This window comes from Pleuronectes platessa, chromosome 10 (assembly GCF_947347685.1).
Source record: "Pleuronectes platessa chromosome 10, fPlePla1.1, whole genome shotgun sequence".
In the NCBI taxonomy this organism is placed as follows: Eukaryota; Metazoa; Chordata; class Actinopteri; order Pleuronectiformes; family Pleuronectidae; genus Pleuronectes; species Pleuronectes platessa.
In genome coordinates this window covers 24421866-24669488 of record NC_070635.1, presented here as the reverse complement: position 1 = coordinate 24669488, position 247623 = coordinate 24421866, and the positions used below count along the sequence as shown (strand labels likewise).

At 40.9% G+C, this 247623-nt stretch overlaps 6 protein-coding genes and 104 non-coding genes across 111 annotated transcripts; 3 read left to right on the top strand and 107 right to left on the bottom strand.

Annotated features, from left to right (window-relative positions):
• The first annotated feature begins 16278 nt into the window (after positions 1–16278).
• On the top strand, positions 16279–22563 carry prss35 (serine protease 35). The gene is made up of 2 exons (XM_053432942.1): positions 16279–16505; positions 19993–22563. The coding sequence occupies exon 2, from the start codon at positions 20012–20014 to the stop codon at positions 21281–21283; it is 1272 nt and encodes a 423-aa protein (XP_053288917.1). The 5' UTR covers positions 16279–16505; positions 19993–20011; the 3' UTR covers positions 21284–22563.
• Positions 22564–41531: 18968 nt separating this feature from the next.
• snap91a (synaptosome associated protein 91a) lies at positions 41532–130036 on the bottom strand. The gene is made up of 10 exons (XM_053432944.1): positions 129640–130036; positions 129331–129505; positions 51386–51528; positions 49596–49671; positions 47893–47995; positions 46770–46863; positions 46258–46369; positions 45204–45310; positions 45069–45110; positions 41532–41597 (listed from the first exon to the last, which is right to left on the bottom strand). Exons 2-10 carry the CDS (start codon positions 129458–129460, stop codon positions 41532–41534), a joined length of 873 nt encoding a protein of 290 aa, XP_053288919.1. The 5' UTR covers positions 129461–129505; positions 129640–130036.
• Positions 55832–55902, bottom strand: trnag-gcc (transfer RNA glycine (anticodon GCC)). The gene has a single exon. It is a non-coding gene; the product is annotated as a tRNA-Gly (tRNA).
• trnam-cau (transfer RNA methionine (anticodon CAU)) lies at positions 57168–57240 on the bottom strand. The gene has a single exon. It is a non-coding gene; the product is annotated as a tRNA-Met (tRNA).
• On the bottom strand, positions 57714–57784 carry trnag-gcc (transfer RNA glycine (anticodon GCC)). The gene has a single exon. It is a non-coding gene; the product is annotated as a tRNA-Gly (tRNA).
• Positions 58640–58710, bottom strand: trnag-gcc (transfer RNA glycine (anticodon GCC)). The gene has a single exon. It is a non-coding gene; the product is annotated as a tRNA-Gly (tRNA).
• Positions 59197–59269, bottom strand: trnam-cau (transfer RNA methionine (anticodon CAU)). The gene has a single exon. It is a non-coding gene; the product is annotated as a tRNA-Met (tRNA).
• On the bottom strand, positions 59733–59803 carry trnag-gcc (transfer RNA glycine (anticodon GCC)). Its single transcript has one exon. It is a non-coding gene; the product is annotated as a tRNA-Gly (tRNA).
• trnam-cau (transfer RNA methionine (anticodon CAU)) lies at positions 62637–62709 on the bottom strand. The gene has a single exon. It is a non-coding gene; the product is annotated as a tRNA-Met (tRNA).
• On the bottom strand, positions 63180–63250 carry trnag-gcc (transfer RNA glycine (anticodon GCC)). Its single transcript has one exon. It is a non-coding gene; the product is annotated as a tRNA-Gly (tRNA).
• Positions 63737–63809, bottom strand: trnam-cau (transfer RNA methionine (anticodon CAU)). Its single transcript has one exon. It is a non-coding gene; the product is annotated as a tRNA-Met (tRNA).
• On the bottom strand, positions 64281–64351 carry trnag-gcc (transfer RNA glycine (anticodon GCC)). Its single transcript has one exon. It is a non-coding gene; the product is annotated as a tRNA-Gly (tRNA).
• trnam-cau (transfer RNA methionine (anticodon CAU)) lies at positions 64838–64910 on the bottom strand. Its single transcript has one exon. It is a non-coding gene; the product is annotated as a tRNA-Met (tRNA).
• Positions 65372–65442, bottom strand: trnag-gcc (transfer RNA glycine (anticodon GCC)). The gene has a single exon. It is a non-coding gene; the product is annotated as a tRNA-Gly (tRNA).
• On the bottom strand, positions 65929–66001 carry trnam-cau (transfer RNA methionine (anticodon CAU)). Its single transcript has one exon. It is a non-coding gene; the product is annotated as a tRNA-Met (tRNA).
• Positions 66473–66543, bottom strand: trnag-gcc (transfer RNA glycine (anticodon GCC)). The gene has a single exon. It is a non-coding gene; the product is annotated as a tRNA-Gly (tRNA).
• On the bottom strand, positions 67030–67102 carry trnam-cau (transfer RNA methionine (anticodon CAU)). The gene has a single exon. It is a non-coding gene; the product is annotated as a tRNA-Met (tRNA).
• trnag-gcc (transfer RNA glycine (anticodon GCC)) lies at positions 67573–67643 on the bottom strand. The gene has a single exon. It is a non-coding gene; the product is annotated as a tRNA-Gly (tRNA).
• trnam-cau (transfer RNA methionine (anticodon CAU)) lies at positions 68130–68202 on the bottom strand. The gene has a single exon. It is a non-coding gene; the product is annotated as a tRNA-Met (tRNA).
• trnag-gcc (transfer RNA glycine (anticodon GCC)) lies at positions 68664–68734 on the bottom strand. Its single transcript has one exon. It is a non-coding gene; the product is annotated as a tRNA-Gly (tRNA).
• On the bottom strand, positions 69221–69293 carry trnam-cau (transfer RNA methionine (anticodon CAU)). The gene has a single exon. It is a non-coding gene; the product is annotated as a tRNA-Met (tRNA).
• Positions 69756–69826, bottom strand: trnag-gcc (transfer RNA glycine (anticodon GCC)). Its single transcript has one exon. It is a non-coding gene; the product is annotated as a tRNA-Gly (tRNA).
• trnam-cau (transfer RNA methionine (anticodon CAU)) lies at positions 70305–70377 on the bottom strand. Its single transcript has one exon. It is a non-coding gene; the product is annotated as a tRNA-Met (tRNA).
• Positions 70848–70918, bottom strand: trnag-gcc (transfer RNA glycine (anticodon GCC)). Its single transcript has one exon. It is a non-coding gene; the product is annotated as a tRNA-Gly (tRNA).
• On the bottom strand, positions 71405–71477 carry trnam-cau (transfer RNA methionine (anticodon CAU)). Its single transcript has one exon. It is a non-coding gene; the product is annotated as a tRNA-Met (tRNA).
• trnag-gcc (transfer RNA glycine (anticodon GCC)) lies at positions 71940–72010 on the bottom strand. The gene has a single exon. It is a non-coding gene; the product is annotated as a tRNA-Gly (tRNA).
• trnam-cau (transfer RNA methionine (anticodon CAU)) lies at positions 72497–72569 on the bottom strand. Its single transcript has one exon. It is a non-coding gene; the product is annotated as a tRNA-Met (tRNA).
• On the bottom strand, positions 73040–73110 carry trnag-gcc (transfer RNA glycine (anticodon GCC)). The gene has a single exon. It is a non-coding gene; the product is annotated as a tRNA-Gly (tRNA).
• Positions 73597–73669, bottom strand: trnam-cau (transfer RNA methionine (anticodon CAU)). The gene has a single exon. It is a non-coding gene; the product is annotated as a tRNA-Met (tRNA).
• On the bottom strand, positions 74136–74206 carry trnag-gcc (transfer RNA glycine (anticodon GCC)). Its single transcript has one exon. It is a non-coding gene; the product is annotated as a tRNA-Gly (tRNA).
• trnam-cau (transfer RNA methionine (anticodon CAU)) lies at positions 74693–74765 on the bottom strand. The gene has a single exon. It is a non-coding gene; the product is annotated as a tRNA-Met (tRNA).
• trnag-gcc (transfer RNA glycine (anticodon GCC)) lies at positions 75227–75297 on the bottom strand. The gene has a single exon. It is a non-coding gene; the product is annotated as a tRNA-Gly (tRNA).
• Positions 75784–75856, bottom strand: trnam-cau (transfer RNA methionine (anticodon CAU)). Its single transcript has one exon. It is a non-coding gene; the product is annotated as a tRNA-Met (tRNA).
• Positions 76323–76393, bottom strand: trnag-gcc (transfer RNA glycine (anticodon GCC)). Its single transcript has one exon. It is a non-coding gene; the product is annotated as a tRNA-Gly (tRNA).
• Positions 76880–76952, bottom strand: trnam-cau (transfer RNA methionine (anticodon CAU)). Its single transcript has one exon. It is a non-coding gene; the product is annotated as a tRNA-Met (tRNA).
• On the bottom strand, positions 77423–77493 carry trnag-gcc (transfer RNA glycine (anticodon GCC)). Its single transcript has one exon. It is a non-coding gene; the product is annotated as a tRNA-Gly (tRNA).
• Positions 77980–78052, bottom strand: trnam-cau (transfer RNA methionine (anticodon CAU)). The gene has a single exon. It is a non-coding gene; the product is annotated as a tRNA-Met (tRNA).
• On the bottom strand, positions 78515–78585 carry trnag-gcc (transfer RNA glycine (anticodon GCC)). The gene has a single exon. It is a non-coding gene; the product is annotated as a tRNA-Gly (tRNA).
• Positions 79072–79144, bottom strand: trnam-cau (transfer RNA methionine (anticodon CAU)). Its single transcript has one exon. It is a non-coding gene; the product is annotated as a tRNA-Met (tRNA).
• trnag-gcc (transfer RNA glycine (anticodon GCC)) lies at positions 79611–79681 on the bottom strand. The gene has a single exon. It is a non-coding gene; the product is annotated as a tRNA-Gly (tRNA).
• On the bottom strand, positions 80168–80240 carry trnam-cau (transfer RNA methionine (anticodon CAU)). Its single transcript has one exon. It is a non-coding gene; the product is annotated as a tRNA-Met (tRNA).
• trnag-gcc (transfer RNA glycine (anticodon GCC)) lies at positions 80711–80781 on the bottom strand. Its single transcript has one exon. It is a non-coding gene; the product is annotated as a tRNA-Gly (tRNA).
• trnam-cau (transfer RNA methionine (anticodon CAU)) lies at positions 81268–81340 on the bottom strand. Its single transcript has one exon. It is a non-coding gene; the product is annotated as a tRNA-Met (tRNA).
• On the bottom strand, positions 81807–81877 carry trnag-gcc (transfer RNA glycine (anticodon GCC)). Its single transcript has one exon. It is a non-coding gene; the product is annotated as a tRNA-Gly (tRNA).
• Positions 82364–82436, bottom strand: trnam-cau (transfer RNA methionine (anticodon CAU)). The gene has a single exon. It is a non-coding gene; the product is annotated as a tRNA-Met (tRNA).
• On the bottom strand, positions 82907–82977 carry trnag-gcc (transfer RNA glycine (anticodon GCC)). Its single transcript has one exon. It is a non-coding gene; the product is annotated as a tRNA-Gly (tRNA).
• trnam-cau (transfer RNA methionine (anticodon CAU)) lies at positions 83464–83536 on the bottom strand. Its single transcript has one exon. It is a non-coding gene; the product is annotated as a tRNA-Met (tRNA).
• Positions 84003–84073, bottom strand: trnag-gcc (transfer RNA glycine (anticodon GCC)). Its single transcript has one exon. It is a non-coding gene; the product is annotated as a tRNA-Gly (tRNA).
• trnam-cau (transfer RNA methionine (anticodon CAU)) lies at positions 84560–84632 on the bottom strand. The gene has a single exon. It is a non-coding gene; the product is annotated as a tRNA-Met (tRNA).
• Positions 85103–85173, bottom strand: trnag-gcc (transfer RNA glycine (anticodon GCC)). Its single transcript has one exon. It is a non-coding gene; the product is annotated as a tRNA-Gly (tRNA).
• trnam-cau (transfer RNA methionine (anticodon CAU)) lies at positions 85660–85732 on the bottom strand. The gene has a single exon. It is a non-coding gene; the product is annotated as a tRNA-Met (tRNA).
• trnag-gcc (transfer RNA glycine (anticodon GCC)) lies at positions 86204–86274 on the bottom strand. Its single transcript has one exon. It is a non-coding gene; the product is annotated as a tRNA-Gly (tRNA).
• On the bottom strand, positions 86761–86833 carry trnam-cau (transfer RNA methionine (anticodon CAU)). Its single transcript has one exon. It is a non-coding gene; the product is annotated as a tRNA-Met (tRNA).
• On the bottom strand, positions 87304–87374 carry trnag-gcc (transfer RNA glycine (anticodon GCC)). Its single transcript has one exon. It is a non-coding gene; the product is annotated as a tRNA-Gly (tRNA).
• Positions 87861–87933, bottom strand: trnam-cau (transfer RNA methionine (anticodon CAU)). Its single transcript has one exon. It is a non-coding gene; the product is annotated as a tRNA-Met (tRNA).
• Positions 88405–88475, bottom strand: trnag-gcc (transfer RNA glycine (anticodon GCC)). The gene has a single exon. It is a non-coding gene; the product is annotated as a tRNA-Gly (tRNA).
• trnam-cau (transfer RNA methionine (anticodon CAU)) lies at positions 88962–89034 on the bottom strand. The gene has a single exon. It is a non-coding gene; the product is annotated as a tRNA-Met (tRNA).
• Positions 89503–89573, bottom strand: trnag-gcc (transfer RNA glycine (anticodon GCC)). Its single transcript has one exon. It is a non-coding gene; the product is annotated as a tRNA-Gly (tRNA).
• On the bottom strand, positions 90060–90132 carry trnam-cau (transfer RNA methionine (anticodon CAU)). The gene has a single exon. It is a non-coding gene; the product is annotated as a tRNA-Met (tRNA).
• trnag-gcc (transfer RNA glycine (anticodon GCC)) lies at positions 90603–90673 on the bottom strand. The gene has a single exon. It is a non-coding gene; the product is annotated as a tRNA-Gly (tRNA).
• trnam-cau (transfer RNA methionine (anticodon CAU)) lies at positions 91160–91232 on the bottom strand. The gene has a single exon. It is a non-coding gene; the product is annotated as a tRNA-Met (tRNA).
• Positions 91703–91773, bottom strand: trnag-gcc (transfer RNA glycine (anticodon GCC)). Its single transcript has one exon. It is a non-coding gene; the product is annotated as a tRNA-Gly (tRNA).
• trnam-cau (transfer RNA methionine (anticodon CAU)) lies at positions 92260–92332 on the bottom strand. The gene has a single exon. It is a non-coding gene; the product is annotated as a tRNA-Met (tRNA).
• Positions 92803–92873, bottom strand: trnag-gcc (transfer RNA glycine (anticodon GCC)). The gene has a single exon. It is a non-coding gene; the product is annotated as a tRNA-Gly (tRNA).
• On the bottom strand, positions 93360–93432 carry trnam-cau (transfer RNA methionine (anticodon CAU)). The gene has a single exon. It is a non-coding gene; the product is annotated as a tRNA-Met (tRNA).
• trnag-gcc (transfer RNA glycine (anticodon GCC)) lies at positions 93899–93969 on the bottom strand. The gene has a single exon. It is a non-coding gene; the product is annotated as a tRNA-Gly (tRNA).
• Positions 94456–94528, bottom strand: trnam-cau (transfer RNA methionine (anticodon CAU)). Its single transcript has one exon. It is a non-coding gene; the product is annotated as a tRNA-Met (tRNA).
• On the bottom strand, positions 94999–95069 carry trnag-gcc (transfer RNA glycine (anticodon GCC)). Its single transcript has one exon. It is a non-coding gene; the product is annotated as a tRNA-Gly (tRNA).
• Positions 95556–95628, bottom strand: trnam-cau (transfer RNA methionine (anticodon CAU)). Its single transcript has one exon. It is a non-coding gene; the product is annotated as a tRNA-Met (tRNA).
• trnag-gcc (transfer RNA glycine (anticodon GCC)) lies at positions 96100–96170 on the bottom strand. Its single transcript has one exon. It is a non-coding gene; the product is annotated as a tRNA-Gly (tRNA).
• trnam-cau (transfer RNA methionine (anticodon CAU)) lies at positions 96657–96729 on the bottom strand. The gene has a single exon. It is a non-coding gene; the product is annotated as a tRNA-Met (tRNA).
• Positions 97200–97270, bottom strand: trnag-gcc (transfer RNA glycine (anticodon GCC)). Its single transcript has one exon. It is a non-coding gene; the product is annotated as a tRNA-Gly (tRNA).
• trnam-cau (transfer RNA methionine (anticodon CAU)) lies at positions 97757–97829 on the bottom strand. Its single transcript has one exon. It is a non-coding gene; the product is annotated as a tRNA-Met (tRNA).
• Positions 98301–98371, bottom strand: trnag-gcc (transfer RNA glycine (anticodon GCC)). The gene has a single exon. It is a non-coding gene; the product is annotated as a tRNA-Gly (tRNA).
• Positions 98858–98930, bottom strand: trnam-cau (transfer RNA methionine (anticodon CAU)). Its single transcript has one exon. It is a non-coding gene; the product is annotated as a tRNA-Met (tRNA).
• Positions 99399–99469, bottom strand: trnag-gcc (transfer RNA glycine (anticodon GCC)). Its single transcript has one exon. It is a non-coding gene; the product is annotated as a tRNA-Gly (tRNA).
• On the bottom strand, positions 99956–100028 carry trnam-cau (transfer RNA methionine (anticodon CAU)). Its single transcript has one exon. It is a non-coding gene; the product is annotated as a tRNA-Met (tRNA).
• On the bottom strand, positions 100499–100569 carry trnag-gcc (transfer RNA glycine (anticodon GCC)). Its single transcript has one exon. It is a non-coding gene; the product is annotated as a tRNA-Gly (tRNA).
• On the bottom strand, positions 101056–101128 carry trnam-cau (transfer RNA methionine (anticodon CAU)). Its single transcript has one exon. It is a non-coding gene; the product is annotated as a tRNA-Met (tRNA).
• On the bottom strand, positions 101599–101669 carry trnag-gcc (transfer RNA glycine (anticodon GCC)). Its single transcript has one exon. It is a non-coding gene; the product is annotated as a tRNA-Gly (tRNA).
• Positions 102156–102228, bottom strand: trnam-cau (transfer RNA methionine (anticodon CAU)). The gene has a single exon. It is a non-coding gene; the product is annotated as a tRNA-Met (tRNA).
• On the bottom strand, positions 102699–102769 carry trnag-gcc (transfer RNA glycine (anticodon GCC)). The gene has a single exon. It is a non-coding gene; the product is annotated as a tRNA-Gly (tRNA).
• Positions 103256–103328, bottom strand: trnam-cau (transfer RNA methionine (anticodon CAU)). The gene has a single exon. It is a non-coding gene; the product is annotated as a tRNA-Met (tRNA).
• trnag-gcc (transfer RNA glycine (anticodon GCC)) lies at positions 103790–103860 on the bottom strand. Its single transcript has one exon. It is a non-coding gene; the product is annotated as a tRNA-Gly (tRNA).
• On the bottom strand, positions 104347–104419 carry trnam-cau (transfer RNA methionine (anticodon CAU)). The gene has a single exon. It is a non-coding gene; the product is annotated as a tRNA-Met (tRNA).
• trnag-gcc (transfer RNA glycine (anticodon GCC)) lies at positions 104890–104960 on the bottom strand. Its single transcript has one exon. It is a non-coding gene; the product is annotated as a tRNA-Gly (tRNA).
• Positions 105447–105519, bottom strand: trnam-cau (transfer RNA methionine (anticodon CAU)). The gene has a single exon. It is a non-coding gene; the product is annotated as a tRNA-Met (tRNA).
• Positions 105990–106060, bottom strand: trnag-gcc (transfer RNA glycine (anticodon GCC)). The gene has a single exon. It is a non-coding gene; the product is annotated as a tRNA-Gly (tRNA).
• trnam-cau (transfer RNA methionine (anticodon CAU)) lies at positions 106547–106619 on the bottom strand. Its single transcript has one exon. It is a non-coding gene; the product is annotated as a tRNA-Met (tRNA).
• Positions 107404–107476, bottom strand: trnam-cau (transfer RNA methionine (anticodon CAU)). The gene has a single exon. It is a non-coding gene; the product is annotated as a tRNA-Met (tRNA).
• trnag-gcc (transfer RNA glycine (anticodon GCC)) lies at positions 107948–108018 on the bottom strand. The gene has a single exon. It is a non-coding gene; the product is annotated as a tRNA-Gly (tRNA).
• On the bottom strand, positions 108505–108577 carry trnam-cau (transfer RNA methionine (anticodon CAU)). The gene has a single exon. It is a non-coding gene; the product is annotated as a tRNA-Met (tRNA).
• trnag-gcc (transfer RNA glycine (anticodon GCC)) lies at positions 109046–109116 on the bottom strand. The gene has a single exon. It is a non-coding gene; the product is annotated as a tRNA-Gly (tRNA).
• On the bottom strand, positions 109603–109675 carry trnam-cau (transfer RNA methionine (anticodon CAU)). The gene has a single exon. It is a non-coding gene; the product is annotated as a tRNA-Met (tRNA).
• On the bottom strand, positions 110144–110214 carry trnag-gcc (transfer RNA glycine (anticodon GCC)). The gene has a single exon. It is a non-coding gene; the product is annotated as a tRNA-Gly (tRNA).
• Positions 110701–110773, bottom strand: trnam-cau (transfer RNA methionine (anticodon CAU)). The gene has a single exon. It is a non-coding gene; the product is annotated as a tRNA-Met (tRNA).
• trnag-gcc (transfer RNA glycine (anticodon GCC)) lies at positions 111237–111307 on the bottom strand. The gene has a single exon. It is a non-coding gene; the product is annotated as a tRNA-Gly (tRNA).
• Positions 111950–112022, bottom strand: trnam-cau (transfer RNA methionine (anticodon CAU)). The gene has a single exon. It is a non-coding gene; the product is annotated as a tRNA-Met (tRNA).
• trnag-gcc (transfer RNA glycine (anticodon GCC)) lies at positions 112494–112564 on the bottom strand. The gene has a single exon. It is a non-coding gene; the product is annotated as a tRNA-Gly (tRNA).
• On the bottom strand, positions 113051–113123 carry trnam-cau (transfer RNA methionine (anticodon CAU)). The gene has a single exon. It is a non-coding gene; the product is annotated as a tRNA-Met (tRNA).
• On the bottom strand, positions 113587–113657 carry trnag-gcc (transfer RNA glycine (anticodon GCC)). Its single transcript has one exon. It is a non-coding gene; the product is annotated as a tRNA-Gly (tRNA).
• Positions 114300–114372, bottom strand: trnam-cau (transfer RNA methionine (anticodon CAU)). The gene has a single exon. It is a non-coding gene; the product is annotated as a tRNA-Met (tRNA).
• trnag-gcc (transfer RNA glycine (anticodon GCC)) lies at positions 114844–114914 on the bottom strand. The gene has a single exon. It is a non-coding gene; the product is annotated as a tRNA-Gly (tRNA).
• trnam-cau (transfer RNA methionine (anticodon CAU)) lies at positions 115401–115473 on the bottom strand. Its single transcript has one exon. It is a non-coding gene; the product is annotated as a tRNA-Met (tRNA).
• trnag-gcc (transfer RNA glycine (anticodon GCC)) lies at positions 115941–116011 on the bottom strand. Its single transcript has one exon. It is a non-coding gene; the product is annotated as a tRNA-Gly (tRNA).
• trnam-cau (transfer RNA methionine (anticodon CAU)) lies at positions 116517–116589 on the bottom strand. Its single transcript has one exon. It is a non-coding gene; the product is annotated as a tRNA-Met (tRNA).
• A 5486-nt stretch (positions 130037–135522) lies between the features above and the next one.
• dop1a (DOP1 leucine zipper like protein A) lies at positions 135523–166696 on the bottom strand. Its single transcript, XM_053432492.1, has 37 exons — positions 166351–166696; positions 163630–163825; positions 162533–162714; positions 162247–162417; positions 159116–159305; positions 158535–158633; positions 158234–158333; positions 156822–156931; positions 155908–156022; positions 155636–155756; positions 155019–155138; positions 154559–154676; positions 152440–152709; positions 149594–150119; positions 149110–149393; positions 148305–148457; positions 148109–148209; positions 147718–147983; positions 145501–147631; positions 145119–145230; positions 144752–144934; positions 144120–144245; positions 143105–143239; positions 142770–142825; positions 142505–142609; positions 142267–142333; positions 141792–141936; positions 140733–140812; positions 140058–140167; positions 139696–139845; positions 138880–138941; positions 138530–138682; positions 137438–137574; positions 137292–137347; positions 137032–137196; positions 136634–136763; positions 135523–136179 (listed from the first exon to the last, which is right to left on the bottom strand). The coding sequence occupies exons 2-37, from the start codon at positions 163765–163767 to the stop codon at positions 135871–135873; spliced, it is 7476 nt and encodes a 2491-aa protein (XP_053288467.1). The 5' UTR covers positions 163768–163825; positions 166351–166696; the 3' UTR covers positions 135523–135870.
• Positions 166697–167980: 1284 nt separating this feature from the next.
• Positions 167981–188562, top strand: ube3d (ubiquitin protein ligase E3D). Its single transcript, XM_053433275.1, has 10 exons — positions 167981–168267; positions 170537–170748; positions 171297–171387; positions 173901–174123; positions 174997–175069; positions 175151–175229; positions 175757–175865; positions 177157–177299; positions 180749–180887; positions 188013–188562. Exons 1-10 carry the CDS (start codon positions 168176–168178, stop codon positions 188031–188033), a joined length of 1182 nt encoding a protein of 393 aa, XP_053289250.1. The 5' UTR covers positions 167981–168175; the 3' UTR covers positions 188034–188562.
• A 23735-nt stretch (positions 188563–212297) lies between these two features.
• Positions 212298–214756, bottom strand: tpbgb (trophoblast glycoprotein b). Its single transcript, XM_053432789.1, has one exon. The coding sequence runs from the start codon at positions 214298–214300 to the stop codon at positions 213173–213175; it is 1128 nt and encodes a 375-aa protein (XP_053288764.1). The 5' UTR covers positions 214301–214756; the 3' UTR covers positions 212298–213172.
• A 2513-nt stretch (positions 214757–217269) lies between these two features.
• On the top strand, positions 217270–242035 carry ibtk (inhibitor of Bruton agammaglobulinemia tyrosine kinase). Of its 2 annotated transcripts, XM_053431811.1 has the most exons (30): positions 217270–217462; positions 218143–218244; positions 218603–219001; positions 219268–219364; positions 219630–219754; positions 221156–221266; positions 223607–223777; positions 224015–224132; positions 224862–225042; positions 225850–225973; positions 226274–226451; positions 226673–226826; positions 227300–227684; positions 227854–228110; positions 228191–228277; positions 228367–228449; positions 229544–229581; positions 230169–230265; positions 230402–230503; positions 231033–231150; positions 232029–232089; positions 234042–234169; positions 234677–234789; positions 234879–235024; positions 235240–235358; positions 235696–235794; positions 235971–236126; positions 236781–236978; positions 240381–240513; positions 240864–242035. In XM_053431811.1, the coding sequence occupies exons 3-30, from the start codon at positions 218678–218680 to the stop codon at positions 240987–240989; spliced, it is 4029 nt and encodes a 1342-aa protein (XP_053287786.1). In that variant the 5' UTR covers positions 217270–217462; positions 218143–218244; positions 218603–218677; the 3' UTR covers positions 240990–242035. The 2 variants fall into 2 exon arrangements, with proteins under 2 accessions (XP_053287786.1, XP_053287787.1); XM_053431812.1 differs by having other exon boundaries at positions 218143–219001; positions 224862–224907.
• Positions 242036–247623: the final 5588 nt, after the last annotated feature.

The following is a 247623-nucleotide window of genomic DNA, read 5'->3' as shown; positions in this document are numbered from 1 at the left end:
ATACAACCACAAAGACAGAATGCTTTCTTGTGAAAGAACCAAATCTGTTCTGGCCAGTAGTGGACTTCATCACTCATTGTAAGAAGCTGATTGATTCAAACAAAAAAAAACAGTTTTCAGGGGCTAACAAAGTTTGACATAAAAATGTGGTACAGAGAAAAAAGACGAGATGGATTTTCAGTTTGTCACTTGTATCATTAAATGCAAGGGATTAATAGATGTGAAGTCTCCAAAATATCAACCTCTCAGAAACTAGGAAACAACCTGGTTTTAGGCTTAGTGACGGTGAGTTTTTGATAAAATCCAATGTGTTTTGAAAGAAGCAAAGGTGTTTGGAGAATTGACATCCCATAAAGGATCTTTTAATTAAAACCTGAAAACTAAAACTATAGTTTCACCAGACAGTGGTGGAGTATCACAGACTGAATAAGGAAGGGTGGAAAACTATGTGAATGCAGAAAGGTCCACCAGCAGCTGCTTTGTCCCGGTCAGTGTTTGATATTGATCAATGTCTACAGCCAAAGCAGGTCCTTATATAGCAGCATGAATCCTTGGGCCCTCCTGATCACCCTTTTTATCAGGCTTTCATCCCCTGTTTGAATGAGTAATCTGGATGAAAAAAATCTACCATCTGTACCAGGGAGGAAGTCTGGAAGTTATTTCTGAGGAACGGGCACAATGCCAATTGGCGGTGGAAGGGCATTAGGAATGCAGGCGAGTTTGGGAAAGACCATTGGCCCACCCACTGACAGTGATCGCCGTCCAGGAACAGCCAAGTACTGTTAAGGAAGTTGTCTGGTTGTAATGTCTACATTAAAAAATTTACGGGGAAAACTCTGAAATGTATGTCTTTAATGTCTCCCAGAAGAGACAGATAGTTAACTTTGCTTCCCAACAGACCTGTCAATAAAAAGGGATACAGTGTGATGTGGTTTCATATCATTTATTTATTGAATTTTTCAGATTTTCAGATTTAAAAAATGTGTTAATCCCGTTCCTCGACCTCTCCTTTCCTATCATCTTTTTTGGTGTCTAACTGTAATCTGCTGACTATTGCCTTTTGTATCTAATCTTGTTTTTATCTTTGTTCTTTTTTAACTGTGATATATTTTGTGCAACATGTTCTTTTTTGACTTTATCTACTATTTCAATTATATGCACCAAGTAGAAGTTGCTCTCATAATTTTGTTGTATTTGGACAAAACAAGTAAAAAAACATTTTCTATTTTCTATTTCTATTTAAATGATAGACCAGTTTCATTCTTGCTGTTTTCTTCCCTGGCCAAAGAAAAAAGAAAAAGAAAAAACAATCTTATTCATAATCACATACATTGCAAAACCAATCTTATTCATAATCACATACATTGCATAAACAATCATGACAATGATAGTTTGTAGAATAATGCTATGATTTTCAGTGGGTGTGTACTGCTGTCCACAGACTGCTCTTAAACAACTTTAAGATCATTTAAATGTTGAAACTTTAGTATTTTAAGTGTCCTCTAAAGACCTTTTAGTCTGAAGTTTGTAAGTAGGAGTTACATGAAATAATTGTGGCTTCTTCTTCTTCTTAGCTCCAGAGATCAGGCATTTACTTTTGGCAGTTTGATTTGAATATGCCAGCTTCTTCTCCTTCTTCTCTGTAAGTTCAGGTGCTGCCACTTGTTTTGTGTCTTTTTTAAACATCACTTCCTGTGCACCAGGTCCGTGTTAGCGGAGAGCAGGTGTAGGACAACATATGTATATTAAAGGCTTTCATGAATCTGGTGTAGGCAGCATCTGGCAACAGTCTACAGTTAGAGGCCAAATAAAAAAAAAGAGGTTGAAAAGCATAAAAAGAAAAGGAAAGCTGCAGCATAGGAATAGCAGAGGTTTGAATTGCACCTTGAGCAATGAAGCACTCTGAGGTTTGGGTGAAGGATGGGCAACGGTCAAGGCCAGTCAAGGATTCTGCTCAGCTGACATGATGATTAAAGACAGCATAAAACTTTATGCATTGTCGTAAAAGAAAAAAGCCCTCTGGCCAAACTTTGCTGTAACATTATCATAATAAGAGATAATTAACACTGAAATTCAAAATGTAAAGAAATTACATCTAAAAAATGTATTAAAAGCAGTAGCAGAGGTAGAAACTCTTATCTCAACTGAAAAGTTGTTCCAGAGTTTATTACCAAGGCAAATTACTCTTAAATCACATATGAGGCGCTTGAGAAGCCCACTATCAGCTGATCTAAGGCCATAATCCCATTACTCAGTTTATGTTTGAAAACGCAGAGTAAAGGCCAAATTATAGTCGGGTTGCACGCACGCACGCATGCACGCAAGACACGCAACACGCCCCTTTCGAGCCCTCTGGCGGCTTGCGTGCGTCCACCAATTTTTCTAACTACACGACAAAGCTACGCGAGCCTCACGCAGCCCGCAAGGCTTGTGATTGGTCTGCTTACTACATCCCGTCCGGAGTCTAGTTTCCGGTTTCATGCCCCATAATACGCGGAAATCACGGAAGATTTAGAAGAACGAATATGGACCAAATAGAAGAGCACTTGGCAGAAGAGATCCGAAAGTATGACCACTTGTATAACCCGTCACTGACTGGCCGATTTGTCCGCCAGAAATAAGCTATGAGGAGCCGGAGTGGCGATGTAAATAAACAGTCGACGAAGAAGAAGACGTCTCTTCTTTGTGTGTTTTGTCTTTGAAAAAAAACGTTACTCCGCCTATGGATCTGGCGGTGAATTGCGTTGCAACACGCGCAGCACGCTAGAGAAGTATAAACCAAAACGAGTACGTTGATGCAGCTGCGTGGCCTTCCGCGGTTGCAGTCGCAGGACTATAATTAGGCCATAACTCGGCTACAGATACTCCATCATCCACACTATTCCAGAGTTTTTTAGTCGCTTAAGTGGAAAGGTTTTGAAACGCTCCTGACTCTGCTCTAGTTTGAAAACTCTGACATAGCGTTTTATGGTGCTTGTGTGGATGGAGATCATTTTAGTGTGAGAGTGCTGTTTTAGCCTAATGTGCAACCATGGTCATAGGGAGTTAGAAAATCCTAGATATACATAGAGGCTTCGTTGTATGAAACACCTTTATAGAGATCAATAAAATCTTTAACTCAGTGTGAAAACAAACAGGAGTTAGTCAGTGATGTCTGGTCATGTTTTTCTAGAACCAGTAATAATTCTACAGGAGCAGCATTTTGCATAAGGCGAAAATATATTGCTCTTTATATGCGCTCACTTCCTTTATCTTAATCAACTTTCCATGACCCTGTTGAACCAGGTGCTTTGCAGCCATTATTGCATCTTAATAACAGGCTCATGCTGACTCACACACACCGATACTCTCTCATACACATACACACACACACACACACACACACACACACACAGCAGCCTCCTTAATGTACAATCTGGATCTGTGATTGCATCATACAGCCGGTATTTTTTCCCCTCCCCTGTCGTCTGTGTTTTGACTCCTGTTTATCCCTGTAGGGCTTTTCTGGTCAGGAAGAGGAGGAGGCAGCAGACAAAGCCAAACACAATTACCGAGAATCAAATCGGCCACAAACACATGGTTTTCTCTCTCACCTCCATTCACACACCTGGCCGCGCTTCCTGAACTCTAGGTGATGGTAAAGGATCCATGAACGTGGTCGTTAAATGTAATTACAGTCAGAGTCTATGGAGTGGGGAAACCATACCTCCTGATTGCATTTGCACCTCTCTGTTGAAACTATGAAGCACAAAGTTCGCATGAGTTTAAGTTTAAGCCATGTTTTTGGAGGCTGATATACTGAGTTAAAATAGACAGGAGAATACAGCAAAGAGAACTTGAACTTTAAACATGTTAATGAGACTCATGGATTTTGAACATTTGGAATTGAACCAATAGGTCAAAAAGCACAAAGGTCAAAACACAAGGGAACACGAGTGAGTGAGGTGAAACACCTCCTGTGACGTGTACGAGGGGGAGCTCACCTGTCACGGCCTCCGCAGCACTTTGACCTTTCAGCTTATGCAATCATCAGTACTTTGGACCATTAAACTCTTCCTACAATAAACTGTGTGTGGTTTCTTTCTGCAGGCTTACAGAACAACCTTTTCCCACAGTTAAACAGTCCCCATGGTTTTTCCAAAGCTATTATACTCAAAAGAACAGGCAGCATCAGAGTTTGATGACTGGCAGAAGAAAATGTGAACGAGAACCACATTTCCTCCCATTACGTACTTTTATGAAGCCATAACTTTTGTTGTTTGGAGGCAGAACAGAACACACACAAAAGTGCTCAGGTCTGCTGAGCACCTTCAGAACCAGCAGAGGAAATGGGTGGATGTTTTGGAGGGATTCCTGAGGAGCGCTGCAATTCCAAGTCTGCTGTTGCCATGCATACATGCATACATGACTTCTCTCACCCCCTTTGCTTTTTCTCTCTCTCCATATGTGACCTTCCCCCAGCCCCCCAAATCAATGGGGCCTTTCACTGATCACTCTTCATAATGGACCACTGTTTGAGTCCATGGATATTTGGGTAGAGGTAGAAAAAGAGAGAGCTTTAAGCTGAAGGCTTTCTGTCTCACGTTAATAGACAAAGCTGAGTTTACATGTGTGTTCTGCAAGAGGGAGCTTGATCATAATAGGCTGGGTTGGGTTTAAGGAAACCCTGAACATATCCTGAGGCAGGTACCGCTCAGCCTTGGTTTTAAAAGGCACTACCGGATGCATATGTCCAGTGTGGCAATGGCCCTGCCCACAGACTACCACTAAACCTTTAAAAATATGTCTGTTTTTCAGGCCCCTGGTTGAGAAATGACATGCCCAAAATGAATAGCATATAAGTGTATCTCTGCCACTCCAGGCTATGAAAAATCTTTATATCTATATAAAATTTACTCAGAGCACAACATAAATGAAATATTTTACGTCCAACTAAAAGAAAATGCACATTTTAGAGTTATATACCCTAAGAAATCATGCAGTTAAAGCTAAAATCCTCCACCAATCCATTGCATAATTTATGACAGTTATCTTTGCAACATCTACCTACTAATTCAACAAACATCTGTCAGTCTGTCTGTATCTAGAGCACATATGTTACCAGCCGTTCACCCAATCGGCTTCACACCTCACCAGCCCACCGAAGTGCAGGCCGGGTTTGGTGTCAAAAGTAGTGACCAGCGCTCCGTAGCAGTCCGCAGGGGTGGGGTAGCATGCTAGCCGTCTGTGGAGCAAAGTCACCATTACTTCTTCTATAGCCCCGGATAATTTATGACTACTACTGGTTGGTGACTGGGTCAAACCTATGGTCGAAAACTCTTAAACTGGTGGAGCCACTTCCCTCTGGCAGAAGGCTGCACTGAAGTGACACTTTAACTTCCCATATTGTTTTTTCATGATTATATCATCTCTACTTTCATTTGTTGTCCACATTTTGCTCATTTCAGCAAATCAAGAGGAAGAGAAAGCATCTGCAGACCCCACACATGTAACAAGTTTAAGAGGCTGGGAAAATGTTGATATAAATAAGTAATGGAGACAATTACTGAGCAGAATGTTTTGAATTTGGCAACAAAGCAATTTTCCGTATTTTTCCACACGTTTTCCATATGTTTTTTGTTTGTTTGTTTGTTTTTTAATTTCCCTGTTGATGTGGCAACACTTTTGGTTACTGTTGGTAAGAGAAAATCTGATCGCAGCAAAACTAACTATTGTCATTTCAATGAAGGAGTCAGGAAATAACTGACCTGTGGGAATCCGTGTTCTGATTTTATGCTGCACAACAAGTGCAAGCAGCAGGGAACACTGGAAGTTAGTTACCTCGATAAGAAGTGTCAGAGCTCCTTCTTGCTCCATTAGTTCCTGCTTGATTTCCATCTGACTTATTTAAAAAAAAGTGCAAAACAAATTGCTTTGTTTTGCAGACGTGTTTTGATGAGTGCCAGCAGTAAGTGCGAAGCTATGGAATCTGCTTCTGTTGAAAGTGTCCTCCAGTTAAGGTTTATAATTTTTCTCCCAACTGTCGGCAAGTGCTCGCACTTTGAGAGAATGGTTGGGTTTCTCTAATATTGTTTGGTCTTACCTTACTATGTGTTGTGATGTGGTGCTATACAAATAAACTTCATAATGAAAGTAAACTCATGTTGCTCCAGTTAAATGCTTTTATTTTGAAGCCATAGCAGGACGACATGTTTGGTTTGCATACCATGTTGCTATTTTTCCAATAATGTTACCAGACATACATATATACAATATACACATACAAATATAAAATCCCGGCGTGCTTTCATCAGTGGGCCATCTGTTATGTTTCAATCTGGTGAGGACCCAAATGCAGATGACACAAAGACTTGGTTACCTAAAGTCTGTAATATGAGTCATAGTAATGTAAAGTACAGCTGTAGAATCAGGAGCTGAAACGCAGATATTGAACAGAGCAGGAGACATCAAAGGAGAATGAATAGACGAACTGACAAAGACAAAAGGGAAACACTGAGACTAAACACACAAGGGAGGCAGGAATAATTGAATATGGGTGAAACACATAAGGACAGGTGCAGACGAGGGGAGGAAACATAAAAAGAAAAGTCACCAACAACGAGATGCAAGTGAAACCAGAGAAACCAAAGGAAAACAAGGTACTAATCCATAGTGTCCAGCGAAAGATCCAAACAGATAAATCAAAAGTATTTTTCTAACGTCTTTTAAAAGTTCACAACAAGGGCGGTCACCGCTGGTCACCACTCTATAACTTAATTCAGTTATTGATAGTGACAGAATTTGAATGACAATAATCTTTTTGGCGAATTAGCCTCAACTGTTTTTCACGATTCACCAATCTTCGAAAACACTCTTGGGTGAAAATGTACATTCATTCACGAATTCCATGGTACTTTGTTTTAAATTTGTATTAAATTTAGATCATACTTAACTTTAGCTTATGTCCCACAACATCGTACTCAAAACAAAAAGTTCAGTAGCAGCAGTTTTGTCATAGTTAAAATTTTCTTATGGACATGTTGATAAAGTGAGGACGTTTTGATCCTCCCTTCTACAAAGGGCTGTTTAATGGTTAAGAATTTCCGGCTTTAATTTTTGAATTAGGTCAAGTTAAGGGTAGGTAAGGGAAGCTAAGATTAAGTTGGGGTTAGGATTAAGCATTTAGTTGTGATGGTTAAGGTTAGGGTTAGCAATAAATAATGCCAATGAGTGTCCTCACAAAGACAGAAGTACAAGAATATGTCTGTGTTTGTTTGTGTGTGTCTACTTCTGAAGGAGAGGGAGTATTTTGGCCCTTTTCATAATGACTGTACCCACAAAATAAGGTGCGCCAGTTGACTAAGTGTGATTCTGCAGAATGGAAAAAGCTGACAGGTCAAGGTTTGCCTTACAGAGGTGAACGATGGAGGCAGTGAAGATTCAGCCTGAGATAGACAGCAAAGCTCCTCCAGTCGAACTATGAAATGGCATTTGGCAGAATGAGCTAAAAGACGTCATCACTGCACTTCAACAAAACCTCCTTTCTTCTCCAGGAGAGGGGACAGAGATTAGTGTGTTAACCTAGTCACACTGTGTGTTTATGTAACCTTCCTGACCCCACACAATCCTGTGAGTCTTTCAACACGCAAACACACAGACTCTTTTCTAGTTTCCTTGCATCACTGATATTGTATAAAATCATTCATGAATTGTGAGGTTTTTATTTTTCATGTTCAGGGTGGTTTAGGGTAAGGGGCTAGGGAATGCATTATGCCAACGAGTGCCCTCTATGGTATAAAAGTACAAGTCTGTGTGTGTGTGTGTGTGTGTTTGTGTGTGTGTGTGTGTGTGTGTATGTGTGTGTGTGCGTGTGTGTGTGTGTGTGTATGTGTGTGTGTTTGTGTGTTAAGGTTAGGTATACGTTTCGGTTAGGCTGTCAACAATGAATGTGTGTTTTTACCCTAACCCTTTACAAAAACACTTGAAACACATGTATTTATCATGCAAAGTTTGCTTTTAGTAAATAACTGTTACTGTGTGTCATTAAAAATTTTTTGAAAGGGAGACTTCAGTTAAATCCTTTCTTTGAGCTTATATTATCAGCATCTGAGCTCAACAAATACCTTTTCTCAGTGTATCCGCCCTCCCGCTCACATTTCTCAATTCCTGGCAGCTCAGTGTGAAATGAAAACACCTCCTCAGTCCAAATCCACACTGTAAACAAGAGGCCTGTCAACGATAAATGTCACATTTCCTCGTGTTTGTATCTGCGTGTCTAAACAGCTTCACCTCGGTATGGACATACTGCAGATCTTTTACCATCAACTCAATAACAGGGATGAATTGTTGGCTCCACTTTCCCCCTTGTTGCCAAGCGAGCCTCACCAAGGTTGCTTCTACTGTATAATCTGCTAAATATATGTTTGGTGTAAAAGTTATTGCAAAGTCAAAATGGATTTCATGTGCACTATCGTCTTGTGCAAACGTTTGTTTAAAACATATCGTTGCCTGGTGTGTACACATTATTATCAAGATAAGAGATGGGGTTGGTCTCGGTTGTGATGGTTTTGCATCCTATTTTCAAGTCCAGATTTCTCAGCTGTGCTAAATGTTTTGACGAGGAGGAAAGACATTTTCTAAAGAGTTGTTTTGTAAGCAGGAATTAGTTCAGAGCCGATTCACACGAGAAGGCAACGGTAAGACACTGCCATGCATGTACACTAGCAGCATAAGAAGATGTCTGTATGTGACAAGAGCACAGAGGGCCGCTGCTATTTTTATTTCTACTTTTCAAAGGAAACAGCTCCTAAATCCAATTTCCCTCCTGCATTTTCAGCCACTGAACTAACCATTAGTGTCCTGGAGCATATATTACAAGACCATCAATCATGGCTCTAAAACTTCAAGTGTCCAAATAGTATCACCAGTCATGAAATAAGCAACAGACACTCTGTTTCTTACCTTTAGGGCAGTTTTTCTGTCAGGAGAGGATTAACAAGGTCTACAGTGGATGTTTCAGGTGCACGCCGGCACGTTATGTGGCGTGATATATTTATATGTTGCATGAAAGGATTATGGGATTATGCCGACCACGGCCACATAAATGAGGATAGAAAATTGCTGATATGTTTGACAGGAAATCAGACCAAACCTGTCTCCGTGAAAATATATTCATACAAGTCTGAACGGTTTTCCCAGTTACATAGTGGTAGGAACCTGATTGCTGAGCAGATTTTATACAGAGGTAATGTTTTTTTTTTATCAATCAACCAATGAAGCACAACATTTAATAATAACAGGAGAATCACCCGGTTTTAGTTGGGGTGGATTCAGGACATATAAAGAACATGACTATCATACCAGAAATTGGTTCTTACATTCCACACTCAGGTCATCTCTGGATAGGTTTTGACAAAATAAGTACTTTGGGTTCGGGAAAGAGGTTAGTGGTTGGTAGGTCAGAGACCAAGGTTAGTTGGTTGATAGGTAGGTATGTAGGCTGGCTGGCTGGTTGGTTGGTATGCTTGTTGGTTGGCTGGCTAGTGTGGACCTTTACACATTAACAAGAATAAATTATACATGTCAGGAGAAAAATGAATCGTGAGAAGCAAGAGAAGTTCGCTCTATTCGGCCCAGCGCTGACCTCCGTTGCAACCACGAGACCCAGCGGAGCCCCGCTTAAGAGGCCAGGACTTCACTCATTTGTTTTCCAGGAATTCGCCGTTCGAGCACGCATCCTGAGGTTAACAACGAGATTCACTGGACTTCTGGAAAATCCGCGCTACGCGCAAGCAACACCGCAAAGGTCACAGTAAGAGGCTTTATTGTCTGGGCAGAGACTAGTTTAAATACTTATCGTGTCACGTTTATTTGAGTGTGTTTGTTTGTAGATCGCTGATCTGTTTTGATCTGTTTTGAGCCGTGTAACGCGTGGCGAACTGGAGACGTCACATCCGGTTCCTTTGTCTACTATGTTCTGAGAAGCGCGCGTAATAAGCCGGCACTTCCCTTTTTAAAGTGTTAGCGTCAGAGATATTGTGCGGAGATTTACATCTGTTAAAAGATACATCTCACGTAACTGAACTGCCCGCTTCGCCGGAAGTTTGTCTCTGACGATGTTTTGAGAGCTTTCCTGATCTCTCTATCTCTCCCTCTCTCTCTCTTTTCTCCTAAACCTGTTTTTACACACGTCCCGACCTACACTTACATATTTCATGTGGCATAGACAATTCTAGATTTAAGGAGCCTTGATACATCTCAACGCCATTCGGCGCCAGAACCAGGAGATAAGAAATCCCTTTGTCTAAAGATCCCCTTTGTTAAGTTCAGTGACCGGCAGCCATTTTGCTTTTCGCAACGTGGCTTCATTCATAAACCTCCATCTTGAAAGTACGTGAACGTAACATCCTGATCCTGGCCAGACTTCGTCACCACGTGATCTCGTCATTACGCCATAGCCACTCCCCTTTCTCTTTAGACACACACACCCACACACACATAGAGACACAGACAGGCAGACACACACGACCACACACACACACACACCAGTAAATACCCAGTATTACCTGTGTGACCATTGTGATAAGTGCTGCTGCTGTTGCCATCTTTGAAATATTGGTTTTGTTAAATGAAGAATCATTGAAATAACATTAACTTTATTTCCCCTTTTTAATAAATACTTTTGTAATTAAAGTATTTGTATTTCTGTGATTATTTGTACATGTGTATGTGAATGCAGCTGGATTACTATAGCCTGTGCTCGAACTTAAAACCCTTCATTGTTTATTATATAATCATTAATATTAAATATTGAGATTATTAATATAACTTTTATCACTTGAGACTGATAACTATAGTTTGACTAGTTGGTCCCTGTAACCAGGGTGGTGCCCCGCTACGATAAGCATTAATTACAGATTGTTTCATTCTTAATTGATAATTTTATTGTTTTCAGTAATTATTTAACCATTATTAATTGATAACCGTATCATTTCTAATTAATTATTTTACTATTCTTAATTACTAGCTTTATAATTTTTTAATTATTTTTAACAAATAATTTCTACTTTAATAATCATTTCTCATGATTATTAATAATTAGCCAACGTCAAATCTACTACTACTATTGCACAACAAAACACTAAAAAGAAATTAAGGATCTGCTTGAGTTGTTTTGCTTGTTTTATCTTGATATGAATATGGATTAAGTTAACAAACAAAGAGGTTCTCAAAATCCATCTATTTTCTGTCATGCCATATCTCCCAGCTTTTGTCTGACAATCTTATCAGGTCAGATGAGATACGGACTCCCTCCAAGATGTTCTGGGTCTGCACCATGTTTCCATGGTCCTGGAATATATCTACACAGGGAGGTGTCCAGGGGATATTACAATCAGAGGCCTGAAGTACCCCAAACAATTACAGAATCATTGGTTTTTCTATGCGTGTCTATCTATAGGTGCAAGCTCAGCCACAATGCAAAGGTAACAGATTTTGACCTACATCAAGCTATTTAAATGTTTGGCTCATTGGAAAAGTTCACGACAAAAGGTGAGGGTTTGAATGTAGATTAATGGCATCTGAACACCCTCTGACTCAGCATCCTCTTCCTCGCCGACAGACTTATACAGTATCCAAATCTGTGTTGATGCTGCACCAGCCCGGCTGTCAATCAGGTGCTTCATCTCACTTAGAGCCCGGAGAAACTTGAACCGATTTACTTGGGGCAGCAACTCACTCTGGTCCCGTAGGGAGCAGTCCATACTTCCTTCCAATTTTTTGTGCATTCCTGAAAAGTTGACTCTCTTGAAAGTAGGTTTTCAGCTGATGACAGTGCTGTGACCTCCCTTCACAAGTGCGTCTTTGCAGCGGGACTGTGGTTGCCTGTTCGTTGGCACATGAGATTCAAAGGCGCACGTGTCACTTCAGTCTGCCTTTCATCACGTACAGTCTCCTCTCTGACAACTGGCATGCTAACCATTTACCCAAATATTTACTATTAATAGAGGTTAAACTGTATGTGGATCCAAGAAAGACCTTTAACTAACTGTCCCATTACTGTTTATATATATATATATTTGCTATACTGTATTAATGTTTGTATGTGTGTGAGAGAGAGAGGTGGTGAAGTAGAAAGTCCCATCATATCAATGGTGGTCTGTGTCACACTGAGCAGAGCTAAAGGACCATTCAGTTTCCAAAATAAAGACTGTGGAAGTGAGCTGGGGTCAGTGCAGCCCCTGAGCTGTTTTATTAGTGTGGTCTGTGCAGAGGACTAGGCAGCCTTTAATGTATCCTGCTACAGACGAGAGGGCAATGAGGTCCTCTTAGTTACAGATTTAATAGAAAAATAAAGTTCTGTGCTCTATTAAATTTGTATAAACACAAATCAGGGAGCTCATGGTTATTCAGTGGTGTTGAGACAGTTAGTCACTCAGAGACACATCAGAAGACCTTAAAATACTATGAGTTAAAGGTTAACCAAAATGCAGCCTATCCCCCCAAAAAGTGGTGTACTCCTTCTGTGCTACTGGAAAAGTCTCTCCCAGTGCACCCAAACACAACTAATGAAATTCCTGAAACTTCGCTCCCCCACCAATAAGCATCCATCCACCACAGCAGAGTGCAAAGGGAGCACTTCCCGTGAGGGTGTAACGCCCGGCACAAAAGCCCTTCTATCCACAACGGCCCTGACCCCAACCAGAAAATATCACTCACTGCTTTCCTATTTGGAAGCAACTGAGCTGGGAACATAGACAACTCTCTCTCTCTCTCTCTCTCTCTCTCTCTCTCTCTCTCTCTCTCTCTCTCGCGCTCTCTGTTGCCTCATTCCTTTTCTCTGACCCTTAACCTTGAACTTAACTGGAAACAGGGATATTGGCTTAGATTCTTTGTATGCATGTGCCACCGTTGTGATATTATTGGTTCCAGTTGTTGTTGTGTTCAGTAGCCTCTGGGGGGAGTAAACAACAACACACCACATTCTTTATACAGATTGTCTCTTCATCAGCAAACTCAGTGGATCATCAGACCATGAACAACAAGCTGTTGTGGGAACACTGGAGAAGCCAGTGCCATTGTGTGTGGGTCCACAAGATCATCCTGAGCTACATACAGCTTGGGATACAGTCTTTCCAGCGCTGCTTGAGACTGACCAATGGCCAGTTTAATGACCAACTAGCTCGGAGTACTGCCAGGACCTGTCTCTGTTGAGTTTCATTCTCAAAGCTGATTGGTGTTTGCAAAAGTGTGTCATGCAAATGTTTTGCTTTGGTTAAAAATGTTTAGCTCGTAAAGGTGAAGCCAGTGACATCAATTTGCATCTGTGGCAATGCATCAATCGCATTGCGAGGGATGAAAATGTTGCATCTAATGTAGTGCACCTGAGCCCAGCTCTGATATGTCCTATAAATGTGTGTACTGATTTTGTACTGATATCATAATCATAATTTAATGTGCAGAGCTGTGGTCATGATTCCTTACTTGGTAACAGAATGCTATTCAAAACAAATAAGACATTAATATAAAAAAAAGTATAATAATAATAATAATAATAATAATAACATGATTTTCCAATTTTAAATAACAGATAGGCCTATGAAGATATTGGAATTGCCACATTATACAGCAAGTAAATTGTCTTTTGTTTCAATAAGAAATAAGACATAAATATGAGCTAAAAATTGGGTTTAATAATAATTTTCAAAAAATTACCTCACCACCAATTACCACCAACACACGCACACTGTGGAGCTTATTAAGACACTGACAATGACCATGCAAGAGCCTTTCGCATTGAGTGCCAATTAGCTACCAGAGACCCCTGTATGTTTACAGTCCCTGCACTGTTTTCATTGACCGATGGGTCAATCACCCAACATAGGTATAGAGGGTATGTGTCATTTACATGCAGAGAGAACGTGTAGCTCTCATGCCAAATCCTCTTGCTTAGAAAACTTCAGGCCTCGTAAAAAAGTATGTACAACTTGCATGTGGGATGTGATGATCACCACCCACATAGATGAGCATCCGTCATGAGCTCTAACATGCAGGCCACCCAAGTCCTCTCTCTCTCTCTCTCTCTCTCTCTCTCTCTCTCTCTCTCTCTCTCTCTCTCTCTCTCTCTCTCTCTCTCTCTCTCTCTCACTCACATAGACACGTGCACGGTCTCAGCAACAGGTGTAATTTCATCACCATATTGTTTAAATCAGTAGAAGCCTGCTGCACATCAAAGTCAGCAACAGCAGTGATCACACAAAGATCAGTTTCTATTGATTCAAATCACAGGCTGCACTCCTTGTTCCCTCCTGAGCCAGATGTGTATCATCACTCCCGTCTCGCTCTCTCTCTCTGTCTCTCCCTCATTACACACATATTTTCCGTGTCTTTTCTTGCCTCATTGAGACTTCAATTGGTCACTATGGCATTCTTACTCCAGCAGCCAGCGGCACCTCTCACTGTTTCTCCTGTCATGTTGCTCTGTGGACGCAGCGGGGCATTCAAGGGCTCTCAGACACTGCTCCAACCAGAGGACTTACGTTGTCAGAACGTGTCCATCCATCCATACTATGAAGCTGAACAATTGATGTTAAGGTTCTGTTAGTCGATCATGGTTCTCCTTTGAATTGAGAGGCTGAATAAAATGTTTCATAATAATATATTTATTAAAATACATTTTCTATGTACAGCACTTTTAAAAATCCACAGTACAAAGTGCTTAGCAATAGCACCCAAATAAAATAGACGAGTCATAACATCAACGGTCTTCAAATTGAATTGGTTAAAACAATTGCATAAAAACAATGCTTCATGTAAAATCAGAGATAAGTAAATTAAAACTAAAGGAAAATCAGGGAAGGTGAAAAAAGTTTGTCTACATCACGTAGTCAGCATCAGCTGTCCTGATCACCTTGGGCAGGCTGTTCTCGAGCCTCAGGGTCCTGACTGCAAAAGCCTTGCTGGGAATGACAGAAGATTTCTGTGGGAAGGAACTCAAAGTGCTCCAGCTGCTGATGCATATGGTACCAGAAGTAATCAGTAAACTCTTAAAATCTATTCTAAAACAGACCTGGAGCCACTGTCTTTAAAAGTTAAGAGCAACAGTATTTTTGAAATATTTCTAAATTAAAATTAAGATTTACAGAGAAACATTGATTTATCTTCTCACCAGGCTAAAAACATGGTGTAAATGACGTTGTTTCAAGTTGTATATGAATGCCGGGGCTGCAGACACTTGGATGTTTTATGATGTTCTGTTGTTAACTTATGTATGAAAAATGATCACCAGTTACTTCAATTGTATTGGATTTGGCTGCAACACTGTTTGCCCCTGAGACTCAAACACTTCACCCACATCCATCGGCTTAGTGGCGAGTAGATAATGAGTGAATTTTCATCTTTCGGTGAAGTAACCCTTTAAGACTTTGCCTTCAGTCAACATTGGAAAACAGACATTTTACTTTGACAAGATTTTGCAATGCTTCTTTACCTCCACCGTGAGAGCTGTGATTTGACCCCTGAATGTTTGTTTGTTTTGGTTTGGTTTGTAATATAGATAACACAACAATTACCGAATGGATTTCCATGAAACTTGGTGGAAGGATGACGTATGGGTCAAGGATAAACCCATCAAGTGTTTGTGCAGATTCCCTTGGAGTAAATCATATATCTTATCAAAAAAAATAATGGTGCAGCTTGATTGAATTTAAGGGGACTGTTGGCCCTGGCAAAGATGTGCTCATTGGTAGTGGCTGAAACTGCAAATGCATCTTCCACACATGTGAATATTGACATGTAAACAAGAAATATCAACAATAAAAGGTTGTTTATTTATATAAATGGACCTTCATGTCTGTTCATTGTGCAAAGATTCACTTTTTAGAAACTGGATTTGGGAGAGTTCGGTTTTTCACACTTGAATGGACATGTTGAAAAAAGGTGCAGCAGATGGAAGCTCTCATTGCTCAGAGTGGAAACCCCTGACAAGCCTTTGTTGGCTAATTCCTTCACAGTCCACCCAGACAGGCCCGTTTGCTTCATGCTCTCTCTCTCTCTCTCTCTCTCTCTCTCTCTCTCTCTCTCTCTCTCTCTCTCTCTCTCTCTCTCTCTCTCTCTCTCTCTCTCTCTCTCTCTCTCTCTCTCTCTCTCTCTCTCTCTCTCTCTCTCTCTCTCTCTCGCTCTCTCTCTGGCTCTCTCTCTGGTCCCACCCCTACGTGAACGTGAAGCTTTTGTGACAAGTGGAAAAAAAGAACAGGCCTTTTCTTTCCTCCCCCCTCCTCCTCCCTCCTCCCTCCCTCCCTCCTCAGCATCAAGTGCAGCCTGAGCGCAGCGTCCCGGCTGAGACTTTCTCTCTCTCTGCCTCTTTGAAGAAGTCATGAGGAGAAGGGAGCGCTGCTGATGCCAGGACGTCTGGGATGCTCTAACACCGCACTGTGTTTTCTACTGGGATCATATTTGTGTGTGTCTTAGGGAAACAAAACAAACGATACACTGCGGATTTGACTTATCCATCAATCGGATGCAAGCAGGTAGGACGCGTCATGGCGCACAGATATTACTGACTTCTTGTTGGAGCCGTGGGGAAATACATTGTACTTTATTTCATGTTTTCGTTTTTCATTGATCTCTCTCAGTTTACATTATCGCAACTAATTTATATACATATCTGTTTTAATTTGAGTGTTTATTATTGGATTGGTTGATGTTACTTTAGGATGAGGTTATTTATTGAAGGTATAAATACAGATATATTGGCATGGTTGTTCTGCAATTGAAATATTCATTGCCCTACATCCTACCAAGCACAAAGCTGATGCAGATGTGGACATTTAGAAGTTTTTTCCCTCATTTCACTCTATAGTTGAAAGATTTGGATATTTATTTCATAATCATTTGCATTTATTTGCCTTTGAATGTGAAATCAGACTTCACTGGGCACAACAGTGTGTATTGTTGGATGACTCTGTGGATTTCAACATACTAAAGTAGTAAATGGTAAACGGTGCCTGTGAAACAAAGTGTATTCAAAGCTGTGAAGATTGGTCAAAATAAATTAAAATAGTCCCTTCTGATAAACGCGGTATTGAACTAGGCAATATCCATGCCCATGTTTGCTGTGGTGGACATGGAGACCTGCACCATAGCGCCATCCTTTGGCCACTTTGTCTCCTGGGTGCCCTGTTAGGCAGCTTATTGTGACTCCCTCCACGCAGGGATGGAGAGGGCACATGCAGCTTCTCGTTCAGCTGACAGCAGGGGAAAATAGTCGAGTGGAAAATAGTCGAGTCGAAACTAGCGGCTTCTGTGACCGAGAGCCGTCATGGCAGCATATCAGTTTCCACTCGATGCTGAATAATTGCTGCCTCTCCTCTGGATTTGTATTATGTCTATGTCTGGTTGGTGAGAGTGTAAAGCTGAGCAGAAACCCAGGGTCATTTTTTGTATTCTCATTTATAGAGACTGTTTTACAGCTCTTGTGGGCTTGTATTTTATTAGCGTCTGTTTCGGGCTGGTTAGATGTTGGCCACTGGGTTATGTTTTATTGGAGACTGTGTGGCACACTCAGCTGGATGACAGGGCACTAACTGAATGGTAAATTGTCTGAGACCTCTCAAATAGCTTTACAATACAGTTATTTGCCCATTCTTACAATGCATCTATGTGCAGCACGTCCTCTATCAGACATTACCCATACATTGTCAGACAGGGACAATTTGGTCTTCATTATCTTGCCCAAGGACATTTCAGCCGGGATTGAAGAGATTAGAGACTGGGATGGAACCATTGACCTTCTGGTTCCTTGATGACCCGCTCTATCCATCACCTGAGCCACAAACTTGCAAAGCAAAACCTGGAATTGAAAAAGAAAAATCTCTTATCGTCTCAATTATAAAATCCTTTATTCACTATCTAGTTTATTCAACTAAAATGTTGAATTTGGGTTGAAACGCCACAATAGATGAAAAAACACAGATACAGTCCTCGGGTGAAACTGTATGAGTCAATGACTCTCCTGGGAGCTTTGCCCAACCAGATGATGTCTTATTTTCATGCTGCACTAATATCTAATTGAAAGGGAATGTGTCTCAGTAGACTGTCTGGCCAATTGAGGCAGCCCCTTCTCCCCCAAAGCATGTATCTATAACCGACCAGATGTCAGCCTGTCTGAATACATTTAAACCCCACAAACAGCCAGCATAAACAATTATTTTACTATGAACTCCCTAAATTATCTGTTGGATTTTCACCCCTGCTTCCCAGTGAACAGCAAATTATTTTCTCTCCCTGTGTTTGGGATCGCCCTGCGGGACGTCATCACCGCAGCCACGCTGACGTATTGATGCTCTCCTACTCTCTAGTTAAGTGATGGTCTGCTGAGTCTATTAAAACGCACCCAAATTGTAACTTTCTTTATAGGGTTATCAGGATTATTGGCAGCCTCACACTCTGTAGATGCATTAATCGGCAGCCTGGCTGCCTGCACAGTCTCCGTGATTGATGTCATTTCTGTGCATAGACAAGGAGTGGAGCGCTGCAGGAAACCAGATATGGTAATTACTGAGAGGAAGGTTAACCATTGTGGCAAACCTCCAAGCCACTGTCTCAGCCCATTCAGAGGATCGGGGTTCATCCTCTGCTTCTCCTGGCCCGCAGACTCAATGGCCATACATCTCCTCGAAACCACACAGCAGAACTCTAGACAAATGTCGTAAGAGCTTGACAATGTTATATGTAGATGGATTTTTCCCCCTATTGAATAATTAATCCAATAATTTTTCTGCAAACTTTAGCATTTGAAAGGAATTTTACCTCCCACAATTAGACTGTCACAAAGTGCTCTCTAATATTCAGGGCTACACTGCCTCTCTGTGGCTGTAAATGGAATTGTATTGCTTTTCTTCACTCATCAACATTATATATAGCACCTTCTCAATTCAGTGTTGTTCTATGTGCTTAAAGGGCTCAAAGATGATTACTCTTGTTTCATTCATTTGATTTTTATACAGTTCTAAACATCATCTCTGTTATTAAGTAGATATATTAAGTGCTGAAACAAGTGAATCTTCCATAAGTGGATTAAACCATATCACCTCCTCACTAGTGTCAAACTGGTGTGATGTGAATTCTGAGCCATTACCATGGTGCCATTATATATATCTTATTTGCTTCATTGGAGCAAACAATGAAGCTACAGCTATATTTCAATTAGAGATTACACTGCAATCTCTTAGTAGCCCAGTGCATGCCACATAATTGCAATGTTCAATTCAAACTGAGGACCTGTGTGAGATGAAATCCCCCTATATCTCTCTATCCAAGTTTTACCTCCTCACAACCAGTGTCCTTTTAAAAAGGTTGCAAAAACATCTTACTAAACCATTAGAATGTTCATTTAACAGTCTACCCTGATGCTAGCAGATCTGATAAGCTGTATTTTGGTGCTTTAAACTACTGTAAATGCGAATACTCTGGCTTAGACAATACTAATATACTAATGTTTTACACCTTTACAATATTTACTTTGTTACTGTATTAACATGCTAATATGTGTCAATTTGCATGAAACAAACGAATAGGAATCTCTTGAGTTTTGTAGGATTTTATACCTTAATTAAAATGTTGGACAAAATTTGGCCTGAAGAGTGCAAAGAATCCTAGGTATAACATAGGTTATCTCATTTCATCCTGAAGGGCACTTGAAAGTTATCAAGGCCTCTCATTAAACCCTAAAACGTTAACCTTGTGGTGATGATCATAGCTATACATACATATTCATAATTTCTAGGCAATCAATCGTAATAGTGTGAACATATTTCAGTGTGGACCAAGTGGTTGACGACTGACTGACACTGTTGTCTCTAGTGGCACACATGGTGAAAATGTTCCTTTGTGGCAAAGTTAGAGCAAAACAAACTGAATCTTGTACAGAAGTGAAGATCTCATGAAAGTAATTTATGGCGTCAATCCATATTAAAATGTTCTCCTAAGTCTTCCTCACTGTTCTTTATGTTTCAGAGCCAGGGCCAACTTAACAATGGGCCCCATTCCCCTGTGTGTCCTGCTACCGGTTGTACTGGCTGTGACGTTGGCTGCAGCTGCTGAGGAGAACGCAGTCGATGATGAGTATACCTGGCCACATTGGAAGGTGCCTCTGGTAAGAAAAAGACGTACTGTGCATCTCAGCAGCCCCGACTTCTCAGCCAATCCCCAACCGGAGTTAAGTGGGACCTGTGGGATCGAGTGTCAGCGTCGCCTCCCTACACCGTCTCTGCAAGACCTGGAGCAGTTCCTGTCCTATGAGACGGTCTACGAAAATGGTACACGCACGTTTACCTCAGTCTCTGTGCAAGGTGTCAATGAGGTGACAGCCTTGTCCAAAAATTCCTCAACTGGCTCACGCCATAAACGGGAGGTTTACGGCACAGACAGCCGCTTTACTATCTCTGATAAGCAGTTCTCTACCAAATATCCCTTCTCCACCTCTGTGAAGCTCTCCACAGGATGTTCTGGGGTTCTGGTGTCACCGAAACATGTACTGACGGCTGCCCACTGCATTCATGATGGGAAGGATTACCTAAGCGGAGTGCAGAAGCTACGTGTTGGTATTCTGAAGGAGAAGTCCAGACGAGGGAAAGGAGGCAAAGGGAAAGGAGGGCGAGGAAAGGGAAAAAGGAGAAAGGGAGACAAAGATAAAGAAGATGTCGAAGAACAGGAAAAGAGCGTTGGGAAAGGGGATCATAAAGGGAAGGGGAAAGGTAGGAAGAGCCGGAGTCGGCGAAGTGCAGAATCAGAGAAACCTTCTTTCAGGTGGACCAGGGTCAAGCAGACCCAGATTCCAAAGGGCTGGTTCAAAGGTGTGTCTGATGGACTGGCTGCAGATTATGACTACGCTGTTCTTGAGCTGAAGAAAGCCCCAAAAGTCAAGTACATGGATATTGGCGTTATCCCCTCAGTTAAGAAGCTCCCCGCTGGGAGGATCCACTTCTCTGGCTTTGATGATGACCGGCCTGGCAACCTGGTCTACCGGTTCTGCTCAGTGTCTGAGGAGTCCAATGATTTACTTTATCAGCACTGTGATGCCAAACCTGGCTCCAGTGGCTCAGGAGTCTACATCCGCCTGAAGGAGCCCGGCAAGAAAAAGTGGACGAGGAAGATCATTGGGGTTTTCTCCGGTCACCAGTGGGTGGACGTAAGCGGAAACGGGATGCAACAGGATTACAACGTGGCAGTGAGGATAACACCCGTCAAATATGCTCAGATCTGCTACTGGGTCCACGGGGACTCAAGTGAGTGCCAGGGGGCCTAAGACAACACAGGATCCCCCCTCAACCACCTCCCCACTACATACCCTCAGACTACCTAAGAGACATTTGACCTTTTCTAAGCCCCCCCACCTCCTTTACAAAACAGGGGCCCAATGACTGCCTCTTCTCTTCCTGCCTCCCTGTTTCCTCCTGTGCCCCTCAACAACACCTCCTCCACTGACACACACACACACACACACACACACACACACACACACACACACACACAAACAAACACTCTAACACACACACAAACACACACACCCATGCAAACTCCTAAAATTAAACTGCCTCTTTAACTTTTCTTATTTATTTGCTAAATAAACAACAGAGAAAAATATGTATTGTATGTATTTACAGGTTGATCGGATCGGCAGTTTTGCTTTGTTTTTGTTTCTTTTTAAAAAGGATTTGCCTATTTCACATATAAGTCTGGGAAGCATGTTTTTTCAATTGTTTGTGAGTGAAGCCAAGTCACATTCATGGTATATTCCGCCTGTGATTTGTATGGAGATCAATAGTTCTATACCACTGTTAAGGAGTTTGCATGCATTTGCTTTGACAAAAGACCCAGGAAAAATTAATGTTAACTTTTTTTTTTACAAATGAACTATATAGAAATATTGAGATTTTTTTTTTTTTTTAAAGAAATTAATGTAATGAGCTGGTGTTTTGCATTGTGTATATGTAGACGTTTTTTTACAGCTATCATTTTAAATAAGACAATTTTTATTTTCTGCCACAATAGAGCAAGGTTTCTTATGATCATGGATAGAAGATTTTTTTTTTCAGATTTGTGAGTCTCCCATCATATTTTCTCCGTTCTTGCAGTGCAGTGAAATGTGGTTTCATTGTTGTGCACATAATTATATCGGTGCTTATCCAGGAGATGTGGTGCTAATTTATGGAACTTTAAACTTTTGTGTGTTTCTTTCTATTCGAATGGGGTGGCGGGGGCTTCTCAGAATATATTTTGATAGCCTAGTACTGTAACTATGTATTTAATTTGAGGCTACATATTTGCGTTACGTTCGGATGGGACTGAACCATTAAACACATTATTTGAGCTGTTTAGATTCCTGTGATACTAAGGGCTAAATACAATTACAAGAGTAATATTGTTATAAAATAACAAATCTCCATCCAGGATGTGATGTTTTTCATGTAGTTTATGTTCTAAAAATTCATATGAGAATCTTTTTGAAAACCAAATACCTGAAATTGATCTGAAATTAATGATGCAGTTTGAAGACTACCACCCATTAAACTAAGCTTAATACTTGTGTGTGTTTGTGATTATCCAGATTACAAAAATCATTTGAACTACTATAACTGGTTTGTGGGTAACAATCTCTATGAGACCTCAGCCAGTAATGGTTACTGTACTTTATATGACCTCTGTCTGTTTCACCACAAGTCACGCAACTGAACACTAAATGTATTATGATGGGACCCCAGTGCAGAATTTTTTTGGAGCCCCAGTCTCCACTCAAATGCTATTTTCCCCAAGTGGCCAGAAAACAAAATACTTTAATTACAGCCTGTAAACCAGATTGTACATGAAAGATTTATCAAACACACAGACACTCGGAAACCAACCTGTTATACTGCTGGAATTCAGAGCCTATACAACATAACTCCTGGTTTTCTATGTGTTAATTAGACTGCAATAATTTCTCATAAGTTTGACACAAATTATAATGTGTCAAAAGTCGACTTTAACTCAGAGATCCTTCTTAAAAAAAAGGAAAAAAAGGATAAGATAAAAATGAAGGACCTGCGGTCATGGGCCTGTGTCCCTGAGACTTGAATTCACAGTTGATATTGCACACACACTAATCAAAAAAACGTTTACAGATGCTGTTGATGAGGTGGAACTAAAGCAGATTATATTATCATTAAATAAGACATAATAGCCATATAGAGAAAATTAAAGTCCTTCACAGGAGGTTCAATCCGTCATTGAATTTATTGCATCTCAAAGGGCTTACATGCACTGGGGAAGGTCATCGTAAATAAAATAATTTTACAACTAAACAAAAATACATATTTTATAATTCAGTCATGAAAAATGTCAATAATCTCCCATTGTTTTCTCAGATTCTCTCCAGATTCTCACAATCAACTCCTTACACAGTTCAGTGAAATGATGAACAAGGTCAGCAGGTTACAGCACAGGACAGGGGCATGAGGTCATACATATGTCCAAATACAGGTCAACACTACAACATATTTAGTCCATTGTAAATCAGTGGGAAACAAGATCATGGCTCAATGATGATCTCTGGGCGTTTGTACACACTGCTCCCATGTGGCCACTTACAGTATCACAGAAGTTACACTGATGGGATGAAGGTCAACAGTGATCAAAGAACCAACTCGAAAAAACCTTATGTCCAGACATCAGTCAAATTATAGTTTTTCCTTTTTTGTAAAATTACATTTTCGACACCCAAACTTTCATTTGGCCCAACAGCACTGGGTGCAACGTGGATCTTAAAGGAACCCTGGGGCTTGTTTGACCACTAGAGGCACTATATAGTAATTTTTGATGAGCTGACCCCAGTTTGCAAACAACATAGGTGCCAGGTTTCCCCAAAAAGGTGTTCCACAAGTTTTATGAGGAAGTAAATGCACTCAACATCTTTGTTATTCCTCAGTGGCACACACAGAGCTTTGAATGCAAACTTAACTTTTGTTCGTTGAGAAAAAAATTATCCACAGGTATCTTTACTCTGTTCTTTTAACTTCTGTGATTACATTTTCTATCATATCATATTTAACTTTAGACTGTCTGAACATAGAGTTTGGTATGACAATGGGATAATCCATGAGATACAAAATAACCATATACTGACTTGTTCTTATAAGTTATAATGTAAACACAAGCAGAAGACATACCCACATGAGAAGTGTCAATATCATAGGTAGACACTTATATCGAAAGTTGTACAGTTACATTGAAGGGCAGTTTAATTCCATCTTTATCATGAATTAATCAACATTTTCTCTGGAACTAAGTTGAACACTTCGTTTGATCTTAGTAGCAGTGCCAGCAAATATCAACATTAGACCGGAGGATTATTCTAAAAGAAACAGAAGATATAAATAAGACAGGAAAGACAAAAAAAAAGACAAGTTTAAAAAAAGAAACAAACTGAAAGGATCACTCGTTGGTCCAGTAAGATTCAGAAGCCTGCAGAGGTTGTTTCTTAATATACAGAATATTAATCATAGAGCGGTACTCATATTCGTTTTCCAAATACTTTTGTATGATGACGAGAAATTTAAGGATACTCACACAACTTCTTACAACTTCATGTCAGATTCACATTTATATTTCTCTTCCACAGACATACACAATAGAGACAGAATCCTCGCCAGAGAAATTTATGTACATCGAAGAGGACCTCTCTGTAAACAACACGCCACATGTTTCTCTGAAAATCTATGGGGGCTTTGTTTACCACTCCCATCGAGTCAGAGTGGGACAAAGACGAGCCCCTCCCCCTTCAGAAGGAGCCGAGGACAAAAGTATGGGGAGGTGGGAGGAGCTTAGGACACTAAAGCACATCCATCATTCAACTCAACACTAGAAAGAAGTCTAAACACATACATCTTCACTTCCTCTCACATACATTTGTGGACTTTTTTTTCAGGGTTTTGTGTGGTTTTGTTTAAACAAAAGATTGGTACATCTAGATAAGCACAAGCTTGAATTTTTTTTCTCTCATATTTATTTATATAATCCGCTATGGTTCACTTTCACAGTTGTGCTACGACATCACACAGGAGAGGGGTGGGGTGTTGATGGGCGGGGGTGGAGGAAAAGATGCTCTAAGGTTGAGAAGCTGAACATCGCTGGCATCCTGAGATGTTGATGGACACCAGGTCCCTGCTCCACAGAAGAAAGTAGCTGGAGGACAGGAAACAGAAAATATATTCAACATAAGTGTCAAGTGGTTCTAGTGGCTCTGGGAATTTTATTTACGAAATGTCAGTGCTGTGCTTTGATTTTTCTCTTGATTACAATACAGAATGACAGAATGATCCCTCAATGGTACACTCCCAACAGTCCCTTACACAGCTATTGTGTGTAGGTAAGAAACCACTTGCTGGATGCAAGACTTATTTGACTTATATGTAAGAACAGAAAGAAGCTCATGCTTCTTCACTGTTATTCTAAGGAAAAACGCTTTCGGCATAAATTTCTCAAATGTTAAAAGCACACAAAAAATAAAAATTTGAAATAGAGATCATTGGTGCAACCCGCAGGTACTGTACTTAGTAGCAAAGCAGCTACGAAGGAGTGACAAACATTTGCAAAGTTTACAGTCTTTTACTGCTGAAAAAGCTCCACTCTATTAATGGCATATTTATATAAAAGAATATTGACTGTATTTAAAATGTTACATTGAAGTGATTTCTAAAGTCTAAAAAATTTCTAAAATACATCCTGTGATTGGAAACAAGTTTCTGTAGGGCAACCGTTGAATCCTAGTCTTCCTAATTCTGCATTCTAAAGTGTCATGGGTAAGAAACTGAACCCCAACATTGTCCCTTATATCTGTGCAGTTCTCATAGAGAAATTGCTGCACATAGATGCACTGTATGAATGGGTGAATGTACAGTAGAATACTTAGATTGGGCATCATGACTAGAAGAGCATTATATAAATAAAGATTATTAACAATGTCATGTCAAAAAATTTTAAGTAGTATACCAAAAACGTTAAATGTCTGACATAGCAGTGAAGACATTTGTTCCTTCTCTCCATCAAATTTATCATAAGCCATGTAGAAGCTACATATGTACTGTGCCACAAAGTGAACAAATGGAAGTCACTCAGAATCTGTTATTGCTGTAAATACTATATGTACAGCTCTGCGCTCCCACCTGGGGCATTATAAGAAGTCCTTGAGGTCGAGGTCTGCCAGAGGATCCTTGGGCTTCTTGGGACTCTGGCTTGCAAGTCCTGAAGAAATCTGAGAAACAGGGAAAAGGAGAGCAGATATGAATCAATGTCAAATATTTCCACGCTATCCATGTTTTTAAAACATCATGAATGCTTTCATCATGTAGAAAAGTATAACTGCTTTACTGTGTGTGTAAACAATAGGCCTGATTTAATGTAGGTTAATGTAGGTGCTGTGTGTGTATGTGTGTGTGTGTTTGTGGTCTGTTACCGGTGCTCCTGGTGCAGGGGCCCCAGGTGCAGCTCCAGCCACACTTGTGAAGGCAGGTCTCATCATGGGCTGTCCCATCATTGGCTGCCCCATCATGGGTTGCATCATGGGAGCTCCAGGCCCTGCTGTTGGAGGCTGGTGAGACAGGGAGAGCCCAGTATACTGGGATTTGTCAAGGCAAAAAAGATTCACCACTTAAAGCCTATAGGATTATCTAGAATATTATGGAACTGTAATGCAGTATTGTACATGCGAGATTTCACTGTGAATGAAATGAGTCTCACCATGGCAAAGCAAGGCTGTGCACTCATTGGTGGCACCATGGCTCCACTAGGTGGACCGGCTCCTGGTGCTCCAGGAGCTCCAGGAGTGGCCCCAGCCTTAAGAGACAGACAGAGGTCAGGTCAAAGTCAAAGTCAACTTTATTGTCAATTCTGCTATGTGCAGCTTGGGATTGAAATGCCATCTCTCGCTGCTCCCCAGTGTAAACATATACGTGGACAGACCATAACATCAGCACAGCACAACTGGTATGTTCTTAAAATCTTAATCACAGCTCACACAGCTTTTGGGAGTTTGAATGTTCCCATCATGTTTGCGTCGTCTCTGCATCAATTAACAACATTTGTTTGGGATTTGTTGATATCATTTCAAATGTATTTTTGACAGCTACATCTTATCTTGTCTGAGGCAGCAGACACAGTTCTTAACTCAACAAGCAGAATTTAAACTACTCTAGAATGAAGTTTGATCCATATTCTTCTTACCATGGGCACTCCTGATGTAGCCCAGCTTGTGGGGGCTACATGTGGCGTCCAGTTGGCGCCTCCTGTCAGCTTCTTCTCACTCTGTGGGTCCCTGAAAGAGATTAAACACAGGAGAGACATGAGAAGTTTGTTCAAATTCCAGGAATTAAATAAGAATACAATTTTATGTAGTAAAAAAAAAATCTAACTGCTGTTGTAACATAGGAACATGTGTTTGAGCCTTCACAAGCATCATGCATATACGGAATTTCCATATTTAAACACACTTACTTTTTCTTTACTCCGAGATCTGAAGAGAAATAAGAAATCAAAAAAAGTTAACTTGACATGAATCAATGATTCTAAAGACTTAGCTCAGGGATGAAAAGCTGCTGTTTACCTCCAATCAGGTTGGCCAGTGACGAGTCCAGATCCCCTCCAATAGTTTTGGTGGGAGGCGGGGTGGCCGGGGGAGCAGCCCCCACGCCTCCTGGTGCGACGGGAGTTCCCATGCTTCCAGCTGTGCTTCCAGCAGTGCTGCCCCCGGTGCTCTGGGGCGTGACGGCAGGCATCAGCAAGTCACCTAACGCACCAAACACTTTGGGAGAGGGTGGGAAGTGCGGGATATCAGAGAAACAACACAGTTTACAAACCTGCAAATCCCTAATCTTGCTACAACACGGGCAGCAGACAAGTGTGAGACCAGACAGGACGGTGGGGGGGCAATCGAGTTGTGACAGTATTTGTCGTTATCTGTGCCTCACATGCACAATACAGGACTGTAAATATGTTTGAGCATTCAGAGGAAAACAATTACAGCAACTGCACTCTCTTGGCTCATTGCTTTGCCATCTTACATGTTCAGAAACTTAACCACTGGCTGCTTCTACAATAAAGCAGTGCTTTGAACCAGATGTCATCAATGCCAAATATTTAGCAGGTTTTCATTCCAACTGGCTATGAATCTCTGCACACAGAGAGAAGTGCAAATATCAATTGTAATTGTTCAAGAGGCTTAACAGTGGCAAATTAAATAGTTTTAAAAACTGATAAAAAATGGTAAACGTTAAAACTATAAACTATTACAAGAGTAACAGAACTTTCTTTCTGTTCTATTCTAGAGAAAAGAATAAATAAACGAATAAATAAAATATCAGAAGAACAGCCTGTTGCCTGCGTTAAAATGACAAATATGGACTTGAAGGAAATTGCCTCTGTGACGGAGGAAATGTTTGGTGGTGGTCGACTGTCGTTTAAAAAAAAAAAAAGAGATTGATTCAAACATTTCAATCTAGAAGGAGTGTAACTCCAGCAAGCACAGGTTCTCCTTTCCTAAATATTCTTTCTCTATACTCATATTATTATGACTTTTTCTTCTAATATTATAACTTTAATCTGCTAATATTCAACTTCATTTTTGAATTCTCGGAATAACTATGTTTTTATAAGTCTATATTCACCTGAACTAAGAATCATCGTGTATTCATTATCTAGCTTTCTTGATTCTGAACTCTGACCAAAGAGTAAGAGCCTCACCCACAATGTCTTGCTGTTTAATGGATCACATGGAAAAGTATATAACCGAAAAGTGTTGCTGTAACCTGTCAGGACTGGAATGAAAACCTTCAGACCTACTCTAATGCAAGCAAACTCGGGGCCTGATGGCATGTGGTCACAATAAGAGCCACTGCTCTAAAATACAGAGGGCGATAAAGATGCAGTGTACAAAAGTTGTCTCATGCAGGAGTCAAACAGGGCTCGTTTTGCAACATGCAAAATAGAAACATGGTTAGACGACGCCGAAGGGAAGAACCATCCGAACTGCACATGCTGCAATGAACTGCAGTGTTCAACTCACCAATTACAGATTAGAAGAAGCAAACAATGATGACCCAGCAGAGAGGAGGGGGTGTGAACAGGGGTGAAAGGAACATGTAAAAAAATGAGGCAGTACAGTAAAGATGTGGAGCACAAAAAAAGATTGTGAGAGGGCGGTCGTGAATGATTAGGAGGTGGAGAAAAGCAAAGCATTTGTGAGCGTACAAGAGAATAAAGAGAAAGAGAAATCAGTGTAGCAGGGGGGGAGTAGTGCTGAAGAGTAAAGCTGCTGAAACAACAGATTCATATCAGGAGGACTCAGATCAGGTCAGTCTCATTCATGCAGAAATCAAGCTGTGAGCAGGAAGAGATGACTCACTCCACTGTTAACATACAACTGTTTTAATGAAGCAGATCAAAGCATCAAGCAAGTGACCTGTGCAAATGTGAATAGGAGACATTTTGTCATTTTCTTATATTTAACAAGGCACCAAATTCACACAATTTAATAAAATGAAGCTAGACGAAGGAAAACGATTCCTCCAACATAACTTATTATGACCCACTTACTTGAAGCATCAAAGCCACCAGAGGGCGCCGATGTAGTGGTTGCAGGTTCTGGTGCTGCTGCTGCTGCTGCCGCTGCTGCTGCTGCTGCCGCTGCTGCTGCAGCTGCTCCACGGACTGGTCGTGTTGGAGACACCAGCGGGCCCAGGGCGTCAAAGCCGGACTCCAAGAGGTTATTCTGTGCCGGAGCTGGAGCCAAGGGAGCCAAAGCAGCCAAAGGAGCCAAGGGAGCCAAGGGAGCCAAGGGAGCTAAAGGAGCCAAGGGAGCCAGAGGTGGAGCAGCAGTGGGGGCCAGGGTGGGAGACATCAGGCCTGAGGGACATAACAGGGACGAATCATGAGGTAAGAAAGATGCACAACTGGTTCCTGTCACCGTTACTCCATGACCAACACAAATTCACTATGGTAAGTGACGCAACAGATAGTACATGACGCATCTTAAAAGCAAAATAAAATTTTGGACGTGCGTCTTGAGAAAGATTAATCCCTACAGCAGGGAATAGCAGGAGCTTAGAGCACCGCATAGAAGCAAATTGCTCAACCAGAGCAAACCAGATAAATAATGAAACAAATATGAACACAAATCAGAAAATTATTAAAATATAAGGAGCACACATCTAATATCAGTGATCGCTGGTAACTAAATACATTTGCTACATTACTACACTTCTTATAAGTATAATTCTGAAGTACTTATGGTCTACTTCAGTGCTCTCACATTCATCTTGTGATCTTAGTAGAGTAGTTTGACCTAACACCATGTTACACAGCTCCAGTGATAAAATACAATCTTAATAATCTAATAATGATAATTATGAAAATGTGTCGGACCAAAAGGACCTGTTCCTGCAACAAAAGCTCTTTTAGGTTTGACACTTTCAGCACATTTTGGTGATAAAAATGTGTACTTTACCTCATTAGGGGTTTAACTTCAAATGACTATTTACCTACTGATGTAATTTTACTTGTTCTTCAATAAAATATTCTTCTTCCACCAAAGATCACTATATATAATTAATGAAGCCCATTGAAAAAACACCATGTCTAGGTCTGTTTATGTACGCCTAAAAGTGATTATAGTTTTATTGCCATTAATGCTACACTCATAGACTTTCACCACAACGCGCTACATTCAGATTTGTCATACTGAAAGCATACAATGTTTGTGTTGAAAATGTCATATTATCTAAGGTAAACAGATGAAAACAAAAGAGGTCAAAACAGAGAGACCTTTGGGATATTAATCAACATTTGGCCATACACCAATGACAGATAGAAGATTTGGCATCACTCTGAGGTCGTGGAGGAAACATTTCACAAATGAGACTAAATCCATTTTAGAACTTTCTAATTAAATCAACCAGTCCTGTGCCAAGTCTGTGTCAATATCCATGTGATTGATGCATCACCGGCATTACTTGCTGCATAATATTTAGCAGCATAAGACATTTCCAGCAGCTGTTTGCCAACTTTACAACTTTCTTCAAGGATGTCATTATTTCATCCAAATTTGCTGCAGTAATTTAACCATAATTTTCATGAGATGCTTTGAAGGAACTCTAAAAGGTGTCTCACCTCCCAGCAGGTCGTCTCCAGGCCCTCCAGGAGCAGAGCTCTGCGTCTCCTCCACAGAACTGCTGAAGGAGTCTGCATGTCGGTCCAATTATTCACAACGCAGCATGGGGGGCAGAAAGGGGTGAGAGGTCAGCCCTGGACCACACACTGAGACACGGTAGGGAGGTGGGAGACAGGGAGACAGATCACCCTGACTACCTCGATGAATGCACATGCCCAGAATATGGTCATATAGAAACACTAAAAACTGAGATGAAAGTAACTTGAAATATGTCAGGTGAACTCTGAACTGTTATGATGGGACCAAAGTTTTCAAACACCAAATTCAAGGACTTCCCAGGGTCAAATGTCCTCAAATTCAAGGTCAGACATGGTTTAGACTGTATATTGTGTACATATATATTTGAAACACAGATCAAGGTGAACAATTTTTACAATGGGAGCTAGCCGGTTTTGCAGAAGCACACAGACAACAAATCAAAAGAGAGAAGCTGGAATGTGTGAACCCTTCTCAGTTATGCAATCCATCCATCCATCCATCCATCCATTATCTATACCACTTGTCTTTGTGGTAGAAGGGTGAACCTGTACCTGTAAATCACGAGATTATATTAAATTTAAAGAGTGGGCAAGCTGTATATTTGCATATTTTACATGTTACATAAAAAAATACATAAAACGTATTCACACTAACTCAATATGACAGAAAACAAATGTGACCCTTTACATTGAACTTATATTATAAAGTTAGATGGACATTTTCTATGTTAAGAAAATATGTGTTTAGGAAAAATTATAATTAAAAGTTTGTTCCTAAGTTAACACCCTAAAATGTTATAATTACTACTTTACCCAAGGTACAGCAGTACAAAAAACATCTGTTTCATCATCACATATTTCAAAACAATCCATCCAGTAATTGTTGAGCTATGCAAACAAAGTGCCGCTCCATAAGAAAAGGTTCACATCCCGTGTTTTAGTTCAGTTAGTCAGTAAAATTCTGAGCACTGCATAAACAGAACATAACTGAAAACACAATGGCAACACACAACACAGAGTTTTAAAATTATTTTGGTAACGTAAATGGAGTCCACAGCGAACTACTTTCTGTTTTGTATCTATGATCTGTCTATAGCCTTATTTAAAAAGGGCTGCAATTTGTTTCACACCTACAGTCTATCACTATACTCTATCAGCCTCTAAGCTACAAACAATAACCTCAGAACTTACTGTAACAACTCAGTGATGATTTTTTTTTAAACACCAAGAAGAAAGAGAAACATTAAGTTAAAAATGTACAAACGTACAGAATGGAGAAAAAAACAGTATATATGTATAGATATATATCTATACATATATACGTATTGTACACAGCACATGTTGTTTCAAAGGATGTATATATCTGCGTAGTTGTGTGTTAGTGAATTAGTGCAGCACAGTACCCAGCAGGTCAATAACTGGCACCGACTCTGCTTTGGGCGGAGTCGAGGCTTCTGGGCCTGGAGCTTCAGCAGGAGCAAGGGAAGGAGAAGCAGCAGCAGGAGCTGGAGATGTAAAGTCTAAGCAGAGAAGAAGAAGCAGGAAGGGATTCAATTACTCTCAAATTTGAACGCCTGCATTAGTCAGTGAAGGCTTTTTTTCCAAGCAGTGAATGCTCTGTTCATGCACTATTATTATGCCTGGCATGCAGAGAGGAAGCAGGAGAAGTAAGCAAGCATCCCTGCATTTTAATTGTATCCACATCCTTGAAGTTTGCCGGATTTGGTATTTGACTGGTGTGCTTGTGCATGCAGACACCAGCTCCATGCAAAAGAATTAATCTTAAGTCAGGTCTGGCATCTTGCTGCTCACATCATCGAAAAAAGGAAGGGAGACTGTGATGCAGTAAAAGTAAAGCAGCTGAACTCACCCGTTATAATGTCTCCAGCCGGGGCCAGCTCGGGCAAAGGAGAGGGCCCACGTGAGACAGCAGGAAGGTCTAAGTTACCAAAGCAAGCGAGAGGTAGAATACGAGAAAGAAGAAAAAACGTGGAGGTCGGGGGAGCAAAGAAAAGTATTAGCGTGGCAGGTAGAAAGACACAGCGTAGATAAAAAAAAGCAGCCACAACGACAATCCACGACTGAACGAGTGGGTACATGCACCGTCATCATACCACTATGGGGGACAAACCAAGACATGTGGGGTGAAAAAAAAAGATAGATGACAGAGAAGTGGACGTATGGAAACCAGAGGAGATGAAAGAGGTTCCACACAGACAAATGGATATCAGCTCCTGTACCTGCACCAAAAAGGTCTACGCTAGGAGTGGTAGCAGCTTTGGATTCTGTGGTGGGGCTTTGCTCAGGCATTGAATCAAACATATCTAAGAACAAGGACACACAATCATATGGACATTCAGAGTTTTAGTTCAGTGCATACAGAATGATGAGTTAAGAAGAAATGCAGCAAGATCATATATGTATATTATTAATCAGGTGAGTTGTTGTGTGTCTGCTCAGTTCAATGCAAAATAAAACAGCTCAAAGAGGGAATATTGTAAAATTTGCTTTTTCTTTGTTTCATTTCCAGAAATGACTTTAGTTGTTATGGTTATGTGATTATCACAGATTTAAGTCTGTGTACTCTGCCTTGTAGAGCTACTTGAAAAGTCTGAATCCACAAAGTCAGCTGAATACATCATCAGGAAACCATGAATATCTTGATTTTTTTTTCATTTGGTCTAATAAATATGACATTATTTCAACTCATTACCCCACAGGAGAGGTGAGTAAGATTCATCCTCTGGGGACGATGAATATCCGTGCAAATTTGATGGCAATCCATTAGCTGCTGACTGCAGCAAGTGGCAAGTTCTGCATCCACCATTTCTAAATCACATGAATAGCCATCCACTTTTCTACCAATATACATAACCCATAACCTGTCTTCTGGTCAGTGGGAGTGAACCTGATCAACCAAAATTGCAGTATACCTGTATTAAAAAATTAAGCAATATTCCCCTTTAACTAAAGTGCATAAGCTATTATAAAGCATTCTCAGCTGTCACTATCTAAAACACTGATCACAAGCAGGAGAAGAAAATCAATGTCTTCCCTCTATGGTTTCATATGTGTTAGTATTAGGTTAATAATCAAAACAAGTTGAGCCACCTCTGATAAGAAAAGGAGGGAAAGAGCTTTCAGGGTTTTGGTACAGTGCATAATTAAGGGATTACCATTGAAAACAGACTCAATAGCCGTCACTGTAATTTTTTTTAATGTTTTCTGTTATGCAGAGGAGGTCAAGATGCTTGATAAGCTTGTTTAAATGATTTGTATCTGAAGATCATGGAAAATAGAAAACCAAGTTTGAAATGTAGGGTCTGGGCAAGTTGTTATCCTTGTCACTAATTCATCATCATCATCATCACCATCACCATCATCACTAGCAGGAGCAACACAGTCATCATCAAAACCTTCACCATTGTCATCATCAGTGTCATAATGCAGGGCAATGCAGTTAGAGGCAGAATGAGAGCGAGAGGACTTTACCACCAAAGATATCTAGAGTCGGAGCGGCTGCAGACTCTGTGGGGGTGTCGGTGGTGGTTGTGGTGGTGGAAGAAGGGATGGGAGCAGCGGGGGCAGCGATGGGGGCGACGATGGTCGGCGCCTCACTAGAGGTGGGAGGGATGATGGCGGCAGGGGTTGTGGCGGTGGCCCCCGTGGCGGCGGGCCGCATGGCGAACAGGTCCAGCTCTGGAGCAATGTCTGCACTCCCTTCCGTCGTGGCAAAGGGGTCTTCATGAGGAGCAGCAAGGGTTGGTGGTGTTGAGGGAGGGGCGGGGGTATGATTAGAGAAGAGGGGAAGAGGGTGGTGGATGGAAGGGGAAGGGGAGGGGGGATGAGGGTTTGTTAGAACAGCAATAACGTTAAAAAGCATCTTGAGGCCAGATGCCTCCGGAGCTCCAAATCAGGTGAAAAACAAATACACCATGCACATGGTCCCTCATTTACTTCACAAGCTACAACTGACAGTGTTGACCAATTCTTCACCAACTCATCACTGACTGTACAAAAATTAACTTAAAAGAACACGTTTGCATGCAAGAGGTTATTACATAAAAGCTTGAAAACTATAATGGAACTAAGAGCGATTTAATAAACTATTTCTACTTAACTACCCAAAGACTAACTGTGACTTGAGAACGTGATCAAATTTAGTGTAAGCTAAATATTACTCACCCAGACATCGATATAAACAGAAACTGGCTATTTAAAGCTAGGGTTGGTAATCCTTGAAAAGCTAGCAAGACCAGGCTACACTTTGAAAAAATGAGACCGATACATCCAACCCCCTGCCATTAGCCCTCTCCTCAAAGCTACACCCCCAAAACACATAAACGTGCAATGACTGACAACTGTTACGAGCCGACTTTTCCGTGACTAGCTTGCTAACTACTGGCTGTAGCATCCCTGCGTCTGGCTTGTGACAGCTCGGTCATGTGCAGGATGTGGGCAGGCAGGTTGGTTAGTGACAGACAGGTAAGCCAGCCAATCATTTAATATGGTTCGTGTTAAATGATTATTCATGTTTATTAATGTTCTGGAAGAGTTTTTTGTTTTTCTGATAACTTTTTTTATTGATGGCTGTCAGGACATGAGGAGGATTTCAACAAATAAGATGAAATGTGTTTCAGAGAGAAATTACCAACTCTATCTTTAATCTATCCAGTCCTTACAAGGCAGCACGTTGTTACATGGCTCGGAAAACATCAAAGAGATATCATTTATTTCTGTGTAAACATTAGCTAGTTAGACTGCTGAAAATGTTAATAAAGCAGCGATTTCTACTTTATGTATTAACTTTTTATTTTCTTAAACATTTTTTAACAAGAACTTTTAATGAGTTTTAAATCAATTTTCCAGAGATAAGTTATGGATCATCTAAGGGCCTGTATTCTGATCATCGAAAAGCTAAGCTGACCAGCATGTGTAATTGGTCAGTGCCACTGCTTCTGTGACTGCTGCAGTTACTAGTAAATGCCCAAACTAGAGCGCCCAAAATGTAACATTTGATTTCCAGTGTTTAAAGAATATAATTTGTGAGAAAGCACAGTCACTACATGCATTGCTCCAGCCACTGATTTTCTGTACATAGTAGGTCGAAGAAAGAAACTGAATGGAGTTAGTTATTTTCAAAGGAAAAGCGATGATAGCACAATTATCACCATCATTATTTAGAGTAAGTGGTTTTAAAACAAATGGTATTTATTCCTACAGTGTAATAAATTGCTGCTTTTTACTGTAGTATTCACTGGGTGAATATAAGAAGAAGATGAGGAGTCAAGATGAGGGAGGAGAGGGTCCATGACTGGGGCATTACAGCAGGATTTGGGGTGAAACAGTAAACGTTTGTTCTACTGTCTCCTATGATTGCAGAAGCAGCTTCAATATAATAAAAGCAAAAACAGCTTTTACATTCACACATACATACACACACACACACACACACACACACACACACACACACACACAAACACACTTGCACAAAAAGCTGTCTTGTCACCCACCAGATCCACCAAAAGCATCAGAAGCAGGGCCCGCGGCCACGGCAGCAGGACCGTCTCCTGGGGAAGGTGCAAACGCATCTAGGGTATTGCAGACGAATACAGCCGGAACGCAACACACACAAAACATAACCCCCAGGGCCAACACACCGACAGACACATGGATGTAAAGAACATAGGATGAGTAAAGAGATGGAGTGGACAGGAAACAAAAATGAGAGGTCAGCATCAGGGAAAAGCAGAGAATACAAGAAATATGCAGCCTGGTTACTGTGACTACTGATCAGATTGTACCACCATTAGTCACAAGGTGAGTTTTGGAAGGCTGCATAATGCTGAATTCAGTGACTGCACAGTTTGTGCATATGTGTGAAATGAGGTTGTCACAAGTTAATTTTGCTCTGTGACAAGAAGGAACATGTCAGGTTCAGGGATGGACAAGGAAGAGTATCTCTTTGACAAAGAAATTCAGTTCAAATTCTTTTCAGGAGATACAAATGTTGGGGCTCGGGTTATTATTAGAAAGCCAAATTATCATCCAGCTATTCATCATTGTGGCAAATTTATGAAACTGTTGGTTAGCAATTAGGGACACATGGGTGATAAACCAAAAAAGTAAAAAGCAACTGATACGAGATTAATTACAATGCAGTGGGTTTACTGAGGTGCACATGTATATAATGAAACACTCTTATGGATGTTTTTAACATGTCAATGTTTAAGCACATTAGTTTTCTGTGACAACTGTGCAGCCTTGAATAAACCCAGAGAAAAGCAAGTAATCCTCTGCAGTGCCTGGTATTTTTGGTATGTGCCAGAAATGATAAGCGTTTTGCTCTGTGGTCAGTGCAAAACAGGGTTTGTGCAAGCACAGTAGTGTGCATGCTCGTAACAAATGAGGGAGCAAGAATATTAGTAACAGGTAGATTACCAATACATTTGAGTCACACCATTAAGCATCTAATTTATGAAAAAATACGATTGTTGTCTTTCTCTAGGTATTTCCAGGATCATCGAGGACTACAACTAACCACATGGAGGAAAATATTTTTTAAATATTGGCCTCTAATCCAAACATATATGGCAGATGGATATGAAAATTCTCCTTGTTCAGTGTGTATACCAAAATGGAGAATTGTAATCCAGATATCAAGTAGAATATTTGAGGTTTGTGGAAATATATACATAACAGTCGAAATTGTTTTGTTTTTTAATCAGATTTTTACCTCTGTGACTCAAATGTTGAAGGTAATATATGGCACAAGGCACAAACTGGGGTTCTGGTGCCAACTGTTGAAATGTCACAATATACATTTAAATATTTGTTACTAAGTCTTCATGTGACATCAAAAAATGTGAGTTAGATTCTCTTCATTCTTTAGATACCACAGAAACATACATCACATACAAAATGTATCTGATAGAACAAAAGTATATTAATGTGGTTTTCAAAAGAAGCACTCTCAATGAATTTACTAGTGGCTGCAATGGAAAGTTTAGGAAGTGATAGTCAAATCCCAGTCATTTAAATACAAAATTAATATCAATTAATAACTTGATGACAAAATGATTGTAGCAGACAGGCAGCCATGCCATGAATAGGGCCCTAAATCCAACCATCGAACCACACTGACCTCCGAAAAGGTCGATTTCTGTGGCTGACGTGGTGGCAGGGGCGGAGATGGGCAGAGAGGAGGGGACTGGTGGAGCTGCAGCAGCAGTGGCAGCAGTGGTAGCGGTGGTTTTGGGAGCATCAACTGCAGCATCAGCATCAGCTTCAGCCTCAGCAGACTCTTCCTCGTCCAGGAGAGCTTCAGAAGCTCCATCAGAGGCAGCTGGAACTGCTAAGCAGGTTACCCCATAATCCAAATGCCACGACCCCGTTACAAGAGAGGAATAGCAAGATAAAAAAAGGAAGATAGGTGGAAGATGTCAGTGTCAAAGTGACTAAAAAATGAAAAAAGAGCAGACGTGTGTGGTCAGAGATTAACAGGAAGGGTGCGAAAGATAATAACTACATTGGTTTTCAATGCAGACACCTGACACTGAGACAACAGAGAGCTTTAGGTAGAAAGCCCAGATGGACGATGAAAAAATCTGCAGGCATTTCTTATATTCAGTCTGTCAACGGAATACTCACCCTCAGCCAAAAGATCTGCACAAGAGATGATCAGAAAAAGACACAGATGAGAGAGGATGAATGACAGCATGAACACAATCTATATAACTATAAATATATAGCTGCTCTGCAGAAATTTAGAAATTTGTCAAACGCAAGTCGCCAATATTATACAGATAAGGCAATAAAAAAACAAACGCACACCAATGTAAAATCGCAATAGAGCTAAGAGGTCCTTAATGTAATTTAGGTAGTGAAAGGTTATGGCTGGATTCTGGCTATTTTCAGGGGATCAGTGGAGATGTGGGGAAGAGCAGCGACAGCTTCACAATGAAAATGCGGTTCCACATAATCCAATAAAAACATTAAGGAGGGTAACACTTATTTATTCAAATACTTAAGTTTTTTTAATTCATCTCATTTACAACAAATAGTGTATCCTCCATGTAACTGCCAACGATTATCCAAAGCATACTCTCGGTTTATAAATTGATTCTCTTCTTTCTACCTCATCTCAGAAAATGGTTAACATTTATGTATCTGCAGTGATGTCAGCTCCCTTTATGCTTTGGAAAATGGTCCACAGTTAAGTAAACAGGTTTAGAATTGATGGTTTGAAACATGCATGGCCTATTTCAGTGTGATCGATTTAATTCGATTAAATATTTACCAAAATGTGTTTTTGTAAGTTGATTCAAGTTTAGGACATTTGAGATATGTTTTAGTCTTAATTGACAATTTGTTCAATGCGTCCTTCCAACAATATTTTTCATTCCCTTGTGGAATTTTTGAGGGCACTATACAGGGAACACACACACTAAATATATTTTATACATGTTAATTGAGTTATAGTTCTATAATAATGTATTTAAGATTAACTTACCAAAAACAATTAAGTTCTAAGTGCATTATTTTTTCAGCTGTTATTTTTTTTACCATATAAATATATATAAACTATATACTGTATATATATATATATATATATATATACACACAGTACATTAATCAAATTTGGTACATTCGCAGGTCCCCTTTGGTGTCCCCTCCAGGAATTGCTCTTGAGAAATGTTTCTGTTTATCATCCCCCCAGACAGTAAGATGAAATGATGAAAGATCCGCTGCTGACAGAGCAGAAAGTTCTCACCTCCCCATCCAGTCATAGAACAAGCAGCTGCAGCGCCCCCTGTTGATGAGGAGGAAATTGGGTCCAGATCCAACAAGAACCCATCATCGAGGGCACTAAACACAGAGGAAGAAAGTGAGAGACTAAGTGTTGACAGATTGGAATCAATTCCTGACGTAATATTGATGGTTGGATATTGATGCATCTCAAACACTTTGTAATATTGTTGAGTGACTCCTACTTGCTAGTTATGGTGGTGGTGATGGGGGCTGGTGCAGAGGGGGTGACGGCAGGCGGAGGAGGTTTGGTAGGTGGCCCAGGGCGAGCAGGGGGAGCACGATGCGGTGCCTTGGCCGGTGGTGCGGCAGTAGCAGCAGCAGGAGCAGCAGCAGCAGCAGTCGGCGAGGAGTTGTTGGCCGTAGCTTCCTGCTGCAGAGAGAGAGACCCCTGTTAATGTGCTTCAAACACAGTTATGTAAACAGCTGTTTAACACATGAATTCACAATGAATCACCACATGTCTGTACTTGAAACTGCTAAGAGTGAAGTTAAAAGTCGAATTCAGCATTTACATTTTTCACATGTTCTGGTACTGCTGTGAAGCTCTAAATCTGTTTTGACTTGAAGAGGTCTATGCATAAGCAAAGAATATCATTATTACCACAACATTGTGATTATCATGAAACATAGCTTACCTTAGTGGGTGACCTGCAAAAACAATGATAGTACATGAGTTAAAGAGTTTAATGGTGTACTTGCTGAAACATAATAGCTGTTACTGAGATGGAAGACAAAGTGGCAGCGTAAGTATCACTTTGGTGTTTTTCAGGCAGGCAGCATTTCAAGGCAATTCCATTTAGCAAACATCTGCAATTATAAGATCCACGTTGCACAGCTGAGTAATAGCATCTTGGCCCCAGGTCAATTTCTATGTAGCTTTTCTTTTTCACATTATCACAAAAATAAATTGTTGTCTTTGAATGGCAAGCTATGTAAAAGTTGGACCTGAGTGTCAGATGATGAAAAGGATAAATATGTTAATGATGACAATAACGTCACAAAATATGAAATTAACTTGCAAAGAAAAATTAACATTTTTCATAGAAGTTCATCTTGAACAAGTTGTTGGTGTGAAACGTTAATGGTGTCTGTGAAATGTTCAGATTTTGTTCTATAGAATCTATCACTTGAATCCAACAATTTAACACAGTTACTACAAATGATGGTAAATTTGTATTTCCAAGTACAGTTCTCATTGAGAGAGAATACTTACTTATCCTCTCTGAGTTAGGCAAAGAAAGAAGAAACAACATGTTAGTGAAATAAGTGAGAGTAATAAGCAGATAGCGAAGATACTGTCACAAATTTAATCTCAAACAGGCCCCAGGAAAAGAGCAAAACCACTTCTAAGATTACCAAATTTGCATGTTGGACACCCAAATGTTCAACTAACCACTTCTCACAGGGCTTTCAGCACGGAACAAACCATTACAAACTCTTACAAGCTCTGTGCTCAATATGGTAAACGTAAAAAACAAACAAACAGAGGAATAGATAAACCTGACTACTTACGGCTTCTTCCCCTCAAGGGTGTTGAGGTGGGTCTCCAGGGACTCTAGAAGACTTTCTGGGGCCTGATCACACCCAAGGGCACCACAGGGGAAGACAGAGGACGACACAGTTAAAAAGAAAGGCTGATCATGAATTTAAACATGTTATGTCCTGTAGTTTCTGTATTATTATACAGCACCATAAGAATCACAAGGGAGGTTACAATTGATTTTTTTTTTTAATCCAGTTCCATAGATACATGGAGTCACTAAGAGGGCAGACACATGGAGTCACTATGAGATTACTGTATTACTGTACAAAAGTAGAGCTTTTGCAAAGACAGCTTTTTATACCTGTTTTGCACAAGAATAAACGTGTGTCAAATATCTCAAACTAAAGATCATAAAAGAAGAAAGATGGGTACTGAAGTATAATTTTGTTTCACAAGATAAGCATTATAAAGGCCATGCTAGTGAAGCTGTCTGATATCCTGATCCTGAGTTGATCTTCCTTGTGCAGTCTCAACAGCGCTCTAATCTCAGATCCATCTATCTCTGAATCTACTGCTCAAAAGCTAACTTGAGTCTGGCACAAGGTTCAGGCCTGAATTCATTGTTTTCCTCAGCTTATATCAAAGTATCCTGTTTAGTGATAATCACTGTCGACAGACTGAAGGAGACACTGCCCTTACACAGGAAATAAAAAATGAAGGAGGGGGGATAAAGAAGGGCACAAAAGGACAAAATCATAAGAAAAGGTTAAGTATTGATGGCAATAGAGTGAGAAGTGTGCCAGTCAGCCATTATGAAATGCTGAATACTCAACCAGGCCAAATGGGAGATTATCACCTCCCAACATACAAGTAAATGGATAGCACAATAATATCCACCAGGCTTATTAAGCGAGGTCAACGCTAATTTCACTAATTCACGTAATCCCTTGATCCATTTCCTGGATATATTCATTTAAATCTGCCTAGTATATTATTCATAAAAGTGTGAAAGGTCAACAAAGTAGACAGACTGATATTGTTTGTCTTGGCTATGAGAGGGATGAGTAGACCATTTATCAACCAGGGACTCCACTGACAACAAAGAGACAAAGGGCGCCTTTAACAGCTCTGTCACTTTAATATTTAGACACACACACAGTTGAAGTTCTCCGAGGAGGAGGCCAGCATAAAATGTGCTGGATCCTCTCCCTGTGGACGTGACAGAAACAGGCCTCCAGGCAGTTGCTTGACAGATTATGTCACATGACTGACACTGCCATCATTTGCAGAAACATTCAACAAACAGACACAGTGCTAAAAAATAGCACGGATGAGGACATAACAACACCGCAAGAGAATCAGTTAGATGTTAAAATAACACTTTCTTGTTTGCGCTGCTGTACTGTGAGACATTCTGGAGAGGATGAGCTCAGAAACCGAAATGTAGATTAGTTACATAAATCTTTTTCTTGTCCTGGAATTACGAAAATCAAATTTTATCACCCATACAGAATCTAATTATTTATGGTGGTCTCTCTGGTCCGTATGTTTTGGCCGTAAAGATTAATCATGCGATTCAGCTAATTGATATAACAGTATCATTTTTATATACTAGTGAGAAAAGTGGTGGTATAATTTAAATAGGCACAATAATCTAAATGTACTTATTGTTGAGGTTTCATTTAATGATGAAATCCAGACCATGTTAAAGGCTTTTAAATTATTTTACTGCTTCAAATATTTCAAGGGAAACATTTCGTCGGTTCGAACTGATGATAATAATAAGACTTAAATTCAAATGGAAATAAGTGTATTCATAAAGAGGCTCATATAACATTTCCCCACAAAAAATAATACCAGACATTCAAATTTGTACCTGAAAACGCCCATCACATGACCGCTCCCTTAAACTGGGCATGTGTGTACCGGTGTAAATAGGAAGGCATGCTCGAATAACAGCTTGTCTCCTACACATGTCAGCAGTTGTATCATTGTAAAATGTACAATGTAACTGCGCGACAGCTGTTAACAAAGACAAAGCAGGGTCAGCAACACTTTTGTTTAACCATGTTCTGTTCTGCACTGGTAGTCAAGGCTAATGCTGGTTGTTTTATTCCAGAACGGGGTCATGTGATCGGAGCCTGACGAATCAGCAAAAGGCTACATAGTGACCGGAAGACCAAATCAGCAAGCAGTTGTGAGTGTCTACGTCATCATTTCCAAACATCTCTGTTTGTGCCTGTCCTACCCAAGTTTTCAAACTAAAATGGGGCCAGCAGCGGTTCAAAACTTCTCTGTGTTAGTGGCTATACAACTCTGGAATAGTTTAGACGCCAAGTGTATCCGTTTTTCAAACAGAAATGTAGTTGCGAGGGAAAACATACAGGAGAAATCAGGTTTCTCATCATGGAAATTACTTGAAAAGGTAATATAGTGAATCCTTCATGGAAACTCTGCAGCACAATTCAAGGACAGTCTGCTGATCCTTTATACAGTTGTTAAACTAAAACTATGTTTAGCAGCTCATTCAGTCACATCATCGCACTTTGTTTGGTGGTTGTGCACTCGCTGTGCAATTCACTTGTTCTGTGCTTAAATTCTGTGAACTCAAAGAGAGTTTTATTGTTGACCTTTCCTAAGCTGTTTACTCCCCAAAGCTAGCTCTTTGCACTCCTCACACTCTCAAGGCCGAATTATAGTCCTGCGACTGCAACCGCGGAAGGCCACGCAGTTGTATCGACGGACTCGTTTTGGTTTATGCTTCACTAACGTGTTGCGCGTGTTGCAACGCAATTTGCCGCCATAACACTAGGCGGAATTACGTTGTTTGTTGAAGACAAAACACACAAAGAAGAGACGTCTTCTTCTTCGTCGACTGTTTATTTAGATCGCCACTCCGGCTCCTCATAGATTATTTCTGGCGGACAAATCCGCCAGTCAGTGACGGGTTATACAAGTGGTCATACTTTCGGATCTCTACTATCAAGTGCTCATCTATTTGGTCCATATTCGTTCTTCTAAATCTTCCGTGATATCCGCGTATTGCGGGGCATGAAACCGGAAACTAGACTCCGGACGGGATGTAGTAAGCAGACCAATCATAAGCCTTGCGGGCTGCGTGAGGCTCGCGTTGTTTTGTCGTATAGTTAGAAAAATTGGCGGACGCACGCAAGCCGCCAGAGGGCACGAAAGGGGCGTGTTGCGTGTCTTGCGTGCATGCGTGCGTGCGTGCAACCCAACTATAATTTGGCCTTCAGCCTGAATGATCATTCTGCATCTCTGAAAGTCAAAAGACCAAACAAACACAGCTAATTGGTTGCATGAAGCTTGGAGGTGATAAGGGGGGAAGTGGGATATGCCTCCTCTTCAAACAAGGGACAGAGTGTAGCTGTCTGTGAACGTCTGATTACAACCAAAAGAAAACCACAGTGAACCCTGCAGGAAGGATGGGTGGTCACCTTATACATTCGCATGACATATTGGACAGTAGATAAAAAACAGAGTACCGACATTATCTATTAGTTCGTAGCCAGAAAAATAGTGGGGTGAGGAAGCTTCTTACCTGAGTGAGTTCGGGGATGTCATTTTTGTCTATTCCCACTTGCTGTAAAAGAATACAATGACATTTAATGAAATAGTAAATAAGTAGTACAATATGTAGCTGATATTCAGAGATATATGGTGCTGTTTAGGCTACCTCAGCGATTTTGAAGAACTCGGAAACCCGAGTCATTCGTGTCAGGAATCTCTTGTAGATCTCCAGGCCGTCTTTACACTGGCTCCTCTTCATCAGGAAAAACTTTTCTGGATAAAGAGATAGTACAATGTGACTCCTTTTTCTCACATAGTTCAAAAAGAAGTCGTGATCATTCTATGTTTTCCTTTTTGTTAAACTGCATTAAAAGATCAAACCAAAAATGAATCAATCCTGCTATTAAGTATTGTGTGTAGCCAAAAATGTTATCTTATTTGTCCTTGCCACAGACATCCACTGTGTCCAAAACCTGTTCATCACTGTGGCAAACCAGTACACTGGGTGATATGTTGCTTCAACACTGTGAACCCAGGCACTGCATCAGCTCTGTTCCTTTAAATACTCACTAGAGGACCAAATCTGCAAAACAGAAATAGTCCCCAACAAATGCAACCCTAACAGGTTTAAGTAACTTTTGCTTTTACATTGCTCAGGTGACCCATTGTGAAGGTCAGTAAGAGGTAGTAATGGAAGTCAGAAAATATCCATCTAGAGGAGGATATCAGAGGCCTCACTGAAGCACTAGTCTGTGTGTCACCTACTCGGCTAACAGTCTAATCATTATAGCAACATACCGTAGCACTGTTAATATACAAACAATTTTTTACTTTAAATGGGTACGTCTTTAGCTATGTGTATGTATGTCCTGCAATGTGTTATTCTTCAGATGATGAGAGACAAAGCTTGTCATGTTTTAGCTGTATGGTTTTAACCTGAATAGCTGTAGTGTGTGATTGTGTGTATGTCTTTTAGAACCATAGACTTTATTGTTTCTTGCTGATTGCAGTTATATTGTTGAAGATTTCTCCGCATTGGGTATGCTGATAATTCCTCTATATTTACAAACCAGTGCTTATGACAGTTTTAACGTGTTGTATATTAGTAGTATGTAATGGCTTCCTCTGTAATATGTATATGTACTTCCAGAGTACTTGACTTTTGTTCATTGATTATTTAACAGATCATGTGATGAGGTGAAGATGGAGTGACTCTTTACCGAGCAGGTTAATGACGCCGTCATTGTAGCAGGCATATAACTTGATCAGATCTTTGAAGAGCAGGAGGAAGCAGGATTTTATCACTGGATTGTCCAGGTCCGGAGGATGTACCTTGTGGACACAAATTAAACCCAAGAGGCAAAGTGTAGTTAGGATTTTTGAAGATGAATAGAGGAGACCGAAAACTTCTTTTGAGTCAGAAACTTACGAGGAGAACTAAATGACAAAGACAACAACATTTCTAAGTCTCTGTATCAGTCGTACTGTATGTATCCCATCCTCACAATTGCAGGTATACCACAAAGACAATTTCATGTTACAATTATATGCTTAAGTTTCTTTATTTTCAATAAATAACAACACGCTGACAATGCTCCTATATACACAGTATATATATATATATATATATATGAGGCTGTGACTACAACACTAAGCCTGTTTAAACCCAGTTGCCACCATTCTCTCTTGACTGTGTTTATCCCTCTGTTCCTTATTAGCGAGTGTCACTCACATCAAAATCCAGCAGTGCGTCGATCTGGCTCTGCAGGGTCGGCATTCCCTTCAACAGCTTCTCTACAGACATAGTCCTCATCGCTCCCTCAGCTCTGAGAAAGAGGATGAACCGAAAAAGGGACAAGAGAAAGAGTGAGAAAGAAGCTGAATGATTTTTACATCTGCAAAGATCCGAAATATTAAACCCCCTTGCATGGTCTAGTATCCATTGTTATGAAGAGCTGAGTCATTTAGACTCACATAGTGTGATCATTGATTTCTTTAGTCTGCGTCAACATATTTCAGTGTCAGGTTATGTAGCCTGAGTCCTTGTGCTTTATAGTTTGCAGATCCAGGATCGCTGCTGCAGCCACATCGTGTATTATGATGGTGGATCGCAGACTGTGATCATGGACCATAGATTATGATGGTGGATACTGGATCATGATCGGGATAGTAGTTGACTGCTTGATATACATTACGCCTACTCACATTCTCTATCATTATTTACAATAACTCCTCAAATCATTGCCATTACTGCTCCCTTCTTCTCTATCAGACCTTTTCTTATGTATAAATAATTTAAAAATTGACATTTGTTCCATTATGTTACAAATAGTTTTTTCTAATCAAGCTTGTAAATACTGTTATTTTGTCTCTTTCTCAGTTACACATGGCATCTATTGCACTTCTGTCCGTCCTGGAAGATGGATCCACACGTGTGGCATTCTCTGAGGTTCCTATGTTTTGTTAATGTTTTTTTTGGTAGTTTTTCTTGCCTCTGGCTGAAGGTTAAGGGCAGAGGATGTCACATCTTGTTAAGCCCTATGAGACAAATTGTGATTTGTGAATAAGGGCTATACAAATAGAATTGTATTAAGGTACCTTGTGTCTGCCAGCTAAGCAGAGTTGTCGACTGTATTTATCTCTGTACATCAGTAAAGCCCTGCACTTTCCATGCTAGAGGTAACTGAGTAACTGAGCTAGAGGAATCTTCACAACCTCTGTGGGATGTTTGATATTCTGATGAATATCAAGTGCAATTAAAAAGCGAGCATGTTCTAGACCCAGCTTTTTTATGAAACAACAAAGCTGAAATGATCATTCAGAAGGGTGGTGTTGTGAGAAATAAAAACCAGTACCCTTTCTTGACACGTCCAAAGTCAAAAGACATCTGTCTGTAGGCGAAGGCCTTCTCGTTGAGATAACGGCTGTAGCGTCTGATAAATGTGGACATGTCATAGCCTGAGGAAGACGCACACAATACAAATGTAAACGTGCAAACTCTTCAATGTCAACTTAGCGCAGAGTATTAGTAAGCATTGAAAATGTGTAATGGCCCCATATTGTAAACAGTGAGATTGCTGTCTTGTTAATAATGCAAGTGTAGGTGTTACTGAATATAAATTAGGTGAAAGTATCAACATTCAAATTTAAAAATTAGTACAGTCCATATTCAGAAACTGTGCCTTAAACGAGCAGGAAATACTGTAATTTAGTCTTTCCAATTAATTATTAATTATTGTAATTTGTACCCCCACAGTTTCATAGTAACCAAAACAAATTTTCACTTCCCATAATAAAAAATATTTCTGAGTGTACAGCACTATGGGCAGAGCTATACGCTGCATACCCTGAGCTGCTGCGGGCTGCCGTGGGCTTGAGTTATGATCCATAATGTTGCTCCCATCCACGCAAACAGTCAGACCTCCTAGTTTTAGCTGAAGTTCTTTCTCTCACAGGATAACTTATTTTTCACTCTTTAGTCTGTGTACCTGTCACTTGGAATCTGTTGTACGTGCACCTTTGTTACCATCATAGGTTACATTGATTCTGTGGGAAATATTGCAATAAGTTATAGTCATTTTGTTATGTTACTAGGGAAAAGTCCTCGCCCTCTGCCACACTCCCACATGGCCCTTATGGATCCACTATTCCATCTGGTTCACTTTCTTTCTTAACAACCTGTGGTTGTTGTCGTCACTCTGAAAAAAGCCAGAGGCTCAGAGACCAACACAAAACGCTGTGTCCTGATTACGCTGCGTTGTTCAAAGATTGGAAGCAGGAAACTAGCTATTTTTTAAGTTAACACAATACAAAGTTTTAGAGGTAACTCGACAAGAAAGTGAATAGGTCAATTTTTCAAAATGTCCAACTATTAATAAAAAAGGTGACTTTAATAAGCACATGGAGTAAAAGGTTCTAAGAACTTTGATTCCATGTATAGGTGACTGTTTTATGTACACCTGATTTATTTATTATACAAACTTGACTATATGAATTTGTAAGGACTAGTCGAATGGTTATTACATATAAATACGAATATTGCATAGAGAAAAAAAGAAACAGTAGATGCTGTGAAATCATTTTTTCTCCCCCAACTTTATCTATGTGCTGTATAGTATAATAACTTTTTTTAATCTTTCCTACTTTCCTTTCTGTGATTAATTTGCTCCGTTAAATTGTTTGTATATGTATTTGCTAGATAAATGTCACAAGACAACTGTCACTTTAATTTTCTTTGAGGAGACAGATATGGACTAGACTTGATCCTTACTAGACAAAAGTAAACCTTAACACAAAGCTAAATACTAATAACTCGTAGCGTGTATTGTATTAATCCTGGTATTAACCCATGCTTGTTTTTCTACCTTAACAAAATTACAAAAATAACAAGATAGACCCTAGTAGACAACATATCAATGACAACAGGGTATGAAGCCAGTATTTAGGACATTGCATTAATTTCCATGTTGATGAATTTCATTAAGGGGAGCAGGGGAAACTAGAGATCATGGAGGGAAGTTAGTTTTGTCTACATAAGCAGTACAGAGGCATCACCCACCATGGGAGCCAGTTTTATCCAAGAAGTTGCTGAGGTTGAACAAGGTGTTTCTAGAAGCCAGGAATTGCAGGAATTTCTGTGGGAGAGGATAGAAACACAGTGTTTACTTAGGTCTAAAACTGTGTTTTCATGACTCATGCATGCGTACGTCTGAAAGAGTGGCTGGGGGATTGGCACATGTGTATGTCTGGAACAGAGAGGGCTGTTCTTGTCGATGCCATTCTGGCTGATATTTACTGTCATTCTGACCACTTATCTGCCTTGATCTCCTGCTCTATCGCTTTGGGTCCCACCAAAACAAATCTCAGGAGCAGGCTCCTTTGACTTTCAATATCTAGTTAGTATCACTAACGTATAGGATGCTCACCGGCTCACACTAATAATGGATGTAGGAGAGGAGATGGCAGAGTAATTGGCAGGTTATCAAGGGTTGTGAGTTTCTCCTCACAACTGCTCACTACCATCAACAAAACATAAAATTAAAGAATTTAAGAATTCATTGAACAACAGGGTTCTGTGGGCTCGTTTGAGAGATTCATTCCCATTTGAATCTCAAAGGAGCCGTTCAGCACTTTCAGCACTTTATCGATGGAAGGGAATTGACTTTTGTCTTTTTCTTTATTGATTAGAGAGAAACTCAGATTTTAAAGGAGCAATGTTACACCTTCACGAGTGGGAAGATGTGATTATGAATTAGGAATATGGAGAGAAAAAGGAAATACAGCATGAATAAAGACAAATAAATAATAAAGACAAATAGGTTCAGCATCCCAACAAGAAAGAAAGCTTACTGCAGTGGTAAAAATATCCCCCAAACACATAAATAAACAACACATACACACACATATACTGTATCCTATTTTGTGGCTCCATGTAAACAAAGCAGAAAACAATAAAACAAGGGGATGTGAGGAATAAAATTCCTCCCTTGAGAACCGGTGAGCTACATTCCGCTCCTCCAATTTCTTTCTCGCTTTCATTCTCTCGTTCTCTTTCTTTCAACAAGTCAATTCAGTATTACATCTATTATCATCCAGAACACTACAGTAGTCCTTGTTAATGTACGTACCATGTAAAGATAATATCACCTTGTCAAATATAAATCAACACATTAACACATTTTCACTCACAGGGTGATATTATCAGTGTGCGTGTGAAGGGCCAGAGTATCCCACTGTGGCCCATGGAAACATAAGCACACTTGCCCTTTTACCCGGATACCTGCTGTAACGAATGCAAAGGTTAATGCTATTATATTCATACCATTAAACCTCCACTAGCCATCTTTCCTGCTCTATGTACTGGCATCAAGACCAACGGGAAGGAAAAAGGAATAGGGGATAGTAGATATGGAACATGAATGAATAACTAAATGAAATGATAACTTGATCTCTCTCTTTGTCTTCTCATTGTCCATTGGTCATTCTCTTGCACTCTCTTATTGAATATTTCAACATACAGTCTCTTCTCTCTTACAGTGCTGTATCAATAGCTTCCCCCACGCCTTTGTTATCTACATTTCAGTGGCAGCTTGGATCATTTAATGGGAAGTAAAACACCATCTGTTTATCTCCCTGAGTTATCCCTTGCTGTCAATTCAGAGCCTTTGCCTTTTCTCAGCCGTGAGGACATAAAAATGGTTCAGGAGGTCGGAAACAGAAGGTAAGTCCCTTTGTTAATTCCATTGAGGCCATTGAGGAAAATGTCGCAAACTATTAGGCAACAGCTCAGGGAAAAACTTCATTCATCCATAAACATTGGGTTGTATATAATTTTTGTTATAAGCTCACCTCGTTGCCTTGCACCATGAGGTGGTGTGTGGTGATCAGGGCTTTGAAAACCACCACCCAGCTGGCGTTGCCGGCCCTCTCCATCAGTGTATCGGCCATCTGGGGAACGTTCACAGTGGACTCCTGGGTGGCCTGGACCAGGTCTGATAAGCACAGAGAAGAGAAGGAACATGGTCAGATAGTGGATATTAGCAGGGGAGTGACTCAGTACAGGTACACACTGTGCAAAGAGCCCTTAGTCAACAACTGTAGTGAGGATGGAAAGGGTAGACAAGTGAGTTTTAAATGTCAAAAAGACGCGTAATAGAGTAAATTAATCCCTACAATTTGCAGCCACACAACTTTCACTTGTAAGTGTCAGTGTTTCATCAAGCAAGCAAACGAAATTAGGTATTTTTACATATGTTCATCAACCCGTTTTAAGACTGATAATAGAAGAAGGTTCAGCTTCTTTTTGTGATATTGTCAGTTGTGTGAAGAAACGCCCTCTGCTATTCTGTGTGTAAAGACCTGAGGCATCTCTTATAAACTATAACCAGATGTTATTTGTTAAATTATTTTGCAATTGAGATATGTGTTTAAAAGTGTCAGTTCTTATTTTGTCAATCGTATGTCCATTACTATGCAGCAGTCCTATCCGTGCAAACAAAAGGAGAATTGGAAGCTGCCATGTTCCATCTTAATGAAATCATTTTTTAATATATACTTCACATTATGCCACCATTGCCTGGTATGAGTCACAGTTGCTGCTGCTTTGTGTCTTTCTGCAGCCAGTCATTTATGCGAGCACAGGCAGAACCAGAGTGGAATATTCCACAGAAGAGAGAGGGAGAAACTGCAACAGAAGACTGGACTGTGATAAGAGGCCAACTTTAAGCTATACAGAAACCAATCAACCCGACAGACAGACACGTTTTAGAGAGAGGGTTCTCTTCGTCAACACACTGGTTCAGTACTAAGACCTCCTGTATTAAAAAAATTATTCATATATCATCTACTGACATTATAGGTAATAAAACTGATCATCTTTTTTGCATATGAAACACCACAAGAGTGGTACAACATAATGTAATAGAAGTTTTAGATAATCTTTTAAAAATTTGTATTCTGCCAGTATTCCGGTCTGTTTATTATTCACTTTACTTGAAAACAACTTTCCAACATGTCAGTGGCCGAACTGCAATATGACCAATCAATCAATCAATCAATCAGCCAAATTGATTCATATAGCCCATATTCACAAATCATAATTTGTCTCATAGGGCTTTAACAAGGTGTTACAACCTCTGTCCTTAACCCTCAACAAGAGTAAGAAAAAAGGACTTAAAAAACCCTTTTAACAGGTTAAAAATACGTAGAAACCTCAGAGAGAGCCACATGTGAGGGCTCCCTCTCTGAGGACAGACAGAAGTGCAATAGATGTCAAGTGTCAACAAAACTTAAATATATTCAACAATCTCAAAGAGCAAATCTTCATATTTTCAAAGTTTTATCTTTCTCTTGAACGTAAATAATATTGAACACAAACAACTGTCATTTAGTTTATTTTCTCCATTGGTTTGAAATTGTAAAGAAGAAGTTCTGAATTATTTAAGTTTGAAAGTTGCCAAAACTTGACCATAGGCATTTAATTCACAATATGTTAATTACACCTGCACTAATAAAAAAAATTCCAATTGATATTCAATCAAATTGCCTATGTAATTAAACAGGCCACATGCTGTCACAAACCAACAACTGATTCACCGGACTCTGCAGTTGCGCTCATTTCTAAGAACAGTTTCAACAGGTTTCAGCTCCCTCAGAGGATTAGAACACAGTAGAGCATTTAAGGAACGGCACCTTATGAACTCAATAGTTGGCAATAACCAGGCTAAAGCTAAAAGGAGAATAAATGTCAAAATCACAACACAAAATCAATGGCAATGTTGCCAACTTGACCTGATGTGTTTGCTTCTATTTGTTGATAGGTGATTTTTTACATCTTTTTCACCTTTTCAGGACAATCTCAGCTCTGTCCACATTGAGTCTAAAATTGAACATAGACCATTGTGTAAAGAAATAATTTGGCCCCAGAGCAAAAATATATAGTTCTTCAAATCGTGTGAAAATACACCATTACTCATGGATGAAATCTTTTGATACCTGAAATGGGTTTACAAAAGTCACAAAGGTAGTGGGATATATAATAGATTAATGTAAATAAACTGTCACACATTAGTGGGACTCTAATTGTTAGTGGAACTGAGCTAAATTGGGGCTGAATAATGACTTAATATGACTTATCAAGCTTTGCAGGATGTGCGCAAATTAAAAATTTGCATTACAACAAAATCCTTGTCGCTACTCGGCAGCTGCAGCGACTTCAGTAGCTATGAACTCCAATGTTCTCTTTGTCATTTTCTCATGGTGTCTCTGCTGGCTACCCAGTGAAAACAGAAAGTTTCCAAGGACATGGGTATGACCTTAAAATTTCAAAAATGTTGATAGGTTTGCATCACACAAAAGGCAGGTGAAGAAACCAATCCCACAATTGTGTAAATTGTAGCAACAGATATGATTAATGTGATAAGTTTACCAAGAGGACAAGCTACCAAATACGTAGCTAATATCCACTGAATGTATGTATTCAGGTCAGACCACTGAGGTCAGAGTCCTCCATGGCAAACGTTTAGGGTATGTCCTCAGAGACAGGAATATGATAAGTATGCGTGCACACAGAATGATGGAGGGAGAAGGAGAGAAAACATGGCCAGCACCATTTTAAAAGACTTTATTCAGCAGAGCATGTCGGACTCAGAGCAACAAATTGAGTCCTTTGATTCACTAATAGTGTAATTTCCATGTCTGCCCATTTACTGCCAGCAGTTTGGGAGCCTGCTGACAGGGGTTAATTGCATTTTTCTCTTTCTGGCATATAAAGAAATAAATGCCGGTACACCTCACACCTCGTACACCTCACACATGGAGCTTTAAGCCACTTATTATGATTTTACAACATTTTAACAAGAAACCCAATGATCTTTGCTCAACATGCAAAAAAAATGCATTTAAATTAATTTCAGAAACATTGTTATGCATTTGAGGGATAATTATATTCATTATTTATTATATCATTATTTAACCCCTGTAAGTGCTGAGTTTTCTTGAGATTTAAACTAAGTTCTTGAAGAATCTTTGTCAGATCCAATTATGATCTGACAAAAGACAAGTAGATGGTAAATTATTATTTTTGTTTAAAATACAGGTTTCTCTTTACATGATAATAAAGTAAAATGCCCCATAGTGGCAATGGGAAGAGAGGCGTTCAAGGTCACTTTGCGTTGTCAGTCATGCTACTAGCCTGCCGGCTCATTTGCTTCCTCTATCATGCTCATCCTCATCATGCAGTAATGACTGCTGTGCATGTCCTCTTCAGTAGTAAGGCAGTGGCCAAACACATACATGCACGCACAAAATGTGAAGGATAATCCCTACAGGGCTGATGAGTCAGCAGCCTTCATCATCCTACGCTTTTCATCTCTCCATCTCAGTCTCCGTCTGTTGGCCTCTTTCTCTCTCTCTCTCTCTCTCTCTCTCTCTCTCTCTCACTGTGATGGTCTGTGCTTTGTCCCCACGTTCCTTCTCAACTAAATATTTGTGAGTTTGAGTGTGAGAGAGACACAGATAGGTATAAAGTGTAAGGCGGCCATGTATGTGGCCCTTGACAAGTGTTAGAACACAGGCTCACTATGCTTGGATCCTTTCCATGTACAGTATAAAGCAACACACAGAACAATGAATCATTTAAAGTATATTTTGTAATATATAAAGACAAAATCAAAACAAGATCATAATTCAGTATCAAATAAAGTAATATGTCTTTTGGCATTGGCCCACCCCACAACTACAGTGAGGAGACCTCCTGCTTTCCCCACAGACACTTAGAACTCACGACCTTCAGATTATGAGACCGACGCGCTGCCTACTGCGCCAACGAGGCCAATGGTACAGAGAAAATTTGTGAGAAAAAAAAGCGATATTTAAAAGTATAGGAAATAATGAAGGACTACTTGTCGGTCAAATAAACATACGCATCCAACATCGGAAAATTCGGGATACATGTCTGTAATCTAGAACATTGCTGTCCAGTACTGTGTCCAAATAGTCCAAATTTGATGTCCCAAGCCATTAGGACAAAATCAATGTTGCTGTCAAAACTTTGAATCATCCAGAACAAGAGTCATAAGGAGATGACATATCAGTGTTTGTAAAGTCATTTTAAACCAGTTAAAAGTGAGCATTATAAATCAATGATATTAATCCAATTGGAGCAAGGTGGGGCTAACAGCCCATGTGGACTCAACTGCAAATGACAGAACCAATACCAGAGTGCCTTAGACTACAAGGATGGTATGGACATAGCGATTGGCTTGAGATATAAATCACTGGCTAAAGATACTCTGTTGCATTAGCCGGGAATCGAACCCGGGCCTCCCGCGTGGCAGGCGAGAATTCTACCACTGAACCACCAATGCTTGTGAAGGCCTTTTTTACGATTTACATTTTTTCGAAAACGTACTATTAAAGTACTGTCAATCTCAATTTTCTGCACATAGCAAAGAAGCACCACATGGTTTGGCCTGCAAGTAGTCCAAATTGCAGCTGCTCTGCTTTTCACCAGAAATGCTAAATTATTCTTTAATTTCTACAGTGGGAACCTGAAATGCACGTGCCGTCATTCCTCTTTAGTGTCTCCACAGTTTCCAGTCCTTTTCAACTGCACCCTCTATGGATTGCAATGTGTAAATGACTTGTTGCAAAGTCGCTCAAAACCTCATGTAAAAAGGAACATGCCCCGTGTGAGGGTTGAACTCATGACCTTCAGATTATGAGACTGACGCGCAGCCTACTGCGCCAACAAGGTCAATGGTACAGACACAATTTGTGAGAAAAAAAATCGATATTTAAAAGTAGAGGAAATATGTCAGTCAAATAACCATACGCATCCAACGTCGGAAAATTCGGGATACATGTGTGTAATCTAGAACATTGCTGTCCAGTACTGTGTACAAAGAGTCCAAATATTATGTCCCAAGCCATTAGGACACAACTATATGTTGCTGTCAAAACTTTGAATCATCCAGAACAAGAGTCATAAGGAGCTGACATATCAGTGTTTGTAAAGTAATTTTAAACCAGTTAATAGTGAGCATCATAAAACAATGATATTAATCCAATTGCAATGCATTAGCTGGAAATCGAACCCGGGCCTCCCGCGTGGCAGGCGAGAATTCTACCACTGAATCCCCAATGCTTGTAAATGACTTTTTTACGATTTACATTTTTCGAAAACGTACTATTAAGGGACCCTTATGCCCTGCCAGGACAATTTATCTGTGGTTTAAACCACTTCAAAGACTCCTTTGAAGTTTTGGAATGACAGTTAATCTTCCTGAATCTGAAATGTTAGATTTCAGAAAGTTGATCACCTGTCAGTGTTATGGCAGCTATAGGTGTTCAGAGGCTCTGTCTGCATTCCTGTCAATCTCAATTTTCTGCACATAGCAAAGAAGCACCACATGCGTTGGCCTGCAAGTAGTCCAAATTGCAGCTGCTCTGCTTTTCACCAGAAATTTAAAATTACTCTTTAATTTCTACAGTGGGAACCTGAAATGCACGTGCCGTCATTCCTCTTTAGTGTCTCCACAGTTTCCAGTCCTTTTCAACTGCACCCTCTATGGATTGCAATGTGTAAATGACTTGTTGCAAAGTCGCTCAAAACCTCATGTAAAAAGGAACATGCCCCGTGTGAGGGTTGAACTCACGACCTTCAGATTATGAGACTGACGCGCTGCCTACTGCGCCAACGAGGCCAATGGTACAGAGACAATTTGTGAGAAAAAAAATCGATATTTAAAAGTAGAGGAAAAGTAGAGGAAATATGAAGGACTACTTCAAATAATAACCATACGCATCCAACGTCGGAAAATTCGGGATACATGTGTGTAATCTAGAACATTGCTGTCCAGTACTGTGTCCAAAGAGTCCAAATGTTATGTCCCAAGCCATTAGGACAAAACCAATGTTGCTGTCAAAACTTTGAATCATCCAGAACAAGAGTCATAAGGAGCTGACATATCAGTGTTTGAAAACCAGTTAAAAGTGAACATTATAAATCAATGATATTAATCCAATTGGAGCAGGGTGGGGCTAACAGCCCATGTGGACTCTACTGCAAACGACAGAACCAATACCAGAGTGCCTTAGAGTACTACAAGGATGGTATGGACATAGCGATCAATACACCAACTCTTGAGATATAAATCACTGGCTAAAGATACTCTGTTGCATTAGCCGGGAATCGAACCCGGGCCTCCCGTGTGGCAGGCGAGAATTCTACCACTGAACCACCAATGCTTGTAAATGCCCTTTTTACGATTTACATTTTTTCGAAAACGTACTATTAAAGTACTAGCAATCTCAATTTTCTGCACATAGCAAAGAAGCACCACATGGTTTGGCCTGCAAGTAGTCCAAATTGCAGCTGCTCTGCTTTTCACCAGAAATGCTAAATTACTCTTTAATTTCTACAGTGGGAACCTGAAATGCACGTGCCGTCATTCCTCTTTAGTGTCTCCACAGTTTCCAGTCCTTTTCAAGTGCACCCTCTATGGAGTGCAATGTGTAAATGACTTGTTGCAAAGTCGCTCAAAACCTCATGTAAAAAGGAACATGCGCCGTGTGAGGGTTGAACTCTCGACCTTCAGATTATGAGACTGACGCGCTGCCTACTGCGCCAACGAGGCCAATGGTACAGAGACAATTTGTGAGAAAAAAAATCTATATTTAAAAGTAGAGGAAATATGAAGGACTACTTGTCAGTCAAATAACCATACGCATCCAACGTCGGAAAATTTGGGATACATGTGTGTAATCTAGAACATTGCTGTCCAGTACTGTGTACAAAGAGTCCAAATATTATGTCCCAAGCCATTAGGAGACAACTATATGTTGCTGTCAAAACTTTGAATAATCCAGAACAAGAGTCATAAGGAGCTGACATATCAGTGTTTGAAAACCAGTTAAAAGTGAGCATTATAAATCAATGATATTAATCCAATTGGAGCAGGGTGGGGCTAACAGCCCATGTGGACTCTACTGCAAACGACAGAACCAATATCAGAGTGCCTTAGAGTACTACAAGGATGGTATGGACATAGCGATCAATACACCAACTCTTGAGATATAAATCATTGGCTAAAGATACTCTGTTGCATTAGCCGGGAATCGAACCCGGGCCTCCCGCGTGGCAGGCGAGAATTCTACCACTGAACCACCAATGCTTGTAAATGACTTTTTTACGATTTACATTTTTCGAAAACATACTATTAAGGGACCCTTATGCCCTGCCAGGACAATTTATCTGTGGTTTAAACCACTTCAAAGACTCCTTTGAAGTTTTGGAATGACAGTTAATCTTCCTGAATCTGAAATGTTAGATTTCAGAAAGTTGATCACCTGTCAGTGTTATGGAAGCTATAGGTGTTCAGAGGCTCTGTCTGCATTCCTGTCAATCTCAATTTTCGGCACATAGCAAAGAAGCACCACATGGTTTGGCCTGCAAGTAGTCCAAATTGCAGCTGCTCTGCTTTTCACCAGAAATGCTAAATTAGTCTTTAATTTCTACAGTGGGAACCTGAAATGCACGTGCCGTCATTCCTCTTTAGTGTCTCCACAGTTTCCAGTCCTTTTCAACTGCACCCTCTATGGATTGCAATGTGTAAATGACTTGTTGCAAAGTCGCTCAAAACCTCATGTAAAAAGGAACATGCCCCGTGTGAGGGTTGAACTCACGACCTTCAGATTATGAGACTGACGCGCTGCCTACTGCGCCAACGAGGCCAATGGTACAGCGACAATTTGTGAGAAAAAAAAACGATATTTAAAAGTAGAGGAAAAGTAGAGGAAATATGAAGGACTACTTCAAATAATAACCATACGCATCCAACGTCGGAAAATTCGGGATACATGTGTGTAATCTAGAACATTGCTGTCCAGTACTGTGTCCAAAGAGTCCAAATGTTATGTCCCAAGCCATTAGGACAAAACCAATGTTGCTGTCAAAACTTTGAATCATCCAGAACAAGAGTCATAAGGAGCTGACATATCAGTGTTTGTAAACCAGTTAAAAGTGAGCATTATAAATCAATGATATTAATCCAATTGGAGCAGGGTGGGGCTAACAGCCCATGTGGACTCCACTGCAAACGACAGAACCAATACCAGAGTGCCTTAGACTACGTATGGACATAGCGATCAATACACCAACTCTTGAGATATAAATCATTGGCTAAAGATACTCTGTTGCATTAGCCGGGAATCGAACCCGGGCCTCCCGCGTGGCAGGAGAGAATTCTACCACTGAACCACCAATGCTTGTAAATGACTTTTTTACGATTTACATTTTTCGAAAACGTACTATTAAGGGACCCTTATGCCCTGCCAGGACAATTTATCTGTGGTTTAAACCACTTCAAAGACTCCTTTGAAGTTTTGGAATGACAGTTAATCTTCCTGAATCTGAAATGTTAGATTTCAGAAAGTTGATCACCTGTCAGTGTTATGGCAGCTATAGGTGTTCAGAGGCTCTGTCTGCATTCCTGTCAATCTCAATTTTCTGCACATAGCAAAGAAGCACCACATGGTTTGGCCTGCAAGTAGTCCAAATTGCAGCTGCTCTGCTTTTCAGCAGAAATGCTAAATTACTCTTTAATTTCTACAGTGGGAACCTGAAATGCACGTGCCGTCATTCCTCTTTAGTGTCTCCACAGTTTCCAGTCCTTTTCTATGGAGGACCATACATGACTTAAGTAAAAATAAATAAATAAATAAATGTATAAATAAATACAGAAATAAATAAATAAATGAATAAATAAAAATGGAAATAAATAAATAAATACAGAAATAAATAAATAAATATGTTAATACCAAGAGAAATGTCAAAATAAATGTCTTAAATATATTTGCACATTTATTTATTCCCTGACACATTTCCTTTTCATTTGCAGTGTCCTTATGCTAATGAGAAAGGCGGGCCTAACCGCAGTCTCATGCAGGATTGGTCACAGGAGTGTAATGATCCAGCCCTACTACTTCTGCCTCTCAATGCTGGTGTCCAGTAGCTGTTTGCAGCGTTGAGCCAGTTCACACTTAAAATGAACTAGTTCAAGTTCAGAGGGTTAGTTAAGGTTATTTTTTATTGGGATGATTTAGCTGTCAGTAGTCCTGACTGTGAGCGTCACGTCTCGTGTTGTACTGAGCACAAGGAGCGAGCCGAGAGGAGAAGGAGGAAACAGAAACTCCAGCTCGGTACAAACCACCTGCAGCTTCTGCTCTGATCATGAAGCCGCTGATCTCTGAGCAGATGTGACCAGAGAAACTCTGTGTTTTCACTGTTTCCACTGTTCTACAAAGTCACTAACTGGCTGTTTCACGGTGAAGAGCTCAAGTCTCAGTCACTGCCCGTGTCTCTGAGCGAGTGTGTGGAGCAGCGCAAGGGCTGTGTGTGTGTAGCTCAGTTGACCAATCCTGCTCGAGACTGAGGTTAGGCCCGCCTTTCTCATTAGCATAAGGACACTGAAATCGAAAAATAAAAGTTGGAATAAATGTGGAAATAAATAAATAAATGTGGAAATAAATGCAGAATTAAATAAATCAATGTCTTAAACTTATTTCCACATTTATTTATTTATTTCCACTTTTATTCCAACTTTTATTTATTTCCACATTTATTTATTTCCACATTTCAGTGTCCTTATGCTAATGAGAAAGGCGGGCCTAACCTCAGTCTCGAGCAGGATTGGTCAACTGAGCTACACACACACACAGCCCCTGCGCTCCGTCACACACTCGCTCAGAGACACGGGCAGTGACTGAGACTTGAGCTCTTCACCGTGAAACAGCCGCTCAGTGACTTTGTAGAACAGTGGAGACACAGAGCTTCTCTGGTCACATCTGCTCAGAGATCAGCGGCTTCATGATCAGAGCAGAAGCTGCAGGTGGTTTGTACCGAGCTGGAGTTTCTGTTTCCTCCTTCTCCTCTCGGCTCGCTCCTTGTGCTCAGTACAACACGAGACGTGACGCTCACAGTCAGGACTACTGACAGCTAAATCATCCCAATAAAAAATAACCTTAACTAACCCTCTGAACTTGAACTAGTTCATTTTAAGTGTGAACTGGCTCAACGCTGCAAACAGCTACTGGACACCAGCATTGAGAGGCAGAAGTAGTAGGGCTGGATCATTACACTCCTGTGACCAATCCTGCATGAGACTGCGGCTAGGCCCGCCTTTCTCATTAGCATAAGGACACTGCAAATGAAAAGGAAATGTATCAGGGAATAAATAAATGTGCAAATATATTTAAGACATTTATTTTGACATTTCTCTTGGTATTAACATATTTATTTATTTATTTCTGTATTTATTTATTTATTTCCATTTTTATTTATTCATTTATTTATTTATTTCTGTATTTATTTATACATTTATTTATTTATTTATTTTTACTTAAGTCATGTATGGTCCTCCATACTTTTCAACTGCACCCTCTATGGATTGCAATGTGTAAATGACTTGTTGCAAAGTCGCTCAAGACCTCATGTAAAAAGGAACATGCCCTGTGTGAGGGTTGAACTCACGACCTTCAGATTATGAGACTGACGCCCTGCCTACTGCGCCAACGAGGCCAATGGTACAGAGACAATTTGTGAGAAAAAAAATGCTTGTAAATGACTTTTTCACGATTTACAATTTTCGAAAATGTACTATTAAGGGACCCTTATGCCCTGCCAGGACAATTTATCTGTGGTTTAAACCACTTCAAAGACTCCTTTGAAGTTTTGGAATGACAGTTAATCTTCCTGAATCTGAAATGTTAGATTTCAGAAAGTTGATCACCTGTCAGTGTTATGGCAGCTATAGGTGTTCAGAGGCTCTGTCTGCATTCCTGTCAATCTCAATTTTCTGCACATAGCAAAGAAGCACCACATGGTTTGGCCTGCAAATAGTCCAAATTGCAGCTGCTCTGCTTTTCACCAGAAATGCTAAATTACTCTTTAATTTCTACAGTGGGAACCTGAAATGCACGTGCCGTCATTCCTCTTTAGTGTCTCCACAGTTTCCAGTCCTTTTCAACTGCACCCTCTATGGATTGCAATGTGTAAATGACTTGTTGCAAAGTCGCTCAAAACCTCATGTAAAAAGGAACATGCCCCGTGTGAGGGTTGAACTCACGACCTTCAGATTATGAGACTGACGTGCTGCCTACTGCGCCAACGAGGCCAATGGTACAGCGACAATTTGTGAGAAAAAAAATCGATATTTAAAAGTAGAGGAAAAGTAGAGGAAATATGAAGGACTACTTCAAATAATAACCATACGCATCCAACGTCGGAAAATTCGGGATACATGTGTGTAATCTAGAACATTGCTGTCCAGTACTGTGTCCAAAGAGTCCAAATGTTATGTCCCAAGCCATTAGGACAAAACCAATGTTGCTGTCAAAACTTTGAATCATCCAGAACAAGAGTCATTAGGAGCTGACATATCAGTGTTTGTAAACCAGTTAAAAGTGAGCATTATAAATCAATGATATTAATCCAATTGGAGCAGGGTGGGGCTAACAGCCCATGTGGACTCCACTGCAAACGACAGAACCAATACCAGAGTGCCTTAGACTACAAGGATGGTATGGACATAGCGATCAATACACCAACTCTTGAGATATAAATCATTGGCTAAAGATACTCTGTTGCATTAGCCGGGAATCGAACCCGGGCCTCCCGCATGGCAGGCGAGAATTCTACCACTGAACCACCAATGCTTGTAAATGACTTTTTTACGATTTACATTTTTCGAAAACGTACTATTAAGGGACCCTTATGCCCTGCCAGGACAATTTATCTGTGGTTTAAACCACTTCAAAGACTCCTTTGAAGTTTTGGAATGACAGTTAATCTTCCTGAATCTGAAATGTTAGATTTCAGAAAGTTGATCACCTGTCAGTGTTATGGCAGCTATAGGTGTTCAGAGGCTCTGTCTGCATTCCTGTCAATCTCAATTTTCTGCACATAGCAAAGAAGCACCACATGGTTTGGCCTGCAAGTAGTCCAAATTGCAGCTGCTCTGCTTTTCACCAGAAATGCTAAATTACTCTTTAATTTCTACAGTGGGAACCTGAAATGCACGTGCCGTCATTCCTCTTTAGTGTCTCCACAGTTTCCAGTCCTTTTCAACTGCACCCTCTATGGATTGCAATGTGTAAATGACTTGTTGCAAAGTCGCTCAAAACCTCATGTAAAAAGGAACATGCCCCGTGTGAGGGTTGAACTCACGACCTTCAGATTATGAGACTGACGCGCTGCCTACTGCGCCAACGAGGCCAATTGTACAGAGACAATTTGTGAGAAAAAAAATCGATATTTAAAAGTAGAGGAAAAGTAGAGGAAATATGAAGGACTACTTCAAATAATAACCATACGCATCCAACGTCGGAAAATTCGGGATACATGTGTGTAATCTAGAACATTGCTGTCCAGTACTGTGTACAAAGAGTCCAAATATTATGTCCCAAGCCATTAGGACACAACTATATGTTGCTGTCAAAACTTTGAATCATCCAGAACAAGAGTCATAAGGAGCTGACATATCAGTGTTTGTAAACCAGTTAAAAGTGAGCATTATAAATCAATGATATTAATCCAATTGGAGCAGGGTGGGGCTAACAGCCCATGTGGACTCCACTGCAAACGACAGAACCAATACCAGAGTGCCTTAGACTACAAGGATGGTATGGACATAGCGATCAATACACCAACTCTTGAGATATAAATCATTGGCTAAAGATACTCTGTTGCATTAGCCGGGAATCGAACCCGGGCCTCCCGCGTGGCAGGCGAGAATTCTACCACTGAACCACCAATGCTTGTAAATGACTTTTTTACCATTTACATTTTTCGAAAACGTACTATTAAGGGACCCTTATGCCCTGCCAGGACAATTTATCTGTGGTTTAAACCACTTCAAAGACTCCTTTGAAGTTTTGGAATGACAGTTAATCTTCCTGAATCTGAAATGTTAGATTTCAGAAAGTTGATCACCTGTCAGTGTTATGGCAGCTATAGGTGTTCAGAGGCTCTGTCTGCATTCCTGTCAATCTCAATTTTCTGCACATAGCAAAGAAGCACCACATGGTTTGGCCTGCAAATAGTCCAAATTGCAGCTGCTCTGCTTTTCACCAGAAATGCTAAATTACTCTTTAATTTCTACAGTGGGAACCTGAAATGCACGTGCCGTCATTCCTCTTTAGTGTCTCCACAGTTTCCAGTCCTTTTCAACTGCACCCTCTATGGATTGCAATGTGTAAATGACTTGTTTCAAAGTCGCTCAAAACCTCATGTAAAAAGGAACATGCCCCGTGTGAGGGTTGAACTCACGACCTTCAGATTATGAGACTGACGCGCTGCCTACTGCGCCAAAGAGGCCAATGGTACAGAGACAATTTGTGAGAAAAAAAATCGATATTTAAAAGTAGAGGAAAAGTAAAGGAAATATGAAGGATTACTTCAAATAATAACCATACGCATCCAACGTCGGAAAATTCGGGATACATGTGTGTAATCTAGAACATTGCTGTCCAGTACTGTGTCCAAAGAGTCCAAATGTTATGTCCCAAGCCATTAGGACAAAACCAATGTTGCTGTCAAAACTTTGAATCATCCAGAACAAGAGTCATAAGGAGCTGACATATCAGTGTTTGTAAACCAGTTAAAAGTGAGCATTATAAATCAATGATATTAATCCAATTGGAGCAGGGTGGGGCTAACAGCCCATGTGGACTCCACTGCAAACGACAGAACCAATACCAGAGTGCCTTAGACTACAAGGACATAGCGATCAATACACCAACTCTTGAGATATAAATCATTGGCTAAAGATACTCTGTTGCATTAGCCGGGAATCGAACCCGGGCCTCCCGCGTGGCAGGCGAGAATTCTACCACTGAACCACCAATGCTTGTAAATGACTTTTTTACGATTTACGTTTTTCGAAAACGTACTATTAAGGGACCCTTATGCCCTGCCAGGACAATTTATCTGTGGTTTAAACCACTTCAAAGACTCCTTTGAAGTTTTGGAATGACAGTTAATCTTCCTGAATCTGAAATGTTAGATTTCAGAAAGTTGATCACCTGTCAGTGTTATGGCAGCTATAGGTGTTCAGAGGCTCTGTCTGCATTCCTGTCAATCTCAATTTTCTGCACATAGCAAAGAAGCACCACATGGTTTGGCCTGCAAGTAGTCCAAATTGCAGCTGCTCTGCTTTTCACCAGAAATGCTAAATTACTCTTTAATTTCTACAGTGGGAACCTGAAATGCACGTGCCGTCATTCCTCTTTAGTGTCTCCACAGTTTCCAGTCCTTTTCAACTGCACCCTCTATGGATTGCAATGTGTAAATGACTTGTTGCAAAGTCGCTCAAAACCTCATGTAAAAAGGAACATGCCCCGTGTGAGGGTTGAACTCACGACCTTCAGATTATGAGACTGACGCGCTGCCTACTGCGCCAACGAGGCCAATGGTACAGAGACAATTTGTGAGAAAAAAAATCGATATTTAAAAGTAGAGGAAAAGTAGAGGAAATATGAAGGACTACTTCAAATAATAACCATACGCATCCAACGTCGGAAAATTCGGGATACATGTGTGTAATCTAGAACATTGCTGTCCAGTACTGTGTACAAAGAGTCCAAATATTATGTCCCAAGCCATTAGGACACAACTATATGTTGCTGTCAAAACTTTGAATCATCCAGAACAAGAGTCATAAGGAGCTGACATATCAGTGTTTGTAAACCAGTTAAAAGTGAGCATTATAAATCAATGATATTAATCCAATTGGAGCAGGGTGGGGCTAACAGCCCATGTGGACTCCACTGCAAACGACAGAACCAATACCAGAGTGCCTTAGACTACAAGGATGGTATGGACATAGCGATCAATACACCAACTCTTGAGATATAAATCATTGGCTAAAGATACTCTGTTGCATTAGCCGGGAATCGAACCCGGGCCTCCCGCGTGGCAGGCGAGAATTCTACCACTGAACCACCAATGCTTGTAAATGACTTTTTTACCATTTACATTTTTCGAAAACGTACTATTAAGGGACCCTTATGCCCTGCCAGGACAATTTATCTGTGGTTTAAACCACTTCAAAGACTCCTTTGAAGTTTTGGAATGACAGTTAATCTTCCTGAATCTGAAATGTTAGATTTCAGAAAGTTGATCACCTGTCAGTGTTATGGCAGCTATAGGTGTTCAGAGGCTCTGTCTGCATTCCTGTCAATCTCAATTTTCTGCACATAGCAAAGAAGCACCACATGGTTTGGCCTGCAAATAGTCCAAATTGCAGCTGCTCTGCTTTTCACCAGAAATGCTAAATTACTCTTTAATTTCTACAGTGGGAACCTGAAATGCACGTGCCGTCATTCCTCTTTAGTGTCTCCACAGTTTCCAGTCCTTTTCAACTGCACCCTCTATGGATTGCAATGTGTAAATGACTTGTTGCAAAGTCGCTCAAAACCTCATGTAAAAAGGAACATGCCCCGTGTGAGGGTTGAACTCACGACCTTCAGATTATGAGACTGACGCGCTGCCTACTGCGCCAACGAGGCCAATGGTACAGCGACAATTTGTGAGAAAAAAAATCGATATTTAAAAGTAGAGGAAAAGTAGAGGAAATATGAAGGACTACTTCAAATAATAACCATACGCATCCAACGTCGGAAAATTCGGGATACATGTGTGTAATCTAGAACATTGCTGTCCAGTACTGTGTCCAAAGAGTCCAAATGTTATGTCCCAAGCCATTAGGACAAAACCAATGTTGCTGTCAAAACTTTGAATCATCCAGAACAAGAGTCATAAGGAGCTGACATATCAGTGTTTGTAAACCAGTTAAAAGTGAGCATTATAAATCAATGATATTAATCCAATTGGAGCAGGGTGGGGCTAACAGCCCATGTGGACTCCACTGCAAACGACAGAACCAATACCAGAGTGCCTTAGACTACAAGGATGGTATGGACATAGCGATCAATACACCAACTCTTGAGATATAAATCATTGGCTAAAGATACTCTGTTGCATTAGCCGGGAATCGAACCCGGGCCTCCCGCGTGGCAGGCGAGAATTCTACCACTGAACCACCAATGCTTGTAAATGACTTTTTTACCATTTACATTTTTCGAAAACGTACTATTAAGGGACCCTTATGCCCTGCCAGGACAATTTATCTGTGGTTTAAACCACTTCAAAGACTCCTTTGAAGTTTTGGAATGACAGTTAATCTTCCTGAATCTGAAATGTTAGATTTCAGAAAGTTGATCACCTGTCAGTGTTATGGCAGCTATAGGTGTTCAGAGGCTCTGTCTGCATTCCTGTCAATCTCAATTTTCTGCACATAGCAAAGAAGCACCACATGGTTTGGCCTGCAAATAGTCCAAATTGCAGCTGCTCTGCTTTTCACCAGAAATGCTAAATTACTCTTTAATTTCTACAGTGGGAACCTGAAATGCACGTGCCGTCATTCCTCTTTAGTGTCTCCACAGTTTCCAGTCCTTTTCAACTGCACCCTCTATGGATTGCAATGTGTAAATGACTTGTTTCAAAGTCGCTCAAAACCTCATGTAAAAAGGAACATGCCCCGTGTGAGGGTTGAACTCACGACCTTCAGATTATGAGACTGACGCGCTGCCTACTGCGCCAACGAGGCCAATGGTACAGAGACAATTTGTGAGAAAAAAAATCGATATTTAAAAGTAGAGGAAAAGTAAAGGAAATATGAAGGATTACTTCAAATAATAACCATACGCATCCAACGTCGGAAAATTCGGGATACATGTGTGTAATCTAGAACATTGCTGTCCAGTACTGTGTCCAAAGAGTCCAAATGTTATGTCCCAAGCCATTAGGACAAAACCAATGTTGCTGTCAAAACTTTGAATCATCCAGAACAAGAGTCATAAGGAGCTGACATATCAGTGTTTGTAAACCAGTTAAAAGTGAGCATTATAAATCAATGATATTAATCCAATTGGAGCAGGGTGGGGCTAACAGCCCATGTGGACTCCACTGCAAACGACAGAACCAATACCAGAGTGCCTTAGACTACAAGGACATAGCGATCAATACACCAACTCTTGAGATATAAATCATTGGCTAAAGATACTCTGTTGCATTAGCCGGGAATCGAACCCGGGCCTCCCGCGTGGCAGGCGAGAATTCTACCACTGAACCACCAATGCTTGTAAATGACTTTTTTACGATTTACATTTTTCGAAAACGTACTATTAAGGGACCCTTATGCCCTGCCAGGACAATTTATCTGTGGTTTAAACCACTTCAAAGACTCCTTTGAAGTTTTGGAATGACAGTTAATCTTCCTGAATCTGAAATGTTAGATTTCAGAAAGTTGATCACCTGTCAGTGTTATGGCAGCTATAGGTGTTCAGAGGCTCTGTCTGCATTCCTGTCAATCTCAATTTTCTGCACATAGCAAAGAAGCACCACATGGTTTGGCCTGCAAGTAGTCCAAATTGCAGCTGCTCTGCTTTTCACCAGAAATGCTAAATTACTCTTTAATTTCTACAGTGGGAACCTGAAATGCACGTGCCGTCATTCCTCTTTAGTGTCTCCACAGTTTCCAGTCCTTTTCAACTGCACCCTCTATGGATTGCAATGTGTAAATGACTTGTTGCAAAGTCGCTCAAGACCTCATGCAAAAAGGAACATGCCCCGTGTGAGGGTTGAACTCACCACCTTCAGATTATGAGACTGACGCGCTGCCTACTGCGCCAACGAGGCCAATGGTACAGAGACAATTTGTGAGAAAAAAAATCGATATTTAAAAGTAGAGGAAAAGTAGAGGAAATATGAAGGACTACTTCAAATAATAACCATACGCATCCAACGTCGGAAAATTCGGGATACATGTGTGTAATCTAGAACATTGCTGTCCAGTACTGTGTACAAAGAGTCCAAATTTTATGTCCCAAGCCATTAGGACACAACTATATGTTGCTGTCAAAACTTTGAATCATCCAGAACAAGAGTCATAAGGAGCTGACATATCAGTGTTTGTAAACCAGTTAAAAGTGAGCATTATAAATCAATGATATTAATCCAATTGGAGCAGGGTGGGGCTAACAGCCCATGTGGACTCCACTGCAAACGACAGAACCAATACCAGAGTGCCTTAGACTACAAGGACATAGCGATCAATACACCAACTCTTGAGATATAAATCATTGGCTAAAGATACTCTGTTGCATTAGCCGGGAATCGAACCCGGGCCTCCCGCGTGGCAGGCGAGAATTCTACCACTGAACCACCAATGCTTGTAAATGACTTTTTTACGATTTACATTTTTCGAAAACGTACTATTAAGGGACCCTTATGCCCTGCCAGGACAATTTATCTGTGGTTTAAACCACTTCAAAGACTCCTTTGAAGTTTTGGAATGACAGTTAATCTTCCTGAATCTGAAATGTTAGATTTCAGAAAGTTGATCACCTGTCAGTGTTATGGCAGCTATAGGTGTTCAGAGGCTCTGTCTGCATTCCTGTCAATCTCAATTTTCTGCACATAGCAAAGAAGCACCACATGGTTTGGCCTGCAAGTAGTCCAAATTGCAGCTGCTCTGCTTTTCACCAGAAATGCTAAATTACTCTTTAATTTCTACAGTGGGAACCTGAAATGCACGTGCCGTCATTCCTCTTTAGTGTCTCCACAGTTTCCAGTCCTTTTCAACTGCACCCTCTATGGATTGCAATGTGTAATTGCAAAGTCGCTCAAAACCTCATGTAAAAAGGAACATGCCCCGTGTGAGGGTTGAACTCACCACCTTCAGATTATGAGACTGACGCGCTGCCTACTGCGCCAACGAGGCCAATGGTACAGCGACAATTTGTGAGAAAAAAAAACGATATTTAAAAGTAGAGGAAAAGTAGAGGAAATATGAAGGACTACTTCAAATAATAACCATACGCATCCAACGTCGGAAAATTCGGGATACATGTGTGTAATCTAGAACATTGCTGTCCAGTACTGTGTCCAAAGAGTCCAAATGTTATGTCCCAAGCCATTAGGACAAAACCAATATTGCTGTCAAAACTTTGAATCATCCAGAACAAGAGTCATAAGGAGCTGACATATCAGTGTTTGTAAACCAGTTAAAAGTGAGCATTATAAATCAATGATATTAATCCAATTGGAGCAGGGTGGGGCTAACAGCCCATGTGGACTCCACTGCAAACGACAGAACCAATACCAGAGTGCCTTAGACTACAAGGATGGTATGGACATAGCGATTAATACACCAACTCTTGAGATATAAATCATTGGCTAAAGATACTCTGTTGCATTAGCCGGGAATCGAACCCGGGCCTCCCGCGTGGCAGGCGAGAATTCTACCACTGAACCACCAATGCTTGTAAATGACTTTTTTACGATTTACATTTTTCGAAAACGTACTATTAAGGGACCCTTATGCCCTGCCAGGACAATTTATCTGTGGTTTAAACCACTTCAAAGACTCCTTTGAAGTTTTGGAATGACAGTTAATCTTCCTGAATCTGAAATGTTAGATTTCAGAAAGTTGATCACCTGTCAGTGTTATGGCAGCTATAGGTGTTCAGAGGCTCTGTCTGCATTCCTGTCAATCTCAATTTTCTGCACATAGCAAAGAAGCACCACATGGTTTGGCCTGCAAGTAGTCCAAATTGCAGCTGCTCTGCTTTTCACCAGAAATGCTAAATTACTCTTTAATTTCTACAGTGGGAACCTGAAATGCACGTGCCGTCATTCCTCTTTAGTGTCTCCACAGTTTCCAGTCCTTTTCAACTGCACCCTCTATGGATTGCAATGTGTAAATGACTTGTTGCAAAGTCGCTCAAAACCTCATGTAAAAAGGAACATGCCCCGTGTGAGGGTTGAACTCACCACATTCAGATTATGAGACTGACGCGCTGCCTACTGCGCCAACGAGGCCAATGGTACAGCGACAATTTGTGAGAAAAAAAATCGATATTTAAAAGTAGAGGAAAAGTAGAGGAAATATGAAGGACTACTTCAAATAATAACCATACGCATCCAACGTCGGAAAATTCGGGATACATGTGTGTAATCTAGAACATTGCTGTCCAGTACTGTGTACAAAGAGTCCAAATATTATGTCCCAAGCCATTAGGACACAACTATATGTTGCTGTCAAAACTTTGAATCATCCAGAACAAGAGTCATAAGGAGCTGACATATCAGTGTTTGTAAACCAGTTAAAAGTGAGCATTATAAATCAATGATATTAATCCAATTGGAGCAGGGTGGGGCTAACAGCCCATGTGGACTCCACTGCAAACGACAGAACCAATACCAGAGTGCCTTAGACTACAAGGACATAGCGATCAATACACCAACTCTTGAGATATAAATCATTGGCTAAAGATACTCTGTTGCATTAGCCGGGAATCGAACCCGGGCCTCCCGCGTGGCAGGCGAGAATTCTACCACTGAACCACCAATGCTTGTAAATGACTTTTTTACCATTTACATTTTTCGAAAACGTACTATTAAGGGACCCTTATGCCCTGCCAGGACAATTTATCTGTGGTTTAAACCACTTCAAAGACTCCTTTGAAGTTTTGGAATGACAGTTAATCTTCCTGAATCTGAAATGTTAGATTTCAGAAAGTTGATCACCTGTCAGTGTTATGGCAGCTATAGGTGTTCAGAGGCTCTGTCTGCATTCCTGTCAATCTCAATTTTCTGCACATAGCAAAGAAGCACCACATGGTTTGGCCTGCAAATAGTCCAAATTGCAGCTGCTCTGCTTTTCACCAGAAATGCTAAATTACTCTTTAATTTCTACAGTGGGAACCTGAAATGCACGTGCCGTCATTCCTCTTTAGTGTCTCCACAGTTTCCAGTCCTTTTCAACTGCACCCTCTATGGATTGCAATGTGTAAATGACTTGTTGCAAAGTCGCTCAAAACCTCATGTAAAAAGGAACATGCCCCGTGTGAGGGTTGAACTCACGACCTTCAGATTATGAGACTGACGCGCTGCCTACTGCGCCAACGAGGCCAATGGTACAGAGACAATTTGTGAGAAAAAAAATCGATATTTAAAAGTAGAGGAAAAGTAGAGGAAATATGAAGGACTACTTCAAATAATAACCATACGCATCCAACGTCGGAAAATTCGGGATACATGTGTGTAATCTAGAACATTGCTGTCCAGTACTGTGTCCAAAGAGTCCAAATGTTATGTCCCAAGCCATTAGGACAAAACCAATGTTGCTGTCAAAACTTTGAATCATCCAGAACAAGAGTCATAAGGAGCTGACATATCAGTGTTTGTAAACCAGTTAAAAGTGAGCATTATAAATCAATGATATTAATCCAATTGGAGCAGGGTGGGGCTAACAGCCCATGTGGACTCCACTGCAAACGACAGAACCAATACCAGAGTGCCTTAGACTACAAGGATGGTATGGACATAGCGATCAATACACCAACTCTTGAGATATAAATCATTGGCTAAAGATACTCTGTTGCATTAGCCGGGAATCGAACCCGGGCCTCCCGCGTGGCAGGTGAGAATTCTACCACTGAACCACCAATGCTTGTAAATGACTTTTTTACGATTTACATTTTTCGAAAACGTACTATTAAGGGACCCTTATGCCCTGCCAGGACAATTTATCTGTGGTTTAAACCACTTCAAAGACTCCTTTGAAGTTTTGGAATGACAGTTAATCTTCCTGAATCTGAAATGTTAGATTTCAGAAAGTTGATCACCTGTCAGTGTTATGGCAGCTATAGGTGTTCAGAGGCTCTGTCTGCATTCCTGTCAATCTCAATTTTCTGCACATAGCAAAGAAGCACCACATGGTTTGGCCTGCAAGTAGTCCAAATTGCAGCTGCTCTGCTTTTCACCAGAAATGCTAAATTACTCTTTAATTTCTACAGTGGGAACCTGAAATGCACGTGCCGTCATTCCTCTTTAGTGTCTCCACAGTTTCCAGTCCTTTTCAACTGCACCCTCTATGGATTGCAATGTGTAAATGACTTGTTGCAAAGTCGCTCAAAACCTCATGTAAAAAGGAACATGCCCCGTGTGAGGGTTGAACTCACGACCTTCAGATTATGAGACTGACGCGCTGCCTACTGCGCCAACGAGGCCAATGGTACAGAGACAATTTGTGAGAAAAAAAATCTTTAAAAGTAGAGGAAAAGTAGAGGAAATATGAAGGACTACTTCAAATAATAACCATACGCATCCAACGTCGGAAAATTCGGGATACATGTGTGTAATCTAGAACATTGCTGTCCAGTACTGTGTCCAAAGAGTCCAAATGTTATGTCCCAAGCCATTAGGACAAAACCAATGTTGCTGTCAAAACTTTGAATCATCCAGAACAAGAGTCATAAGGAGCTGACATATCAGTGTTTGTAAACCAGTTAAAAGTGAGCATTATAAATCAATGATATTAATCCAATTGGAGCAGGGTGGGGCTAACAGCCCATGTGGACTCCACTGCAAACGACAGAACCAATACCAGAGTGCCTTAGACTACAAGGATGGTATGGACATAGCGATCAATACACCAACTCTTGAGATATAAATCATTGGCTAAAGATACTCTGTTGCATTAGCCGGGAATCGAACCCGGGCCTCCCGCGTGGCAGGCGAGAATTCTACCACTGAACCACCAATGCTTGTAAATGACTTTTTTACCATTTACATTTTTCGAAAACGTACTATTAAGGGACCCTTATGCCCTGCCAGGACAATTTATCTGTGGTTTAAACCACTTCAAAGACTCCTTTGAAGTTTTGGAATGACAGTTAATCTTCCTGAATCTGAAATGTTAGATTTCAGAAAGTTGATCACCTGTCAGTGTTATGGCAGCTATAGGTGTTCAGAGGCTCTGTCTGCATTCCTGTCAATCTCAATTTTCTGCACATAGCAAAGAAGCACCACATGGTTTGGCCTGCAAATAGTCCAAATTGCAGCTGCTCTGCTTTTCACCAGAAATGCTAAATTACTCTTTAATTTCTACAGTGGGAACCTGAAATGCACGTGCCGTCATTCCTCTTTAGTGTCTCCACAGTTTCCAGTCCTTTTCAACTGCACCCTCTATGGATTGCAATGTGTAAATGACTTGTTTCAAAGTCGCTCAAAACCTCATGTAAAAAGGAACATGCCCCGTGTGAGGGTTGAACTCACGACCTTCAGATTATGAGACTGACGCGCTGCCTACTGCGCCAACGAGGCCAATGGTACAGAGACAATTTGTGAGAAAAAAAATCGATATTTAAAAGTAGAGGAAAAGTAAAGGAAATATGAAGGATTACTTCAAATAATAACCATACGCATCCAACGTCGGAAAATTCGGGATACATGTGTGTAATCTAGAACATTGCTGTCCAGTACTGTGTCCAAAGAGTCCAAATGTTATGTCCCAAGCCATTAGGACAAAACCAATGTTGCTGTCAAAACTTTGAATCATCCAGAACAAGAGTCATAAGGAGCTGACATATCAGTGTTTGTAAACCAGTTAAAAGTGAGCATTATAAATCAATGATATTAATCCAATTGGAGCAGGGTGGGGCTAACAGCCCATGTGGACTCCACTGCAAACGACAGAACCAATACCAGAGTGCCTTAGACTACAAGGACATAGCGATCAATACACCAACTCTTGAGATATAAATCATTGGCTAAAGATACTCTGTTGCATTAGCCGGGAATCGAACCCGGGCCTCCCGCGTGGCAGGCGAGAATTCTACCACTGAACCACCAATGCTTGTAAATGACTTTTTTACGATTTACATTTTTCGAAAACGTACTATTAAGGGACCCTTATGCCCTGCCAGGACAATTTATCTGTGGTTTAAACCACTTCAAAGACTCCTTTGAAGTTTTGGAATGACAGTTAATCTTCCTGAATCTGAAATGTTAGATTTCAGAAAGTTGATCACCTGTCAGTGTTATGGCAGCTATAGGTGTTCAGAGGCTCTGTCTGCATTCCTGTCAATCTCAATTTTCTGCACATAGCAAAGAAGCACCACATGGTTTGGCCTGCAAGTAGTCCAAATTGCAGCTGCTCTGCTTTTCACCAGAAATGCTAAATTACTCTTTAATTTCTACAGTGGGAACCTGAAATGCACGTGCCGTCATTCCTCTTTAGTGTCTCCACAGTTTCCAGTCCTTTTCAACTGCACCCTCTATGGATTGCAATGTGTAAATGACTTGTTGCAAAGTCGCTCAAAACCTCATGTAAAAAGGAACATGCCCCGTGTGAGGGTTGAACTCACGACCTTCAGATTATGAGACTGACGCGCTGCCTACTGCGCCAACGAGGCCAATGGTACAGAGACAATTTGTGAGAAAAAAAATCTTTAAAAGTAGAGGAAAAGTAGAGGAAATATGAAGGACTACTTCAAATAATAACCATACGCATCCAACGTCGGAAAATTCGGGATACATGTGTGTAATCTAGAACATTGCTGTCCAGTACTGTGTCCAAAGAGTCCAAATGTTATGTCCCAAGCCATTAGGACAAAACCAATGTTGCTGTCAAAACTTTGAATCATCCAGAACAAGAGTCATAAGGAGCTGACATATCAGTGTTTGTAAACCAGTTAAAAGTGAGCATTATAAATCAATGATATTAATCCAATTGGAGCAGGGTGGGGCTAACAGCCCATGTGGACTCCACTGCAAACGACAGAACCAATACCAGAGTGCCTTAGACTACAAGGATGGTATGGACATAGCGATCAATACACCAACTCTTGAGATATAAATCATTGGCTAAAGATACTCTGTTGCATTAGCCGGGAATCGAACCCAGGCCTCCCGCGTGGCAGGCGAGAATTCTACCACTGAACCACCAATGCTTGTAAATGACTTTTTTACGATTTACATTTTTCGAAAACGTACTATTAAGGGACCCTTATGCCCTGCCAGGACAATTTATCTGTGGTTTAAACCACTTCAAAGACTCCTTTGAAGTTTTGGAATGACAGTTAATCTTCCTGAATCTGAAATGTTAGATTTCAGAAAGTTGATCACCTGTCAGTGTTATGGCAGCTATAGGTGTTCAGAGGCTCTGTCTGCATTCCTGTCAATCTCAATTTTCTGCACATAGCAAAGAAGCACCACATGGTTTGGCCTGCAAGTAGTCCAAATTGCAGCTGCTCTGCTTTTCACCAGAAATGCTAAATTACTCTTTAATTTCTACAGTGGGAACCTGAAATGCACGTGCCGTCATTCCTCTTTAGTGTCTCCACAGTTTCCAGTCCTTTTCAACTGCACCCTCTATGGATTGCAATGTGTAAATGACTTGTTGCAAAGTCGCTCAAAACCTCATGTAAAAAGGAACATGCCCCGTGTGAGGGTTGAACTCACGACCTTCAGATTATGAGACTGACGCGCTGCCTACTGCGCCAACGAGGCCAATGGTACAGAGACAATTTGTGAGAAAAAAAATCGATATTTAAAAGTAGAGGAAAAGTAGAGGAAATATGAAGGACTACTTCAAATAATAACCATACGCATCCAACGTCGGAAAATTCGGGATACATGTGTGTAATCTAGAACATTGCTGCCCAGTACTGTGTCCAAAGAGTCCAAATGTTATGTCCCAAGCCATTAGGACAAAACCAATATTGCTGTCAAAACTTTGAATCATCCAGAACAAGAGTCATAAGGAGCTGACATATCAGTGTTTGTAAACCAGTTAAAAGTGAGCATTATAAATCAATGATATTAATCCAATTGGAGCAGGGTGGGGCTAACAGCCCATGTGGACTCCACTGCAAACGACAGAACCAATACCAGAGTGCCTTAGACTACAAGGATGGTATGGACATAGCGATCAATACACCAACTCTTGAGATATAAATCATTGGCTAAAGATACTCTGTTGCATTAGCCGGGAATCGAACCCGGGCCTCCCGCGTGGCAGGCGAGAATTCTACCACTGAACCACCAATGCTTGTAAATGACTTTTTTACCATTTACATTTTTCGAAAACGTACTATTAAGGGACCCTTATGCCCTGCCAGGACAATTTATCTGTGGTTTAAACCACTTCAAAGACTCCTTTGAAGTTTTGGAATGACAGTTAATCTTCCTGAATCTGAAATGTTAGATTTCAGAAAGTTGATCACCTGTCAGTGTTATGGCAGCTATAGGTGTTCAGAGGCTCTGTCTGCATTCCTGTCAATCTCAATTTTCTGCACATAGCAAAGAAGCACCACATGGTTTGGCCTGCAAGTTGTCCAAATTGCAGCTGCTCTGCTTTTCACCAGAAATGCTAAATTACTCTTTAATTTCTACAGTGGGAACCTGAAATGCACGTGCCGTCATTCCTCTTTAGTGTCTCCACAGTTTCCAGTCCTTTTCAACTGCACCCTCTATGGATTGCAATGTGTAAATGACTTGTTGCAAAGTCGCTCAAAACCTCATGTAAAAAGGAACATGCCCCGTGTGAGGGTTGAACTCACCACATTCAGATTATGAGACTGACGCGCTGCCTACTGCGCCAACGAGGCCAATGGTACAGCGACAATTTGTGAGAAAAAAAATCGATATTTAAAAGTAGAGGAAAAGTAGAGGAAATATGAAGGACTACTTCAAATAATAACCATACGCATCCAACGTCGGAAAATTCGGGATACATGTGTGTAATCTAGAACATTGCTGTCCAGTACTGTGTACAAAGAGTCCAAATATTATGTCCCAAGCCATTAGGACACAACTATATGTTGCTGTCAAAACTTTGAATCATCCAGAACAAGAGTCATAAGGAGCTGACATATCAGTGTTTGTAAACCAGTTAAAAGTGAGCATTATAAATCAATGATATTAATCCAATTGGAGCAGGGTGGGGCTAACAGCCCATGTGGACTCCACTGCAAACGACAGAACCAATACCAGAGTGCCTTAGACTACAAGGACATAGCGATCAATACACCAACTCTTGAGATATAAATCATTGGCTAAAGATACTCTGTTGCATTAGCCGGGAATCGAACCCGGGCCTCCCGCGTGGCAGGCGAGAATTCTACCACTGAACCACCAATGCTTGTAAATGACTTTTTTACCATTTACATTTTTCGAAAACGTACTATTAAGGGACCCTTATGCCCTGCCAGGACAATTTATCTGTGGTTTAAACCACTTCAAAGACTCCTTTGAAGTTTTGGAATGACAGTTAATCTTCCTGAATCTGAAATGTTAGATTTCAGAAAGTTGATCACCTGTCAGTGTTATGGCAGCTATAGGTGTTCAGAGGCTCTGTCTGCATTCCTGTCAATCTCAATTTTCTGCACATAGCAAAGAAGCACCACATGGTTTGGCCTGCAAATAGTCCAAATTGCAGCTGCTCTGCTTTTCACCAGAAATGCTAAATTACTCTTTAATTTCTACAGTGGGAACCTGAAATGCACGTGCCGTCATTCCTCTTTAGTGTCTCCACAGTTTCCAGTCCTTTTCAACTGCACCCTCTATGGATTGCAATGTGTAAATGACTTGTTGCAAAGTCGCTCAAAACCTCATGTAAAAAGGAACATGCCCCGTGTGAGGGTTGAACTCACGACCTTCAGATTATGAGACTGACGCGCTGCCTACTGCGCCAACGAGGCCAATGGTACAGAGACAATTTGTGAGAAAAAAAATCTTTAAAAGTAGAGGAAAAGTAGAGGAAATATGAAGGACTACTTCAAATAATAACCATACGCATCCAACGTCGGAAAATTCGGGATACATGTGTGTAATCTAGAACATTGCTGTCCAGTACTGTGTCCAAAGAGTCCAAATGTTATGTCCCAAGCCATTAGGACAAAACCAATGTTGCTGTCAAAACTTTGAATCATCCAGAACAAGAGTCATAAGGAGCTGACATATCAGTGTTTGTAAACCAGTTAAAAGTGAGCATTATAAATCAATGATATTAATCCAATTGGAGCAGGGTGGGGCTAACAGCCCATGTGGACTCCACTGCAAACGACAGAACCAATACCAGAGTGCCTTAGACTACAAGGATGGTATGGACATAGCGATCAATACACCAACTCTTGAGATATAAATCATTGGCTAAAGATACTCTGTTGCATTAGCCGGGAATCGAACCCAGGCCTCCCGCGTGGCAGGCGAGAATTCTACCACTGAACCACCAATGCTTGTAAATGACTTTTTTACGATTTACATTTTTCGAAAACGTACTATTAAGGGACCCTTATGCCCTGCCAGGACAATTTATCTGTGGTTTAAACCACTTCAAAGACTCCTTTGAAGTTTTGGAATGACAGTTAATCTTCCTGAATCTGAAATGTTAGATTTCAGAAAGTTGATCACCTGTCAGTGTTATGGCAGCTATAGGTGTTCAGAGGCTCTGTCTGCATTCCTGTCAATCTCAATTTTCTGCACATAGCAAAGAAGCACCACATGGTTTGGCCTGCAAGTAGTCCAAATTGCAGCTGCTCTGCTTTTCACCAGAAATGCTAAATTACTCTTTAATTTCTACAGTGGGAACCTGAAATGCACGTGCCGTCATTCCTCTTTAGTGTCTCCACAGTTTCCAGTCCTTTTCAACTGCACCCTCTATGGATTGCAATGTGTAAATGACTTGTTGCAAAGTCGCTCAAAACCTCATGTAAAAAGGAACATGCCCCGTGTGAGGGTTGAACTCACGACCTTCAGATTATGAGACTGACGCGCTGCCTACTGCGCCAACGAGGCCAATGGTACAGAGACAATTTGTGAGAAAAAAAATCGATATTTAAAAGTAGAGGAAAAGTAGAGGAAATATGAAGGACTACTTCAAATAATAACCATACGCATCCAACGTCGGAAAATTCGGGATACATGTGTGTAATCTAGAACATTGCTGCCCAGTACTGTGTCCAAAGAGTCCAAATGTTATGTCCCAAGCCATTAGGACAAAACCAATGTTGCTGTCAAAACTTTGAATCATCCAGAACAAGAGTCATAAGGAGCTGACATATCAGTGTTTGTAAACCAGTTAAAAGTGAGCATTATAAATCAATGATATTAATCCAATTGGAGCAGGGTGGGGCTAACAGCCCATGTGGACTCCACTGCAAACGACAGAACCAATACCAGAGTGCCTTAGACTACAAGGATGGTATGGACATAGCGATCAATACACCAACTCTTGAGATATAAATCATTGGCTAAAGATACTCTGTTGCATTAGCCGGGAATCGAACCCGGGCCTCCCGCGTGGCAGGTGAGAATTCTACCACTGAACCACCAATGCTTGTAAATGACTTTTTTACGATTTACATTTTTCGAAAACGTACTATTAAGGGACCCTTATGCCCTGCCAGGACAATTTATCTGTGGTTTAAACCACTTCAAAGACTCCTTTGAAGTTTTGGAATGACAGTTAATCTTCCTGAATCTGAAATGTTAGATTTCAGAAAGTTGATCACCTGTCAGTGTTATGGCAGCTATAGGTGTTCAGAGGCTCTGTCTGCATTCCTGTCAATCTCAATTTTCTGCACATAGCAAAGAAGCACCACATGGTTTGGCCTGCAAGTAGTCCAAATTGCAGCTGCTCTGCTTTTCACCAGAAATGCTAAATTACTCTTTAATTTCTACAGTGGGAACCTGAAATGCACGTGCCGTCATTCCTCTTTAGTGTCTCCACAGTTTCCAGTCCTTTTCAACTGCACCCTCTATGGATTGCAATGTGTAAATGACTTGTTGCAAAGTCGCTCAAAACCTCATGTAAAAAGGAACATGCCCCGTGTGAGGGTTGAACTCACGACCTTCAGATTATGAGACTGACGCGCTGCCTACTGCGCCAACGAGGCCAATGGTACAGAGACAATTTGTGAGAAAAAAAATCTTTAAAAGTAGAGGAAAAGTAGAGGAAATATGAAGGACTACTTCAAATAATAACCATACGCATCCAACGTCGGAAAATTCGGGATACATGTGTGTAATCTAGAACATTGCTGTCCAGTACTGTGTCCAAAGAGTCCAAATGTTATGTCCCAAGCCATTAGGACAAAACCAATGTTGCTGTCAAAACTTTGAATCATCCAGAACAAGAGTCATAAGGAGCTGACATATCAGTGTTTGTAAACCAGTTAAAAGTGAGCATTATAAATCAATGATATTAATCCAATTGGAGCAGGGTGGGGCTAACAGCCCATGTGGACTCCACTGCAAACGACAGAACCAATACCAGAGTGCCTTAGACTACAAGGATGGTATGGACATAGCGATCAATACACCAACTCTTGAGATATAAATCATTGGCTAAAGATACTCTGTTGCATTAGCCGGGAATCGAACCCAGGCCTCCCGCGTGGCAGGCGAGAATTCTACCACTGAACCACCAATGCTTGTAAATGACTTTTTTACGATTTACATTTTTCGAAAACGTACTATTAAGGGACCCTTATGCCCTGCCAGGACAATTTATCTGTGGTTTAAACCACTTCAAAGACTCCTTTGAAGTTTTGGAATGACAGTTAATCTTCCTGAATCTGAAATGTTAGATTTCAGAAAGTTGATCACCTGTCAGTGTTATGGCAGCTATAGGTGTTCAGAGGCTCTGTCTGCATTCCTGTCAATCTCAATTTTCTGCACATAGCAAAGAAGCACCACATGGTTTGGCCTGCAAGTAGTCCAAATTGCAGCTGCTCTGCTTTTCACCAGAAATGCTAAATTACTCTTTAATTTCTACAGTGGGAACCTGAAATGCACGTGCCGTCATTCCTCTTTAGTGTCTCCACAGTTTCCAGTCCTTTTCAACTGCACCCTCTATGGATTGCAATGTGTAAATGACTTGTTGCAAAGTCGCTCAAAACCTCATGTAAAAAGGAACATGCCCCGTGTGAGGGTTGAACTCACGACCTTCAGATTATGAGACTGACGCGCTGCCTACTGCGCCAACGAGGCCAATGGTACAGAGACAATTTGTGAGAAAAAAAATCGATATTTAAAAGTAGAGGAAAAGTAGAGGAAATATGAAGGACTACTTCAAATAATAACCATACGCATCCAACGTCGGAAAATTCGGGATACATGTGTGTAATCTAGAACATTGCTGCCCAGTACTGTGTCCAAAGAGTCCAAATGTTATGTCCCAAGCCATTAGGACAAAACCAATGTTGCTGTCAAAACTTTGAATCATCCAGAACAAGAGTCATAAGGAGCTGACATATCAGTGTTTGTAAACCAGTTAAAAGTGAGCATTATAAATCAATGATATTAATCCAATTGGAGCAGGGTGGGGCTAACAGCCCATGTGGACTCCACTGCAAACGACAGAACCAATACCAGAGTGCCTTAGACTACAAGGATGGTATGGACATAGCGATCAATACACCAACTCTTGAGATATAAATCATTGGCTAAAGATACTCTGTTGCATTAGCCGGGAATCGAACCCGGGCCTCCCGCGTGGCAGGTGAGAATTCTACCACTGAACCACCAATGCTTGTAAATGACTTTTTTACGATTTACATTTTTCGAAAACGTACTATTAAGGGACCCTTATGCCCTGCCAGGACAATTTATCTGTGGTTTAAACCACTTCAAAGACTCCTTTGAAGTTTTGGAATGACAGTTAATCTTCCTGAATCTGAAATGTTAGATTTCAGAAAGTTGATCACCTGTCAGTGTTATGGCAGCTATAGGTGTTCAGAGGCTCTGTCTGCATTCCTGTCAATCTCAATTTTCTGCACATAGCAAAGAAGCACCACATGGTTTGGCCTGCAAGTAGTCCAAATTGCAGCTGCTCTGCTTTTCACCAGAAATGCTAAATTACTCTTTAATTTCTACAGTGGGAACCTGAAATGCACGTGCCGTCATTCCTCTTTAGTGTCTCCACAGTTTCCAGTCCTTTTCAACTGCACCCTCTATGGATTGCAATGTGTAAATGACTTGTTGCAAAGTCGCTCAAAACCTCATGTAAAAAGGAACATGCCCCGTGTGAGGGTTGAACTCACGACCTTCAGATTATGAGACTGACGCGCTGCCTACTGCGCCAACGAGGCCAATGGTACAGAGACAATTTGTGAGAAAAAAAATCTTTAAAAGTAGAGGAAAAGTAGAGGAAATATGAAGGACTACTTCAAATAATAACCATACGCATCCAACGTCGGAAAATTCGGGATACATGTGTGTAATCTAGAACATTGCTGTCCAGTACTGTGTCCAAAGAGTCCAAATGTTATGTCCCAAGCCATTAGGACAAAACCAATGTTGCTGTCAAAACTTTGAATCATCCAGAACAAGAGTCATAAGGAGCTGACATATCAGTGTTTGTAAACCAGTTAAAAGTGAGCATTATAAATCAATGATATTAATCCAATTGGAGCAGGGTGGGGCTAACAGCCCATGTGGACTCCACTGCAAACGACAGAACCAATACCAGAGTGCCTTAGACTACAAGGATGGTATGGACATAGCGATCAATACACCAACTCTTGAGATATAAATCATTGGCTAAAGATACTCTGTTGCATTAGCCGGGAATCGAACCCAGGCCTCCCGCGTGGCAGGCGAGAATTCTACCACTGAACCACCAATGCTTGTAAATGACTTTTTTACGATTTACATTTTTCGAAAACGTACTATTAAGGGACCCTTATGCCCTGCCAGGACAATTTATCTGTGGTTTAAACCACTTCAAAGACTCCTTTGAAGTTTTGGAATGACAGTTAATCTTCCTGAATCTGAAATGTTAGATTTCAGAAAGTTGATCACCTGTCAGTGTTATGGCAGCTATAGGTGTTCAGAGGCTCTGTCTGCATTCCTGTCAATCTCAATTTTCTGCACATAGCAAAGAAGCACCACATGGTTTGGCCTGCAAGTAGTCCAAATTGCAGCTGCTCTGCTTTTCACCAGAAATGCTAAATTACTCTTTAATTTCTACAGTGGGAACCTGAAATGCACGTGCCGTCATTCCTCTTTAGTGTCTCCACAGTTTCCAGTCCTTTTCAACTGCACCCTCTATGGATTGCAATGTGTAAATGACTTGTTGCAAAGTCGCTCAAAACCTCATGTAAAAAGGAACATGCCCCGTGTGAGGGTTGAACTCACGACCTTCAGATTATGAGACTGACGCGCTGCCTACTGCGCCAACGAGGCCAATGGTACAGAGACAATTTGTGAGAAAAAAAATCGATATTTAAAAGTAGAGGAAAAGTAGAGGAAATATGAAGGACTACTTCAAATAATAACCATACGCATCCAACGTCGGAAAATTCGGGATACATGTGTGTAATCTAGAACATTGCTGCCCAGTACTGTGTCCAAAGAGTCCAAATGTTATGTCCCAAGCCATTAGGACAAAACCAATATTGCTGTCAAAACTTTGAATCATCCAGAACAAGAGTCATAAGGAGCTGACATATCAGTGTTTGTAAACCAGTTAAAAGTGAGCATTATAAATCAATGATATTAATCCAATTGGAGCAGGGTGGGGCTAACAGCCCATGTGGACTCCACTGCAAACGACAGAACCAATACCAGAGTGCCTTAGACTACAAGGATGGTATGGACATAGCGATCAATACACCAACTCTTGAGATATAAATCATTGGCTAAAGATACTCTGTTGCATTAGCCGGGAATCGAACCCGGGCCTCCCGCGTGGCAGGCGAGAATTCTACCACTGAACCACCAATGCTTGTAAATGACTTTTTTACGATTTACATTTTTCGAAAACGTACTATTAAGGGACCCTTATGCCCTGCCAGGACAATTTATCTGTGGTTTAAACCACTTCAAAGACTCCTTTGAAGTTTTGGAATGACAGTTAATCTTCCTGAATCTGAAATGTTAGATTTCAGAAAGTTGATCACCTGTCAGTGTTATGGCAGCTATAGGTGTTCAGAGGCTCTGTCTGCATTCCTGTCAATCTCAATTTTCTGCACATAGCAAAGAAGCACCACATGGTTTGGCCTGCAAGTAGTCCAAATTGCAGCTGCTCTGCTTTTCACCAGAAATGCTAAATTACTCTTTAATTTCTACAGTGGGAACCTGAAATGCACGTGCCGTCATTCCTCTTTAGTGTCTCCACAGTTTCCAGTCCTTTTCAACTGCACCCTCTATGGATTGCAATGTGTAAATGACTTGTTTCAAAGTCGCTCAAAACCTCATGTAAAAAGGAACATGCCCCGTGTGAGGGTTGAACTCACCACATTCAGATTATGAGACTGACGCGCTGCCTACTGCGCCAACGAGGCCAATGGTACAGCGACAATTTGTGAGAAAAAAAATCGATATTTAAAAGTAGAGGAAAAGTAGAGGAAATATGAAGGACTACTTCAAATAATAACCATACGCATCCAACGTCGGAAAATTCGGGATACATGTGTGTAATCTAGAACATTGCTGTCCAGTACTGTGTACAAAGAGTCCAAATATTATGTCCCAAGCCATTAGGACACAACTATATGTTGCTGTCAAAACTTTGAATCATCCAGAACAAGAGTCATAAGGAGCTGACATATCAGTGTTTGTAAACCAGTTAAAAGTGAGCATTATAAATCAATGATATTAATCCAATTGGAGCAGGGTGGGGCTAACAGCCCATGTGGACTCCACTGCAAACGACAGAACCAATACCAGAGTGCCTTAGACTACAAGGATGGTATGGACATAGCGATCAATACACCAACTCTTGAGATATAAAACATTGGCTAAAGATACTCTGTTGCATTAGCCGGGAATCGAACCCGGGCCTCCCGCGTGGCAGGCGAGAATTCTACCACTGAACCACCAATGCTTGTAAATGACTTTTTTACCATTTACATTTTTCGAAAACGTACTATTAAGGGACCCTTATGCCCTGCCAGGACAATTTATCTGTGGTTTAAACCACTTCAAAGACTCCTTTGAAGTTTTGGAATGACAGTTAATCTTCCTGAATCTGAAATGTTAGATTTCAGAAAGTTGATCACCTGTCAGTGTTATGGCAGCTATAGGTGTTCAGAGGCTCTGTCTGCATTCCTGTCAATCTCAATTTTCTGCACATAGCAAAGAAGCACCACATGGTTTGGCCTGCAAGTAGTCAAAATTGCAGCTGCTCTGCTTTTCACCAGAAATGCTAAATTACTCTTTAATTTCTACAGTGGGAACCTGAAATGCACGTGCCGTCATTCCTCTTTAGTGTCTCCACAGTTTCCAGTCCTTTTCAACTGCACCCTCTATGGATTGCAATGTGTAAATGACTTGTTTCAAAGTCGCTCAAAACCTCATGTAAAAAGGAACATGCCCCGTGTGAGGGTTGAACTCACGACCTTCAGATTATGAGACTGACGCGCTGCCTACTGCGCCAACGAGGCCAATGGTACAAAGACAATTTGTGAGAAAAAAAATCGATATTTAAAAGTAGAGGAAAAGTAAAGGAAATATGAAGGATTACTTCAAATAATAACCATACGCATCCAACGTCGGAAAATTCGGGATACATGTGTGTAATCTAGAACATTGCTGTCCAGTACTGTGTCCAAAGAGTCCAAATGTTATGTCCCAAGCCATTAGGACAAAACCAATATTGCTGTCAAAACTTTGAATCATCCAGAACAAGAGTCATAAGGAGCTGACATATCAGTGTTTGTAAACCAGTTAAAAGTGAGCATTATAAATCAATGATATTAATCCAATTGGAGCAGGGTGGGGCTAACAGCCCATGTGGACTCCACTGCAAACGACAGAACCAATACCAGAGTGCCTTAGACTACAAGGATGGTATGGACATAGCGATCAATACACCAACTCTTGAGATATAAATCATTGGCTAAAGATACTCTGTTGCATTAGCCGGGAATCGAACCCGGGCCTCCCGCGTGGCAGGCGAGAATTCTACCACTGAACCACCAATGCTTGTAAATGACTTTTTTACGATTTACATTTTTCGAAAACGTACTATTAAGGGACCCTTATGCCCTGCCAGGACAATTTATCTGTGGTTTAAACCACTTCAAAGACTCCTTTGAAGTTTTGGAATGACAGTTAATCTTCCTGAATCTGAAATGTTAGATTTCAGAAAGTTGATCACCTGTCAGTGTTATGGCAGCTATAGGTGTTCAGAGGCTCTGTCTGCATTCCTGTCAATCTCAATTTTCTGCACATAGCAAAGAAGCACCACATGGTTTGGCCTGCAAGTAGTCCAAATTGCAGCTGCTCTGCTTTTCACCAGAAATGCTAAATTACTCTTTAATTTCTACAGTGGGAACCTGAAATGCACGTGCCGTCATTCCTCTTTAGTGTCTCCACAGTTTCCAGTCCTTTTCAACTGCACCCTCTATGGATTGCAATGTGTAAATGACTTGTTTCAAAGTCGCTCAAAACCTCATGTAAAAAGGAACATGCCCCGTGTGAGGGTTGAACTCACCACATTCAGATTATGAGACTGACGCGCTGCCTACTGCGCCAACGAGGCCAATGGTACAGAGACAATTTGTGAGAAAAAAAATCGATATTTAAAAGTAGAGGAAAAGTAGAGGAAATATGAAGGACTACTTCAAATAATAACCATACGCATCCAACGTCGGAAAATTCGGGATACATGTGTGTAATCTAGAACATTGCTGTCCAGTACTGTGTACAAAGAGTCCAAATATTATGTCCCAAGCCATTAGGACACAACTATATGTTGCTGTCAAAACTTTGAATCATCCAGAACAAGAGTCATAAGGAGCTGACATATCAGTGTTTGTAAACCAGTTAAAAGTGAGCATTATAAATCAATGATATTAATCCAATTGGAGCAGGGTGGGGCTAACAGCCCATGTGGACTCCACTGCAAACGACAGAACCAATACCAGAGTGCCTTAGACTACAAGGATGGTATGGACATAGCGATCAATACACCAACTCTTGAGATATAAAACATTGGCTAAAGATACTCTGTTGCATTAGCCGGGAATCGAACCCGGGCCTCCCGCGTGGCAGGCGAGAATTCTACCACTGAACCACCAATGCTTGTAAATGACTTTTTTACCATTTACATTTTTCGAAAACGTACTATTAAGGGACCCTTATGCCCTGCCAGGACAATTTATCTGTGGTTTAAACCACTTCAAAGACTCCTTTGAAGTTTTGGAATGACAGTTAATCTTCCTGAATCTGAAATGTTAGATTTCAGAAAGTTGATCACCTGTCAGTGTTATGGCAGCTATAGGTGTTCAGAGGCTCTGTCTGCATTCCTGTCAATCTCAATTTTCTGCACATAGCAAAGAAGCACCACATGGTTTGGCCTGCAAGTAGTCAAAATTGCAGCTGCTCTGCTTTTCACCAGAAATGCTAAATTACTCTTTAATTTCTACAGTGGGAACCTGAAATGCACGTGCCGTCATTCCTCTTTAGTGTCTCCACAGTTTCCAGTCCTTTTCAACTGCACCCTCTATGGATTGCAATGTGTAAATGACTTGTTTCAAAGTCGCTCAAAACCTCATGTAAAAAGGAACATGCCCCGTGTGAGGGTTGAACTCACGACCTTCAGATTATGAGACTGACGCGCTGCCTACTGCGCCAACGAGGCCAATGGTACAAAGACAATTTGTGAGAAAAAAAATCGATATTTAAAAGTAGAGGAAAAGTAAAGGAAATATGAAGGATTACTTCAAATAATAACCATACGCATCCAACGTCGGAAAATTCGGGATACATGTGTGTAATCTAGAACATTGCTGTCCAGTACTGTGTCCAAAGAGTCCAAATGTTATGTCCCAAGCCATTAGGACAAAACCAATGTTGCTGTCAAAACTTTGAATCATCCAGAACAAGTCATAAGGAGCTGACATATCAGTGTTTGTAAACCAGTTAAAAGTGAGCATTATAAATCAATGATATTAATCCAATTGGAGCAGGGTGGGGCTAACAGCCCATGTGGACTCCACTGCAAACGACAGAACCAATACCAGAGTGCCTTAGACTACAAGGATGGTATGGACATAGCGATCAATACACCAACTCTTGAGATATAAATCATTGGCTAAAGATACTCTGTTGCATTAGCCGGGAATCGAACCCGGGCCTCCCGCGTGGCAGGCGAGAATTCTACCACTGAACCACCAATGCTTGTAAATGACTTTTTTACCATTTACATTTTTCGAAAACGTACTATTAAGGGACCCTTATGCCCTGCCAGGACAATTTATCTGTGGTTTAAACCACTTCAAAGACTCCTTTGAAGTTTTGGAATGACAGTTAATCTTCCTGAATCTGAAATGTTAGATTTCAGAAAGTTGATCACCTGTCAGTGTTATGGCAGCTATAGGTGTTCAGAGGCTCTGTCTGCATTCCTGTCAATCTCAATTTTCTGCACATAGCAAAGAAGCACCACATGGTTTGGCCTGCAAGTAGTCCAAATTGCAGCTGCTCTGCTTTTCACCAGAAATGCTAAATTACTCTTTAATTTCTACAGTGGGAACCTGAAATGCACGTGCCGTCATTCCTCTTTAGTGTCTCCACAGTTTCCAGTCCTTTTCAACTGCACCCTCTATGGATTGCAATGTGTAAATGACTTGTTGCAAAGTCGCTCAAAACCTCATGTAAAAAGGAACATGCCCCGTGTGAGGGTTGAACTCACGACCTTCAGATTATGAGACTGACGCGCTGCCTACTGCGCAAACGAAGCCAATGGTACAGAGACAATTTGTGAGAAAAAAAATCGATATTTAAAAGTAGAGGAAAAGTAGAGGAAATATGAAGGACTACTTCAAATAATAACCATACGCATCCAACGTCGGAAAATTCGGGATACATGTGTGTAATCTAGAACATTGCTGTCCAGTACTGTGTCCAAAGAGTCCAAATGTTATGTCCCAAGCCATTAGGACAAAACCAATGTTGCTGTCAAAACTTTGAATCATCCAGAACAAGAGTCATAAGGAGCTGACATATCAGTGTTTGTAAACCAGTTAAAAGTGAGCATTATAAATCAATGATATTAATCCAATTGGAGCAGGGTGGGGCTAACAGCCCATGTGGACTCCACTGCAAACGACAGAACCAATACCAGAGTGCCTTAGACTACAAGGATGGTATGGACATAGCGATCAATACACCAACTCTTGAGATATAAATCATTGGCTAAAGATACTCTGTTGCATTAGCCGGGAATCGAACCCAGGCCTCCCGCGTGGCAGGCGAGAATTCTACCACTGAACCACCAATGCTTGTAAATGACTTTTTTACGATTTACATTTTTCGAAAACGTACTATTAAGGGACCCTTATGCCCTGCCAGGACAATTTATCTGTGGTTTAAACCACTTCAAAGACTCCTTTGAAGTTTTGGAATGACAGTTAATCTTCCTGAATCTGAAATGTTAGATTTCAGAAAGTTGATCACCTGTCAGTGTTATGGCAGCTATAGGTGTTCAGAGGCTCTGTCTGCATTCCTGTCAATCTCAATTTTCTGCACATAGCAAAGAAGCACCACATGGTTTGGCCTGCAAGTAGTCCAAATTGCAGCTGCTCTGCTTTTCACCAGAAATGCTAAATTACTCTTTAATTTCTACAGTGGGAACCTGAAATGCACGTGCCGTCATTCCTCTTTAGTGTCTCCACAGTTTCCAGTCCTTTTCAACTGCACCCTCTATGGATTGCAATGTGTAAATGACTTGTTGCAAAGTCGCTCAAAACCTCATGTAAAAAGGAACATGCCCCGTGTGAGGGTTGAACTCACTACCTTCAGATTATGAGACTGACGCGCTGCCTACTGCGCCAACGAGGCCAATGGTACAGAGACAATTTGTGAGAAAAAAAATCGATATTTAAAAGTAGAGGAAAAGTAGAGGAAATATGAAGGACTACTTCAAATAATAACCATACGCATCCAACGTCGGAAAATTCGGGATACATGTGTGTAATCTAGAACATTGCTGCCCAGTACTGTGTCCAAAGAGTCCAAATGTTATGTCCCAAGCCATTAGGACAAAACCAATGTTGCTGTCAAAACTTTGAATCATCCAGAACAAGAGTCATAAGGAGCTGACATATCAGTGTTTGTAAACCAGTTAAAAGTGAGCATTATAAATCAATGATATTAATCCAATTGGAGCAGGGTGGGGCTAACAGCCCATGTGGACTCCACTGCAAACGACAGAACCAATACCAGAGTGCCTTAGACTACAAGGATGGTATGGATATAGCGATCAATACACCAACTCTTGAGATATAAATCATTGGCTAAAGATACTCTGTTGCATTAGCCGGGAATCGAACCCGGGCCTCCCGCGTGGCAGGTGAGAATTCTACCACTGAACCACCAATGCTTGTAAATGACTTTTTTACGATTTACATTTTTCGAAAACGTACTATTAAGGGACCCTTATGCCCTGCCAGGACAATTTATCTGTGGTTTAAACCACTTCAAAGACTCCTTTGAAGTTTTGGAATGACAGTTAATCTTCCTGAATCTGAAATGTTAGATTTCAGAAAGTTGATCACCTGTCAGTGTTATGGCAGCTATAGGTGTTCAGAGGCTCTGTCTGCATTCCTGTCAATCTCAATTTTCTGCACATAGCAAAGAAGCACCACATGGTTTGGCCTGCAAGTAGTCCAAATTGCAGCTGCTCTGCTTTTCACCAGAAATGCTAAATTACTCTTTAATTTCTACAGTGGGAACCTGAAATGCACGTGCCGTCATTCCTCTTTAGTGTCTCCACAGTTTCCAGTCCTTTTCAACTGCACCCTCTATGGATTGCAATGTGTAAATGACTTGTTGCAAAGTCGCTCAAAACCTCATGTAAAAAGGAACATGCCCCGTGTGAGGGTTGAACTCACTACCTTCAGATTATGAGACTGACGCGCTGCCTACTGCGCCAACGAGGCCAATGGTACAGAGACAATTTGTGAGAAAAAAAATCGATATTTAAAAGTAGAGGAAAAGTAGAGGAAATATGAAGGACTACTTCAAATAATAACCATACGCATCCAACGTCGGAAAATTCGGGATACATGTGTGTAATCTAGAACATTGCTGCCCAGTACTGTGTCCAAAGAGTCCAAATGTTATGTCCCAAGCCATTAGGACAAAACCAATGTTGCTGTCAAAACTTTGAATCATCCAGAACAAGAGTCATAAGGAGCTGACATATCAGTGTTTGTAAACCAGTTAAAAGTGAGCATTATAAATCAATGATATTAATCCAATTGGAGCAGGGTGGGGCTAACAGCCCATGTGGACTCCACTGCAAACGACAGAACCAATACCAGAGTGCCTTAGACTACAAGGATGGTATGGATATAGCGATCAATACACCAACTCTTGAGATATAAATCATTGGCTAAAGATACTCTGTTGCATTAGCCGGGAATCGAACCCGGGCCTCCCGCGTGGCAGGTGAGAATTCTACCACTGAACCACCAATGCTTGTAAATGACTTTTTTACGATTTACATTTTTCGAAAACGTACTATTAAGGGACCCTTATGCCCTGCCAGGACAATTTATCTGTGGTTTAAACCACTTCAAAGACTCCTTTGAAGTTTTGGAATGACAGTTAATCTTCCTGAATCTGAAATGTTAGATTTCAGAAAGTTGATCACCTGTCAGTGTTATGGCAGCTATAGGTGTTCAGAGGCTCTGTCTGCATTCCTGTCAATCTCAATTTTCTGCACATAGCAAAGAAGCACCACATGGTTTGGCCTGCAAGTAGTCCAAATTGCAGCTGCTCTGCTTTTCACCAGAAATGCTAAATTACTCTTTAATTTCTACAGTGGGAACCTGAAATGCACGTGCCGTCATTCCTCTTTAGTGTCTCCACAGTTTCCAGTCCTTTTCAACTGCACCCTCTATGGATTGCAATGTGTAAATGACTTGTTGCAAAGTCGCTCAAAACCTCATGTAAAAAGGAACATGCCCCGTGTGAGGGTTGAACTCACGACCTTCAGATTATGAGACTGACGCGCTGCCTACTGCGCCAACGAGGCCAATGGTACAGAGACAATTTGTGAGAAAAAAAATCTTTAAAAGTAGAGGAAAAGTAGAGGAAATATGAAGGACTACTTCAAATAATAACCATACGCATCCAACGTCGGAAAATTCGGGATACATGTGTGTAATCTAGAACATTGCTGTCCAGTACTGTGTCCAAAGAGTCCAAATGTTATGTCCCAAGCCATTAGGACAAAACCAATGTTGCTGTCAAAACTTTGAATCATCCAGAACAAGAGTCATAAGGAGCTGACATATCAGTGTTTGTAAACCAGTTAAAAGTGAGCATTATAAATCAATGATATTAATCCAATTGGAGCAGGGTGGGGCTAACAGCCCATGTGGACTCCACTGCAAACGACAGAACCAATACCAGAGTGCCTTAGACTACAAGGATGGTATGGACATAGCGATCAATACACCAACTCTTGAGATATAAATCATTGGCTAAAGATACTCTGTTGCATTAGCCGGGAATCGAACCCAGGCCTCCCGCGTGGCAGGCGAGAATTCTACCACTGAACCACCAATGCTTGTAAATGACTTTTTTACGATTTACATTTTTCGAAAACGTACTATTAAGGGACCCTTATGCCCTGCCAGGACAATTTATCTGTGGTTTAAACCACTTCAAAGACTCCTTTGAAGTTTTGGAATGACAGTTAATCTTCCTGAATCTGAAATGTTAGATTTCAGAAAGTTGATCACCTGTCAGTGTTATGGCAGCTATAGGTGTTCAGAGGCTCTGTCTGCATTCCTGTCAATCTCAATTTTCTGCACATAGCAAAGAAGCACCACATGGTTTGGCCTGCAAGTAGTCCAAATTGCAGCTGCTCTGCTTTTCACCAGAAATGCTAAATTACTCTTTAATTTCTACAGTGGGAACCTGAAATGCACGTGCCGTCATTCCTCTTTAGTGTCTCCACAGTTTCCAGTCCTTTTCAACTGCACCCTCTATGGATTGCAATGTGTAAATGACTTGTTGCAAAGTCGCTCAAAACCTCATGTAAAAAGGAACATGCCCCGTGTGAGGGTTGAACTCACGACCTTCAGATTATGAGACTGACGCGCTGCCTACTGCGCCAACGAGGCCAATGGTACAGAGACAATTTGTGAGAAAAAAAATCGATATTTAAAAGTAGAGGAAAAGTAGAGGAAATATGAAGGACTACTTCAAATAATAACCATACGCATCCAACGTCGGAAAATTCGGGATACATGTGTGTAATCTAGAACATTGCTGCCCAGTACTGTGTCCAAAGAGTCCAAATGTTATGTCCCAAGCCATTAGGACAAAACCAATATTGCTGTCAAAACTTTGAATCATCCAGAACAAGAGTCATAAGGAGCTGACATATCAGTGTTTGTAAACCAGTTAAAAGTGAGCATTATAAATCAATGATATTAATCCAATTGGAGCAGGGTGGGGCTAACAGCCCATGTGGACTCCACTGCAAACGACAGAACCAATACCAGAGTGCCTTAGACTACAAGGATGGTATGGACATAGCGATCAATACACCAACTCTTGAGATATAAATCATTGGCTAAAGATACTCTGTTGCATTAGCCGGGAATCGAACCCGGGCCTCCCGCGTGGCAGGCGAGAATTCTACCACTGAACCACCAATGCTTGTAAATGACTTTTTTACGATTTACATTTTTCGAAAACGTACTATTAAGGGACCCTTATGCCCTGCCAGGACAATTTATCTGTGGTTTAAACCACTTCAAAGACTCCTTTGAAGTTTTGGAATGACAGTTAATCTTCCTGAATCTGAAATGTTAGATTTCAGAAAGTTGATCACCTGTCAGTGTTATGGCAGCTATAGGTGTTCAGAGGCTCTGTCTGCATTCCTGTCAATCTCAATTTTCTGCACATAGCAAAGAAGCACCACATGGTTTGGCCTGCAAGTAGTCCAAATTGCAGCTGCTCTGCTTTTCACCAGAAATGCTAAATTACTCTTTAATTTCTACAGTGGGAACCTGAAATGCACGTGCCGTCATTCCTCTTTAGTGTCTCCACAGTTTCCAGTCCTTTTCAACTGCACCCTCTATGGATTGCAATGTGTAAATGACTTGTTTCAAAGTCGCTCAAAACCTCATGTAAAAAGGAACATGCCCCGTGTGAGGGTTGAACTCACCACATTCAGATTATGAGACTGACGCGCTGCCTACTGCGCCAACGAGGCCAATGGTACAGCGACAATTTGTGAGAAAAAAAATCGATATTTAAAAGTAGAGGAAAAGTAGAGGAAATATGAAGGACTACTTCAAATAATAACCATACGCATCCAACGTCGGAAAATTCGGGATACATGTGTGTAATCTAGAACATTGCTGTCCAGTACTGTGTACAAAGAGTCCAAATATTATGTCCCAAGCCATTAGGACACAACTATATGTTGCTGTCAAAACTTTGAATCATCCAGAACAAGAGTCATAAGGAGCTGACATATCAGTGTTTGTAAACCAGTTAAAAGTGAGCATTATAAATCAATGATATTAATCCAATTGGAGCAGGGTGGGGCTAACAGCCCATGTGGACTCCACTGCAAACGACAGAACCAATACCAGAGTGCCTTAGACTACAAGGATGGTATGGACATAGCGATCAATACACCAACTCTTGAGATATAAAACATTGGCTAAAGATACTCTGTTGCATTAGCCGGGAATCGAACCCGGGCCTCCCGCGTGGCAGGCGAGAATTCTACCACTGAACCACCAATGCTTGTAAATGACTTTTTTACCATTTACATTTTTCGAAAACGTACTATTAAGGGACCCTTATGCCCTGCCAGGACAATTTATCTGTGGTTTAAACCACTTCAAAGACTCCTTTGAAGTTTTGGAATGACAGTTAATCTTCCTGAATCTGAAATGTTAGATTTCAGAAAGTTGATCACCTGTCAGTGTTATGGCAGCTATAGGTGTTCAGAGGCTCTGTCTGCATTCCTGTCAATCTCAATTTTCTGCACATAGCAAAGAAGCACCACATGGTTTGGCCTGCAAGTAGTCAAAATTGCAGCTGCTCTGCTTTTCACCAGAAATGCTAAATTACTCTTTAATTTCTACAGTGGGAACCTGAAATGCACGTGCCGTCATTCCTCTTTAGTGTCTCCACAGTTTCCAGTCCTTTTCAACTGCACCCTCTATGGATTGCAATGTGTAAATGACTTGTTTCAAAGTCGCTCAAAACCTCATGTAAAAAGGAACATGCCCCGTGTGAGGGTTGAACTCACGACCTTCAGATTATGAGACTGACGCGCTGCCTACTGCGCCAACGAGGCCAATGGTACAAAGACAATTTGTGAGAAAAAAAATCGATATTTAAAAGTAGAGGAAAAGTAAAGGAAATATGAAGGATTACTTCAAATAATAACCATACGCATCCAACGTCGGAAAATTCGGGATACATGTGTGTAATCTAGAACATTGCTGTCCAGTACTGTGTCCAAAGAGTCCAAATGTTATGTCCCAAGCCATTAGGACAAAACCAATATTGCTGTCAAAACTTTGAATCATCCAGAACAAGAGTCATAAGGAGCTGACATATCAGTGTTTGTAAACCAGTTAAAAGTGAGCATTATAAATCAATGATATTAATCCAATTGGAGCAGGGTGGGGCTAACAGCCCATGTGGACTCCACTGCAAACGACAGAACCAATACCAGAGTGCCTTAGACTACAAGGATGGTATGGACATAGCGATCAATACACCAACTCTTGAGATATAAATCATTGGCTAAAGATACTCTGTTGCATTAGCCGGGAATCGAACCCGGGCCTCCCGCGTGGCAGGCGAGAATTCTACCACTGAACCACCAATGCTTGTAAATGACTTTTTTACGATTTACATTTTTCGAAAACGTACTATTAAGGGACCCTTATGCCCTGCCAGGACAATTTATCTGTGGTTTAAACCACTTCAAAGACTCCTTTGAAGTTTTGGAATGACAGTTAATCTTCCTGAATCTGAAATGTTAGATTTCAGAAAGTTGATCACCTGTCAGTGTTATGGCAGCTATAGGTGTTCAGAGGCTCTGTCTGCATTCCTGTCAATCTCAATTTTCTGCACATAGCAAAGAAGCACCACATGGTTTGGCCTGCAAGTAGTCCAAATTGCAGCTGCTCTGCTTTTCACCAGAAATGCTAAATTACTCTTTAATTTCTACAGTGGGAACCTGAAATGCACGTGCCGTCATTCCTCTTTAGTGTCTCCACAGTTTCCAGTCCTTTTCAACTGCACCCTCTATGGATTGCAATGTGTAAATGACTTGTTTCAAAGTCGCTCAAAACCTCATGTAAAAAGGAACATGCCCCGTGTGAGGGTTGAACTCACCACATTCAGATTATGAGACTGACGCGCTGCCTACTGCGCCAACGAGGCCAATGGTACAGAGACAATTTGTGAGAAAAAAAATCGATATTTAAAAGTAGAGGAAAAGTAGAGGAAATATGAAGGACTACTTCAAATAATAACCATACGCATCCAACGTCGGAAAATTCGGGATACATGTGTGTAATCTAGAACATTGCTGTCCAGTACTGTGTACAAAGAGTCCAAATATTATGTCCCAAGCCATTAGGACACAACTATATGTTGCTGTCAAAACTTTGAATCATCCAGAACAAGAGTCATAAGGAGCTGACATATCAGTGTTTGTAAACCAGTTAAAAGTGAGCATTATAAATCAATGATATTAATCCAATTGGAGCAGGGTGGGGCTAACAGCCCATGTGGACTCCACTGCAAACGACAGAACCAATACCAGAGTGCCTTAGACTACAAGGATGGTATGGACATAGCGATCAATACACCAACTCTTGAGATATAAAACATTGGCTAAAGATACTCTGTTGCATTAGCCGGGAATCGAACCCGGGCCTCCCGCGTGGCAGGCGAGAATTCTACCACTGAACCACCAATGCTTGTAAATGACTTTTTTACCATTTACATTTTTCGAAAACGTACTATTAAGGGACCCTTATGCCCTGCCAGGACAATTTATCTGTGGTTTAAACCACTTCAAAGACTCCTTTGAAGTTTTGGAATGACAGTTAATCTTCCTGAATCTGAAATGTTAGATTTCAGAAAGTTGATCACCTGTCAGTGTTATGGCAGCTATAGGTGTTCAGAGGCTCTGTCTGCATTCCTGTCAATCTCAATTTTCTGCACATAGCAAAGAAGCACCACATGGTTTGGCCTGCAAGTAGTCAAAATTGCAGCTGCTCTGCTTTTCACCAGAAATGCTAAATTACTCTTTAATTTCTACAGTGGGAACCTGAAATGCACGTGCCGTCATTCCTCTTTAGTGTCTCCACAGTTTCCAGTCCTTTTCAACTGCACCCTCTATGGATTGCAATGTGTAAATGACTTGTTTCAAAGTCGCTCAAAACCTCATGTAAAAAGGAACATGCCCCGTGTGAGGGTTGAACTCACGACCTTCAGATTATGAGACTGACGCGCTGCCTACTGCGCCAACGAGGCCAATGGTACAAAGACAATTTGTGAGAAAAAAAATCGATATTTAAAAGTAGAGGAAAAGTAAAGGAAATATGAAGGATTACTTCAAATAATAACCATACGCATCCAACGTCGGAAAATTCGGGATACATGTGTGTAATCTAGAACATTGCTGTCCAGTACTGTGTCCAAAGAGTCCAAATGTTATGTCCCAAGCCATTAGGACAAAACCAATGTTGCTGTCAAAACTTTGAATCATCCAGAACAAGTCATAAGGAGCTGACATATCAGTGTTTGTAAACCAGTTAAAAGTGAGCATTATAAATCAATGATATTAATCCAATTGGAGCAGGGTGGGGCTAACAGCCCATGTGGACTCCACTGCAAACGACAGAACCAATACCAGAGTGCCTTAGACTACAAGGATGGTATGGACATAGCGATCAATACACCAACTCTTGAGATATAAATCATTGGCTAAAGATACTCTGTTGCATTAGCCGGGAATCGAACCCGGGCCTCCCGCGTGGCAGGCGAGAATTCTACCACTGAACCACCAATGCTTGTAAATGACTTTTTTACCATTTACATTTTTCGAAAACGTACTATTAAGGGACCCTTATGCCCTGCCAGGACAATTTATCTGTGGTTTAAACCACTTCAAAGACTCCTTTGAAGTTTTGGAATGACAGTTAATCTTCCTGAATCTGAAATGTTAGATTTCAGAAAGTTGATCACCTGTCAGTGTTATGGCAGCTATAGGTGTTCAGAGGCTCTGTCTGCATTCCTGTCAATCTCAATTTTCTGCACATAGCAAAGAAGCACCACATGGTTTGGCCTGCAAGTAGTCCAAATTGCAGCTGCTCTGCTTTTCACCAGAAATGCTAAATTACTCTTTAATTTCTACAGTGGGAACCTGAAATGCACGTGCCGTCATTCCTCTTTAGTGTCTCCACAGTTTCCAGTCCTTTTCAACTGCACCCTCTATGGATTGCAATGTGTAAATGACTTGTTGCAAAGTCGCTCAAAACCTCATGTAAAAAGGAACATGCCCCGTGTGAGGGTTGAACTCACGACCTTCAGATTATGAGACTGACGCGCTGCCTACTGCGCAAACGAAGCCAATGGTACAGAGACAATTTGTGAGAAAAAAAATCGATATTTAAAAGTAGAGGAAAAGTAGAGGAAATATGAAGGACTACTTCAAATAATAACCATACGCATCCAACGTCGGAAAATTCGGGATACATGTGTGTAATCTAGAACATTGCTGTCCAGTACTGTGTCCAAAGAGTCCAAATGTTATGTCCCAAGCCATTAGGACAAAACCAATGTTGCTGTCAAAACTTTGAATCATCCAGAACAAGAGTCATAAGGAGCTGACATATCAGTGTTTGTAAACCAGTTAAAAGTGAGCATTATAAATCAATGATATTAATCCAATTGGAGCAGGGTGGGGCTAACAGCCCATGTGGACTCCACTGCAAACGACAGAACCAATACCAGAGTGCCTTAGACTACAAGGATGGTATGGACATAGCGATCAATACACCAACTCTTGAGATATAAATCATTGGCTAAAGATACTCTGTTGCATTAGCCGGGAATCGAACCCAGGCCTCCCGCGTGGCAGGCGAGAATTCTACCACTGAACCACCAATGCTTGTAAATGACTTTTTTACGATTTACATTTTTCGAAAACGTACTATTAAGGGACCCTTATGCCCTGCCAGGACAATTTATCTGTGGTTTAAACCACTTCAAAGACTCCTTTGAAGTTTTGGAATGACAGTTAATCTTCCTGAATCTGAAATGTTAGATTTCAGAAAGTTGATCACCTGTCAGTGTTATGGCAGCTATAGGTGTTCAGAGGCTCTGTCTGCATTCCTGTCAATCTCAATTTTCTGCACATAGCAAAGAAGCACCACATGGTTTGGCCTGCAAGTAGTCCAAATTGCAGCTGCTCTGCTTTTCACCAGAAATGCTAAATTACTCTTTAATTTCTACAGTGGGAACCTGAAATGCACGTGCCGTCATTCCTCTTTAGTGTCTCCACAGTTTCCAGTCCTTTTCAACTGCACCCTCTATGGATTGCAATGTGTAAATGACTTGTTGCAAAGTCGCTCAAAACCTCATGTAAAAAGGAACATGCCCCGTGTGAGGGTTGAACTCACTACCTTCAGATTATGAGACTGACGCGCTGCCTACTGCGCCAACGAGGCCAATGGTACAGAGACAATTTGTGAGAAAAAAAATCGATATTTAAAAGTAGAGGAAAAGTAGAGGAAATATGAAGGACTACTTCAAATAATAACCATACGCATCCAACGTCGGAAAATTCGGGATACATGTGTGTAATCTAGAACATTGCTGCCCAGTACTGTGTCCAAAGAGTCCAAATGTTATGTCCCAAGCCATTAGGACAAAACCAATGTTGCTGTCAAAACTTTGAATCATCCAGAACAAGAGTCATAAGGAGCTGACATATCAGTGTTTGTAAACCAGTTAAAAGTGAGCATTATAAATCAATGATATTAATCCAATTGGAGCAGGGTGGGGCTAACAGCCCATGTGGACTCCACTGCAAACGACAGAACCAATACCAGAGTGCCTTAGACTACAAGGATGGTATGGATATAGCGATCAATACACCAACTCTTGAGATATAAATCATTGGCTAAAGATACTCTGTTGCATTAGCCGGGAATCGAACCCGGGCCTCCCGCGTGGCAGGTGAGAATTCTACCACTGAACCACCAATGCTTGTAAATGACTTTTTTACGATTTACATTTTTCGAAAACGTACTATTAAGGGACCCTTATGCCCTGCCAGGACAATTTATCTGTGGTTTAAACCACTTCAAAGACTCCTTTGAAGTTTTGGAATGACAGTTAATCTTCCTGAATCTGAAATGTTAGATTTCAGAAAGTTGATCACCTGTCAGTGTTATGGCAGCTATAGGTGTTCAGAGGCTCTGTCTGCATTCCTGTCAATCTCAATTTTCTGCACATAGCAAAGAAGCACCACATGGTTTGGCCTGCAAGTAGTCCAAATTGCAGCTGCTCTGCTTTTCACCAGAAATGCTAAATTACTCTTTAATTTCTACAGTGGGAACCTGAAATGCACGTGCCGTCATTCCTCTTTAGTGTCTCCACAGTTTCCAGTCCTTTTCAACTGCACCCTCTATGGATTGCAATGTGTAAATGACTTGTTGCAAAGTCGCTCAAAACCTCATGTAAAAAGGAACATGCCCCGTGTGAGGGTTGAACTCACTACCTTCAGATTATGAGACTGACGCGCTGCCTACTGCGCCAACGAGGCCAATGGTACAGAGACAATTTGTGAGAAAAAAAATCGATATTTAAAAGTAGAGGAAAAGTAGAGGAAATATGAAGGACTACTTCAAATAATAACCATACGCATCCAACGTCGGAAAATTCGGGATACATGTGTGTAATCTAGAACATTGCTGCCCAGTACTGTGTCCAAAGAGTCCAAATGTTATGTCCCAAGCCATTAGGACAAAACCAATGTTGCTGTCAAAACTTTGAATCATCCAGAACAAGAGTCATAAGGAGCTGACATATCAGTGTTTGTAAACCAGTTAAAAGTGAGCATTATAAATCAATGATATTAATCCAATTGGAGCAGGGTGGGGCTAACAGCCCATGTGGACTCCACTGCAAACGACAGAACCAATACCAGAGTGCCTTAGACTACAAGGATGGTATGGATATAGCGATCAATACACCAACTCTTGAGATATAAATCATTGGCTAAAGATACTCTGTTGCATTAGCCGGGAATCGAACCCGGGCCTCCCGCGTGGCAGGTGAGAATTCTACCACTGAACCACCAATGCTTGTAAATGACTTTTTTACGATTTACATTTTTCGAAAACGTACTATTAAGGGACCCTTATGCCCTGCCAGGACAATTTATCTGTGGTTTAAACCACTTCAAAGACTCCTTTGAAGTTTTGGAATGACAGTTAATCTTCCTGAATCTGAAATGTTAGATTTCAGAAAGTTGATCACCTGTCAGTGTTATGGCAGCTATAGGTGTTCAGAGGCTCTGTCTGCATTCCTGTCAATCTCAATTTTCTGCACATAGCAAAGAAGCACCACATGGTTTGGCCTGCAAGTAGTCCAAATTGCAGCTGCTCTGCTTTTCACCAGAAATGCTAAATTACTCTTTAATTTCTACAGTGGGAACCTGAAATGCACGTGCCGTCATTCCTCTTTAGTGTCTCCACAGTTTCTAGTCCTTTTCAACTGCACCCTCTATGGATTGCAATGTGTAAATGACTTGTTGCAAAGTCGCTCAAAACCTCATGTAAAAAGGAACATGCCCCGTGTGAGGGTTGAACTCACGACCTTCAGATTATGAGACTGACGCGCTGCCTACTGCGCCAACGAGGCCAATGGTACAGAGACAATTCGTGAGAAAAAAAATCGATATTTAAAAGTAGAGGAAAAGTAGAGGAAATATGAAGGACTACTTCAAATAATAACCATACGCATCCAACGTCGGAAAATTCGGGATACATGTGTGTAATCTAGAACATTGCTGTCCAGTACTGTGTCCAAAGATTCCAAATGTTATGTCCCAAGCCATTAGGACAAAACCAATGTTGCTGTCAAAACTTTGAATCATCCAGAACAAGAGTCATAAGGAGCTGACATATCAGTGTTTGTAAACCAGTTAAAAGTGAGCATTATAAATCAATGATATTAATCCAATTGGAGCAGGGTGGGGCTAACAGCCCATGTGGACTCCACTGCAAACGACAGAACCAATACCAGAGTGCCAAGGATGGTATGGACATAGCGATCAATACACCAACTCTTGAGATATAAATCATTGGCTAAAGATACTCTGTTGCATTAGCCGGGAATCGAACCCGGGCCTCCCGCGTGGCAGGCGAGAATTCTACCACTGAACCACCAATGCTTGTAAATGACTTTTTTACGATTTACATTTTTCGAAAACGTACTATTAAGGGACCCTTATGCCCTGCCAGGACAATTTATCTGTGGTTTAAACCACTTCAAAGACTCCTTTGAAGTTTTGGAATGACAGTTAATCTTCCTGAATCTGAAATGTTAGATTTCAGAAAGTTGATCACCTGTCAGTGTTATGGCAGCTATAGGTGTTCAGAGGCTCTGTCTGCATTCCTGTCAATCTCAATTTTCTGCACATAGCAAAGAAGCACCACATGGTTTGGCCTGCAAGTAGTCCAAATTGCAGCTGCTCTGCTTTTCACCAGAAATGCTAAATTACTCTTTAATTTCTACAGTGGGAACCTGAAATGCACGTGCCGTCATTCCTCTTTAGTGTCTCCACAGTTTCCAGTCCTTTTCAACTGCACCCTCTATGGATTGCAATGTGTAAATGACTTGTTGCAAAGTCGCTCAAAACCTCATGTAAAAAGGAACATGCCCCGTGTGAGGGTTGAACTCACGACCTTCAGATTATGAGACTGACGCGCTGCCTACTGCGCCAACGAGGCCAATGGTACAGAGACAATTCGTGAGAAAAAAAATCGATATTTAAAAGTAGAGGAAAAGTAGAGGAAATATGAAGGACTACTTCAAATAATAACCATACGCATCCAACGTCGGAAAATTCGGGATACATGTGTGTAATCTAGAACATTGCTGTCCAGTACTGTGTCCAAAGAGTCCAAATGTTATGTCCCAAGCCATTAGGACAAAACCAATGTTGCTGTCAAAACTTTGAATCATCCAGAACAAGAGTCATAAGGAGCTGACATATCAGTGTTTGTAAACCAGTTAAAAGTGAGCATTATAAATCAATGATATTAATCCAATTGGAGCAGGGTGGGGCTAACAGCCCATGTGGACTCCACTGCAAACGACAGAACCAATACCAGAGTGCCATAGACTACAAGGATGGTATGGACATAGCGATCAATACACCAACTCTTGAGATATAAATCATTGGCTAAAGATACTCTGTTGCATTAGCCGGGAATCGAACCCGGGCCTCCCGCGTGGCAGGCGAGAATTCTACCACTGAACCACCAATGCTTGTAAATGACTTTTTTACCATTTACATTTTTCGAAAACGTACTATTAAGGGACCCTTATGCCCTGCCAGGACAATTTATCTGTGGTTTAAACCACTTCAAAGACTCCTTTGAAGTTTTGGAATGACAGTTAATCTTCCTGAATCTGAAATGTTAGATTTCAGAAAGTTGATCACCTGTCAGTGTTATGGCAGCTATAGGTGTTCAGAGGCTCTGTCTGCATTCCTGTCAATCTCAATTTTCTGCACATAGCAAAGAAGCACCACATGGTTTGGCCTGCAAGTAGTCCAAATTGCAGCTGCTCTGCTTTTCACCAGAAATGCTAAATTACTCTTTAATTTCTACAGTGGGAACCTGAAATGCACGTGCCGTCATTCCTCTTTAGTGTCTCCACAGTTTCCAGTCCTTTTCAACTGCACCCTCTATGGATTGCAATGTGTAAATGACTTGTTGCAAAGTCGCTCAAAACCTCATGTAAAAAGGAACATGCCCCGTGTGAGGGTTGAACTCACGACCTTCAGATTATGAGACTGACGCGCTGCCTACTGCGCCAACGAGGCCAATGGTACAGAGACAATTTGTGAGAAAAAAAATCGATATTTAAAAGTAGAGGAAAAGTAGAGGAAATATGAAGGACTACTTCAAATAATAACCATACGCATCCAACGTCGGAAAATTCGGGATACATGTGTGTAATCTAGAACATTGCTGTCCAGTACTGTGTCCAAAGAGTCCAAATGTTATGTCCCAAGCCATTAGGACAAAACCAATGTTGCTGTCAAAACTTTGAATCATCCAGAACAAGAGTCATAAGGAGCTGACATATCAGTGTTTGTAAACCAGTTAAAAGTGAGCATTATAAATCAATGATATTAATCCAATTGGAGCAGGGTGGGGCTAACAGCCCATGTGGACTCCACTGCAAACGACAGAACCAATACCAGAGTGCCTTAGACTACAAGGATGGTATGGACATAGCGATCAATACACCAACTCTTGAGATATAAATCATTGGCTAAAGATACTCTGTTGCATTAGCCGGGAATCGAACCCGGGCCTCCCGCGTGGCAGGTGAGAATTCTACCACTGAACCACCAATGCTTGTAAATGACTTTTTTACGATTTACATTTTTCGAAAACGTACTATTAAGGGACCCTTATGCCCTGCCAGGACAATTTATCTGTGGTTTAAACCACTTCAAAGACTCCTTTGAAGTTTTGGAATGACAGTTAATCTTCCTGAATCTGAAATGTTAGATTTCAGAAAGTTGATCACCTGTCAGTGTTATGGCAGCTATAGGTGTTCAGAGGCTCTGTCTGCATTCCTGTCAATCTCAATTTTCTGCACATAGCAAAGAAGCACCACATGGTTTGGCCTGCAAGTAGTCCAAATTGCAGCTGCTCTGCTTTTCACCAGAAATGCTAAATTACTCTTTAATTTCTACAGTGGGAACCTGAAATGCACGTGCCGTCATTCCTCTTTAGTGTCTCCACAGTTTCCAGTCCTTTTCAACTGCACCCTCTATGGATTGCAATGTGTAAATGACTTGTTGCAAAGTCGCTCAAAACCTCATGTAAAAAGGAACATGCCCCGTGGGAGGGTTGAACTCACGACCTTCAGATTATGAGACTGACGCGCTGCCTACTGCGCCAACGAGGCCAATGGTACAGAGACAATTTGTGAGAAAAAAAAATCTATATTTAAAAGTAGAGGAAAAGTAGAGGAAATATGAAGGACTACTTCAAATAATAACCATACGCATCCAACGTCGGAAAATTCGGGATACATGTGTGTAATCTAGAACATTGCTGTCCAGTACTGTGTACAAAGAGTCCAAATATTATGTCCCAAGCCATTAGGACACAACTATGTGTCCTGTCAAAACTTTGAATCATCCAGAACAAGAGTCATAAGGAGCTGACACGTGTTTGTAAACCAGTTAAAAGTGAGCATTATAAATCAATGATATTAATCCAATTGGAGCAGGGTGGGGCTAACAGCCCATGTGGACCCTTATGCCCTGCCAGGACAATTTATCTGTGGTTTAAACCACTTCAAAGACTCCTTTGAAGTTTTGGAATGACAGTTAATCTTCCTGAATCTGAAATGTTAGATTTCAGAAAGTTGATCACCTGTCAGTGTTATGGCAGCTATAGGTGTTCAGAGGCTCTGTCTGCATTCCTGTCAATCTCAATTTTCTGCACATAGCAAAGAAGCACCACATGGTTTGGCCTGCAAGTAGTCCAAATTGGAGCTGCTCTGCTTTTCACCAGAAATGCTAAATTACTCTTTAATTTCTACAGTGGGAACCTGAAATGCACGTGCCGTCATTCCTCTTTAGTGTCTCCACAGTTTCCAGTCCTTTTCAACTGCACCCTCTATGGATTGCAATGTGTAAATGACTTGTTGCAAAGTCGCTCAAAACCTCATGTAAAAAGGAACATGCCCCGTGTGAGGGTTGAACTCACGACCTTCAGATTATGAGACTGACGCACTGCCTACTGCGCCAACGAGGCCAATGGTACAGAGACAATTTGTGAGAAAAAAAATCGATATTTAAAAGTAGAGGAAAAGTAGAGGAAATATGAAGGACTACTTCAAATAATAACCATACGCATCCAACGTCGGAAAATTCGGGATACATGTGTGTAATCTAGAACATTGCTGTCCAGTACTGTGTACTAAGAGTCCAAATATTATGTCCCAAGCCATTAGGACACAACTATATGTTGCTGTCAAAACTTTGAATCATCCAGAATAAGAGTCATAAGGAGCTGACATATCAGTGTTTGTAAACCAGTTAAAAGTGAGCATTATAAATCAATGATATTAATCCAATTGGAGCAGGGTGGGGCTAACAGCCCATGTGGACTCCACTGCAAACGACAGAACCAATACCAGAGTGCCTTAGACTACAAGGATGGTATGGACATAGCGATCAATACACCAACTCTTGAGATATAAATCATTGGCTAAAGATACTCTGTTGCATTAGCCGGGAATCGAACCCGGGCCTCCCGCGTGGCAGGCGAGAATTCTACCACTGAACCACCAATGCTTGTAAATGACTTTTTTACGATTTACATTTTTCGAAAACGTACTATTAAGGGACCCTTATGCCCTGCCAGGACAATTTATCTGTGGTTTAAACCACTTCAAAGACTCCTTTGAAGTTTTGGAATGACAGTTAATCTTCCTGAATCTGAAATGTTAGATTTCAGAAAGTTGATCACCTGTCAGTGTTATGGCAGCTATAGGTGTTCAGAGGCTCTGTCTGCATTCCTGTCAATCTCAATTTTCTGCACATAGCAAAGAAGCACCACATGGTTTGGCCTGCAAGTAGTCCAAATTGGAGCTGCTCTGCTTTTCACCAGAAATGCTAAATTACTCTTTAATTTCTACAGTGGGAACCTGAAATGCACGTGCCGTCATTCCTCTTTAGTGTCTCCACAGTTTCCAGTCCTTTTCAACTGCACCCTCTATGGATTGCAATGTGTAAATGACTTGTTGCAAAGTCGCTCAAAACCTCATGTAAAAAGGAACATGCCCCGTGTGAGGGTTGAACTCACGACCTTCAGATTATGAGACTGACGCGCTGCCTACTGCGCCAACGAGGCCAATGGTACAGAGACAATTTGTGAGAAAAAAAATCGATATTTAAAAGTAGAGGAAAAGTAGAGGAAATATGAAGGACTACTTCAAATAATAACCATACGCATCCAACGTCGGAAAATTCGGGATACATGTGTGTAATCTAGAACATTGCTGTCCAGTACTGTGTCCAAAGAGTCCAAATGTTATGTCCCAAGCCATTAGGACAAAACCAATGTTGCTGTCAAAACTTTGAATCATCCAGAACAAGTCATAAGGAGCTGACATATCAGTGTTTGTAAACCAGTTAAAAGTGAGCATTATAAATCAATGATATTAATCCAATTGGAGCAGGGTGGGGCTAACAGCCCATGTGGACTCCACTGCAAACGACAGAACCAATACCAGAGTGCCTTAGACTACAAGGATGGTATGGACATAGCGATCAATACACCAACTCTTGAGATATAAATCATTGGCTAAAGATACTCTGTTGCATTAGCCGGGAATCGAACCCGGGCCTCCCGCGTGGCAGGCGAGAATTCTACCACTGAACCACCAATGCTTGTAAATGACTTTTTTACGATTTACATTTTTAAAAAACGTACTATTAAGGGACCCTTATGCCCTGCCAGGACAATTTATCTGTGGTTTAAACCACTTCAAAGACTCCTTTGAAGTTTTGGAATGACAGTTAATCTTCCTGAATCTGAAATGTTAGATTTCAGAAAGTTGATCACCTGTCAGTGTTATGGCAGCTATAGGTGTTCAGAGGCTCTGTCTGCATTCCTGTCAATCTCAATTTTCTGCACATAGCAAAGAAGCACCACATGGTTTGGCCTGCAAGTAGTCCAAATTGGAGCTGCTCTGCTTTTCACCAGAAATGCTAAATTACTCTTTAATTTCTACAGTGGGAACCTGAAATGCACGTGCCGTCATTCCTCTTTAGTGTCTCCACAGTTTCCAGTCCTTTTCAACTGCACCCTCTATGGATTGCAATGTGTAAATGACTTGTTGCAAAGTCGCTCAAAACCTCATGTAAAAAGGAACATGCCCCGTGTGAGGGTTGAACTCACGACCTTCAGATTATGAGACTGACGCGCTGCCTACTGCGCCAACGAGGCCAATGGTACAGAGACAATTTGTGAGAAAAAAAATCGATATTTAAAAGTAGAGGAAAAGTAGAGGAAATATGAAGGACTACTTCAAATAATAACCATACGCATCCAACGTCGGAAAATTCGGGATACATGTGTGTAATCTAGAACATTGCTGTCCAGTACTGTGTCCAAAGAGTCCAAATGTTATGTCCCAAGCCATTAGGACAAAACCAATGTTGCTGTCAAAACTTTGAATCATCCAGAACAAGTCATAAGGAGCTGACATATCAGTGTTTGTAAACCAGTTAAAAGTGAGCATTATAAATCAATGATATTAATCCAATTGGAGCAGGGTGGGGCTAACAGCCCATGTGGACTCCACTGCAAACGACAGAACCAATACCAGAGTGCCTTAGACTACAAGGATGGTATGGACATAGCGATCAATACACCAACTCTTGAGATATAAATCATTGGCTAAAGATACTCTGTTGCATTAGCCGGGAATCGAACCCGGGCATCCCGCGTGGCAGGCGAGAATTCTACCACTGAACCACCAATGCTTGTAAATGACTTTTTTACGATTTACATTTTTCGAAAACGTACTATTAAGGGACCCTTATGCCCTGCCAGGACAATTTATCTGTGGTTTAAACCACTTCAAAGACTCCTTTGAAGTTTTGGAATGACAGTTAATCTTCCTGAATCTGAAATGTTAGATTTCAGAAAGTTGATCACCTGTCAGTGTTATGGCAGCTATAGGTGTTCAGAGGCTCTGTCTGCATTCCTGTCAATCTCAATTTTCTGCACATAGCAAAGAAGCACCACATGGTTTGGCCTGCAAGTAGTCCAAATTGCAGCTGCTCTGCTTTTCACCAGAAATGCTAAATTACTCTTTAATTTCTACAGTGGGAACCTGAAATGCACGTGCCGTCATTCCTCTTTAGTGTCTCCACAGTTTCCAGTCCTTTTCAACTGCACCCTCTATGGATTGCAATGTGTAAATGACTTGTTGCAAAGTCGCTCAAAACCTCATCTAAAAAGGAACATGCCCCGTGTGAGGGTTGAACTCACGACCTTCAGATTATGAGACTGACGGGCTGCCTACTGCGCCAACGAGGCCAATGGTACAGAGACAATTTGTGAGAAAAAAAAATCTATATTTAAAAGTAGAGGAAAAGTAGAGGAAATATGAAGGACTACTTCAAATAATAACCATACGCATCCAACGTCGGAAAATTCGGGATACATGTGTGTAATCTAGAACATTGCTGTCCAGTACTGTGTACAAAGAGTCCAAATATTATGTCCCAAGCCATTAGGACACAACTATATGTTGCTGTCAAAACTTTGAATCATCCAGAACAAGAGTCATAAGGAGCTGCCATATCAGTGTTTGTAAACCAGTTAAAAGTGAGCATTATAAATCAATGATATTAATCCAATTGGAGCAGGGTGGGGCTAACAGCCCATGTGGACTCCACTGCAAACGACAGAACCAATACCAGAGTGCCAAGGATGGTATGGACATAGCGATCAATACACCAACTCTTGAGATATAAATCATTGGCTAAAGATACTCTGTTGCATTAGCCGGGAATCGAACCCGGGCCTCCCCCGTGGCAGGCGAGAATTCTACCACTGAACCACCAATGCTTGTAAATGACTTTTTTACGATTTACATTTTTCGAAAACGTACTATTAAGGGACCCTTATGCCCTGCCAGGACAATTTATCTGTGGTTTAAACCACTTCAAAGACTCCTTTGAAGTTTTGGAATGACAGTTAATCTTCCTGAATCTGAAATGTTAGATTTCAGAAAGTTGATCACCTGTCAGTGTTATGGCAGCTATAGGTGTTCAGAGGCTCTGTCTGCATTCCTGACAATTTATCTGTGGTTTAAACCACTTCAAAGACTCCTTTGAAGTTTTGGAATGACAGTTAATCTTCCTGAATCTGAAATGTTAGATTTCAGAAAGTTGATCACCTGTCAGTGTTATGGCAGCTATAGGTGTTCAGAGGCTCTGTCTGCATTCCTGTCAATCTCAATTTTCTGCACATAGCAAAGAAGCACCACATGGTTTGGCTTGCAAATAGTCCAAATTGCAGCTGCTCTGCTTTTCACCAGAAATGCTAAATTACTCTTTAATTTCTACAGTGGGAACCTGAAATGCACGTGCCGTCATTCCTCTTTAGTGTCTCCACAGTTTCCAGTCCGTTTCAACTGCACCCTCTATGGATTGCAATGTGTAAATGACTTGTTGCAAAGTCGCTCAAAACCTCATGTAAAAAGGAACATGCCCCGTGTGAGGGTTGAACTCACCACCTTCAGATTATGAGACTGACGCGCTGCCTACTGCGCCAACGAGGCCAATGGTACAGAGACAATTTGTGAGAAAAAAAATCGATATTTAAAAGTAGAGGAAAAGTAGAGGAAATATGAAGGACTACTTCAAATAATAACCATACGCATCCAACGTCGGAAAATTCGGGATACATGTGTGTAATCTAGAACATTGCTGTCCAGTACTGTGTACTAAGAGTCCAAATATTATGTCCCAAGCCATTAGGACACAACTATATGTTGCTGTCAAAACTTTGAATCATCCAGAACAAGAGTCATAAGGAGCTGACATATCAGTGTTTGTAAACCAGTTAAAAGTGAGCATTATAAATCAATGACATTAATCCAATTGGAGCAGGGTGGGGCTAACAGCCCATGTGGACTCCACTGCAAACGACAGAACCAATACCAGAGTGCCTTAGACTACAAGGATGGTATGGACATAGCGATCAATACACCAACTCTTGAGATATAAATCATTGGCTAAAGATACTCTGTTGCATTAGCCGGGAATCGAACCCGGGCCTCCCGCGTGGCAGGCGAGAATTCTACCACTGAACCACCAATGCTTGTAAATGACTTTTTTACGATTTACATTTTTCGAAAACGTACTATTAAGGGACCCTTATGCCCTGCCAGGACAATTTATCTGTGGTTTAAACCACTTCAAAGACTCCTTTGAAGTTTTGGAATGACAGTTAATCTTCCTGAATCTGAAATGTTAGATTTCAGAAAGTTGATCACCTGTCAGTGTTATGGCAGCTATAGGCGTTCAGAGGCTCTGTCTGCATTCCTGTCAATCTCAATTTTCTGCACATAGCAAAGAAGCACCACATGGTTTGGCCTGCAAGTAGTCCAAATTGGAGCTGCTCTGCTTTTCACCAGAAATGCTAAATTACTCTTTAATTTCTACAGTGGGAACCTGAAATGCACGTGCCGTCATTCCTCTTTAGTGTCTCCACAGTTTCCAGTCCTTTTCAACTGCACCCTCTATGGATTGCAATGTGTAAATGACTTGTTGCAAAGTCGCTCAAAACCTCATGTAAAAAGGAACATGCCCCGTGGGAGGGTTGAACTCACGACCTTCAGATTATGAGACTGACGCGCTGCCTACTGCGCCAACGAGGCCAATGGTACAGAGACAATTTGTGAGAAAAAAAAATCTATATTTAAAAGTAGAGGAAAAGTAGAGGAAATATGAAGGACTACTTCAAATAATAACCATACGCATCCAACGTCGGAAAATTCGGGATACATGTGTGTAATCTAGAACATTGCTGTCCAGTACTGTGTACAAAGAGTCCAAATATTATGTCCCAAGCCATTAGGACACAACTATATGTTGCTGTCAAAACTTTGAATCATCCAGAACAAGAGTCATAAGGAGCTGCCATATCAGTGTTTGTAAACCAGTTAAAAGTGAGCATTATAAATCAATGATATTAATCCAATTGGAGCAGGGTGGGGCTAACAGCCCATGTGGACTCCACTGCAAACGACAGAACCAATACCAGAGTGCCAAGGATGGTATGGACATAGCGATCAATACACCAACTCTTGAGATATAAATCATTGGCTAAAGATACTCTGTTGCATTAGCCGGGAATCGAACCCGGGCCTCCCGCGTGGCAGGCGAGAATTCTACCACTGAACCACCAATGCTTGTAAATGACTTTTTTACGATTTACATTTTTCGAAAACGTACTATTAAGGGACCCTTATGCCCTGCCAGGACAATTTATCTGTGGTTTAAACCACTTCAAAGACTCCTTTGAAGTTTTGGAATGACAGTTAATCTTCCTGAATCTGAAATGTTAGATTTCAGAAAGTTGATCACCTGTCAGTGTTATGGCAGCTATAGGTGTTCAGAGGCTCTGTCTGCATTCCTGACAATTTATCTGTGGTTTAAACCACTTCAAAGACTCCTTTGAAGTTTTGGAATGAGAGTTAATCTTCCTGAATCTGAAATGTTAGATTTCAGAAAGTTGATCACCTGTCAGTGTTATGGCAGCTATAGGTGTTCAGAGGCTCTGTCTGCATTCCTGTCAATCTCAATTTTCTGCACATAGCAAAGAAGCACCACATGGTTTGGCTTGCAAATAGTCCAAATTGCAGCTGCTCTGCTTTTCACCAGAAATGCTAAATTACTCTTTAATTTCTACAGTGGGAACCTGAAATGCACGTGCCGTCATTCCTCTTTAGTGTCTCCACAGTTTCCAGTCCGTTTCAACTGCACCCTCTATGGATTGCAATGTGTAAATGACTTGTTGCAAAGTCGCTCAAAACCTCATGTAAAAAGGAACATGCCCCGTGTGAGGGTTGAACTCACCACCTTCAGATTATGAGACTGACGCGCTGCCTACTGCGCCAACGAGGCCAATGGTACAGAGACAATTTGTGAGAAAAAAAATCGATATTTAAAAGTAGAGGAAAAGTAGAGGAAATATGAAGGACTACTTCAAATAATAACCATACGCATCCAACGTCGGAAAATTCGGGATACATGTGTGTAATCTAGAACATTGCTGTCCAGTACTGTGTACTAAGAGTCCAAATATTATGTCCCAAGCCATTAGGACACAACTATATGTTGCTGTCAAAACTTTGAATCATCCAGAACAAGAGTCATAAGGAGCTGACATATCAGTGTTTGTAAACCAGTTAAAAGTGAGCATTATAAATCAATGACATTAATCCAATTGGAGCAGGGTGGGGCTAACAGCCCATGTGGACTCCACTGCAAACGACAGAACCAATACCAGAGTGCCTTAGACTACAAGGATGGTATGGACATAGCGATCAATACACCAACTCTTGAGATATAAATCATTGGCTAAAGATACTCTGTTGCATTAGCCGGGAATCGAACCCGGGCCTCCCGCGTGGCAGGCGAGAATTCTACCACTGAACCACCAATGCTTGTAAATGACTTTTTTACGATTTACATTTTTCGAAAACGTACTATTAAGGGACCCTTATGCCCTGCCAGGACAATTTATCTGTGGTTTAAACCACTTCAAAGACTCCTTTGAAGTTTTGGAATGACAGTTAATCTTCCTGAATCTGAAATGTTAGATTTCAGAAAGTTGATCACCTGTCAGTGTTATGGCAGCTATAGGCGTTCAGAGGCTCTGTCTGCATTCCTGTCAATCTCAATTTTCTGCACATAGCAAAGAAGCACCACATGGTTTGGCCTGCAAGTAGTCCAAATTGGAGCTGCTCTGCTTTTCACCAGAAATGCTAAATTACTCTTTAATTTCTACAGTGGGAACCTGAAATGCACGTGCCGTCATTCCTCTTTAGTGTCTCCACAGTTTCCAGTCCTTTTCAACTGCACCCTCTATGGATTGCAATGTGTAAATGACTTGTTGCAAAGTCGCTCAAAACCTCATGTAAAAAGGAACATGCCCCGTGGGAGGGTTGAACTCACGACCTTCAGATTATGAGACTGACGCGCTGCCTACTGCGCCAACGAGGCCAATGGTACAGAGACAATTTGTGAGAAAAAAAAATCTATATTTAAAAGTAGAGGAAAAGTAGAGGAAATATGAAGGACTACTTCAAATAATAACCATACGCATCCAACGTCGGAAAATTCGGGATACATGTGTGTAATCTAGAACATTGCTGTCCAGTACTGTGTACAAAGAGTCCAAATATTATGTCCCAAGCCATTAGGACACAACTATGTGTCCTGTCAAAACTTTGAATCATCCAGAACAAGAGTCATAAGGAGCTGACACGTGTTTGTAAACCAGTTAAAAGTGAGCATTATAAATCAATGATATTAATCCAATTGGAGCAGGGTGGGGCTAACAGCCCATGTGGACTCCACTGCAAACGACAGAACCAATACCAGAGTGCCTTAGACTACAAGGATGGTATGGACATAGCGATCAATACACCAACTCTTGAGATATAAATCATTGGCTAAAGATACTCTGTTGCATTAGCCGGGAATCGAACCCGGGCCTCCCGCGTGGCAGGCGAGAATTCTACCACTGAACCACCAGTGAATTCTACCACTGAACCAGCTTGTAAATGACTTTTTTACGATTTACATTTTTAAAAAACGTACTATTAAGGGACCCTTATGCCCTGCCAGGACAATTTATCTGTGGTTTAAACCACTTCAAAGACTCCTTTGAAGTTTTGGAATGACAGTTAATCTTCCTGAATCTGAAATGTTAGATTTCAGAAAGTTGATCACCTGTCAGTGTTATGGCAGCTATAGGTGTTCAGAGGCTCTGTCTGCATTCCTGTCAATCTCAATTTTCTGCACATAGCAAAGAAGCACCACATGGTTTGGCCTGCAAGTAGTCCAAATTGGAGCTGCTCTGCTTTTCACCAGAAATGCTAAATTACTCTTTAATTTCTACAGTGGGAACCTGAAATGCACGTGCCGTCATTCCTCTTTAGTGTCTCCACAGTTTCCAGTCCTTTTCAACTGCACCCTCTATGGATTGCAATGTGTAAATGACTTGTTGCAAAGTCGCTCAAAACCTCATGTAAAAAGGAACATGCCCCGTGTGAGGGTTGAACTCACGACCTTCAGATTATGAGACTGACGCGCTGCCTACTGCGCCAACGAGGCCAATGGTACAGAGACAATTTGTGAGAAAAAAAATCGATATTTAAAAGTAGAGGAAAAGTAGAGGAAATATGAAGGACTACTTCAAATAATAACCATACGCATCCAACAAAAGGAAAATTATGGAATATTATCAGTCTTAACCTGCCATGGTATTAGCAGCAGCCAACTTTTATTGATTGAGAACTTCTTCGCTCACACTTTGGACTCTTGTGTGCTCTATTGACAAACAGTGTCAGATAACTGTCACTGAATAGCATACTAGGATGCCTTGAGTGCCTACCACACTCAAAACATATCTGACAGGTCTCCAGTTTCAAATGCAACCCAACACATTAAAAAAATGCAACTGATATCAAAGCCCCTGGGTGTGAGTACGACTGAGCTTCAGAGCATGAATCCATCGCAGTACTCTCAAGCATGTACGTAAGCCTGCACGTCACACACACAAAATCCAACTCGTCGTTCTCATCGATGGATTTGGATGAACGTATCACTAGGGACATGCCAAGGTGGTTTCCTTGGCAACAAGCTCTCGTATTTGCAATGGCATTAACAATTTCCTAAAGTTCTTCTGAAATCATCGTCACAAAACTCCCACGTTAGCAGGCTTATAGGGGTCATCGAGACAGAGACACAATTTTATGAGTCATACCAGGCTTTACGCTGCTGAAAGAATTAACACTACATCGACCACTGCATTCATAAACAGTAGCTGTCCTTCATATAACCTCTATGATGAATAATTATGTCATTTTCTTTTTCTGAAAATCTTCTATTTATTATCTCATCAGATCAGTGTTGAATGGGAGAGGACACATGATACAAGAGGACCGGTGTGCTCAGTGAGCGTTTTATCTTTGAGAGTGCAGCATGATGCACGCCATGCTGCACGAGTGTTGCCTTGTTGAGCTACACATGAATGGACCACGAAAGCGAAGCATTTATTTATAGCTCCTCTCAGCCTCAAGCAAAACACAGGGAGAGAGAAAAAATTACCCAGAATGTACTGTATACCCACGTAGCGTCACACCAATGTGGTGTGGCAGCCAAACAAAGAGGAGACCAATGGGATGCAGGAAAAGCAGAGGCTGTAATCGACATATGAGGAAACTGGTGCACACAGATAGCAGCGTCACTGTCTTCATATAGACACATTGACAAAGTGACATTTCACTCAGATGGTGGAGTGGTGATTCTATGCTATGGTGCAAGAAGACAAAGACATATGTAAATACAAAAACTTAGTTTATATATACAGTGCCTTGCATAAGTATTCACCCCCTTTGGACTTTTCTACATTTTGTCATGGTATGACCACAGATTAAAATTTATTTCATCGTGAGTTTATGTAATGGACCAACACAAAATAGTGCATCATTTGGAAGTGGGGGGAAATATTACATGGATTTCACAATTATTTACAAATAAAAATCTGAAAAGTTTTGAGTGCATATGTATTCCCCCCCTTTACTGTGAAACCCCTAACAAAGATCTGGTGCGACCAATTGCATTCACAAGTCACATTTGCAAGTCACATAATTAGTAAATAGGGTCCACCTGTCTGCAATTTAATCTCAGTATAAATACACCTGTTCTGTGACGGACTCAGAGTTTGTTGGAGATCATTACTGAACAAACAGCATCATGAAGACCAAGGAGCTCACCAAACAGGTCAGGGATAAAGTTGTGGAGAAATATGAAGCAGGGTTAGGTTATAAAAAAATATCCAGAGCTTTGAACATCTCTCTGAGCACCATAAAATCCATCATAAGAAAATGGAAAGAATATGGCACAACCGCAAACCTACCAAGAGGAGGCCGTCCACCCAAACTGAAGAGTCGGACAAGGAGAAAATTAATCAGAGAAGCAACCAGGAGGCCCATGGTTACTCTGGAGGAGTTGCAGAGATCCACAGCTGAGGTGGGAGAATCTGTCCACAGGACAACTATTAGTCGTCTACTCCACATATCTGGCCTTTATGGAAGAGTGGCAAGAAGAAAGCCATTGTTGAAAGGTATCCATAAAAAATCCCGTTTGGAGTTTGCCAGAAGCCATGTGGGAGACACAGCAAACATGTGGAAGAAGGTGCTCTGGTCAGATGAGACCAAAATTGAACTTTTTGGCCTCAATGCAAAACGCTATGTGTGGCGAAAACCCAACACTGCCCATCACCCTGAGCACACCATCCCAACAGTGAAACATGGTGGTGGTAGCATCATGCTGTGGGGATGCTTCTCTTCAGCAGGTACAGGGAAACTGGTCAGAATAGAGGGAAAGATGGATGGAGCCAAATACAGGGAAATCCTTGAAGAAAATCTGATGCAGTCTGCAAAAGACTTGAGACTGGGGCGGAGGTTCATCTTCCAGCAGGACAATGACCCTAAACATACAGCCAGAGCTACAAAGGAATGGTTTGGATTAAAGAATGTTAATGTCTTAAAATGGCCCAGTCAAAGCCCAGACCTCAATCCAATAGAGAATCTATGGCAAGACTTGAAGATTGCGGTTCACAGACGGTCTCCATCCAATCTGACTGAGCTTCATCTTTTTTGCCAAGAAGAATGGACAAACCTTTCCATCTCTAGATGTGCAAAGCTGGTAGAGACATACCCCAAAAGACTTGAAGCTGTAATTGCAGCGAAAGGGGCTTCTACCAAGTATTGACACAGGGGGGTGAATACTTATGCACCCAACAGATGTCAACTTTTTTGTTCTCATTATTGTTTGTGTCACAATAAAATTTATTTTGCACCTCCAAAGTACTATGCATGTTTTGTTGATCAAACGGGAAAAAGTTTATTTAAGTCTATTTGAATTCCAGTTAGTAACAGTACATAATGGGAAAAAGTCCAAGGGGGGTGAATACTTATGCAAGGCACTGTATGAGAGTAAACATGAGTACATGAGGAATACATCTTATAGCATAGGGCTATAGCCCTTGTTCTGCCTGGTTTCACTGCTACTACTGTTAGATTGATGTTAGCAAAGAGAAAGACATGCTTTCTGGGTAAAGCTATGATAGTGAAACAGCCAATCAAATGGATAAACTGTATATTGTTTTTTTCTGTCGCTAAGATTTTGTCTGTTCAGTGCTCACGTCACTGCTGTAAATGCCTAGCTGTTAAAGCAACACTAAAGACATTTACAGGAACAGCTGTCTCATTAACCCTTTACAGGTAGATTAACTGTGATGTTCTCTCATTCAGTGACCGAGCAGCAAATATACTGTTCGTTGGCCTTAAGACGATCCTCGTGCCTCTTACCCATCATTCAACAAACCAATTCAAGGCAGAATTTTCTCATGGTGAACAGATTTGCTTTATTCTGTTGTGTTCACTGTTCAATCTTTTCTTAATAACTCTAATCATCTGCCCTCTTGTCCACAGACTGACTACCAGTGCTCTCTCACATGCTCATATCAGAGCCTTTATGTCGTCTTTCTGGACATCATTAGTCAAACATCGAATAACCATCTAGGGGAGAGCGGGGTAATGTGGGACATTTTTTACATTTGCTCCCCTCTAGACAAGCTAAACTGATATATCAGTAAAATGTACACATTTCCCATTAATTCAGGATGTTTTCTAGAAATGGAAATGATCAGAATGTCTTCAGGACAAAGGGCAGTGAAAATATGATTGTTTTAAAAAAAGTGGTCTTGTGTCCCACTTTACCCCAGCTACGGGGTAAAGTGGTCCACTTACTTTTTCCACTTTAAAACTACCATAACAACACATGTTGTAATAGTTAAAATCCCGAAAGATAGATTGACAACCACTAATATCGGACTAGTAACAGAATCATGGGGATTGGTCAATTAAGCACATTTATGATTATTATGATTCATGTGATCTCTTGCACACCCTAGCTTACCTGCACAGGGACAGGGATATTGTTTTCTCTGCGTATTCAAATGCCAGTTCACGGCACTTAACTGGAGCAAGGCCATGGAACTGGTCAGCTAGTTGTTTCAAGTGTTTGGCAAGCTCCTTATCCATCTCATCTGTGAATATTCTCTTTACCTCAGCTAATGCACCCAGGCTACTGATTTTACTTTCCCTTTCTCTTTTTTCTTTATGAATCTTTTGAGGGTTGTCTTATCAATATTTCTATCCCTTCCAGCTTTTCTTAAGGACTTCTTTCCTTGCATGACCTCAGCGGCTGCACTCTCCATGTCTGTGAGGGGTGTTTGGCCCCAGGTTGTCTTCCTGGTGTATAGTTTCTTGGCATGATGGCTTTTCTATGACATTAAAAATAAAACATATATAATGTAATATAACACTAGAATATGTTTAAGACTAAACTTAACTTGTGCTTCATGGTGGGGTAAAGTGAAACACTGTCCCACTTTACCCCACAGCATTTGTCCCACTTTACCCCGAAGCCACAATTTTAGAAAAACAACATCTTTTATCAATTCAGGCTAATCTTCAGCTAGCATCAATCACATGGTTTTATATGTTGGAAGTTCACCAACATGTATGATTTAAGTTGTTCTACCTGATTCAATTTGTTTTGACACAACAGTTGATTAAGTTCAAAGCAAGAAAATTTACTTTTACATGCAAAAAACAAATTTTTGTGAAAAAACTTACTTTCCACAGCACCAGCACCAACTTCTCCTTCATGGCAAGGGGGGAATGGGAGGGGCTTTTAAACATAATAGTCACATGACCACAAATGTGTTCCGTTGCCTAGATACAGGGGGTGTTTCACATCACCCGATGTCCCACATTACCCCGCTCTCCCCTACCAGTTTCCAATTTTTTTTATTGCAAAGTCAGGTCCTGAGGCAGGAAACCCGAGTCCCATTGCATACAGCCAGGTGTCTACACTCAATGTTTGACCTCCTAAAACTGCTGCCCCTTACTGTACCTTCATACCAGGACGAAGCACCATCAACCTGCATCCTATTCTGGGTAAAGTAAGCCTCTGCCTTTACATTCTGTCCAATTGAGCTGACTAAAAAACTCCAGTGACAAAGCTGCACAGTAGATTAACGTTTTTATCCAAAGACTAAGAGGCTAAAAGGCATCACGACCTCCACAAAACATCGCAAATTGGAGAGAGAGCCATGGAGAGAGGTGGGGGGTATAAAAATAGGAGAAGCAAATCAATTTAAATCAGCTGCTCAGATTTTGAAGAGATAGTGGTCTGTCAGCAGATGTATGGGGGTTCCTGGTTCCAGGTCATTACTTTGAACGCACACTGTGAGTAGGACAATCCACCTCCCACACAGTGTGACATTAGACATGGATTCTGGGGCTTTCAAGGATACAGGCTGTGAGATCAGCACCGCAGGGCATGCTCAGCCCTCTGACCAAGCTCCTTCTACACTCCTCTGTTGACTGCAACTCACCATAGAGCAGGCACTATAATGAATCACTTTAATGTAGAGAACAAGAAAGAAGAGCAGAGTAGGGGCAAAAGTTTTCAAATTGAAAATCGGGATTGAAGAAAAAAAGAAATATGGGAGGACTAGTAGCTGCACCTAAGCTGTAATAACTGCACCTTAGCACCGCACGTGCCCATCATTTATTGTTCTCACTGTATATATTGTTGTTGTTTTATGTTCGATTGTTGTTTTAGTTCAAATGCACCAACCATACCAAAGCACTTTCCTGTATGTGTAAATATACTTAGCAATTAAAAAAGGGTTAGGGTTATCTATTTATACAATAACCAACCACACGCTTTATACTGACTTTTAGATTTTTCTGAGTAAAGCTCAGATTCTATTTTCAGTTTTTGAGTATGCAGTGATTCTATGAAGGACACAGATACAGGAATAATTCTCAAATATTGAATACTTACTGTTGCTAATATAGTAATTATTAGACTCCAGCACTAACTTACTTATCATTAGGCTCTGCTTTTTAAAGGGAGAGGATTTTTTCTATTAGTGACTATGTTTCATGTCCCTCCCGCGTGTATTTTGGAGCGCAACTGGGTTCCAATAATTACTGTATGTGCTTCATACACAGCCTCACCATTATGTGGTTGATTCACAAGTAGCACCTAAAAAAAACATCACTAGTCAGTGGCTATTGACAGCCATTAAAAATAGGGTATCTGCAAATTAATTATGTGCTTATCCAGGTTGGGATATGCCTGTGTTCCATGCATATGTGACATATTAATATTATTATCTTTAAGGCAGCATCGAATTTTGATCCTTATCCACACTGACAGTGTTGGGTCAGGAAGTGGAGGTGCCTACATTTTTTTAATTTTATGTCAGTTTCACTGACATTGTTCAGACACGCCACACCGCTGCTGCTCCTGTGAAAACAATATTTTGCCTTCAATACTTTCCCTTGTTTCTAGTGAAGACAGGTTGTCTTAATACTGTTCAAGCGTTCCTTCCACAGACTAACGTCTTCCAACCTCAGCAGAATGTGTTACTGCTGCTGGGAGACGTTAAATCCTTTGTGCACATTTGACTGGTTAATACCTTTTGGAAAAATATAATCTCCGGGCAAGCAGGTGACAAACGAACTGTGTACCTGAATATTTCTAATTTAGAAAGTTGCTTCTGCATCTCTAAAGCTCAACAAATAAAACTATATAAAATATAATGTATCTGTTTAATGATGTAAAGAAATGAAATGCAAATACAGTGGTTTCACAGTTTCCAATCAGCTTAGCTGACTGCCTCTTAGTTGTAGCTTCATAATAATCTTATTAAATTTGTATTCATGACACAACAACAACAACAACAACAACAGACTGGAAGCGCACATTTTGCAGCTGTAGTAATATATATGTACTAATATATAACAAGTACATGTTGCTACTCAAAATGACATGGCTTTTGTTGGGAATACAATCCCCCCACCTCACCCTTTTCTTCCCTCTCCCTAGTTCAAGAAAACCATGTGCCTCTCACATGTGGCAACATATTGATGGTGACTCATGTTGTGGTAAACAGCACCATAGCAGCCAAAGGGGACTCAGCAGGCTGCTTATGCTTCTCCCCGCTTACCTTCCTGCCTTATACCCCCCTCACCAAATACTTAAATACACACACTACAGGTTATATATTCTGCATTTGCTCTAGGCAGAGCTAAATCGCATCTCTGTGTTGAAAAACCTGTTAATTGGTGTGACTAGATTTAGAGCAGCAGCAGCAGCACTGGTGATAATTATTGCAGCAAAAGCAGACAAATTCTCAGCCGTGAAGCTAAATCAGAAATAGTCTAAATCATGCGCATTGCGTTTAAATGATGTAAAGACTGTGAAGACTAGAGGAAAAAAGTAAGGGGAAAGTGAGGGAGGAAAAATTGTGTCACACGTTTTTGAAAGCAAAACCTTCGAGCTATATATTTGTTTGAACGATCTTCACTGCAGGAGGATTAAGAGGTGAGGGCAACATGAGTAGATAAAGATGGAGACTATTAGGAGCAGCAGGAGCAGACGGGCCTGCTTTTGGAAACAGAGCCAGCTTCATTTGGCAGACATTCAAACCCTGTTTCCTGGTTCTCTAGTTGTCTTCCTCTGGGCAGCAGATACCCTGCATGTTGTATGTTCTATACTCCAGGACTTTGGATTCACACTGAGAAGTAGCTCAGTTGTTATACTGAGCAAACTATAAAAACGCTGAGTATTTCCCATAAGCCACTGAACAAGCAAGGTGTCACGATATAGAATTGCCTAACAGTACATTATGTTGTGTTATTCAGCGATCACGGTATAATTCTCATATTTCTAACAGTACTGTCTGACGCTCATCCCACACATCACAGGATTTACAAGTGTCATTCCTCACTCCATCTTGCAGGCCTGAGTCAAGTGCCTGCGCATGTGCTTGATGGTCACACTACTCTACCAAGATCAAATATATTCAAAAGCTCCGATTTAAAAGTGACCTATGCACTTACTTTAAACATAAATAAATCTTTAATTATCCTGTCGTAGACAAAATCAATATTGCAACAAGACCAATGCATAAAATTAAGATGCATTTTTTTATTTGTGTCGAGTTGCAATAAGCCATAGTCTCAGATCATTGCTGTATATGAAGACTGATGTATTTAACATAAAAAACAAACAGAGGTTATGTTTACATTGTTGCTGAATGCATTTCCTTCATTTTTTATATTTTAAATCCTACACAATTCTTTGTTCTGTCTGATGCAAACAAAACAGGGACACACAGATAGGACCATCACTCCAATGGTACAAGACTCCACAGACCACCTTTACACCAAGATCAGACACAACACTTTTTTTTTGCAGGTTTCAAATAGTATAGTGCATTTTTTTTTCTTAGCCTGAGGTGTTAAGTGCACATGAGCAGCGTGTAACACCTTTACTGCCGATAGAAAACACCTGGAAAAAAGATGTCTCTCTCTTATTACATTTATATCAACCCGATTAAGACAATAGTTTGAATAAGAAAATGCCATGTAAACAGCCTTCTGATAAACCAAATAAGATCATCCATGGAATAAGCAATAATCAAATTAAGACATGGAGTATTCAGAATAATTTTATGTAGTGTATATCAAGGGTACATCATAATTGCTTTATAACATCCTACTGGAGCACATTTTATGACATCAACAAACGGGAGTTACCAACTGCTGATGAGACCTGCCCTGGAGTGTAAAAAAAAATGGAAAAATAAAAAAATAGAGATGTAGCTTTTGTAAAATTACAAAGAAAACACCATAAAATGATGTACATGTACATTAAACTAATTCAGGTTGGGGTTTTAAAACTGAATAACAAACATAATGGCGTAATAGAAGTAATGACATGAATTATAATCAGACTATCCTCTGTAACATGTAAACGGAAATATGAATGGAACTCTACCAGCAACTCATGTAAAAACCATCTTAGAAATAATCTATCATTCTGAATAAGGTGAATATTGGTGTCCATAAAAAACTGGGTCCTGTCTGATCAGGACTCAGATCTGCAGCACAAACGGCTTCTACTTTAGGTCATATCTTGTCCTAGCAATGGTCTTCGTTGATTAACCATTCTCCTAATGCCAACAACCTAAGCCCATTCAGGCAGATGACTCACAGCTGCACCTCCTCCACTGCAACTCCCTGCTCCAAAAAAAGACACTCAATTGGATCATCACAAACATCCGGTACTGGGATGTTGCCAACGGCATGTGGCATCCGTGCCTGTTTTCGCGCATGCATGCACATGCACACACATGGACCACTGTAATCAGGATCCCTCTCTAAGACACTCTGGCAATAAGGCGTTCTGAGTAAACTATGCTTCTGCTACCGACCAGTATCTCAGATATCTGTCAGGCAAATGTGCCTCCATATTCTTGCCAAACCTCTGGAGACAGAACTCTACTATTACTACTACTAGTGGCATTATTTATTTAGTCTTTACTTCTCTGTACACCTCTTCAGTAAAAGCAAAAATTCATGCTTCTGCGTCAAAGCTACGTCGTAGCTACGTCGTCGTCGCTACGTCGTCGCCTCCGGAAGGGGCCGAGCATTCATAGTTGTGAGTAGGTGTGTGTGCGTTAATTACGTCGCCGAAACGCTTCTATGCTGGTGTTGAGTGTCTTCCGGTTTCTGTTCCGCTTATTTACAACTTCTCTGGCGTCTTTGTTTAATTCAGAACAATGGCTAGTGGTCTTTGTTTGAGTTGCAGCTGATAGATGTTGAAATGCTGCTACTTTTTCTTAAACAACAGTACAGGAGAAAGGTAAGACGTTGTTCGTTCGTTCTGCTCAATTCAAAGATCAATTTAGGAAGCTTTGGATCCACAAAAAGGCTGAAGCACCTGAATCTTAAACTTAAACTTTTGATCAGCTGATGAACAGCCTACTTCAGTTAAATTGTTGTTTTCAATAAATTGCCTGCTCACAACTTTTGGGCTCTTGTTCCCATTTCTTCTTTTTGCATTTTGAAACTCTACTTAGAACCTTCCTAAGATTCAACAGTGCAAAATGCAAATTCATGCAATTTTTTAACTGGTCTTAAGATTTTGATCAGGAGTGTATGTGTGTAATACGGTTCTTTAATGTTGCTCTGGGAAATGTGAATACCAACAGGTTTATTTGACATGCAAATGTTTTAATGGCACCGAAGCTGCAAATGTTTTAGTATCCTGGAGCAGCAGACTGGGAAAATGTCAGTTTGGAATGAAAATGAATCTAATTTCAGAGTTAAACGAACCCAAGAAGTGCAGGAAATTATGGATCGACTGTAGCTATTAACCTACAATCAGTCAGTTTAACTTATGATGAAAACATTGTTGGTAAACAATGTGATGTCATCACTTTGTTGGTAAAATCAAAAACCTTTGTTGAACAGTTTCCAGGATAATAGGAGAGGGAATCTATCTAATGCATTGTTGCCTTAAGAAGATCTCTGTGTTACTTATGCTGAGATGTTATGAAACAGTTGATTTATATAAGCTGCCATCTATCATTGAGCAACTTGTCGTACCAGACCATGTAAAGTTGTAGCAGCAAAGTAAATCTTTACGGTCGGGAATTAAAAAAGTCAGACAGAGGACATTGTGTTATTCCTCCTTTGAAAGTTTCACATTGTCACAAAAATTTATGACAGATTTGTGATGTGATGTTCTTATAAAAATAAAATTAATTTAGATTAGTGAATACAGGTAAAACCAGGCTAAATCTATGACTCAATACATTGTTTATCATGTTTGTATTTTGATAATAACTTAATCATTGCTCGATCTGTTATTTCAATATTTTTTTCTCTTTCTGTGGGTGAAGAGGAAACGATATGTGGGAGAGAAGTGCTCCAGCATCGACCTGCAAAGCGCTGACACAGACTTTGGCGAGTGGGTAAATGTTCCACTTTGTTTCGATTGGATTGAATGCAGCTCATCATTCAGTTTTATTTTTTCAGTCTGGACACAAACTCAAAGTGGGTCTGATTTGCTAACTTGGACTTGATGCACTTTCCTCAGACAGAAATGTTAATGACGACGATGGCTCATGTCACGTGACGACAACAGTGCATTTGTTGTGCAGCTGAGTCATCGCACAGTTGTCAATAATAGAATTAGACACAATTTGTCAAAACATTTTCTATGGGAAGTCCCACCTTCCTTAATGTCTTAGCATTCTTCCCCTCCCTCCATTTCCACTGGTCTAATTATTGAATGGTGGCTGTCACTTTTTTAGTTGTCATCCAAATCCAATAAATGGAGTCAACTTCTTCTGCTAACCTTCCCAAACATAACTTTTCCTCTGTCCACGGTCATACAATTAATGAATTTACGTATCTATTTTCATATTTGAATCATTCTGTGTGTAGATATTCACTGGGTAGAATCACTAATATATGAAAAAGCATCAAAATACTCTGTGCAAGCTGCATATCTGTGGTTTGTGTTAAACCGTTTCCAAATACTTTATAGGCTTTTCCAAAGTTTCTTTTGAGCATTTTAAATAAAACTGGCACCCTGCCTCCATCTCTTCACTCCCTTATTTGTACAAATCAATACGCCAACAAATCAGCAAACTGCACCAATAAATGAGACTCGGTCAAAACCTGTTCTAGAAGGCAGAGGGTTCATGTGCAAAATTGATGACGCAGTTAAGAGCTGTGTAGTTTTACAACTGTTAACAACTTATTTCAATGGAAAGTCAGAAAATGTCACAAGGTGAGTTAAAACGCGAACAATGATATACATACATGAAACAATGTCGTATTGAATTCATCCTTTTGTTTACATGTTTTTTTCTGTTTCTTCAGACAATAGAACAAGTATTAAACTGTGATAAATTATTGATTGAAACACCCTTTAAAGCTACATGGTAACTTGCACTCACTTAGAAGCCATTTCGAAGCTAATGCTGTTCTTATAACACATGTGCTTTATTCAGTGACTCAAGCAACAAAGGCTAGAAGATTGCAACACATGCTCCTCTGATGATACAATAGAAACTGTTGCACCAATTCATTTTGAAAGAGTCACAGCCAATGGGGAAACCCCAACACTCCCCTGGTGTTACTTCATCAGGCATTCAGTCCAGTCAGCATTGATACCATCAAGCTATACACTGTATATGAACATGAATTCAACCCAAAATTTTGGCCAAAATGTCATCTGGCTGCAGTGTATGTCATAAATTCTACCTCCTCAATGTTGGATGGGACATGGTCCAAAATAAAAGGTCTATGTACACGTTAATAAATGTTTCTCATAAATGATTGGATGTGATTTGTCACACGTAAGGGAAGTCAGCCTCAGACCACAACTCATATTTACCAAAGGGAGCCAGAGTATGGTGGGGAGCTATAGTCTTGCAGTGTGTTGCTTTAAGTAGTTGATAACTCACACACGTGTGTGGGTGTGTGAAATATTTAGGACATTAAGGTTGGTCCCCACTTTCAATGGGCTGTTTGAGGGTTGAGGCGTAGTTTAGGGTTATAATTAGGTTAAAGGTCGGGTTTAGGGTTGAATATTTAGTTGTGATGGTTAAGGTTAGGGTAAAGGCGTGGGTAATGGATTATGCCAATGGGTGTCCTATGACCCCTCATTAAGATATAAGTACAAGGTTGTGCATGTATGTGTGTGTGTGTGGGGGGGGGGGGGGGGGGGGGGGTCATGTGTGCATGTGTCTGACTCACACTGGACGAATGGATGGATGGGAGGGGGGAGGCAACCACCATGGTGCATGGCATAATTGATCATGAGATGGATGGATGGATGGAGGGTTACAGTATAGATAGATAGATAGATAGATAGATAGAGGGTGTTTTCTCTTCAACTCACATTCCAGGTGCTTCTTCTTTGGAGCGGTCTGCTCATGTGTGGTGGATTTACACACCGCTCGGGACACCTCGGATCCCGTCAGGCTGTACTGCGCCGCGGCGATGCGGTCTGTCAACGTCTGACCCGACATCTTCTCTCCAAGCAGGTCCAATAGTATCAAGCGTCCGATATGGTGCTGCACACACACGCGCATATACAAACACACACACACACACACACACACACACACACACACACAGAAATGAATATTCCCAGCACACTAACATATCAGGGGAAATTAACACGTCTAATTTAACGTCAGATTCTCACTCAGTTAGGCCGGATATCATCTGCCTGTGCTTCTTGATTAATCCTGAACTGACTTCCTTCGTGAAGGCCAGTATCCTCTGAGAAATCTCAGCCTAAAGCAGCAAATCAAATTAATCCAACTGCGGAAATCCTCTTCCAGGTTCCCTCTTTCTTTCCCTTTTGTGGCTCAGCCTCCGGATGATGCTCTCTGCCTCCTCCTCCTCCCTGTCCTCCGTCCTCTAGTCTCCGGGATAATCCTCAGCAGCAGTCCGCCTGTCCCTTTGTATCAGCGGGGGGAACCTCAGGCCCTGGCTAGCATCATCACCATCTTCATCACCAGCCCTCCTTCAATTTCTTCCCCCTCCTCCTCCTCAGCTGGACGATTCCCTCTGTACCGTCACTGTTTTCACAGGATTGACATCCACTTGCACATTTAATTATTAATGTATTCACATCACTGGCAGCGCCCCGCCCACCTTCCACAGCCTCTGTGTCAGGTGACGCGGTGGTGACCAACCAGAGGTGCTGCCTGTCATCGCGAGAGCTGCGATGGGGCGAGAGGACATGAGGGGTTAAGGACGCTCCTCTGCAGCCAAGCTTGATGCTCGTCATGCCGCTGCCATGATATGAAGGTCATGTGGAGACTGCTTCACATGACACAGTTTTCTCTTCAGCAAGAGAGAGACATATTGATTAATGCATGAAGCAAACAGCCAATCAGGAGGAGTCTGTCCCTGTCCATGGTGCTGATGTGATCTGTGTTTCTGATTGGACTGCTGATTAGAAATCAGTCATTGGTCTGTTGTTCAATCCGATAATTAAAAGCTGATTGTGATAATGGTATAGTGATAATGCATAAGTAAGAATAATAGATTAACATGGTATCTAAAGGCATGTAGAAATACAGTATTCTTATAGGGGAAGTACATCTTTACATCCAATCAAGTAAAATCTTTGATTTTTAGTTGAGTATTTGTAAGATTACCATCTGAGTACTTCTGGATCAGTTCAGACCAGAACTCTATAGGTTTATAGGGTAGTTGTTGCTGTTTTTAAGGGAATTAAAGGTTCAGTGTGTAGAATTTAGTGACATCTAGTGGTGAAGTTGTATGTTTAAGATGAATATCCCTCACCTCATCCTCCATTTCCAAACAAGATCCTGTAGTAGCCTTCGGGTGTCCTAAAAACTCCAAAGATGTTTAGTTTGTCCAGTTTGGACGACTAAAAAAACATGTCAGCCTCCGTCGAGAGGACCCACTCCATTTAATTTGTTTTAATTCCAAGTTGCAAAAATATAAAAAAAAGGTCAGCAGTGATCATCACCAACTTTCCACCTTAGGGTTATCTACTATCTTCTTGTAGGGGAGAGCGGGGTAATGTGGGACATCGGGTCATGTGAGACACCCCCTGTATCTAGGCAACGGAACACATATGTGGTCATGTGACCATTATGTTTTCAAGCCCCTCACATTCCCCCCTTGCCATGAAGTTGGTGCTGGTGCTGTGGAAAGTATGTTTTTTCACAAAAATTCGTTTTTTGCATGTAAAAGTGAATTTTCTTGCTTTGAACTTAATCAACTGTTGTGTCAAAACAAATTGAATCAGGTAGAAAAACTTATATCATACGTGTTGGTGAACTTCCAACATATAAAACCATGTGATTGGTGCTAGCTGAAGATCAGCCTGAATTGCTAAGAGATGTTGTTTTTTCTAAAACGGTGGCTGTGGGGTAAAGTGGGACAAATGCTGTTGGTTAAAGTGAGACACTGTCTCACTTTACCCCACCATGAAGCACACGTTAATTTTAGTCTTAAACATATTTGATTGTTATATTACATTATATATGTTTTATAAGTAATGTCATAAACATTGTAAAAAAGCCATCGTGCCAAGAAACTATACACCAGGAAAACAACCTGGGGCCAAACACCCCTCGCAGAGATGGAGAGTGCAGCCGCTGAGGTCATGCAAGGAAAGAAGTCCTTAAGAAAAGATGGGAGGGATAGAAATATTGACAAGACAACCCTCAAAAGATTCATAAAGAGAAAGGGAAAGTAAAATCAGTAGCCTGGGGTGCAGTAGCTGAGGTAAAGAGAATATTCACAGATGAGATGGAGGAGGAGCTTGCCAATCACTTGAAACAACTAGCTGACCAGTTCCATGGCCTTGCTCCAGTTAAGTGCCGTGAACTGGCATTTGAATATGCAGACAAAATAATATCCCTGTCCCTGCCAATTGGACAGAGAAACAATGTGCAGCTAAGCTAAGAGATCACATGAATCATAATAATCATAAATGTGCTTAATTGATCAATCCCCATGATTCTGTTACTAGTCCGATATTAGTGGTTGTCAATCTAGCTGTCTGGATTTTAACTATTACAACATGTGTTGTTATGATTGTTTTAAAGTGGAAAAAGTAAGTGGACCACTTTACCCCATAGCTGGGGTAAAGTGGGACACAAGACCACTTTTTTAAAAACAATCATATTTTCACTGCCCTTTGTCCTGAAGACATTCTGATCATTTCCATTGCTAGAAGACATCCTGAATTAATGGGAAATGTGTACATTTTACTGATACATCATTTTAGCTCGCCTAGAGGGGAGCAAATGTAAAAAATGTCCCACATTACCCCGCTCTCCCCTACTTTTTAGGGAGGGCAGAAAGTTGGTGCAGTTGTTACAGCAAGAACATTACCGGTTCAAATCACGGTTCATCTGAGGTCTTTCAGTGTTGATGATTGGTGATTGTGTTAGTGTTTTTTTCTCCAGGAACCCACAGACACCTAAAGACATGCAGATTGGGGTTAGGTTTATTGGAGACTCTCAATTGACCATGAATGTGAGTGTGAATGGTTGTTTCTGTGTATGTTGGGGACCTGTCCTGGCTGTACCCCATCTCTCACCCAATGTCAGCTGGTATTGGTTCATATTAGATGGATTCTTAAGTGAATCTTGAGCAAATGAGTTTATCCAGATGTTAGAGGTAGAGAGGGTCGTCAACAAATCAGAATGTCGGTTAGGGTGCATCAAATTGCAAGGCAAAAATTAAAATCTCAAAATATCAAACCGTCTGGGATTGCATTTTGTTCGGACACAGATAAAAAATGACTTATGCAAAGTTTTGGGCAAATTCATGTAGATTTAGAGGTGGAACATAACATGTGAAAAATATGAAAATGAGCCGTTTGGGGTGTTTTCCTAGTTAATTTAAAAAAAATGCAAGAAATTGTTTTTGAGAACATTTATTTATTGAAGAACAAAAATAACAACATTGAAATTGAGTCCTAGTCCTGGTCTAGCTTGCAAGCACAGGCTAGACTAGGTTAGTTGGCTGTTTAGACCGGTCATGCTTAACTGCCTGCAGTACATTCTGCAGGTGCTCCTCGCTCCTGGCTGCTGCCACAAAGTCTGATGTGAGTTTGACGCCACGCTCGGCACAGTCATTCACAACATTGATGGCACGTACATTCACAGCATTCTGGGTTGGCGAGGTCAGCCAAGCTGGTGGTCGGTGAGAGGGTTGGGAACTTCAGCTTGCTGAAGCCAGTGCCAAAGCAGAGCTGTGGGGCTCGCATGGGGAGGTCAGCCGGCTTGTGCCTTGCGGCATCTGCAAGTGCGCGCCGCTCGCCAACTGGCACCTTGGTGCTGAAGAGGGCTAGGGGCAGCATCTCGCCTGTCAGGTACCATAGGTACCGCTCCAGTGCCGTGATCGCTGATGCTGCAATGCGCTCGTCAACAGACTTGTACGCTTACAGGTGGTGGTAGAGTGTGAGGTCATTCCATGCGGCATCTACGGGCATGTCACAGGTCAGCCACCACGTTGCGTAGATGTGCGTAATGAAGTTGCCAAACGTCGGAATCTTCCGCACCTGCTGCCACGTTGTGATGGTCCCCTGAGGAAGCAACGCAATGTGCTGCTCCATCAAGGCTTGCTTGAGAGTGTAGAGCAGCTTGGCCATCCACCGCGTCTTGTGCAGTGCTCCTGGCCATTGGAAGGTAACTGGAGTTTGTGCTGCACCGTCTGCACCCAGATACACAAGACACAGCTGCATGAACTCGCAGTAGTTGCCTCGCTTGTAGTCGAGCACTCCTGCAGTGCACGCAATGAGTTCAGCACGCAACTTGCCCAGGAACGGTGGTTTGGCCTAGTCAGGAATGTAGCGGGACAATGGGCTGCGCTCCTTATGTGGCACCAGATCCCAGTTGTCCCGGAGCCGTGTAAACAATGTAAAATCTGGCGAACGGGACGTCTCCACCTTGAGGTCGGTGAAAATGTGGCTTAGGAGCACCTCCCCTATGTGGTGCCGGCGTCCGGACCAGAGCAGTGGTCGACCCAGTGAGAGCTGGCTGCAGATGAACTTTTTACGTAGCTGGCTGATGGTCAATCTCATCCTCTTCTTCAAACTCACTGTCAGACTCTGAATTGATAGAAACAGGATCTTCATATTCTCTAAACTCTTCCCCTTCATTGTCTTAGGTAGACTGACACGAGTGTGTTAAATTTCTAATTAAGTTCAAGAAATAGACCTCAACACTGATGAAAAACCTTGTTTCATATTCGTTTTTTCCAATCATATCTTGATTGTAATTGATGTTTCTTTGTTTAATTGCATTTTATCACAAAAAACGAAAACTTTTATTCATAAATATGATTTAACAGGGGTAAATAACAAATATTGACCATATAAGCTGTTTATATTGCTTGTAATTGGGATAAAGTTAACATCTGTTATGTATTTTTACATATATTGCTGTAGCTCCATTGATTGAAAGACTGAATAATGCGGTGGGTCCACCAGACCCGCGAACATTGGCTGAGTGACCAAAACATGAACACCACACAAGGGTTAATACCTTACTCACCCCTTGACACATTGCACGACACTTTCCTTTTAGCTCATTCTAGTTCTAGTCTCTTGCGTGCCTCGTAAGGCCTCCTTTTAACTCATTATACCTATATATATCTCTACACTCTTTAATTATAACTTGACAGAAAATAAAACACAATGCACTGCAATAACGGGAGTGAATACTTGTGGCTTCAAAATAGGTTGGAAGAACACAACAAATGTCAAGAATAAAATAAGGCCCATAGGACAGGCCAAAATGATCTCCAAAACCTTTAGCTAGCTAGCATTAGCTAACGATGAGGTAGCATAGCTAAGTTATGCTAGCTATCGATAGCTAGCTAGTAAACTGTGTGCCGTTCCACCTCTAGATCACCACGTATCGCAAAAATATTTTGCATTTATTGTTTTTGCATGGATGGTAACACTTTGAGCACCCAGACAGATCAATATGCTGGAACTCTGTTTTTTGATGCACCCTAATGTCGGTGGTTGCTCCCTTCTGCACGCAAGGGTCCCTGAGCGAGACACTGAATCCTTATGAATGACGTGTGGTAGAGAATGTGCTGTGTATAGAAGTACTTTATGAGAGTTTATCTTAACAGGTGAATGTGACTTGTAGTAATGTCGTTTGAGTAAATGTTGAAACTATATAGATGCCATGTAAAATCATCCCATTTAATATTTACCATAACCTTAAGTGGTAATAAGCTTGCACATCTGCTCATTTGTGCGTGTTCTCGCGCGCACACACACACACACACACAACTCTATGGTTGTGAGGACAATCTCTAACCTTAACAATCACAACCAAGTACCTTAGCCTAACCCTAACCCAATTTTTACCCTAACCCTAAAACCAAGTCTTAACCCTCAAACAGCCCTTTGAATTTGTGAGGAAAATGTCCTCACACAGATGGTATTGAACCAAAATTGATAACTAATAACTTCATAAATATAGATGGACATGCAGACACACAGACTTCTAAGTAATTTTGTGTCACATAATTAATCTCAATTGAACTGAATAAACAGTTAAAGAGCCAAAAAACATTTCAAATATTATGGGGAGAAAGACACAGCCCAAGTTACCCCCCTATTATAAATCTTTATTTATTAAGTCACATCGATATGGAATGGCACAGCATCTTCACTTTGCCCTAAAGGACTTGAATGTATGTTAAAAGTCAGTCATCAAAGCTGCTCCATATGTACAAATAATTAAAATGAAAGACAATAGCTTTTGAAAAGTAAAATAATCATTATAAATAGAAAAAAATGTACAAACAATGTTTTCTCCACTTGTATTCCCTTGTTTTGTAATGTACAGGTTGAGGTTTTCTCACGAGTGTTGATCAGTTATGAGTTAATCCCCATGTTACTCTGTCCTTTGCCATGTCCTCACGTCTTGATGAGTCCCTCGAGAAAGTCTTTTTCCACCATCTCCTCGATGTTCTGCCTTGCTCGACTCCAGAACACTTTCTGGCTCTCCAGCTTGTGGCCCTCCTTGTGGCCGTGGAAGGAGGAGTTTGCAGGGTTGTGAGGGAAGGCAGGACCTGAGCGGCTGCTGGCCTTGCTGTTGAACACTTGGCTGAGTAGGTTGAAGAACGGCAGCAACTGCTCCATGCTGCGGATCACGTACAGGGTCAGCATTAGGTGACCTGGCTCCCAGGACAGGGTTCGCGTGGAGCAGTCCTCCTCTGGATTTTTCTGAGGAAGAATGAATCAGATAAGGAATGACTGAGGAAGAAACATGTGTGTGCCATTCTGCAGGTGGAAAATGCATTGTTGAGAATAAATTTGTAATATTATGAAATTAGAGTCACAGTTGTAGTATCCTCAGCTTCATAGTACCATAAGTATTAAGTCTTTGAAAAGATTGAGCAAGAAAGTGTGTATTTCTGAGAGAAGTTACACTCTGAGTTGAAGGAAAGTGCATCTTTTTGGAGGAGGAAATGTGTGGTAGTGGTCAACTGTGTATGGTTGGTTACATCTATGTGATATTTAAAGGGGTTTCATAGTTTTACAAAGAGACTGGTTCAACATTTTGGATCCAGAAGGTTTGAAGCTTGAAATCCTTTAAAGAGCCTTTCCCTGAACACTCTTTTGAAGAAGCAGTCATTTGTTTCCATAACCTTGTGTAGACAAAGGGAGGATGAGATACCTTGGCCCGTTTCCTCAGCAGCTTGGCCAGTCGGACCACGTAGGGCTTAAACTCCCTCTGATGAGTCCCCTGACGTCTCACTTCCAATCCTGAATCGTCTGAGGCCTCTGGGATAAAGGCCCAGCGGTACCTGTGACGAGACAGATCTCACTCAGATATGACCTTATTTTGATCTATTCGACGATCAACCAAAGCATTAAAGGAGCGACATATTCACATGCCCATTCAAATACCCTCCACATATCAAGAATGGGCATTTTCTACAAATTATACCAGTTTTTTTCAGCCACCTGAAATTATGACATGAACACATACACAATCTCCACTTTTGACAAATTATGTCGGTTACTATCACATGCAAAGCCTTTTACAACCCATGTTTGTTTGTTGGTACTGACATCTGAAACTGAGGCAGACTCTCAGGAGGAAGAGCCAAGGCCAGGTCCAGGAGCTTGCAGGCAGACAGATAGAGGTTGAGCCAGCGCTGGCTGTTGTAGGAGGTGGAGAAGCCGTTTCCACCAGAGTACGTGGTCTCCAACCCAGCCACTGACGGACCTGATGTCCTAGAGATGGACAGGCGTGGATAAATCATTAGAGGAGCACAGATAGTAGCGATTTGGATATTTATTTGCAGCTAGTTTGCAGTGTCAGCAGATACCTTGATATATCCTCATCCGCTGTCAGCTCTTGCTCCATCAGTAGAAACACCTGAACCTACAGAAAAACAGTTTTGTGCAGGTGAGATGATTTATGTGCGAGTAGGTCAATAAGTGTAGGAGACAGTGTGTGACGTGTAGCACTTACCAGTTCAGTGATCATGGTGGGCCACAGGGAGGTAAGGTGTTGAGGTGAAATGCGCAGCAGCAGCACTCTGAAGAACAGGAACACCTGAGCATGGAGAATGGGCACCTGAGGAAGACGCAGGCTCTCCACCAGACGCTCTGAATGCGCACACAAACACACACACACACACACACAAACAAACATTGACACACTCGCTCAATGAAAGTGCTAAAACATGAAGGTTAAAAAGCACCTAAAAGCTTTGTCTCTCAGTATAGACTGTCAACATGTGAACATATCCTTTAATGGACTCAACACAGTCCATCATGGCTCGGCTCGGACATGGTATTTACATCTGCCCAGAGAGGTCCAATCACAGGTGGACAACACTAGGTTTGTCTGTCTACACTTTGTAATAAAATGTGTCTCCTGTCACCACTTGTGATCAGATCTCACTTCCCCACTCTAAATGCAAATTAACAGGTGCGTCATTTCTGTTCACAAAGAGCACATGTTGTTTTTAGCCAGTCTGAGTTAACATATGTGTCCGTCGTCTATGTGTTTATGTTTCAAGCAAAAGTGAGAGAGAGAGCAGGTAGCAGGTCAGAGAAGGTCAGTGGAGTAGGTGGCCCAGTACACATTTCCTCTCACACATCTGGAACTGAGGGAAGCTACGGACTTAGAATGGGTCGTCCACTAACCAGAGGGTTGGTGGTTCAATCCCCAGCCCTGCTATTCCACTTTCCAGACACCAAAACCCCAAATTGCCCCTGATGGCTGTGCAGGTAGTGTGTGAGTGATGCGTGATAGATAAAGGTGTGCATGGGTGAATGGCAGAACTGTAAAGCACTTTGAGTGGTCAACAGGACTAGAAAACAAATCAAACCATTTACACAGTGTACACGTGCATCTCAGACCACATTGGAATGCAATCTGAGTGATCTGATCTCAAGATGCATTTAGGAAGCACCCGAGTGCGTTCAGACTGGATGGATGTTAATACCAGGTCCATAAGGGGCCTCTGCTTAACTTTGATACTGCTTGTTGTGGGAAATGTTCTCCTAAAGCAGAGCTGATAACTTCTGCTCCATATCAATGTGTTGTGTTGTTCACCTTGAATGTCTGGCAAGTATTTCTGGTACTGGTCCACTTCGCTGCTGTAGATGGTGAAGGCGAGGCGTTTGAGCAGCATGGCCCTCTGCTCCAGCTCTGCGTCTCTGTTGGTGAACAGACTCAGAGAGCTGCTCTGGGCCACAGCAACACGGGCTGGAGAGGGAAACACACACTTTATTAATCTGTGTGCCAGTCTTTAACATCTCAATGGGCTATCAACTGTGTCACATAAGCATATATTTTTATCATCTGAATGGACAAGAGATTTATTTGGATCTGAAATGCAAGCGCTCGTCTCAGGAAAATATGATTTTCTAAATTAAGCACTAGTGAAGAATCATAAGGCTTACTCATGAGGTCTCTGAATGTGGTCTTGTCATGAGTCATCAGGTGGTCAATGATGGCTCTCCAGCTGAAACACAAGCGAAATGATGATGCATTCATATTCTATAAATATACATGGAAAAATACAGAGCCAGCTTTTATGGCATTAACACATGCCATTACAATGTTACATTTATTAGAAACTTGGGTGAAATGTTTCTACACTTACACATCAGTGTAAGTGTACATGTACAATCTATGTCCCTTTAACTGAAAGTAAACACAGACGTAGGCTTTATACTGTAGGACCATAGTGAATTATTTTCTTTAAAAAAAACATCCTGATAATTTTTGAAGGGTTGAATAGATATATTTTTTTTCCGAGTTGCAAAAATATGGCTCGACTATTGTGAAAAAACATGTCCTGACCTATGTCCCTCCATCGTGTTCTGGGTCTACCCAGAGGGGGAGGATGTGAAAAGGGTAGCGGTTCTCCACTGAGCACACTCGACATGTCTGAACTCCTCAAGGCAGAGCCCTGCCAAACTCATTCTTGGCTGCTTGTGTGAACGACCTCATTCTTTTGGTCACCACAGGTGTTCCAGGTTGCTGCTTGTGTGGTCGACCAGACAGCTCACAGAATAAACTTGTTTTGAATTGAATTTTATTGAACTACCCAGAGCTCATGACTATAGGTAAGGGCTGGAACATAGATCCACTGGTTAGTCGAAAGCTTTATCTTGCGACTCAGCTCATCTTCATAGTTAATATTAAACTAGACTAACAGATGCGCACACACACACTAGCACACGCACACACAGTCCATTTCCTCTCCTACTCACGGACTGACGCAGGATGAGTCCATCTGGAAGAAGGTGTGGTCCATGAAAAGGTCGAAGGCCTCCTTCTTCCAAGCACGGCGGGTGTATTGGTACCCACTTAGGCTGCTTAACAGTTGGATGCAGGCCCGGTAGCTGGGGGCGTTGTGAGCACTGCCAGGAGAAACAGGAAACATTACGCTTCCATCTTCAAAACAAATGCTTTTGATCAGCTCCAACTCATTTTCACACTAAATCCTCCTTAGCAGCTTGATAAGATTATATTTTCTCTTTTCTTGACATTATCTTTATTTAGTGAAATATTAAATCAATAGTAGTAAGTTAAAGTCAGAGGATATCTTGATTGTAACAAAGCTTATCCTCGCCTGTGGTTGCGGAGGTAGGGCACTACATAGTGCATGATATTAACCAGCAGCGGGATCACTCTCTCCTTCTCGTCACTGTAGAACACCATGTCCAACAGATGAGCCAGCACCTGGCAAACAAATTCAGAAATTCTTATGTCGGTCTTCACACATATGCTTTAATTAACCATGGCAACACTGACTGATGTCGCTACAGAATATTATTAGAAAGAAGGCATTAATCACCATATTACTGAATTAACTAAATACATGAGAAATTGCACAGAAACATTGGATGTATTACCACAAATAAGCCCATTAATCAATACAGCTGCAAACAGCAGTTTCTCCAGCCAGGGTGGAGGAACGTGGTGAGTTATTTCCATTGTTCAGCTCAGCTCGTTCACAGCACAAACACTAAACACACTGATTCATAGGTTTACTTATAATGATTTTCCCAGAAGGGGGGAGGTGGTCGTACATCAAGTGTACAGAGTTAAATGGAGTGGGCTTTGTGTCGTTGGGTGAGCCTGGAGCAACAGGCCTAAATGCTGCTGCTCAATGTGAGTAAGAGCGACTTTATACACAATCGAGGTGAACAATAGAAACAAGTGGCACAACCGCTGATTGATGGCCTGAGAAACAACAGCAGCAAAGGACGGGTTGAGCTGAATCGCAGAGATGTGAGTGTTTTACCTCAGCCAACAGCGTGAGGGCATGAACGCTGTACACTGATGGAGTGAAGCTGGAGGCCTCCATCACTGTGAGCATTAAATCTACAAAACACACAGACCCAACATTAACAGCAGCAACACAGCGGACAAGTATTAATACAGCCATGCTGAAACATGCAGACCTACTGCAGTGTATAAACACATCCCACATGCTTTTTGGGATGCTTCACTGCATCCTATTCAGATTAATTTCTACACTTGATTTAGCTGGATTACATTAATCCCTGACATCTCTGGTATGAACATGAAAATGACCCCTCCCTTACCAAAATAGTCTGCCCTTAACACAAATACAAAAACTAGCTTTCTACAACTAGCATCTAAACAAAAAAAAAAACTAATCTGAGCAGAGACCCTGCAGACAACTCAACAAATATGAAACAATCTCAGCCTGTTAGTGTGTCTTTGAGGAATCGTTATCAGACAGAAACATGTATTTCTGCACAGTGCACACACATTTATATGTAGAAAGAATGTTAATTGCTAAACTACATTATTATTTAAGGGGCATTTAAAATTAAATTTCATGATATATCTGTTATATCTGATTACACTATTAAAGCTTGCAGATCAACCCATCACCTCAGTTTTGGCCTCTTTCTTAACTGGCTTCCATAACATTTTAGAAATGTTTTTAAAGTTCTTTTAATTTCTTGCAAGGCACTTAATGATACGACTCCTCCGTAAATAGGGGATATTTTAACCTGATACAGACACGCTCCACTTTGAGATCCTCTCGCTAGGAGCTTTTGATTGTTCCTGATTCCTGACTTATTTCTCATATATAACTGATTTTATATTTGTTCTTATTTTTGAATTGGGTTTTTACTAAAATTTCCATTAGCATGTGTTCAATATTAGTTTAGTTTTAGTAAGTTAAGTGTGAAACTTGCTAATATACAGTGGAGTTCAAAAGTCTGACACAACTATCTTCAAACGTTTAGACCCAACAGTATACTGCAAAATCCACTAATACAGATATGGCTTTTCTACATGCAGTTAGTAAACATAAGAAACACACCTTCTACGTCAGCTTCCAGGTTTGTTCCATCCACAACGATCTGAGGAGAAGCCTTCACCTCCAGGTTTCTCCTCAACCATGTAGTTTGCTCCAGAGAGGAGCCTGCAATTGTCCCGATGGCCTCCACAACTTTATGGGTCACGTCCTGAGTACACAAATGATATTCAGCTTATTAGTTAGGAGCATGTCCATACAGGTATCCCTCACTGTAATTCACTCTATAATCCTGCGCAACTGTCTATGGTCAAACTAACTCAGACCTTCCACTTGGCATTAGAGGGGAAAAAAGTGTTATCTTATGACAATTTAGAATAAAATTGGTTTTAACCATCGTAGTGTAGTCACCCTACAGGCCAGACATTTGATATGATCTAATGGAAACCTCCAACACCTCTTTTACACTTTCTATGGATAAGGAAAGTATATATGTATATTAAAAGTAACTAATCTGGTTTTAAAGGGGTTAATTAATTACCTGCAGCTCCCTCTGGTCCTTCTTGTTCTCCAGATTGGGGTTCTTCAAAATGAATTCATTCAGAACTCTAGCGAAAGAAAGACCAAAATGTTAAACAAGCTAATATCTAGGTGTTAGCTACACAATAATCACAAGACTCACAATACGACCCACAATAGAACAGCTGATTCCTCAGAGGTTGTGAGGATTTAATGACACCTTTACAACGACTCAAATGAGAGAAATAGGAGAAACAAACCCGAGTATAAGAAACTGTCCAGGGGCAGGAAGACCCAACTGTACAGAGTCCTTCAGCAGGGCCAGTAGAGACGGCCAGCTGTCCACTAAACTGGACACAGGGATCCTACAACAAAAACAAGCAAGAACACAAGGTGATGACTGAAGAGGTTAAACAACTCGACACAAATAGGACTTTATGAAGGTTAAATGGATTTGAACAATATTAGCAGTTAAATAGCAGGGATAAGTACGTTTAGTCTAATGTTCTGAAGCATTGAACTCACCTCTGGACGTAGGCAAAGAAGAACTGCAGCATGCATACTTCTAAAGAGAGGTGCTTCTGTGGGTAGAGTAATGGCATAGTGATTGACCAGGAACAAGGTGAAATGAAATAGACTTCAAGAGATTCAAGAAAACAAACAAAAACACAATGTTCCTAAACTTGACATATATTTAATTCTTTAGTTAAAACTCAAAAACTTCTGTTGCAGTTGTGTTGTGGTTATACAGAAAGATCTTACAGCTCTGCAGGGTGTTTTGTTGAAGAGTCGGTGATGAAGACAAAACTTTGTAAGCCACAGAACAAATGACACCAGCAGCAAAAAACAGAAACACAAACCTTGTCCTTTGCGATGGCAGGTGGCTGTTTTAGAACCTCTTTGACTGTCTGCATGACTGTTTCCGTTCGCATAGCACTAACTGAACGAACCAGCTCGACCAGCAGCAGCTGCTCTTCACTGGCCACAGGGATCACCTGAAAGATGTCGTATGAATGGTTTAAATGCAGTTTACTAACTTCACTCAAATTAAAACACGATAAGGCGCAATATAAAATCTGCATATCATGTTGAACAGTGCGTGTACTGCATTTTTTATGATAACTACTTATTACATCCGAGACAAGACAGATCCATTTCCACCACTGTTATCATTCAAGGAACATTTTGTCTCTCAAAACCAAGCTTGTGTAAGGATGGTATGAAGTGAGTTACATTTTAACATGTTGGCAAAACATTTTATACTGTGAGTGCACTACACAAGACTACAAAGAAAATAAACAAATGCCAGGATTATGTTGTTTTGTCTTCTTGAGCATAGTTTGAGAGCAGGACTTTTTTAATGCTCTCACTCAAAAGCCTGCACTCGCACTAAAAAAGCCGCTGCTCAGGCTTTGACTGTGCGCTTGCAAGGTTATGAGTAATTAAACTATCCCGACCCTGTTATGGGTGTGTTAGCGTTATATCATTAAGAATCCTATAGGGGAATGTGTGAACCTGGTTAAAGTAACTACCTGTACGGGACTCTCAAAGTAAAGCAAACATACTCACAAAAATGGTCGGAGAATTTAATTTGTCTTCACCAGACCTGACATTCTATAAGTTGTGGAATATTGACTTATCCCACAGTTAAGCCCACAGTTTGACTACAAGCAGAGGAAATCTAAGCACAAGAAAGGGCTACAGAGTGTGAATACAGCATTTTGAGTGAAAGCATTACAAATCGTATTTATCTCATTAAGTCCTGCTCTCAAACTGAAAGACCAAACTCTTGAATACAGAACAAAAGAACTAGATTCAAACTGTTTCAACTTGAAAAGGGATTGACATATTTTTTTTCATTGCTACAACTCCCACCTTATTTCTGACTGGAGTCTTGACCTGTTTCCTCTCGTTCCAAACGTAGGCAATTGCTGCCATGAAGTGAGCACCGTGGTTCATTGAAATCGGACCCAGTAGCTCTAAAATCTGCTGACGGAGGTTCTGTAGAGCAAATACAAGTAAGGACCTGAGGTTAGACCTTAACAGCTGATAAGTAACAGTTACAATACAAAAACAGGCTTTGCCACCACCAATGACTTGTAGATATCATTGAATGTAAAATGTTAAACTCAGTGTATTATCCTCATACTACTAGGAAGACATTTCATTACATCAAAAACAACCTAACTCCGTGAAGACAAGGATAATTACTGTTTGAGGACACAGATACAGAGCCCCAACTGCTGGGAAAAAGCTGTTACTCTCAATAATGAGATAAATGAGTTGCTGTTTTTATTGTTGAGACCAGTAATGCAAGTATGGAGTTAGTTGTGTATGCTCTGGGATAGTGTTGTCTTCTGATGTACACCATTTTTCTACAGTAACAGTTACCTAGTCTTCAACTGACTGACCCCTGCTGAAGTGCTGCTGACATTTTAAAATGTGCCCTTGAACCAAATTTGACTATGTGCTAATTGAGTTTTTGTGTTTTGTGTTTAGTGGGGTACCTTTGTGGAGCCCAGGTTGATGTTGGAAGCAGAAGCAGCGGAGGCAGCGGCTGGCTTGTCTGAGTTATCAGCCTGGTGGAGGACACTCCAGAGCAAGGTGACAGACGACATGATGGTGTGCAGGATGGACAGGATACCTGAGCGAGCCTCAGCCAAGTGCTTCTGGTCAACACTCACTTGTAGCTGAGAGGCAGAAAATGCAACAAAACAAAACCCTCTGTAATCATTCAATACTGTAAATCATATTTCACTCAGACATTTATCAAATAATGACAAACATCATGAATTCAGAATTGCTTTACAAAAACAAGTTTATGTACATATATCATTTGGTCTGCTATAATAATTTGGTGCACAGCGCACTCACCTGGTGATACTGGGAAGTGGGATCCAGCAGGCAGTAATGAATGATGGCTGTTATTCCCTCCAGTACTGTCAGAATCAGGTCAGGGGGGATGCAGAGAGCGATCCATTGCGGTCTGGAAGACAGAGGGAGAATATGCAGGTTAATCAATGGAATTTCTGAATGAATTTTTGAATATGTCAATGCAAAATTTGAAATGTTCCTTATAAAGTACAATTGACACATAAGAGATGGATGATGTAAATGATGGTCAACAGTGCCATCTGGTGTCCAAATCCTTGCTATGTTATTTTACTGCTTTGTACCTCCTGTATGATTGTTGACTGTGATTGTATTATTGATTATAGGTGTCACATTAATACGAACTCCATGTGGATGTTTATACCTTTCATCAATTATCCCCGTCTCGTAGCGGTACTGCTGAAGAAGGTTGTCCAGGTTCCTGCAAAGCTGGAGAGTGACGGAGGCCACGACCCTCTTCAGCACCCTCCCCATGTATGGCAGTGTGGCTGTTATAAGCCCAATCCACTGTGGATGCATCTTACACGCATGGTGCTGATGAAGTGCCCTAATCACTGCACACAGGAACATTCCCTGCGATGTGATTGGCTGTCCATGCAAGTATTGAAGGGATGTCATGGGTTGCTGAGGGTTGACGTGCTCCACTTCCCCGCCGAAAATCTCAAACCCTGCCCCGGCACCGCCTCCCGTCACTCCAACTCCTGCACCTCCTCCCACGGGTCCTCCTTCTCCTCCTTCATCGGCTGGCACCAGGACTCTGTGCTCAAGTACGACAAGGCTCTGCAACAGTCTTAACAACTGTGACTGGACAGCGCTACAGCTGTCAATCTGGTCCTCTGACAGGTTGATCACACTATCCTCAGACAGACCCTCCTCCACTGTGGCCACATTAACACCGGCCACTCGCTGCTCATGCCATTTCTGAGCGCTGAATATAGAGGACAGCAGGCAATGGAGGACCACTTTTTGAACTTTGCACTTGAAGAGGACATCACTGATAAAACTAGCAAAGCCCTTTGCAGAGCCACCTGTAACTTTGGAAAGCTCGCTGAAGAGGAGAGCTAAGACCTCCACGCTGGTCAGCTGCATGGCTCGGTTTCCTGCCAAGTCCTGAGGGCCTGCCGCCAAGTGGGCAGAGTAATAGCTTCTTAGGAAATAAAGACAAAGCGAGATGATTATTTCCAGGTACATGGCGCTGCGAAATGAGTGGGAATGGGAGTCCTGGGGGATGGGGCAGTAGAAGTCTTTGCCCATTACGGAGACCCTGTGACGTGCTAGGAGGTTTTGGAGCAGAGAGAGCTGTGGAGTGTAGGTGTTGTTGATGCTGGTGGTGGAGATGTCACTTACAAACCTTGAGGGCGCTGCTTTTAGCATGGATGCGATGGCTGACAGGGCGTGCAGGGCCCGGGAGGAGTCGTAAAGCTGGAGGTAGAGCAGAACATGCTGGTAGAGAGGGTGGATGTTAAAACGAGGCGGGGCAGAGGATGATCTGCGTCCTGTGACATTGACACCCCCAACACTTCCACCAGGGCAGCCACTGGGTGAGCCAGTGTCACTCTCAATCTCTGATACCTCACCTTCCCCACAGCTGTACCAGTTCTCTAGGTCCAGGCTGTCCCCAAAGAAAATACTGGGCGGCCGCAGTTTCTCAGCTTGACTGGCTGCCTTTCTCTGCCTCTCCTCCTCTTTCCTCTTGGCCTTCTTTATTTTGGGCTTTGCCCCAGGAGACTTGTCTGCCAGCCTCTCCATGATTTTCCCTTTAAGACTGAGCTGGGTGCTGCTGTGGCTACGTTTGCGGGCCTGAGGGTCATCGACCCGCAGGTTGTGGTCTGGGGTGGCTGGGTCAGAGCTGTCTGGCAACGTGACAATGGAAGGAGAGGAACTATGACGGGTAATACCGTCTTTATGTTGCTCTTCTGCCAATATATCAGCCTGTGTGACAGAGAGGAACTCGAGCGTTCCTCCAGCCAGCATCTCCGGCAGAGTCTGGCGGTTGGAGCTGGAAAGATGACCGGCATCAAGACGGAGACCAGTCGAGGTATCTGAGGAAGTGCTGTCTGTGTCGGTCTGCGGCCAGTTCTCATGTGGAAATGAGACTTCAAGCGATCCCTCATCTACTAAAGTCTGAACCCTGTCGATAAGCTCTTTAATAACAGAGGACACAACAACTTCCACAGAGTCCTCTGACAAGTCATCTGAGGAACCAGGCTGCTGGTCTAAACCATTTACGGTGCTTTTGACACCCTCTGGTTCCTCAAAGCTGCCATTTTCCACTGTTGACGAATGAGAACCACTGGACTCCGAGCTCTGGGCCTCCCCCTGCTGGTCAGCAGGCTGATATGCACCACCTAGTTGCAAGTTCTCACTGCTCAGGCTCAGTAAGGACAGGCTGTCACTCAGCGGGTTCACAGTCAGACAGAACGGCTCCATGTCGCCCATCGCCAGGGTTCGGAGCTCATCTTGTGTAATCCTCTCCCCGTGAAACTGACCGAAGTCTAATGACAGACAGAAAGATACAAAATTTGTTAACACAAATATAGAAATCATAAAGAAACTAAATAATTGAATGGTCATTGCTCACCATCGGAGAAGCCAGAGTCCCTGGTGTCGATAAGTTCTGATGGCCCCTGTTCAGGTGGTTCAGGAAAGACCTGGGCCCAGTGCCGCTGGGCTTGTACCTTCTGAATGGACACTCTGTGGGTCTTTGGGTGGAGGAGTACGAGGAGAAGTGGCTCAAGGACCCGAGCGATATCATGTCTCTGAAGGACCTGATTGAGCCAAGCCCGACCAACAGCAGTGGTACATGGATCCCAATAACTCAGACTGTCGAGCATGATGAAGAGCGATCTGCGGGAATAAGTGAAATAGAATGGAGAGAGAAAGTGGATAAGGCATTTTTTTTAACAAATTGAAAGATACAACTGCATCAAGGGAGAAAAATGTATTACAATTTCAATGTCAACAGATCCTACCTGTCAAACGTGCGACTAAAAGGAGAGGACTTGGTGATGTTCAAATCTCGTGTCAAATGCCACAGCACAGAAAACTTCACGTGGGCCTCCAACCTAATTCTCTGAAAGAAAACAAAAGGATTTAATGGTGTGTGTGTGTGTGTGTGTGTGTGTGTATGCGCTTCTGTTTTATTGTTAATGTGTGGACTCTGCTGACCTTGTCTCTGTGCATGAGTTGCTGACTGATGACGTCCTCACAGATGCTGGAGGAAGGCACCAGGTTGTGGAGCTGGTAAAAAAGCTCCACACTGCGTTGATGGTGTTGAGGTGTTCCTTCACTCAACTGGTCCCACAAGATCAAAGCCACACTCTGAGATGAGGAATAACACATTTAGACCTGATGCAAGAAATGGGACATGTGTTCTTTTTATATGATACTTCGTGTTCAAGATATGTGACGGACGAAAACCACCGAGAGTGGAAATGTAGTTTGTTTGTAAGCAAGTTGCATTACCGACAATGGCTGACGACCTAAGTGACGGGACTGGTATTAAAGCAGATAAAATGATTGGTTTAATTATGAAAAAAGTTAAATAAAAATGAAGAAGATCAAGACCCAGACAATATGCCTGCTGACCAGCTGACCAAAAGCTCAGTATGCAAGAGACATGTTTGAGGAAGAAGTGGATCTCGGTGAGTTTGCCGGCTTTATTATTTTGTTTTTAATGTTAATAAAGTGCAGTAAAATAAGGATGATTTGCAATTAAAGCCAAATGTTAAAGCTATCAAATGTTTTTCTATCTAATTTCTGACTCAGTGACTGAGAAATTATTTTTGTAAAGGATGGTCCTTCTGTCAGCTCTCCAGAAAACCCTCAAAAGGGCTTGTTTTCAAACAACAAGTTGGTTTTAATGTGCGTTCTTATTAGGCACCTTAGGTCTTAATGGGTTAAAGATAGAAAAAACATGAAAACAATGAAGACCACAATGAAGTTTGGCTTCAACCTGAAAAAGATCTCTAACCTTGAAGAATTCTGTCTTATCAGCTATGTACTTGAGGATTCCCTGAGTGAGCGGTGGCCTGATGACAACAGCAACGCGCCCCTGGCTGGGGCTCATGGGCTGGGAGGACTCTGTGCAGTCGCCAGATGCCACACTCTCAGCTGTCACCATGGCAACCGACTGAGTGAGTCCTATGAGGTCCATGAGTAGGGAGATGGCGACACCCTGCAGGTTGAAGTCACTGGCCAGGCAGGAGGCATCCATCAGTGTCTGCAGCCACACTGGCAGACGGACCTGCTCGCTGTCTGTATGGATGCATTAGGGATATACTTTAACCCAATGCAGTACATCTTTATTGTTGGAAAAAATAAAGTTACCCTCAAATATTCAATTACAATATTCAGATAGTCCTTCCCACCAATTTAAGCATAGCATAATCATACATATTTTAAATACTTCCAAAAAGAAATTGGCCTTATTATAATTATATGTTTTTGGTTCTTACCCAACTGCTCCTCCTGTGTGGGTGAGGACTTGAGGTTGCCCTCTGCGATGTAGACAGGGAAACTGGAGCATTCTAGGAAGAGCTGGCAAGCAGCAGTGAAGGCAGCCACATACTCCCTATGGACCAAGCCGCCTTCTGAGCACATCTCAGTATAATCACAGTGCTGGGGGCCCTCTGAAACCAGGGCCTCCGAACGCATGACTTCAGTTCTTTCATCCTCAGGTCTGTCCACCCGTCCCGGGGTGATATACAGGCTGATGAGCCGGGAGAGGAACTGCTGAAAGTGCTCCAGGCAGCACTGCATGACTGGTTTGTCCACAGGCTTGGTCTGCGGTGGGCCTGAGGAGCGTCGTCCTGCTTTGACCGCTGAGTGGGAATGGGGGATGCATTCCGTTTCCTGGGGGCCATCTCCTAGGTACTTGACAAAGTCTGTGAAGCCACTTTCTGAGGAGCGACTGCTGGAAGGGTTTTCCCCATCCTCAAATACGTCTAAACTGCCAGGCTGCTCCAGTGTAGCTGGGAGAGGCTGCAGAAGGAGAGGCAGGTGATAAAGGACATTCAGCAAAGAGTGATGAAAATGGTGAGTTTTGCTATTGTGAAAATACAGAGAGCCAGGAAATTTCAGGGTGCAGATTCCCTAATAAGGCTGGCTAGTATATCCACTTTTTACATTGTTTCAATATATTTTCAAAGGAGGTATACGAGTAAGCAATACCATTTATACTGTAACAAAGCCATGCTCATGTTTGCATCTCTACAGCGTAAAAGAGAGGGTGTAAACACTCCAAAAGTTGATTGGCAGGTCTTTTAATGGAGGAAAAAGCACTAGTCATCAATTATATGTAACTTATTTATGTTTTAGGATGGAGTTATGATCCATGGGGAAACAAAGGCTTCTTTGTAATATTGAAGTAGAGCCATACATTTACATATGACAATTGTTGTGAGGCAAAATGACTCTGATCTTCTCAATTTGACCCCCTGCAGAGATTTTGTATACTATACAGTATAAGGCCACTGCCCATGTGCCAAACTATTGGTTATAATAACATATGTCTCTCAATAGATGGAGACATTAAACATTATTAAAAGAACAATATTAACCACAACCTTTTGCTGCACTGTTTTCTGTACACTTGTCATCTGTATATGAACCTGTGGGGTCAGACCTGAGGAACTAAGCATAGAGTGAACTGTTCACCAGATGTACATCCTGCTACAGACAGACCAATAAAGTTCACACAATTCTTCATCACAGTCAGGCACTGAGGGCCTGAGAGAGTTGTGGGATACATTTTGATTGAGGCAGCGTGCACTTCTGGAGCCGGACTCAGATGGCACATTAGCTTGCATGTTCTCTATATGCCCCTCAGGGTGGGGGTGGGGGTGGGGGCGTTATAGTATTCAGTGGATGTATGTGGAATGTTTTCCACTCTGATGGATATGACACACCTGGAGGCATAACAGGCTAATTTACTCCTCTCCTTCCTCAGAGAGAGAAAAGGCGAGCTTGGGCTCAGCTGTTGGTTTAACCATCTTCTGTCTTTCTACTTGTGCTCTCTTCTGCCCCTCATGGGTCTACCTCCATCCAGTAAAACCCTGTCTCATCTCCTGACATGGGACTGGGTGACTAAACTTTTAATCACGACTCAATGATCTCCCAAACACTTTATCAACCAGGTTGCTGGACGGGGACCAGGACGACCAAGCATTTGCTCTGAGCAAGTCTTCAAATGCCTTGTGTCATGGGATTATGGGACGGCAGGGCCACCCAGCCAACTGCAGACCAGGACAGGAGGCTGGCAGAAGGACAAAACCCCCGGAGGGGGCCCTGTTCAGGGACCAGGGAACACCATCAGAGCCTGAACTGATGGGATTTTGTGCATTAGCTTGTAGGGGAAGTGGGTCGAGTAGGTCGAACTGGGAATGCTCTGACTAGAGGGCAGGAAAAGGTTTATGTTTTCATCAAATGACATTTTGAAGCAGCAGAGACGGATGTGAATCATGGAAGTTTCTTTCAAAGTCAGAGATTGGCACAGCAGTGGCCTTGACATTGTTTTGGTGCCATGATTCAATCTTCACACAACATTACTTTTAAAGTTATCAGATTGCTGCTATGTTAACACTACATGACTTTTCTTGTAGTAACAAATCTTGAATCAAACAAATCAATGTGTTTTGCACAATTAATTTCTCATTAGCAACATTGATCTGTCAGTGCAGACCATGGTGATACATACAAAAGTATGTTTTTCCTCACAAAAGTATGTGTGAAAAAAGGACAGAAGAAATGATATACCATTTATGAGACTGGATTTTTGGGGGGAATGTCAACAAGAACCAATAATTTGTTGATATGCAGCCAAAAGAAAGATAAAGGTAAGATAATGGATTTATCCATGGTTGTAGATGTTGTACTACTCCTCCTATGGGTTTCACATTGCTTTCAATTGATCCAGTTAGTTTTGGTTTCATATTTTAATTTAGGTAATGGAATAACAATGTGTTAAAAAAAAACCTTAGTCTGATTGGCTGTAGCTCATTATTACAACTGGGCCACAAAACTTGTCACAATACCTGATTTGGAGAGGACATTTAACCTGCAAGATAACTCGATACATGCTTCTGCAAGTGTCTCCAATTGTGTCTTTAAACACAAATTGTTGATCCCTCAACAATTGGCCTCTGACGTGAACCTTTCCCTGCGATTTCTGAGAAAACTGTGGAAGATCCTTGTTGAAATGGTGTGGTGAGAAGTAAAAGTAGTACAAAATTCCTAATTTATTAAAAAAAATTCTGGAAAAAAGCATTGCCACTTAATTGTTTTATTGAAATATTGTCCTTACCGATTTTTCCTCCTTGTCTCTGCTGTTATCCTTTGCTGATCTTGAGGAGTTGCCAGCAGAGTTAGAATGGCCCTGAGGCCCCTGGGAGCCCGAGGGCAGGGCCAGAGGGGACACCAGAGGGGGCTGAACTTTGCTGAGGATCTTGGAGCAGAGGCGAAGACAGTGGGTGAGCTCCCCGAGGCCCAGGGCCTGCAGATGACAGGTCAGAGCCGCCACCATGCGCAACAGCAGCTGAGGAAGATGCTCAGTCTGGATCTCTATGTACGTCTCCTGAAAGATTCAGAAAAAACATAAGTGAGGAAATAAAGGTCCACTTATCGGGAATCTGGACGGAAGTGAAGCTAATATGATGTAATTACTGCAGGTTACTTCATTCGAGTTCTTTGTGACCATTGGAATTGTTGTAATGATCGAAGTATCTAATTAATGAATAAATGTGTTTTCATACACATTCAAATCTATAATGAGCTCCCTCTGGTTTTATCCTTAACCTACATAATCAGAGCAAAATATCTCCGCTACTTTCATTTTCCAGTCCAAAAACTATTCCTTAAAAACAAAAAAAATATTTTTGTGCTGTTGGTTTAGTATTCACTTAACTAAATACAATTGAATCTTCTCTTAAGTTAATGCTCTCTCAGATTTACTCATTTACTATATATTAGACCTGTGGACATACATGTAAGGATACTTACTTACTTTTCCTCATATTTGGTGTATTTGTGGTTTTATTGTACAATAGCCTTGTGTCTTGAGTGGGGTGATTTTCTCATGAAGTTTTTTAAAAATGTTCACTTAAGAAGAAAATAAAGATTTTTATTAAAAAAATTAGAGCAAATAATAAAAAAATAAAATGATCATGGGAGTAAATTCGAATAGTCATATTTCTTACAAGTATGGGAGCAAATAACTGCAGGCATGCAGAACGTACAGACACTGGGCAGAGATTTCATTTTCACAAAATCTATACCAAACAGCCACGATAATTTTTTTCACCCCATGTAAATGACTTTTAGAATTCCTACGCCACCTTGGGATCATGTTAATTTGTTGGTATTAAAATATGACATGTGAGCCAATCATTCAGGACAGAAGAAGGATGCTCTGAGGAATGTTGGCAGGACGTTGCAGAAATGTTATCATAGCCTCAGTGAAGCAGGGTGAGGTGAAAAAGCAGGAAAGAGCAGTACTTTACCTGACAGATTACCCTCATGCTTCTAGTAGGCTTCAAGGAGAAAGAGCAGATAGATTGAACAGACAGGAGCAAGCAGAGCACAGGCCAGAACACTTTGTTTGCAGAAACACACACACACGTACACATGTACACACACACACACGTACACACGTACACACGCACACAATTAATCTCTCACTCACAATCTCTCGGAACACATGGTTCTCTCTCCATTGCACACACCCACACACAGAAGCATTCAAACAAGGTAATAGTAGACAGGAATTTCCAACCTTTTTAGATTGGAAATACGTTATAGACAAGCATATTTCTGGAGGATGCAAACAACATTTTGTGTGGAAACCTAACACACAGGTATTTTCTAACCTGTGTAGGGGCTGCAAATATTCACACACAACAGATGGGATGCACACACATACACACCATAATGGTGGCCATTACATCCAAGAATTGTAGTTAGATGACAAATCTGACAAGATGAAGGCCGAATGGCAAATAGACATGAAAGTTATTTGTTGGGAAAATGTTGGATTCAAGGAGGGAGTGTGTGAGCCACAAGGGAGCGAGAGTAAAATAAATAAGGTGAAAAGCACGAGCTGAGATGGGAAACAAGGGACTGAAGAGGAGGTAACAGAAATAATGTATAAAGAGAAAGAGGGGCAATACGAAAAGGTAAAGAGAAAGAAGGGATAATGACAAAAAAGACAAACAATTTTTTTTTCCAATAATGACATGCTGAAAAGAAAACATAGAGAAGGAAAAGAGTGAAACAGAAGACGGAGGGACATAAAAAACAAGTTAAATAATAAAATAAAATCATGGGAGAGTGAGAGCAAACACAAGAAGGATGAAAATGAAGACAAAGACATATATAAAGAAAGACTGAAGGAAAAAGACAGACCGACAGAAAAGAAAAAGTCTCACCAAAGAAACAATATCCAGCAGGAAGTCGACCAGCTGACAGAACTCTACCAATGAGAGCTCAGGAGGATCTACGCAACCAGAATGCTGCTCTGCACATGTGCTGCTGTTCACAGTCCTCCTGCATCAAAAGCAATAATTTAATGTGAGTAAAGTACAACAACTAGTTATTCACGTCTGTGTTTTTGAGCCTTTGGGAGCTGACAGCGGTATCAATTAGTTGCAAACAAAAACTTTGATTTTACTAATAAGAAAAATGTGCACATCCAGTCGGCTTGATGTTAAAATTAGGGTCCTGCTGTGAAGGTAGTTCTATGTGAAGAAGCAGCATCAGCAAAAGAAAAAAATTACAGATTTTTTGTTGAATGTTTGGCTTGTTTTTAGAATGTTCCCGATACTAGTTAAGTGCACCTAACAAAATGACATCCTCTGTGTAAATGTACATTTATTTGCACACACAAACCTGCAGCATTCCTCAAACCAGCGAGCGATGTAGTCCCACATGTAGTACGGCTCAAACGAGTTGAACAGGAGATTGGCTGTTTTAATAAGTTCGGCCGTCTTCTTGTTCTCTCGTAATTTGCTAAGAATGAAAACAAAAATTATAATCTTGTCAAAACAATACTTGAATCTAAATAATATGCAACTCTCGATAATAAGCCTCAATTTCTTAAAATATTATAACTCTAATAATGAATATATGACTGAGTTATGAATCAAAAAAAGTATCAAATATTTTCACAATTTACATGGTAACATTTGCCACAGAAATCTAACTATATTACTGCAGTTTGTATACTTTCTGTGACCATGTTTTTTTTTAAACTCATCAAATTTTCAGATCTATATTTTGTAATTGTACTTAATGTTACTTAAAAATCTTTAAAGAATTTTGTAACACTGTTATTTCATATGAATGCATTGTATGACTAACTCATTGTATGTTCCAATGTTGTCACTGTTGATTAGATTTTATCTACTTTAGGATATCAGAGTTGATCTATTTGACTTGTATTTATAAGGTTCCTTTCATTTTTTTTTTTTTTTAATTCATACAGGGAGGTGTTGGCCTGAGCTGACCTGCTGAGGTGTGTGTGGTCTTTGCTGAATGGACTCTGGTTTTGGAGGTCCAGCTCTGTTCGACACTGTGTGTGCAGAGTCCGAAACACCTCAATCAGAACGTCCTCTAGGATTTGTGGACCTGGAGAGAGACACATACCGACAGCAGGGATGATGTCCACAGTTGACTAATGTTTACAATATTAAATTCAGTTAATGTGACAGGCTTTATATGTCATGATTTATGGACTTACAACATTAACTAAACCGATGGTATCTACAGTGTCACTTACCAAGCTCTGGTTTGTCCAGCAAACTGATGAGGATGCGAAATGGCTTGAGGTCGTGCATGAGGATACTCTCCTCTTCACCACCTCGGGCCTTGCCCTGCAAGATCCCTACCATCGCCTGAAAATACATACACAAGGAGGTACACGCACACACACACCTGTTACAGTAAAAATCCTGAAATATCTGTAAACTACCAATCCACTTTTCACAATGCTGAGGGATCATTTATCACCTTTGATTTTTGTTTGTTTAGCTTTTCAGAATATTTGGCAGTATCAATCTCATATTTGCATTAAACTCTTTCATTTTTTGTTTTTTTTTGGTGTGTGTGTGTTTCATGCTTCGTTGGTCACGTAATGGGCTGATGCCTGGAACAGACGGTCTCTGTAGTAACAGCCTTGTCCCAATGGAGAGAGCTCCAATAATTGCCGGAGCAGATGGCAGAGGAGCAAACAAAAAAACAAAACAGAAAAAAAAGTACTATCAAAAACAAAACTTCCCCTGCCTGTCGCTCTCTGTTCCAACCCCTGGAGTACCGAAGCCTATCACATGCCAGGAGGGCGAAAGCTGTTTTGAGCTTGATGAGAAAGATTTTCTTTATGTGTGTGTGTTAAATCTGTGGGAGCTGTCTTCAAAGAGTTGACCGTGATGAACAGCTGAAGAGAACAGGACATATATGTAACCCCTGAGAGGATGTGGCAGGTGTGAAAAGAGAGGTGTGATAAGTAATGGATAAAAAAATTTAAAAGCAGGCCAGATCCGCCAAATATAGAGCGAGCAAGCCCCACACACACACGCACACGCACACGCACACACACACACACACACACACACACACACACACACACACACCTTGTTTCGTACAAATGATCTTACCCATTGTTGAGCTGTATTTGCAATGAGTTTGAAACCTCACCTGGACTAGCATGTCTTTAGAGAAGTTGTTGAAGTAGTGGCTAGCGTGCTCCTCTGGGTTGCTCTGTCGCGTGCTGCGGGGGCCTGTTATCACCCCATTGTTATCAAAGCCTTAAAAATAACAGAGATGTGCTGTTAGAATTAATTACAGACAAAAAACAAAGCACCTTAACAGAGTAGAGAAAATTGATGTTTAATTTTCATTAAGATAAAATATTTGTATCTTGCAGTTCTTCTTGGTAAACTCCTAATGATAATCACTAAGTTATATTCCAAGGCGTGTAGGTCTTGGGCTGCATCACACTATGGAACAGGGCTGCACAGTTTGTCTCATCTATGTCTCACCTTGGTGTGATGTTTGAAACAGTCGCTTGTGGGTGAAATGAGGGTTTGTGTATTTGCTTGTGTGTGAGATGAATTGATGATGCATTGCTATTATACTTGGTAGTTGTACTCTGTCGTGTGAGTAAAAACAATGTCCCCGTCTATACATCAAACACCAAGTCCCACAATTAACACCCTTTTTTCTCAGCGCACTTAGCAAGCAAGTTAGGACAGAAATGTTACGACCTGGTTAATGAACTTAAATGAGGGGAAATGAAGCATCATTATTTTCACACAGGCAGCCTCTGTAGCACTGGTGCTATGTGCAAATTAAGGTAACGTACAGCCCTGTGGCAGCATAACCAGTTTCAGATGAATAATACAGTAATATATCCCATTCACAGAGGAAAAACTGGCTTGTGATCTGGTTTAAAGTTGCCATTAGAATCACACTGTGGTGTAAATCTTCACTTATGACTCTGACCTTCACTCCACATCAACCTTGTTGCTAATCATTTCTGCTAATCAGGAACTTGAGATTCCAACTCTACAATCATTACAAGTAGCTCCAGATAAGAATCAGCTTGATACATTCAGTGTCTATCCTCAGTCATGCAGACACTTACCGACATGATCATCACAGTGAGTTGCAAACAAGAGAAAATACAGTAAGACAATGACCACAATAGACATTAGCGTGGTTTATGTTCCACAGAACAGAAAAAAAACAGCCATAAAAACACAGCCATAGACCTGAAGTGTACACAAATGGCAAAACAGAACAATGTGTGTCCCCATAATGGTATTGTAAAACATTAACAATGCTGCTATTCATAAGTCAGAGCTATAAATATCTAGTCTTTTTCCTGCTGGATTCTGCCAAAGTGATGAACAGTTACGTGTCCACAACAGGTTAATAAATGAATCTGGATTATGTAGTATTCTTATGAACAAACGAACTCCTTTTACTCTTACACTTCTCCTGTAGGGTAACCTCCTCTACGATATTATTCTAAAATGACATGATGAGTGGGAATCCTGATACTGTAAATCTGTGTGTGCTGGTGTGTTTGTGTGTGTGTGTTGTACCCAGCAGCCAGGCATAGAGTCTGCGATTGAGGGACATGTCTCTTCTCAAAACCACATGTAAGGCTGCTGACAGGATCCGGATCATGTCAGGGCGAGTCGCCTGAACACAGCATATCACAAGAGAATGTTTGTGACTGCTCCAATATATCTTTCACACACACGCTAACAAGAAAGCAGATTATGGTTACCGGCTAATATATCAATTACACATCTCAAAATCAATCCTAACTTCAGTCAAAGACGTACACAGATCATTATCATACTTCAGGCATGATACACGGGCCAGTAGATCAGAGCTCACCTGGCTCATGTGGAAAGGGAAGCAGAAGAGGATCAGGTCCAGGGTGCTCCTCTGCACCAACACACTGGAGTCCTGGACTGAGGTGCTGACCGCTTCCACCTGGTGAGAGCAGAAAAGAACTGTGAGTCAACCTGTGTATAAAATACACAACCCTACACATCATTATACTATTCAGACTGACACAGTGACCAAAGATAAACCTGCCTTGTTGGTCCATCGTTCATACCATTTCTTTCATCATACATTTTACAAACTGAGTAAGCATCTACCATCATAAACATCTATGATCTTTTTTCCTGTCTTATGACATTCATCGGGCCCTTTCCAGTCAAACTACTCCAATTTATCTTCTTAGTAACGGAATATAAGTTGAGTTTTATTCCAAATCCACCTCCAGACACTAATACAATAAACCAAATGAAAACACTGGACTGCTGATTAATAAACAAATTCACTGTAACATCATTAATAATAAATTGATATTTTGCTAGAGGGTGATGCAGTACGTTTTGTCCCTCAGCACTCTCACTAGAACTGTCACATGTGCATAACCCTTTTTTGTCAAACAGCCTCTCAAGTACCATGAGCTCGATGTCGCTGCCTATCACATAGAGCTGGTCTTCCATGGAGAGTTTGCGATTGAGGTGCAGCAGAACAAAGGAAACCCCGGGGAGACGCACAGCGGGGCTGGTCAGGATGCTGCCCCACAAGGCACTGTAGAAAGCAGACTGCTCCACTGCTGCAGCCACCTTCTCCAACAGGGTATTGGTTCTATGACAAACAAGGAGGACATGGTGGTACTCAGAGGTGAAAATACACACTGTGTGCTTGAGAGTTTGTTTCTGATCTGTTCAGGTTGAACCAGCGAGACGGCTTTGTTGTGGCAAATTAATAGAAAGTAGGGCTGAACAATACAGATCAAAATTAGAATAAAGGTTATTTTTATCAGTATTAAGATCACAAGTATTTATGATGCATATTCATTGATTTTGAAGACAATATATTTTACTGAACACTCACATTTAAATAACAAAGCACTGCCTTCACTTCAATGTTATGCTACATTCCTGCTAATGTACAAATGTGGGTATGGGCCATGGGAGTAATTTGTTTAGGGGCAACAAGCCTCTGAGGTTCAAGAACCTCCGATAAAGATGGTCAATGACTTGAAGTACTGTGGGTTTACTGTAATTACCGCTCAGTCGCAGCAGTTGAATTTGGGGTAGAATTAGTCATCTGAGTGACACATGTTACAGGAGTGTGAGTTCCAGTCAGAAATTAAACCCAATGATGAATTCAATCTGGGCAAACAAGGTCAATCTATAATTACCTTAAATATACACAATCATTTGAATGCAATATTACACAGAGGTAACAGTGGGAACAGGAAATAGCTGCAAGAGGTGATAAAAATAATGCAATTTGCTGTTCAGTTTTCTAGTTTGACAGAAACAAAATCAACGCAAGAGACAAAGAGAACATTGTTTGTTATAGTTTTACTGAACAGATACTTAAACTACATGTGTAGTTTTAAATAAAATGAGAAACAAGTTAGCCCTGCAAATGACCCCTGAAACCCAAACTGTGGTTTTAAAGTTAGACATTGATGTCATTGGAAAGTGTACACAAACATACATGCTTGCACACACACATGCACAACACACAGAGACTGTATTCAACTTTCAAGCAATGCTGATAATATATAGACAATATAGATACATGCAGACAATACACTATATGCAAGCAATATACAAGTAATTTAAAAAAAAAAAATAAACATAAAGTTAAAGTGTGTGTGGTAGAGCAAAGAAAAACTATGTACATCAATGTATTATTTGTACAATGCAGTATCGGTAGTTTAGTATCTTAGAAGCAGGCTGTATTAACTATCTAAGATAATGCAGTTTAACTCCGGTAACATGTGAGTATTGTCTCAAGGCCTCCATTCACCCAGTTATTACTGAAAATTACATTTAATAAATTGTCTGATTAAATAAAAATACTTAAACATTTAAAAATGCTTAAGTATAGAACAAATATATATGAATTTACTTAAGAAATAAAGAAACTTAAATCCCAAATCATTCAGCAGCTGAAAAGATTCTCTCTACAAATGTTTCATTGTGGGCAGTGCTTACTATTTCCATCGTAAGCACTGCACACAACAAGCGCTGCTTCTCTTTGGTTTAAAAACAATCATATTAATAAATTTTAAAAAATTGGAAATTGACCTTAATAAAATATATGACACGTCAGCGTGAACGGAAATATACAGTGATACGGAAATAAATAGCAATAATATGGCATTGCAAATGAATGATGATAGGAGTATTGCACAAGGAAAATGAAAGTCTGGCATGTGATGGCATGGAGGAAAAAACTGTGAGTGAAACTGTCTCTGAAATCAAACTTTGTTCAGGATCCCAAAACAGTTTCTGAAGTTCCCAATAATGGAGCGAAGCCAGCGAGCTAGTTCTGGCCGGCAACTCGAGCTGCGCTGCTTCAGTCATGTGCCATACATCAGGTGACATAAATCATGTCACATATATCAGGTGACATACTTCACTTGCCACAACCAGCCATAGCCCTCATCCACCGCATTAGGCGGTCTATTTAAGCAGAGGGAAATCCCATCACTCTCTCTGATTCCTAACTGCTACGCAGTAGTAGACTACTGCCTCAGCCCCTCCACCACCCCAGCATCCACCTGTAGGCTTCAACGGGGGGTTACAGTATTAGCTCATCACTCCCATCATTCCTGTGTTAGCATATGGGGAGTGATTAAGTTGGAGCCTAGACGCCAAACACAAACCTGTTCTACTGTGAATAATAAATATCTTAATAAATAAGATAAATAATCAAACGTGAGTTGTCTGACTGAAATGTCATTCACTTATAGTTTTGCTTTCACTACTTTTCTTTCTCTCCTTTCTGCCTTTGTCCGGTCAGAATTTGTAAGTTAACAACAAAAGATAGGGCACCAGTAGGAATTGTTTGCTTTAAATTTCAAGTCAAATCAATTATACTTTATTTGTCTTGGGCCTAAGTGCTACAGCAGCTGCTGAACAGTACATTGTGTAATAAACAGCAAAAACAGTAAACAAGGATATATTGGTAAGACCCAGAATAACTACTTCAGTTACTTCAATTACTTCAGGAGATCTGCAAGTTCACCTACTTCTTCATCCCTGTTTTCTAGGAACTTCTCATTTATTTTATTTTTATTGACTTTTTCCTTGGGCAGTTTACTGCTGACCTTTGTACTGTTCCAGGTTATTCACTGGACTTGGGAAATGGATGTGTTGTTAATCTTCTGACTGGAAGTATACCTGTGTCAACACTGACTAGATTTTGTAATATATGTGACACAACCAGATAAAGACGTGAACATACAATATCATCATGTGAAAATAAATTATGAATAAAACATGCAAGCTTAAGTTAGCAATTTTATCCAAGTAACAGACAGATATTTGTCTTAAAGAAAAGAGATGGAAAAGTTCAGAGAGAGACAAACATCTTTGACTATCTTCAGTTTTAGGAATGAATCTTGCAATGACTCATTCATCTCATGTATCATTCATACAATCTGCAATCAATTCCTCTTCCCATAATGCTCTAAAATGCCTTCTCCTAATGGCTTGTTCTGATGCCTGCATGTGCAAGTTAAAAACTTTCCAAGTGTTTTTCTTTCTGTTTCTGTTCTTCTTACCTGTCATAGTACTCAGAGCCCTCCTCCAGACCAGGCAGGACCCCGGTCAGTAGCCCCTGGAGGCCTGGTTTCAGAGTCTTCCCCAGGGGCAGGTAGTAGGTCTCATAGAGCCCCAACAGCACAGGCTTCACAGACATGGCAGCGTTGGACAGTAAAGGGAAAAGCCCAGAGCTGCAGGGGATGAAGACGTTAAGGCTCATTTTCAAAATCAGATACTAGCAGAAAAAAGCTTGTTTTGAGTTCATTTATTGGCCCCTAGATTACCACGTGGATAATACATTATTACCTGTAAAGAAAGAGGTCTTTGGCTAGCCTCTTGGGGCCTATGATCTTGAAGATGATCTCATATGTCTCCAAGGCCTTGCGGTGGACCCCGCTGGGCAGGGCGGGGTGGAGGCATTGGGCCAGCCGTTTGCCTATTGTCAACTTCTTGGGAACCACTTGATATTTTGCATTGTTCTGCAAAACCTGAGATGAACCGGACGTAAAAAGAACATGGTTTAAAAAAAAAAAGAAGCCATGCAGAAAAGCAGTCTGAAAACCACTCTGCATCTCACACAAGAGCACACTTATGACTTATGTTGACTTAATAATTATGTGGTATCCATGTGCAATACAATCTCGGTAAATAGATTCTGCATGTGAATATGCAGAATCTTTAGACGTGGCACAGAAAAAAGTATCTCTGTTTTGTGTAAAGAAACATTTGACTAGTGTGATAAAAGAAACAAGTCGGACTGTAAACAGTGTACGGCGAACGGAAGACAGAGCCTTGGCCCTGATATCCACTGTCTACACCAGAAGCAACAAACTGATTACAATATTGCATTTCTGTGACTTCGAAATTATACAGTTCCTGAAACCATCAAATGGCAATAAAATTTGATTTTGATAAATAAAATCAATCAGTGAGGGTCGGCTGCTACACCAAACCAATGACATCCAAATTTTGATGAACGTATTTAGCTGATAAGTCTGTTGTACATCAAAATTATCAGGTATACACAGGATTTTTTTTCAAACAGGTAAAATCGCAAAATAACATATAAAGACTTCTTTCCCATTGCCAGAAGAGTTAGCATTACTTTTCTTTTTTTTGTTACGGTCGACATAACAAACACTCAGGAAACTGAGGGTCTCTATCTCTTTTCTTGCCAAAAAGAGAGTATTCACCTGGGTGTCATATTTCTATCACTGCAGATTGGAGCCATTGACAGTAAATATCCATGTCTCCTGGGATTTAATTATGATACTATCCATTACCATTGCAGACATAAGCCAGATGTTAGAGGGGTTTTTTGACCAGTGGAAAGTGGCTTTTTCCTCCTCTACTACATATAAACCGTGCAGTGTACACCAAGCCGCAGCCTCTCAGATCCTCACCTTGTTGAGTTTACCCAGTGCAGAGATGAGATCTGCCCACTCACTGGAGTACTCAAAGTTCTTGAGGGCTTTGTCCACTGCTGCCACATAGTTCCTGTACTTGGAGTCACTGAGCAGCTCCACTTCCTCTGCATTCATTCTCCTGGGTGGTTTTTATGCTATTGTAAAACACCGGGGACACATATATACATCACACCTAAAGAAAAAGAAAACAACAGAAAGACAACGAGAGGAAGATGAGACCAAGGAGATCACATGAATAAAAAAAGATTTAAAGGATTTACTTTAAAGGTTCAGTGTGTATAATTTAGTGACATCTAGTGGTGAAGTTGCATGTTGCAGCTGAATACCCCTCACCTCACCCTCAGCTTCCAAACATGAAAGATAATCTGTGGTGGCTTCAGTTGTCATAAAAACTCAAAAAGGTGTTAAGTGTGTCTAGTCTGTGCTACTGTAAAAAACATGGCTGCCTCTGTAGAAAGGACCTGCTCCAGTTGTAAATATAAAGTACCTACAATTCATACAATTTAGATGAAAAATCACAAGGATTATTGTGCATCCAATATCTGCCACTACATCCCTTTCACCTAAATCTTACAAAAATAACCTTTAAGTTAAGTCATCTTCATGTTTGACCATGAAGAAAAACGCCTGAGCCCATCAATTAGTAGTATGTGCTCTAATGACTTAGTCTTATAAATCAGCAGGGAGCTAAATCTGACAGGAGCAGCAGCCAATACTAACTATCATGTTTGATGTGTTTGGAAAAAGAAGCTGACAGCAAATGACAGGCTGAGTCAGATTATGTTTCACCAAAAACAAACAAGTTTGAAGAAGAGTGGTAATTAACTCAAGCTGCTGTCGCTGCTATCTACTCTAATAACACAGACTTATTCCTGAAAACAGCTGGTGAACAGTGACAGGACTGAGTCTGGTTGGGATTTTCCATGACAATGTAGTCACCACAGCCTCACCATGAAATGAGCTCTTGTTGGCATGAAGTAACGCTGTTAAGTTCTTGTCATTAGCCTACTGATGCACATACTATTTCCAACCTACATTGTGAATATAAGTATTCACCTTTGAAATGTACCCCTGCCAAGGAGGTTATGTTTTTGAATGCTTGGTGTGATTGTTAGTCAAGTTGTGCAAGGATTACACAAAAAATGACTGAACCGATTTCACAAAGCTTACTGGAAGGATGTGCTATGGGTCAGGGAAGAACATGTAACATTTTGGTTGCAGATACAGACGTTTTTTCCACTTTTTATAACCCTGTGAGATAGAGCTTTTCATTCGACATTTCTTGATGACAAAAAACCTGGGATGTTTAAGGGTGTGTGCAATCTGGTACAGATATGAATGTAAATCTGGATCTTGTGATTTAATGTGGATTCATGAGGGGATTTGGGACAAGGTAGAGGTTTAATGATACATTTGGTTAAACATTTCCGAGACAATGACTTGTGTGGAATTAGTCATAATAGATTGTGTTTGTTCATTAGTGTGACAGAGATGAAGATCTCAGCATATCTAGAGACTCATTCATACATAAAAGAAGTTAGTTAAAGGGGGTTCCCTTTCTTTTTTGTTCTGTTCTGTGTTGATGACAGACCTGTCAGTGTCAACAACAGGGAGCAGGCGTTCCAGTTTAACTGCGGATCATGGCAATTGGTGATTTGTTGTCTTTATTCCAGATGTCGGTTGGTTGCAGATTCGTCATTTCAACAGAGTGACTGTGTCTGAAGTGCAGTGATGCACTGAAAGACGCGTTGAAATAAAGAGGCAACTATATAAATCATATGGGTAAAAAAAAAGATATATTATTAACGACATGGTGAAGCAGTATTAGCTTCACATCTTTAAAATGATGTCTGCTGACTTTAAGCTGCAGCGACAGGAGGACACATGAAGCTTAACACATCCAATAGAAGGACATTCACTAACTTTACTCACAAAAACACTGCAGGAGCCTCCACCTCGTTGATGTGAGGGATGTTTTCTTATGACACGTGCTTGGTGTGTGTGCATTGTAATGATCACCAGCGTCAAAACAAAAGGACTTTGCGTGGAGCTGGCCATGCGTGTGTATTATTCATAACTCCATGTGTCTCCTATGAAGGATGAGCATCAGTTTGTGAAGCCTGTTATTAAGTATGCAGCGTTTATTCTGACTATCACCAGATATCATGGGCGTTTTCCTTAAACACCCTTTTACCTATATGATTGAGATTAATGTCTCAACGTGATGTTGATAAGGACACATTACATGAGCTCGTGATGGGTTTTCGTTCGATTTTTATTTCAACGAGGCCTTCAGTGTATAACCGCACTTCAGACACAGGTGCTTTGTGAAAATGACGAATCTGGGCGACAACATCAGGATTTAAGACAATAAATCACCAGTTGCCATGATCCCCAGTTAAATTGGAACACCGGTACACACACCTGCCGCCCACACTGCAGCGTACGTTGTGTTATCACCCAATAGTGAATACATGTTGCAACATATGACACAATGATAACACAAAAAAACACATTTGGTTAAAGAATATTCTCAGAGGGTAATTATACGCGTCACTGCCAGTGTGGTTTGAGTGGGTCGGAGCTAACTGGCTAACAGCTACCTGGTCCCTAGCTGGGTGAGGTGCTTGTTTTCAGCTAATGTCAACCTGCAGGACACTTGTCACGTCATGGACTCATGCTGATAGGGAATCTCACCGTGATCCTACACAGTCCAGCGGCTGTCATTCATTCGTGTGTCCGACCGGCGGAGGAAGACAGAGACTGGCAGCTTCCGCGATGTGAGCAGCGAGCTGTGCTAGCTTAAGCAGCAGGTTGTTACAGTGATGGAGATGCAGCCAGGGCCCCGGCAGCACTGATGTCTCCCGCTCACACGAGTCGCGTCCCGGTGACAGGAAGCAGCTTTGTGCACAGACGACAGGGGATATGCTACATATTCCGGTGTGCCGCTGTGTGTAAATAAACAGCGATGGGCGTCTTAGCTTGAGGCGAAGAGAGACGGCTGTCAGCTCCCAGACTGCACTGCGGGTCAGCCGAAGCTCTTCCGCATCAGTTCCGCATGCACGTTTTTCCGCCCCCCTAAACCGGGAAGTCAGGATGGAGAAACCCGGTGGTCGCGTGACTTGTCTTCAAAATAAAAGATAAATGTTACAGGGGTAAACAGCATGGCAGCTAAATCCAATCCAATTGAGGTCAATTGTGACCACTTTTTCAAACGTAAAAAAGCCGACGCCCCAAAAGTGTAAGTGATCTCTTGTGGATTTGAATTTGAATGCCGGGGGGTTCAGGACACTTGGATAACACCACACAAGCACTATGGAGGCATTTTTTTATGTCGTGTTTGTATGTCTGAAGAAAGAGTCACCAGTAACTTCAAATGTATTGGATTTGGCTGCAATGCTGTTTCTTCTAATCAATGCTGTAAATACTGTTTGTTGATACTGTCCTATACACGTGGCATCTATTGAACATCTGTCCTTCCTGGGTGAAGGATCCCTTACACGTGGCTCTCTCTGAGGTTTCTACCTTTTTGCTTTTTTTCAGGATTTCCTTACTCCTGTTGAGGGTTAAGGGCAGACCTTGTCCAAGCCCTATGAGACCAATTTTGATTTGTGAATATGGGCTACACAAATTTAATTTGATTGATTGAAAAACTACTGACAGCAAGGTTTCAAAGACACTTGGTAATATATAAATTTAGGAAAAGACAAGTTGTCATAATAATGTCATATTAATTAAAACCTTCATCGTTAATAAATGCAAATCTTAGGTTTACAGATTGTAAGTAGATTTTTTGTTAGTAAAAATTCTTGATAACTTTTTCACCACTACAGTAAAATAATAGACTTTGGGATTAGTAGCAAATCTTGAGGTCCTGTGTGGTCCCTGAAACAATTTTTTATTTTAGTTGTACATATCCCTTAATAAAAAGGCCCCCAGGCAAAGGGTTGTAGTTCTATGTGCCAGAATATAAAAGACGAAAACATGTCACAATTTACAATCCTTCCAAACACTACTGATTAAAATTGATGTGTAACAGCTATGCTATTAATGAAAAACATGTTCATCTGTAAAACTGTGTGGCAAAAATGCAAAGAACCTGCACCGGCATCATAGGTGTTTTTTTTAAATAGGTATCTGATCACACCATAACTTGATGATTATACTCTGAAATGAACACTGTCGAAGAAAATGTGTTAATCATGGAGGACTATTGTGTAAAAGCTCAAACGTGACACCTTTATAAGACATTTGTCTCTAAAATTTGAAAGAGGGGTTGAGACTTTTTTATTTTGAAACATCTGACCGGATGCTTCTCTCTCTCTAAGGTAAACTTGACCCCCGATGCTGCCGTCACGCTGCAGACGAGTAACATTGTCTGAATTCAACCTGATCAGTGGGATATACTGTTGTGTTTATTTCTTGTGGATTAGGTTTACTTTACAAAGTCACACAGCGAACTGAGCGTTGACTAGTGGATTATTTATTTCAGTAGCTTCTTCCCAAGTGTCGCGGGAACAGAATGGCGGGTTTAGAGATGCAAAGAAAAACACATGAGGTCGGAGTTTTCTTAGAGCTGAGGAGGAGGCTTCATACTGGACTCTTCATCGTCAGGTAATTATGAACCAGTAGAACAGTCTGGTGACTGTGGTATGTGTTAGCTAATCCGATGAGGCAGCTATGCTAATAAGCTCAGTAGCATAGACTCTGTGTTCGAACTCAGCCAACTAACAACAAAGCTAACTAGCCAACTAACTGGTTTCAGTAACATCTTCCAAACTCTAGCTTTAGCTCACTGTTGTTTTGATTTTAACAATTGGCCTCATTTCACTGTTACCCCCTACAGAAGCGTCAGCTTTGGTTATTTACAAAAATATAAAAAAAAATTATAAAAACACTAGTTTAACTGTTTCATTGACTGTAACACAGTCAATGCACAATTCACTATTATTCAGATCAGTTTTTCCCCAGAAGTTTGTTGTGTATGCTTATTGTATCTTAAAAAATGTAGAAAAGCAGCAATTTTTTTGAAAAATGTGCATGTCAAATAAAACTGTAAAATATACTATTTAACTCCATAACATTTTTTTGACACCAGATACATTTCAGATTACCATTTTACAAAATATTCCAAACATCAGCTCAGTCATAAAATATTATGATTATATTATTATAGATTAAAATATAGCACAGAACATTTGCTTCCCCCTGACTAACTGCAACATTTAGGTACAACTTCATATTTATACTTCAATATAACGATTCTGATGTATAACTAGAATGGGACTCAGTAGAGAACATACCTCCACCAGGACCCCAAAGTCCCCTTATGTTACCACATTTATATTCTCTAGATGCAGATTTGTCATACCAAATTGTACATACCCACAAAAATCAATCTTCTTTACATGACAGATTTTTTTTCATTAAGATTTATGAATTACTCTCGGGGAAAGTGAAAAAAGCCCTATCTCACAATGATAAAGAAAGGGGGGGGCGACCCTGTCCTGTATCCACAAAAATGTAATGGATTCTTCCCTGACTCATACTGCACCTTCCACCAAGCTTCTTTGTAATCACTCCAGTCGGCTTCACGTAATCTTGCTTATAAACAAATAAACAGGAGTGAAAACGTAACCTACTTGACAGAGGTAACACTGACAAGTGGAAATTCTTATTATTTCATTCTGATCCTGTTCTACTCCTGAAGTAAAAGTCAGAGTTATACATAAATCCAGCCAAAATAATCTCTACCCAGTTCACATAATAACCAGAGTCTCACTCAGTGTCTCCTGGCATCACACAATGTAGCCTAACTATCAATTAACGGCACACTAGTAAAAATGTATGTGATAGAATGATGTCATAAAACAAGAAAGTTAATAGTATTATATACTGTATTTGGAATGTGTATCTTCTGTTCATATGTTTGAGTCCTGTCGTAAACTAGTATCTAATATTTATTGTAATAAAATATTAAAAGATATTACATAACTTCATGCACATGTGCAGTTTAATATACGGTGGCAAAGATCAGAGCCATAATGATGTGTGTTCCTACTCAGTCTTTAATAAGGGGCATTTCTGCTGGCCGAACGTTAATGTAGTACACCCGTTACAACAGTAGATGGTGCTAAGGAGATATGTCGTATAGCAAAGTGAACCATGTCCTTTGTGCTTAATTTACAGTGGATGCCTGGTACTGTACAAATCGTATTCTTACTACTATATGTGAAATTATGTGAAGACTATAAGAGCTAAAGGGAAATATTTCTCTGACAAGGACATTAAATAAAAACCACGGACGACTCAGAGATGGACTGTAAATGAGTGTTGGTGTAAATGGAATAACATTCCTTGGAGTGCATCCCTGTCACCAGAGGAGCTGCTCAGTCTGCATTCAGTTTGTTGTTGAGTTAAAACAGTTTTTCTCTCAGCGTGTGGCCCTCATGAGTTCAGCCATTATTACTCAGTTCTTCTTTTAGCTGAGACAGCATCATCCAGCAGGAGGTAGAGGCAGAATATATGATTGTAGTGGCATCATTTATAACAGTGCTTCACCGTATTAAGCTCAGTTCTTGAGGGGAAAGTGGAACAGCCACTGGACTCTCACTTTTAGCTTCTCTACCTTTTAATAACTGCTGCCATTCAAGAGAACTTGGCAATGAAGGAACACATTGTGTGCTCCTAACAGACTGTAAAGAAATACTTTATACTTTCAAAAAATCTCAGATTTCTTGTTTTATTCAAGCAATAGTTTTAAACGCAGAGAGAAATCATGGCATCATTATTCCATAACCACTTATCTTGCAGCCAAGCCGTAATTCTGTGGTGATAACTATAAACCTGTGCTTACATAACTCCACTCCTGTCTGCTCTCCAGGAAAGACGGAGCCGGAAGTCCTGCTGATGTGGTTGTGACAGGTGGAGATTCAGCGCTCTGCCTCCGGACTCTGAAAGGCGACCTGAGCGTGGGTTTGCCATCAGGAGTCACCTTGGATCCGGGATCCTGCATTCCGACATCCGCAGGAAAATCCTGCGGAGAGGAGCTACATTACAGACTGCGCATCAATGTTGCAGAGAGCTCAGATGAAGGTAAGTTCTGGGATGAGAATGGAAACGTATCCAGAGACATGTGATGTCCCTCTGCTTTGCTAAACTCCTTTGTGCCAAGACGAGAACAAAGTCTTTCGGTGGCTATTTAGAGCTCGCTGTCTATTCTAAATTAATTGGACTGAGTCACTTGGTCATCTGAGACAGTGCAGCTGTAGATTTTACTCTCAGGATACTCAGCGGCCCACATGCAACTATCATTGGAGTCATGAGAATACTCCTTTTTTAAGTTTTTGAATTTATCTCATATCATCCAAGTTGTCTCCAAAGTCATTGTATAATTATGATATTCCCCAAATTCCATCTTTGGGCATTTCCTTAGATTATTGTCTGACTACTAGTGTGAGATGTGATTTATAGCAAAGGACAGTCACTGACGAGTCCAATCCAAATGATATTTATGGCCCCCTCTCAGGCCAAGCCACCGCCGACACCCAGCATTCTATCGATTTTTGTGCTCTGTAGTACAAGGTTACCACCCTTTCAGCTAATCTGCCTCATTTTTTTTGCTTGCCTTTGGCCCTCAACAGAGGCTTCTGACAGTGTGATGGAGACACTCCGGGCAAAAGAGACTTATTGCTTCCACTGCCAGGGCTGCATGACCAGGCTGCTGGAGGACAGGTGAGGAACAGACGGAAGGGGGGGTCATGAGCGGAAATGGGTTTTTTATTCACACCCTCCTCTGCAGGAAGAGGAGCAAAGAGTTTATTGATGGTGTGACCCAGCAGTGGAAGCGATAGTCTGAGAAAGAGAAATTGATGGATGGAGCCGGAGCTGGAGTCCACAGTTGTCAGCCTGACTGGGTTAGAGTTATAGAGTGAGTGTGACGTAAAGGTCTGCACCACCTATTCAAAAAACAAAAAACAACAACACTAAAAAACAATTGTTTTTCTTACCTCGAGGTGGTTCAGCTGGACAGGGGTATTGTTCTTATTGCCTTCAGCTTGTAGCTTTCTCTGGTCAGCAATGTGACATGCTGAAAATTGCAATAGCTGCATTACACAAACCCTTGCCCTCCGGCTCTGTTTCTCTGCAATAACCCACTAAAAGTTGCCAAGAATTTATTTTTTTGCTTTCAACTTGGTCTAGGGAAGTAAAAAATGTCAGGATTGAAGTGAAAAGTTATAATTTCAACAACATATTGCAAAATAATGCTTGGTAACAATATTTTGTTGGGCCGCTCTGAGGTATTAATGCTAGCATTGAGTGCAACCAATCCAAGGTGCCCTCTACAAATTGTGCAGCCTGAAACAATCCTGTAGCAGGTTATAATGCTTAGTTTGAATTGAAGATTTAAGAGTTGATTTGACTGTATGATTGCTCTGGAGGCTACAGTTTGTAATGCTGTGTTGCCTTATACAATAGGTGTTTCCAATGTTATGTCCACCCCATTCATTTAATTGTAAGTAGGCTAAATAACTGAAATACCTCTGTATAATAATAACAATTGAGTTGCACTCAATGGACTATATACCTCTGTCAAGGCCATACAATCCTGCTGATTATCTGGTTCTTACAGTAGAAATATAAAAGAAAAAGTAAATAAGAAACTGGATCCACCCCATAGACTGTAAATACAGATGGACAGCATGTCATCACTTCCTCCTGGCATATTGAGGATGAAGACAAAATATCGGATACGGGGATTGCCATCTTGCTTTATGGAAGTCATTTTGAGCCAGACTTTGCACAGAAGTAGTCGTGGTGGGGAGCGGTGATATCAAAGTCCTGCTGGTCAACAAGCTCGACGAATTGCAGGTCATTTGAGCATGACTTTGCGTAAAATCATCAATCAACTAGTTAAAACCAAACTTACTGGAAAGATGAACATTTACAACTTTATTTGTACTCGAAATCATGGGATGGTTACCCTCATTTATAATGATATTGGGTTAAATTACAGAAATACTAATGAAAATGTCACAATTAACATAAAAACGTTAAAGAAAACAATTGGAGAAATCGAGATATCAAAATATGAGTAAAGAACATGACTTTACAACCTTAAAATACAAGGCATAGCAGTTAAAATAACTAGGCCCAAAATATAAAATTAAAGTGCAGTTATGTAAATGTTTGCAACTGGAAGTTAGAAGATTAATGTCCAAAGGGTAGAATTGTTTTCAATATGAGGAGGTAGCGAAATTGCTGGACATGAAGTCAAATCCAGTTCTTTTCATCTGTTTGTAAAGAACTACCTAAAATTACAGAAACCGTCTTTGAGAAGAAAAAAACTATATTTATGCTTTTGCTTTTTAGTCCCATCTGCTAACATGGAGGAGGCAGGATTTATGAACAAACTGCAGCCAGCCACCAGGGCATGATCAAGTTTATTTGGCATTCCTTTCCCTGTCTTTTTGTCCATACAGTATATGATCAGCCCCTTAAGTCACAGCTGCACTTAAATTGAATGGGTTCCTAATGGATCCAGATCCCATCTTTTGTAAATTGGTTTGTAGTTTTTGTTTAATCCTGCTAATAAACAAACTAGCAAACTAACAAATAGACACGGGTGAAAACATAAACTCCTTGGTGGAGGTAACTAAAGCCTTCAAAGTGATCATAAAGTTGAAACTGAAACATTATCACCTTCATAAAGGAGTGTTGTATTAGACTGTGTAAGCAAGTGCTTTACTGGATGGAATTACAAAAAGAGCTGTATTAAAGCTGAACTAATCAATATTCATCGTAACAATGGCTCAAATGTAAACGTGCAACGTTCCCGCATGAAATTATCAATCATCTCTTTAGCTCTATTTACTTCTAAGTTTTCAGCCCATTGGTTTGTTTCTTTGGCACTGATCATATCTGCCTCATCTCCAGCTGCAGGAAGTAGTTTCCTCCAAAGAAGCTTTGATAATCCCACAGTGCACTCACTTACTAGCAGCAAATGGCTGAACACAAGGTTAGCAGCTGGCTGGTGGAGCACATAGGAGCATTAAGCAGCCACAGACCCTGAAATAATTTTAAGATTAATTTCTCCTTTTTGGTTACTGACCTTCGCTGATCCTCGGAAAAATCGCTGCTTATTATTGAGCAATAACAGCTCCCACTGCAGCACGAACCAATTACTACAGTTTCCACATGGACAGAAAAAGAGAGAAAACCCCTAACCCTTTTTTCCTCTCTTTCAGAGTGTTTAAGAGAGTGCTTCCTCTCCCTAATGGCAACTGGAACGCCCTTGTGGATGACTGGTGTTGCCACTCAGATCCGTTCGCCAAGGAGAAGTTGCAGCCCAGACCAGAGGACTGTTTACTGGGCGACACTTTCCTCCTCTTGGCCAGAGATGACAGCTGTGATCAGACTCTCACAGAGGAAGTGAGCCGAGTCAGCACAGACGACGGTCAAGATTCAAAGGTGACGGACATGTAACTCAAAGTGATGGTTCGTTGCTTTAGCTGGAAGACAAACACTGAAAACATCATTTCAGGATCTTCACTGTGTATTGTGGACGAGTAGTGGGGCCGGGCATAAGAATAAGACAAGAAAAAAGATGACACTGGAAGATTTCCTTCGGTGAAATTTTTCTTCAGAACAGGTTTTAGTAACAGAAATTATTTTCTGAGTATAAACACAGTGTCGTAATCAGTTTTAGGTATTTGAAAAAATTGTGGCAAAAAAATGTGTCTATTCAGAAGGAGGAACCACAGACGCTCTGACGGATGGAATACTTGCGGCTCACAGCACAGTTGTCAGGCGTTCGACATTTCAACATTATTCAGAAAATATGAAAAGAACACTTTCTCTGATTTAGTTTGACATTCCTTCAAAGAAAATTGTCTTATGCCTAATCTTATAGTTTAGGGAATTTCTAAAAAGTCAATTTTTTTTTTTAAAGAGACTAGGTCTGAACAAGAGTGAAAAAGTAAAAGCGTAAAAACTCTTACTTATTTGCCGCAGTGACGGAGGAAGTGATGGAAGCACAAAATGGTCAAAAGATATTGTAATAAAACACAAAATTGGATTTATAGTGGTACCATAAAGTATACTCACCCACTGACACTCAATCCCCACACGGCCGCATCAGTGAAGTTAAACTCTTTAACACTTTAGACGAGGATTGAGCTCCCTGTTTTTCTATTAGTCATTCTCTGCATGAGTGACTCTGTGCTTGACTGTAACAGAGAGAAATAGAGAGCGAAGAAATGACAATCTGCCGACCTTATATCTGTCTCTCCTCGTCTCTCCTCCACCCTGATGATATCTGGGTTTTACATTTATTCCTTATAGAAACCCTGCCGCCGGCTGGTACTCATCTCCTGTAAGAGCTGTTCTGCAGAACTGGGAGAGGCCGTTGCACCAGGTACATATTGTTCAATTTGATTTTCATACATAATCATAATTTTCAGTTGTGTACATGAGATTTTTCCATTGTATCTTACAGGGACCCTGAAATTGTACTTCACACAAGTGTTGGTGGAGCCTGCAGTGGGAGACAGGAAGACAGAAGCCTCAATTAAAAGGCAGGTTTTTAATCCAAGCTCTGAGTGGTGATAAATACTGTAGCCAGAAAAGGCTGTTTCATAGGGAGATAAATTGTAATGTATTCTGCTGAAGGTTTTTTGGGGGGAGTAATGCATAATGCCCTCTGTGTTCAGGCGGTTAATTAAAATAAGGACACTGTTACAAATTTAGTTCTGAATTAAACATTTAATGTCTGTCATTGTGCAAGTTTGAATGATTTTTGATAATGCACAAGCAGTAGGCTTTTTGTTTGGGGATGAGGAGGGATGCCATACCCTTTAAACCAAAATGAACAAAAAAACATGCTGCCAATTACCGGTCAATTTTGCCATCCACTCCATAATCAATCCTGTGCATGTGCATGAACATAAAGAGTCACATCATTTTCTCAGAGCAAAGCAAGAAAATCACGTCATCCTGCCAAAAGTTATTGATTCCTCAGTGTTGTTTTGGTTAAATGTCTGACTGTTGATATGGTTTCCAAGGCAAAACTAGGAAATTAACAAATGTTCTCTCTTTTGGACAGATCTGTCTTTGTGGAGAGGACAATAGCAGCCAGACTGTCGGAGCTGTCCAACTCACTGAGCACCTTCCACTTCACTGTCCAGACTCCTGATGAAAAACCCTTCTTATTGGTAAGAAGAAGCGGTTGTAATCAGATAATCAGGAAACACGCATGACGGTTTATTAAAAATAGACCACTCGGTTATTTGAGAAATGGGAAGGAGTGATACTGCAGGTTCCTCAAGTGATATAACAAGCTGATTGACTTTGGTTCTAGTCGAGAATCCTGCCAGGTCGTATACTTCTTTAAAATCAGCTACACATGGATTAGTAGGTCTTTGTAAAACAGTAACACACTGTAGCAACAATAACAGGATTGTGTTGTATTATGGTAGTATGTTTTATATATTAGACATTTTCTACAAAATGTATTTAAACTGTACATACGATTAATTGTGCTTGAAATTAGACAAAAATTGAAGAAATTATCTGATACATATAAATTCAAAGACCCTGTATTATCACAGGGGAGGGGGATTCACTATTTATCCCTGTATTTTGTTAGTGCTGAGAAAATGTATAATAATCAGTTTTTTTATGCCTCTGCGAGAGCCAGTGGCTGGAGGCTGTGCGTCTGTCTATACGTCCCATGGTTGTAATTCGCCTCGAGGGAATTTATCAACTTTGGTACAAATGTTCACTTGGACTCAAAGATGACCTGATTATGCTTTGGTAGTCGAATGTCAAAAGTCAAGGTCTCAGTGACGTCACAAATCCCTTTTTTTGGCTCATGAACATTCTAAGAACGACTTTAAGAGAATCCTTTCAAATTTGGCACAAATGTTCACATACACTCACAGATTAACTACTTACATTTGAGCATTGCATAAGAGTAAACATTTTTTTGGTCTTTTGGACATGATACCTGAGGTCTGCCTTCAAGAAAGGTCTTCAGATATTGACCAGTTGGACTCAAAGATGAACTGATTACGTTACAGTGGTCAAAGGTCACAGTGACCTCTTATACTGAATATATCTTTCTTCCTTTTGCCTTATTAATACCCAGTATGTAAAAATGTATTGAGGTAGGAACAGTTTGCCACAAACTGTATATGTCAAGAGAAATGATTTTACATCACCTGGAATATATTATATGGAAAACACATGTAGCTGATATAGCAGATGAAAGTTACATGAGTCATAAGATATTTAAGGGATTAAACACTGTAAAAAATGTTGATTGAGCTTCAGAAAGCAGAACATGAGGCTCACTAAAAGCACATTATGGGCCCAAAGTGTTACTCTGATCCTAGTCAGCATGCGTAGACATGTTGAGCTAATGTGATGGAGTGTGATTTCTTCCCTGGATCACGTTGGGTATGTCTCTCTGCGTGTTAAGTGACCTGTTTGCTCCTCCCGCAGCTCTGGCTACTGAACAGCGATTCCATCATAGCGTCAGTCCCGGAGACGTGTGACGGGACTCTTCACAGTCCATCACCCAGAGCTGCCAGAGCCCTGAAACTGCTCTACGTAGCCTGCTCCAACCCGGGCATCATGCAGAGAGAGTAAGCAAGGACACTTCCTGCATCTTCCACCACATCAACTCCCCAGCCCCCTTTTAGTTTGCAAGCATTGTTTTCATCTTCTTGATCTCATCCTTTCATCTTTCCAACGCACCCACTCAATCCCAAGCTGTCTGCATGGGATGAAAGACGACTGTTGGCGTGCAGGTTCTACGCTAAGGGTCCCCGCTCAGATGTAATTGCCTGTAATTTTGCAAATGAGATTGCCATCAAAGGTGTTTATCATCTCAAAAGTTGTCAGTTGCATAAGCCGAGCTCGTGTTTGTTGCACATACAGGGGATGTTGTTTTGACTGGAGCGAAGCTCTGTGTACCTTGCTGTGATGCATCAGAGAGGTGTGGGTGGATGTGCTGCATGTGGTTCTCCATGCTCAGTACAGCAGCACCCCACTGGAAGAGCCTTCCACCCTCATTATTTTCATCTGTATCAGCACTCAGCTTTTTTTCCCCCTCCTCCTCCTCCGCCCTGCAGCCAGAGAGAGTGAAGGCAGAACAGGGAAGTTTTGTTGTTTCCAGCAGTTTGACAAGCCCACTGGCTAACTGAGGGAGAAATGGTAATTAGAGGCAAAGCTCGCATGAAAGGAGAAAGGCTTGTCTTCCCAGTCGAAGCAGTATGAGTCCATTTAAATAACATGATAAACTCTTTGAGCTGAGTGATAGCCGGGAAACATTCGTACTGTAGAGTATGAAATCGCTGATCCAACATTACCCATTGCTAGATCCGAAAATAAAAAGTGTCTCCTGTTGTTGCTCTCTAGTTGATAAATTATGTAATGGAGACACTGGGCCTTATGAAAGAGCTGTTAGTACGAACCGATTTTTTGTTAAGTTGTGCGTACGAGTGATTTAGGAGAACTTGGCTAGTTTTCTTTCAGGTATGAACAGAATGCCCTTCTGGTCCAAATGTGTTTTACAAGGCGCATGCTGTTAGTCAGATGAAGCTTTTATGCCTCAGGGCCAGTGACAACCAGTGGCCAGAGGCTTTATGTTTTCGGGTTGTCTGTCCATCCGTCCCATCAACACGAACCCGTGAATGTGATATCTCAAGAATCCCTTGAGGGAATTTCTGCAAATTTGGCTTAAAACATTCCCTAGACCTTGGATTTCGTATTGGTAGCCAAAGGTCAAGGTCAATTTCTTTTTTACATCTTGAGGGAATGTCTTCAAATTTGGTACAAATGTTCACTTGGACTCAAAGATGAACTGATTCGATTTTGGGGCCAGGAGTTCGCAGGTCAAGGTCACGGTGACCTTGACCTGCAAACTCCAGGTGTTCCTGTGAATGTGATTTATATTAGGACTGCTTGTAGGGAATTTCATTACATCTGGTACAATTCACTTGTATCACTGATAAACTGATCAGATTTCAGTGGTCAAAGGCACAGTGACTGGGGGAGAAAAAGATTGTCGAAATATGTACCCTGAAATTGCTCTGGTTGGCAGATGAATAGAACCGCAGTGCAGTAATTCTAGTTCAGTCATTTACACACTTTTCTGAAGATAGAAGTGTTGAATCTGACGTGGCATGTTCCTGCCAACTCAGCCTACAAACAAATGCCGCAGAAATTAACAATAAGATTATAAACATATTCTTGCATGAGACTCACTGTTTCTAAACTATCACAATCACATCTTTTAAGTATCAACATTATGTATGAGCAATAAGAAAATATCCCCGTTTAATCATCACTTATGAAAAAGGCGTGAGGTATCTTTTGATTTCACCGACTTTTGACATTTCTCTGAAGTTTCGCTAAGCTAAATGTTACCCACACTTCACATTTCCCTGCTACATAATTTACCATTCATCCTTCATCACTCATCTCTGACATTTTTAAATTAAATGTTATGCCTGGGGAGCTGAATTCCCAGGATGATGACCCTCTTATTCAGGGTATAGTTTTAAGTTTTAACCACACACACTGCAGCCAGAGGTTGCAGTGTGTGTGGTTAAAACTGCCAATAATTGGCTGGAGAATCAGTGAGCCAATGCCAAAGTGGATTAAGCTTGTCACTAATGGCAGTGACTTGATTATGGGTTGAGTGAAAGTCGCAGGCACCACCACAGGCTGGTACAATGGAGAAACAAGAAGGCCTCATAGATATAGAAATTAAATCTAATGGAAATTATATATGCAACTTTTTTTCCCTATTGAATTAATTCTAGTTAATTGATTGATCATATCCTACATTAACTCCATGACATTGCACAGAGTCATGATGTAGACTGGATCAATATGTAGACTTCAAAAGCTTTAACCTGATTAAGACCCTAGTTGTTGAGTGGCTGATATTCCGTAAAGAGATCTACAGAAACCGCTGTCTGTATGTGGAACAAATATCTTGACTTTTTTGTTTGTATTTTTTATCTTTGCATTCAATATTGATAACAATTTAATAATAGGTGACCAGCGCTCTGTAGCAGCGGCGGCTTGGACTCATCTACATAACAGACACTGTTGATCATGACAACAGTGTGTTCACAACAACGTCACCAACAACCTATTCTCCAGCTCCGGGCTCTGTGTACTGAGTCGAGCTACACTGAAATTTGAATAAACAACTCTTTGTGCAGCAGCGGCGGTGCAGCTTCAGGGTTCTGCGGAATCCTGCAGCCGCTCTTTACTTTTACAGTTTCAGAAAGAAAGCAGTAGCCAGTATCACCACAGACCATCAAACATCCATGCAAACGTCCATCCATTATTTGTACCGCTCTAGAGACAGACACTCACATTGACACCTATGACAAATGTCGAGTTTCTAATTAACCCCAAACTGCAAGACTTTGGACTGTGGAAGGACACTAGGGTTCCCAGAGGAAACCCACGCAGACACGAGGAGAACATGCAAACTCCACACAGAAAGACCCCAGCTGAACCGGGATTCAAATTGCATGAGGCAACAGTGCTAACCAGCGCACAACCATGCTGCCCCCAAATAAAAGAGCCCATTCCAAACAGGCATGTTTAGAACAGGCACTAGACCCTTGTGAACAATGTTAAACCAGCAGTGATGTCTTAAGTAGAACTGTCGAACTTTGAGAATAGTTTCTCCTCTCAGAAGCTGCGCAGATGGCTTAATGTCACCCAAACAAACTGGATCAGCTCCACACTCTGACAGGGCATCAATCACTCTTCCTCCTCTCTTTTCAGTCCCCCCATCTAGCTATACACACACACACACACACACACACACACACACACACACACACACAGATTGATTTGACTTATACACTCACCATCAATTCACTTTTATGTATCCCTACTTATCCATTTTAGTTAACAATTTAAAACTGCTTAATTAAAACGGCATGGAGAGTGCTTCAATTTGGAGATTTGAAGCAGCTATTTCTAAGTTCCATTCTGATTATATAATGCCTTGACAGTCGCTGTAAATCACCCCTGCTATGTTTTTGTGTGTGTTTGTTTCCAGCGTTGTAACTAGTTGGGAGGTCAATGTCATCGGACATCCTGTGGTGCTGCCGCAAAAGGTGTGCGAGGAGCTACAGCAAGTGATAGATGACAGCAATTCTACACTTCCTGCGTCGATGCGTCACATGAGGTCCTATGAGGTGAGACAGTTGTCATGTACTGTAAGTGAGAACAGATTATGTATGATGATACTGTGTAATACAAGCAGAGAGATGCTCTAATTCACCCGTATCCTTTATTAAAAGCTGTATTAGCAGTAACACTTTTAGCTGACAACAATCACTTATTTCAAATACTTCTTACTTACAGCACCTCTCTCTTCCATTATTCACTAGTGCCTGACAGTGTTTTTAATCCTGCCTTAATTAATTTCATGATTCAGAGCTTTCAGTTGCCAGCTTCTCTTTAGGGATTTACTATGCAGGTCAAATGTGAGGTTTTACTTTTGTCAGCCTTATTCACCTGTAATTGTGCAAAATGGGTATATTTAGCCGTAGTTGCAAAGGAAAGCCCTTTGACTAGAAAATAGGAGGTGTGCTTTGCTGACAACTCTATTCTTTGAGCTGTTTTAAACATAGTGACGGGGGCAATTAGCACCATTATCCTGCACCTCCTGCTCAGAAAGTTTAGAAAGCGTCTGCCAGCACTTAAACAAGTTTTTCATCTTCTGAAAAAAAGAAAAACCATAGCTGAAAAAATGTACAGCAAGCTAATCTTGTAAAACAGCAAGACACCTACTGTTGTGCATGTGAAGCTGCTGTCGTTGGCAGCCCAGGCAGTCTGCGGGTGTTCAGGTAAAGGCCTGACAGACAGCAGTGGAGATGGCACACTGAAAAAATATAAAGTATTAGAGAAGTCCAGAACCAATCCTAAGTATGAATATTTGAACAATTTTAAATAATTGTTAAGTAAATCAATAAATAGTTGAAATTCAATCCTTGAATAACTTTACTCCTGTATGTTTTGACAACCTTCGCCTGCGGATTTCATTGACTAACATAGTTTAATAAAATCTGCCATTCCAGCCAGCAAAACCACCAGTCATCAATGAGAAATTAGCCTGATTTTGTCGACCTCTTAGAGGATGTGGAGTTTGGAACACAGGGTTCACTTCCACCAGACTGCTATTTTAATTTCACCTAGATTACTCTCCTGTCTTGTTATAAGGCTACTGTATCTCAAACTTTAAAATGCTTAGTTTAAAGCCCAGAGGATGACAACCTAATGAACATTTCTGAGCTTTCTTCACTTCCTTCTCTGACACATTGTGGTCATATGATGAGCAGCTTTGTTGTTTTCTGAGGTAACAACATGACAATTGCACGGAGGGGAAATTAGGCTATGTTGAAATGGAGAAGGCTGCAGATAAAGCGACCCAGACGTCGGACACAGTATCTGTCTGGTGGTTAGAGCAGAAAAAAAGAGTGTGATAAATGGACACAGTTGAACACTTCCTGATAGTAGTGTGCTATAGGCAGCAGAGGAGGAGAAGGTAATGTGATCTTCTGGCCATCTAGAGTTACCGGAGATGGTCTGAGAGCTTCTGAGAGTTTGTGTTTAAAACGCTGATTAAAGGCCCTGGGAATGTGGAAGCTTAAAATGAGAGTTACATTGGCTGGAGACGATGACATGAAGATATGAGAGAGGAAATGGTTGAGGGAGGGTGTTGTGAGCGGTTGGTCTTCGTATTGTTAGCTGCTAAAAGGCCCCCCAGAGCGGAGCAAATGGCAAAACCATACACACTCACTTCCATCATTATAAAGTTAATATATAGTGCACATATAAAACCTATGATAAGGTTCTCTATCACTAACATATTTTTGTCCATTGGAGAACGCAATACAAGAAATGGGCTCAGGCAGGATATGGAGAATTTAACTCGGCTTTTTATATCACTTGAAATGTAATGGTTACATTAAGGATGCTGCTCTGCCACACAGATGTTTGCACATTATTCTGACTGATTAGATCTCAGCTCAGGTTGAAGTAAAGTGGAGCTCTGCTGAGAGACCCTCTGCACTAATACAACTTTTCCACAGCACTGTGACATGTAATGGCTGTACAGTTACATCCAGATGCACCTCGGTCTATTGCATAGTACAAACTGCTTTACTGCGACACTTAGTAGAGTTGAACCATCATTTATGTTATTAATTACACATGTGCCTTTGTTTCTATGACAAGTCAACATGTCTGATGTGAAAGGGGCCTATTTGAATGGTGATGATGATGAAGAAGGTGGAACTTTTCAGGTGAAACAAAACTATCAGAGGAGAGTAAGGAGGAATGTCAATCAAGCTCAGCCTGTTTGCAGTCTAAATATGAAATGATAGAATATGTGTTTGAGTTCAATTCAGCTGCTTCACTCTTATGGTCCTGGTAGTGTGCATGTTGGCTCACTGTCACACTTGTATTGGATTACTGGGACGATTCAATGAAATAAGGCTATCCTTAATATTATAAATAACTCTTATGCAAGGTTATGTTTTTGCCCCTGTCCGTGTTGGTTGATTGGTTAATTGGTTGATTGGCTGATTTCTTGATTGGCTGGTTTATCAGCACAACTACGCTAAAAGTCCTGAATGAATTTCCACAAAACTTGGTGCGAGGATGGGACATTGGCCAAGAAAGTTCCCATGAAATGTTTTGTGGTTTCTTCCCCTTAGAGTTTTTTCCCGTCGGGACACGAAATTGCGATTGTGAAAATTTGCCACACAACATTTACAAAAGTTGTTGGGCGATATGGGAAAAATATTATCATGATATTTTGTTTTCATATCAGTCGATATCGATATATATCGCGATATAATTTAAATAACCCCCGATTTTTTTTTTTTTTCACATTCGAGTTTGTGTATAAATGTTTTTGCTTATTTGCGGGAAAAAATTCTTGTGCACAAAACATATTTTACTTTCTCGTACAATCACCCTGTGCAACTGCACTTTACCTAGAACATTCCATACAAACCACTACAAAAGGTTTATATAATATACATACTAGCATTTTATTAATTTAATTTAAAATTGTATTCTATTCTTTTTATATTTCTTTATTCCCTTCTCTACCTCGTTATGATCGCCTGCAGCTGTACCAACAGAATTTCCCGGGTTTGTTGATCAATAAAGTTTTATCTTATCTGGACTTAAGTCAGCGCCACTGCACTGAGGCGCTTCATTCCACTGGTCAACAAGTGACTCTGCTCCTCTGATGTTTTCTAATCATCTAACACTTACAAGTGATCTTTATAAAAACATGATGAATTCATGTTTATATGGACTTGCGTCTGTCCGTCCGTGTCGTGTCGTGTCCGTGTGTGTCCGGGAACAGACACCATCCCCCTCCCTCATTAATCTCCTCCTCACTTCCACAGAGACGTCATGGAAGCTAGACAGGGAACCATTCAAAAATTGATTCTGTGTTTTACAATGACGAACGAAGGAGCTGCAATCGATCATTACACCGTCTCAGTCTTTCTGTAGCCCTCACTGCATCGCACAAGGAGGGACTGCACTTTGTCGAAATAAATAACTTGCGCCAAGATGCTTGCGTCGCGATTCATTGCTCGTGGACAAATGGATGAGAGGGGGCATTTATCAGCAGAGCTGGTGGTCTGCGATGTTCTCCCATTCCTGTTTACAGCAGGATATCTGCTTGATGATATAATGTGCTTGTGATGTTCTCTTATCCTGACGATAAAAGAAAATGTTGTACTTCTGGCATGTCATGTTGTTTATCACCAGTGTGATGTAAGAGATTTGCTGAATTAGTTTTTAGTGTATGAAGAATGAATACTGTACTAATGGTGTGTAGGATGCCCTGAGCCTGAAGTTGCTTTGGCATTTGTACAATACAAATATTGATCTAAACCAGTGCCTTTTTGGGGGCTTTTTTTGGTCAACTATATCAACATAGATTCATCTGATGGGAGTTCAGTTAGTGTCCATGAAGGGGATACATGGACACGTATTGTTCTTGTTCCTAATATGCTCTTGTCAACTGATTTTAAAGTGGATGTTACTTTGCCCTAGAAACAGTGAGTAATGTCCCCAATGTTTTCATTCAGTTGGATGTAGTGAGTATGAAGTTTGGTTGGTTTGGTCAAGGTTGCCCCCACAGACTTTGAGTGGAGGCAGGACCTTTCACCCGTTGATGCATTACTAACTGGTCATTCTTTCTTAGCAAATGAAACCATTGATCTATTACTTTAGCTAACCATTTCGACTTGCATGCTTGCTTGCTCAATTGTGTTTCTACTGTGGCAGCTTATGGCTTTAAGGTATTTGAACTCAGGTTTGTGGAGGTAAATACTGTGAAGCAGTATTTACCTCCACAAACCTGACAATACATTGGCGAAAGATCAAATCCAGCACAAATATGTTGGATCTGTATTTTTCTCAAATACATTTTTAGTTTTCTTATCAGTTGAGATTTCTCCACAAAACTTTATGAAAAGTTGGTTAACATATGAGATGACTAAAGCCTGACTGATGGTTGGCTGGTAACAAATCGGCAAACACAGACATTCGTATCAGCATTAATGTCTGCATTAATGGGATGCTCTTCATGAATCATGCATGCACTCAACAACTAAGACATAGCATTCAGGCTAATCACAAGGCACTTATCAGTTCATGTGTCCACAATTCAGAACCAATTGTTGCCATTCCTTTTCTCGAGACTGAATCACATTCATGGGGTAGGGTGGACACATGCCAAAAGACAATAATAAAATGCATCATTATATTGAGATCAGTGGCTTTGTTCATTTATTCCCTTGGCTGTTTCATGTTCCTGCTTGAACTGCAAGATGTTCTGAGTTTTAATTTCTGTGGAGCAGCAACATATTTCTTTCATCACTCCATTACACTTACACATCTTCCTGTCTCTCCCTTCATGTGGGAACTGGGGATGAAATATTCTCTGTTCTGCTTGCCAAATTTGGAGTGTTATGATAACAGAGTCGTGGGCACCAACCATCAAAGACTGTGTGTGTTTGCTCAAAGGACTTCCTTAACACCAGCCCTGTGTCATTGTCGCAGTACCTTTAAATGCCGAGACATCTGTAAAGTCCCTTCAACTAAAGAGCTCTTTTGTAGAGATGGAAAATAAAACTACCAAAGGTAATCTCTTGCGACAGTGATGTTATTTTATATATATAAATATATGTGTGTGTGAAGCTCCAAAGATTTTCATTGACATCAAAGCGCTGTTACACCCTTAAGAACATTATCATCAAGTCTACTGGGCGGACCTACCATCAGGAGCCTTGCCTGTTTAAAGACCTTCATGTAATTTTGACTCTGTTGAATACAAACTGAGGGCCCTATTTTATTTGGCTTCTCCTAACAGTTGAGTCAAAAATAGAGCACTCACCGAGAGCAAGTAGGAAGTACTGAGTCCTCTGATCAAACGCTGGCTTGTTTTCATGATTTGTCCTTAAAGCCTTTTGCCAGCTGGTGGCAGAGCTCAGAGTTGACAGGTGATGTGGCACAGTAGAGGACCCACCTGTAGTGTTCCAAAGTTAGCTTTGCTGGCAACTTACCATCATATCCACACATTGGCAGTAACAGAGATTACTCATTTGACTGAATTCGACAGATGTGCTGGATTTGTTTCTTTGTTTGAAGTGTACATACAAAGAATGTCCAGCAAGGTCCTAGCAATACCAGTGTTTGCCCACGATTTTAATATTTAAAAGCGTTTTGCTTACTTGACTGTAGACATGTGTTGTTGTTAATCACTTACTGGTTTGAAGATGACAAGGCTCAGCTAGGAAAAGGTGATCTGCTCCAATCAGAGTATGAATCGATGACCGTCATGGGGTCTTTGCTTCCTGGGTTTTTGAGTGTTGAACTCCAGATAAATATCTAACAAATCTATTCAGACCTTTAGGTTGGACTTTTACTTTTATTGTAATGTGTAGTCAGAATACTCGGATTCTCGAATTCCCGACCAGGAAAATTCACATGAATGCCATCTCAAGTGAGACCAACAATTTGGATAATCTTCATAAGTTGCTGATGTCATCACTTATAAAACAATTGACAACTTATCCAATGTTTCTATTATGTCTCTTGTAAACACTCTCACAACTACCCAACTGTAAACTTTTTTGCTAATACAGACATTTTTTATATTTAATGTGCATATGTTTTAATTTATCTGTATGCCTGTCACACCGGATCCTTTTTCGTTTGCTCATAATTATAATGCAAATACTGTAAAGAGGTGTCACTGTGTTGTCTAAACACTCTGTCTAAACACTCTAAATACATAAATACAACACATTTTTTTTACACATACTGACACATAAATACACGTAAGTTGGCAATATGACATCACAACTTGGGAAATGACACCATGTGAATGCACAGTTAATATTAAAATTAAATAATTCAGTTTTAAAATACGATTTTCGGTGCTTAGATCAGGAACAACTCCAGTACTCCTCTCTTTCTGCCGAGGTTTTATACATTAAGATTTGACACGCCCCAAAAGGCTTTTTTTGTGTCTGCTGCTGTACAGCTCCACAGAACGAGGTTTGGTTTTTGTTTCTTGTTAAAGAGCATCTTTTCAAAGTAAATAAGAGCAATACACACTTTATCCTTCTTCATTTTCTCAGCTCAAACCATCACAAGCCAGCCACTGTCCTCCATCTACACCTCCATTGCACTGTTTCCTTATCACCCTTTGTCTTCTTTTTCTGGGACTCTAAGTTGTTTTAGCAGTGGCTCCCCTCTAGTTGCCGTGTGTTATCATTTGTATGAATTACCATTGATGCGCTTGAGTGTTGAGCAGGCATTGGCTTGGGAATGGAGAAGACAGGGCCTTGAGTGAGGCAAATGCCCTCATCCATCATCCCAATATAGAGCCCTCGGTGGAGCGCAGCCATTGTCTGCAGCAGGCAAACACCCAGGAAAAGCAGATGGAGGAAGAGAGAGAGAGGCAGGGAGCGAGGACCGAGCACCGAGCTGAGCTGATTTGTTTTCTGGGCTTTGTTTATCTGAACATGTGTTTTTGAAATTGATTAAAACTCTACCACCTGTGGTTTTTTATTGATGGACGTTAACCGCAGATAATGTGTTGCTGTGCCAATCAGCAGACCATTGAGATCCACTACATCTGTGCTTCGTGGAACCAATATCCTTATTTTTACAGTAAAAAGTTTTTAAAAAAGTTTAAAAAAAAGTTAAACTGTTTTCAGTTTATTCTCATGCATCCCAAGTGTCCATAAAAATGTAACAAATTCTTAATCTGTTTTTAGGTGGCATACCTGAGACTCTGAGGTGAAAGCTCAGAAACCATGACGTCATGACTCTACTCGTCACTCTCGATGGAGAATTCAAGTGGAAGCTTAAAGTAGAAACTCATGTACATATGTTCGCATATGTCAAGGTGATATCCTGCACAGATTTCCAGTAATGAATAAGAATGGAGATAACAGAAGAAGAAAATGCTTGTCTTGCGTTGTCTAGTTGTGGTTCCAGGCTTGTTCACATGTTCAGCAATGCATCATCACCTGCAAGCAGATTCATGTTGACACAGGTTGTTGCCTAGCCGCTTTGATAACAGACATCCAGTAAATGCTAAACTTGAAATAAGAATGACATCAAACTTTTTTTTTTTTTTTTTATAGATGCATTTCTTAGTAATGTTTCATAATTTTGTATCCAAATGTGTTATTATCCTTGTATAAGTGTAATGACTAATACCTGTATTTGTACAATTCAAACAGTTTGTCCATTTCAAAACTCTTGCTTTGTATATTTCTTACCATGGGCAACTAAAATATAATAAAATGTTGTCTTATGAAATTATCGCCTCTTTCATTCTTTTTACTCTCTACTGGAGAGCACTGCTTGTTGATATGTGGGACATTGTTCTTGACTTGGCTCTTGATAAAAGCTTATTATAGAGACACTTCAGCCCCGGGGTACAGCAGTGCATCCTCCACTCCAGTGTAATTACAGCTTGTGGAGCTAGGTGTTTTTTTTCTCATTGTGGGTTTATTTGGGAGAGCATGTCAATGCTTGATGGTATTTATGTAACGTCTGTGGTAGCATGGATCGTTGTGAAATGGTATGGTTAAACTCTGAAAACAGGCCTTTCAATTTGAAATGTTAGTCACTCGTCAATTTCAAGGCTTCATCTGGATTCGAGACGGACAACGAGTTATTACAGTCTGCAGTGTCAATTTAGGGAAGTAAAATATTCATCATTTTATCAGTCCTTTTTGATACTTCACTCTAAAATATCTTTCTTAAATCTCTTTGATGTTCTGCCATTAAGTTTTATTCGTGTTCGCCAGATGATGAAACAATGAAATTGACATTTCTGGTCTGGGAAATAATGTTTGTTAAAGGCTGCAAAAAACTGTGTCTTTCCATTAACTACCATTATAATCATATTTATCCAATAGAGAAAAGCTCTGCTTTAAGGCTGGATGTGAGTGGGGTTTTGAAGGTTTTCTGAATTGGGGTTTCACTAATGCTCTTTATACCTGCTTCACATTAGCATATTAACATCATTGTGAGCAGGAGCGTTGTGTAAGCATTAAGTAAGCTTTTAAATCAAAGCGCGGCTGCATGTAGCCTCGTAGATTTAAGACACTGAGTCTTGATACTGTGAGATCTATATAAAAAAATAACAGTTTTATGTTTTTACATAAATGCTGTGTGGATCAGATGAGAAAGGTGTAACAAGTCAAATCTATTAATCATCAAAATCTGCCTGCAGAGTTCAGTCAGTGGAGTAAACCAAAATCCATGACTGATCACTGGAGCTCATGATGCCTCACCTCTATTCATGCCTGCTGAACATGGCTTCAGTGTCCATAGTTTATCTGAGCAGCAAGGCAGCATAATGCTGGACTGCATCTATTTTTACAAGCTCTTCGTAAGGCCAAGGCAATTTTTTTTGAGTACATGCCTGGATCTGCTGAATGCTGATGCTGCAAGTGACAATTACTTTTAAAAATAAAAAGAAGTATTGTGCCTGCTGAGGCGGCAAAGCAGAGAGTGAATTGGCTAATTAAATACGTCTAACACTGAACCGTCAAGGGGTTCTCATTTCCTTTCTGCCCTTTCTCCACAAGTGCAAATGAAGTAGGCTCTAAATAACCCATTTGTTTCAAGACCGCTGAGCAGAAGGAGCTTCTCCACATTACTGGCTGCCGCTGCTGTTTTGAACACCGACAGACACAGTCACCCACTAGCCTTGAGGAGCTATATGCATTCTTTGTCTTTCTCCCCTTGATGATAGACAATGGAAGTGTCAAATTAAAAGTTTTTGGGCCAGAACACCCTGGTCTGTTGACACTGTGAAGCTCATTAGAATTTTCAGACTCTTATCTCGTGAAAAATATCGGTCTGAACAAAGGTCTACTTCATCTTGAGCTTTAGTAATTACTTGTCCATGGTGGAGGAGAGATTCTGCTTGCTCGTGTTTTGCTAGCATGCAGGAAATACTATATAAGGACTATGAATGTCGGCAAAAAAATGTCATTGGAATCCATGCAATAGCCTTTTCTTTGAGATATTTGGTAATCGAAAAATGCCGCTACTGTCGAAACAAATCTCACACTAAAAAAATCAAACCTGCTACTGTCATCAATCATCTTGGATATTTTGTTTTTCTCCTGACAGCAAACATATGTTATTATGTTACTATATGTTGTATTCGGCATGATTTGAAAGAATGCTGTACGCAGACACCAGTACTCCGACTGGTCGTAAACTGGGAAACTTAATGCATCCCTCAACACAGAACTCCCTATTTTCTCTATGCCTTTCGTCCTATTCAAGATAAATGTCCCTTAAAACCACCCGTGACGTAACACATTTAGTGATCAGGTCTACGAATGCCACAGTATGAATTTCAAATTGGATTTTCCAGGCCTGTAACTTCACTAATGTGTTTGATATTATTTTCATATTAAGCGAGACAGTGATGTGTGAGATTACAATGTGGCGACTGTAGAAAGAATAAGATCCTTTTGGGAGAGGTCAAGCCATAAAGCTTGTTTCATCCCTGAGAGGAAATGAGGCATTAGATTGAGTTGCCGTTTTAGTCATCCAATCCTAATGGGTCATCTATCCTGAGAGTCCTGGGAGTTCCGTCGAGACAGGGATCACAGAATGTTTGCTCTTTTAACTGAGTCACTCTGAATGTGAAAAATAAACAAAAAAACATCATGATAAACATGGTAATATCTGTAGTTTTCATAGGATTGCAACAGAGTCATAGGATTACTGCTTTAAGTCCCGAGTCTTCCCTTTGGTCCCAAAACAGATATACATGGCAACCATAGGACAAATACTTCCAAATACTTGTGAAACTTTTCATTGTCCTGTCCAATATCTCAACCTAAATGAAGGGGATTGGCACAAAATTAAATTAGGATATTTACTGCTGCCAGAAGATAAGACCTGATCATTTTTTAGATTAAAAAAATGTGTAATTTGTCAAACACTTTGGATTCTGACCATTATTATCAGCTGCAGCTCTACTTTGGTGAATCTTAGCAACACGTCATGATGTCAGCGTGTTAGCTGGGAGCTAGTTAGTATGCTGGTGTTGGCATTTTGCTCAAAAGGCTGATTTTTCAGCCTCAAATAGCCACTAGCATGGCTCTAGGCCAGACATGGGCAAAGTACGGCCGTTGGGCATTTTAATCCGGCCCGCCGAGCTTGTCCAAATATTTAATTTTGAAGAAATTGTTCTTTCTTGTTGTTCTGGGTTGGTACCCTCGGGGTTGAATGCACTTATTGTAAATCGCTTTGGTTAAAAGCGTCAGCTAAATTAAATTTGACTGGGAGTGTGGTGTATAGGGCTCGAAAGGGCACATGATCTCACTTCACTTTTTCGCTTTGCCCTGTGAGCCCTTCTGTAAAATGAGCGGATCAAGGAAACGAAAAGTGGACAATGAGTGCCGAGTGTTTAACGAGGAGTGGACACCAAAATACTTTCAGTTCGAAGTCCAATCAAAGGCTGTATGCCTGATGCCTGATATGCTGAGAAAGTGTAGCAGTTTTCAAGGAGTACAACATCAGCCGTCACTTTGCTACGAAGCATGCTAACAACGCTAGCAAGCAGTCAATGCAAGAACAGGTGGCTACAGCTCAGAGGTTGGCGGCTAATTTACAGACTAAGCAAAAAAAAATTCACCGACAAACTGCGATTCAAGAGTCAACTACCAAGGCAAGTTTTTGGGTGGCATTCAAAATAGCAAAGGCTAGCAAGCCTTTCTCCGAAGGCGAGCTTTTGTTAAATTGCCTTGCAAATAAATGCTTTGCTACTTGTTAAAGGCCAAATCCTTTCATGTAATGATTTTTCCATGTCATTTATATTAGTTCACAAAAACACTCCATCCATCTGGTCCTGGCCCGGCCCCTCTGTCAAATTTTAGAACCCATTGTGGCTCGCGATTCAAAAAGTTTGCCCACCCCTGCTCTAGACTCTGTCCTGTTTCACTGTTTTCTCAGTTCCAGAGTCATGCTTTCTCCCCCTCTAGCTTCCCTCACTACCCTCCTTTAACTCTAGCAACTACCCAAGCCCCTACACCCTACACCTCAGTCTTTCTCCCCCTCTTGAACTCTCCCATCTTGGCATTCTAACAAGGCCATGGGGCATATCAGTGAGGCCTTCAGGGGCTCATTAGTTTGTCCATTGGTCCCAGCAAATCTCAGTGGCAAACTCAGAGCAACCCATGTCAAGCCTTCAAGGAGGTACAGACCACGGAGTCAATCTTCTCCCAGGGTAAAATGACAGAGCTGCCTTAAAGAGCACAAGGCAAAAAGAAAAAATCTCAAAAGAGACATTCAGAAAGCATTTCAGAGTTTATAATGCTTGTGACAGCGCAATTTCAGACAGAAAACTGCTTACTGTCATTGAGTGACTAGTCCAATGTGAAAATACAGTTAGTGGGAATGAAACTTTTCAAATACGTCAGCAGTATTTTTCTTGTTTAGGTTGTAGAATAAACATCGACTTCTGATTTTCACTCATGATGCAAAACCTAATTTCTATGTCGTTTGTAAGGCGGACAGAGACTGAATAGAAAGCTCTGGTCTGACAGTCATGAGACACTTTGAGCTGACAGCTGACAGAGGAGATGGAAGCCCTGCTGGAAGTGGGGTGACAGGATGCTGTTTCTGCCACTGCTGCAGTTTGATATCTCCTCCAGCCCACGGTAAATTGTATTGACTGCTACTTCTGAGTCTGGAGACTGCTGTCAGTGGGGCAAAATTCGTATCAAACTGCTTATCAGTTGGACTTGCCAAGTAAATCGTTTGTGGGTTTGTCTTTCTGTAAGACCGGGATTCAAACTGAACATAATTTCCTACAAGTTGAAGTTGACCAAAAAGATCTAAAGATGAAGAAATTAAATATGACCTATGAAGAGGTAACGCAACACACCCCATTTGACATATTACAGTTTGCTTAGATTACAGTCAGATCTAACTAAGGTTATTATTAACTATTTAGCAAAGACTGATCCTTCAGTCGTCTCCCATGAATGAGATGGCAGCCGTGCATGTCTGGTACTGCTGTAGGACAGGGAGGATCTAAATGAGGGATGGGATAGAATTGGGAACAGGATGAGATGGAGCTGAGGGACGCTAACAAGGGGCCAATCTGTCAGCATTCATGGCCAAGACAAATGGTCCAATCTACACCGATTCATGTCTTCTCTGCTCATCTCATGGGTGTAGCTCTTGGTGTTGCTATTGCCGTTCTTGTAGTAATATCAGATTCTTCCTTGTGTTGTGGTGGATGTGAAATAGCCTATTATCTTGACAAAGGTACATTATAAGAAATCTCTACCTAGGTATTTAGGAACAAATCATCTACATTAACCTGAGCAATGTGTTCAAAATGCGTAGATTAAAACAAGACTCCAGATTTGTTGGGACAGATGGATGTTGAGTTGGTTTTCCTCAAGAAGCTGAGCAACCTAGAAAGAATGTGTTTTGGACTGTGCTTGATTGTGTCACAAACCCTGTCTTTCTGTTATTTTACTCCGGTCTTTTCTTTTTTTCCTCAGTATCCTGTAAATTTTATTAAACTGATTCATCACATCCTGGTGTGTCTCTATGTCTCTGTTCATGCTGCTACTTGTCAATATTGCACACACTCCTGTTTTCTGTTAACATTAAAATTATTGCTGCTTCTGAAAGCGGTCTTGCATTCTGTCTGAACACATGGTAAGAGTTTATTGTTAGGTACATCAATGTAATGAGGTAAATGTTAAATACTCTCCTTTGCTGTAACGCTCCCATTGACAATGCCATCCTGCAAACATAATTTAGCATTTCAGCATTTTGGCCTGTTAATATTTGGGAATAAACACACAAAGTGTAGCTGACTCTGAAGTGAACGTCGTTACTATTCCATATACCTTGTCATTCATTGAATTGAATTTTTTCTACCTGGTAATGGTCCTAGGAACAGCAAATCTATTACAGTTACCATTAAGGTGAGACAAATAGCAATCCAGTCAATGGTTGTCTGACAAAGAGAAGCTCATCGAGTATCATTGAAATCAGGAGGAAGCTTCCTCTGAGGAGTACATGAATATCTGTAAAAAAAGAATGCATTTTCAGTTGTATAAATAATCAGCCTGAGTGGTGGCCTGACAGCATAGACATTTTTTCCACAAATGTGAAAACCAGTAGATAAAATTGGAGTGTCCATCTTTCTAGCATTTATAGAACACAAAGACACTGTATCTAGGGAGAGAAATGAGAAGAGGGCTAAAAATTGGTCAGCACTTTTTTCGACTGTCCTCCCCCTCGCTTTCTCCGGGAGTTTCAGCTGATTGCAGCCTCAAGATAAAGAAGCCTTCTGTTAGTGGAGCAGACCTGACCTCCAGAGCCCTGCAGCAACACATCCTTCACATGATAAACCCAAGAAAAGTAGAAACCTGGAACCAAAGTGAATAATAGGCAGAGACACATTCCCACTGGCCAACCAGGACGGTGTCCATGGTTTCTGTGTGCCAGTTTGTGTGTTACCCATTGCGTCTTGCCAAAGAGGTCCTTTTGTCAGTTCCAATATATTTCTGTGGATCTATCTTTAGATGGGATTCATTGTGATGAGACGGCGTCCAGTTTTCTGAATGGTTCCAGGCCTGTGCACATTATGAGTCTCTGAGGCATTAATGTTTTGAGGTGTGAGAGACCCATTTCCCGCAGTCGCTTCCAAATTATAGTTCCCTCTGCACGATAGTCTCCCAGGCAGCTCGCTCTGTTCAAAAGAAGCCTTTATTCAGTGGAGGGTTTGTTGCTGAGACAAAAAAAGACCCCCGCTATCCCACAGAGTCGACAGGTGGAGGGAGAGGGGGAGGACGTTTAGACAATTTCTCAGCTCTTCGCTGCTTGTATCGCCTCCTTGATCAGGCTAAATAAACTATTCCTTTCAAATCTTGTGGACGTTACATTTCTATTGTTTTTGTGGACTTTCCCGAAAAGGCTACCAAGCCGTGACATGCAAATGTTAAAACTCGGAACTCAATATTTGACGTGCTTGTGTCCACTGCCTCTCATCTGTAACAGAGCCTGTCCTCGTGTTGCCTCTGGCTCTGGCATTGTATTGACTTTAATGGCTTCTGTAACAAATTTAAGAAATGATTCACTCCAATTTGCCAAAGGCTACTTTTGTTGTACTGTGCTGCACTACACTGTGCTGTACATGGAGACTGAACCACGCTCACGATATGAAAAGTATTTAATGTAATTTTTGAAGAGGGATTGGTTGGCGGGGTGACACGCGCAGAGTTTTTTTTGCCTCGCTTTAATTGCTGTACACGTCATTATCTGCAGGACAAAGACGTTTTCACCAGTGAAATCTTTATAATCACCATCCTGTATTTGCATATCTTTGCATGAAATTATCATTTTAACACAATGACAAAACTACTATACTCCTAAAAAAGGTGTTTGCCTCACCCACTAATACGTATGTGAGGTAGAAACAGATTAATTTCATATTCCCATTAATTCAGGATGTTTTCTAGCTATGGAAATGATCAGAGTGTAAAGTGACAGTGTCTTTACCCCACAGCATTTGTCCCACTTTACCCCACAGCCACCGTTTTAGAAAAACAACATCTCTTAGGAATTCAGGCTAATCTTCAGCTAGCATCAATCACATGGTTTTATAAGTTGGAAGTTCACCAACACGTATGATATAAGTTTGTCTACCTGAATCAATTTGTTTTGACACAACAGTTGATTAAGTTCAAAGCAAGAAAATTTACTTTTACATGCAAAAAACACATTTTTGTGAAAAAACATACTTTCCAAAGCACCAGCACCAACTTCTCCTTCATGGCAAGGGGGGGATGGGAGGAGCTTGAAAACATAATGGTCAAATGACCACAAATGTGTTCCGTTGCCTAGATACAGGGGGTGTCTCACATGAACCGATGTCCAACATTATCCCGCTCTCCCCTACCTACTCAACCTATGAAAACAGTTTATAATGTCTGTGTTTTACATAGTTACCCAGATGATGTCAGCAGGGTTGTTATGGTACCACTCAGGATAACTGAAAAGTACAGTGTACTGAATGCCCCTAGACTAGAGAAAGTAAGAAAATAGCTAAATAAGGAAAGGGCGAAGACCTGCAAGAGCATCGGTGATGTGTTTCAATGATGGATAGACCATCAAGCGTTAAAGTGTAGAAAAGGGATGAAGAGGTTCTTCTCTCTCTGCTTCACAGTTGGGTAAGTTTGGTTGTTATTGTGTTGTATCATTTACTAATGGTTATGGTTATTTGGTAGTGGTTCGACTTGGCAATGTGCGCATGTGCATGGATGTGGGGGGTGGAGGTACTGAAAAAGCAGGGAAGGGAGTTCCCTGCCAAACGGCAGTTTTACAAACTGCCGTTGTGACATCGAAGACAATGACATTTAAACCAAACGTGAAATGTTACCAAACAGCTACATCAGAGATTAACGTGAATAGCATGTTAGCAACCCCTTCATGTCTCCACATATATGATGCAGTACTTAGTATAAGATACCCACATTTGTGCTCAGAGTCCAATAGACTATCACTCTTGTTATGTGCATGAAATGGGGGAAAAATGCTTCAGGTCACATTTACACTGGTAGAAACTCAGTTGAAACAACTGGACTGAACAAAATAGAAGTGTATCTGTTCCATCAGACGCACGTGAGACAGGTGACGGGAAAACACATGGGAAATTCCTCCTGTGTTGACGCACAGCTCAACAATGCCTAAGAGTTTTGACTTGTCAAAACTCAACCGTGAATATGGCTCTAAGTAACTTCTGAACTAAAGGGGTTGGCTGCTGCTGCCTAACTGATCTGATTTTACCAGTCCTCTATGGCAGCTAAGTTTAGACAGGCATTGTTGTGTAAGTGACATTACTGATCTTTCTTCTTCTCAGTACTTCTTCATTTAGTGTTTACTTTAAAATAACAACCACCCCATTATTGTCACTGATTGCGTGTTCACAATTCACAATATTGTCGCATAATGATATCATTGTAGAAACGTAACAAACAATCAGCGTTTTTTCAGAGTTTAATTCCACAAAGCATTTCAGTAGAAATCAATTGTATAGTGCAGCTTCTCTGTGTGAGCCTTACAGCTCTCTGTTGTTTTCATACCAGTAAATGATGCCTCTCAGGCCTGTCAGCGTCTCAAGCAGGGGATGTTATTACAGCAGCCTCTCTGCTTTGATCTCCCTCTGTCTCTGCTTGTTATCCAATAGCTTCTTTAAGACTTGAGCTGATACATCATCGTAGTACAAATTTGCTGTAGGAGTGTGCTGCAGGCCCTGAAGACCCAGCTTGTGTTCGCCGATGTTATTGTTTGTCAGGAGGTTGCAGCGCTTATAGGATGCTGTATCTACACCTCAGCGACGCTTGTTGTGAAAACACAGTTATTACTGGGGGATGGTGACTAACTGGCCAGTAGAGAAGACAATGTGATTACAGTGTATGCGCATGCACAGCCGATAAGTTGTCATTAACATTTTACATTGCTCTTTTTAATATCAGTGTACCACAGTATTATTGCCTGCAACCCTGCAAACCTTGTTTAGGATCACTGCTGATGAGAGAGGGATGTTTGAAAACTCTGCTAATGGGCACAACGAGGAGGAAGAGTTTAATTTTTCCACAGCAGCTGTCTACTTGACTTTGTACACCCTCTCACACGTACTGATACACACCTTGCGATAGTTTCTTCCTCCCTAATTAAAGCTGGAGCATACCTGATGTCTGTGAAGGTAAATTAACTCGCGATCTGCAGTACTTCATTTTCTAAAGATTAGAGATGAAGCATATTTCAAAGGAACCAAACAGTTTTGAAACACATGCTTGAATGCACATACTCACACACATACAAACAGAAACACTTATTACACACAGCACATTGGATATATTAGGTCGGGTTATTTATTCCAACATCAATCATGGATATGCAGAAGCTTAAGAGTTTTTAACCAAATTATTTTGAGACTTAACAAGTGAAGAATCTTGTTATTTAGCGGTTGGGACACAAACAATATGACGGATGTGAACATTAAAGTTCTTGCATGGATCTTTGCTGCATGTCATTTTACTCTCTGCCTTACTCTCTATGTCAATCAAATAAAAAAACTTTATGAAATGGATCACTTAAAACTTTTTAATTATAACATGTATCATATAATTGGATCATACTGGTCTATTATAATTACAGTACCATTTTAATGTTTTTGTCTGTCATGGAGGAGCTTTATATATTATTGGGTATTCTTCTACAGCAGTAAGTCATGTCATATCATAAATGTGGATTCGCTGTTGTATGTAAAATCTTAATATGAAAAGACAATTTTCAGCTCAATATTAAATTACCTATTAATAGAAATAAGATAAGTTATTTGAATAAAGTGTGACAAAATAAGGGAAATTGAAACGTAAATATGAAAATATAAATGTGCTATTATGAAATGTTATTATTCTTATTGAAACCAAATAAATACAGAGTTTTGTAGTTCTATGGTTTGCAGCTTAAACTTCCCTTTTTTAAAGCCTGATTTTCTTTTTTTAAATGTTTAAAGGGTGGCTGTGGCTGAGGGGTAGAGTGGTCGTCCTCCAACCTGAAGGTCGGCGTTTCGATCCCCAGTCTGAACCATCTGCATGCCGAAGTGTCCTTGGGCAAGATGCTGAACCCCGAATGGCCCCCCATAGAATAACAAAGTGCTGGGATAGATGCACTGTATGAATGTGTGTGTGAATGGGTGAGTGTGAAACTGTAATGTAAAGCGCTTTGAGTGGTCATCAAGACTAGAAAAGTGCTATACAAAACCAAAACCATTTACCAATTACACTTTTATTTTTGATGCCACTTATTATTTCGTACGGAAGAGGATTAGGGCCACTGTTGAAAAAACAAGTGAGTTCTGAGAAAAAAGTCAGAATTCTGAGATTAAAGTCAGAATTCTGAGAAAAAAGTCAGAGTTCTGAGTTCTGAGAAAAAGGTCAGAATTCTGAGTTTAAAGTCAGAATTCTGAGATTTAAGTCAGAATTCTGAGTTTAAACTCAGAACTCATTTGATTTTTCCACAGTGGCCCTAATCCTCTTCCGTAATTTCGCAATGTCACATTTCATTGTGACACATTTTATTTCCTAATGTCACTTTTCATGACTGTGGTCTAATAAACTGACCCTCAAGTACATTTACTAACATTAACATTAGCCATCAATTCAGTTACCTCGGACACAGGGGAGCTAGCATATGCAGCCATGCTCATCCAAGGCTTAAAGGCAACACAAGCTTACATACATTTTCATTGTTTAGAATTATGTGTAAATGACAGTTTTACAGTACATTCACTGCAGGCAAATACAAAGGCCTGACACACAAAATGAGGTATGAGACAGGAGATCTGTATATGATGACATCGGGTCTAGTGGGTCACGTCGTAGCAGCAAACTGAAAAAGACCCGGCTGGAATTGAGTATAATTGTATTTAATGCTGCTGGTTTGCCTCATTTCTCTAATCTGCTTGTTCTCCATCCAATCAGAGATATATTTGTGGAAGAACAATGCCCTACAGATATTGTCTCACCAGTTTCTCTACTTTGTAATCCAGATTCTTCTGATTTACGAGGATTCGTTTGAAATAAATGATTCTTAGACAAAGGGCATCTCTGAGGGCTGACAAAAATAGAAAATGAGAAAAAGATTAAAGGGAACGTATCAGGAGAAATTGTACATTTGGTGTCAGTTTATCCATTATGAAGACTAAAAATGCAATGACATTTCGAACATGCCTTTGGTTTCCAATCATGGAAACCTAACTCACAGGGTTGGTTGTCTGATCAGGTTTTCTGTTCATGTTTATCCCCACATTGTTTGAGGGATTTGCGAGAGAGCATGATCTATTAATCCTTCTTGAGCTGAACTTTTTTCTACTTCAGCGAGTTGCAAGAATTTGGTTTTACCAGGAGGAATTGGACTTTCAAATCAACAGCCACATAGGGACGATAAACCATTAACAAAAGAAATTATGTAATATGTGAGCCTCTACGTAGAGTGGGCAGCAGCCCACAAAAGTTAATTGAGTTTTTATCCTTCTCATCTCGGATTGGCTCATGCACTGCAACCGGAGAGATCCTAATTGCCCAAAGCGTTGGCTTGTGGATGGTAATATAGGTATCATGAAGAACTATCCGATATCTACTTATGAAGATCATGTTACACAGCACTCTCAGAATATTGCATTTCATCTGTCGAGGGGCTGTCTGAGCCTGTGCCTGAAACCTATTTCATTATTCTCCAGCGCTTCTGTTAGACTGCTTTGCTGGCATGGAGTCTCGTCTCATTTCATATGGAGAATAGAAAATGACAAGACGGAGGGCAAAGGGGCAGAACGACGTACTTGACAACTGGGGACCGAGATTGTAACTGGAGAAAAGTGAATGTAAGTATTTCCATGTTCACTGGGGCTCCCAGGAGAAAGGGCTCCATTTGAGGTCTTGGTTGTTAAACACACATGGAAGGCTAACAAAGAATGGATTACTGAAACTGACACGATGCAGGAAAAAGTTATCAGAAAAATCCATTCATACACATTGATAAATAATAGTGTTCATTAAATGATTAACATTAGGTGTCGAAATAAACATAGAATCTAATTTAGCAATTATTGTGGCTTATTCCATTCAACTCAGTATTTTTCCTATTTTTGAAGACCTACTCATTTAATTTCCAGGATATTTCCAATTTTCTTCCGCAGATTTCCAGCATTTTCTTATTTATGTTTGACAATGAGATGTGTCGCCATAAATCATTAAACCTAGGTTAGGGTAGGGTTCTGTTTGGTGTTAGGTAAGTCTAAGATTTAGCATTGGAGTCCAGGAAATGAAAATTATCAATCTAAAACCTGTCTGTGTGTGGGTGGGTGTGTGTGAGTGTGTGTGTGTGTGTGTGTGCGTGTGTGTGTGTGTGTGTGTGTGTGTGTGTTTGACTTGTTAGCTTTAAGTTAACTAAAGTAGTATTTATCAGAGGTTTACACTGATAGATAATTTATTTCTGAAAGCAATGCAGCTGCTGTTCTACATTCACAGTACTGCAAACTGCTGTATAATATCTCTGACCCTCAATGTTCATTTGAATACCATATGAGTTATTGTTAGTGTTTGCTTGCATGCGAAATTGCTTTAGCTACTGTTGAATAGTCTATACAATGTCTTGTACTGCAGAATGTGGTTCAGAGTATCACCACCAAATTGTAAAATTAAATGATTTAAAAAATATATATAACTGAAGATTTTCATTCTATTAGATACATTTTATCAGATGGGAACCCCATAACAAGTAATCCAGAGTAAATATAGCTGTAACTTCGTCGAAAAGAGAGAAAGAAAAGAAAAAAAAAAATCTTTATTTCTAAACATACACGGAAAAGACCAGGGAGATGCAGGTCATCAAACATGATGGATCTGTGATAAATTGGATCATTTTAGGCAACATGAATTCCTACTTCCTCTATAAGCGCTGTACCCTGAGGAGATGAACCAGTGTCCACTTTTACACCTCTTGTACCATCAGATTAATGGCAGGATGTTGGGTTTCATATTCCGTGCGGACCTTGTAACAAGACCTGCTGAGAATTCTCACTCAGAGGGAAAAAAACGATGGGTTTGAAAAAAGTAGTTTTAACACACTATGACCTTGTAAAGCAGCAGTTGCGTGATGGAGCCTCCCCTGGCCATCTCTGCTCCTGGTGCCTTGCTGCTGCGCTGCTGAGCTCATTACTCACCATGACACCCTCCGTTGAGCTACATCATATTACCAAGTGTTTAATATTGTTACCTGCTGACTGATTGTCACACAAAACATCCACCAAGAGGACCACCTCTTGTATTAAATGCAATGTCAACATTGTTAAAGTACCTCCCTCTGAAAATCAGCAGACTCACTGCTGTGCTGTGCTCTGCTTCCTCTGAGAAACTTTTAATTTTGCTTCGCAGCTTTTGTTTGACATTGCGCTTGATTAGTTATTGATCATCGTCTCTGAGGTACATTGAGAAAATGCACACACTGCACAGTCAAAATCTTTTTAGATTTGACCTCCTGAGGTGTAAGAACTTGCTGTGATAAATAAAAAAAAGAAATACTGGGCTGCCGTTTATCATTAGTGTCTTCCACTTCTGTTGTCTTTTATTTTTCTTACACTCTGCACAACAACATTTAAAAAGACAGAGCACAAAGATGATGGTTTTTCGTACAGGCCTGAGGTTACTGTAATTCTATGTGACTCACTTAATTAGGTCCATTTCTCTCCTTTAGGTGAACCTCATATTGTATAATCACTCTAGGAACCCTTTATTTCAACATGGGGGGAGAATAAAACTTAAAAAATCTCAATGGTGGCTCTTTATTAATTGCTGAGAGAATAAATGTACACACACATGCAGGCACACACACACACCTTAGGTGGGGTTTAGGAGTGTGTTCTTTGTGTCCTCATGGAAATATTCATGTAAGTAGGAAGTGCCTGTTGCAGAAGAGCAGCGCATTTACCGAAAGAGAAACTACAACAGTGTCCCGTTATTTACATGCTTTTCTTTAACACAAAGGCCAAGTTTTATTTTTAGCACATCAGCCCCTGTTGTCTTCCTTAAAGGGAGAGGATTAAGAGACTATCATAAATACAGTTTGACATTTTAGGGAATAAGCTAAATGGCTATCTTGACAGTTTGATGAGAAGATTAGTACCACAAGTCCATCTGTAAATATAAAGCTACAGCTTGGAGACGGTTGTCTTGGCTGTGCATAAAGACTGAAAACAGAGGGAAACAGCTACCCTGGCTACCATGACCTTGAGAGCTCACTATTTACTATTTACCCTATTTCTATCTCAATAATTCATATAAAAAACAAAGTGCAAACATAGCCAAAGTTGCAGTTTTATTGGGGGAGTTGTGTACTGGACTATTTCTGAGCCAAGCACAGTGCCCTCCTTTGGTCCTGTCATGACTGTACAATCAGCAGTTTATCACTTAATCCCATCCTGCTCAGACTCTGTCACACCCGTCCTGAAAGCACAACAGCCCATTCTATGTGTTGTAGTTCACATTTATAGTTATATGTGCTTTTAATATGCATGTGGACATTTATAATTATTAAAGTGCTTTGTTTATTTCAATCACACTTAGTTGGTTTCAGGCAGTGTGAACATTAACCCACTGATTGTTTAACCACACTCTTGACCTTGTTTAGACATCTGGCATTAAAATTGAACATCGAATAGTTCCCATTCTATCAGAACATGATTTATTAACCTTTAATGTCCTGATGTCGGTCTACATGCCTTTAATTAAAATCTTGATTTATAGATTTCTATCTGATAGTACTGTAGATAAATTTAAGGAAGTAATTCCATTGACATTTCACTCTCTCTGAGGTTTCAATGTTTTTTTTTCTTGTGGAGGGTTAAGGGAGAGGATATTGTGATTTGTGGGTATGGGCTTCATAAATGGATCGATTGATCGATTGACCAGTCAATCTGGGGATAGGTATCGATCTTCCCAGCTAACAGTCAAACTTTTAACCAATCAGTCAAAGTCATTTGCGAGAAAGTAAAAAGGTTGACAAAACAATTCACCCAATATTGGCTATTATAAAGCGTTTGATTGTATCAGCAGATGAAGTTAGAAAATTTTTCGTAGAAGCAAAAATGCTTTAAGGATTTCTGAATTTAATTAATTATTCTTATAAGGGGGGGGGGGGGGCGGGGTAATGTGGGACATTTTTTACATTTGCTCCCCTCTAGGCGAGCTAAAATGATATATCAGTAAAATTTACACATTTCCATTTAATTCAGGATGTTTTCTAGCAATGGAAATTATCAGAATGTCGTCAGGACAAAGGGCATTGAAAATATGATTGTTTTAAAAAAAGTGGTCTTTTGTCTCACTTTACCCCAGCTAGGGGGTAAAGTGAGACAGACCAGAGAAATCAAGGGGGTAAAGTGATCCACTTACTTCTTCTACTATAAAACTACCATAACAACACATGTTGTAATAGTTAAAATCCTGACAGCTAGATTGACAACCACACATTCCAAAACTAATATCGGACTAGTAACAGAATCATGGGGATTGGTCAGTAAAGCACATTTATGATTATTATGATTCATGTGATCTCTTGCAAACCCTAGCTTACCTGCACATTGTTTCTCTGTCCAATTGGCAGGGACAGGGATATTGTTTTTCTCTGCGTATTCAAATGCCAGTTCACGGCACTTAACTGGAGCAAGGCCATGGAACTGGTCAGCTAGTTGTTTCCAGTGTTTGGCAAGCTCCTCCTCCATCTCATCTGTGAATATTATTTTTACCTCAGCTTCTGCACCCCAGGCTACTGATTTTACTTTCCCTTTCTCTTTTTTCTTCATGAATCTTTTGAGGGTTGTCTTGTCAATATTTCTATCCCTTCCAGCTTTTCTTAAGGACTTCTTTCCTTGCATGACCTCAGCGGCTGCACTCTCTATCTCTGCGAGGGGTGTTTTGCCCCAGGTTGTCTTCCTGGTGTATAGTTTCTTGGCATGATGGCTTTTCTACAATGGTTATGACATTACAAATAAAACATAAATAATGTAATATAACACTAAAATATGTTTAAGACTAAACTTAACTTGTGTTTCATGGTGGGGTAAAGTGAGACAGTGTACCACTTTACCCCACAGCATTTGTCCCACTTTACCCCACAGCCACCGTTTTCGAAAAAACAACATCTCTTATCAATTCAGGCTGATCTTCAGCTAGCATCAATCACATGCATATGTTGGAAATTCACCAACATGTATGAAATAAGTTTTTCTACCTGATTCAATTTGTTTTGACACAACAGTTGATTAAGTTCAAAGCAAGAAAATTTACTTTTACATGCAAAAAACACATTTTTGTGAAAAAACAGACTTTCCACAGCACCAGCACCAACTTCTCCTTCATGGGAGGGGCTTGAAAACATAATGGTCAAATGACCACAAATGTGTTCCGTTGCCTAGATACAGGGGGTGTCTCACATTACCCGATGTCCCACATTACCCCGCTCTTCCCTATAACCCTTTTCTTAACAAAGCAACAGCATTACCATTAAAAATGGTTAAATAAGATAGTAAATGAAATCAAATAATATTTATTCTAAATTTAACCCATTAACATAGTGAAAGTGCTCAGAAAAAGAAAAAAAATTGGAATTTTGTCCAATTCAGTGACAATAAGGGAAATTCCATCTGCTCATGAATATCATGTGACAGGACCAAAAGTTCAGAATCGCTCACTGAGACGACCTTGTGGTCTCCAGAATATCCTCAGAGCCTCAAGTCAAATAACACTAAAACTACAATATGCTTGCGAGGACTTAAAAACAGGGGTGTAATAAATCAGCAAACAGAAAATCCATCATGTCTTTTTTTTATCTTCACACTTCACACAACAAACTGCATTTAACAATTCTCAGTAAAGAAATTAGAGGAAAGAGGGATTTGAATATGAGAATATAAAAAGAGGTAGAAAAAAGCACAAATGCATTTTGATCATACATAAATTCTAAATAGTAATAATAAAACATTTTTAAAATATAGGTTGGTACACTTCAGATATGTGCATATCATGTGGTAGCAAAGGGAGCCGGTGTGGCCAACTGAGTGACGGCATGGGGCAGGAGATGTGTGTTGTGGGTTGGGAATGGGGTTCTTTTTGGTTTGTGTGTGTAAATTGTGAAATTCAATAAAAAGAACTTTGAAAGAAAGAAATATATGTTGGTTTAACACTGTTTGATCCCCACATTGTGTTACACTTATGTCAGTATCTAATCTAGGATTTTTTCCAAACGGGGGCCATAAAGGGGCCCCTTTTTACACAGAGGGAACATCCATGCACAATTCCTGATTCAGTTAGGTGCATATTTAATTTACACATTAATGTTAGCACTTTAGCTTTGAGAAAAGCGACACATACTGTATATACACAATAAAGTTATAAAATTGTCTCTTGTTCTGACACATGCTTAGAAAAAAAACATTCTTAACAAATTGTCATGCTTATTGTAAGTGTCCATTTTTTAAAGATTACTTTAGATTTAAGCTTGGGCCTGTCCCCCCTGAATTCAGCTACTGTGTTGAAAATACACCCATTACTTGTGGTTGATTGATGACTTGTAGACATCCTGTCTTAGATCGAGATGGAGTATTTAAAGTGATTAACGTCATCTGTGTTCAGGTCATATGAATAGTCTGCTTTTCAGCATGCTCACTCACAGCTGTGTGGATGAAGTTATGACCCAGTATAAACACAGACGATACCAGAGGAGAGACAGGTTTCCATGAGCTCAGGGTTGAAGGTATTTTCTGGCCAAGATCATATTCCTAGATTATTCAACCCAAACAGAGAGTAACAGTTACTCTAATGACTTGAAACTCTCTCTTCCACTCATATCATGTTGATCCAGCATCGCTGTTATCATACTGATGATTATCAGTCCGCCACTGTCTTCTCATCTTTACATCCGTCAAGGACGTTATGTTTCAGGCATCCGTTTGTTTGTTGACAAGAAAAAGAAAAGACAGAGTATCACAAATTTTAGTGGACGTATGGGATACGGATCACGGAAGATGCCATTACATTTTTCTGTGGAACTGGTTCAGGGGGCAAATGTTAGACTATTTTCCACTTTCTTTAACATTGCAAGAAGAGTGGTTGTTGATTTACAATTTCACTGATTTCCCAGGGAAGAATTCCTGATTCCTGATGGAAAATTGGGCATATTTAGAGAACTGATCTATGAGTGTATGAAATGTGGTGCCGCTTGATTGAGTTTAAGAGGATTGGGCAAGAGATATGAACTGTACTGAGTTTTTACTTTACTCTTATTAACTGAGAAGATTTTTGACCAAAAACACACATTAAACAAATAGAATGTATCTGAAAAAAAAGATAGTTTGCCTTTTCATAGTGTCACAGTAATGCAACCATATGAAACTGGATGTAGGAGCCTAACTTTGAAAATCACCAAGTGGTATAAATGCAGTTGAATGTCTAAACTCACAGAGGAAGAAGCTTGACTCCACAAATTAGTCTCTGGTGGTTTATAAATGCTCCAGAAGGGCTATCCTTTTCTCTTGTGTTGTAGAACTCAAGTATGATTTCACAGAAAATGTATAGACTGGCGCCTTTTGATACTGGCTCATTCATCAGATATGATATTGAATGTTGAGAAATCAAATATCCAACCATGTGTGCCACATAGATTGTGAGCTGAAGAAGTAACACTTCAGCATCTACTTTGTGTGAATAAAGGCTGACTTTTAAGTCATGGAATAGTTGTGAGGGAGTCTGATCTATGGAATCATAAAACTGAGAATAACTACCTGAAAAATGTAACCAGGGTTGTTTTCATTGGGATCAAAAAATGTATATGCTGTGAGTGATGTTTTTACGGATGCATATTTTCTATTTTGTGCAAATTTCTTACCGCATGAGTTCCTGCTTTGAAGCTGCAATATATGTAACATTTCCTCACTATGAGATGTGATCTATTTAATATCTAAGAAATCTGTTACAATATCAAGAAATGTGGAGCATTGGGGATTTCTTTTTTTAGGGAAATCTTGTGCAAATGACAAATTACAATTTTTTTCAAATTATTAAATCATTACCTTAAATCTTTCATGAGTGAAGGTCATTGGATTTATTAACATTTTGCATCCTCAGCTTTCATTTAGTTAGTTAACTTTCTGTAAAAACAAATTTGTAACCTCAGCTGACCCCTCTACAAATAAAGGACATTCCCTTTATGTATTTTGACATTTTTACACATATCACATTGAGTTCTTTCTTCTTTTTTTGGCGTTGTATCATTTCAGCAGGTAAAATCGGATATCTTCTTAGTCCTGAGCTGCGTTCGCCTCCTCCTCTCTCCCATCTCTGCATTTCCCCCAGTATCTGTCCCTCAAGCACATGTGGCAGATTCTGCATGACCTAACTGAGAGCTCGCTCAGAGAGGCCGCAGCGCTGTCAGCTCAGATTCGTCTTCGTTGCGGCGGGCGCCTGTTCATTAAGTCCAGCGCGGCTCAACAGGAGGCTGGCTACCACATCACACATCATATATCCACATTAGAGAGGAGGAGGCACCTCATGTGGAGGGTCGTTGCTGTGGCGGTGACAACAAATTGTCCGGGCCATCAACACAGGACAAAATATGGCTTTGCCAATGTATTGTCAGGACCAGTGCAGTTGTGGAGTACCAGAGATTAAAGGAATGTCTGTCCCTTTGTAAAAAATCTTTCATCACAGTTCGAGTCCACGAAGCGTGCCCCATATGACTACCATTTACATAGTTTCTTTTTAAGGGAAAGGTCAGTGGATGGGGCAACTTGCCAGGTGTTTGTAGAGCAGCCGACCAGCGCGCTGCGGTGAATGTAATTACGGCACTCCGGCAATCTGATAACCTGCCAGTCTGTCTCTCAGCACTGGGAAAGTGCACTGGCATATTAAATGAAACTCAACAAACATGGTCGTGAGCAAGAAGCAGTGGCCGTTTGTTCAGTATATAATGGGGGGCAGGTTGTTGAGGCCACTTCAGGCCCACAGTTCTTGCTCTGAGCAGAAGAATCTATTTGAAAGTTCAGCTGGAGCAAGTGGTGTCTTGGTCGTAGGGTAAAGGTTTGGGAATGCAGCTTGCAGCGTCATTATCACACAGTTCAGACACTTTAATGTGTTTGCTTTGCATCTGCAGTTGTGCATGTGTACGACCCATTAGCTTCTAGCTATTCTTTACAATCTATGTCACATCTGTCCAAGTAGCTCACAGGTTATGGAATGGCTGCAAAGGCAGGGGGTTTTGATTCTTGAGTTTATCCTGAAGGCAGCGCTTCTCCTCAGGGTGGTACGTCCTGGCACGGCCTTAAAGGTTAAAGACAGGGAACAAAAGTCTCCCAAGTGCAGTTAAGGTCATTTTACAAAAAAATTTTTACTATGAATGGCTGCAGCTTTCGTAGATGAACTATGTTATGTATCTGGCAGAAGCTGATAAGGTTTCAGCTGTCGGTCTTCAGCCAAATAAAGTTAACATCTAATATTATTTTCAATAGCAGGTTAAATCATTTTGATCAGGAGGAAAATAACGAAAAGATGAAATTCTTTATTATTAAGACGAAAATTTTACAAAATAACCACATGATTCATCCAACTAGGTCGGCTGAACCCTCGTATTAAATCTGATCGATCTTCAATTGCATTTTGGAAGAAGAGGTGGGCTTTGACCCTGGTCTCTTACACTGAATGAATCTCAGAAGGGATTATAGTGAGCTGTATCTCTTCCAATGTCCACATGTGCACATAGGTATTATATTAATGCTGGGGTTGGTAATCCTGAAAACGCAAGCAAGAGCAGGCTACACTGTCAAAAGATGAAATAAATGTATCAAGGATGAAGAAAAAAAGAAGAAAAAAAATCCTACCTTTAAGCTACAGTTCTAAAAGTCTGAACATTTCCAGTGAACTCTAGTAAATAAATATTCTGTAAAATCCAGTTAAAAAATTTATTGATTATTCAGTTTTAAAAAAGCCTCAGTGAGTCAAATCTATCCTCCTAGAAATAATTTACACACTTCTTAACCTGTAAGTGAAAGGCCAATCACACAAGAGGCATATCTGCGCAACAAAAACAGTGAATTTGTCTGTACTCTGTCAGTAATAGTCGGGCTTCAGTGGGACAGATAAAACAAAAGAGTTGAAAGAGACCAAACATTGTTGACTATCTGAATCCCAGAGCTCCCAGTATCTGGAACAAAGCCTGTGTTTAGTATTAATAACAAATATCTGCTGTGTTCCTGTGGAATGAGCTGTATAGGTGAGGACTCTGGCAAACAGCCAAGGGGGTCCAGGAAGCTGCTACAGACTCACCGCTGCCTCTCCGGACTACCGTCAACATCATAAGTCAATGACCGGCTATTTAGACGTGGGAGCTGCTCAGAGACCAGTGTTAACAAGCACAAAGGGGCCACTGAGTGAACGAGAGAAGGTGTGGTCGAAAAAAGAGAGCATTCTCCTCTCTCATTTATTTGATTCCTCTTCCAACACTCACTCGCTCCTGTTTTTTTTCCTCCGCTGTAATTACACTTTCTCTGCCAAGCACAGCTTGAGGCGTGGCTGGGCAAAAGCGATCATTAATATGAATCTGTAGAGCGTTTGTGTGTGTGTGAGGAAGATGACTATTCACTGATGGTCTCTGTGGAAACATTAGGTTGAAGCAGCCTGCACCTGCATGTCCCTCCCGGGACAAAGAGGTAGGGAAGCCTCCCCCTGGCGAATTGTGTATGTGTTTGTGTGTGTGTGTGAATGTGTGAAGGGAGCTCATCCATTTTTTAAATCAACCTGCAACAATTACAAATCCATAGTCAGGGAACAAGCACTTGTAACCAACAGCTTGTTAACTCAGGATTGAAGGACCAGCAGACGCCAGCCTGCAAACTCACTATATACTCACTATACTATACACTATATTTTTATTCTGAAGATCAAACCTTCATCTCTGGCCCTCAGAGATCAGAGGGCCAGGGATAAAGGTGTGATCATCAGAATAAAAACCTGAGCCACACACTTTAAAGCCAATGGGAAATATAAACCTATTAGGTGTGCAGCGTAAAACAGACGACTCCACGTCTTTCCTTCTTATCTCTGAGACCTGCAAAGCTGTTTTGGAACTAACGTCTCGCAGACAAGGATATTTTTTCAGGCGGGAAGTGTGAAACTAAAGGTGTGACGACACGGCTTCAGCCCGCAGAGGCGGTTGCTCGGCTGCTGCTGTGTTTGTTAGGACACACACACACACACACACACACACACACACACACACACACACACACACACACACACACACACACACACACACACACACACACACACACACACACACACACACACACACACACACACACACACACACACACACGGAGCGTGAACACCAGCCAGAGCACCAGACCAGAACAGATGGTGTTACACATCGCTTCCCTTTCTGAGCGCAATCAGACACATCCAGTGTCTGGTTATGGCAGAATTATGGCAACTTCTGATGGCCAAAAATAAATATCTTATTGAAATCCAAAGATAAGGTTGGATATGAAGAAATCAAACTGCTGCTGAGACACAAACAGGGCATGAGCCATCCTGTTGTACTACTTATTACATGCAGCTGCAGGCTGCTGGTACCAGTTGTTAGGGGTGTTGTGTTTGTGTGTATGTGCGAGAGGGCGAGAGATGCAGAGTGGGGAAATTGTTATCTCTGGATGCACGGCCAAGGGAGTTCACACTCATTCCTGTGTGCAGACTTCATTAATTTAGACTGCTAGACATCAACATGCATGCTCTTAAAAGAAATACCACTCATTAATTATTAATCTATACCATCCCGATAAAAAAATTGCAATTGACAAGTGAGTATAAACTAATAGAGCACACCTTATTTTCCAAGGATGCAAGTTCCCCTAAAACAGGCTTACATGAAAAGAAAAGTTGCTTAAGCTCATTTCCATAAAACCTCTGTGTTCCCCTAGAGAATCTTGGGTTCAGTTTGCCTTCATTTGCATCTGCCACCAAACCATGTGTACCATCTCTTCAAGTTTTTGTAGCTTGGGTACTTTGAAATGCTCACAGTATATTCACAGGAGTCTCCTGGAGCGTGTCAGGCCTGCTCACTGGCTCACAGACATTTTTAAGGGAATTTCCTGCACAGCCAAGGATTTGTTTTTATCAGATTGGCAGCAAGAAGCGATAACAGCTGGCTACGATGATCACCTACCGACTTGTTTAAATTAAGACAGCACGTCCTTCATTTAACTTCTCAGGCTGACTTTATTTTTTGTTGCAGCAGCTGTTGAAACGTCTGCAAAATGGCAGATGTGAAGTATCTCACACACTGATGAACTTGTTGACAACCTGAGTAAGATTTAGTAGTTGTCACATGGTTCATGATGGCTTTGGCACAACCTCAGGAATGAGTGCATGTATGTTCTTGTACTTCTATCTCTGTGAGAACCATTTTGGGTTTAGAATTTATAGAGTAAAAACATTTCAGAAAGTGGGGACATTTTGGCCAGTCCTCACTTTCTGTCCCTCTTTCAATGGACTATTTGAAGGTTTTAAAGACTTGGTTTAAAGGTTAGGCATTTAGTTGTGATGGTTAAAGTTAGGGTAAGGGGCTAGGGAATGCACTATAGCAATGAGTTTCCTCACTAAGACAGAAGTATATGGTTGTGTGTGTATGTGGTCTCCAAGTCTTAAAATTAAAGGTCCTCAGTCGAAAATGTGTCCCATCAATCCAGAGCATTTTATTTAGCTGAATATCTTCACAGGAAAAAAGAGAGCAATCACATCCACCTACTAGATCCAAAAAACTATGCAATGTGCACTATAATCATTCCAAAAAAAACTCGTACTCTATATCACAAATTCACTTATTAAAAGAGCAAACTTATAAACAAGCAGCATAGCATTCCTCTGAAGCAGAGGCATAATGAGAGGGAGGCAATGACCGGCAGTGTGTTTTTGCCAGGTATTAGTTCACTTAAAAGTCAATGTACTCTATCCATATGTCCTTGAGGAAAAGTAAGAAAAGAACATTTTTCGCAACTCTCCAAAAAAAATCGTTGTCACGATTCATTGTCCATGCAATGTTACGCAGAAGAGACGCAGTAAATGTCACAGCTTCCTTGTCTTGTAGGAGACATGCGGCAGTGGCTGAATGGAGGTTGTGAGATAAGTTAGATGGCAGATGTCAAATCTGGATAGCATCATGAGGGGGAAAGGAGAAGGGGAGGAAGACTTTCATGCAGATCTTAAGATTTTATGTCATTTCATATCTCACTGCGGGGTCCCAGACACTGTCCCATCCTGGATCAAACATCTGAATTGATGCTCAGGTTGGCCAAACGTGGGTCAGAGTTTATCTCATACCTGTAATGGTACCCCTCCATATGGTCCCTACAAGCATCCCGGATGTTGTAGATCCAACGCTTGATGCCCTTTCTGTTCAGGTAGAGCACCAGCAGGAATATGACGCCGATCAGTGCTAGCACCAACCCCAAGAAAACATAAGAAGTCTCCAGCACACCCTCCATCTCGCCCAAACATTTCAGCTGCGACAGCTCTACCTGAAGAAGTGGCTGGTGCCTCAGGGCCTCTGGGCCGGCACAGGTGAGGTTCTGCGAGTCCATTACCTGAGTGGAGTTTTTCAACCACAGCAACATCTCCTCAATGAAGCAGTCGCAGCGCCAGGGGTTCCCCGCCAGCCAGAGGCTGAGATCAGGCTTGAGGCTGAACTCTGCCAGGGTGGTGGTAGGCAGAACCCTCAGGCTGTTGTCTCTCAGGTCAAGGTCACGCAGTGGGGGAACCTTCAGGGTCCCGTTCAGGACGGAGATGATGGTGCTGTTCTGCAGGCTGATGTTGACCAGGTTGGAGAGGCTGCTGAATGCGTCATCCGGAAGAATCACAAGGTCATTGTTGGAAAGGTCCAAGACTTTGAGCATGAGGAGATTCCCACTCTGCAGGACACTCAGGACCGCATCCATGCAGGAGTGATTGTGAAAAGACCTGCTGAGGTTCAGAACCTGAAGGGTATTCTCAACAGGTAAAGCTCTTTCACTGAAAGCCTGGATGTTGTTGTTGCTCAGGTCCAGTCGCACAAGGTTTGGCAAGTTTTCAAACACCATGGCACCCACTGACTCCAGCTCATTCCCACTGAGATAGAGGTCTGTTAACATGTCCAGACGAATGGGGAAAGAGTCCTTGTTGATGTAGGAGATGTTGTTTCCCGTCACAAAAATAATTTTGGTGGTAGTGGGAAAAGAGCTCGGAATCGCGTCCAAGTCCTGGTTTTGGCATTTCACAGTTTGTGAGGAGCACAAGCATCTGTCCGGACAGCAGTGACAGGACAGAGTGAGTGCGAGGAGGACTAGTAAATGCATCATCCCGGACTTGTACGCTCCTCCTCGCTTACATCCCCGCGACGTGCTCAACGGGCGCATCTTTGGAATCTTACAAATCTGTGTGCTCAGAGCGGTGATTGAAGATCCAGCTCAGTCGCCGCTTTGTTCTTCCGCAGGGGAAAGTTTTCCACGATGTGTCTGCCACTTTTTCTTCTTCCAAAAACTTGAACCCGATCGCAGCACGGACTCCATAAAACTACCCCCACACCATTCTTGCCTCGGGATACGTCTACATTTCCACGAGGATGAAGGTGGTGAGGGCGGAGCAAGCAAACTTTAAGGAATCCTCTTCGTCCCTTTTCCTCACCTCTCGGTTTCTTTAAGGATGCAGCAGCGACACGATATTTCTCCAGCCTAGGTTAAACCACCAGGTCCGCTGCAGATGACTTCTGTTTCCGACACGGACAATGCTCCCTGTCTCCCAAAGGTGTCTTTTGTTACACACCGACCAGCAGCCTACGTCTCTCCTCGTCTGTGTGAGCCTGGAGAGACCAAACACAGCAGTGGTAACAGGGAGCATACCATCGCGTGGCAGAAAGAGGGGGGAGCAAAGAGAAGCACACTAGTTTCTTGAAGTCTCACTGAAATTTTCCATGAATCCTGACACGTGTTTATGAAAGAAAATATTAATCTGAGCTTAGTTGTCAGACATCCATCGGGACTATTCTTTCTTAAAAGGACTTGGAGTATGGGAGCACACGGTGACTCGGGGCCCTGGGACCTCCGGTGGCCCCTGAGGGAGCTCCAGTGACGTTTCAGCCAGCCTCTCAACACATTACACTTTGCAGTGAAAGACAAGAGACTGATCAGACGTTTTACAGAAGAGCGCTTCTTAGTTTCAGAAGCTCAGACTACATCATTACTGAACACGACCTTATTTACAAGTTCTTGCAATAGAATATCTCCAGGGATACACTGGGAAGTGACCCCTCATGTTGGGCTATGGAAAAAAAGGGGATTCCTGTGGGTGAAGCAGATTGATGAATAGGCCTTTTATTAGATCTGATATTTAGCCCAGTTCAACACTAAATGTGACTAAATGTTAGGGAAAAACACAAGTAGCCTGAAACCGAGAGGCCTAAAAGGAAACTGTTAAGGAAACTGTTAAATAAATCACATTAAAACGTCTGATCCACGGATTATATCTTTACAACTACTAGCCAACTTTTATGTAGAAAAGCCACAATTCCTTCATGGGGGTTATATAATCTTGAACCCTCTTGAATCTTGAATTATTACTTCTATTATTACTTCTATACTAAATGTTGTTATAACATAAAGGTGCTTCAAGAATGGAAGTATAAAAAAAAAATTGTTAGGGGCAGTTGGTAAATTGTTTCCATTAGGCAAAGAAAACATGACCTGTGATAGTTTGGCTTTTTATAGGTAATTATCCTTTTACTAGTCAATTGAAATACAGGAATATTTTTCAGGAATACACTTTTATAAATATTGACAGTTCTTTTTCATATGTGAATTTGAAAATGTGTCGGTGAACATCATTAAAGATATATCCCTCAAACTTGGATCCACTCACCTCAATGAGTTCTTGGAAAGGTTAACAAGTAGGAATGAATTATTTCACCTTCTTTATCCACATCAGAATCAGCCTTACTAGCCAAGTATTTGAACACATATGTACAATATTTGACTCTGATTTTACATAGCTCTCACTGTACTCACGTATTGTGCAAAAATACTAATACTAAAATCATAGTGGTGGATGGTTCCGATTGTACAGTACAGAAGGATGCACTGCATATGCAGTATATTGAAACCAATAATTACCTACACCATAAGAGTATACATAATGAGTTAAAAATGTATAAGTATAAATATTAATGAACGCATTAATGAACGCTTCTCTTTGCTTTTATCTCTGCAGGTTTTGCACTGTGGGATAGGAAGAAGCTTTTTTTTTTTTAAACTGCAGTAAACAACCCAGTCTCCAGAGAAAATGATGAAATAAACACATGTAACATGATTTCATTCAACAATGGAATAGTCTGATTACTTTGTTTCTTTCAGATGGTCTCCATGTCTCTTTCTGAGAGAAGATTTGAGCGGTGGCCTTGTGATGATAGCATTGTCTGCTGGATTATGCAGAATTATACAGCGCAGAAAAAAACTGTGGATGTGTTCATGCTTGAGCGGTGAGTGACGGCATGCTCATCAATATGTCATATTTGGAAGCCCCTGTGTGGATCCCAGTGTAACCTTAGCTGCCTTGACCCTTTCCTATTCTTAGCCAGGGTCAATGTGAGAATCATCTATGTAACTCCATGACACCTGGATCGAGGCTGAAAGTGATACTCCACTGAAAGAGTATGACACAAAATTGATAACCGACATGATGTTCTTTTGGAGGATCTACAGATGTTTTTACAACCGTCTTTCATGACACCTTGAGTGTGGGCTGCTCAAATTGTTGGTGTGGAATATCACATCAATAATCCCCTGTTAAAAACACCCTACCAGGATTTTGTCTTGCATGTCCACTATTTATTTTAAAGCAGCTTTTAAGATAATCTCAAAGGTTAAAAAACAATCTTTAATGTCCAATCAATGCCATTATACCTGTTAATTTGATTCTTACATAAAAAAAATTATAAAACAACTTTTAAACCTAGTCTCTTCACGTATATGCATCTTAGTGAAAAAAAGTACAGAAAAAATTAGCATGATAAAAAAATATGAATATTTTAAGAGAGAACAGAATTGACACTTTGTAAAAAAAAAATCGCTTGAGACACGAGATGTAACATAAACCTTAAATGATGCAGGAACCTTCTTTTTGTATAATTTATGATGAATTCCCAATGTATAAATAAGTTTGATTTTAATATCTACAATTTTTTTTGCACCATCTGTCTTCTAAGAAATGTTGTTTAATTATTTTTACAAACCCAAAATTAAAATAGAAAATGTGTTACATACATAGACTGTAGGTTACGTCACAGATTCAGCAACAGCGGTCCGCCTACAACTAGCCAACAGGATAGTGATATGTAAAAGCCTTGACGAATCAGAAGTCTCTACACTAGTGAGGGTTTTCTTACCCAGCCTGCAGTTTTGAAGGCGTCAGTCCTGTCCCAATCTGCACCAGTGGGGAATTGGCCTCTGTTTGTAGTAATGACACCGTGGATATACGTCGTTGATGCAACTTGCTCCATGTCTTCTTCTCTCTTTAACTAGCGAAAGGTAAGAAACACGACACTTTCCAGAATGCTAACGCTAGCATTCGATGATGTGTCAGTCAAGCTAGCTGCTAGGTGAGAATTAGCTAACCCTGGCTAGCAACACTTTGCTGAATGTTCAAACCTGAACCTTTCCATATTTACATTTGCCCACGTTAGGTGAATAGTCTGCGGACAGGCTTGGAAATACATAACACATTCTTTCGTTGCTCTACGTGTAACGTTGTCCTGCTTTGGTACAGTTGTTTAGCATGCTAGCCACATAGCATTACCTTCCAGACCTTAATGAACTAACGCTTATTTTGTGTCACAGTGGCGGAACGCCTTAATTGTTTTACCCAGATCTCCTTGAGGGTTTGGACAGAAAAGAAGCTAACACAGACAACTAACACATCTATATTTCTTGGATAAATCAGCCTGTGAAACAATCCTGCTGTTAAGTCAACATTTTTAACATAAAAATGTCTGTTTACAAAAATACTATCCATATTCTTACTATTAGGGGAGTCAAATTTGTTTAACAATATTAAGTTTAGACCAATAATTCTAATCTTTTAATTGATTTGCAAACAGTTGGCAAATAAAACGTCTGGCAAACATGACAACTCACCTGATCTGAGCTACTAGAACAAATGTGAATATATTTTGTTTTTCATTGCTAATTCTCAAATGTTTCCTCCTCAGGTGCACTCTACAATTATGGAGTTTTGAAAGGGAAAGTGAGAGTTTGGGGGGGAAAGGAGCCCTTTCCCCTCAAGTTTGATGGTTGGACTGCTGGACAGGACGGTCAGAGGGTTTGATGATAAGAATCGTTACCTTTTGTAAATCAGTAGAGGAAAATCTATTTTTGCAAACACTCAAATGTACAATTTTGTATAAAACTCTGTAGAAATTTTGTATTTATTGAATTCTTAATGCCAATATATGCGACAAACACCTTAGTTTGTGTTAAATTCTTGATCGAAATGGTGGACTGAAACAAGTCGCTCTGGGGTCGCTAGGGTGCGGTGGAAACTCAACACAAGCACAATTCTAGCACTCCAAGCCATCTCGGCCTCTTATTGATTCCTTTTTTTTGTATATGTACCTTTAGCCTCTTGGAGAGCAGCTATATTTTGCAATTTTTCATTGAGTTTATTTGTAGGTGGTTTGCTGTCAGAAAGACTTTTGCAAAACATAAAGGAAGAGAGGTCACTGTGAAAAATCAGTGAAGGTCAGCATGAGTCTTGCACTGCAGAACTGCACCCCCAAATGCCGCTCACTGCAGCACGCAGAGGATGTGGTGGCGGCACTGACATGTCGCTCCGAAGCGCCGCTGCGGGGATTCTTGTCTTCACACTGCCAGAATGTGGCCACCCTGCGGGATGACTTTGGCCGCACAGCCCTGCACATGGCGGCCTCAGTGGGAAAGAAGGCCGTGCTAGAGTGGCTCCTGGATAGTAAGAGTGCTGACCTGATGTTGAAGGATAAGGAATCAGGCTGGACCGCTCTGCATCGCAGCGCCTTCTACGGGCAGATCCACTGTCTCATATCGCTAGTCAAGGTATTTTTTTTTCACGGTAGATCCTTCAAGAAATGTCCTGTCTAGAGTCAGTAAAAGAGTTTAATAGCATTACTAACAGGGTCATGAAAAGTTCCCATTTATTACATAAGTGAAATTTGTTAAATATTATGAGAATTTTCCTTCCAATGTTTTATTTTTAACATTCCAATGTGTTATTTATAACATGCATAATTACTTTTGTTTGGATCAGTGCTTTATACAGTCAAAGTCATATTCAGAAACTTGACCCAGATGTTGTGTTTCAGCATGGTGGACTTCTGTCCACCCAGGACAAGGAGGGTTTCTCTGTCCTGGACTTGACGATGAAGGACCGACCAACACATGTTGTGTTCAAAAACACTGGTATAAAAATGAAAATAAATCCTGGATCCACACCTAGTTCTGGATCTCCATCAACATTTTTAGGGCATTTCCCTGACATTACAGCATCGTTTCGCCAAGTCCCGTAGTAATCTGTCTAGGAGATGGGTGTAATTTTTCCTACAAACAAAGCTAAAATACAAATGTACATGCATGAAAACATTTTGACATTTTTCTTTTAATGGCAGTGGTTTAAGTACATCTTCAGGTGGAAGCAGTGTTGTGACTGTTTTCTCCTTAACTACAGACCCAACTGAAGTATACACATGGGGAAACAATACTAATTTCAGTCTTGGCCATGGTAATCAGGAGAGCCGGCAGCACCCGGAGCTTGTGGATGCTTTTGCAAGGACTGCAGTTTACATAAAGCAGGTAGGCTTCATAACAGTGGTGGTGTCATAGCTCTCCAGGGAAATTAGAAAGTGCTTTTTCTACAGCAAAAGGCTTCCCCCAACCTGATGACCCCACTTGCATGCGTCATGCCAGTAATAGCCTCATGCTTTATCTCTGTGCCAGCATGTGTTTAATCATAAAAAAAAGAAAAGAACTAGCGAATGCTCATGGGTACTCCAGATGAAGCACACCACATGGGAAAACCAGCAAAACAGTCCCTCCCGAGAGTCATGAGTTACACAATGTTCTTCTCTGGGTACATCTGCATTTGAAAAAAAATGTTTTTTTGAAGCTTGGATCGTACTTGACTTGGTTATTCCATGGCTGTAATGATATTTGATATACTTTAGTTTTTAATTGTTGGTGGTGGTAGAACCAAGGCAAATAATATATTTAGGCATGCTTGAGCAAACCATAGACATCTTTCTTTGATAAACTGTGGATTTGGTAGCTTGGGGTATAAGCGCACAGAAAGAAAACAGCAGTAGTATTGACAAAAATAATTGGAGCGTAAGGCAGGGAGCGATCAGTTTTGCCTTCTCTTGTAAATTCAATTTGTGACTTGCTTGAGCCAGTGTAAGCGTGGTCAGACTATGCCAGCGAGGCTACAATTTCATGCGTTTGTAATTTAGACGCTCTTAGTGTGATTAATATAACTGCTGGCATCAGTGCAGCCACCCCCAGCGTTGTTTGTACATACAAGGTGCTTGTATAGTAGATTAAGTAATGCAGTGTGCTTGTGTTAGATAAATTGTCATTTTAATCCACCTTGAAATCTGAGTCTTTGATGTTTTATTATCGCTGTTTACAGAATAGACTCCGTGTTTCAAGTGTTTTCTGACTCGCATAAGTTGTCATGCAGAGTAATTTCATAAAGCCTAGTGGGGGACAGGTGGATCAGATTTCATGACCACACAATGACCCAGTGGCACAGTGTATGGTCTTTGTCCTCCCAGTCTAATCCAGCAGGTGCAAGAGGTTAAATATTCATTCCACAATGACATGTTTTTAATTTAATGAAGCTACACTGATGTGTGTGAATGTCCACATCAATGCGATACTTTGGGAAACATCCCTGTGCTCTATTGAAGGCTTGAGGGGACCAATGTATAAGTAATGATGTTTGCTTTTCCACTTGTGCCCTGTAGTTTATTGGCATTGTGTTTTACTATCACAACAAGAGGGCTTGGCTGAAGGACATGGAAAGAGATGCATCGCAGCCTCTGCTATTAGGTCAAAATTATGATGACAAGAGCCTAATCTGCACAAACCAATACCTCAGATGGTTTCTTCCCCAAAACTACGACTTAGATTATTTAAAATGTATAGTAACAACAGAAAAATTGTGTTCATGTTTAATCTCCTCGCCTCCCTTTTCAGGTGGTTCTGTGTAAATTCCACTCTGTGTTCCTGTCTCAGAAAGGCCAGGTGTTCACCTGTGGCCATGGACAAGGAGGACGACTTGGCCATGGAGATGAACAGACTTATCTGGTGAGACTTGTCATTGGGCATTATTTTGGTACAACCTTGTATTACAGTAAAGTTGCTCACAGGCATGCACGGAACTCCGAGTCTCTGGACTTTCTCTGGGGGGTTTCTCCTGCCAGCCCCGAGTAAAAACTCTAGAACATTAGAGTATACAGCAGGAGATCCTCCAAAGGGGCATAAATTGCCCAATAAACTAGAAATGAAAGTGATGTAAAACAGGCATGGAGGTTTTCGGTGTCAATTGTTGGATAATTTAATGCAATTATGTAATTATTCTGTCAATTATCAGATGCCAGGACTGATTCATACATGATATACCTGCTTTTTCATTAATTTACACTTCTGCCTCTTTCTAAACTCTGTATAAACAGACATTCTGTATCCAGGATGCTTTTCATGTCAGTCTATTGGACTAAAATGGAATTAGGGTGTGGCTGTATTTATTTCATATCGTGTCTTAAAAGAACTATAAATAAATATAGATGATACATTTTTAGGCACTCATGTTGTGAACTGATAAACTGATAAAGATGCTGGCTCCTCCCTGACGACAGCTACATAAGCACACATTTCAGATTGGACACATTTTATGACACTGACACTGGAAACGTATTATCAGAAGAAGATGGATAAATAAATAAGTGGGTCATTCCCTGAAATCATCAAACTAATGGGCTGCACTATCAAAGATCTTCATGCAATTTGGCGTTCTGATTTGGTCATATGAGAAACGAGTAGAAGCAAAATTTTATGCGTTTACGTCATTTCTCCTTTAATATAGGTCATACAATGTCGGTAGGTAGGTGAGCTAGTAAATTGCCTAGGGCAAGGGCGGTGAAATGTGAACGTGTCCATCACGCTTCACCTGCAGCCTCTATCACCACCTCCCTCCCCAGCTCTCAATAACCAGTGGTCGAATCAATTTAACTTTATTTAACCTTATTTCAGACTCGTACGTAGGTCCAGAGATTGTCTATGAGAAAAAAACAAAAAACATTGAGAGGATAGTGCAGCATGTCTAACGGCCTAAATTATCTGGTTGCGAATATAAAAAGAGGTGACTGTTGAAGGAGCAGGCCTTCTCCCTCGCGATAAGAAGCTGGTTGGGTCCCTGCGTCAGTAGGCAGGCACTTTTAATGTTTATTTATTGCAAATCATATCGTCATCGCGATATTCAACTAGGTTATTGCATATTGCATTTTTTCCTAATATCATGCAGCCCTACTATCTATCTATATAAAAGCATGCTATGCCAAATATAAAAATGAAGATAAGTGATTATATCAGTTAAAGTTAAATTGTAAAATCTATTATTTAGAATTGGTCAAATTCTTCACAAAGTTACTATATATTGTTACCATGACCTCCAGAAAGTTTGGTTTTTGAGTCATTGCTGGGATATCATTATGTATCTGAATTTGCATCATTTAATTTATTCCATGTTGCTGAACAACAGTTAATGATTAGTGCATGGTCAGGCTAGGCACATGCAAATTACTAAAGCACAACTCTGTTCATGGCTCACGGTCCACTGGATGCATTGTGTGTTGCCTAATAATTGTTAAGCTATTGGAAAACCATACTTACATTGTTTTTGTTTTTTTGTTCTATTTGTTGAGGTGGTTATGATGTGACATGGAATGAATGCTCATTAATTAAATGGTTTGTATTTATATAGCACTTTTCTAGTCTGTATGACAACTCAAATTGCTTTACTGTACAAAACACATGTTTAGTGCATCTATGTGCTGCACTATCACATATCACTTGTACACTGTCAAGGGTTAATTTTTTCTTACCTGTTTTGGAACACGGAATGCGGGAGAATTGGATCAAACCATCTACCCTCTGGTTTATGGGCGACCCACTCTATTTCTACCTCTCATGGTTGGGATAAATTGTGTGGAGAAATATTCAAAGCATTTTGATGATGATTGCTTTTCTCCATGTACAATGACACCTATGTCTGTACCAATTTGGAAAACATACTTTCATTATTTGTACATTTACATAATATACTTTACAGACCTTTACATCTTTGTTGAATTCTCCCTGCATTTTTTCTCATCTCCGCTAATGGGCAGATGCAGACCTCACACACATGACTGAACTGGTAAAATACATTCATTGTCAAGTACAGTGAGAAGGTGTTGAGCCGATATCAATAGTAACCTGATGCAATAACATGCTATTATAACAGCAGATGAGGGGCTTGGAGCATAAATCAACAGGGCTGTGTCAATGCTGTCACTGTGACTGTGTGCAATCAGGGAAGAATCTTGATACTGGGCATGCAAGTTTAAAAAAAACCCTTTAGAACCATCTTCTCTTTGCTCGCCTCAGGTTCCTCGGATGGTGGAGGGTCTGATGTCCCACCACTGCTCCCAGGTTGCAGCAGCGAAAGACCACACGGTGGTTCTTACAGAGGAAGGATACGTTTACACTTTTGGCCTCAACACCTTTCATCAGCTTGGCCTAGCTCCACCTCCCACCTCAGCGCATGTCCCTAAACAGGTAGGAGGTAGCATGACTGTGCATGCATCAAGCAGTGTTTGTATTCTATATTTGATTTGGATGTATTTGTGCCTAAAAGTACATTATACAATATTATACATAATACTGTTAAGAGATACTAAATTAATTATCTGTTCAATAAATTAATATCTCTTTATCATCTACTATTATACTTTTGAAAGTACATCCGTCAGTGTATATATTATATTATTAATGTCCCTTTAATCTCTTGTGTAGGTGTTCTCCAAGACGCTTAAAGGGAGGACAGTGATTGGAGTTGCAGCAGGGAGGTTCCATACAGTGCTGTGGACCAGGGAGGCTGTCTATACAATGGGACTAAATGGAGGACAGTTGGGTAAGTGTCAACACTGAAATGTCAGCAAAGCCTGTGTTAGGAGAGATGATTGTACTGCTTTTAAGACACTTAAGTCCTGTTCAGACCTGTTATTAACATCCTTCCTGAGAAATCGATCCAAAGTGGACAGAGCTTAGTTTGCCAGTTCACACCTGGCATTAAAATGCATCCTGAATGTGACGCCTGTGACCACTTATGATCGGATCTCACTTCCCTGCGATATATGAGTGAGTTTACAGATGGGTGTGATTGCATTGTTTGTGTATGTCTTTATGTCAGCGCAGTCACGAATTGAAGTGTGTTAAGAGTCAATATTGAGGGTTAAGGGCAGAGGGTGTAACCCCTTGTTAACCCTATGAAACACATTTTGCTCTGTGAACATGGGCTATACAAATAACGTGTTTGATATTGTATTGGTGGCAACAAACATATCGATGTATGGACAGTTGGACACTGAGAAGTGTAAAAATCTATTTTAACTGTAAATGGTCAGAGGAAGTCAGCTTAGCAGGCGGTTAGAGTAGTTATGCGTTGACTCAAAAGAAGCCACATGTGTTCCAGACCACTGCAGAATATGGTCTGAATGATTGGATCTCAGGGTCTATTTGGGTCCATTCAGACCGGAGATTTGCACTTAGCACTTTTCTTTAACACACTGTGTGTGAGTGTGAAGTACTTGGTATGTTCATGTACAGTAATTTTTTTACACCAATGCGATTTAATATCTAGGTTACCTCCTGGATCCTAATGGAGAGAAGTGTGTGACAGCCCCCAGGCAGGTATCAGCCTTGCACCATAAAGATGTTACCATAGCCATGGCAGCAGCGAGTGAGGGAGCAACAGTAGTCGTTACTGAGAAGGGGGACTTTTACTTGTTGGCCGACTACCAGTGCAAGAAAATTGCATCAAGGTGAATAAATAAAACAAAATAAAGCACTTGGACTTTAACCATCGCTCCTTGTACTGCAAAAAGGTGAAAGAACCCCTCTTCTTCCATCTCAGTAAAATAATTTACAGTCACTCCTACTCTGTTTTTTTATGACAGAGTATAGAGGACATGACACAGATTTCAAGAAAAAAGATGAAATATTATTAGGAAAAATAGTTAATATTAGGAGAGAAAAGTCACAAATGTTTGGCTGTTTCTTTTTGTAAGGGGGAAATCAAACGATCAGCCTATCGAAAATGTAATCACAGCAATTGATTGAGCAGATTGACTCATATTACCACACACGTAAAAAAAAAACACATACTACATTATTTTCCATTATTTTATGTTTTTCAAAATCTTGCTTCCCATCACAGTAATTGAGGCCACATCTCCTTTTGCAGTTCTGTCTGCATTCATAATAAACAAAAGACTACATCTTGTGATGTCACACAGAGATCCAGCAGAGGTAGTGACCACTCTGTATCCATTATTCTAATCTGGTCTCATTTGAATGACGGTCGATTGTAAACCAGTTACTTAATTGGAAACAGTTGTGTTACAGTTTTCTCTGCTTTGCATTGTGTGGTTGTCTGAGCATTCGTTGGCTTGAAAGACCAGAAGAGCTTAATGCATGTCTGCCTGTTAACTACCAATAATTGAACAGTCGAGTTATCAATAGTGATAATTAAATGACAGATGTGATTATGTGATTTATTATAATAGTAAGTTTGACATGACCCTGACATTATTTCTTTCTAATTATTATTTTTGCTTTGTCCTGTTCAGGCAACTCAACATTAAGAAGGTTCTTGTCAGTGGCGGCAGTCTGGACCACCGTGTCGATCCACAGCTACTGAATGAGGGAGGAGGGGAAAAGGTGGTCATCTTGGCATTAGATGAAGCTGGGAGGGTAAGTTTGCTCATCAGGTAGAAGAGAAAATGCTTTTTCTTATTATTGTTAACGCAACTTGTTGGGAGAAACCTAAATCCACTTTGAAACAAAAAAGCTGTAGGTAATTTGACTTTTACTTCAGTTACAAAATGTTGACACAGTGAAAGAATGCCTTACCGATATAGAAAGTGTCTGAACTTTCTGTACTGTTATCTAACCTATGGTTTACACAGTTGCACAAAGCAGAGTTGGACCTATATGGAGTCGGTGACTAAGACTTAAATATCCACCTTTCTGTGTTGTTCCCCTCTCTGTCAGGTGTTCTGCTGGCGTTCTTCCGGCAGCTCGGTGAGACAGTGCCGGTGGGCGTACGGACGTCAAGTTTTCATGTCGGACATAGCTCTCAGCAAGAACAGCATGATGTTTGTGACTCAGGACGGGGAGGGTTTCAGTGGCGTGTGGGCTGGAGAATATAAGAAGTATGGTGAGAAGAAAGGTGAGGAAGTTCGAAAGGGTTAAGTTATCATAAAGTTTTCTATTACTTTGCAAAAGTTAGTTGATGATTTGAAAATGATTTTAATCATGCCTTTTATTAATCTCATAATATACTTGGCTGCATAATTCAAAAGAGAACGAAATAGTGATGGCAAACAAAATAATAAGGCATCGTTAAAGCAGTTTTAAAATGCCTTATCTGATTTAATTGCGTTCATCCAGAAGTCAGTGTGGAGGTTTGTGGCCATTCAGATGCGGGGACACTGTATGGGAGAATCCGCCTGGAGAAACTCCCATATGTCCACAGAGCTGTCACTATCACCATGGACTCAAAAGGTCGAAATTTTGGAGTGCTTCAGGCAGACCCCAAAACAAGGTGGGAGATCATTCTTAAAGCATAGAAAAAGTTGTTCACAATAATTTATTTTGTTTATGCAGTCTGTATAAAATAGACTTAAAGCCTAAAAAGGTGCCTTCGGAGCAGTTGAACTTAACTTTTTTTAAGTGTGAAGCAAAGCCTTTTGGTTATATTTTTTTTCGTCAGTCAAATGTGAGAGAAAAGACCGTCCCGCTATGCTGCAAAAAAAAAAATCCTGGGGGAAACACTGAACAAATACTACCATGCATGACTTGATGATTGATATGCATTTGGTGCTTGTCTGTTTTTTCTCATTTTCATATTTATTTATTCATTCTTCATTGGGCACCTGATCTCTTAAAGACAGATTGTTTTTGTCCAGTTATTACTCAGCCCTCACAGATAATATGGTTTTTTTCTATGATATTGATGTAGAAGTTATTTTTGATCACTTTGATAATCGTTCAACATCCACTTTGTCTTTGATCTAGCCTGTATGAGATTCCCAGCATTTCTCCATCCTCACTCTCCCAACACTTCCGGAGCCTTCTAGATGAGGCAGATGAAATGGACAGCATCCACGACGTGACGCTTCAGGCCGGCAATCGCACCTTCCCTGCTCACAAGTACATCTTGTCAATGAGGTCCGAGTTCTTCCGGAAGCTGTTCATATCCGAGCACAGTGGGGTTGGTGATGATCTCGATCAGGAAGTGAGGAAGAGCGAAGATGCTGTGGGCTGCGACTTACTCATTTTTGAAAAAATCCCACCAGACATGCTCGAATACGCCCTCCACTTCATCTACACAGACTCCTGTGAGCTGCTGGTGCAAGGGGCCCGGCCAAGGGTCTCAGCAGCCCTGATTGGACAAAATCAGGTTAGGGGGAGGAGATGTGAAGTGTTAATGTTTAATATTTATGTAACACAGCCTAAGCAACAGAAGTCTGATATATTTGGTGTCACTATAAAAAAAAAATTGCTTTAGCGGTGAAAGAGAGCTGTTATGTCTGAACAGTGTGCCCCACTGTCTCTATTGCCTTGGCCAGGATTCAGAGCAGGAGAGGCTTATCAGCAGCCTGCAGGACTTGGGCCTGAGAGGTGGTTCAGCCCTGGAGGTGTACCGCTCCCTTCCCCCTGCTACCAAAGAAGATGGCAACAAGGCCAAGAGCAAGGGCTCCAAGCCTGGCAAGAAGGTGAAAGGAGGCAGAGGTGACAAGGCGGGAGCCAACGAAAGAGGGGCCAACCCTGTGAAAACCTTGCAGGGCGTTGCAAAAAAGCTCGGCCTGGGCAGCCTGTCTGCGCGGTGAGGGACCTTTTGACTATGAGGCCAAATCAGATTTGATGTCATTTCTCATTAATCGTGTTTTCTTTATTGCTTGACAGACTGGATGGAGTCAAATATGAAAATGGAAAAATTGTTGTCAATCACAAGAAATCTGGCAACAAACCCAAATTCTGCCAGAGGAAATGGTGTGTACATCAGCACTTAGTTATAATAAAAACAATTGATAAATGATGTAGATTATCTGATATATTTCTATCATTTTGGTTCTCCGCAGCTCCTACCTCTGTGATGTTACTCTTAAATCTGAAGACTCCAAAGAATTTCCTTGTCACAAAAGTATCCTCTGTGCAAGACTGGGTAAGATGATAAATGAAGAAACGCATCCATAGATTTTTATAATCATGCACAATCAAATGAAATATAACTGCAGATTATGATTTTGCATAATCTAATGAAACAAATTAGCATATGTGCTGATTAATTACAAAAAGTGTTGTGCTGAACTCTTGCTTGTTAAACAAAACCTGTTGCCTTTTGCATCATTATTTTAAAGGGGACATATGAAAATTCCACTTTTGTAGTTCTGCTACATGTTAATTTGGGTATCTGGCATGTCTACCGTCCCAAAAAATCTGGAAAAAAACAACTCCCGCGATGTATTGTGGTTCATCTAAGTCAGAAACTTCACGCTTGAGTGACTGAGAATGAGCTTCCGTATCCTTCTCTTGTCACAAGCGAAATTGCAGTCTCTTACATGGCCTTGGCTGCCCCCCCCCAAAAAAAAATCTCATCTCCCTGCCCCCCCACACATCATAGATACGATAATTGCCAAAGCACTTCACTTTGTTTTGCAAACCTCGTATACACCTGGAATAGCTAGCTAGCTAACAGCATGAAGCAAATGAAGCACTCAAGATGCTCTGTGGTTGACTGCACAGATCCGCACAGATCTTTACATAATGTCCCAGCCTCAGAAGACACAAGAGCAAAATGGATTGAATTCATATTTGAGGGCAATGTCCCGGAAGGAATTGGCAAAAGTCTGTTGGTGTGTGCCCCGGCAGGCCCCGGGTTCCTCCCGGGGCTATGCCTGTGTGAGGAGCGCTTTTCCATCACTCGGAGACCCCTGTGTCTCCGCCGTGTCTCTGACACTGGCTCATTAGCTTTTAAAGGAACAGGCACTCAAAACAGGTCAATCTGAGGAGGGCTGTTTTAGACAGGGTAAAAAATGTGTTACAGACATTTCATTAAGACCCCAAGGAACCATATCGACTTGTGGTAAAATGGACATGATATGTCCCCTTTAATGCTTTTATTTAAACAGATCCTCTACGCCTGTTAGTTCGCAGGACATCTTCAGTTTGTGGAATTATTAGCTTCTTGTGTTTTGTTGCCACCACAAATTAGGTGCTGGATTACATTATTTACATTATTTCTGTAATTTTCAACAGAATATTTCAACAGTATGCTTGGAAACCCCTGGATTGAGGTATGGAATGTTTTTCACCTATGACTCACTGCTACAAACCATAGACTGTAGAACTATACTGTATGGACAAGGGTATTGGAACACCTACACATTACACCTTCCGGAGCTTTTATGACATCCCATTCTAAATCCATTGGCATTAATATGGCGTTGGACCCCCCTTTTGCAGCTATAACAGCTTGCACTCTTGTGGGAAGGCTTTCTACAAGATGTTGTACTGTGTTAGTGAACATTTTTGCCCGTTCATCCAGCAGAGGATTTGTGAGGTCAGACATTGATGTTGGAAGAAAAGGCCTTGCTCGCTACTCCATTCTAACTCATCCCAAAGGTGTTTGATGGGGTTGAGATCTGGCTCTTGCCTTACCCAAACTGGTCCTACAAAGTTGGAAGCATAGGATTGCCCAAAATGTCCTGGTAAACTGAAGCATTAAGATTTCCCTTCACTGGAACTAAGGGGCCTAGTCCAACCAATGGCAATGGGATTAAATAAAACACCTAAATTGGATGATTTAAAAGTTGTTTCCCAATACTTTTGTCAATATAGTTCTTTTCAGGGCTGTTAATACAGAAGTCTTGCACCCCCTCAGGCCACATCCTGTAATGCACTGGAGATGCCGATCAGCTCAGAGATCCTGCAGGTCATTCTCGAGTATATTTACACCGATGAGTCTCCCACCATCAAAGGTAGCTGCTCAAGTTTTGTGGACTGAACGTTGTCATGATTGTGCACTGGTTAAAATGTCAGTTTCTTACTAAATAAACAAGAATCGTTAAAAGGAACAGTAAACAGTGCTTTTTGTTTTCTTGCTTTGCCCAACAGAGTCTCTGAATGTAGAGTTTGTCTGCAGCGTACTGGTTGTGGCCGACCAGCTGCTCATCACACGACTGAAGGAAATGTGCGAGATCGTCATCACTGAGAATTGTATGTTCTATTTCGACCCCTGCCCGTTCACCCACTGTCTTTTCCTATAATCTTATCTCTCACCAGCTCTATTCATTTGGACAAAATGCTGCACTGGTAGAAACAATAGTTGCGATTCTTTTGAAGGTTAAAAGCAACAGGCTGAATGCGATCATTTCAAAGCCGATTTGTACTCGATGTGAATGACTAAGAGGTAGAAATAAGGGAGGGTAAACAAATTGTGTAACTCCTAACTTGTCCCCCTTACTTTGCTCATAGTGTAACAAATAAGTTTGTTGTTCATATGAATATAAACTCTATCTTGGCTCAAAATGATAAATGGATTGAGCTGTAACGCAGGGTGCAAATCTTTCAATATACTGTTCTATTTCTTAAATTTTGTTTGTGAATAAGATGGTTTTCATCACATGATATAAATCCAGTTTGTCTTCACAAATTACAACTTTGGAAAATAAATTTGACACAATTACATTATTTCGGTTAAATTGCCCTGAGTTGTTAATTAAGCTGCTTACTTTCCTCTCCTCAGTGACTCTGAAGAACGCTGCAGAGCTGCTGGAGTTTGCCGCCGTGTACAATGCAGAGCAGCTCAAACTCTCCTGTCTCCAGTTCATTGTGCTCAACATGGCCGCCCTGCTCGAGTCAAAGTGAGAATCAAGTGTGGATTTTGAACAGTACTCACATGGCATACCTCCGCCAAAGCCCAACAGTCCCCTTGAATTCAATCCAGCTGCACCAGATTGCAGAAATTTGTCCCCTTAACATGCCCATATTTTTCATTAAGCTCCATGAAGTGTTCCCAGGAAAATCAGCAATTTCAATTATTTAATAAATTTAAATCTGCTAGATAAATAATTTTATTTAGATCCACACTAAATTCTACACACTCATATTAGTCCCCTGATGAATAGCTTTTCGGTAATCCAGCTAAATAACAAACAACTTGTATGGGCACTCAGTTGAGTGTAAACCTCCACAAAGCCCAAAAGTCATCTTATGAAACCACATTTAAATTCACAATGTCTGGATTTTATTTTGCACAGAACTTAGACACACTGATTAATATCAGTCCCCTAAATCATGAATTCTTATTATTATTCTTATTATGTATAGTCTAATCAGAATGAACAACTAGATTGTTCTGACTTTCATACGGATACAAAATAATCTGCTGGTTATTTAAATGTTATCAGATGAATATACGCATCGAATCTGGTGACTACTTACATTGGGTATCACCTGAGTTTACCTCTTGTCATCTGGTTAGTAGCATCTGACAAACACAGGAAATGAAGAATCAATCATGTACATAGACGACCACCGGGTGGTGTTATTATACAGGGAAATCAATTTGAACACAGTAAGCCACATTTGTAATAGCAGAACAACTATAATCTGTTATAATTATATTCGTGGACATTGGAAATCCAATCAAAGCAGCAGGAAAAATACATGTGCAACTAGGAGAGAAATAAAAACATGCTTTTTCATCTGTCTCCTACAATTGTTTTTGTGTTGCCCTCAGAGCTTTGGATATTCTTAGTGATGAGGTGCTTGTGGATCTCTCTGCAGCTTACATTCAGATGGTGAGTAACTCCCTATCCCGATCTGCATGATTCTTCCCATGACTTTGGTATTTGCTCATTGTTTGTTACTTGGATTTTATTTATTTATGTACAAGAACAGCTTCTTGGAAGTTCAACAGTTTCAAACACTGGAACAGTAACTGTCAGATTTTGTTCTCAGTCTTAAAGAGTAAGAGCCTCTAGACTCCACTGATCCAGCGTTCCAGCAGTAGCTGATTTAGTAACCTGCAGCAGGGGAATAGTATTACTGATGTTTTTCATTCTTATATAACTTGGAGCAGAATGCAGCAACTTCTGACCCGTGCTATTGGTCTTCTGAGATTTATTCAGAAGTACATGAGCTCCATAAAAGCAAATCAAAAGACCAACAATGTTTTTTAATATACTGCATAAGGTATTGCTGCAAAAGGTATTGCTGCAACTTATTGTTGGATGTTTATCATATCTTTAGATAAAGGTGTTCAGAATCACAATCTTAAAGATATATCTATTACTGGAAATGGGTCACTGACTGGGGGCACTTATGTCGTCTGTTAAGTACGGTGGCCCTGAGAGCTCAACGAACTGCAACTTAAGAAAACACATGCAAGTTAAGAAAACACATGCAAGTTGACAAAACACAAGCAAAGTAAGAAAACATCTTCATCAATTTCACAACACAACACATTACAGAAACGCCCTGCAAATAGACAAACGCGCTGCAAATAGACAAACGCGCAGCAAATAGAGGAGAAAACACAACGGAAGTGTTTACAGAGGACAGCTAAAAGTGATGGACACTGCTGCCACAAAAACGTCCAATACACTATACTAATATGGTTCCACACAGGGTTCGGCCACCCGCGGCTCTGGAGCCGAACGCGGCTCTTCAGCCCCTATGCAGTGGCTGTACAGTACAGTGTTGTGCATATGTTTCGCCAACTCTGGCCTTTACGAATCAGTTTTCATATTATTAACGTGACGTGAGTGAACGTCACGTTACGTGAGTGAACGTCACGTCACCAATTTTTTAAATCATCATCGTATCAGGCCATCATGAAATACCAGGAGCGGGCGGGTGAGTGAGTCCCGGCTCTCCGACCCCGCCCACTCGCTCGGAGAGACCGATCTGATCACGGAAGATGGTCCGATCTAGAGACATGCCGTCTTCTCCTGTTAAACTGAATAAACAGCGCTAACAAGCAAGCCCCTGTTTGTGAGGCAATGTATTGTCCATAGTGTGCAGGGGTATGAAACCTTTACTATCAAAAGAGACATTTTGCCCCCTCTTCTGAGCGAGTGGGCGGGGTCGGAGCCCCGGGTCCGGGACCTATATACAGTCTATGCCCGGGACCGGAGCGCTCGACACACACACACACACACACACACACACACACGCCCGCTCCTGGTATTTCATGATGGCCTGATACGATGATGATTAAAAAAATTAACGTGACGTTCACTCACGTTCATCGTAACGTTCACGTTAATAATATGAAAACTGATTCGTTAAGTTCAGCGTTTGCGAAACATATGAACACCACTGTACTGTACAGCCACTGCCGAGGGGCTGAAGAGCCGCGCTCGGCTCCAGAGCCGCGGGTGGCCGACCCCTGTGTGGAACCAAATTTGTATGGTGTATTGGACGTTTTTGTGTCTCCTGTGGCAGCAGTGTCCAACACTTTTAGCTGTCCTCTGGAAACACTTCCGTTGTGTTTTCTCCTCTATTTGCTGCGCGTTTCTCTAATTGCAGCGTGTTTGTCTAATTGCAGCGCGTTTGTCTATTTGTAGGGCGTTTGTCTATTTGCTGCGCGTTTCTATAATGTGTTGTGTTGTGAAATTGATGAAGATGTTTTCTTACTTTGCTTGTGTTTTGTCAACTTGCTTGTGTTTTCTTAAGTTGCTGTTCGTTGAGCTCTCAGGGCCACCGTAGTTAAGACTTCTTAATTATTATTATTTTATTTTTTTTCCAGATTCCAGCCATGCAAAGGAGAGTGATCACTCCGTTCAGTGGAGCTCCAGACCTCAGTGTGTATGGAGATGAAAATGTTGACTCAGCCTTCAGCCATAAACCAGAGGAAGAACTGGATCACTCCACCAGGTATGCAGGCAGAACTATTTAATATCTTTGTTAATTGTTTTCTAATTGGGCTGCTGTGTTGAGTTTCATATTGTCATTAATGGCGTAATACTTACATTTCTATATATACAAATTTATTTGGCATTTTTTTATCAAACTTTACTTTTGTAAAACACAATATTATTCTTTCATGTGGGTTTAGAGCAGGAACTCTTTAGTTTATAAACCTAAATATGAGAAAAGCAGGAACTGAAGTTGTTTTCAGACACAAACTCCAGAGTATGTCCGGAGAATCGTGTCCACACTATCTAGATTTTTGCGTTTTACATTGAGTAATGCAGAATGAGATTCTCCGGTCAGACCCATTCACAACAACAGAAAAATCTCCTGAGGGTTCATGCAAGGCATGGCACAGCACTCCTGAAACAGGACATAATCTAAAAATTCCTCTGCAGTGTTTTGATAAACAACTTTGGCATTGTCCCGTATCAGCAAAGTTCTAAAATGTTGTCTTTCCAATTCCAACAGGGATGTCCTGTTAAAGAAGGCAAAGATGAAGGCTAAAAAGAAACCAAGGCGTCGGTCTGACAGCTCAGGGGGCTACACTCTCTCTCATATCATCCAGAGCCCACCTGTTGCAGGTATAACACATATGCACATGTCATGACAAATCACCTTACTCACTTCTTTTAAGGAAACATGGTGATTGAATTGACTGTTTCCTCCTCAGTGGTCCCCCAGAGCCTGGTGAAGACAGGCAAGGCAAACTCGACTGAGTCGCTGCAGGAGCTGCTCACATCAGATTCTGAGGGCAGCTACATGGGGCTGGGCAGTCCCCGGGACGTGCAGTCACCTGTCTTCCATGACAGAGTTGAGGTTAATATCTGACCACTACAGCCATATAATCACAGTTTCAATCAGTTTCCCCTTATATGCAGTGTGCATAGTGTAAACAATTTCAAACGGACACTTTTGATAAAGTTATCCTTGTATGATCAAGTTAGAGTGATAGATAAGTGGGCTAAATAATATAGACTGGTGGATATAATAATCAAATACATAACAGATCATAAGTTATTTATCGTGTGCAGGATGAGAAGGCTTTCAGTCAAAAGCTGAAGACTCCACCCAGCACCCCAACATCACTGGGAAATGGCCTCTCAACTTCCCCCAACCCTGCATCACAACTCATCCCCATGGTCCGTCCCAGGTAAGATGGTATTGATCAGGCATCTTTTTTTCTTTTCTTCTGTTTCTCTAAAAAAGCCATTGACAGAAAGTCCACAATGCAAAGATGAGTTATTTGACATGCTTATTTTATAACATTTTTCTAGTCTAGATGACCACTCCAAGCAGTTTACAGTACAGGTTTCTGGCATTCACCCATTCACATAAGCATTCAGTGCATCTGATCTTAGTGCAACAGATCTTATTTCTTCCAACTTTTGCAGAGAGAAGGGACATTTTTATGCCTAGATTATCAATAACTATTGAAAGTTGTGAAATATGTATACCCGCTTACTTAGTGACTATGTTACGATCTGCAGCCCTGCTCATCCACCTCCAGTCTTGGATCTGAGAACCATCATGGACATGGAAGCCAACTCTCTGCCGGCACTTGGAGCAACTCCTAAAAGTCCTGGAAGGTATGGGAGGTCTGCGTCATTTACCAACTAACTGCTGTTTACAGTAACCAGTTAGACTAGTTGGTATGAGGCCATATAATCAGAAGAAAGATGTAAAGCTGTACTGTTGCATATGAATTATTTATTTTCTTTGTTCACTTTGGCTAACTGAGCATAATTTTCCCTGCCGCCTGCAGTGTCAGCACCATCATGAAGCTCTCCCCCGTTCCAACTAAACTGTCCCAGAAGCAGAGGAAGATGCTGGCCATGGCCAACAAGGAGGCCAGTGTGGAGTCCACGGCTTCCAAACCAACCCCCACAGATACCCCATCCAAAAGCAGTGGGAAGGCCTGGTGAGTGAGGCCAAATAGGAAGACTACTGTTGTCGTGAAATCTCTTCCTGGAGAAATCTCTTCCTGGAGTCTCAATAAGATGATAATGATGATGATGAAAATAATAATTGTATAGCACTTTTCTGTATTGACAAGAAAAAAAAAACATCAGGGAGGATATGTTGTTCTGGCTCGTCCTGCTCTTTGTGATCACCTCTACTCTACTTCACTGAGGTCGACCAACCTCATGCTTAGAGATGTCCCGAGATCTATGCTCAAGAGCAGAGGTGGCTGAACCTTTTGAAGTGGCTTCCACTAATCTCTGGAACATCTTACCTTTTCATACCAGAGGCGCTCAGACCCTAGAAACATTCCTCACTGTCTTTCAATTCGAGTTGACTTTGAGTTAGTGAGCAATATTCTAACCTCGCAATTATTCATGATGTTTAATGTTTTATTGCTTTTGTATTTTATCCTCAGTTTTTTTCGATCAATATTTTAATATTTAAAGCCTTTTCAGTGCTTTGGTCAGTGGTGGTTGTTTTAAATGTGTGATATAGATCAAGTTTGACTTGACTTCAGAAGAAATGGAAACAAAAGAGCAACACTCTTTTACTGCAAAATGATTTGCCATATATACTTTTCCCTCTTTTAGTCATATGTTTCTGTCTGTAGGGCTACAGCACTTCAGTCCCCTCCCTCCTCATGCTCATTTCGGGCTCTACTCGAGGAGGAGGAGAACCGTCTAATCAAAGTGGGACAAACTGGAATACAGCGGGCTCAAGGCGCTCCGGGGTCACCTGTCACCCCTACACCTGCTGCCAGGAGGGTCACGTTTAAATCTGAAACTAACGAGTCAGAGCGAGCCCCTGGGTGAGTATGTCACCGACGCACAATACAAAGTGCAGCATAAACGCACACGAAGGAGGTCACTGCCAAAACTGACTGTGTCCAATACTGTTGCTTACCACTTGGTGACACTGTTGAGGTGTCTTCATGAAGCTGTTGTAGGGTTGTTAATATCAGCAAAGCAAAAACACACACACACACACACACACACACACACACACACACACTTTATATTCCATGAAAACCCATTAAGTGTATGACCTCCGTTCTAACCTGATCCAAGCCTTGATTTAAAACGCTTCATGTATGTCCTTTTTTATTTATTTCTCATTAGATACAAAATTAAACATGAACTTGGAGATTAAAACTGCAATAAACATGAAAAAGGGAGCAACAACAAGTTTTTTTATGTCACACTGATTATCTGATTCAGAGTCATGAGTCCCTGGTCAGACTGAGGTGAACAGCTCTAAATGACCCAGTACAGCTGAGCCGACCTGACGCAAACACGAGGTCATACTGACCTTTACAACGTCCCCAGCTGGACAAACAGTACACAAACATACACAGTCACACAGTCACTCAAGTCCATCAAAATACAGTATATTCCTAGCTGTAGTAATAGCTCGGATTTTTATGTGATGCCTATTTAGACGAAAATAAATCAAATACTTGAATTGTCATTTCAGGTCTTGCATGTTAAGTACATCTCTTTTTTATGCCTAATATCATATTTCTTGGTTTTGTTTGCTCCTAGCTTCATCCTGCAATCTTCCGAGCAGACTTCTAGATATTAAACTGTGTGAGTCACTATAGTGAAAGCGGTGATGGTAATCAGAATTGATAAGGGCAGACCTCATGTCAAAACGAATTATTCAGAACATAGCAGGTTTCAGGTTCCTCCTGGTATTTGGATAAGATGGACGAGTTCAAGGCAAAGGAAGCTGCAGCAGCCTCGTCCATGCTCATGTCAGGCTTCTGAGACACTGTTTCCAGAGATTTAAGTCAGGTTTAATAGCAATATCTTCATAATCTAAGCACTTTGATTGAGCTCCAGCCTTTTTTTCTTCTTCTTTTTAGTCTCCCTCAATCATTTCCAGAGGTGTCTCTTGGCCAGATTAACGTGCACATGTACAGAGTCTTATTTTATATGACTTTAACATGCGTCATTGTGATTGATTTAGAAATGTTTTCGTCGCCAACTCACACGAAGCAACTATTAACTGAGATATCACTCTAAGCGTTTTTTTCAATGTGACACTTCATGTTTTACATGTCATATTGAATAGATGGTGAGGATGTCATAGAACAGGGGAAAAAATTATAATATTATTACATTAATAATAGGGCTGCATGATATTAGGGAAACAAACTTCAATATATAGGTTTGAAAACTAAAAAGTAGTGCTGTCAAAGGCTAAACATTTTAATCAGATTAAATGTTGTGGGCACAGAAAGATATATGACAGAGGGCGATATATACATTTAACATTAGTTTTAAAAGCACAAATGATAAGAGTTTTTAAGATTGAAAAATAGAATAAAATCAATCTAAAACATACCACACCATAATTAAATGTGGCTGTCTCTTTGCTATGCCTCTGAGCAAATATAGGATGATGTTATTCAGGCTCATGTGTTTGGTTATGAATCAATGGTGTCGGATCATGTTTGCGTGTTGATCTGCTCTCTTTAACACTGAGTCCTGACTGTGAGCGTCACGTCTCGTGTTGTACTGAGCACAACATGTTGACGAGTCATTTTCATGATGTTTAAATGCAGCCTCATAAACTCTGGAGCAAATCAAACAAACACTGAGTTACTTCATGTACTCATCAGGTCCTGATAACTAGTGATGAGTGTTTATCAAGTGAGAGCAGACTGGAGGAGGACACTGAAACTCCAGCTCGGTACAAACCAGCTTCTGCTCTGATCATGACGCAGCGGCACTGAGCAGCTGAGATCAGAGAAACTCTGTGTTCACATTGCTATGTTAACATTAATTGTGGGAAAAAAGTGACATATTTGGAAACCAATACTGTAATCGTGTAGTAATTGAACAGAGCCATGAATCCTTTATCCAGATTTAGAAAGACATGTACAGTGCATGCACTGAAGTCCAAAGATCCTCCGTATTTTCCCCAGAGGTGGTGTATGTGTGAATGCAAATGTCCAATGAGAGCTACTGTAGTTTCTGCTGACTTTATCCACCTGGCCTTTGGGCACGAGGTTTCAGTAGAAACCATGACGCCTTCTTTTTCGACTCTACTTCTTCTGCTTCTTCTTCTTCGGCTTCTTTGTTTTCTTGTTCAAAAGTTTGATTGCCCTCTGTCTCGTCCTCCACTTGTACATTTCTCATCGTTTCCAACTCTTACATCTCTCGACTGCACTCTTTCTCATCCTGAGGCAGCTCTTCGTCACCGCTGGACTCTCTGACATCTGTCTGTCCTGGGAGAGGGATCCCTCACTGGTGACTCTCCCTAGACGTTTTCAGACATTAGCTCTGGAGGAACTCCGGAGAATTGGGTCCAGACTTCCTCCAGATGTTTCTTTTCACACATGACCAGCCTTATTCTCCACTCAGACAAGTTCACATCAACAACAAAAAATTCTCCTGAGGATTCAGGCAACTGGTGGTGCAGCAGACAGAGACAGGATTTAAGGCAAACATTTCTGCTGCTAAAATCATCTGTCTTTGTTTACAGCACATCGAAAACTGCGCCGGCTCTTGTCACCACAAACCTTTGACATCTTTGTTGGTGTTTTTTTTTTTTATATGTATGGCACTTTTTCATGCACATTTTTGCTTCAGTTGCTTGTTGGATCTGTCATCAACCTCCTACTCACTGGTACTAGCTCCACCGAGTTTCAACAGACTTTCTCCGCTTGACCACTAGAATTAACACAGGAGAAACTTAGCAGTAGAAGGTCTGACATTTGTGTTCACACAGACAGCCCTTGCAGAGTAACTCTGAGTTTAGTGCATGTCTGAATGCAGCTCCTGAGGTTTCTAAAAATGTTTTGCCCCTTCCTAAAATGTTTTTTTTTATTTCATAGTTTTTCCTCACCCTCTTATTTTTCGACCACATTGAGATTGGTCTCCTCAGTCCTATTCATAGACTCTGATAATGATTTGACATCCACTGTAAAAGCATATGTGAAGATCTTTTAAAAGTTAAACAGCAGTCTCAGTTCTGTGATTCTTATAGAATCCAGACCGTATACTAGAGATGAATTTTACTTCACTTCAGTTACACAGCCATATGAGGGATAGATGGCCTGCTCACGCACACAGGACCTTGTCAGTAGTCATTGATTCAACCTTTGTCCCCGCACTTCAGGGTCTTGTTGCTTTCACTATCACAGCAGAGTCACTGATACCCATCCTCACTCCATCTCTCTCTGTGTCACCTGTTTTTCCCTCAGGCCCTGGGTGCTGGGTGCAGTGGGCAGCCCACCCATCTACTCCCAGGTGGCCTTTGCCTCCATTGTAGAGGAGGAGAAGGAACAGGAAGCCGCTCTGATCCGCAGCCGAGAGAAGCCGCTGGCACTAATCCAGGTAACGCGTCTTGTCTGTGTGCGTTAGTGCTCGCACCTTCACATACACACTCCTACATGACTGAATGTATAGTTATACATGGCTCCTCTTATCCTATGTGACAGAGAGAACATTCTGTGTTTTCTTTCTGAGCCCTCTCTGCTCCAGCTGTTGCCAGGCTTCTGTCAGCAGCTTCACAGAACATACTTTCTTTTTCTTGCGGCTTCTTTTTGCCATTATGTGAAACGCTCTTATTATCATTGTGCACTCTGTGTCAGCATTTTCTCTTTTACCCTCAATTGAAGGGTGGCTTTAGTTCCCTCAGTATCTCAGACTCAATCTCTTTTCCCTGTATTTTTTTGTCCTTTTAGATTGAAGAGTGCGCCATCCAAGACCTCCTGCTCCATTATAAGGCGCGTGACAACCCTGATGAGCTGATAGTGGTGGAGAGGTCTTCCAGGGGTCCCATTGCAGCCCCAACCTGGAACAAACACTGATATTTAAGAGCATAGACCACATACCATCAAAGTGAAAACATCCCTTGGAGTTGTCATTGTAATGTTGGCAGCGTTCCTGCTGCAGCTTCCTCCAACCCTCACATATCATCAGATCCATCAGTCTGTGTTAAGCCCAGTTGTAGATATGAGACTGAGGCAAATCTCTGCTTCTCTCTGCAGTGTTACTTTTGTTTCATTGCTGCTCAACATTTTGTGTGGGTTTGCGCACGACAGAGTGAGTGTTGTTCATGACTGAATGTGGTCCCGAAGAGTTGTTTTTGAGGCAGGGATTACTTATGCACATTTTTAAGTTAAGAGTTAAGTTATGTTAAAAACACATTTCCCCAAAAACATTGCTAGTTATTTGAAGATAAGGCTGCCAAAGAAAAGTAGTAGGACTGTTGAAGCCACAAAATGGGTCGAAACTACATCCCTTTGAGCATTTGTGTTTTAAATCAGTGAAAGCTCTCATTGCTAATTAAGAAAATGACAGTGCCGATGATCAACCTTGGCAGAGCAGATCAGCTGTGCTTAAGTAAAGTGAACTGTTTACTAAGGCTCTACCTTTAGTTTCTTTTCATGGTCCATTTGCCTTTCTAATACATTGTTTTTCGCATCTGGTGATTTGCAGTGACATGGAAATGCAATGTAAACTGATGTTTAATATGCATATTTAATATATGCTACGTGATGCAGTTGCAGTGCACCATTTTCAATGCTCAGTAGGGTTTATTTTGTGGAACTGTCTTTCTAGCCTTCAAAGTTATCACAAAAGTGTTTTAGAGGAGGTGGTCTGCCTTAAATGATGACAACACACACACAGATACAGCAGCTATAGAATATAACATTTTGTTCAACCTTTTCTTTCCTTCGTTAGTTGTTCTAGTCACCTGGTTGTTGTTTTTTTGGCCTGGAGCCGGTGTAAGCTGTGTAGGTCACTCTGCTCTGTTATGTTGTCTTGACTTTCCATTTGTGTGTATGTGTGGGTGAGACAGGGATGGGAAGCGAAAAAGGCATGCATTAAAATGTCTCACATGTTGAATGAACCCGGTCTCCTGTCTGTGTTTCAGTTTTGATTGCAATGGGTGGAATGTAAAGAGGCGCATTTCATTTTCTCGATTATATCCCCCCCCCCGTGTTTTTAGAACAGAAACTCAGTCCTTTATGGAAAATTGTGGTTCTCGCCGCATCTAATAAAGATAGCATTTAATAAAGATAGCATTTAATCTCCCCGTCTCCTGACACTTCATCTGCCCGGCATGAGCAAATGACCATTACCGAGTCTCAGCCTCTGATTAACTATGATGACCCTGAACTGAACAGAGAGTGTGGCAATTTAGAGATTTTATTGGCTGTAATTACAGGTAGAGCATCACATCGGAAGTCAAGGAGAGATGGCTCGTGGGGGAAATATTAATTACCGATTAAGCTCCATTAGCTGGTGCAGAGACGACACATGAATAAAAAAAAGATCCCTCTTTACGTCACACCACGAGCCTGGAAACCTGTGTGGACCACTTGAGAAAGACTGCTCAACCTGATAGCTGTGCCCTGAATGAAAATGTAGTGGTTTTGTGTGGAGAGCAGTGACACATGACATGTTTTAGCATAACACTTTCAAGCAGGAAGAAGCAGCCTCCATAATGTACTACTGAAAACGCCATGTTGATATTCATCTAAGTGGTGGCTGGCGAACAGAGGTTCCCAGACATTACCCACAAACCTGTCAGATGAACTGTCATCACCACCTCCTGTCATGTTCCAAATGTCCATCCATCTATTGTCTGCACCGCTTATCCTTTGAGGTTTGTGTGGGAGATGGAGCCGATCCCAGCATTGAGTGTGAGGCAGAATACACAACGCTTATCAACACTTTTCTAAATATAAATTGTTAGTGTGTATCACTTGAGCTAAATATTGTAAGAATTTTTGAATATTTTCTGCTCGAACTTTTAGCTCTTTTGCACCATTGACCATCTATCCATAACCAATATTTTGACTTCTTTTGATCATGTATCCCTTTCTTATCTATTTCAAGCATTTATACATTATTTTTAGATAACAAACACCATGGTGATTCTTAAAATGTTGTACTTTGATAAAACTCATATATTCGGATGGCCCAGACGAGCCCTTAACCATCATGCTACTATAGACTAAGGCTTCTCGGGCAACGCCAATGATGCCCTGAGCCCTTCTCTCTGTCCCTCCTTCTCTTCCTTCATGTTAATTTACAACATGTCTTTAACTTTGTGTCTTGTCTCTGCTGTGGTTTCTTCTCTGTCCTCTCTGTCTTCTGCAGGTGTCGCTGACTCCAGAGCTGTAGGATCCAGATCGGACACTGCCAGCAACTTTACTATTATTATCATCTTATAACTTGTATTAATTTTGGACAGAGAGTTAAGTCTGAAAGGGGGACAAGTCGACATCAGGGCCGCTGCAGAGAGGCTTGAAGCCATGGTATGGGGCGCCAGTAACAATATTATTGTTGCCTTCTCTTGCCATCTTTTTGTCATTGTCTTCTCTCCCTTGCCTTTTCCCTCTTTCCTATCATCTCATCCTAATCCGGCAGATTGTCTCTCACTCTTTGTCTCCCACTTGCTTTAGGTCGGAACTGTTGGGTTTCTCTATAATATTGTAAGATCTCAGCCTTACTATTTTAACCGATGCCTTGAGGTAATATAAGCGGTGTTTAGGTGCTATACAAATAAAAGTGAATAGAGTTGAAAATTGAATGCTTTTCAATCTTTTTTAAACTGATCTGCTCCACAATTTCCCCTCGAAAATGCAAAAATACAAAAAGCTGTGGTTTGAAATCCCTCCTGTAACTCACAGTTTTGCAGAGAAGGTTGTGACACTGTATAGCAGTGGAGCATATTTAAAGAAGGTGCACTCTTCCTGTGGAGGGGAGGGTGGAGGACAGGGCCCTGGCCGTCGAGCCTTCCTGCCAGGCAGATGGGAAAGTCATAGGGCTGTCGTCCAGCCGACCGGCAAGGATAACTTCAGGATTCATTTGTTTATGGAGAAAAGGGGCTGTGCTTCGACGCTCCCTGGAATACATCCTACATTCCCAACCTGCTCCAACTTGAGAGTGCCAAAGCACGATGAGCAAGGTCGAACCAGCAGTTATGCAGTCTGATGTCATCACTCATCAGGCCGCTTGTCAGTTTTTTCTGTTAGGATCTAATGACTGTAAAGGAGTCGCAAGTAGTTCTCCAACCTCGTATACGCTAAGTGGACCAATCCAGTATGTCTGGAAACATCAGGATGGAAACACTGCAATTTGAGAGCAACTTAAGAACTGCAAAGAGATTTTTAATTTCTTTATATACTCTGTGGTAAATACACAGTATCTCTGGGTTATTAGGTTTGCAAAACTGGGAACTAGCACCCTGAAACCTGCTGATTCAAAGTTAAAGTTATTTGAGTTCATGTTTTAGCCTCCTTTATAGGAAGAGAAAGTTTGAATCACATCAAGATAGAAATTGTCAGGAAGTTAACAAATAGGCCACGAGTGACAAAATTAATGTGTTACTTTTGCTGACCTTTAGTTCTTACAGTAACCCTCAGTGTCAGTATCTGAATGCAATTAGAATTCAGTTTTTGGTGAAAGTTAATTATGGCAAACAAATGTCCTCTCCTAATATACTATCAATATATACAATTATTCCTAATTTGGTAATAGATCAAATAGATTCATGTCTGAGTAGGATCTGGACATTGAATTACTTTTCAGTCAAAAGATAAACTAAGTTATTATTACATTTCACAGCAGTTAAATGACAAAACACTGGAAGGTGGATCATTTCCACTTTTATTTTATTTTGGACAGCCATGGATGTCTTTGAAGGGGAAAATACAAATGAATGTCAGATTTGATTATATTTGGTCAGAAATGAATATTTCCTAATTAGTAATTTATACATTTAATATGTTTTCACAAATATATGAACTGTGGGATGAAATTAGTTTGTTAATTCAACATGACACTCCTAAACTCCACACATCACTCTATACATATTTCAGCTTCATGATGTTTGACTGACTGTGAGAGCTGCAGCAAATAGGAATATTTTACATGTGTCTCTTATGCAACATTTCAGATACATTCCCCCAACACATACAGTATTTGGTATCTCTGGAAACTCTGGACTAACCTCTTGGTTACTGAAGGGCCACGGCTGGGTGAAGGGTGTGCTAATATTGGCAGAAGGTACTGGAAGTGCTGTAGTTTAGTCTGGAACATGTATTTACATACTTGATAAGGTGACCTCCCCAAGTGAACAGCAGCTAACAGCCCCATAAGGGCTTCTGGAAAACAACTAGCACGCCAAATTATTTGATACATGTTTATTATGAGATGCATTTGTTTGTTTTAGCAGTAATAAGCGTGATAATGAATTAATATTTTTCAAATGTAATAATACCTTTTAAAGATGTGTTTAGCTAATGTTTAAAGAAGACTCAGACGAAGCAGAGTTTGGGTAGTAGGTCATTCAGCAGCAGTGATGGCAAATGCAGGACCCATCATCCATAATACCTTAAGAGTTACTTAAGAGTTATTCCTACTCTGCTTGAGCTTGAATGCTGACCTGTAGCTCAAAGAGTCTTCCGGCTGCTTAGTTTCCCTTCATAGCCTGAGTCGCAGTGGGTTGACTGGCCCTTTCAATCCTATTTAGTGGACATGGAGCCAGTTAGCCCTGGATTACCTGACCTCTCCGCCGCCGTCATTCTGCTGGCAGCTTGGCAAAGATCATCAGGGCTTCAAGGAAGTGTCTTACTCTGAGAGTGTGGCCAGAACGTGATGGCCCTCCTGCTGTCTCTTGTCGTTCAGGTGACGTCCCCTTGGACTTTGCTGACAGCCTCGTGGCCACGTGTCTCCTGGCAGAGAGCATGGTCCTGTGACGTCTGCAGAGCCTTGTGACAGAGCAGGTGCCAAGCCAGCAGCCGTGATGACAGTTGTTCTGAATGAAGGAATGTTAACGATCTCCAAGTCATTTTTGCTGACACGTCTCCTGTAATGATTATAGTGTCTTTTCTCCTGTCTACACTATTCATTTTAATATAAGACTAATGGAAGACTTAACCATCCCTCCCCGTTTTAACCTTTATTTCACAAAATTACATTTGCACACGTGATTGTTTGGGGTTCATGAATCATTTATCATTGTCAGAAATGCAGTCAACAGATCTCGAATGGTCCTTGGTCCATTTCTCTTTCTCACTTACCCTTCTCTTCTTCTCTTTCTCCTTCTTCATCTCTACCAAGTCACATTTTAAGATTTTAGGGAATTGTTCTCAATGAGTTACATTAGAAGTCTGCTACCGCTGTTATGTCTTAAATTAAAAAGCTACCACCAGAAATTGTCTAGTTTAGCTTAGCATTAAGATGGGAAACAGTCAACCTGGCTCTTTCTCATAGACTGTATATAAAAATGGACTGAAACCTGTACTCTCCTGATTGATCAGCAGAGAGACTGGGACAGTTGACCATCATATCTAAGCTCTGTCAGACTGGTAATACCAATCATTTCATGTTCCTAACTAAGAAGGGAAATTACCGTAAATCGCCAAAATGGCATTTTACATTTGCTCTGATGAAATGCCACTGATCCTGCTGTTCTTTCATCACTCTGTTTTAAACGACCACAGAGGCCCATTGTCACTGAATGGACACACTTGCAAAAGATGCACTCGTGCAATTAAACAATTAAAGGAGCAATTATAGTGCCGCAGATGGGATAACCAAGGCCTTGTTGAGTGGAAGGTGTGGCTGTTTGATATGGAGGTTTTTCAGTATATCTTCAGAGTGGTTGGGACATCCCGGTTGAGGGGAGAGGCCTTCACACTGTGAAGGTGAACGCAAGTTAGCCAAAAACAGTACGTACAGTACTGAGATCACAGCACGTCTGTAGCATCTATTAGTCTCTCAAGTGCTTTAGCAGCAACATTGACCTCTTTTACTGTCGCTGTCTCACAGAGACCCTATAATAAGGAAGATTAGGTGAGATGTGCCTCTCTATCTGCCTGTGAAGCATGACTCATCTTCCACAATCATATGAAACTAAACAAACACACACACACACACGACACAAATTTGGAACCAAAACAGGGCTGAAAAAATGGATCCCCAGTGCAGAAGTGACTGCTGCTGCCTCGGCACGCCACAGATCCTGTCTAACCCCACGCTACACTTCCTTGTCAACTGAATGATTCTCCAGCTTTTTGTCACTGGGGGTCAGAGGCAGTTGGACTGAAAAAGACTGGAAATCCCATTCCTGTCTGTTCGCCTATGATCCACAACCAAAACTAACTCTGAATTTGTCTCTGACACTAATGTGACCATCCTGGAAATCCAGTTATCTCTGTGAAGTGAGGGTGAGGGAGGAGAGAGGAGACACAGATGGGCTTACAATGAGAGGGTCTTTGTTTTCTAGAAACGTCATTGTCACCACCCCCCCAGGTTGCCTTAGAAACTGCTCGTCCAGAGACGAGTGCTTCTGATCAAACCTGACCCCCAGTTATCTTCTTCTTTACTACTCCACGGTCACAGCTTTACTTCTCCACTGTCACAGCAACAAAAAAAGAGACTTCCCCTTCTGTCGACAGTTTAAAATGAAACGTCTGTTGCTGA

Excerpts from the sequence above, each read along its gene's own strand:
- prss35 (XM_053432942.1), top strand. The coding sequence starts at position 20,012 with ATGGGCCCCATTCCCCTGTGTGTCCTGCTACCGGTTGTACTGGCTGTG.
- snap91a (XM_053432944.1), bottom strand. The coding sequence starts at position 129,460 with ATGTCGGGTCAGACGTTGACAGACCGCATCGCCGCGGCGCAGTACAGC. Across the intron at positions 49,672-51,385 it reads TCATGGTGCAAGGCAACGAG|AAATTCCTGCAATTCCTGGC; the intron begins GTGAGCTTATAA and ends CCTCTCCCACAG. Across the intron at positions 47,996-49,595 it reads GGATAAAACTGGCTCCCATG|GCTATGACATGTCCACATTT; the intron begins GTGGGTGATGCC and ends CGTCTTCCTCAG.
- dop1a (XM_053432492.1), bottom strand. The coding sequence starts at position 163,767 with ATGAATGCAGAGGAAGTGGAGCTGCTCAGTGACTCCAAGTACAGGAAC. Across the intron at positions 155,139-155,635 it reads GACCACACACACCTCAGCAG|CAAATTACGAGAGAACAAGA; the intron begins GTCAGCTCAGGC and ends TTTCATTCTTAG. Across the intron at positions 138,942-139,695 it reads GACTCATCCTGCGTCAGTCC|CTGGAGAGCCATCATTGACC; the intron begins GTGAGTAGGAGA and ends CTTGTGTTTCAG.
- ube3d (XM_053433275.1), top strand. The coding sequence starts at position 168,176 with ATGGCGGGTTTAGAGATGCAAAGAAAAACACATGAGGTCGGAGTTTTC. Across the intron at positions 174,124-174,996 it reads ACGACGGTCAAGATTCAAAG|AAACCCTGCCGCCGGCTGGT; the intron begins GTGACGGACATG and ends TATTCCTTATAG. Across the intron at positions 175,070-175,150 it reads GGGAGAGGCCGTTGCACCAG|GGACCCTGAAATTGTACTTC; the intron begins GTACATATTGTT and ends TGTATCTTACAG.
- tpbgb (XM_053432789.1), bottom strand. The coding sequence starts at position 214,300 with ATGCGCCCGTTGAGCACGTCGCGGGGATGTAAGCGAGGAGGAGCGTAC.
- ibtk (XM_053431811.1), top strand. The coding sequence starts at position 218,678 with ATGAGTCTTGCACTGCAGAACTGCACCCCCAAATGCCGCTCACTGCAG. Across the intron at positions 225,974-226,273 it reads CATTAGATGAAGCTGGGAGG|GTGTTCTGCTGGCGTTCTTC; the intron begins GTAAGTTTGCTC and ends CCTCTCTGTCAG. Across the intron at positions 230,266-230,401 it reads TGAGTCTCCCACCATCAAAG|AGTCTCTGAATGTAGAGTTT; the intron begins GTAGCTGCTCAA and ends TTTGCCCAACAG.